Here is a 209,827-nt window from a genome sequence, read left to right as displayed (position 1 = left end):
GAAAGAAAATGACGCACTGTCTCACATATCTCGGTAGACACCCGAACCACGCCGCTGACATATTATAAATTGTTATAAATTGATAAACAAGGAAAATATGAATTAGAAAATTGCGTTTGATTTCGTTATCCTGTATTTGTACATAGTGTATATTGCCGCCCTACCCATACCCTTTCTTCTGTCGCTTCCCCTTTTCTTTCCCTCTCCCTGTCCTTTTTGTTCCCGCTAGCCGCAGCTCAGGTGCTCCAGGTTTCGATGTGTTGTTGTTGTTGTGACTGAGAGAAGGATGAAAAGGAAATTGCACGGGCCTGCCTACTGGCTCACCCGTGGCAGATACAGCGGCTAGCAACATCTATTTTTTCCATTTTTATTTTTATTTTCATTGCCAATAAATAGCCACTAACAGCAAGAAAATTAGTTTTGACGAAAGAAATGGCACAGGAACTGTAGCATATATCGGTGGACACCCGAACTGCGCTGTAAAGGAAGGAATAAAGAGGCAGTTAAAGAAGAAAGGAAGAAAGATGTGTCCTTTTTTCTTTTTCACGAAGGCGAGACGAGTGCATTGGCATCGCGACTATTCCTCTGACCCCGACCATTCTTTTTAGAAGAAGATCGCGATCGCAGTTTAGAGATTATCCGGAGATTCAGGCACCATAGCTGCGGTTGAAACTGTACTCCTCAGGGGCAAGTTTGTGTAACTTCATTTGCTTTTGTTGATCGTATCGCGCTTTTTTTATTGTATCGCATCGTGGTCACGATAAATGTTTGCTATGAGAAGCTGCAAAAGTTCATGATCGCTTCTTGCAGGCTCCGTGTTTCGAAGATCGATCTGATCGATGCAGAATTCGAAGTGTTAGCGGACTGTGGGGCCGCTATACCTAGTTGCTCAAGAATGCTCAAAACATTCACAAATCCTGTCCAACGTTCTTGGACGATTATTCAGAATATTAGAAAACTGTAAGGTACTGGTGCAGAAACATTAAAGGTAATGGTCCATTCTCGTGATATGTAGCAAAATATTTCTTTTGTAGTCGCTTGCTTCGAGCAGTTAAGACTGCCATAGAAAACCAATGAGGAACGCTTTTCACGACAGCAAAAACGTTAATACCGAAAACAATGCAAGCCTGCCGACGGGACATCTGCGGATGTATTGCGATTGTTAAAGTTAAATCTTGCAATATATGAAAAAAATTGCGTTCATAAACTTTTCCTAGTTGAAAAATGCTGTCGTCCAGAATTGTTGGGTATAAAAGTTATAGCTGACACCAGAGCTGACGGGATGGTGATGGTGGTGAAAAACTTTAATCAAAGAGAGCTTGAGGGTTAAAAAAAAATAAATAACCCTGCTGCATGGTCGGTATCCTTAGTCCGGGACACCGCATGACGAGGCCCCGTCTCGCGCCCGCTTGACCAGAGCCCTTTGGGACTCCAGTGTGGAGCAGTTGAGGAGGGCAGTCTCCCATGCCTCTCGGGTGGGGGTGGGGGAGGGGGGAAGGTGAGGATTCTGGGTGCATGCCCACACCATGTGAAAGATATCGCAGATCTCTCCACAGTGCGGGCAGCGCCCATCTGTGTTCGGATCGAAGTGTTTTGCTATTGCAGGACAGAGAAGGGTTCCTGTCTGCAGGCGCCGCAGAGTTCGCTCCTCCGCCTTACTCAGCCCCTTGGCAGGTGCCGGGTAGAGACGGTGGCTGTCGCAATAATAAATTAGGATTTCGCGGAACCGCAGAAGCGGTTTATGAGCTTCTGAGCCATGAGAGCTAGGATGAGGAGCCCGGTGTGTGAGCGCTCGGGCGGCCGCATCAGCGGCCTCATTGCCTCGTAGACCCTGGTGGCCAGGAGCCCAGATCACTTTTGTGCGAGTTGGATCGGCGAGAGCGCGTCTTAGAATTTGCGAGGCCAGAGGTGATATTTCGCCTGCAAGATAATGTTCACAGGCCCGGCGAGAGTCTGTGATAACCGTTTTCGATTTTGGATCGGCGGCAGCGAGAGCTATTGCGACTTCCTCCGCTCGTGTTGAATTTGGGGCCCGAAAAGATAGCCCATCGACATTCATTCCCCGGTGGACTACGGCAGCCGTGAAGAATCCCGCGGGCGACGGCCCTGTGATGTCCACGTAATAGACGCCCTCTTTATAGCCATATTGCCTCTTAAGCGTGCGAACCCGCGCTTGTCGTCTGCCTTCATGTGAAGCCATGTCCATGTTACGCGGGAGCGGAGCGACCAAGAGCATGTGGGGTTCCTGCAGGCTTAGAATAGACGTTTTAAGTCTAAGCCAAGCTGTTTGTCATGCCCTCACCCAGACGTCCTCTGGTGGAGACATACCGTCGGCAGGGCAGCCTTCCGTGATGGACCCCGTGGCGCGCAGCATCGTGGAAGCGGTGGAGCTCAACGCCAAGCTGCTGGACGACGTGCAGGCGGCCATCTGGAGGACACCGGAATTACGCTTCGAGGAGAGGAAAGCGCACGACCTCCTCACCGAAGAGCTGCAGAAGGCCGGATTCCGGGTAAAGTCAAGGGAACGTGGAAAGAATAGTTAAAAAATGCGCAGGTGATCTGTGATACAAATCTGAATCTGCGCCAGCAGTACAGTTTGTGCATTTCGCTTTTGCACCGATCGCCTTGTCATTGGGACCTTGAATTTGATTTCGCCGTCACTATTTAGTTCCGCTGCTGTCTGGCCTTGTAGAAGGTGGAAGCTTCTGGAGGGTGGAGATGGGTGAGGGTGGAAATGGGAGGCTCGTATGTAGGAGATCTGTTTTTAGCGGATGGCGCCCGGAGGCGCACCCGTCATACACAAGCGCACACATCAAAGGTTTTTCACCGAAAGAAGGCTATATATTGCAACTCAAGTAGAAACACAGTTTTCCTTTGCGGTCGAAAGCTGCGCCTGGTTAAATTGCCCCGCCGTTGCAGAGGTCTTCAGTAGAAATTCTGACAATGCAGAATCCGTTAAATTGTGCGAGCGTTGTCGCACCTCACATGACAGGCAGTATCAGTGACAGGAAAACGAACTTTAGGCTAAGTATACTAGGATGTCATATAGCCATGAGCCACCGCGGCAGGTGGTAGCGATACTTGACTATAGGTGTTTGAGAAAAGGGTGGTGGTGGTGGTGTGACATTTTTATTCGAACATCCTTTCTGTTAGGCGTTCAGTACATCTTGGGCCAAGGCGACGAGGGCACGTTGCAGTCTCAATTCCAGGGAGGCGAGCCAGATGGGCCACGGTGGGGGTGGGGGGAAAGGATAGGCGGGGGACTGGAAGGCTGCGTGACACTGTGTAAGGCAGTGTTCTATGTCTGCATATGTGTGTGGACAGTTTGGGCACTGAGGTGTGGAAGTGTACCGGTATAGGTAAAGTTTGGCTGGTGTATGTAGGAGATTAAACTGTATTCGGCGAAGAATGTGAGCTTCACGGATCGATAAGGATGGGTGCGGTGGTGGTAAATCAGCTAAATCTAATTTTTGCTGCGCGTAGCATTCGTCGACAGTACGTTTGTAAGGGAGAGCACAGTTATTTATTAACCATGTGTGGCCAGCCAGTATAGCAAATAATTTACGAAGTGAATAAAAGTGGGCCGGAAGTTATCAACCACGTTACATAGTGTCTATGAATTCATCATCATTGTAAAAGTTAACGCCGGAGAACTCTTTCTACGTTCCTCAGCGCAAGATTCGTTGAGCATTGAGGATGGACTACCAAAGAAAAAGGAAATGAATGGATAATAGTATAATGACACTGTAGCACTGTGCGGTGGAAGATTGTCCAGGTGGAGAGGCACACACTTTCACCTCACACTGTGGCGCTTACCATTTGTGGTATCGCGTCATTCAACCCCCCCCCCCTCTCCCACGCACACATATTCGCACCTATAAATGCTGCGAATTTCCATGAACTCGACGTCAAGTCGAGCCAGCTTGTCGCAGTCATGTAAGCGCTATGTACTGGGTCGCACTAAGTTGCCGCCAGGTGGGGTCAAGACAGCCCTACAACTGGCGATGGGGTGACGATAATAGGATACACTTCTGGGGAGGGGAGGAACATTGCAGTAATAAGTTTGCTACTCGCACCATCATGCCTTCGAGGGCGCTCCACAACTGGCTTTACTATAGCATGCACCCAATTCATTAAAAACGTAATCTTCGACTCGAGGTGACCTCGTTCAGCCCGACACTTGACTGAGCCCGCTGTTGCGACCCGGGTAGCATGGCCGGACCGGAGATGGGACGAGGAGGATGGGAGACTGGGTTAAGAGGAAGGCAAAGAAAACTTTATACAGTTATTTACAATATTTACAAACAGCGACTGAGAGTGACTCTCAGTGGAAGGGAACTTCTTCGTCAACCGGAGTCGTCGGGAGCTAGCAGGCTTCTCTCGGCCACACTCACAGCCGAGTTAAATAGGGTTCGGATTCCCCAGATCCCTGACTGGGAATAAAGTTCGAAGAACGCTGTCCAATCGGATGGACCGAAGTGGACGCTGGTGTTACCACCCACGGCAGGGGCGATGCGGGCTGATCCGCTCTCTCGCAGCTCGGTCGATGGGAAGGGGTAGATGCTGACTAATCCAACACGGCTGGAAAGGAATCTCCCGCAGTCTACCAGCAGGTGAACGAACGTGCTTCCCCGCCGGATGTCCAGAACACGAGACCTCTGTCGAGGACACAGCCGTCTTCAATTAACAGCCAGCGTGACTGTGCGTAGCACCCCTCCGTCCTTCGGCGACCCGAGGGTATACACTCAGCCTGACTGGCGCCGCCACGTCGCCGCCGCTTCCGCTGCGGTTTGTCACTGTCATTGGCCGCGTAAGTCCCCTTCGCATCTTCGGCCTTCGCCGCTGCTACCGTGGTCACCTCCGCTCAAGGAAGTCCGCTGCCCTAATCCACTTAGGCCAAGAGGGGGCATCACAAGCACCACACTGCACTGCCGCCATCGCGAGGTTGTCGGCCTTGTCGACTGTTCACAGTTGCTGCTTTATCGTGCCCACATGGGCAGACGTACAATCACAACACCGCTCATGACGGTCTCACGCAAACGAGGCTGCTGCCGTGGCGACGAATGCCTTCCTTGCGCGCAGGTCACACCCAGCTGCGTCCTGCCGACGGGTTTCCGGGCAGAGTACGGTAGCAGCGGGCCCTGCGTCTGCTTCGTGGCCGAGTACGACGCGCTGCCCGAGGCGGGACACGCGTGCGGCCACAACCTGATCGCCGAGGCCGCCCTGGGGGCCTCGCTGGCCCTCAAGAAGGCCCTCGACGCAGCGCCAGGGCTGTCGGGCCGCATCGTGTGCCTGGGCACGCCGGCCGAAGAGGGCGGCTCCGGCAAGGTTTGTGGCGTGAGCTTTTAAGGCGAAAGCCTTTTATGGCTCCTGACTCGCCAGCGTGTCCGTCCGTCCGTTCGTCCGCGGCACCTGTCAATCATCATTATGATAGTAATAATGGTTAATGGTTGCTTGAAAAGTCAGTAATGATTGTTAATGGGGTGGTAGTAGATGTATGAACAGTTGTTAATGATAATAAGTTAATTAGTTAATGATCTATCTTCAACAGTTGCCAAGAAGAGGGCAGCGACAGAGGCTTTCAACTCTGCACTTTTTAGATCGTCAAAATGCTCCCCTGAACTTTTTTAGTACGAGAGTACTACTTGAAGGGACTGAAATGATTTCGATGGGCACATTCTAGCGCAACAGATTTGTAGAGGTGGTCTTTGCAGGTACGAGCCAAATTGGAAAGCTCTTCGTGGATCCTATAATTTAGAATTTTTTTTTCTAAATCGCTACTCGCAGTAGCTGAGATGGCACACTGACGTCATCGGGGTGGGGGATGAGGCGATGAGACGTCGCCCTGATCGTTTGCGAGCTATTGAGAGTAGAGATTTTAAAAAATTATTTCTAAATTATAAGGCCCACGCAGAGCTTTCAAATTTTACTCGAATACCCGCAAAGGCCACCTCCACAAGTCTGTTGCACTATAATATGCCCATCAAAATCATTTCAGGGTTCCTTTAAAACAGACCCAACCAAGGATCTTGTGTGAAGCCTCGTTGTAACTAGGGTAAGCTCGAGTTAGTTCAGAGGAGCGTCGCGCAACTTGCAGCCAATGATGGGGGAAATTCAGGTAAGTTAAGAAGAGCGTCGCGCCAGATGTAGCCAATGGGAGGGTGGTCTTGAGGGTGCCTTGCTTTCGTACCTTGCAAGCAAAGGGTGCTTTTTTTGCCCGGCTACTAGGTTTAACCCTACCACTTAGTTTTATGCGTTAGCAGCAGAACCCCCCCTAGCGGCAACAGTTTCCGGCATTGCCGTCCGTTGTGTGAAGCCTCGGAAGAGGGAGGCAGAGTTGAAAGAAAGAAAGGATGGGAGGGAAAGGGATGGAGAGAAGAGTGGTAGGGAGCAAGGGGGAGTGGTGGAAGGGAGAGGGGATAACAGTCCATGGTAAAGCAGCGCGGAAAAAGCACGAGGATAACAATGTTGAAGGTGACCGGTGGCGAGAGGGAAGCTCCTGTCGCCACTCAGGTTGGGCATCAAGTTGGGTTGAGTGCTCCATAGACAAGCTGCATGCACGACTGTGGTTGTCTTATTTCTTATAAAAATGGTCTATGAACAGTCTATAGAATTCTTATAGCTTCTATTCCCTTCCTATGGATATTTCCTTTTGTCTATTCATAGCCTATAGACTGTCTCTAGACAAAAGTCTACTAAAAGTGTATGACCATAAATGTATAGATTGCCTATAGACTGTCTATAGCATTTGTATTGCCTATAGACTGTTCTATAGGATTTGTATATAGAGCGTCTATGGACTTTAAAGACAGAAGTCTATAGACAGTCTATAGACTTTAAAACAATTTTTGTAAGGGATGTTTCTCGCCAGAACTTTTGCTCGCTCCTCGTCCCTGAAGCCCTGTCGGCAGAGGGGCGACGACCTCCTCGTCAATAGTGGTCCCCGCACGCAGGAGCTGATGCTTCGGGGCGGCGCCCTCAAGGACGTGGACGCGGTGGTCATGGTGCACCCGAGCGCGGTGAACGACGTGGCGCCACCCTTCATGGCCGTGGCCAAGGTGCGCGTGCGCTACACGGGCAGGGCCTCGTACGTGGTGGGCGCCCCCGCGTGCGCCGTCAACGCCCTGGACGCCGCCGTGGCAGCATACACGTCGGCGGCCGCCATGCGCCAGCACATGAGGCCCTCCTGGAAGGTGCGCACCCGGCGAGGATTGTCTTATCCTTCATATAGAGGGACTGTAGACCTCGACATGAAGTTCGACTAAAACGGCCAATTCCCTTTTAACGAGCCGCCGCGGTGGCTCAGTGGCTATGGTGCTCGGCTGCTGTCCCGAAAGACGCGGGTTCGATCCCGGCCGCGGCGGCTGAATTTCTTTGGAGGAGAAATTCGAGGCCCGTGTACTGTGCGATGTCAGTGCACGTTAAAGAACCCCAGGTGGTCGAAATTTCCGGAGCCCTCCACTACGGCGTCTCTCATAGCCTTAGTCGCTTTGGGACGTTAAACCCCATAAACCAACCAACCAACCTTTTAACGACAGGTCTTTCTATAAAAGAGCTGTTTAGCCCTTTAATGCCAAGTTACAACCAAAGAAATATCACTACTCTCACGTTATGCCAGCTAATATACACATTCAAACGACAATATTAAAATTTGTTAGCGCCACTAAACTTTGAGAAACCAGCAAGTCTCAAATTCGAAGCTATAGGCATTTCATTAATTTTGTGCAACTGTTCCGAACTGTGTACGTGAAAGGCTTCAAGTCAACTGGAAGGCTCAGGGACAGTACGCAATTTTAACGCTATACCAACAGAAGCCTCACGCGGAAAAAAATAATGCCGTCGTTCATAAAATTCGCTCATTGGCTGGAGAGAAGTGACGCTACCTGACCGGATGTGACGTCGTAGTCGACGCTTAATCCATTGCGACGGGAGCGCTGTCGATACGCGCCTGCTCTGCACCACTGACAAGAGGCAACTGATGCGTACATGTCTGTAGAGCAAACGACATGGACGCAGTGCAAATACATCGAAACATATAGTCGAAACTTGGCCCAGTGGTTTTGTCGTCCGCCTCAGCTGCGAAAGGTGGTCGGTTCGGAACCCACCGTCGGACACCCACCGAGTGGGTAAAGGCACCCACCGACCTGACGACCAGGTTTCTCAGGGTGTGCAGGACTGGAAGAAGCTCCACTGATATCGCTACGCCCTGTAAACTGGTTGGTAAATTGGTTTTTTGAGGAAAGGAAGTGACGCAGTAAATGTGTCACATATATCTCGGTGGACACTTGAACCGCGCCTTAAGGGAAGAGAGGAAGATGGGAGTGAAAGCAGAAAGGAAAAAAGAGGTGCCGCAGTGGAGGTCTCCAGAATAATTTCGACCACCTGGTGATCTTTAACGTGCTCTGACATTGCAAAGCACACGGGCGCCTTTAACATTCCGCCTCCGTCGAAACGCGGACTCCACGGTAGGATTCGAACCCGGGTACTCCGGCTCGGTAGACGAGCGCCTTAACCACTGAGCCACCGCGGCAGGTATACGTTCGAACCCGTTCGATGGAGGCGGAACGCAAAAGGCGCTTTTGTGCTATGCGGTGTCAGCGCACGAGCCGATGACGAGTGGGGCTCTTGCGGTGTTGAACCCTCCCTACGGGAGGGGGCAACATATAAAGTATGCGCGTAGAGATGAAGAAGGTATGTTGCCGAAGATGAAGGAGCGGCGCTAAAGGCGCCCGGTCAGTTGCCGCTTGCCATTGGTGGAAACCAGACGAATCATAGTGAGACCAGAGAACCATGCAGAGTTGCCTACGACATATGTATCTAGGTGTCTTCATTGCGTCCGACTGGCCACCTCTACATATCTTCGGGGAAACAGCTAACCACCGCACAGAGGGCCCTACACCTACACGTCTGTCTGCACAGACAGACGTGTAGGTGTCCCCAAATATGACCATGAATGAATGACACAAAACTCGATGCAAAGATATCAAAAGCTTGTAATGCTCTCCTATTGCCAGCACAGAATGGTCAGGGTTCCGGCTAGTGGGTAGTCAGCATGACGGTCCATAGCGCAAAATATTGAAGGGACACAACTCGAGCCCTAAACTTCCACTGAAGATCACGTAAAGTACAGGTATAGATGACTAACAAGGATTATCTTGACAAGTTCATGATGTGTCAAGGAATGAGAAAAATATTGGACAGACAGGCCGGTGCCTGAATAAGCGACTCAGCGAGGACTACAGAAACGTTGGAGATGAGGGGCCAGGTAATTTGGCTCGTCACTGCCGTGGTCACAAATGCGCGCCTAAGTTCGAGGAGTGTTCAGTGCTAGGAAAAAATAGTGATTAAAAAACGAGGGAGATAATTTAGGCTGCCGTGATGGAATAAGAGGGATTGGAAAATTGTGTCAGTGATCCTTCGGTGTGATTATCAAGAAAAGACTCAGTTTTCTTAGATACAAGGGAGCGAGCGATAGTGTGAAACGTGTTCACTGATTGGTGGCTTGTATTGTGTTTTTTTTTTCATTCCTTGACACATCATGAACTTGACAAGATAATCGTTCTTAGTCGTCTACACCTGTACCTTACGTGGTCATTATAAGGTTGTTAGCGGCAAATAAAAAGATCGTTCAGTGGAAGTTGTGCCTTCTATAGTATTGTGCGCTATGGATCCTCATGCCAACACAGAATGTAATTAAGTGTCCCTGTGAAGTTTTCCTCCTGCAAACTTCTTCCTATTCTTTTCGCAAAAGCTGTTATAAAATGAGGACAAGAAATTGTTGAAGGCTGGCTGGAAGTCGTACATTCGTTCCCCTTTTTTCATCGCACAGCTTCCTCCCAGTGATGCCAAACATTTTGATCGGAAAGTGCTGGCTTCTTTTTTAATTCTTTCTTTTATTTATTCTTCACAACGTGACATTCAGATTGTGAAAGGGGCCAAGAAGAAAAGCCGCCTCGTTACGGCTTGAAAAAAATCTTGGTCCCCTTAGGCATCGATGGCGACGAAGCAACACATTAAGGGAAGCAAAAGCATGACCATTTTTAAATGACACCATCGGAAAAATTCAAAATACAATTCAACAAGAAGTTGCTCACAAATGCGCTTATAATACAGGAGCAGCAAAGCGTCGTGACAAAGTTCTGATTATGAAGATCGAGCATGCTGACTAATTGGAAAGATGCAAGTAAATTAAAGAAACAACTCCTTGAGGTCCCGAAACTTCAGCTCTGAAACGGCTATTTCTGTTTTTGTGTATTGATTTAGTAGCCAAGGCAGGTTATTCTTGAGAATTTGAAAGCCGTGGTTGGTACGGCATTTTGGCACTTCCCAATGTTGAGTTCTGCTGGTATTATAAGCCACGTCACCTAGTGATTCTAAGTGGAAAATTTTAAGTAATCACATGTTGTCTTTCTTAATGCTGATCAAGTAATCGCGCAGGAGTTCATATTTGTACACACTGGTTACACCAACGATCATGAGGTTTTTGAAGATTTATGAAGTGCCATGAAAAGTTGGCACATCACAAACGACTCGTAAAATTTTCTTTTGCATTCTTAAGAGGCTAGTAAGGTTGTTTTTTCTGTCGTTATGCCCCACACTAAATGTGAATAACTTATGTAGGATGAAAATAAGGCGTACAAAATAGCTAGCTTTGCGGACATTCGGAAGACGTAACGATTTCGTTTGAGAATACCGGTTATAAAACAGAATTTTTTCAAAATATGATTTACGAGGTCACCCCACTGCATTGTCTCAGAAAAATGCACACCTAGTAGTTTGATGCTCTCAACCACTACGATCTTTGTGGATCTGAAAAAAAAGGTCATGTCCGGTAGTTAGCTTCCTACCCTTTGGGCGAAAAATAACGGCTTGTTTTTTTTTAGTATTAATATTAAGATGCCTATTGTTAGTAAACGCTTCTAAGTTTTTTCAGGCTCTATTTGCTTTAATGAATGCTTCAGCACCGGAGGAAAGGGACACAAATAAGCTTGTGTCGTCTGCATATATAATGGGCTTTAAGTCGGGTGAAATAGAAACTGTCATTTATGTGTAAATTAAAGTTTAAGGGAGCAAGAATGCTTCCTTGTGGAACGACTGAGACTATTGCTTTCTGATGAGATACTAGTTTTGCCACAATGGAAGCGCAATAAAACGAAGTAATTTGGGACTTGAAGCATTTTTTTAAAAAATGGTGCGTCCATAATAAAGAGCTAAGTGAAAAAGCATCAGAAAGTGAATTTAAAAAGCCGCAGTGGTATCATCCCACGCGACCTGCTCTATCTTTACTCGCGGCTTTGTGACGTCCTGCTCGATGTTTCTGGTGTGAAACATACGAATTCGTTCACCCAACCGCGTGTTTTGCGGACAAAAGGAAGCAACTACGTTCATGACCAAAAATAGGGGAAATGAGTTCAAAGATCCCTATTATTCTACTGTAGGCAAGAAACGGAATGCTTCGGAGTTGTAGTTGAAAGCTGGCAAATATTTTGCCTGGTCCTATCCGGGCAGGCTTCTGCAATATCTACAATCGCCAGTGATCTGGTAATAAGCGAAACGAACTGGCTGATTGAGCCGCGAATTGAACGTTAGACCTCTTGAGTTTAGTACCGGCGTTGTAGCGCTGAAGTTTTGCTGCGAAAGCAGCACTACGCCCACCGTTTCGCGTCTTCAGCGTGGCCGCACTTTCACCGTGGCGACGACTCCACAAATGACCTTGAGCCGTCGCCCAGCAACCGCAGCAGCTGCCGCCGCCGCCGGCAGTCGCTTCGCGGCTCCGCCGCCATCAATGCGGTAGAAACCAAGACACACTACTTTAAAGGGACACTGAGGAGAAATTGAAGTTGGCTTGTATCGACAGAATACCAGCTCCTGATTACAAAAACGCCACTCATACTGACAACAAAGCTCTTGTAACGTAAAAAAGAGCAAGAACCAAAATACAGGTATCGCCGCCACAGGCCAAACTCGCAAGTACAAGCATGATGACGTCATAGGACAAAACAGTGTTGCTAGAACAAATGGTTCTAACAACACTAGGACACGAGAAGCCACGAATCACTGAAGCGCAACCAATGCATGCGCAAATCTCCTTGACGTCGCCAGATGGCGCTACGTACCCGGCAGCTACGCGCGCGCCTGCAGCATCGGGGCCAATCAGCGCCTACTCACCGGCGTAGGCGGGCTCCCGGTATGGTGGTTACTCCCGGCAAGGTTCTCCCTTCCCCCTCCCTACATCCCATATCCCCTCCCCCTGGTCCCCAAGAGTGATGCCACCACCTGGCCAACATACGTCGGGACAAGTACCCCCCCCCAAGAATATCCCATAAGTCAATCATCATCATCATCAGAGCACTGTACTCCCGGTATTCCGCTAACGGTAACAAAGTACACGGTATGCTAAAGGTGTCTATTTGCAAGAACTTCGTTGACGACTTCGAGAGCGGGATCCATCGTAACGATGGCAAAACGCCGGTGCAAACGTAAACGATGCGACGGTAGCGACGGCCGCAATAGCCGATAGATGCCTTCAACGTGCGGCCGGCGGTAGCTTTCTTTTCGGCTGCTGCTAGGCCGCACTGCTGGCAGCCAGAAATCACGGAGTCTGCGTTGCGTCATGTGCACGTCATGTTTCACGTCACTTAGTCCTGTGTCATCATAAGAGAATCCCAAGTTTGAATCAGAGCGGCGGGAAAAACTTTTTCAACTTCGAATCCAAATTTCTTAGAAATAAATGCATCTTTCGCTGCCTGCCAAGTGGCAACAAAGCCATGAAATGCCGAACTATCGGATTTTGCTTTAAAAAAAATATTAATGGAGCTCTCCTCAGTGTCCCTTTAATGACCATCGAAGCGTATTCATTGGTGTAAATAAAGTTGTAACCAATGCTTAACTATGTGTCTTCTTCGTGTATAAACAATAGAGCTTAGCCAAAACGCCTAAACGCCTAACAACAAGCGAATCCTAAGCGAAGCCAGGCAGCCGTTGCTTTAGCAACACAACCAGGTTTAACCAAAGCTAAACCACTGCCATTTTATAAATTGGCCCCTGCCCGACCGGCTGTGCAGATCCACGGCGTCATCACCAACGGCGGCGTGGTGGCCAGCGTGGTTCCGGACGAAGCGGAGCTGCACTACTACTACCGGGCGCCCAACGCCATCGAGCTGGAGCAGCTGCGGCGGCTGCTGGACAACTGCTTCCAGGGGGCCGCCGTCTCCACGGGATGCGCCCTGGACCTGGACTGGCAGGGCGGCTACGAACCGCTGCTCAGCAACGCCCCGCTGGCCGACGCCTTCCGGAGGTATAGATATACGATGATCCCGCACGGGACATGTTGTCGATATGCTGTTCTGAAATGGTTAAATGGCACGCGGGCACAGTGGGAGATCGAGACATGTGCTGGCGTCCTTTTCTGCGCCCTCTTGTCTTCTGCATTTGCGCCTTCTCCGCTGTGACGTCACGGGAGCCATCTTTGGGAGCAGAGGATAGTTTACACAGTGTATGCCGCAGCAGATGGTGATAAGCGTATTACCAAAACAGGGAGGTTTTCTCCTCGTATTCTCGTCCAAAAGATGGCGGTTGCTGTGAAGTCTGTGCAAGCTATGTATAGTAGGTTCCCTCATCGAAAACGCTCGTGTTCTTCTGCTAACCATAGAAATGTTGCTCAACTGTGCCTGATCTATACGTCAGATAAGTGGAATGGCCGTGGGCGGACTCATGGGGGCATGTGTAGTATAAAGTACAGATAAGCCGGCGAGTGTGGTGCGCAACTATGGCTCTCAGTGTTCTTACCGGAGAGAGGGCGACAAGGCCGGCAGGTTTTTATTGTACGTTCACTGCAACAGGCCCAAATCGGAACTATAGTCGTCTTCGCTGGTTTCACTACCTTTGCTAACATCAGATTAAAACCGCTGCAAACACTGTGGCATCCACATCGTTTGCCTTTTGGGAAAGTCACCACGCCACCCTGAAGCGCAGTTTTGTCGAGCCGTCAGCTCAATTCCACGAAAGTATTAAAAAAAATTTTACTTCTTTCTCTACCAATGATTCCTGCATCTACTACAGTCATCATATGAATGTAGTAGTCGCCCAATTTCACGGCGCTGATTTTATGCTACTTCCAACCTCGTCTTTCCTGCCTTACACGCCCCCTGTTTCCTCTTTACGCATCACTTTCTCCTGAACCCCAAATCTACTTTCTGTCACTTGTTTTTGAATGACACAAGAGTAATCTAAACTATATAGAGTCCGCTCGAAAATGCATACGGCTCTTTATCTCTCAATGAACCCATTGTATTTATCTCTGTCATTCGCTGCTCTATCTCTAGTCTCCTGTGAAGATCTCATTTTTTTTACCCTGGACTCAGAGCTGCTGTTCAATGTACGAGTACTGGCACCACACAGACTAAAGAGCTTGGCCCGCAGGTATATGGTTTCGGAGCCGTGGAGCTGGGCACTTACAGTGCTTCCGTAGCTACTGATCTGCGGAGGGTAAGCAGGCTTTTTGTGCTCACGGATGCGGAAGGCACTCTGAGTATCCCACTGCGCGGTTCGCAGCAGAGCCCGTGCCTGTAAGAGTCACAAACTTGACCAGTCCGTTTTCAACAAAAGGCATAGTGCTATAGTCGGATACAGCTAAACAGCGAAGCGGCTTTTCCCCGTCAATAGACCTCCTTCCAGCCAATGGCATCGGCCGATTCTTTTGACGCTGCTAGCGTGACAACACAGGGATGGGCGCGACAATGCAGGTAGGGTACTATCCCCGACCATGGAGGGAGGAGAGTATCCCCTTTCATCTACCACTCCCTGCATTGTCACGCTATAGAAGTTTCATGAGAATCAGCCGATGCCATTGGCTGGAAGGCGTTTCTCTGACACGGAAAAGCCGCTTTGTTCTCGAGTTGCATTCGACTATAGCGCAAGCGGACGAGGACAGTGAACACAAACGCCGAGAGGAAACTCTCTCAACTATAGTGAGCAAGAACGCCGAAATGGAACGGTCATCATCGTCATCGGCCTGACGTTAGTGACACGCTTTTTTTCAGTGACGTGCCGCCCGCCGGCGCGATGTCAACGCAGCGCTCGGTAATTAAGCGTTGCCACTGCATGGCAAAGGCCTCTCCAATTAGCCCTGTCCTTTGCCAGTTGCGGCCACAGTACCCCTCAAACTTCTTAATCTCACGCCCACCTAACTTTTTGCCGTCCCCTGCTATGCTTGCCTTCTCTCCGAATCCACTCCGCTACCCTAAGGACCAGTGCTTATCATCACGCTCAGTTACGGAACGGTAACTGAGTGCTTCTGACAAACGTGCCGCTATCCGCACTTTCCGGGCCTTGCAACAGGTTGCCCAAGGCTGGGCTCTTATGCGCTGTTCCGCAGGCACGCCGCAGCGTTGGGCCTGCGGCTGGACGAGCCCCGCAGCGGACCGTCCAAGGTGGTCTTCATGGCGTCCTCGGACATCGGCCACGTGTCCCACCGCGTGCCCACCATCCAGCCGACGTTCGCCATCTGCTCGGCGCCCAACCACACGCCCGAATTCGCCGCCGCCGCGGCGCACAGGGACGCCCAGGCACCGAAGCTGCTCATGGCCAAGGCCATGGCGCTCACGGGACTGGACCTCTTCCGGGACCCCGGCCTCCTGCCGGAAGTGCGCAAGAACTTTGCCGAGAACCGGGCGCCTTGCTCCACGGCCCAGCGGTCGTGATGTTTGTACGCGATGCAGCATCTTGAAAAACAAGTCTCTTAATACGTTGATGCTTGTCTTGCGGGGATATCTGCTCTTCGCTATGTAGAGTACATAAGGGCTCCATTTGGTTACGACACAAGAGTGGTATCAGGGCTCAGGAATAAAGATATGCCATTGCAAAATATTTAATAATCCAGTGAGAAGAAGGGTCTTACTCGGGCAACAAAATAACTGAGTTGTTTCTGTAGCAGGAAGTCGCGTTGTTTAGGGGTTGCCGAGCGACACCTCATTCCTCGTTATGTGTCTGCCTGGGGCGGTAAGCGGCATAACTTCAGCGCCAAGAACGTGTTTGGTGTTTTATTTGCAAGATATTCAGTTAAAATATTCGGTTTCCAACATCGTCGGTTAAACAAATGCGGAAATAACTCAAACTTCCATAGATTCGGGAGCACGAAATAAAATTTTCAGTTCAAACGATCGTTAAAAGCAATAAAAGCAAGATGTAAATGTGTGTAAGGAATCGACAGTTCGTTGTCAATCGCGTGGCGCTGTTCACCCGGCAATGGTAGCAGTCCGTAATTTTGGCGTCTCGATACGCGCGGGTACAGGCGGGAAAACCACGAGGCGCAATCATCGCCAGGCGGTGAGTTGTAAAAGGCGTGGCGGATTTTACCGTTTTGGCCTACCGACGGGTCTGAGCAACTCGTAGGAGACTGATTACAAGACGCACTTATCCATACCTGCTTCAGACCAACTTAGCAAAGCAGAAAACGCGTACAGTCGACTACAGACCCTTTTCCTTCCCTTCACAACCATCTGGTACCCCTTACATTACTCCTCGGACTGCTCTCACTGTGGCGAGCGGGCCGCACCCTAGCTACCGCATGACATGGGCATACCAGCGCACTCCCACAATTAAACCGACTCTTAACCCCCAATCCAAGCACTGGGAGGCCACCCCGCACAACTCAGACCCGGACTGCCAACTACGGCTATGTGACAGTGCGCTGCGCGTCCCCGGAGGTACCAGAGGGTCGCTGTCTCTGGCGACATCTTCCCTTTGTGGGACCCCGGACGCACCTGAGCAAGAGACTGTATTACGCCAGGAATCGTCGGGTGTCGGGGCCAAGGCTCATTATGGGTCTGAAGGGTGACAGCCTGGCCGCCATCTTTATTCCCGCGACGACAAATTCAACTGGTCAAGCACATCCCCGCAAGAGTGACAGCGGCGCCGGCCGCAGGACTGGGCTCGAGCCGCTTGGTAAATGCGGGGGAAGACGGGGAATGCCGCAGGCGCCGGCGCTAAGAGGAGGGCGAGCGAGACGCTCCAGCCTGGAAAGAAGGATCGCCCGAATGGACGATAAAAGAAGGAGAAAAGGCCACCCAGTGGGGTGACGAGAAAGGCCCGAGACGAAACCTCTGGCGGTCGGTCCTCGGGCGCCCCCAAGCGCCCACGTCATCGGAGAAGTTGCGCCACAGCAACAAAGAAGGTCAACTCGGCACTCCCTCCGTTCCTTGTGACGGAGACTCCTGCGCCAACGCAGTGGTATATAAGCATGAGCACCCCAGCCTCTGCATCATGTACTCGTTAACATGCAATTATTGAATACATTTGCTTTGTTTCAATTGTGTCTAGCGGTGACTCTTTGCCTCTCCGTCCCGTGTGGACCCGAGAAGTATGTGGGGCCGTCACAGCTAGCTTCAGGGCCGCTGTAGTAGGTTTAGCCAATGGAATTCCGAACTAGAGACCTCACCTTTAGCTTACTGGTAGATAAAGGAAGCTTTCATCGCCATATCTGCCATCACCTTGAGACCACTGGCTGGGACATCCCTGCAGTGAAACACTCCCGTATGGCATGGTGCCGGACAGCTCGACTCGGACAGCTGGAGTGATAGGCGGCCCATTCATGCGGACTGAAGGCACGCGTACGCGGTGTGACACGAGCGGTGCTCACCTGCCGGAGACAGCTCTCAGCGTTCTTTGAAGAACTATATTGCGGTCACCTTTCTTTGGCACTGCCGCAGAAGGCAGGAAAGGGAATGGCCCGTGCCGTGGGGAGTATAGTTCAATGCGAAGGGGTGCAGAGACGGTGCTATGGCGGCTAATGACGCGGAGTAGCTAGGGCTGAGGTAGCCCATTCTCCATGGCCGTGAGCTGCACGAATATTAGTGACTTTGAGAAAAGGGAGTGGCGTGGTAACTGTCTCACTTACCGGTGGACACCTCAACGGCGCTGTGAAGGAAGGACAATCAGAGTTCAGGGTACACACAAACATGATCCACATAATATGGATAGGATAGGATAAACTTTATTTGCTCTATTTTACAAGTATACGGTTGACAGAGGTCGGCGCCGCTATTCCAGGGCACCGCTGAGCTTGGCTGCTCGCTGGGCATGGATGACCAGTTCTCCCTGGAGAACCGGGTTGCCGCTGGAGAGCAAACTCTCCCACTGTTCCGCACTCGGATTTTGATATTCTATGGAAAGCCTCGTTTCTTTTGCATTCCCACATGATATGATATAGGGTGGGTTTGGGCCCGCACCATGGGCATATGTTCCTGTACTGATCCGGGTACACTTTGCTTAGTTTATGTAAGTTCGCAAATGTTCCCGTTTGCAGTTTGCAATAACCGCCAGTATACTGCTTCTTGTTGATTTAAAAGGTTTTTTGGGGGAGGATACTTTGCCCTCATTCCTCTGTAATCAATCTCCGAATACTCTGGACTACCCGGGAGAACTCCTCATGGGCCGCGTGTTGAAGCGCTCGGTTCGTGTGCTCGCGAGCTACTTCGTCAGCCCTCTGGTTGCTCTCGATTCCAATGCGTCCCGGTATCTAGAAATTAGTGTGTCTGGCTGGTTTTTTGGGAAGGGACATGTGCGCACTTAAAACAATCCAGAGACCATTAGAAATTAAGGAAGATGGGAGAGGCTGTGATGCTCAGCTTGGACCCAGGTAAGCAAACAGAAGTCATCAATAAAGCCCAGGCAGTCACCAGGCCCCAAGGGATCCTGAACGACTCCTTGCCTTGGGGGTTAAAACCTCCTCGAATTTGATTGAATAGTTTTCTTTCGCTCTTCATGGCGACCTTTCTGGCGCTCTCCCCAGAGCCCAATTGGTCTTACCCATTGCATCCAATTGGTCCGCCCAACTGCACCCAATTTATCCAATGAATGTTTGCATGTTTGACGAGAAAGGTAGAACTAATATGGTACTTACAATAAGAGCTATCAGCAGCTTAGCCTAATAAATTGTACTCATCACCTACACCACCAATGGAGCTGAAATTAAATTATCTGCGCTCAGTGGGCAAGCGCCACTGGCCCCAGCATGAGAGCCTAATAAATTGGGTATATAAGTTGGAGCAGAAGTGTGTTCTCTGGATGTACATATTGAGCTAATGTATGCTACTAGTGCCTGAATGTGAACTGTTGCTTTTGTGTGATGCATGTGTGCCTGTTGGCTTTGATTTCCATAAAAGCATGTTAATTTCAATTCCATAGAAAAATGTTGATTGGCACTAGGCAGAGTGTCTCCCCGCAGTCCTCATAAATCAGTTTTCCTTTTGCACATCACAATGTGTTAAGTTGTAGAAATGTTAATCCAAGATCCTAGAGCATATTATTCAAACATTTAGCTTTCTCAATGAACGTAACATGTTTTGTGAATATTTTCTGGGTGAAATAACTGCCTGGCTAATGGGTCCAATTGGCTAGTTCAGTTGGATCCAACTGGTCGTGGTCTAAAAACAGCTGGAACCAATTGGTTCCAATTGGGAAATCCAATTGGAAGCAATGGGAATGTCCTTTAGTCCCAACTGGAATGTCCAATTGGTTCCAATGGTTTTTTTTTACTGGGCAGCCTCGGTCACAGTGGTGTGGGTGGGTCACGCACGGATTACCGAAAATTGTGGTTCATCAGCTTGCCCACGAGTTCTGTAGCCGGACCCACAGGTTATCTCGGGGCCTTTCTCGTACATGGCGGCCGTGGTGCATTAGTTCCTCAAACAACAAATGCTACCAGCAACTCTCGCACTCACACTTGCCCTAGTCTACCGTTGCCACAGCTCAAGTGCACACCCTTCACTCCGCTCCATACGCAATTGTGGAGCACGTGCAGTCGGGGACAAGTCTCTAGATTGCGTGCTTCGTAAACGAAGCTCATAGCTCTGTTGTTAGCCCCCGGCTGTAGACCACACTTATGGAGGTGAAAGAACACTATTTAGGCATTCATCTCTAGTCTCCTGGCGGCTAATGATAGACAACTTCATTCCACCGTGTGTAACCCGTGTTACCATTACCGGAAGCCCGTGCGCCGCCAGTGCGCATGCTCAAGTTTCTTTTACGGGGCCAGATATCCGGCAGCTGCTCGCGCTCGCTTGCCTTATAGGGACCAATCAGCGCGTGCAGACCGGCGGTGGGCGGACTCTCTGTGTAACACCGTAAACGGTATGCTAAAGGTGTCTAATAGAGCTACCGGCTTCGTTTATGGCACACACGGTCTAGAGATTTTTGTCCCCGGCTGTACATCCACCTTTCCTTCTGTACCGCAGCTTTACAATCCTCTCATCACCTTACCCCCCTTTTGTCCACCGGCGGGTGTGCTTGGAAGCGGCCCTCCTCGACCAGCTGGCAGTGGTCCTTCAGGCAGAGGACCACCTTTACGGTGACCTACTCTCTATACACCTCCTCCATGTTTGCAAACAAGCGAGGTGGCGCTGCAGTCGCTGCAGGCTCGCGGTAGGCAAGAGGCCAGGGAGTGGCGTCGAGTTGAGGTGGCGCAGCGCCTGTTTTCAAGGCTTGTAGGCGCATTTTGAGTTTCTGAGAATCATAGCAACGGTTGATGCTTTCAACTTAGTATTCCTCGAAGTACACAGACTCGCATTGGCCATGTACGGCGTATTTCGCCACAGTGTATTGTACCTAGTCATTGAATAAAAAGATAAGTTTTTGACACTATGCACCAGCCAGAATGATTTTACCTCAGGACAGTAGTGAGGTAAGCACTGGCGTTTTTTTTGGCAGAGCCGACGTGCGCTCACCATCTGTTGACACACGTGTCGCGCAGTGCGAAAAGTGGGGACAGCGTCGATCGTGTCCCGATCTCATATGTCCCGCGTAACCGCTGTTTTTAGCCGTCAGATCAGGCACCAGCCAGGCCGACTTCTCCCCTTCTTAAACTGGTCGATTTAGTGAAAAGTTTGAATTCCTGAAATTATATTCTTTCCTAGCCCTGGGTCTGTTTTGTGACGAAAAAATATAGCAAAATATTCAGTAGAAATTCATAAAATTACGGTTTTTTTGATCTGTGGTCGTAAAAATTTGTGAGGTAAGGGGGTTTCTGATGGTCCTCGCACGTCGCGAATTCTGCGGGTTTCCGACGACGGAGTACCACAATGGTAGCATCACTACGAAGAGAGATCGGAGGTTTCGTTGATTTCAGTGCCGCATTTCTTTGACCAAAGGGAAAGCGTAGAGGCCATAACAAGTGAGTGAACTTAAAGGTTTGTTTTTTGATCTACCACATTTTCAGTGATTGGCATCCCTACCCCCTTCGTAAATTTGTAAATAATGGAACTAGAATGATCCTATTTGTCGCGAACGGTTCCGGATACGTAGAGAAGTGCAATAAATGTCCCGATTTTTTTCCTACTGGAGCAGTAGTATGTTAGTTATTTTTATAACAAAAGTTTTCGTGACTATTCAAGCATAAGTACTGATACTCTAATAAAAAAAGAAGTAATACCGCCATCATAGAGAACAGAGCTTTGGGGACATGCTGGCATAAAAACTTTCCGCACTTTATACTTAATTATTCAAGACCCGGGGTGACTTGACGATGGTGTTAATTGTAATTACCGAAGAACTGTACCAGGTATAGCTGAAAATAAAACGCATTACTAAAATTACCAGAGCGATTTCATATTTGCACCAAATTTGGTTACATATATCATGCATCAATAAAGAAAAAACTTTTCATTGCCTCATCCCCTGTAAATCTCGCTACGTGCTCTTTTGGTAGCCTGCCTGCGGTTGCTTCTTTCCAAACAGGCTTCGCGATCATGTACTACTTCATGAATCAACTTATGATACATGCATGATGCATTGAAAAGGATGTGGTTTTTAGCACACTTAAAGTACGCGGTTCGAAGCATGCCAACGTGACCGCGAAAGATTGTCACAACTTACCTGACTGCTTTCTACTAGAATCAAATGATCATGTCGGTCATGTTAAGAAATAGTTTTAAGAATATATTAAATGCCCTAAAACGCGCCATTATATTTTCGTATAACTTCTACACACGTTAAAACATGATGTGCTATCAACAAAATAATGCACTCATTATTATTATTATTATCACCCGTGCACACCAGCGCTGGGTGATAAGTACGTGCGCAGCTACATGCTTTTTTTTTCCTTGCGCAGTTTTAAGCGTACCATGCTGTTGTTCATTTGACTGAGCGCAAAAATTTCCCTGCTATGAAGTACGTTGACTGGCAGCACCTGTCGACACCCAGACTTCGCGCTTTTACTACCACGGCCCATTTCCTCATGCGGTATTTATATGCGATAAACCTATTAAGGCTAATCTAATTTTCCGTTTTATGATACTACGTGGATAAACAACGACACAGCTGGTCAGTACATGCTACTTCTGCAGTGCGTAGCCACGATGCAGCCGCCGGTAGCTGCGGTAGGCACGGGCAGGCGGAACCTGTTTTGCCTACCACGCGAAAGTCGCTACTGACATCAGCGCCACCGCATCTCCGTGACGTCGCGGGGTGAAGGAGGTCTATAAGGAATCAGTAGGTGACTGGCGCAGCACGGTGACGTTACCTTTTATTAATGCGAAACGTTATATGTCCTATTACCACAAAAGCCGGCGTCCGCTGTCTATGGCATGAAATTTGGATTAAGAACGCCGGTGAGCGTCATAATGAATGCAAGTGAACGTATAGTTATGAATAATGAATCGTAACGCACTATGACCTATTGAAGTCATGATCGATTCATCCTGCAACGTAGCTTGTCTCAGCACTTCACAAGTAACGCAAGTTATAGTGTATAGTTTGTATTAGTCATGACCAACCATTCTACAACCTAGCATGACTCAGCACTTTACAAGTAAGGTGAGGTGTATTGTCTGCATTGTCTACATGCATTGTCTTAAGCCCCTTCATCTACCTTTACTAACCGCGATAGGAGTCGCACGTCGGATTGTAGTTCTAATGAACCAATTGCACTCATTAGCATTCGAGCGCAGACACAGTTAGAACGCTCGGATGCAAATGAGTATTGACTCCCTTGATTTAAATATATACTTCCTTTGGGCGATTACCAAACACATTTCAGTGTTGTGTGGTACAATCACACCGTTTCGGTGCGCGCCATTCCCTAGAGTATATTCTAGGCACTAGCCCAAGTAGACCAAAGGACACAGTAAAAGCACTAGCTCAATCTTTTCTGCACCGCTGCAAAGGCTGTGCGATCTGGGCCAATCACAACGGTAAGTGCTGCAGAACATGTTCCTCCGCGCCCGTCACCCAGCAACTGGTGGCTCCATCACTGGGAAAGAAAGGGCACCAGTGCCCAGCTTCTTCGCACAGGAGACTCGGCCGCATTGAGGAAGGAAAGAACTCACGCAAGGCGGTTATGTCATATTTCTTGAAGCAGCCTCCCCACTGCTCCTCCTCTACTTGCCCACCGCCTCAACGCGCATGCGCAGCAGATGACGCCACTGCACCCAGCTTTACTATTGTCTGGGCCTGGAGTCGGGATGCCATGTCTACAAATGGCAGTGCACCACTTCACAGCAGGCCTGTGCAGTGCTGTGTTCGTGCGGACTTTCTCTGTTAACCTGTGAATGAAACGCTCACTGTACTGTACTTTCAGAACCTCATCCTGAACTACCTTTTCAATTGCTGCAGTAATTGTTTTGGAAATAGTGACAACACTGCTCAACTATTTCAGGGACTGTGTTATCTTCCTTGGCCCTCACTGGAGAGAACTCTTCCTTTCGCAGTGCTGCAAACGACTTGAGAGATTTACTCCCTAGATCGAAGACACTCTTCATGGGTTTCCCCAGTCATTGGAGTATTCTGCTGCAGAAATGCATATGTTTTATATATGTAGTATATATACAGGTATAGTTCTAAGGAAGACCACACCAAGTTCTAAATGTCGACAATAAATGTGTCTTTGAGAACAATGGAACTTACTTTCCTTTTCATACAAGCAAACCCAAGCAAAAAAAAATGAACTTTTGAAAACACCTTCCCTGGTGGATATAAGAATACTTACTCCCGTCACTGCAGTATATTCCTCTTTGGGAATTTCGCTAAACCGACAAATCAAAATGTTTACTCGCCACACGCCACATCATACCGCAAAGTTTAGGCAAGTCAATGCGCCCAGTAAAAAACAGCGACCAAGACAAGTATAATATATTTTTTATTTACTTCCAACAGTTTTCTTTCGTCTCTTTCAGTTTCTTATTCTTTCTCTTCCATTTGCTGCACATATCTGACCAATTATTATATAACAACAAACATGTGTCACCGTGACCTGGCGGAACACGCAGGAAACTGCGCGGTTCCCAACAGAAGGGGAAAAAATAAAGAAAAAAAACTAACTTCGCTGGGCACATACCGTCATGCGCACTTATGTACACGGCAGGCACTGAAGGAAACAGAACGCACACACACTTTTTTTTCCACCCTCGTTGACAAGACAGCAGCACCCCCCAGGATGCGGCCTACAGGGTGTGGCGACCACACTGATAAATGTGCATTCCTCCTATGCCGCAACATGTGTCCGCGCTAGGCCAAGTAAGTGACACCCCCGCAATGTGAAATATGTGCGTACTAAATCACAAAAGGAAACATTTGGACAAAACGAAGCGTAGAGAGAAAAACAATAAAATAAATGGTTCTCAGTAATGGCGACCATAAGGGGCTCTTGCACAAAAAAGAAAAAAATTCTAAACGTCACTGGAACCAACAGACCGTACATGCATAGTGCAATGACGGTCCAACTAGGCTTCGTGTGTACTGAAGTACAGGAAAATTCGGAAAAGAAATCCTCTTCAGTGCAAGGGAACGACGATCAGACGGAGAGACAGAGCAATCCACGCACAACACGGCCGGCAGACGAGGATGCAATTGCCTCCCAGGTTTTCCAGAGACAAAGAGAAATGAAAATGAGAAAAAGAACAAGACTAACTGTGCGGACAGGTACTCAGCTCATTTTCCAAAGGGACACCACTACAATCTCAGCCACCGGGAACTCTGACCTAACCCGCATGCGGCCGACGAAATCTCCGTTTCCTTGTCTTTTTAATAGAGTCCACTAGATCCTCCAGCACCATGCACCCTAGCCGCAGGCGATGCAAGAGCACAGCATTTCGCTGTCGGCAACACCTGAATTCAGTGCGTGTTGCGCAAAACTGACATCGAAGCAAAGAGAGAACTTTTCCACGTGAGAGCACAAGACACAGTGCACGTTTCTTCCCAAGGTGTCCTGCTCACTAACTAATCTTGACTGCATGTACCGCTAACACCGAACGCTAGTCGTTTCCTTCTGTGAGGTAGTGCCACATAAAATAGTGTTCCGTATTCATCCGTCCGGGTTCTAAAAAACTCCTGCGCAAACTACTGGCTAAACCACCGAACAAAAGGTAGTTTGTTATCACCTGCGTAGCTCGATAAATAATTCAACATTAGAACTTGCTTGGATTGTCAGGGAATCGGCGAAAAACTGCAGTCGTCTGTGCATAGAAGTTTCGTCAAGGTACGCGGAATGGCCAATTTGACAGCCTGCGCCATCTGGGGAACTGCGAGACCTACCCCAGCTCCTCGCAGGGACATTGATTCGGTCACTGTTTCCCTGATGGCGCCGCTGTCAAATCGGTTATTCCGCTCACCACGACGAAAATTTGCACGCAGACTGCAGTTTTTTGCAGATTCCAGACAATCTAGTCAGGTCGCAATTTTGAATTACTTATTGAAAAACATAGACGTCATAACCCACCTTGTGGTCAGTGGTTGAGCCGAAATAGGCCAGTAGTTCTCGCAGGGGAGTTTTTTTAGAACTCGGACAGATAAATACAAAACACACGGCATTTAGTGCCACTGCCGAAGCGGCGAAAGTGCCGCAGCAGGCGACCACCAACAACGACAGCATCAGCAGCTGTAACTTCAGTTTTTTGGCGCAAGCTATTTCACAGGGGGCGCTGACGGCCGTCAGGCTCCTTGAGATCAATTCACTCAGCAGTCCAGAGCGCAAGCGGCGAGCATATTGCCACAACGCGACGAAGAAAAGTTAGGCCCCGCTTTTGGTAGATGGCGCCACGTTTGCTCGCTAAGCCTTGCCGACTGAACTACACATGCGACGCGGGAAACTCGTACGGCCTCTCTCTCTCTCTTTCTCACCATGAATGATGCAAACAAATAAAAATTCACACTTCTCTAGCTCATAGGCAAACAAAAAAAAGTAACACAGGGCATGGGTTTAACTCTTTCACGGCAGGGGATTTACACGGAGTGTGTGCAGAACATGCCACGGCTGTGGTAGCTGCGATACGGCGCACATATGATAAGCGATCAGAAGGCCGCAGCAGCATGCTCCTTGGGCAGCAGCGATCGCGGTAACACACTCGTTTCTAAAGCTCGCATACCACCTATTCAAATGAGTGCAATAAGAATGGCGTGCATGGTTCTCCTTCGACCCGGACGTAACGGATTGAAGAGCATTCAAAATTTCCTAGCAAGCATGCCCTGTTTCTAAATGGCAGTGTAATGAATAAAAATGACGAAGGAAATACATGCGCAGCTTTAGAGGCCAGTCGAACTTCAAATGAACCACAGTCTACGTGCCAATGAATGACTAAGACTGGCCGCTGCACGCATGATGAAGACTAGTGTAACAAAAAGAGCTTGTCGCATGCAAACACGGCCATGCAGGCTAAATCACAATGTGTGGGAAGAAAGCTGCATACATTGAGCTTGGGAAGCAGCTTGGAAAGCTGCTTTCTGAACCTAAGCAATGTCCAGCCATATGGTGCCAAAGTAATGACGAAAAAGGAAGATGTCTTCACCCGATAAATCCATTTAGCAGGACGCGGTGGCAATGTCATGATTCTGAGGGACAGGTGACAGGTGATTTTCCCAAAATCTGCTGCTATGTACAATGCATGCTGTCTTGAGAAACAAAATACCTTCATGATAAAAATAAACAGCATGTCCCAGTGTGCGAAACTCTCACGGGCTGACTGACAGAGGAGGCACGTCAACATCGACAGCGAAAAATGGGACAAGTGAGAGTAGAATGCAGTATTGCTATGGAAAATTTTCACAGGACCATGAATGAAAGAAACACAAATGCTTATGGCCCATACTGAGGCAACAAAACTAAAAGGATCATAGCAAGCAAACAACCTTCAACGACTTTAGAAAAAGAAAAAAACCTCCTAGTGCATCAGTGTTTCAAACATCATTTACAAATTAGGACACCTAACACGCTCAACATTACCGAACCTCATTCACCTCGACACAGGCCGCAGACAAATCTATTGCTAATGCTTGCCATGCAAGCTTTGGAGGGTGTCGCACAATTCCAACAGGTGGCCCGTGAGACTTGGTGCGAATATGACCGCTTCGTGCCCAGCACACTTTAAGAAACTCACGGTCTCGCAACATGCATCCAAGTGACGTTATGACATGTTTCGTTGCTGAGGGTAGTGTGCACCGGTATAGACCGGGATTCTGTGGTAGTAATTTGCCTCCTCTGGAAATCACACACGCTTGACTCTCACAATGGCTGCATACCTTAAGAGCCAAAGGCATAACCCATCACAGCTGCCTATCACCACTAAAACGCAAACTGTAAAAAAACTTGCATAGCCAATCACACTGGCCAAGTTTCACACAGGTTTCAAAAATGGAAGTACTACACTCTGTAGACAAGAAGTTCTCCCGTATGGTAGCAAGCATCAAATAAGAGCCACAAACCCATGACCAAAAATTGCAAAAAGTACAAGTTTGCTTCTGCCTATCAACACCAATTCCATGCAAATGCGATCACAAATCATTCTCCAAGTGAACACCTGCAGTGAACTAATTGTCATCCATAACCGTTGAAATTTTACGCTCCACGATCAGCTTTAGCCAACTGACACACTGTGCAAAGATTGTGAGTCACTTGCTACAAAAACACTACAAGCACAAACCGAACCACGACAGTGAGGTGCAATTCAGAACCACTAAAGTGAGACACATCACCATCCGTTAGGCTGTAGTCTCCCAGTGCAGTACACCAGCGAATGGCAGTGGACCCCACAATGCTTGCTGTCGGAATCCTTCGGCCGAGCTCAGTGCAACGCCCCATTGCATTTTCTGTCATTCCTTCTCTTATCTGTGTCATCAGCGCAGTAGGCATTCAAGTACAGCAACACATTGACTACAGCGAACAATGTACAATGGCTTCAACTGAACAGGTCGGTCAAGCTCGAAGATGTACATCAACTGTTGCACCACTAATGGAGACAGGTCTGTGGGCCTCTTTTGCCACAACACCTTGTTACTTTAGGAAAAAACACCTCACAAGGGTTGCATTTTGCTGCATGCCTCGACTACTCCCTAGGCAAATTAAAACAATCATAATTCGCCCCAATCTTTGCATGAAATGAATGCTACATAGTATTTTCTTTGAGGAAAGAAACATGGCACTGCCCTTCACAAAGACAGTGAACAATTCGCCAAAAATGCGAACAAAAAAGGTGTTCAGCATTCTCAGCAGTCAACTTTTCTTGGCAGCATACGATTTCATTGTAGAACATCAAAATTCTATGGCTTTTGTTTGGCATAAGTACTGAAACTGAGTTAAAATTTTTAGCACAGAAGACACAGCAGTTTGCAAGAGAGGAGGATTTATCTTTTCCCCATTAGCAGTGCAGCAGCAGGTATATTGAGACATCAGTTATCAGCCCAATGGCCACTAAGACTTCCTCGGACATCTTGTAGACGTCTTGAATGTCCACAGGACGTCTATGGGAGTTTTAATGTCCACTGGGAGGAGCCAACACAAGATACCACTAGTGCAACGGCTCTCTGGAAGCCGCTTGGACACATCCGATCCAGAAAAGCGGGGTGTAGTAAACCTCTACTGATCAAGACAAGAATCACGCAGATGGCCTCCACAATCAAAGATAAACCCAGCAAGACTTTTAAGAATCCCAGTTCAGTACTTTACGCGGTATGCGTTCGAGACCACACAAGCCCACCATATCAGAGACAAGTGATCGATGAGAAAACTTCTGAAACACATGCACAGCAATGAACATCTCGCACATGAACACTGAAAGCATCATGAACATTTAAATATATTCTGAAATCCCTGTTGTCATGCCTGGAAAGGCAGTTTGAAACACCAGCTTGTAGAATCAGTCGTTCACGCTACATGCATTAAACCGTTCAAGGATTATTTGTACTCCATGGTTGATAATATTGCTCTGCCCTGTTGCCAGGGTCGGAAAATACTGCCCCGAAAAAAAAAAGTCCATTCAAGTTCCCTGGCAGTGCTAAAAATTAGGCTTAAAGCACGAAACTCAAGCCTTCTTACCAGCACAAACAATATGAAGAGCCTTTTCGTGTAATAATACACTGCCCAAAACGCCATCCGCCATGACCGCCAAAACCTACAATGCACAACTGCATGTCCAACTATGCTCAAGGATTTTAATGGTAACCTGTATAAATAAAAATTATAACTTCCGTAAACAGGGGAAGGTGACTGCTGCACTTGCATTACTTGCTATTCCATTTATTTCTGCAACCAGTTTCACTATATCTTGGAGACATCTCAGAGGTGACTGCTGTGAACACTGCAGCACGAATATTTGCACACAACACAACTACCATATTTACTCTCTTAAAGAACCCACTTTTGTTTTCACATAATACGACGTCAATTTTGGGTGAGGGTTCATCACGCGGAGAAAAAAATTTTGGCAGTTTTTTGTAAGAATTGAAATTTCATATACATCTGTCCATCCATCCGCCAGCCTGTCCGTCTATCAATAGAAGTGCAAGGTTGACAAGTTGGGTCAATCACTCGCATTTTTTGTGTAACCGGTGTTTTCCACTGTTAGCTTCAAAAGGTGTTTGCTGTTTTGCTGTACCATGGCGCGATCCCACAATTTTGCGAGTCGACCGCAGCTGCAAATCGTGGTGCGATAAAGCGAGCTTGCTGAACACTGGCCCTAATGGTCAGATGCGCATTTTTTAAGCGAGGCCGAAAACAGTAAATCCTCAATGACAAAATTTGGGGGGGTGGGTTTATTTATGTGAGTAAATATGGTAATACCTTCCTCTAGTTAAACTGACAGCAGAAATCGGAGTGAGGGTTAACACTAGCATAACATAACTGCCAAGCAGTACAATGACACAAAACCCTCTTCTTGCAACCGCTACATTAAATGTTACACTGATCACCTGCAATGTCAATGTGAGGGTACTTGCGCATTGCATGCGATACAGGGTGCCAGAAGCTTAAATTTCCCCCTAAGGTTTTCTAGTTTTTTTGCACTAAAGTTCACAAACACATGCACTGAGGCATGTCATTCTTTTTTTCCGTTTAACCATGACACAGCCAACAGTGATACCTTCCGCCGGCATTTGATTCTGTGTTGGCACCCCTAAGCCTAGAGGCAGAAGCTATTGGCTTTCTTTAAAAAGCGTTTTGCTTGACATGGGGCTGTGATTTAAGTAGACACAAGATGCAGCAACTCTCTTTAGTGTACTAACATTTCTCCTCGTGGAACCCCAGCACAAATAAAAGGCCGTGCCAGTTTTTAAGGTTCGCCTTACCCGTCTCAAAAGTTAAGCAACTGTTTCCTGAGAAGGCTGCCGAGTGTCAGCCTGTAGAAGCTACCAGTAAAGAATACAAAGAATAAGAGGCTTGAAATTACCCTGGAGCCACAGCTTCCTCTCAATGCGCTGGCTGAGAACCGTCAAAGGTGTGGCTTTGAGTCTAGCTGCTTTTTAACGAGCGATGAAGTTTATGCGAAAAGGCGATTCTGTGTAAGAGCACAAACGTCAGATGGCCACCTGTAGTATGCTGTCCTGTGGTGTGAAATCGTGATCGCATGCGGCACATGATAGAGTTCTTTCTGATGCAGTCGCACATGTGGCACATGGACATGCGCCCTCGCGCAGCTGCGCTTGTGGTGCATGCACACATGCATATGTGTGTGCACTTGTGCATGTACAGTTGCACACGTTGCACCTGCACACAAACACATACATATCCATGTGTATATGCGTGCATGCATATATGTAGTTTTTGCATGCATACATGCATGTGTGTGCATGCACACTGCACATGTGACACAGCTGCACATGCAATGCAGCTGTACATTCGGAATTGACCAAACTGCCTCTAGCCTCTGGTGGAAGTGACTGAAGAGCATGTGCACAGCCCAACGAAGACGAATTTCAAAGGGAGAATGTGATGCACACAAGGCACTGACTTCTGATATCCCATTTTTGTAAGTGAGCAAATGGAACGAAAGTGCCAATGAAGCTAGTTTAGTTAGTTTAAACTAACTAAACTAAACTAAGCCAATGAAGCAAGGACAGAGAAGAGATGGACAAAATATTCAACGAGGAAACACATGTCCTCGTTTCCTGACGCTAACGGATCTGTGCCATTTCTACCATAGAGAATCTGTAACAAGTCCTTAACATTTAACTCTCATTTAGGAGTTGGCAAAATTGTGTTCCTTCTGTTTTCTTTAGACACCATGTAAGCAGAATGCATCCATTGCTGGAGCCAGCTACTCTTCTAGTCAGATGTGATAAGTGCGCAGCAAAAAGTGATACAAGAAAAAGATAACTGTGTTGCTTTAACTCTTTTTTTTTTCTTCCATGCACTATGTCAATGTTTAGAAAAATATCAGTTGGAAGTGAGTGCTGTCTCCTTTTTCAAGCCTATCTTAGATGTGCTGAACAGCTCCTTCAATACAGACCGCCAATGTGCCCAAACCCACACCTTGTCAACATTAAAGGGGCAAGAGAGTTTCCTTTTACCTCTTTCAGGTTCCATTCGTTATTTTAATTCAAAACATACTACTATTTTGCAAGCACTGCTTGAAATGAACAGTCCAGTCAGTACTTGCCTATACCTGTCCGTATAACCAACACGGAATGTTTATTAATTCTAGAAGTGAAGAAGTTACCTTAACATCTCTTATGTTTCGTGAACTTATATAGCTGACAGTACATAAACCAAATCAGACCTGCCCAGCTATCGTGGTGTTTGTTTAGGAACAATTATCGCTCGAGGATTGCACCTTCAAGGTGGCAGCAAGCTCGCAGAGGCTGTGTGTAGGGATGCCACACTACAGAGACAAACCCAGGGCTCGCAAATTACTAAGAAGGCCAAATGTAGTCTTATTCATACTTAACTGCACACAAGCCCAGGCCAGTGTTATAAGCCAAAGCGCATCACTGCCAAACGTGACTATCCGTAGCGCCATCTCTTGCAAGCTTTGACAAGCGATGATAATCGGGCTGCCATGCAACAAGATGCAAGCTTGGAAGCCATTCCAAGATCTCCAAACTGTGCGCTTCAAAGTATAGTCAGACCACAATAAATCGAGCACAAAGAGGACCGAAGATTTCACTTTGCAAAAACATGTCAGTTCAAAAAAAACAGATGTTCAAATTAAGCAACTTCAAATTAATGAGATTTCACTGCACTTATTACTGGTGGATTGCGCCACACTGTGGGAGGCATGAAAGCTCAGAAACACTGCTTTGTGACGGATGCATTAGATGGCGCCGCATGACGTATTCTACCTGATAGAAGTCGCAACATAAAAGCACAACAGTCATGGCAGTCAAGCAAGAAGCAAGTTGTGCAAGTACCCCCCCCCCCCCTCCCAAACACTAGCAGCAGCCAATGAAAACTCCATCGAGTTGTCCACCGTGAACAATAAGTAACCAATTGTTAATTCTCATCTGAATGAAAACCCCTCCCCCAAGCACTGTCGCACATACAGCCACAACAAAAAGCAGCATGACAACTGACTAACCTAGGATGAATCGCGTCATAAAATGCAAACCTACGCACGTTTTCACAGTCCAAAAGTGCCTTCTTCCGGTAACCAAACCTCCACCTTCACCAAATCCAAAGACTTCCACGATTTGACGCAGGAACAACAAACAATGGGAGGGGGAAACAAAAACAAAGAAACGAGCAAACAATGACAAAAATGCCGTTCCCCCTTCGCCACTTTTCCATGTGCGAAGCGAGAAGAATAGTCAATGCCAAAAGTTTCAACAAGGTCATCAGCCCATTCGCACTCGAAAGGATAGGATGCATGGCTCCCATATTTGTGCTCCATTTTGCAGGGTGACGACATCCGAAGAAGACGGAAAAAAGAACGCTCACTACAGCATAATATCGATTCGCAAAAGAGTTGTGAAGGGGCAACAAAGGTCAGTAGAAATGCAGAAGAAAATATCAAACAAGGATGTGACAGTCTACAGTGGGGGAAAAAAACAACAACAATGAAAAAAAAAAACTCTGCACTGAAGAAAATGCAAGATGGCTACAACAATAAACATCATGGCTAGGAAAAAAAAAGAGGTAAACAGTCACTCACAAGATGAAAAAGGGCAAGGAACTGAAATGCACAGTAAGATGCCGCGGGTTCACTTCATGGCACACCACAACAGCCAGGCACAAGACGCGGTGGTCTTGGTTCAAGTCACGCGTGCCTCACTGTGATGCTGCACACCGTTCTTCACCCGTTGACGACCCCGTCCGCAGCCACATCAACATCCGCAGTTATCCGCTTCAATGTGCAACGTCAGCCAGCTTGGGAACCTCTCCGCAGGCCATCTCGAAAGGAGTCAGTTGCTCACACCCGACGCTCCTGGCTTCATTAACACGTCTTGAACCAGACACGCCGAAGCCAGAATCGCAGCTGCAGTTTGTGGCAGTCATCTCGGCATACAGGTGCACAGTATTCGACGGTGTTGTTGAAGAATGTAATGGGTGTGTCACACCGGCTATGCTCATTGACAAGCCGACATTCGTACCACCCCTCCTACGATGACACAATGGTACGCCAACACTTTCGTGACACACAAACGACATCACTTCCCAGCTCTAATGACCCCGCGCTGTCTTGATGCAAGCGAGCAGCACGGCCTTGTGGGTGACCCAACCTTGCCTCTCTCAACCCTCTCCACATGATCACGCACACAGTTTCAAAAAACGCGACACACACAGGCACACACTTTAACTACAACACGTAACAACAATCTGCCTCGGTAACGCTAACAGTCAACAAAACAAGGCTTCCGAACCTAAAAACAGTAAGTCGCCCCGGCAACCCCTCCCCCAAAACACAACATGGCAAACCCGGCCCTATTCTCCACGAGGGCAAGGCCAAGAGCGCGAAAAACAACGCCCACACTGCGAGTCGACTGGCAGTTACTTGACGAACCGAGCAACGCTGCCTCGACGACGATTTATGCGCGCTGCTGAACGTCCGCACGTTTCACTGCCTAGCTCTGCAGCGGCACAGGTCTTGCAACTAAACAAGTGGTGGCCCCCCCACATTTCTATCCTAGGGCACGTTTCCGTATCCTCGCTAGGTGCTCTCTCTAAAGTGCGGATGCTACGTCGCTGTGTCAAGTGCCCGCCCACAAAGACGTTCTAACAAGCTGTGCTAGAAACAACTGTCGACCTAAAGGCTACCCAAGGACATTCGCTACGATCCTCGTCTAGTTTTCAATGGGTAACTGCTGTGAGCTGCTGCTGACAGGTTCACCAGGAGGGCTCTGGTAGCTCCAGATTCAAATGCATTTCGAGGAGCCCGCTCAAGAAATCGAAGCTGAACACAGACCTTTGGACCACCACATTTCTCCAGCAAGCCAGTCCATATACCTATAAGTCTAGAAGACTTGCGTCACCATGTCGAAAGTCGGGGAATCCTTGCAGCGAGATGCATGCCTACTTGGCAGGTCATGCCCATCTAAAAAACGGATGGCAAACTGCCACCACACGAACTACCGCCAGTTGCACTAGCCAGCCAATGTGTCAGCATGCATTGCCAAAAAGAGTGAAGTTCTCCAGCTTACTGCAGAAAGCTCAAGTTTTCTTGCGCCTAGCATGCCCTAAAAAATCATTTCAATCGTTGATGACCTGTGGTGTACTGCCAATCTCAACTGCCCTGATGTCCTTGAAGAAAGGCACGAGACCCACCTAGTTCATGTTCAAACTTCCCACAGAGATGGTGCTTCTGAGTGGATTTCAGTTAACACATTAACTTACACGTTTTTCCCCCCAAGTACACTGAAGCAGAACATCAACTGCTGCGATGCCGAGCAAGGAAAGCTCGATTTCATGGAGCAAAGAGTTGCCTTTCCTAAGAGGAGTGAGGGACTGACTACTGAAGTTTCAGCACCTTTCTATTGCCTCCTAGCAGGCATTTAGATTTCATAGCGAGAGATGATGCTAGCTCTCTGCGCATTTTTTTCTGCCTGCTAACAAGAACAGCATGCTTATAATAACTTTAGGTAAAGAAAAAAAATAAATTTCCCAACAAACTGCAGCATTAAGCAAAACCTACCTCAAATTGCTGCCGTTATGCGAAGTTTTAGCACAAAATACCTAGCTGTATTATTCACAAAATCAATGCCACGCTCTGTACAAGCCCTGCGCATCGCTTCTTCTGCCACTAAAATGCCGGAAGCAAGACAGTCCGGTCGACATGCAACTAATTTTTCTGTGGGCAGGCTATGCCGTACTACTTATATTACTTCTCCAAGAGTTTGCAGCTGCTAACACCAGATCTGCCAACTAAGCATAAGTCATCCACTACAAGAGGCACAACCTCCTTTCAGGCGCTCGTCAAGGGGTACCCAGCCAGTACTTACAGCATTTCCTGATGTGACCTCTTCCCGGAGCTTGACGCAAACCTACCAACCGATCTCCACAGTGGCGTGGCAAGTTTCTGACGTGGAGCTGGCAGCAACCATGAGCAATCTCTAACCAGAATGCTCCGTGTTACGATACATCCAGACTGAAACTGTGCATCTCTTGTACCACCGTTCCGGCCTCTTCCTTTGTACAGATCTTGAGCAAGCCGTCGCCGACATTTCGACAGCCAAGGAACCGGCCGATTCCAAGAGCCGCCGACTCAGCAGCTCAAAGCAGTTGCCCAGAAGCCACCTGACACTGCCTACGAAGCAACACCTCCCGGTCAGCCTCCTCTACCCGGCCCCTCCAAACTAGCACAACTTTCTACAAGCTACCACACAACCTCCCCTCCTCTCTAGGACTGCTGTCTACTCCAACTCTAACTCCGCAGAGTACTGCGGAAGGTTAACGCTAGCAGAAGCAGCCGACCCGGGGCTCCTTCGAGGCAGCCCTGCAGCGAGACAGCATTTCTAACAAGTGGCTCTTCACTTCGGACCCGCGGAATCCGAAACACTATCACTGTCAAGCCTCGACGAGGCCGCAAGAACTCACGGATTCCGAGGCATCGTAGCCGGGGGGCGCACGGTCTCCAAGCTCGCCTCGCATCCCGGCCGTGCCGGAGCAATCTGCGGTTACTGCACGGAAGCTAAGGAAGGAACGGGGCCACATGCAACCTCATCAACCTAGCAACACACCAAGCTCCTGCTTTGCCACTAAGAGGGGGGGAGGCAGGGCCCCTCCTCACCGCACCAGCGAGTGCGACTCGAGCATCTCCACAAAGAGCTTGTTCATGGGCACTGTGCCGTCCCGTCGGACACCGTTCCAGAAGCGCCGCACCACTGTGTCCAGCTGCCGGAGCAAGGGTAGGCACAGCAGCAGCTGCCCCGAGTGGGTGGCCACCGCCGACGCGGAGGCTGCTTGCTGCGCGGCTGCACCGTTGGCGCTGTTGGCGGAGCTCGTCGTTGTCGACACGGGCGTTGAGTTGGGCGAGGAGGCCGAGCCCCCTGACGAGGACGACGAGGCTGTGGAAGAGCTGCGCTGCGCGGCCACGCAGTCGTGCAGGCCCTGGAGAACGGCGTCGCGCAGCTTGTGCACCGATGAGGCGTCCTCCAAGTGGATGTCTGCGAGCGAAATGCAAAACAAGAAAAAAGAAAAAAAAATGTTTCAACACCTTAAAGATCCCCTAAGCTTGGACTTCAGTAACATCTACAAGTCGTCATCATCATCATCACCATCATCATCATCATCACCATCATCACCATCCTGACTATGCCCACTGCAGGGTAAAAGCCTCTCCACTCAAGCGTCAATACTTCCGTTTTTTTTTGCGTCAAGGCAGGAAACTGGGCTAGCTGGTCGTTCATCATTAATTAAAAAGACTATAGTAGGATACAAATTAAAAAACCAGCTGTTGCTAACACTAGGCCGCGGTCCCCGGCGTCCTGTATTACTCCGCTATCCAATCGCAACAGTAAATGAAATCGGCTTTTTTAATGTATGACTATATTAAACAAGCGACGTATCAAAACTCTAGAGCTTATAATTTTTTGTAATGTGCTAAGCTTCTTGTTTAGGTAACAAGAAAAGTTTCAACAAAGGACTACTTTTTTCGTTGTGGAGGAATCCTGTGTGGCGATCGTAAATGTAGGTGGAGCTTCACTGCAGACTTAAGTTCTTTTTTTTTTAACATTCCCTTCGGTAAAACGGAGTGCAGCCGATACACCGGTGCGGCCCTTACACGCGTTTATAAGGTAGTTCATTAGTGGCAGAAGCTCGTTAGCTCCGGCTCATGCACCGGTTAATTGGGACAACCCCGGAGAGGGCTATCGCAACTCCCGGCTTTCAGCTGCGCGATACTCGGCAGATCGGAGGCACACCCCCACATGCCGTAACCGACGGTAAGGCCGGAGGGTCGGAGAAACCGAAACCGAACATGAGGCCGTATCAGGGGCGTGAGAGCGGTAATCTTATCTCAACTTATCTGCGGTAATCTCGAATCACGGTTCACTGTTGTTGCAAGGCTCGCCACCATTCTGGGTTGCGGTGCAACGAAGCGACGCGGTGATCCGGCTAAACTTTATTGTTCTCGTAAATAATAAGCCCTGGGATACAGGAACATCAAAAATGAATCCTCCTTGAGGATCCCTGGCCTGTACCGAGTTACTGGTAGGAGTAATAACTGCGATACAAGCTAGTTTTACGTTCGCAGCCGCGTAGCAGCTGCCGCCTTTGCAGTGCGAGTGACCCGATCTGCTTGCACGCCAGCTCCGCTGCTAAGGCATCGCTGAAATCGATCGTATATATTTCTTTTAATACGAAACAATTAGGTTGTCAGTAAAGCAGCATTATAAGTAGTACATTCATTATAGCGTTGGTCAGTTCAAAAGCGCCGTCGACTGTGGCTTTGATATGAAACAAGTTAGGCCTAGCGACGACTAGGGAGTACAGAGCGCCGTCGCCCGCCGCGCTCGCGGGCGGCATCATTGCGGTAAGCTTGCGGAATCTGATGCTGCGAGCGTTCGGAATTTGTTGCCTACTTTAACGATGCGGCAGGGACCGGACATTTTTTGACATAACGGCGGTAAAATGCGTAGCTTGAGCACTGCGGGACGTTGCTGTTGTACGCTGTTGCTGCGCCATCGAACGAGATCGAAGGCTGCCTATTTCGATGCGCTGCTCTTGGAACGTGATTTATTTCGAAGAAACTACGTTGTTGAATTGTTGAAGCGGGCCAGCTCATGCGCTTGTCGCACTCTATCTTATCGGTTAACGAAGTAAGCCGAGATCACCGAGCTCGGTTCGCGATAACCGCGTTTAGCGGCGTAACCGCAAGTAGCGCGCCCAAGTGACAAGGGTAGTCTGACCTGGAACTTGATTGCGTTTTCAGGGCTCAAAATTTTTTTGTTAAAAATTTACCCTGCATAATGATCTCACCCCTAAATTTGCGTCAATTTTTTTTTTAAAGTGCGATCATTATGCGAGTAACTACGGTAGTGACCGAAGCTGGACTGCTCAGTCGTAACTCTCCCCTCCGCTGAAAGCACTGACCAGCATTGGTAAGCAGCAGGGCCTTGAGGGCGAGGAACTCCTCGCGTGACACCGAGAGGGCCTCGAGCCGCTTCACCAGGTGGGCTGTGTGCAGGAAGAGCTCCTCCGCTCGGCACTCGGACGCCTGCCGCTCGTCAACCAGCAGGTCCGAGGCAAACATGAGCCGCGTCGGGGGGCTCAGGTGGCACGACCTGCGTCACGAACCATGCACAGCAGTCAGGGGGCTCTGGTTTTGCTTTGCGGGGGTTTAACATCCCAAAGCGACTCGGGCTGTGAAGGACACCGTAGTGAGGGGCTCCGGAAATTGCGACCGCCTGGGGCGACGACCCCTCTTATTCTGATCAAGGGACACTTTTTTCCTCTCGGCATTCCTTCAAACACAAAACAGTATGCTGCAGGTTGGGCTGGTTCACACACAGCACGTTGTCAATGAATGGAAGACTTCACTCACATATGAAGCATGCCCAATTAAGCATCGCTAGCGAAAGGTTTTTCCCTCGGCGCATTTCTTAAAGTTTGGTTTATGGTTTGGTTTATTGGGGTTTAACGTCCCAAAGCAACTCAGGCTATGAGGGACGCCGTAGTGGAGGGCTGGGGTTCTGGGGTTCTTTAACGTGCACTGACATCGCACAGTACACAGGCCTCTAGAATTTCGCCTCCATCGAAATTCAGCCACCGCGGCCGGGATCGAACCCGCGCCTTTCGGGACAGCAGCCGAGCGTTGAACCACTGAGCCACCGCGGCGGGGCCATACCTTAAAGGGACCATGAAAAGAATTAAAAGCCGCTTGTAAATGTTAGAAGTGATGCTCAGAAGCATTGACACCAAGTATGAGTCTTCAGAACTGAGCCGGCAATTTATTATGAATTTTTAAAAATCGTGTTTTTTTTTAAATTCGCGCGCCGCTTGGTGTCTTCGTAGGGAGCAATTCTGAAACCAAAATCGGGAAAACAGACGTCACTAGTCCCATGACGTCGGAAGGCCACCACACGCTGTCATTCGCTAGAGCCGCGGCAGCTTCGACGTCACGGGCACACTTCCGGTAGCGGTGAAAATCGTCTGCTCGAGCTGCCGCGCGACCCCCTCGGGCAAGCGCGAGCGAGGGCATTGCCTTCGCGCATATGGTTTTAATTTACCTCTGCCGCCTCTTTCTGTCGCGAGTTCGGGAGCCACTCGCAGTGCCTTTTTCGACCGCCCAAGATGAATACGCCTTGCTGTGTCGTCGGCTGCAAACCCAGTTACTGGCGAGCGTCTCTAGGCATGTTATTCCTAGAGACGTGCGTGAGCGAGCAGCCTGGATGGAGCGCATCGGACTGCCAGCGTCGCACGCCCGCCGAAGACTCCGCGTTTGCGGTCGACACTTCGCACCTGACGCTTACTACTATAACCCAGCGCTCGTTCGACAGTCAGGCATGAATGTCAAGCACCTGAAGCTTCGACCGAAGTCGCTGCCGACACTGTTTCTTCCCGCCGGGAAGCTGAGTTTCCAGCTTACAGCGATCGGTATGAACGTTTACACGATATGATCTGCGATGGAAGACAATTTTATCTACGATAACTTAAAAAAAGGTGCCGCATTTACTTAGGGCACAGGACGAATTCGAAGCGTTAGCTGTCGCGGAGGGCCTTGGCCTGACGGCTACGTACTGCTGCGGTTCACATTCGGCTGCTGCTTCGACATGCAGACTCGGTCCCGACCTTCTTTCACTCTCCCGTCCGTTTTACGACCGTAATACCGTATGTTCCTTGTGTTCTAAGTCGGGCGGCGCGATTTTGCGATCCCGCAGCCGGGTGTCCAACATCATTCGACAGCTAGGCTCAGTATATGCACGGTGTTTCACGCCAAGACTTGGCAGCGTCGGTGTGACGGCCGAACCAGCGCACAAAAAAAAATAAAACATTGTGTGAGCCGGGAACAGGTCCGGGTCCATTCTGCCAACTAGCAAAGAAACCCGACGCGCGCCGCAATCCAAGAAAGCGCCGAGACCGGAGAGACGCTGCCGACGCACGCTGCTCCTCGGGAGTGCGACAACCGGAAGTTGTAAACCGAACGTCAGCGAATGACGTTTTCATGGGCGGAGCCCAGTCCCGGAGCTGTTTTCTTTATTTTTTTATGGTGCCCCGCGCGTACGAGTTGAGGGGGGAGAGGAGGAGGGTGATTTTTATTCGCCTATAACTTCGTTGTTATTGATGCTAGCTCAAAAATTCTTGCGCTGGAGTGCCGAGTGATGGATTGCCTATATTTACATAATCTCAATAAATTTGTTTCATAGTCCCTTTAAAGTATGCTTTTATGCGAGTTTCTTCGAAACGCTCAATTAAAGGCCTCTTTACGACTATTACGTAAACTTGACCGTATTTACTTAAATGTTGCAAGATGATAGATGCAGTGAGAGGGTAACTCCTGCCACATGGAAGAGTAACACAGTAGAACCTCGTTAATCCGAAGTCCTCTGGACCACAAGAACATCTTTGAATTAACCAGGCTTTCACATTATAAAAACAGACGAAAAACTTGGCAGTGGCTTAGTTCAGCTATGCCAGGATATACGTGGCGTGAGTTGTGATGTCATGTGGCTCTGCGCCGGCAGCAGCGGCGAGTGCGCACGGTGAGGAGACGGCAAACGCGCAGGGCGGCGAGGCGTACCAGCTGTACGCAGTGACATCACTTGCTCCTCGCGCATGTGCACTATGGTCGACGGAGGGAGCACGCGAAACAGCGAGACTGTGGCCAATGTAGCTCACACTACAAAACGAGAAATAAACGTGCTAAACATGGCTGTGTCAATACTGCACCTTTATTTCACCTGAAAAACGTTCACTCGAAGTAGTCATCGATGCGTCTTGGCTCAGTACCTAGTGGCACCATAAGTCACGTCTTCCAGCTGTCTAACAGTACGCAGCATTTCGCCGTTACCAACACTGCACTCCATAAAACTGCACAGCATTCAGCCACTCGACGAATGCAGCTAAAGCTGGTGCTTGCGTGGGCTCAACATCACCTTCAACTTTCTTGGAAGGCAAGACGTTTGCACATCAAATTCGGTGCTCAAATAGTTCACGCAGTTCAATCCATTGCTCCCACCGCCATTTCTTTCGCCGAAGTCGGTCATGCGTGCACACAATACCTCTCCTTCACCATCCAGTGCACAAATGGCATCAGATACATCATCGGAACCATCACCTTGTTGCTTGGAAAACCCAGCGTGCTTGAAGCAACGCCTAATCATCTCTCCCTCCGCCTGCTTCCAGGCATGCCTGATTAGGCAAGTGGCACCCAGAAAGTCCACAGAATATTGTTTGCCATTACCATAGCACAACAAGATTTGATTTGATTTATTGGGGTTTAACGTCCCAAAGGGACTCAGGCTATGAGGGACGCCGTAGTGAAGGGCTCTGGAAATTTCGACCACCGGGGGTTGTTTAACGTGCACTGACATCGCACAGCACGCGGGCCTCTAGAATTTCACCTCCATCGAAATTCGACCGCCGCGGCCGGGGTCGAACCCGCGTCTTTCGGGCCACCAGCCAAGCGCCGTAACCACTGAGCCACCGCGGCAGGTCCATAGCACAACAAGAGTCCTTTCAGCAAATGGCAGCGATAAATCTTCCTCGCTTGCAGAATGTCGCCTTGGTCCATAGGCTGCACTACAGCTGTAGCATTCGGTGGCAAGAAGACAAGACTAACTGCTTTCATGTTCAGGATGTCAGCGAGGGCTGGGCAGTTGTCCACAACGAAAAAGGCCAGCGGCAGCAAACTTACGGTCAAGGTTCCTCACCTACTCCTCGAACAGAACTGCCGTCATCCAAGCCTTCTTGCTAATTCTGTACAGCACGTCATCCTAATGAGGTAGCTGCGAATTCTTGAAGCACTGAGCTTTCTCCACGTTTCCAACGATCAGCAGAGGGAGTTTCCGACTACTGGACATATTCCCGCCAAACAACGGTTATCCTGTCCTTGGGATGTTTATTTCCTGTGACAACAGCATCCTTTGAGGGCAAACCATAGAGTTTCTTACTATTACCTAGAGGGAAAGCTGGCGGCGCTGCACTTCAGCCACCATGGACGCCCAAAGCATCATGGGGCGGTGAGCTACTTGTTGCGGCACAGTCGTAATTTCTCGGGAACACGGAGTGGCACTACTGAGATGCTTCATTCCAAAAACGCTGTTCGTGTGTGCGCAGACGACTTTCGCGCGAACGCAGTGTGCAAAAAACATAGTAGTAAAAACGCATAGACACACGACGCCAATAAAAGGTTTCACTTTTCTAAAATGCCATTAAAAACCTCTTATAATGTTTAAGCAACAACATTTTTTTGGAAAATATATTTACTTTTAAAAGTGCGCTTGTTAATTACGAAATATTAGTTTTTGTAGTGTTCATCACTGGGCCAATAGGAGAGCTAGCCATGCCTTATTTTGGGCGAACTTTGCACTTAAATGCTTTTCTGCTCGTTTGTTGCAATTTACAGACAGATTATTGAATGTTAGGACATTCTTGATTATCGAATAGCGCTTATTCTTGCATTATTTTTTGGCCAAAAGTTGCAGTTCCGCAACAAGTAGCTCACCGCCCCATGATGCTTTGAGCGCCCATGGTGGCTGGAGTGGTCTCGAGGGGTCGCCATGCAAACTCCCATAGACGGGCTGCCAGCTTTCCCTCTAGGTAATAGTAAGAAACTCTATGGGGCAAACGTCTTCGTTAGTAGCGTTTTATAGAATAATACGGCCTTACCCAAGTTGTAAACATCGTCCTCTGCGTACTTCTGAAGCAGCAGAGCCAACTTACACTTTCTGCAATGCCGATGTTGTCGAGCACAACGATCTTTGTCTTGTTTCTCAATATCGTCGAAAGGGTTGATAAACGTGCCTTGTGCTTTTCCGCTGCGTTCTGTAGCTCCTCCATTTCTCAGCCTCCTCAATTTGGCTCACTTTCTGCCAGAGATCCAGAGTTTTGTACTCGGACATTTTCTTAACACCAAAACCATGCAAGTGCTCAAGAACAAAGTAGCCTGCAGAGCACAGAGCATGTTTGGTCATGGCATAAAACAATCAAACGCCACGGCAGCAAAGCTGGACAAGGAAACAGCGGAAACGGAAGCAGAAAAATTGTGACCTACTGACACCTGGTGGTCGCTCTGCCAACTAAAGCTAGCCTCAAAAGACTGGCATGACGCGGATCACAGATGAGCACAAAACCTCGGAGGCCATGGTCAAAATCAATTAATTATACGGGTAGGGGAGTGCTGGCTGTTCAAATCATCTGGCAAAATTTGCATGGCAAATGTTGAAACGACCAAAAACCTTTGAATTAAGCTGGATTTGTAATAAACCTAGTTTAAATTAAAGAGGTTTTACCATACAGATTAACTTACACTGTGAGGAGTGTAAAGTACTCCCTGGATATGTAACCTAAAAGCCCATACTTAAAGGCTCCAATAAAACTTAATACATTACATTAGTTCAGTCAATTGGCATCAAACTTTCAACAACCAACAACAGTTCCCCATGCTATACCAACTACTAGTGCGCAAGCTCTGAAGCCATCCATCATGTGAGACTGCGCCAAGTGACATCCAACAACACAAAAAGACGCCCAAACAAAAGGTGTTCCTGCACACCCCAGACAACCCAATGAAAGGGTGTTTCTTAAAGGGACAGTGAGGAGAGCTCTATTAATATTTTTTTATAGCAAAATCCGATAGTTCGGCATTTCATGGCTTTGTTGCCACTTGGCCGGCAGCGAAAGATGCATTTATTTCTAAGAAATTTGAATTCGAAGTTGAAAAGTTCTTCCCGCCACTCTGATTCAAACTTGGGACTCTCTTATGACGACACAGGACTAAGTGATGTGAAACATGGCGTGCACATGACGTATCGCAGACTCCGTGATTTCTGGCAGCCAGCAGTGTGGCCTAGCAGCAGCCGAAAAGAAAGCTACCGCCGGCCACACGTTGAAGGCATCTATCGACTATTGCGGCCGTCGCTACCGTCGCTTTGTTTTCGTTTGCACCGGCGTTTTCCCAGCGTTACGATGGATCCCATTCTCGAAGCCGTCAACGAAGTTCTCACAAATAGACACCTTTAGCATACCGTGTACCTTGTTACTGTTAGCGGAATACCGGGAGCCCGCCTACCGCCGGTGAGCAGGCGGCGATTGGTCCCGATGCTTCAGGAGCGCGCGTAGCTGCTGGGCACGTGGCGCCATCTGGCGGGGTCAAGGACATTTGCGCATTCATTGGCTGCGCCTCAGGGATTTGTGACTTCTCGGGTCCTAGAGTTGCTAGAACCATTGGTTCTAGCAACACTGCTTTGTCCTATGACGTCATCACGCTTGTACTTGCGAGTTTGGCCTGTGGCGGCGATACCTGTATTTTGGTTCTTGCTCTTTTCTACGTTATAAGAGCTCTGTTGTCAGTATGAGTGGCGTTTTTGTAATCAGGAGCTGGCATTCTGTCGATACAAGCCAACTTCAATTTCTCCTCAGTGTCCCTTTAAACCCAAAACACACTCCCAAGTAAAGGCGTGCTCCAAACGTGTTCCTGAGACATGTTCTTCAAACACACTAAGACAAGGTGTGCCTCACCTGTAGGCCAATGCCAGGGAGAGGATCTCGGCCCAGGTGGTCTGCAGAAGGCGCATCTGGTCGTTGAGCGTCAGGTCAGTAAAGCCTGGATTCCAGCAAGGGCAGAGAAATTAAACGGAACCCTTCTTAGCATCATCATAATCATCAGGCTGACTACACCCACTGCAGGGCAAAGGCCTCTCCCATGTCTCTCCAATTAACCCTGTCCTTTGCTAGCTGCGGCCACTCTATCCCCACAAAAATTCTTAATCTCATCCACCCACCTAACTTTCTGCGGTCCCCTGCTACGTTTGCCTTCTCTTGGAATCCACTCCGTTACCCTCAAGGGCCAGCGGTTATCTTGGCTTCGCATTACATGCCCTGCCCAAGCCCATTTCTTCCTCTTGATTTCAACTAGGATGTCATTAACCCGCGTTTGTTCCCTCACCCACTCCGCCCTCTTCCGATCTCTTAGCGTTACACCTATCATTTTTCTTTCCATAGCTCAATGCGTTGTCCTTAACTTAAGCTGAGTCCTCTTTGTTAGCCTCCACGTTTCTGCCCCATAGGTGAGTACTGGTAGGATACAGCTGTTGTATACTTTTCTTAGCATCATAACCCCTTTAAGAAAGGCAAAGAAAGTGGAGCACGCTTTAAACGAAGGAACTGGAGATTGCTACCCCGGTGCTCTCTGAACTTGCGAACATTTCAGACAAACCAGCGTGGCAGCCGTCGAGAGTGACACAACCTTTGTTTAAAATGGCTATCCAAAGACAATGCGAAACAACGGGCAGCAAAAGTGGTTTTACAAGCTTTTCGGTAATGTGGAAAAAGCGCATACTATTAGCCGCATGTTTGCTTTCAGGACATGTCTTGCTCTTAACCAGAAACAAACAAGAAAAACACGAAGCAGGAATGATGCGTCACATTTACGTTACTTTTTGGCAAAAGTCACCTGAAAATGCCTAATGGGTCATTATTAATGCGAAAGCATTAGAAGGCTATGTCGTGTCATCAAAACTTGTCTGCATTATTGTGTCGTCCAATAAAGACAAATGCGCAAAAGTTTGCTTGCGTTAGATAATGAGTGTTGAGATTTTGCTCATCACATAACACCTATGGGGCAGAAACAAGGAGGCTAACAAAGAGGGTTTAAGTTAAGGACACCGCAGCGAGCTATGGAAAGGAAAATTATAGGTGCAACGTTAAGAGATCTGAAGTGGGCGGAGTGGGTGAGGGAACAAACGAGGGCTAATGACATCCTAGTTGAAATCAAGAGGAAGAAGTGAGCTTGGGCACGGCACGTAATGCGAAGGCAGGACAACCGGTGGTCCTTAGGGGTAACGGAGTGGATTCCAAGAGAAGGCAAGCGTAGCAGGGGGCGGCAAAAAGTTAGGTGGGTGGATAAGATTAAGAAATTTGTGGGAATACGGTGGCCGCAACTGGTGAAGGACAGGGTTCATTGGAGAGACATGGGAGAAGCCTTTGCCCTGCAGTGGGCGTAGTCAGGCTGATGATGATGATGAGATCTTGCTGTAGGAAAAAATTTGGTTCATGAGTTTTGTAATTACTTAATTACACAGGAAAATTACACTTGGACGTCAATAGCCATGGACGTTGATATAGTATGCGGACGTCAGAATCGGACATTGTTATAGTATGAGGACGTTTTGCTTTCGCATTGCTCCAATGTGGGTCGCCGCAGTGATCTTAAAGTCTTCTTTTTCCACCTCGTCATTTGTCACCCACCGGGTATCTGCTTGGCCCAGGAGATGGTGGCCACCAGTTCCCGGTCGACCAGCTCGCTCAGGACGCTGACCGTCTTGTAGTGGGTGTCCAGGGGCGGCGACGACGACCCGTTGGTGATCGCCAGCAGCGGCTCCGGCTCACAGTGCACCAGCGCCGAGATTATCACACTGTCTGCAGTGATCGTCGGAGAGACAACAACGCCATCAGCCTTGAAATCGCGAGAGATAACGGAGGAAACGGCAAAGGCCCAACACATGTCCTAGTGACTCGAACAGGCCACAACATCTTGTGACCCCCCCCCCCCCCGACACTTTACAGCTGTTTCCGCCGCCAGCACATCTATATTCTGACGTGTTAAGGAAGTTTCGCAGGAGTCACTGCAACTGTCACTGCATTGCAAAAACGCTTCAGAAAGGTTAGCTCACGGGGGTCACCATTACAATAAACTGCCTGCCCATTTCATCCCCTCCACCTCCACTTTGCAGCTGTGCACATGCATGCATTGGCAACGTACAGATGCTGCTACCAGCACCTTGCCCCTAAGCCTAATAATTACTATCTTGAGGAAAGAAAAAAAGAATCTGGTGAGGCTTAACTCTTCTCAACCTAGTTATATAGAACGAAAGCTGTGTTGTGCTTGGTGAGCCAATTCTAATTTAATTCTGATTAGCAGCGGCAGCCTTCGCCTCGCTAACAAATTTGGCCTTTCCCTCCCAGTGATGCTTTCGTTGCTTCGCAAGTCTAGTTTCCCGCTGCTCCTTGTTTTCAGCGGCTCGTTTAGCATGCGTCCTCTGCAGTAGACCTTCTCGGCGAGCTATATCGACTGGGTGATCGGACGTGGCTCGACGGCGACGCCAAGGAGTTGACACACTCGGGCCGCCGCGCACCTTATCCATGGCGAAACTGAAGAAGAAACTGCCGATGTAGCAACTGTTGCACCCTATCCTAATCACGTGTTATCACAATGGTGAAGCCGGCTAAAATGTGCAGCTGCACCTCTCCCAACCTGCCCTCTCCTAATCACATAGTATCACAGCTGCACAGCCGACGAGTGCACGCAAGTGCGTCTCTGCTTGGCGAGTCACATGGTTTACCTGCGCTCCGGGGCTTCAAGGTCAAACCCGCATCAAGATTAACCTTGGGAGATGTCGTAATAGAGCTTTCACTCTACAACAATTACCAGACGGCTTAGCATGGCTAAGCACGGAATAATGTGCAGTAGCCCTAGTTACAGTGGGAGCTTAAGGTCCTTACATGCCAAAGGCATTTGACCTGAAGGCCTTCACCATAAAAGTCTTCTATCAAAAGGTCTTTACAGTAAATGCCTTCAGGTTCTACCTATTTACCTGGAAAGCATTTACCATGAAGGCCTTCACCCTAAAGGTCTTTACCCTAAGAGCATTTACCTTGAAGGCCTTCACCCAGGTGTACCCTTCACACGTGGCAGCCTGCCCACAGTCCGGTCGGCAGGAGAGCTGCCTGCCACAAAGCACACTGCAGGGACGTATGTACATATGCCTGCCCGTAATCGGAAAGTGCGCCTAGTAGAGCTACCACACTAAAAACTTGCAGGATTAGTTAAGTGTGTAAAATGAGATTCAGCAACAGCTATTTGCTGTACTGAATATAATCTGCTCATTCTTCTTTGGCAGAGTACGCGTGATGTCAATATTCTGTCGCTCAGTATAGTGCACTATCCCGGCATGCTGCAGCAATGTCATGCATGACACCGTTGCATGCTGGCCCATCATTGAGGCACTGTGTTACGCCGACGTCAACACCGACTCTGCAGAACTGTGCAATGTGCCTTTAACAGCTGTCGCTGTATAAAAGGCTCAATGCTGTGAGCCTTCAGCTTCACAATCAGTGAAGTTAAGCCTTTACGAGGATGGAGCAGCCACAAGGCCTACACTGTACCACAACAGCCCCGTTTTTCAGCAAGGAAGAAGCAGCATGGCGTTAATGGATCGACTGACCTTCGAGGGAGACCTTCTTTGGGGTGAGCGCCTGGACGTGGTAGGGGCCATCGGTGCTGCGCCGGTACTTCTGGCGGCCACCACGAACCCTGTCTAACCGGACCCCTGCAACAGGTTGGACAGAGAGATTTTCAGCCCCATTCAGTCCCTGGAGCTACTCCTGTGTCATTTACTACAATGCTTGATAGCACAACGCATCACTACTTCATACAACCGAACTTACGGTTTGCAACGACACAAACCAGAGGGAGGTTGAGGTTGAGGAAGGATAAGAATGCAATAATTATAGGCAAACGCAACAAGCAGTGCCCCATAAAAACGTGGGTGCAAGGCACAAGAAATGCAACAACTGAGGGTTCCTATAAATTTTTGCACAGTGCACTGAAATCCATCAGCATTTGTTTACATCAATGCTGTGTCTGTGTGCCCGTCTTGTCCTTGTGTTTTGCGCTGCATCGATAATGGTTTACTTCGCACGCTGAAATATGGCCACGAGTGTCTGAAACTGAACGCAAATTTGATGCCCATGTGTACTCCGCATGCCTGAAACAGTGCACGCTCATGGCAGTTGCAAGTCAAGAAAACATGAAACAAATTAAAGGGCGACACTGGTCTTGAAAAAAAAATTTTATTAACGAAGTCACAGTTACGAAATCTTCAGGGAATATGTATTTTTGTGTGCTGATTCTAAATATGTCATTTAATTTCATGTAAAATAATTTCTTGAGCACTTATTCACCTTTTATGCTAGTATTTTGCGGAGAGTTTTGAAGAAAATTTGCTGCGGGAAACTCACTGAAATGTATGCCATTGGGTTCTCTTCACACCAAGGAATACAATAAGGGTGAAATTGTCTTCCTGCCAATCATAGAACTTAAGTTATAGAGTTTTCAAGTTGTCGCTTCAGAAATGAGAAGAAAAGTGTGTATTCCTGTTTCTGAAGTGGCAGCTTCAGTACCCTATTACTCAAGTTCTATGAGAGCCAGGATGATAATTTTACCCTTATTGTATTCCTTGGTCTCGAGAGAACCCAATGGCATGCATTTCAGCGAGTTTCCTGCAGCAAATTTTCTTCAAAACTCTCTACAAAATACTTGGATAAAAGGTGAATAAGTGCTCAAGGAATTGTTTTACTTGAAATTAAATGACATAACTAGAATCAGCGCACAAAAATACATGTGGCCTGAAAATGTCATAACTATGACTAAATTAATAAAATTTTCTTTTCAAGACCAGTGTCCCCCCTTAAGAAAATTATGAGATGGTTCAGTTGGCAACGCATCGTGTTGTCAAATAGCAAAAATAAAGATGTAACCAAGAGAAGGAAGAAAATAGGGTAAAATAACCCGAGCCAAGTTTGATTTTGTCCGTTGTTTCTTTCTGCACCACATGAAGATTAATGCAACGAGGTAGACCCCTGAGCGCTTTTTGTTGACACTGTTGCAAATGAATCATCATTCAAGCTGCTAAACACTGGAGCTGGCTAGTGCTTTGAACTGACACACCTGTATTGACTCCACCTTGCCTTTGCTAGGTTCAGTGTAAGCAAGGTCAAACGTGTGCTCTTAATGCACTGCTTATTCACCTTTCTAAACTCGTACCCATCTCAAAGGGAACATCGAGCACAACTCCATGTAATTTATGTTTACAGTAAAAATTTAGCATATGTCTCTTTTGGCTAAGTTCGTGTTTGTCTGGCATCAAGACACACTTATTTCTGAGAAAATTGGATTAAAAATGGGACATTCCTCTTCCCGCCATTCAATTTAAATTCATGACATCAAGGCCAAAAAAGGATCCCGTGATCACTGCTTGGAAGTGGACAACGCAGCAGCCCAGCCTACTGACGTCACCGCAGCTTGCTTTCAAACATGGCGCATAACGGCAATGCCTCTGCTTCATTTCGTGGACCCTTGACTAGCTTATGAAAGCTCCGTTTTTAGTGAAAGCAGCGCGTCTATCACCAGAACACTATAAACTATCGGTACAGGCCAACCGCAACTCGCCGTCAGTGTCCCTTTAAGGAGATAAGAAAAGCAAAAATACTTCCAGACATTTTGCACTTTCCTCATGGCGAACAAGGAAGACTGACAGCTTTACAATCCCAAGCAGTGTTGGTAATTGGCCCAATATTGGAAATGATTGGTGTCACCCTGGTCGTTTGTAGGACTGGTTTTTGCCAATACATTTCCATTATTGGGCAAATTACCAATGCTGCTTGGGATGCCCACTCACCCATCCACCATCTGAGAGCGCAACTTTGCAAAGCATCTTGTTGAGGTCGCCCTTGTGCAACCTGGAGAACATTTCCGTCAACTAGCAGGTTAACATTAGAGTTTCTGGTCATGACTTACGACAATGTCATCCCCGCTCACCTCCCGAGATAGTCCCACGTCCAGCTACAACTATAAGAGAAAGCAATAAATTGTCACCAAATTCAGAGTGACAGCGTTCCTGCCGCTGGCTCCGTGCTCATTTGTATGCTGCGCCATTTCCCATTTCACTCCAGTCCATACATTTATCAGTTTCCAAACTTTTGCCGTCGTTCCAGTCCCAGCTTGCAAAGAGAGAAGACGAATGGAATCATTCCAAATCCGGCAGCGGCACCAGCCCACACAGGAGCAAGGCGGCCAACTCTGGTGGCTGGCTGCGACAACAGCAGCAACTAAAACGGGCCCCATCGGTGCTGTTCCAGGAGACAAGGCCAGAAGCATGACAAGTGGCCGCAAACCCCTCAACAGCGATGTAGGAAGGGTTAGGAAGAACAAATAAACAAACAGATCGAAAGAGGAAAAACCAAAGGCGAGCCTCACGGGACAACCAAGATGCATTGAAGCAGCTGAATCCCCCCCCTCCCCAAACTGTCGCTGAGGGCCAGCGGTCTAAAGCAGGGACCAAAAGCGACAAAGGAACGAGCGAGGGGGTGCAAGGAGAGAGGAAGAGAGAGGTAGTATATAAGAGGCGGCATCGTTCTGTTTGCGGAACCAACAACCAGCTGCTGCCGAAAAACAAGCTGCTGGCGCTGCGCCAGCTCGAAACCCTTCCAGACCCCAGCTCATTTCCCTTCTCCCTCCCTGGCACTCCAGGGAGAGGGGGAAAAGGGGAGAGAATGCGGCAGACACCAACAAACCCTTCCCTCACGGCGCCACAGTGTGTGCAGAGAAGTGGCCCTCGGAAGATGCATCAGTCCCATTCCAAAATCGCAGCTGTTGTCGCTGAGGCTGCAGCAGGTATAAATATTCGGACGGGTTCTCCAAGGCCCACCCCGCCACCTCATCACTTTCCAAGGCAAGTCTCCTCCTCCCCTTCTTCGCGCCGCAATGCGTGCAGTTCTCAAGATGGCAGCGAGCTCTTCTTTGGCAAGTCGCGAGCCGAAGAGACCTTCCCGTCGGTTGCGAAAGATGTCTGCCGTGCACAAACTTTTCATCGGCTCTGCCCCGATAGCTTTCCGAGGATATGCACGGAGGTGTTTCCTGAAAGGGGTTCTAAACAGATGCAACACCTAAGAGAGCTCCAAATCCTGCCATCAAGAGCTGAGTTTGTTGCCCGTTTTCCGCATGACAGATCGCAAGCAAGATGACAAATGGCCGAGAAGACTGTGTTACTCGGCCGTTAGCTTACGTAGACTGCTTCCATTACTGAGACCTGCAGTAATGGACTGTGTATTAGGCTGGAGTGCAACTAGTGCAGGCAGACCTCGCGCTCAACTGGATCAGCAACGATGCAAGCATGATAGCAACAGCATGCCCAAATTTCCTAACACGACCGTTCACGAAGAGCCAATGGGATCATCCTCGAAACACACGATCATTAGGCAAGACGGGAGCGGCACAAAATGCACCCAGGAATAAGGGAACAGCAAGGTTTAAAAAAGAAAAAGGATAACAGAATGAAAAGGATGAAGAGTGCAGAGCTTGAAAGTGACAAAACTCTATGAATGCTCCTTGCAAATACAATGTCCCGCCTTCTTTCATTGGGCCTTCCTCCCTTGTTTGCATTCGTAATTACATTTCACAAAGCTCTTCTTTCCATCTGACAAACTTGGTGTACTACAGAATGAAGACAGATTACTGGCCAGTGGCCAGGCTGTTCTCCCTGACCCATTTTTTGCATTTTGTTCAGTAAGTCATCTCCAGCTAGCTACTGCATTCCGACATCCTAAAGGCATCTTCTTTCCCCTTTGTCCTAGACCACACCACACAAGCTTACTCCTAAATGACACGCCCGTGCTTATGTAGGGCACGCCCTCTCTGGACCAGTACATGAACTTGCTTTTAAAGACAGGAATTGATTTAAGAGTCGCAGGATTTGTAGTTAGTTCCTGTGATGGTTTACAGCAGAGCCAAGACTACCCTGCATTCACCTGCTTTGCACAACACACATTTGGTCAAGCGGATGCACCCAAGCTCAAATGACGGTACATAGTAACCGGTCGGGGTGCACGAAAAGGTAGAGCTGGCCCATGTTGCCTTAAAAGGCTCATTTACACTAACCCAAAAAGAGTGGTTCAAATGATCGCTGGGCTAAGCAAGGTTGCCCAGACACAACTAGGGCACATTTTGCATTAACTTCACATTAACGAGTAAGGCCAGAAACACTGTACTCCCAAAGATGCAACCGGCTCCTGTTTCTGCTATCACCTGGCAATAAATCGATTCCCAGGCGTGAAGATGATTTATACCCCTGTCACACTAGCAAATTTAATGTCATTCGAATCGAATGACATTAGCACCTAATGTCATTAAACGACTGCTACACGGGAACATGTAATGTCATTAGGTTCGAATGACATTCGCCATCGAATGAGTTAGGGGAGTTAGGGGAACTCATTCGCATTTGATCTCGAACCGAATGCGTACTCTGGACACCAGATACGCAGCAGGAACAAGCGACGGGAAAAGTATAGTGTGCACACTGCCAAACTTAGAAAGTGCATTTATTTAGTTCTGCTAAAAAAAGTTAATGTTTGCGTGAATCTGCTCACACTAGAGGCTGTCGTGGATAGCTGTTACTCTCGGTCTCAGCAGCCTACCGCAGCGGCCGAGAAGGGAAGGCTACATCATCATCATCATCATCATCATCGGTGCTGAAACAAACACTTGCATGTACCGACGACTGAGTGTTCGCTAATCTCGAAAGGGGGGGGAGGTGGGCCTAATATAGACGACAACAGATAGAAATGACGAGTTTAATCACGGTTAACTTAGTCGAACCAAACTCAAGAAGCATCGCTGTGTCGTCGAGCGCAGGTCTACGCCCTAATAGGGGCGGCCTCCCCGGCCGCTACCGCCGCCGGCGTCCGGTCCACGCACAGCGGGCCGCACAGACCGCCCCCTTAAGATGTGGAGGCCGCAGTCGTTACCCAAACCGCCATCCGAAGGTTTCGTGGTTGTCATTAAGCCGAGAACCGAGTGTCCCTGCACGAGGTGTTTCAGGAGAGCAGATACGGACGGGCGTTCATAGCCTACCACGGACCGGACTCCTCCCAACTGATCACAGTTTTCCCGGTGAGAGATCAGAACTTGATTCTCTTCTCCACGCCGAAACCCGAAATTGCAGACAAGATTATTGGGGACTGCTAGCCCAGCATGAAGAATGAGAGAGTCCCACTTCGGACCACCTGATCAAGACGGCGGCAACGTCTGTTACGGCGCCGTCACTACGCACCAAAAAACAGCAGAATCCCTCCGCACAAGTTTCAGGCAGCGCCACGGCGAACGTCTGCAGATACGCAAGTTCGGGACGTCAAATAAGGCGTTAATCACCTTTCCCGCGAAACAGACGCAGCGCTACGTACATTACCAGTCAATGCTCGTTCAAGTCCATCAATATCAGCGCACCAACCCGGCCTCCGGCCACTGTGGTGTTGTCGGTCACCGCATTGACGGCGGCCCCAACCCCCGACCGGAATATTGTCAGTGTGCGGCCAGCAAGTTCAGCTCGCTGAGGAAGTACGGGTCCCTCACGAATGTGTCCCAAACTGCTCTCTGTGTGACGGAGCACGTACCACGGGGGCCGGAGCGTGCGTCAGGCAGCGAACCCCTCCGCTCATGCGCCCGGAGCTGGGACCGACGCCCGAGAAGGGCCACTGTAAACGTAGGAAACGGCGGCCACGCCAAACCAAGGACAAGGGAGGCAACCAGGCCACTAGCAAGCCAGGCGGTTCATCAACCGGCAAGCCGAAGATGCCTTAGACAGCACCACCGCAACCCCGAGCCTACATGGAAAAACGAATGGGTGCTCCCCCACCAATTTCTCGCGGACGTGCGTGAAAAACCATTATCCAGAGATTCCAGTTGAGCAGCAAGGGCAGGGCAACCGCTCCTAACCTCTGTCCACCCCCCCCCCCCCCCCCCTTCCGAAGCAGCGACAAAAACGGCCGAGCAATCCGAAATTTCCGCCCTCAAAGAGGAAATCGCAAATCTACGGAAGCATCTTGCCCCGACTCAGGCGCACAATAATTTTCCTGCCTAGAGCCCCCCACCCCGCCGTGAAAACGGACAGCAACACTGCGGCGAACGCGCAGGCTGCAACCAACCGCGCAGTCTGCACTTGAGGCGAGGGTTACCTCACTGGAGGCCCAGATGAACTCCGCATTCTCCGCCTTAGAAATTCAAATCACAGCCACCATCAAGGCGGTTCTAGAAAAAAATCTGAGCTTTATAGCCGCACACACGACCAAACCAACTATAGCTACCAGGCGCTCCAGCACACTCAAGCGTCTAAGAAGCCACAATATTAAGACTTGTAGACCAAAAGCCGCGCATGAGGGAGAGAAGCCCGCCCTCAACCTGCCCAGCGTGACGGAATCTGCTGTCATTGGGGCACCCGGCTCAGAGGCGAGTCCAAGCCTAGTAAGCAAAAATTCTAGTGATGATAATCGCGAGCACTCATAAACCGCGAAGGTACTCATGCAGCAATTCGGGCACCGTCCGAATTTTACACTCGAACTGCTTAGTTTCAGGGCCCGCACTAATTGAGACGACCTCCGGCTTTTCCTAACAACGTTCCCAAGTTTACCTCCTGCAGTGGCCCTCCAAGAGGTGGAAGACGCAACCATTCTCACAAATTACACAGTATATCACCAGGATGCACACAGCTGCCTCTTAGTGCATAAATATTATACGACCTCCCCGGTGGACCTAGATTACAAAAAGAGTTTCTTGTATGTGATGGTGACGATCCTTCTGCTACCCAAACAAGACCTCCCATTACACATACGCAACATTTACAGCCGTCCCAAACTTCCGAACGTCATATTTGCAGACTTATTCGTTCGCGCGTTCACGGTGGCGCTCAGGGAGCCTCTCATAATCGATGGTGGCTTTAAGGCACCCAGCCCTTAGGGGGTACATACGTGAAGAGAAACGAGGACGCAAGCTGGCGGAACTTGTGTTAACGTTGGGCCTTAATCTTCACACGGACCCTGCACAACCCACTCGCATTGGGAACTCCATGGCACGCGACACGTGCCCTGTCTAAACCTTTACCAAAAATATTAGATATGCGGGTAGGCAAAACGCCGAGGAAAACCTGGGTAGCGACCACAGCATCCTCCTTGCGACCAGGATCCGCACCAAACCCCTTACAAGACCCCACACTAAAGCAACCTTTCCTGACTAGACGAAATTCAGATCCGAATACATTATCCCTATCCCTATAGTCGATCTAGGTTGCACCTCCTATTCACAACACCTCATCTCCCAACTCAAAAATACCGAACAGCACGTTCAACTCTCAGAGGCGAACCCGGTGGTGGACGCCACCTGCTTGACCTCTGGGAGGCCCGGCACAGCCCCGTTCACCGATGGCGCCGGCTGAAGCAGAATTGCCAACTCAAAATCCGCATCGCGGAACTCACCCAACAGGCGGCAGAGTATGCGGCCCAACTCGCCGAATCGAACTGGGTAAACCAATGCAACAGCGCTGCTCGACAAATGTCGAACCGGAGCAGCTGGCGTCTTTTCCGCGCCCTCAATGACCCGACCCAAACACGCACCGAAACCCAAAAACATCTTCGACGAGCACTTGACAGCTTCAACGGAGACACAGCCAGACTGGCTGACGGGCTCTAGGATGAATATCTGTACACAGACCTGGATTTCCGTGCTACGGCGTACTCGTACCCAGGTTCTGAGAACGCAGAGCTGGATCGAACGTTCCAGCATCAAAACCTCAAAGCGGTCCTGGACAAAATGAAACGAGGGACAGGACCGGGCGGCGACAAAGTGACGACAAAACTTCTCGCTAACTTCCCAGAACCGGCCTATGAGCGGATGCTCGAATGCTTCAATACCATCTTGGCAGGAGATTCGTCTCACTTGGTGGATTGCAAGACGGCCGTCGTCACATTCATACCCAAACCAGGCAAAGCTCTTAACACCGGCAACCTCCGGCCCATCTCTCTCACTTCTTTTGTGGGGAAATTGATGGAGACCATGGTCAGTGATAGATTGTCCTGTTACCTAGAAACGCTCGCCTCTGGAGACCCCATGTGCGGGTTCCGCGTAAGATGTCCTGCTGCAATTTCGTAATTAGATCTTTGATCCTGTCGAACACTCTGGAGACGACAAGGTGGTCATCGTACTGGACTTGTGGGGTGCTTTCGACATTGTGACACATGATTTTACCCTCTCCCACCTGTCACAAATGGACTGTGAGTACAGCACATTCCAATACATCAAGCAATTCCTCACAGATCGACAATCATACATCCGACCCCAAGACACTGAACATGGCCCGTACCAACTTGGCACGCGAGGGACTCCATAGGGTGCAGTCCTCTCGCCTCTCCTCCTCAATCGGCCGTGATGAAGCTCCCTACATTGCTGGGTGAGGTCCCGGGTGTGCATCATGCCCTATACGCGGCCATCACCCTCTGGGCAACACACGGATCGGTTGGAAGAATCGAGGCCAACCTGCAGCAAGCGGCGGCTATTGTGGACAATTATGCAAGCCGCTGCGGCCTTGAGTGCTCCCCAAGCAAATAGGAATTCGTGACATACGTCCCAATCCAAAGTGCGCAACCAAAATATAACAATTCGTGCTTAATGGTCCGATACATGAACACCAGGAAATCAGAGTATTGGGACTGTACCTACACATGCAGGAACCGCAAGATTGACACCACGCTGAAAAAGCTCCGCATGGCGGGGGACCAGGCGTGACGTATGGTCCACCGGGTATCAAACAAACGAGGGGGTTGCGATGCTAATACTCCAATCGGCTCGTCAATGCATTCCCAACCAGTCGAATCCTGTATTTGGCACCATACCTGCATCTGCGCAAATGCGATGAGAACGCTTTGGAAATGGTTGGTTGGTTGGTTCATGGGGTTTAACGTCCCAAAGCGACTAAGGCTATGAGAGACGCCGTAGTGGAGGGCTCCGGAAATTTCGACCACCTGGGGTTCTTTAACGTGCACTGACATCGCACAGTCCACGGGCCTCGAATTTCTCCTCCAAAGAAACTCAACCGCCGCGGCCGGGATCGAACCCGCGTTTTTCGGGCCAGCAGCCGAGCACCATAGCCACTGAGCCACCGCGGCGGCACTCTTTGGAAATGATTCTCCGCTAAATCTCTGAGAGCTCTCGACTTCCCGACTGCAACGTCCAACCGACGTATCCTCGGTCTGGGGATGAAAAGCACCTTTGGGGAGCTGCGCTAGGCTCATTTAATCAACCAATACGTGAGGTTCACAATATACGTGCGGGTAGCCGCCTTCTGACCCGCCTGCACATCACTTACACAACCCAACAGGAGAAGCGGGCATCCCTGCCCGAGGCGTGGCTCTACTCGCTACAGGTTCGCCCCCTCCCAAATAACATGACAAAGGATGCCCATGGTGTCCACCGCCTCTCGCGAGCGGAGGCCATTTCCGAGCAGTATGGAGCTCGATGAGGGGTATGCTACACGGCCGCGGCCGGCCCACACCATGGGGGTCCCCAGTTCGGGACCACACCTTCCTTGCCCACAACGTTATATTCGCGGAGGAAGTTGCTATCACACGTGCAGCCGCGGATCCAGCGTCCCGAGTCAGTATGACCCACTCAAGGGGAGCTTGCCGCAATTTTGTACAGGGGCAAATTTCAGATCGTGCCGCACAAATTTTACATAGATGTGAGTACTGCGTTTCCCAACCCGGCGCACCATCATCTGGGCCCCAGCACATGCGGGGATATAAGGAAATAAAGTAGCGGACGCTACCGTCCGTGAGCTTAACCACTGGGCATCGCCTCTGCCGCTGCCTGATCCGGCTACTGATTTCAATCCAGCTATTACTTTTCGGGAGATCTCTCTCCTGTGTAAAGCCTCTCACGGCCGATACCCACCCCCCCCCACCCCGTAAAGGCGTCAAAAAGGCGGAGCAGCCCTGGCTTCTTCGCGTCTACACCAACACGGTACTGTGCCCGGCAGTGCTTAAACATTTCAATTCGGCTTTTTCGGCGAGTGTTCACAATGTGGGGAAGTGTTTGTGGACACGTATCACATGGTGTGGGCATGATCTGCGAATATCTGCTCGCCCCCAATGAGAGGACTGGAAGGCTGCCCTGCTCCGCTGCTCAAATCTCCAAGACCAACGAGCCCTGATGACAAGAGTTGAGGGCGCCATGGAAGCCAAAGGGTCCTGGACAAGCGATCCCTCGTTGTGATTGCGAGTGCTCTTGAGGGACAGTCCAAGCAATACCTCTTTTGTAAATAGTACAAATAACGTTAGAGATCACTGGGCCATCCGCACTCGAGAAATGCGTAAGCATGACGTCACAATTTATGACGTCTCACCAAGACGTCTGCATAACACTTCCACACTTTTCAGGTCAACTGGAACTCGCGACCTGTTGTCGAGACCCTCAAACCCCAAGTCGATGACTTATCGATATCTTATCGATACCACCATTGACTTCATCAAGTTCCATCAATTGCCCATCTGAGTTCTCAAACTTCGAGTCATGCTTCGTTTCAAATTTGGCGCCATGTGTTGGCTCCGCCCACAATTGCGATCACGTGATGACACACTTACGGCGTTTTCAAATTTGGCGAAACCTTCACAACGGCCCACGCCCACTTTTTGGACATTTTGGAGTCCACCCAAACATCCTAATCTACCGTACGAGATTTCATGATGCTCTATCCGATGGCGCCATTCTTTTAGCATAAGCCCATTCGTTCGGACGTAATCGTGCGGACAACGTCGTGATGACACGAAACTCCTCACTTTTTGGAAATTTCTTGCTGTAATTAACTAAATAACCCACCTCAACCCGCGATTCCCACATATGAGATTTTGCATGATCTATCCGACGGTACTATTCTTTTTCGCATAAACCCATTCTTTGGGACGAAACCGTGCGGATAAGTTCGTTACCACGCGAATTTAGTCATGACCGCCAAAGCCCCGTTTCATTCCCCTCCTTTCTTGCACTGTGGTTCATCTGTCCAACCAAAAAAAAAAAAAAAATGAGCCCGTTATGGCCTTTCCTTTACTCAATGCAAGGCTGACATCTCAACTGTGAACTAGCACAGGGGAGTGGATAGCCTGATCTTCGTGCAAGCGGACTCTCTCAAGTCCGTACGACGCGCCCGAACCGGCCTGCCGCCTACAGAGACAAATCCGGGCCCACAACTTTATATATCACCGCTACGAACACTGAACAGATTTCGCTCGCAGGTTAGCTAAATCAATTAGGCTGAGGTGTACTAACTTTGGATTAGGTTACCGGGGGACAGTGCGAAACCATCCCCCACTACCAAAAATTATGTGCCCAAATACCTACTTAAAGGTAATGGCAGAGTTCAGCGCGGTCACCGACACCGCACCTCATTCCGGAGGCGCCGCTTTCATGATCGGGGACGCCTCGCACATATTTTGAGAAGAACGGCCAGACGAATGCCGCCAATGTGGAGCTACTCATCGAAGCCCTCTGCCTTGCTTTAGTGAGGTTACTCCAAGGGTACAAAGCGGTGCGCAACGTCAACGCGTTTTCAAAGCGTGCTTCGTTGATTAAAAAAAAACAGAATGATCTCCCTTCAAGCTTTTTATTGAAATCCTTTCTTATGGCAAAGCCGGCCTCTGAACAAGCGTTCAACGAGGCGGTTTTTGTTTACACTTCGTTCCGACAGGAGAGGCCCTCGCTACCCAAGCTGCATTACAAGAAAAAGAAAAAGAAAAAAAGGTTGTGCAGTCACGTGTTTTTTTTTCATGTCTACTGGGAGCATTCGGCCGATGGCGCTGCCTCGTCTGCTTCGCTGCTTGTTGCGCATGCGCAAATGCACCGAAACGGCGGCAAACTAGTGGGGAAAGTTGTCGTGCCCGGCTTCTAATACAATTTGACGCAACGGACTCTCCTAAACTCTTTCTTTCGTCCATAGTTCAGCACATATTAGCGCATTCGGTTTCTCGCATCCTCGAGATCACTGCTTGGGTAATTAGCAGACGACGGAGAGGTGGTATGGTAGCGGGAAGCGCGCGCGGCCATTTTGATATGGACTAGAAGGACTGCGGTTCTTCATGCGATGTTTTGCGCGATGAAGGCGCTAGACCGTGGTGCATACCATGGAGTAAGAGTTTTTCCTTCCCCCATGGTGCACACAGTTTGTGTCGTCGGCTATGGCGCCTTTTACGTTAGTTCGCGCAGTTTATTTATTAGTTTTGCATACGTGTGCGTGATCGCAGAGTTTTAAATTCACAAAATGTTTCGATTGTTAATTTCGTGCGCCCGGATAATGTGGCGATGGTGTTCGAGGCCTTTCACGAGAGTGGCTGCCAATTCGAGCTCCGAGTACGCGCTCAGACGCGCGCATACATGCATGTGTTAAACGCGATCCGAGAGCGTAGGGTCTTCATTGCGTTCTGCGCAGTGGAAAGGCCGATGTGCTTTGAGAAATGCTTGAATGACTCAAGCATGACCTTTATTAAAAAAAGAGCCCATTGCTAGTGGTATCTCTGTAGGCATATAAGTGGCCACACAGTGGTCACGGCCGCCGATCGAGGTAAGGGCTGTTTTTGTCCTCGCCGATTGTCGTACAGCTTGATGCTCGGACCTTCTGCTAGAGATGCTTAAATATCTTAGAAGTACCGTACGCATGCGTCTCCTCGTGTTTGGCTCATTAAAAGAGCAAAAAGAAGAATTGCCGACACGCAGGACTTGATTTAGCGCCTTTCATTCCAGTGCCAGTTTTCTGCGGTAAACCAGTATTATTACAGATACGATACGCAGCTAAATTTGTACAGTACACCCGCTTGTTCTAGATGAACATTCAACAAGCTGATATGTGCTTTTCTCGAGATTATGTGTGCATCCCTTGCCGGCAGGAAAAGGCGGCGGGCGACAGACCACAGTTCAACGGAACGTATCCCGATTCGTTTCTGATTGCAGCCCACAGGAAACAGTACACGAAAGTATAAATCGCAACGACCACAGCAGAGTCAATCATTCAGGGTCGATCGTCCGCGGTCATAACAGCCAAACTTACTGCGTAGTAAAGAAGCATACCGGCAGTTATTCCTTTCCATGTGGTGTCGACTGAAAGACAGATTGCGATTGTTCATGGCATGCTTTTGAGTATTTCTCGAAGCTTACACATGGTTCACCGAAGCACACGGCACACACCGAAGGCACACGCTCGCCCTGTCGTCGCTGATGTGTACGGTTGCACGAGAGCGATCAGCTGTTTGTTCTCCTGTCTGCGGCAGCCCTCAATATCTACTGGTCGTTGTTTTCGATCTCGTGCGCAGCAACGACACGCAGCAGAACGCGAAGCTACGGAAAGTATCAGGCCATGATCCGTCACTGGCTTGCTTTCGTAATTTCCATCTGGCTGGTTAGCGCTGGTTAGCCCAATTAGCGCTGTTCCTCCGACTTTCGCCGATCATGCACGAAGCCGACTTACCGAACCTACTCCAATTCTTTTAAGGCGAAAGCTTTTAGTGCCTCATCGTTGTCGACAGGAGGTCGTCACAAGAGCTGACACGGTTTTCGGTTGGTCGAAATGGTTAAGACCTTAGAGCGCGCGGATTCGAAGTAATAAGGTCACCCACGGATGCCAAGCCATCCTTCTTGGAGCAGAAGACAACTAGCGAAAAATAGTTGTCGTCTGGAAGCCTAGCGCCCCTTCCTAGAGCAGAAGATAACTAATAGACAATAGTTGTCGTCCGATCCGACAGGTGGCGCAACGGGTAGGCCAAACAGTGCGCCAGGAAAAGCTTTCGCCTTGCAGCACTTAAGAGAGCCAAAGTGCCCCCTAAATGTTTATTGCGAAAGCGTTACTTCACTAGCTACCCTAAAAAGCTGATGGAGTCTCTGCAGCCGCGACCTTTGACCCTCGATATCTTCCAGGTACCTAAATAAATATTGCTGCGGCTGGGCTTCGAACCAGCGGCGGCGCGAACACATCGCATTCGCTGGCCACTGCATGAAAGCACTGCGCTAACGCAGCAACCGATCACACCTCGACTTTATCGCCACACACTCTAGCGCTGTGCACTGCACGTCGTCGTCTTCGCCACCTTCCATCCGTGGGCAAGGAGCATTGTCAGCCTCCTACCCCGCAGAGACCGCAGGTGGACGTGAAGGCTCTGAGATCGTCACGAAAGTGAAGAATGAATGATTCCAATGTTTATTTAGAAGGGGAAGCTCGAGGCCGTTAAAACGGATAACTGGCTTCCTCGGTCAGTGGACCAAATCGCGCTCTGAGTTGCGTGGCAGCAATGCGAGGTATGCGCTGCATGCGCTGGCGTTGAAAATGTCGTGGCGGAAAGGTGGAACTGAAGCCACGGGCCGTAGTCGTTCATTGTGTTCATTGCAGAGGGCGTTGACAACGTTGTAGAAAATTTAAAAATAAAAATAGTTTGGTTTGGGGGAAAACAAATGGGGGCCTTGTGAAACGCTGTTTGCTCCTCCCGAAGAATGCGAGAAGGAATGGCTCCCACAAGCCTAATTTTAATGCGAAAGTATTTCTTGGCTCATCAGTGGCGTTCGTCCGACCCGAAAGATCCATACCCAATGCAACGCTAGCCACATAACAATCCATACGTGGGGTCAACTGGCTGAACAGTCTTTCCTTGCGGAAAAAATCAAACAAGAAGCAAAAAACAATAATGAAACATAAAAAATTAGCAAAACAAAAAGTTGGTTTGGTTGGTTTGGTTTTATGGGGTTTAACGTCCCAAAGCGATCAACAAAAAGTTGATCAACCAACAGAAATAAATAGCTGATCAAGACAGCACTCGTATACAACGGCGACGACAACGCGAGCGTGTGCCTTCGTGCTGTGTAAGCTTCGAGAAATCCTCGAAAGCATGCGATGAGCAATCGCAATCTAACGTGTTTCAGTCGACACCACATAGGACGGAAAAATTGCCCGTGCGTTGTTCATCAAACGACTCGCCGGACTCACGCATTATTGCGTGCTTGTTTACTACGCAGTAAGTATGTAAGACTGGACCGCCGACGATCGACCCTGCATGGTGATGGACTCTGGTGTGGTCGTTCGATTTCTACGCTCGTGGACTGCTTCTTGTAAGCTGTAAGACGGAGGAGCGAACTTTAAGGCGCCTGCACACAGGTACTCTACTCTATCCTGCAATCTTAAAGCATTACGATCCTAACACGGATGGGCGATGCCCGCACTGTGGGGAGACCTGTGATATCTTCCTCATGGTGTGGGCATGTACTAAAAATCCCCACCACCCCCTTCCCCTACCCCTTCCAGAGAGGCATCGGAGACTGCCCTCCTCAACTGCTCCTCGCTTGAGTCCCAAAGGGCTCTGGTGAAACGGGCGAAAGACGGGGCATTGTCATGCGGTGTCCCGGACTAGGGACGCCGACCATGTAGCGGGGCCACTCTGTGGCTCCCAAACTCTATTTCAGCAATTAAATGTTTTCACCAGCACCACCGGCTTTTGCTGCGGGCAAGGAATGCATGCATCTCGGCAAATCCGCATATCAGCTTCTTGAACGTTCACCTAGGACAAGCGCGTGTACTGTACAAACTTAGCTGCGTATCGTATTTGTAATATTGCAGCTTTACCGCAGAGAACTGCCTCTGGAATGAAAGCCCTGCATGTCGGCGCCTCACGTTCCGCGTGTACTTGCATGATGATCAGCGATAAGAGCTTCTTTTTATCTCTTCGTTTTGTAATGAGCCAAACACGAGGAGATGCATGCCTACGGTACTTTTCAGATATTTTGAGCTTAAGTGGCAGAAGGCCCGAGCATCAAGCTGTACAGCGATTGGCAACGAGAGAATCAGCACTCGGTCGGCTGCCGTAATTCTGTGGCCACATACATGCCCGCAGAGATGCCTCGAGCAACGTGCTTGTGAGGGCTCTTAATAAAGGAAATGCTTCAGTCAAGCGTTTTTCAAAGCATATCCGCCCTTGCACTGCGCCGAACGCAATGAAGACCGTATACGCTCTCGTACCGCGCTCGACCAACACCTGGCAAAACACGTTCAGCACATGAGCGCGGACTCGGAGCTGGAATCTGCGGCTGCTCTCGTGAAAGGCCTCGAGCACCATTGCGATATCAGCCGAGCGCACGAAACTAATAGCCGAAATATTTTGTGATTCAGAAATATGCGATCGTAATATGAAGTGAGCATGTGTGCTTCCGATTTGGTGAGACGATCGAAATACGATCGCGCATACGCATGCAAAAAGTATCAACAAACAGCGAGAACTACCGCAAAATGTACTATTGGAGGCGACACAGACGATATCCACCATGGCCTAGTCAAAACAAGCACCTGCATTGCGCAAAACATCGCATAAGGTTTTTTTCCCCCTAATTTCTAGCACTGCCATTCGTCCACCAAAAAAAAAAAAAAAATCAGCCAGTTATGCGCCTTTCCTTTACTGAATTCTAGGCTGGCATCTGAACTGCGAACGTTGCACCACGGAGTGTATAGCCTGACTTTCGTGCAAGCGGCCTCTCTCAAGTCCGTACGACGCCCCTGAACTGGCCAGTCGTCTACAGAGAGGCTAAACCGGAGCCCCAAATTACTGCACTAGACGGCTAACGCTGAACCGATTTCGCCCACAGGTTAGCTACCCAATTACGCTCAGGTGTGCTGACTTTCGATTAGATTGCCGGGGGACAGCAGGAAGCCGTCCCCCACTACCAAAAATTTACGTGCCCATACAAACATATGGCAGAGCTCGGCGAATTCTACCCTCGCCTCACTCTGGAGGAACCGCCTACATGATCACGGCACCTCGCACGCGTATTTTTTAGACACCAGAAGACCGCCCATCACTGCGAGTGCGCAGCAGAGTTACTCATCGAAGCCCTGCGCCTTGTTTTAGTTAGGATGTCCCTAGGGTACTAAAAATCGTGCGCTATCCACGCGTATTCTAAGCACGCGTCCTTGATTAATAAAGACAGGGTAATCTTCCTTGAAGCTTTTAATTGAAATCCTTTCTTGATGCAAGGGTGGATTCTGGCCGAGTGTTCAACGAAGTGTTTTTCATTTACACTTTGTTCCGACAGCACGGGCCCCTCGCTATCCAAGCTGCATTACAAAAAAGAGAAAAAAAAGATCCCCAAGTCACGTGTTTTCTCACGGACTCCTGGAAGCATTGGGCCGATGGCGCTGCCTCGTCTCTTTCGCTGCTTGTTGCGCATGCGCAAACGCACCGAAACAGCGGCCAACTAGTGGCGGAAGTTCTCATGCCTGGCTTCGAATAAAATTGACGCAACGGACTCTCCTAAACTCTTTCCTTCCTCCGTGGTTCAGCACATATTAGCGCACCCGGTTTCTCGCATCCTTGAGATCACTGCTAGGTTAATTAGCAGACAACGGAGAGGCGGTATGGTAGCGGGAAGCGTGCACGGCCATTTTGATATGGACTAGAAGGACCGCGGTTCTTCATGCGATGTTTTGCGCGATGCAGGCGCTACGTCCTCGGTCATATAAGCCATTTGGGGGGTACATCGGCAGCCGTAACGAGTTACGTTACGTGTGCTGCTTTTGCATTTTCTCACTGCGCGGTTCACTGGATTTTCTCACCGAGTGTCCACCTACACGGGCCTCTATAGTCGGATACAACTTATGTCTGCAGTGAAGCTCCGCCCACATTCAGTCTCCGCGCGCAGAATTCCTCCACGACGAAAACGTAGTCTGTGGCTGAAACCTTGTTTGTTACGTAAACAAGAAGCCTAGCACAAGAAAAAAGTTACGAGCTCTTCAGTTTTGATACGTGGATTGTTTCATATAGTCAAGCATTAAAAAATTGATTTCGTTTACAGTTGCGATTCGCCAGCGGAGTAATACAAGACGCCGCGGACCGCGGCCCAGTATTAGCAACTGCTGTTTTTGTAAGTTGTATCCTACTATAGAATTTCAACTTCATAGAAATTAGACGCAGGAGAAATTCTAGAGGCCCGTGTACTGTGCGATGTCAGTGCACGTTAAAGAACCCCAGGTGGTCGAAACTTCCGGAGCCCTTCACTACGGCGTCCCTTATTCCCTGAGTCGCTCGGGGACGTTAAAGTACCATATACCAAATCAAACCTAAAGGTCCGTCAGGAATGCGCCTTTCCTTTCCTCAAAACCAACCTGAAAAACACTTATTAGAAATCACAAGTATTCATGGGAATGCAGGGTTGGGTCCTCAGTCCAGCACTCTACTGTCCCTTGCAACCTTCTCGGCCGCTTCGATCAGCTTAAGCTGTTCGTTGAGGTCAGAACTGGCCAGCAGGGACTCCCACTGCACTCGAGAAGTGAATATGCGTTTTCTTACATCCGACTTGCCACCACAATAATCCCACGTAATCTGGATACATGCGGTTATTTAAGAGCAGGTTCGCGTAAACCCCCATTTGAATTTTTACCCCGTCCTGGGATTGCTTTTGAGAGCGATGCTATTAAATCCGGGGGTTCGTCGGCATGTTCGTCGGACGCCTGACGCCTACTTTCGGAGAAAATGACAACTGCTGGATTAGTTGTCGTCCGCTTTGAAAGGTGGCGCTAGGGGTCCGAAGGTGGTGCTGAAATAATCACTTGTATGTACCGACGACTGAGTGTTCGTTGATCTCGAAAGGGAGCGTGGGGGTAATACAGACGACGACAGACATAAAACTTAGTCGAACTAAACTCAAGCAGCATCGCTGTGTCGTTGAGCGCAGGGTCATGCCCTAACAGCGGCGTCAGTCGACGCGGCCTTCCCGGCCGCTACCGCCGCCGGCGTCCGCTCCACGTACAGCGGGCCGCACAGACCGGCCTCTTACGACGTGGAGGCCGCAGCCGTTACCCAAACCGGCACCCGAAGGTTTGTGGTTGCCATTAAGCCGAGAACCGAGCATACCTGCACGAGGTATTTCAGGAGAGCGGATACGGACGGGCGTTCATAGCCGACCTCGGACCGGACTCCCCGCAACTGATCGCAGTTCTCCCGGTGAGAGATAGGAACTTGATTCTCTTCTCCAGACGGAAACCCGAAATTGCAGACAAGATTATTGGGGACTTCTAGATCAGTATGGAGAACAAGAGAGTCCCACTTGCGGGCCACCTGATCAAGACGGCGGCAACGTCTGTTTCGGCGCCGTCACTACAAACAAAGACACAGCAGAATCCGTCTGCACAAGTTTCCGGTAGTGCCACGGCGAAATTCTGCAGATACGCAAGTTCGGGACGTCAAGTAAAGCGCGAATCCCCTTTCCCGGGAAAGAAGCCGCGCTACGTACATTACGAGTGGATGCTCGTTCAAGCGTTCAAGTCCATCAATATCAGCGCACCATCCCGGCCTGCGGCCACTGCGGTGTTGTCGGTCGCCGCATGAACGCCTGCCCGGCCCCAGACCGGACTATTGTCAGTGTGCGGCCAGCAAGTAGAGCTCCCTGAGGGAGTACGGGTCCCTCACGAATGTGTACCAAAATGCTCTCTGTGTGACGGAGCACATACCACAGGGGCCGGCGCGTGCGTCGTAAAGTACCACACCCCCTCAGCCCCTGCGCCCGGAGCAGGGACCGACGACCAAGAGGGGCCACCGTAAGCGTAGGAAACGGCGGTCCCACCAAACCAAGGACAAGGGAGCCAGCCAGGCCCCGAGCAAGCCAGTAGTCCATCTACTGGGAAGCCGAAGATGCCTTATAGAGTACCACCGCAACCCCAAGCCGATGTGGAGAAACGTATGGTTTCTCCCGCACCAAGTTCTTCATGTACTTGCGTGAAAAGCCGTCATCCAGGGATTCCAGGTGAGCAGCAAGGGCAGGGCAGCCCCTCCTCACCTCCCTCCCCCCGCCCCCCTTCCGAAGCAGCGACAAAAACGGCCGAGCAATCCGAAATTTCCGCCCTCAAAGAGGAAATCGCATATCTACGGAAGCATCTTGCCCCGACTTAGGCGCACAATAATGTTCCTGCCTAGAGCCCCCCCGCGGTGAAGACGGACAGCAACACTGCGGCGAACGCGCAGGCTGCAACCAACCGCGCGGTCCGCACTTGACGCGAGGGTTAGCGCACTGGAGGCCCAGATGAACTCCGCATTCTCCGCCTTAGAAATTCAAATCACAGCCACCATCAAGGCGGCTCTAGACAAAAATCCGAGCTTTGTAGCCGCACACACGACCGCACCAACTATAACTAACAGGTGCTCCGGCACAGTCAAGCGTGTAAGGAGCCACAGTAATGATACTGGTAGACCAAAAGCCGCGACTGAGGAAGAGGAGCCCGCCCTCAATCTGCCCAGCGTGACGGAATGTGCTGTCATTGGGGTACCCGTCTCAGTGGCTGGCCCCTGCCTAGTAAGCAGAAATTCGTGATAATCATGGCGAGCACTCCTAAACCGCTAATTTAGTTATGCAGCAATCTGGACGCCGTTCAGATTTTATAGTCGAACTGCCGAGGATTCAGGGCCCGCACTAAGCGACACGACCTCCGGCTTGTCTTCCTGCTGTAGTGGCCCTCTAAGAGCCGGGGGACGCACCGACTCTCACAAATTACACAGTATATCAGCAGGATGCACAGAGTTGCCTTTGCGGGCATAAGAATTATACCACGCGACACGTGCCCAGATCTCACCTTTACCAAAAGTATCAGATATGCAGGTCGGCACAACACCGAGGAAACTCTGGGTACCGACCGCTGCATCCTTGGGAACAGAATCCGCAAACCCCATACAAGACCTCACACCAAAGCAACCTTTCCTGACTGGACCAATTTTAGATCCAACTACACTAACCCTACTCCTATAGCAGATCAAGGTTCCACTACCTGGTCACAACCCCTCATCTCCCAACTGTAAGGTATGGAACAGCACGTTCAAATCTCACTGGCGAACCCGGCGGTGGACAACCACCTCTTTGACCTCTGGGAGGACAGGCAAAGCCTCGTCGGCAGCTAAAAATGCGTATCGCGGACCTCACTCAAGAAGCGGCAGAGTATACGGACCAACTCAGCGACTGGAACTAGGTAAATCGACGCAACACCGCTGCTAGACAAATGTCAAACCGGAGCAAATGGCGCTTTGTCCGCGCCCTCATAGATCCAACCCAATCCCGCACCGAAACCCAAAAACATCTTCAACGAGAAATTCACAACTTCAACGGAGACAAAGCTAAACTGGCTGACGGACTCCGAGATAAAAATCTGTACACACATCAGGATTCATGTGGTCCGGCGTATACGTATGCAGGTTCTGAGAACGCAGAGCTGGATCGAACGTTCCAGCTTCACGACCTCAAAGCGGTCCTGGCCAAAATGAAACGAGGGACAGCCCCAGGCAGGGGCTAGGTGACAGTGAAACTTCTCCCTAACCTCCCCGAATCGGCCTACGAGCGGCTGGCTGAATATTTGAGTACCATATGGGCGGGAGGTACGCCTCTCCCGCTGGATTGGAAGACGGCCCTCGTCAAGTTCATACCCAAACCAGGCAAACCTCTCAAACACTGCCAACCTCCAGCCCATCTCTCGCACTTCTTGTGTGGGGAAGTGCATGGAAGCCGTGGTACGCGATAGACTGTTTGCTACCTAGAAACGCACGCCTATGTAGACCCCATGTACGAGTTTGGCATAAGATGTACTGCTGCAATTTCATAATGAAATCGTTGATCCTGTCGAGCACCCTAGCGACGACAAGGTGGTCCTCGCACTGGACTCGCGGAGTGCTTTCGACAATCTGACGCATGATATCCTTTCGCACACGTCTCAAGTGGGCGGTGGGTACAACACATTCCAATACATTGAACCATTCCTCATAGATCGCCAATCATATATCCGACTCCAAGACACTGAACACGGCCCGTACCAATATGGCACGCGAGGGAATCGACAGCGTGCAGTCTTCTCGCCTCTTCTCTTCAATCGACCGTGATGAAGCTCCCTACCCTGCTGGGTGAGGTCCATGGTGTGCAGCATTCCCTGTACGCGGACATCACCCTCTGGGCAACACACGGATTGGTTGAAGAAACTGACGCCAACCCGGAGCAAGCAGCGGCTATTGTGGACGATTATGAACGCCGCTGCGGCCTTGAGTGCTCCCCGAGCAAATAGGAATTCGTGCACATGCGTCACAATCCAAGGATGGGAACCAAAATTGCCCTCTCCCTGCTTAGTGGCCCGATATCTGAACACGAGGAAATCAGAATATTGGGACTCTACATACACAAGAACTGCAAGAATGATACCATGCTGAAAAAGCCTCCTCAAAGTGGGAGACCAGGTGGGCTGTATGGCCCGCCGGGTATAAAAAAAACGGAGCGGTTGCGATGCAAAGACGCCCTGCAGCTGGCCAATGCATTCGTGACCAGCCGAATCCTGTATTCGGCACCGTACCTCCACCTGCGCAAATGCGATGAGAACGCTATGGAAATTATTCGCTGCAAAATCTTTAAGAGAGCTCTCGTCCTCCCCATTGCAATATCCAGGCAACGTATCCTCTGTCTTGGGATGACGATCACCTTTGGGAAGCTGCGCAACGCTCATCGCAACAGCCAATATTTGCGGTTAAGCAAAATACGTGCGGGTAACCGCCTCCTGACCCGCCTGCACATTACTTACACAACCCAACAGGAGAGGGGGTATCCCTGCCCGAGACGTGGCGTTTCGCGCTGCAAGTTCGCCCGCTCCCAAATAACATGAGAAAGGTTTGCCATGCTGTCCACCGCCTATCGCGAGCGGAGGCCATTTCCGAGCAGTATGGTGCTCAACCAGGGGTATTTTGCACGCACGCGGTCGGCCCACACCACGGGGGTTGGTACACGGCGGCCGTCGTCCACCAAGACACCCCAGTTCAGGGCCTCACCTTCCGTGCCCCTACATTACATTCGCGGAGCAAGTTCCTATCACACTTCGAGCCGCGGAACCAGCAACCGGGGTCATTATCACCGACACAAGGAGAGCTTGCCGCAATTTTAAACAGGGACAATTTCAAGATCGTGCCATACAAATTTTACATAGATGTGAGTACCGCGGTTTCCCAACCGGGCGCAACGAGGCCCACAACTAAATTAATGCCTCAGAGACAAAGCTCGCAGCTTAGCTAATTAGACTAAGGTGTTCTAACTTTCGATTAGGTTACCGGGGGACAGCGCAAAGCCGTCCCCCACTACCAAAAATTATGCGCCCATAAGCAACATGGCAGAGCTCAGCGCGAACTCAATACCCACGCACCGGACTCTGGAGGTACCGCCTTTATGATCACGGACCTCGCGCACGCACTCAACAAAGTGAACATAGCCTTCGTGAATGTCCAGCGTATAGCTACTCACCGAAGCCCTGCGTATTGCTTCAGTGAGGATGTCCCTAGGGTACAAAAAACCGCGCGATATCAACGAGTATTCCAAACATGCGTACCAGGCTAAGAAAACGAGCGTGGTCTCCCTTAAAGCTTTTATTGAAATCCTTTCTTAATGCAAGCGTAAACTCTGACCGAGCGTTCAACAAAGTGGTTTTCATTTACACTTTGTTCCAACAGGACGAGCCCCTCGCTATCCAAGCTGCATTACAAAAAAGAGAAAAAAGGAAAAAAGAAGTTCCCCAAGTCACGTGTTTTCTCAAGGACAACTGGGAGCATTGGCCCGATGGCGCTGCCTCGTCTGTTTCGCTGCTTGCTGCGCAAGCGCAAACGCACCGAAACGGCGGCCTACTAGTGGGGAAAGTTCTCATGCCCGGCTTTTAATAAATTTGACGCAACGGACTTCTCTAAATTCTTTCCTTCCTCTATGGTTCACCACATATTAGCGCAGCCGGTTTCTCGCATCCTCGACATCACTCCTTGGGTTATGAGCAGACGACGGATGGGTGGGATGGTAGCGGGAAGCACGCGCGGCCATTTTGATATAGACTAGAAGGACCGCGTTTCTTCATGCGATGTTTTGCGCGATGCAGGCGCTAGGTCCACGATCATATAAGCCATTTAGGAGGTACATCGGCAGCCGTAACGAGTTACGTTACGTGTGCTGCTTTTGCATTTTCTCATTGCGCGGTTCACTGGATTTTCTCACCGAGTGCCCACCTACACGGGCCTCTAGAATTTCAACTCCATAGAAATTCGACGCAGGTGAAATTCTAGAGGCCCATGTTCTGTGCGATGTCAGTGCACGTTAAAAAACCCCAGGTGGTCGAATCTTCCGAAGCCCTTCACTGCGGCGTCCCTCATTGCCTGAGTCGCTCAGGGATGTTAAACTCCCATATACCAAACCAAACCTACAGGTCCGTCAGGAATGCGCCTTTCCTTTGCTTAAATCCAAAACACGAATAAGATTCCCAGTATAGGCGTATTCGCAATCTACTCACTCCACTAGATTTGAGGAACTGAACTGAACAACACTTATTGGAAATCACAAGTATTCATGGGAGTGCCGGGTTGGGTCCTCAGTCTATAGGCCTCCACTGCCTCTAGCAGTCTTCTCAACCGCTTCGATCTGCTTAAGCTGTTCATTGAGGTCAGAACTGGCCAGCTAGGACTCCCACTGCTCTCGAGAAGTGAATATGCGTTTTCTTACATCAAACTTGCCGTCACAGCACTCCCACGTAATCTGGATACATGCGGTTATTTAAGAGCAGGTTCGCGTAAACCCCCATTTCAATTTTTATCAGCCGAAAGATTCCGATTCTTTTCTGATTGCAACCCACAGGAAGCAGTTCCCGAAAGTAGAAATTCCAACGACCACAGCAGAGTCAATCATTCAGGGTCAATCATCCGCGGTCATAGCAGCCAAAACTTACTGCGCATTAAACAAGCCTACCGGCAGTTATTCCTTTCCATGTGGCGTCGACTGAAAGACAGATTGCGATTGCCCATGGCATGCTTTTGAGTATTTCTCGAAGCTTACACATGGTTCACCGAAGGCACACGCTCGCCCTGTCGTCGCTGATGTGTACGGTTGCGAGAGCGATCAGCTGTTTGTTCTCCAAGCTGCGGCAGCCCTCAGTATCTACTGGTCGTTGTTTTCGATCTCGTGCGAAGCAGCTACGGAAAGTATCTGGCCGTGAACCGTGACTGGCTTGCTTTCGTGATTCCCATGTGGCTTGCTAGCGCTGGTTAGCCCAATTAGCGCTGTGCCCCCGACCTTCGCCGATCATGCACGAAGCCGACTTAACGAACCTTCTTCTATCTTCTTCTATTTTTTTAAGGCGAAAGCCTTTAGTGCCTCATCGTTGTCGACAGAAGGTTGTCAGCAGAGGTGTCACGCTTTTCGGTTGGTCGAAATGGTTAAGACATTAAGACGTCATAGCGCGCGGATTCGAAGTAATAAGTTCACCCACGGACGCCTAGCGCCCGTTTTTGGAGCAGAAGAGAACTAATAAAAAATAGCTGTCGTTCGTTCCGACAGGTGGCGCAACGCGTAGATCAAACACTACACCAGGAAAAGCTTTCGCTTTGCAGCACTTAAGAGGGCCAAAGTTACCCCTGAATTTTTAATGTGAAAGCGCTACTTCACCAGCTACCTCAAAAAGCTGATGGGTCTCTGTAGCCTCGACCTTTGACCCTTGATATCTTCCAGGTACCTAAATAAATATTGCTGCGGCTGGATTTCGAACCAGCGGCGGCGCGAACACATCAGCTTCGCTCAGTGCTGCCAACCTCAAGAGCCGTTTCTCCCCAAATTTGAAACCAAAAATTCCCTATATTTCCGTAGATATGAAAAATACTGTTCAGTCGTATATTGAAAATTTTATATTTATGCGTAGTTCAGTAGCAAGTTTTATCATGCAGCTACCTTACTACCAGACGTTGGTAAGCAAATTAGCTGTAAGTTTGAAATGAAGGATATAAAATTAACTTCTGAGTGAAGCTACAAGACAAACCTTAGCGCTCTTTGTAAATTACAGATTAAACGCTCTATATCGTGTATTCTTTTTTCGCTGTACGCAAGATATTAGAAACATGCATCGGCATCTGGAATTAACTGAACTTTTTCGCTCATCTTGTGTCGATTTAGACTTCAGCAGAAGGATACCACGTACAAAATGTCTGGAGTTTGCTTGAGGAGTGTACGGAAACTGCGATATAAAAACTGCTCGTTCATTTGCTACGATTGCTCTGGAGGGTGGCCGATGTACCAGTTTCAGTCATTTAAAACAATGAAGCAGTGACTGTTACAGCTTTTATATGCCTCATGTGACCTCAACTCACTTCTTTGCCACTATGATGTTATTTATGTTGTTTTAAATGCGAAAAAACTGTTTTATGTTATACGTGACGAGAAACGAGGACCCAACCTGGCTGAACTTGCGTCACCCTTGGGCCTTACTCTTCAAACGGGCCCTGCACAACCCACTCGCATTGGGAACTCCGTGGCACGCGACACGTGCCCGGATCTCACCTTTACCAAAAGTATCAGATATGCAAGTTGGCACAACACCGAGAAAGCTCTGGGTAGGGACCACTGCATCCTTGGGACCAGAATTCGCACCAAACCCCTTACAAGACCGCACACAAAAGCAACCTTTCCGTACCGGACCAATTTTAGATCCTACTGCACTAACCCTACCCCGATAGCACAGCAAGGTTCCACTACCTGGTCACAACACCTCATCTCCAAACTCTAAGGTACGAAACAGCAAGTTCAACTCTCAGAGGGTATCCCGGCGGTGAACAACCACCTCTTTCACCTCTGGGAGGCCCGTTACAGCCTCGTCCGCCAAAGGCGCCGGCTGAAGCATAATCGGCAATTCAAAATCCGTATCGCGGAACGCACCCAACAAGCGGCAGAGTATGCAGCCCAACTCGCCGACTCGAACTGGGTAGACCGATGCACGAGAAATGTCGAATCAGAGGACATGTCGTCTTTTCCCCGCCCTCATTAATCCGACCCAAACCCGCAACGAAACCCAAAAACATTTCCAACGAGCAATTCGCAGCTCCAACGGAGACACATCCTATTTCGCTGACGCGCTCCGAGATAAATATTTGCACACAGACCAGGATTATGTCGTCCGGCGTACTCGTATGCAGGTTCTGAGAACGCAGAGCTGGATCGAACGTTCCAGCTTCACGACCTCAAAGCGACCCTGGCCAAGATGACACGAGGGACAGCCCCAGGCAGCGATAAGGTGACGGTGAAAGTTCTCGCTAACCTCCCCGAATCGGCCTGCGAGCGGCTGCCCGAATATTTCAAGACCATCTGGGCAGGAGGTACGCTTCTCCCGGTGGATTGGCAGACGGCCCTCATCACATCCATACCCAAACCAGCAAAAGCGTTTAACATGGACAACCTCCGGCCCATCTCTCTAGGTCTTGTGTGGGCAAGTTGATGGAGACCATGGTCCGTGATACTACCCTGCCGCCTAGAAACGCACAACGCCTTTGTAGACCCCATGTGCGGGCTCCGAATAAGCGTGGTTTCATAACGAGATCACTGATCCTGTCGAGCATCCTAGCGACGACAAGGTGATCCTCGCACTGGACTTGCTTGGTGCTTTTGACAATGTGACGCATGATATCCTCTCGCACATGTCTCAAGTGGGCTGTGGGTACAAAACATTCCAATACATTAAGCAATTCCTCACAGAGTGGCAATCATATATCCGACCCCAAGACACTGAACATGGCCCGTAGTAACTTGACACGCGAGGGACTCCACAGTTTGCCGTCCTCTCGTCTCTTCTCTTCAATTGGCCATGATGAAGCTCCCTACTATGCTGGGTGAGGTCCCTGGTGTGGAGCATGCCCTGTACGCGGATGACATCACCCTCTGGGCAACACACGGATCGGTTGGAGAAGCCGAGGCCAACCTGCAGCAAGCGGCGGCTATTGCGGGACGATTATGCACGTCGCTCCGGCCTTGAGTGCTCACCGAGCAAATCGGAATTCGTGCACATGCGTTACAATCCAAAGATCAGAACCAAAATTAGCCCTCTCCGTGCTTAGTGGCCCGATATCTGAACACGTGCATGTCAGAGTATTGGGACTCTACATACACAGGAACTGCAAGATTGACACCATGCTGAAAACGCTCCGCAAAGTTGGGGACCAGGTAGGCCGTATGGTCCCTCGGGTATCGAACAAACGGGAGGATTGCGATGCTAATACTCCCTGCAGCTATCCAATGCATTCGTAACCAGTCCAAACCTGTATTCGGTACCGTACCTCCCCCTGCGCACATGCGATGAGAACGCTCTCGAAGCGATTCTCCGCAAAATCTCTAAGAGAGCTCTCGACCTCCCCATTGCCACATCCAACCAACGTGTCGGTCTGGGGATGATGAACACCTTTAGGGAGCTGCGCTAGGCTCATCTCAACAACCAATACTTGCGGTTAAGCAAGATACGTGCGGGCAGCCGCTTTCTGACGTGTCTTCGCATCAGAGCCCATCAGGAGAAGCGGGTATTCCTTTCCGAGGGCTCACGCTTCGCCCTGCAGGTTCGCCCCCTCCGGAATAGCATGACAAAGGATCCCCGTGGTGGCCGCCGTCTCGCGCGAGCGGAGGTCGTCTCCAAGAAGCGTGGTGCTCGACCACAGATATTTTGCACGGAGGAGGCCGGCCCACACCATGTGGGTTGCTACGCGGCGGCGCCGTCGTCCACCAAGACACCCCAGTTTAGGGCCTCACCTTCCGTGCCGCCAACATTACATTCGCGGAGGAAGTTGCTATCGCTCTTGAAGCCGCGGATTAGCCCGAGCTATTATTAGCGACTCAAGGGGAGCTTGCTGCAATTCTGAACACGCAGAAGTTCCAGATCGTACCTTCCAAATTTTATATACATGTGAGTACCGCAGTTTCCTAACCCGGCGAACCACCATCTGGGCCCAAGGACATGCGGGGAAATAGGGAAATAAGGTAGCGGTCGCTGCCGTCCGTGAGCTGGACCACCGGGAATTGCCTCTTCCGCTGCCTGATCCAGCTCGTGATTTAAATCCGGCGATTACTTTTCGGGAGATCTCTCTTCTGTATCAAACCGCACACGGCCGATACCCACCCCCCTGTAAAGGCCTCAAGAAGGCAGACAAGCGCTGGCTTCTTCGCCTCTACACTGACAAGGTAATATGCCCGCCAGTGCTTAAAATTTTCGATTCCGCCTTTTGGGGCGAGTGTCCACATTGTGGAGAAGTGCTTGGGGACACGTATCACATGGTGTGGGCATGCCCTGCCAATCCTGCTTTCCCACCCCCACCGCACCCGAGAGGACTGGGAGACTGCCCTGCTCAACTTTTAAGGTACAACGAACCCTAGTGACAAGAGCCTGGCCACAGGGGTCGTGGTCTAGGGATCCCTCCCTCCTAGTGATTGTGAGGGCCTTTCAGGCCCGGTCAAAGCAGTACCTCGTTTGTAAATAACACAAATAAATGTTTTGCACCACCACCACCTGCGCTCCACCCGATACCAATGCCATTTCAGTCGTGACCGCGAAAGCCACGTTTCAACTTCCCCTCCTTTCTAGAACTGCGGTTCAGGTGTCCACCAAAAAAAGAATGACAGTGGCTTAGCTCTGGTTAAGCCTGGATATACAAGCGAGAAGCTGCAGTTATGCTTTGTTTGACGTCATGGCTGTCGCAGTTCGCGCACAAAGCACTGGGAGCACTACACTAACGGTGTAGGAAAGCGCGTTATTAGCCTTCCTTCCGCGTGCGTAGCAACTGCGAGCGCGCAGTAGCCAACTTCCTCGCTACCACTTCTGTGTCTTCTTTTCTTCCTTCCATGGCGAATGTCTGCGCCTCTTCTACGGCCGCCGCTCACGCGTTCTCGCAACGCCTTGCGAAAGAACCTTCTCCTCTTGGGACGGCGGCGGCGACCGCGCGGCAGCGGCGAGGGGTAAACCTGTGGCGAGGAGGAGAAGTGGAGACTCAGCGCGCGCCGCGGCGGCACCAAGGGGTGGCTCACGCGAAGCGTGCTCTTGACAAGCCTAGTGAAGCTTTTCGCCTAAAAAAAATGAGCCAGTTATGCGCCTTTCCTTTACCCAACTCTAGGCCAGCGTCCCAACTGCGAACCCGGTACTGGGGATTTTATAGCCTGATTTTTGTGTAAGCCGGCCCTCAAGTCCGCAAAGTGTGCACGAGGGTATCTCATGCACCTAGCGTACGACGACCCTGAATCGGCCAGTCACCTACAAACCTGCCCCGCAGCTCCATGTGCAGCACTGCAATTGCTTAACAGAACTCGTTCACAAGTTAGCTAAAGCACTAGGCTCAGCTCTACTGAGTTTTGATTAGTTTACGGGGGATAGCAGGAAACCATCCCCCACTACGAAAAATTACGTGCCCATACACCCTAAGAAAGGTAATGGCAGAGGTCTGCGCGGTCGCAACACCGCGCCTCATTCCGGAGGCGCCGCTTTCCTGATCGCGGATGCCCCGCACAAAGACTGGAGTGAATGTATAGAGTGACTTAGCGCATAAATATTATACGACCTCCCCGGTGGACCTAGATTACAAAAAGAGTTTCTTGTATGTGATGGTGACGATCCTTCTGCTACCCAAACAAGACCTCCCATTACACATACTCAACATTTACAGCCGTCCCGAACTTCCGAACGTCATATTTGCAGACTTATTCGTTCGCGTGTTCACGGTGGCGCTCAGGGACCCTCTCATTATCGATGGTGGCTTTAAGGCACCCAGCCCTTAAGGGGGTACATACGTGAAGAGAAACGAGGACGCAAGCTGGCGGAACTTGTGTCAACGTTGGGCCTTAATCTTCACACGGACCCTGCACAACCCACTCGCATTGGGAACTCCATGGCACGCGACACGTGCCCTGTCTAAACCTTTACCAAAATATTAGATATGCAGGTAGGCAAAACGCCGAGGAAAACCTGGGTAGCGACCACAGCATCCTCCTTGCGACCAGGATCCGCACCAAACCCCTTACAAGACCCCACACTAAAGCAACCTTTCCTTACTAGACGAAATTCAGATCCAACTACATTAACCCTATCCCTATAGTCGATCTAGGTTGCACCTCCTGTTCACAACACCTCATCTCCCAACTCAAAAATACCGAACAGCACGTTCAACTCTCAGAGGCGAACCCGGTGGTGGACGCCACCTGCTTGACCTCTGGGAGGCCCGGCACAGCCCCGTTCACCGATGGCGCCGGCTGAAGCAGAATTGCCAACTCAAAATCCACATCGCGGAACGCACCGAACATGCGGCAGAGTGTGCGGCCCAACTCGCCGAATCGAACTGGGTAAACCAATGCAACACCGCTGCTCGACAAATGTCGAACCGGAGCAGCTGGCGTCTTTTCCGCGCCCTCAATGACCCGACCCAAACACGCACCGAAACCCAAAAACATCTTCGACGAGCACTTGACAGCTTCAACGGAGACACAGCCAGACTGGCTGACGGGCTCTGGGATGAATATCTGTACACAGACCTGGATTTCCATGCTACGGCATACTCGTACCCAGGTTCTGAGAACGCAGAGCTGGATCGAACGTTCCAGCATCACGACCTCAAAGCGGTCCTGGACAAAATGAAACGAGGGACAGGCCCGGGCGGCGACAAAGTGACGACAAAACTTCTCGCTAACTTCCCAGAATCGGCCTATGAGCGGATGCTCGAATGCTTCAATACCATCTTGGCAGGAGATTCGCCTCACTTGGTGGATTGCAAGACGGCCGTCGTCACATTCTTAACACCGGCAACCTCCGGCCCATCTCTCTCACTTCTTTTGTGGGGAAATTGATCGAGACCATGGTCAGTGATAGATTGTCCTGTTACCTAGAAACGCACGCCTCTGGAGACCCCATGTGCGGGTTCCGCGTAAGATGTCCTGCTGCAATTTCGTAATTAGATCTTTGATCCTGTCGAGCACACTGGAGACGACAAGGTGGTCATCGGACTGGACTTGTGGGGTGCTTTCGACATATTGACACATGATTTTACCCTCTCCCACCTGTCACAAATGGACTGTGAGCACAGCACATTCCAGTACATCAAGCAATTCCTCACAGATCGACAATCATACATCCGACCCCAAGACACTGAACATGGCCCGTACCAACTTGGCACGCGAGGGACTCCATAGGGTGCAGTCCTCTCGCCTCTCCTCCTCAATCGGCCGTGATGAAGCTCCCTACATTGCTGGGTGAGGTCCCGGGTGTGCAGCATGCCCTGTACGCGGCCATCACCCTCTGGGCAACACAAGGATCGGTTGGAAGAATCGAGGCCAACCTGCAGCAAGCGGCGGCTATTGCGGACAATTATGCAAGCCGCTGCGGCCTTGAGTGCTCCCCAAACAAATAGGATTTCGTGACACACGTCCCAATCCAAAGTGCGCAACCAAAATATAACAATTTGTGCTTAATGGTCCGATACATGAACACCAGGAAATCAGAGTATTGGGACTGTACGTACACATGCAGGAACCGCAAGATTGACACCACGCTGAAAAAGCTCCGCATGGCGGGGGACCAGGCGTGACGTATGGTCCACCGGGTATCAAACAAACGAGGGGGTTGCGATGCTAATACTCCAAGCGGCTCGTCAATGCATTCCCAACCAGTCGAATCCTGTATTTGGCACCATACATGCACCTGCGCAAATGCGATGAGAACGCTTTGGAACTGATTCTCCGCAAAATCTCTGAGAGCTCTCGACTTCCCGACTGCAACGTCCAACCAACGTATCCTCGGTCTGGGGATGACAAGCACCTTTGGGGAGCTGTGCTAGGCTCATTTAAACAACCAATACGTGAGGTTAACAATATACGTGCGGGTGGCCGCCTTCTGACCCGCCTGCACATCACTTACACAACCCAACAGGAGAAGCGAGCATCCCTGCCCGAGGCGTGGCTCTACGCGCTACAGGTTCGCCCCCTCCCAAATAACATGACAAAGGATGCCCATGGTGTCCGCCGCCTCTCGCGAGCGGTGGCCATTTCCGAGAAGCATGGAGCTCGATGAGGGGTATGCTACACGGCCGCGGCCGGCCCACACCATGGGGGTCCCCAGTTCGGGACCACAGCTTCCTTGCCCCCAACGTTATATTCGCGGAGGAAGTTGCTATCACACTTGCAGCCGCGGATCCAGCGTCCCGAGTCAGTGTCACCTACTCAAGGGGAGCTTGCCGCAATTTTCTACAGGGGCAAATTTCAGATCGTGCCGCACAAATTTTACATAGATGTGAGTACTGCGTTTCCCAACCCGGCGCACCATCATCTGGGCCCCAGCACATGCGGGGATATAGGGAAATAAAGTAGCGGACGCTACCGTCCGTGAGCTTAACCACTGGGCATCGCCTCTGCCGCTGCCTGATCCGGCTACTGATTTCAATCCAGCTATTACTTTTCGGGAGATCTCTCTCCTGTGTAAAGCCTCTCACGGCCGATACCCCCCCCCCCCCCCCCCCCCCCCACCCCGTAAAGGCGTCAAAAAGGCGGAGCAGCCCTGGCTTCTTCGCGTCTACACCAACACGGTACTGTGCCCGGCAGTGCTTAAACATTTCAATTCGGCTTTTTCGGCGAGTGTTCACAATGTGGGGAAGTGCTTGTGGACACGTATCACATGGTGTGGGCATGATCTGCGAATCCTGCTCGCCCCCAATGAGAGGACTGGAAGGCTGCCCTGCTCCGCTGCTCAAATCTCCAAGACCAACGAGCCCTGATGACAAGAGTTGAGGGCGCCATGGAAGCCAAAGGGTCCTGGACAAGCGATCTCTCGTTGTGATTGCGAGTGCTCTTCAGGGACGGTCCAAGCAATACCTCTTTTGTAAATAGTACAAATAACGTTAGAGATCACTGCGCCATCCGCACTCGAGAAATGCGTAAGCATGACGTCACAATTTATGACGTCTCACCAAGACGTCTGCATAACACTTCCACACTTTTCAGGTCAACTGGAACTCGCGACCTGTTGTCGAGACCCTCAAACCCCAAGTCGATGACTTATCGATATCTTATCGATACCACCATTGACTTCATCAAGTTCCATCAATTGCCCATCTGAGTTCTCAAACTTCGAGCCATGCTTCGTTTCAAATTTGGCGCCATGTGTTGGCTCCGCCCACAATTGCGATGACGTGATGACACACTTACGGCGTTTTCAAATTTGGCGCAACCTTCACAACGGCCCCGCCCACTTTTTGGACATTTTGGAGTCCACCCAAACATCCTAATCTACCGTACGAGATTTCATGATGCTCTATCCGATGGCGCCATTCTTTTAGCATAAGCCCATTCGTTCGGACGTAATCGTGCGGACAACGTCGTGATGACACGAAACCGCTCACTTTTTGGAAATTTCTTGCTGTAATTAACTAAATAACCCACCTCAACCCGCGATTCCCACATATGAGATTTTGGATGATCTATCCGACGGTACTATTCTTTTTCGCATAACCCCATTCTTTGGGACGAAACCGTGCGGATAAGTTCGTTTCCACGCGAATTTAGTCATGACCGCCAAAGCCCCGTTTCATTCCCCTCCTTTCTAGCACTGTGGTTCATCTGTCCAACCAAAAAAAAAAATGAGCCCGTTATGGCCTTTCCTTTACTCAATGCAAGGCTGACATCTCAACTGTGAACTAGCACAGGGGAGTGGATAGCCTGATCTTCGTGCAAGCGGACTCTCTCAAGTCCGTACGACGCGCCCGAACCGGCCTGCCGCCTACAGAGACAAATCCGGGCCCACAACTTAATGTATCACCGCTACGACCACTGAACAGATTTCACTCGCAGGTTAGCTAAATCAATTTGGCTGAGGTGTACTAACTTTGGATTAGGTTACCGGGGGACAGTGCGAAACCATCCCCCACTACCAAAACTTATGTGCCCAAATACCTACTTAAAGGTAATGGCAGAGTTCAGCGCGGTCACCGACACCGCACCTCATTCCGGAGGCGCCGCTTTCATGATCGCGGACGCCTCGCACATATTTTGAGAAGAACGGCCAGACGAATGCCGCCAATGTGGAGCTACTCATCGAAGCCCTGCGCCTTGCTTTAGTGAGGTTACTCCAAGGGTACAAAGCGGTGCGCAACGTCAACGCGTTTTCAAAACGTGCTTCGTTGATTAAAAAAACAGAATGATCTCCCTTCAAGCTTTTAATTGAAATCCTTTCTTATGGCAAAGCCGGCCTCTGAACAAGCGTTCAACGAGGCGGTTTTTGTTTACACTTCGTTCCGACAGGAGGGGCCCTCGCTACCCAAGCTGCATTACAAGAAAAAGAAAAAGAAAAAAAGGTTGTGCAGTCACGTGTTTTTTTTTTTCATGTCTACTGGGAGCATTCGGCCGATGGCGCTGCCTCGTCTGCTTCGCTGCTTGTTGCGCATGCGCAAATGCACCGAAACGGCGGCAAACTAGTGGGGAAAGTTCTCATGCCCGGCTTTTAATAAAATTTGACGCAACGGACTCTCCTAAACTCTTTCCTTCGTCCATAGTTCAGCACATATTAGCGCATTCGGTTTCTCGCATCCTCGAGATCACTGCTTGGGTAATTAGCAGACGACGGAGAGGTGGGATGGTAGCGGGAAGCGCGCGCGGCCATTTTGATATGGACTAGAAGGACTGCGGTTCTTGTTGCGATGTTTTGCGCGATGAAGGCGCTAGACCGTGGTGCATACCATGGAGTAAGAGTTTTTCCTTCCCCCATGGTGCACACAGTTTGTGTCGTCGGCTATGGCGCCTTTTACGTTAGTTCGCGCAGTTTATTTATTAGTTTTGCATACGTGTGCGTGATCGCAGAGTTTTAAATTCACAAAATGTTTCGATTGTTAATTTCGTGCGCCCGGCTAATGTGGCGATGGTGTTCGAGGCCTTTCACGAGACTGGCTGCCGATTCGAGCTCCGAGTACGCGCTCAGACGCGCGCATACATGCATGTGTTAAACGCGATCCGAGAGCGTAGGGTCTTCATTGCGTTCTGCGCAGTGGAAAGGCCGATGTGCTTTGAGAAATGCTTGATTGACTCAAGCATGACCTTTATTAAAAAAGAGCCCATTGCTAGTGGTATCTCTGTAGGCATATAAGTGGCCACACAGTGGTCACGGCCGCCGATCGAGGTAAGGGCTGTTTTTGTCCTCGCCGATTGCCGTACAGCTTGATGCTCGGACCTTCTGCTAGAGATGCTTAAATATCTTAGATGTACCGTACGCATGCATCTCCTCGTGTTTGGCTCATTAAAAGAGCAAAAAGAAGAATTGCCGACACGCAGGACTTGATTTAGCGCCTTTCATTCCAGTGCCAGTTTTCTGCAGTAAACCAGTATTATTACAGATACGATACGCAGCTAAATTTGTACAGTACACCCGCTTGTTCTAGATGAACATTCAAAAAGCTGATATGTGCTTTTCTCGAGATTATGTGTGCATCCCTTGCCGGCAGAAAAAGACGGCGGGCGACAGACCACAGTTCAACGGAACGTATCCCGATTCGTTTCTGATTGCAGCCCACAGGAAACAGTCCACGAAAGTATACATCGCAACGACCACAGCAGAGTCAATCATTCAGGGTCGATCGTCCGCGGTCATAACAGCCAAACTTACTGCGTAGTAAACAAGCATACCGGCAGTTATTCCTTTCCATGTGGTGTCGACTGAAAGACAGATTGCGATTGTTCATGGCATGCTTTTGAGTATTTCTCGAAGCTTACACATGGTTCACCGAAGCACACGGCACACACCGAAGGCACACGCTCGCCCTGTCGTCGCTGATGTGTACGGTTGCGCGAGAGCGATCAGCTGTTTGTTCTCGTGTCTGCGGCAGCCCTCAATATCTACTGGTCGTTGTTTTCGATCTCGTGCGCAGCAACGACACGCAGCAGAACGCGAAGCTACGGAAAGTATCAGGCCATGATCCGTCACTGGTTTGCTTTCGTAGTTTCCATCTGGCTGGTTAGCGCTGGTTAGCCCAATTAGCGCTGTGCCTCCGACCTTCGCCGATCATGCACTAAGCCGAATTACCGAACCTACTCCAATTCTTTTAAGGCGAAAGCTTTTAGTGCCTCCTCGTTGTCGACAGGAGGTCCTCACAAGAGCTGTCACGGTTTTCGGTTGGTCGAAATGGTTAAGACGTTAGAGCGCGCGGATTTGAAGTAATAAGGTCCCCCACGGATGCCAAGCCATCCTTCTTGGAGCAGAAGACAACTAGCGAAAAATAGTTGTCGTCCGGATGCCTAGCGCCCCTTCCTGGAGCTGAAGATAACTAATAAACAATAGTTGTCGTCCGATCCAACAGGTGGCGCAACGCGTAGGCCAAACAGTGCGTCAGGAAAAGCTTTCGCCTTGCAGCACTTAAGAGAGCCAAAGTGCCCCCTAAATTTTTATTGCGAAAGCGCTACTTCACTAGCTACCCTAAAAAGCTGATGGAGTCTCTGCAGCCGCGACCTTTGACCCTCGATATCTTCCAGGTACCTAAATAAATATCTGCGGCTGGGCTTCGAACCAGCGGCGGCGCGAACACATCAGCTTCGCTGGTCACTGCATGAAAGCACTGTGCTACCGCAGCAACCGACCACACCCCGACTTTAACCGGCACACTCTAGCGCTCTGCACTGCACGTCGTCGTCTTCGTCACTTTCCCTCCGTGGGCAAGGAGCATTGTCAGCCTCCTACCCCGCAAAAACCGCAGGTGATGGTGAAGACTCTGAGATCGTCACGAAATTGAAGAATGAATCAATCAAATCTTTATTTAGAAGGGGAAGCTCGAGGCCGTTAACACGGATAACTGGCTCCCTGGGTCAGTGGACCAAATCGCACTCTGAGTTGCGTGGCAGCAGTGAGAGGTATGCGCTGCATGCGCTAGCGTTGAAAACGTCGTGGCGGAAAGGTGGAACTGAAGCCACAGGGCGTAGGCGTTCATTGTGTTCATTGCAGTGGGCGTTGACAACGTTGTAGAAAATTTAAAAATAAAAATAGTTTGGTTTGGGGGAAAACAAATGGGGGCCTTGTGAAACGCTGTTTGCTCCTCCCGAAGAATGCGAGAAGGAATTGCTCCCGCAAGCCTAATTTTAATGCGTAAGCATTTCTCGGCTTATCAGTGGCGTTCGTTCGACAAGAAAGATCCATACCCAATGCAACGCTAGCCACATAGCAATCCATACGTGGGGTCAACTGGCTGAACAGTCTTTTCTTGCGGAAAAAATCAAACAAGAAGCAAAAAACAATAATGAAACATAAAAAATTAGCAAAACAAAAAGTTGATCAACCAACAAAAACAAATAGCTCATCAAGACAGCACTCGTATAAAACGGCGACGACAACGCGAGCGTGTGCCTTCGTGCTGTGTAAGCTTCGAGAAATCCTCGAAAGCATGCGATGAGCAATCGCAGTCTAACGTGTTTCAGTCGACACCACATAGGACGGAAAAACTGCCCGTGCGTTGTTCATCAAACGACTCGCCGTACTCACGCATAATTGCGTGCTTGTTTACTACGCAGTAAGTATGTAAGACTGGACCGCCGACGATCGACCCTGCATGGTGATCGACTCTGGTGCGGTCGTTCGATTTCTACGCTCATGGACTGCTTCTTGTCAGCTGTAAGACGGAGGAGCGAACTTTAAGGCGCCTGCAGACAGGTACTCTACTCTGTCCTGCAATCTTAAAGCATTACGATCCTAACACGGATGGGCGATGCCCGCACTGTGGGGAGACCTGTGATATCTTCCACATGGTGTGGGCATGTACTCAAAATCCCCACCACCCACCTTCCCCTACCCCTTCCAGAGAGGCATGGGAGACTGCCCTCCTCAACTGCTCCTCGCTTGAGTCCCAACGGGCTCTGGTGAAACGGGCGAGAGACGGGGCATTGTCATGCGGTGTCCCGGACTAGGGACGCCGACCATGTAGCGGGGCCACTCTGTGGCTCCCAAACTCTATTTCAGCAATTAAAAGTTTTCACCACCACCACCGGCTTTTGCTGCGGGCAAGGAAAGCGCGCATCTCGACAAATCCGCATGTCAGCTTCTTGAACGTTCACCTAGAACAAGCGGGTGTAGTGTATAAATTTAGCTGCGTATCGTATTTGTAATATTGCAGCTTTACCCCAGAGAACTGCCTCTGGAATGAAAGCCTTGCGTGTCAGCGCCTCACGTTCCGCGTGTACTTGCATGATGATCAGCGATAAGAGCTTCTTTTTATCTCTTTTTTTTTTGTAATGACCCAAACGCGAGGAGATGCATGCCTACGGTACTTTTCAGATATTTTGAGCTTAAGTGGCTGAAGGCCCGAGCATCAATCTGTACAGCCATTGGCAACGATAGAATCAGCACTCGGTCGGCTGCCGTAATTCTGTGGCCACATATAGGCCCGCAGAGATGCCTCGAGCAACGTGCTAGTGAGGGCTTTTAATTAAGTAAATGCTTCAGTCAAGCGTTTTTCAAAGCATATCCGTCTTTGCACTGCGCCGAACGCAATGAAGACCGTATACGCTCTCGTATCGTGCTCAACCAACACCTCGCAAAACACATTCAGCACATCAGTGCGTACTCGGAACTGGAATCTGCGGCTGCTGTCGTCAAAGGCCTCGAACACCATTCCAATATCCGCCGGGCGCACGAAATTAACAGCCGAAATATTTTGTGAATCAGAAGTATGCGATCGTAATATGAAGTGAGCATTTGTGCATCCGATTTGGTGAGACGATCGAAATATGGTCGCGCATACGCATGCAAAAAGTACCAATAAACAGCGAGAACTACCGCAAAATGCGCTATTGGAGGCCACACAGACGATATCCACCGTGGCCTAGTCAAAACAAGCGCCTGCATTGCGCAAAACATCGCATAAGGTTTATTGCCCGTAATTTCTAGCACTGCCATTCGTCCACCAAAAAAAAAAAAAAATGACCCAGTTATGCGCCTTTCCTTTACTCATATCTAGGCTGGCATCTGAACTGCGAAAGTTGCACGAGGGAGCATAGCCTGATTTTCGTGCAAGCGGCCTCTCTCAAGTCCGTACGACGCCCCTGAACTGGCCAGTCGTCTAGAGAGAGGCAAAACCGGAGCCCCAAATTACTGCATTAGACGGCTAACGCTGAACCGATTTCGCCCACAGGTTAGCTACACAATTACGCTCAGGTGTGCTGACTTTCGATTAGATTGCCGGGGGACAGCAGGAAGCCGTCCCCCACTACCAAAAATTTACGTGTCCATAGAAACCTATGGCAGAGCTCGGCGCATTCTCCCCACGCCTCACTCTGGAGGAACCGCCATGATCACGGTACCTCGCACTTTTCATTGTTATCTTCCTAAAGCATTCATCGCGATTGTGCAGCATAGCTACTCATCGAAGCCCTGCGCTTTGCTTTAGTGAGGATGTCCCTAGGGTACTACAAACCGCGATATATTAACGCGTATTCCAAGCATGCGTCACTGACTTATAAAGCTGGGTTGTCTTCCATGATGCTTTTCATTGACATCCTTTCTTAATGCAAGGGTGGACTCTGACCGCGCGTTCAAGAAGGCGTTTTTCACTTATAGTTCGTTCTGACAGGACGGGCCCCTCGCTTTCCGAGCTGCATTACAAAAAAGAGAAAAAAAAGTTCCCCAAGTCACGTGTTTTCTCGAGGGCAACTGGGAGCATTGGGCCGATGGCGCTGCCTCGTCTGCTTCGCTGCTTGTTGCGCACGCGCAAACGCAGCGAAACGGCGGCCAAATTAGTGGGAGAGGTTCTCTTGCCAGGCTTCTAGAAGAATTTGACGCAACGGACTCTCCTAAACTCTTTCCTTCCTCCATGGTTCAGCACATATTAGCGCATCCGGTTTTTCGCATCCTTGAGATCACTGCTAGGGTAATTAGCAGACGACGCAGAGGTGCTATGGTAGCGGGAAGCGTGCACGGCCATTTTGATATTGACTAGAAGGACTGCGGTTCTTCATGCGATGTTTTGCGCGATGCAGGCGCTAGGTACCCGGTGATATAAGCGATTTAGGGGGTACATCGGCAGCCGTAACGAGTTACGTTACGTGTGCTGCTTTTGCATTTTCTCACTGCGCGGTTCACTGGAATTTCTCACCGAGTATCTACCTATACACAGGTCTTTAGAATTTCAACTCCATAGAAATTCGAAGCAGGTGAAATTCTAGAGGCCCGTGTTCTGTGCGATGTCAGTGCACGTTAAAGAACCCTTGGTGGTCGAAACTTCCGGAGCCATTCACTACGGTGCCCCTCGTTGCCTGATTCGCTCGAGGACGTTAAAGTCACATATACCAAACTAAACGCACAGGTCCGTCAGGAATGCGCCTTTCCTTTCCTCGAAACCAAAGCACGAGTAAGATTGCCAGTATAGGCTTATTCGCAGTCTGCTCACTCCACTGCATTGGAGGAACTGAACTGAAAAACACTTATCAGAAATCACAATTACTCATGGCAGAGCAGGGTTGGGTCCTCAGACCAGGACCCTACTGTCTCTTGCAGCCTTCTCGGCCGCTTCGATCAGCTTAAGCAGTTCGTTGAGGTCATAACTGGCCAGCAGGGACTCCTACTGCTTTCGAGAAGTGAATATGCGTTTTCTTATATCCGACTTGCCGTTACAACACTCCCACGTAATGTTGGTACATGCATTTAAGAGCATGCATTATTTCAGAGCTGGTTCGCGTAAACCCCCATTTGAATTTTTCCCCCGTCTTGGGATTGCTTTTAACAGCGATGCTGTTTAAGCCGGAGGTTGTACCGCTAGTCGTGCGTAGCGGCATGTTCGTCGTGCGCACCGCTGGCTGTGTTCCTACAGTATTGAGGTCACCCACGGACACCTGGCGCCCACTGTCGGAGCAAATGACAACTGCTCTATTAGTTGTCGTCTGCTTTGACAGGTGGCGATAGGCGTCCGTGGGTCGTGCTGAAATAAACACTTTTATGTGCCGACGACTGAGAGTTCGTTGATCTCTAAATGGGGGGTGGGGGTAATATAAATGACAACTGATAGAAACGTCGAGTATAATCACGGTTATCTTTGTCGAACCAAACTCAAGCAGCATGACTGTGTCGTTGAGCGCAGGGACATGCCCTAATAGCTTCGTCCGTCGACGCGGCCTCCCCGGCCGCTATCGCCGCCGGCGTCCGCTCCACGCACAGCGGGCCGCACATACCGGGCTCTTAAGACGTGGAGGCCGCCGCCGTTACCCAAATCGGCACCCGAACGTTTCGTAGTTGTCATTAAGCCAAGAACCGAGTATCCCTGCACGAGGTATTTCAGGAGAGCAGACACGGACGGGCGTTCATAGCCTACCTCCAACCGGACTCCTCGCAACTGATCTCAGTTCTCCCGGTGAGAGATCAGAACTTGATTCTCTTCTCGACACCGGAACCCGAAATTGCAGACAAGATTATCGGGGCCTTCGCGGCTCAGTATGGAGAATAACAGAGTCCCACTTGCGGGCCACCTGATCAAGACGACGGCAATGTCTGTTACGGCGCCGTCACTACGCAACAAAGACACAGCAGAATCCCTCCGCACAAATTTCCTGTGCCGCCACGGCGAAATTCTGCAGATACGCAAGTTCGGGACGTCAAATAAAGCGCGAATCACCTTTCCCGGGAAACAGAGGCCGCGCTACGTACATTACGAGTCGATGCTCGTTCAAGTCCATCAATATCAGCGCACCAACCCGGCCTGCGGCCACTGCCGTGTTGTCGGTCACCGCATGAACGCCTGCCCCGGCTCCAGACCGGACTATTAAGGCGGAAGCCTTTAATGCCTCATCCTGTCGTGACCAACGAATGTTAGCAAATATATCAGCGTTTCGGCGTCACTACTTCAAAAAAATTGTGTCGAAGCTGGGAATCAAACTAGGGCCTTTGGCATTTGAGGTGGAGACGCTACCACTTCGCCACGAAGGCTCAGGGTTTGAGCATGAATACAGGCGCCTCAATTGAATGCATGGGTTTCATAAATGAAATAAGAGAAATAAAAAATCAAAATAAGGGAACAAACAAAATTAAAAAATAAATAACAGCTGAAATCTGAAAAACAAAAAATATATAGAATCTGCACCAGGAAACGCTTTCGCCTTGCAGAACTTTAGAGATACAAAGTGCCCCTGAGTTTTTGTCAGTGTGCGGCCAGTAAGTTCAGCTCGCTGAGGCAGTACGGGTCCCTCACGAATGTCTCCCAAAATTCTCTCTGTGCGACGGAGCACATACCATGGGAGCCGGCGCGTGCTTCGCAAAGTACCGAAGCCCTCAGCCCCAGCGCCCGGAGCAGGGACCGACGCCCAAGAAGGGCCGCCGTAAACGTAGGAATCGGCGGCCCTGCCAAACCAAGGGCAAGGGAGCCAGCCAGGCCCCAAGCAAGCGAGGTGGTCCATCTACCGGCAAGCCGGAGATGCTACCACCGCCACCCCGAGCCGACGTGGAGACACGAATGGGTGCACCCGCACCAAGTTCTTCGCGTGCATGCGTGAAGAGCCGTCATCCAGGGATTCGAGGTGAGCAGCAATGGGAGGGCATCCCCACCTCACCTCCCTCCCCCCCTTCCGAACCAGCGACAAAAACGGCCGAGCAGTCCGATATTTGCGCCCTCAAAGAGGAAATCACAAATCTACGCAAGCATCTTGCCTCTACTGAGGCGCGCCATAATTTTCCTGCCTAGAGGCCCACTCCCCCCCCCGCGGTGAAGACGGATAGCAACACAGCGGCTAACGCGCAGGCTGGAACCAACCGCGCAGTCTGCACTTGAGGCGAGGGTTAGCGCACTGGAGGCCCAGATAAACTCCGCATTCTCTGCCTTAGAAATTCAAATCACAGCCACCATCAAGGTGGCCCTAGACAAAAATCCGAGCTTTATGGCCGCACACACGACCAAACAACTATAACTAGCAGGAGCTCCGGCACACTCAAGCGTGTAAGGAGCCACAATATTAAGACTGGTAGACCAAAAGCCGCGCATGAGGGAGAGAAGCCCGCCCTCAACTTGCCCAGCGTGATGGAATCTGCTGTCATTGGGGCACCCGGCCCAGAGGCTGGCCCCTGCCTTGTAAGCAAAAATTTTAGTGATAATCACGGCGAGCACTCCTAAACCACGAAGGTACTCACGCAGCAATTCGGGCGCCATCCAAATTTTACACTCGAACTGCCTAGTATTCAAGGCCCGCACTAAGCGAGACGACCTTCGGCTTTTCCTAACAACGTTCCCAAGTCCTCCTGCTGTAGTGGCCCTCCAAGAGCTGGAAGACGCAGCCACTCTCTCAAATTACACAGTATATCAGGAGGATGCACCGAGCTGCCTCTGCGTGTTTAAAAATTACACGGCCTCCCCGGTGGACCTGCATTACAAAATATTTTCTCGGATGTGGTGGTGACGATGCTTCCGCTAGGCAAACAGGAACCCCCATTACACGCACTAAACGTTTACAGCCCTCCGAAACTTCCGAACGTGCCATTTGCAGACTTATTCATTCGCGCGTTAAAGGTGGCGAACTGGGACCCTCCCATAATCGTTGGGGTCTTTAATGCCTCCCGCCCCTTATGGGGGAACATGCGCGAAGAGAAACGAGCACGTAAGCTGGCGGAACTTGCGTCAACGTTGGGCCTCACCCTTCACACGGGCCCTGCACAACCCACTCGCATTGGGAACTCCGTGGCACGCGACACGTGCCCAGATCTCAACCTTTACCAAAAATATTAGATATGCAGGTAGGCACTACACAAGGAAAACCTGGGTAGCGACCATTGGGTTCTTGCGACCACAATCCGTACAAAACCCTTACAAGTCGCCGCACTAAGCCACCTTTCGTGGCTGAACCAAATTCAGATCCAAATACACTAGCCCTACCCCTATAGCAGATCAAGGTTACACTACCTGCTCACAACACCTCATCTCCCAACTCAAAGATACCGAACAGCACGTTCAACTCTCAGAGGCGAACCCAGCGGTGGACAACCACCTCCTTCACCTCTGGGATGCCCGGCACAGCCTCGTCCGCCAACGGCGCCGCCAGAATCATAAAAGGCAACTCAAAATCCGCCTCGCGGAACTCACCCAACAGGCGGCAGAGTATGCGGCCCAACTCGCCGATTCGAACTGGGTAGACCGATGCAACACCGCTGCTCGACAAATGTCGAACCGGAGCACATTGCGCCTTTTCAACGCCCCCATTGATCCAACCCAAACCCCCACCGAAACCCGAAAACATTTTCAACGAGCTATTCTCAGCTTAAACGGAGACGCAGCCAAACTGGCTGACGCGCTTAGAGATAAATATCTGTACACAGACCAGGATTATTGCGGTCCGGTGTACTCGTATGCAGGTTTTGAGAACGCACAGCTTGATCAAGCTTTCCAGCATCACGACCTCAAAGCGGTCCTCGACAATATGAAACGAGGAACAGCCGCGGGCGGCGCCAAAGTGACGGTGAAACTTCTCGCTAACCTCACCGAACCGGCGTACACGAGGGGCTGCTCGAATATATCTATACCATCCGGGCGGGAGGTACGCTTCTCGCGGTGGATTGGAAGACGGCCCTCGTCACATTCATACCCAAACCAGGAAAAGCTCTTAACGCCGACAAAACCGTCGGCCCATCTCCCTCACATCTTGTGTGGGGAAGTTTATGGAGACCATGGTCAGTGATAGACTGTACTGCTACCTAGAAACGCACAACGCCTTCTTAGACCCTATTTTCGGTTTCTGCATAATACGTGCTGCTGCAATTCCATAACAAGGTCCTTGATCACGTCGAGCATCCCAGCGAAGACAAGGTGGTCCTCACACTTGACTTGCAGGGTGCTTTCGACGATGTGAAGCATGATATCCTCTCCCACATGTCTCAAGTGGGCTGTGGGTACAACACATTCCAATAATTTACGCTATTCCTCACAGATCGGCAATCATATATCCGACTGCAAGACACTGAACGTGGCCCGTACCAACATGATACGCGAGGGACTCCACAGGGAGCAGTCCTCTCGCCTCTTCTCTTCAGTCAGTCATGATGGTGATGGTGCGCAGCATGCCTGTACGTGGATGACATCACCCTCTGGGCAACACACGGATCGGTTGGAGAAAGCCAGGCCAACCTGCTGCAAGCGGCGGCTATTGGGGACGATTATGCAGGCCGCTCCGGCCTTGAGTGCTCCCCGAGCAAATCGGAATTCGTGCACATGCGTCACAATCCAAACATAAGAACCAAAATTGCCCTCACCCGCTTAGTGGACCGATATGTCAACACGAGCAAATCAAAGTATTTGGACTCTACATACACAGGAACTGCAAGATTGATACCATGCTGAAAAAGCTCCGCAAAGTGGCGGAAGAGGTGGGCCGTATGGTCCGCCGGGTATCAAACAAACGAGGTGGGGGTGCGATGCAAAGACGCCCTGCGGCTGGCCAATGCATTCGTAACTAGTCGAATACTGTATTCGGCACCGTACCTCCACGTGCGCAAATCCGATGAGAACGCTGTGGAAGTGATTCTCCGCAAAATCTGTAAGAGAGCTCTCGACCTCCCCATTGCAACGTCCAACCAACGTATCCTCAGCCTGGGGATGACAAGCACCTTTGGGGAGCTGCACTAGGCTCATCTCAACAACCAATACTTGCGGTTAACTAAAATACGTGCGGGCAGCCGCCTTCTTACCCGCCTCCACATGTCTTACACAACCCAACAGGAGAAGCGTTTATCCCTGCCTGAGGCGTGACGCTTCACACTGCAGGTTCGCCTCCTCCCAAATAACATGACAAAGGATGGCCATGGTGTCCACCGCCTCTCGCGATCGGAGGCTATTTCCGAACAGTATGGTGGTCGATGAGGGCTATTCTGCACGGATGCGGCCGGCCTACACCAAGGGGGTTCCCAGTTCAGGACCTCACGTTCCTTGCTCCCAACATTATATTCGCGGAGGAAGTTGCTATCACACTTGCAGCCGCGGATCTAGCGTCCCGAGTCATTATCACCGGCTCAAGGGGAGCTTGCCCCAATTTTGAACAGAGGCAAATTCCAGATCTTGCCGTACAAATTTTACATAGCCCTCAGTACCGGGTTTCCCAAACCGGCGAACCATAATCTGGGCCCCAGGACATGCGGGGATATAGGGAAATAAAGTAGCGGACGCTACCGTCCGTGAGCTTAACCACCGGGCTTAGCCTCTCCCGCTGCCTGACCCGGCTACTGATTTCAATCTGGCTATTGCTTTTCGGCAGATCTCTGTCCTGTAGCAGACCTCTCACGGCTGATACCCACCCCCCTGTAAAAGCCTCAAGAAGGCCGAGCAGCGCTGACTTCTTCGCCTCTACACCAACACGGTAATGCACCCGGCAGTGCTTAAACATTTCAATTCGGCCATTTCGGGCGAGTGTTCACAATGTGGGGAAGTGTTTGCTGATACGGATCACACGGTGTGGGCATGATCTGCGAATCCTGCTTCCCCCCCTTAGAGGACTCGGAGGCTGCCCTGCTCCGCTGCTCAAATCTCCAAGACCAACGAGCCCTGGCTGGTGACAAGAGCTCAGGGCGCCACGGATGCCAAAGGGTGCTAGACTAGCGATCCCTCCTTGTGATTGTGAGGGCCCTTCAGAAACGGCTCAAGCAATACCCCTTTTGTAAATAGTACAAATAACGTTAGAAATCACTGCGCCATTCGCACAGGAGAAATGCGCAAGCATCACGTCACACTTTATGACGTCACACCAAGACGTCTACATAACACTTCCACACTTTTGAGGTCAACTGGAACTCTCGACATGAAGTCGAGACCCTCAAACCCCAAGTCGATGTCTTATCGATATCTTATCGATAGGTACCACAGTTGTCTTAATCAAGGTACCGCAATTGTCTTAATAAAGTTCCATCAATTGCCCATCTGAGTTTTCAAACTTCGCGCCACGCTTAGTTTCAAATCTGGCGCCATGCGTTGGCTCTGGCCACAATTCCATTCACATGGTACAACACTTACGGCGTTTTCAAATTTTGTGCCACTTTTGCTACGACCCCACCCACTTTTTGGACATTTTGGAACCCACCCAAATCTCGCAATTTCCCCCGTACGAGATTTTTTGATGCTCTATCCGATGGTGCCATTCTTTTTAGCGTCAGCCCATTCGTTCGGCTGTAATTAACTAAATAATGCACCTCAACCCCCGGTTCCCACCTATGAGATTTTTTGATGATCTATCCGATGGTACTATTCTTTTCTCCATTAACGCATTCTTTGGGACGAAACCGTGCGGATAAGCTCGTTACCACGCGATTTCAGTCGTGACTGCGAAAGCCGCGTTTCAACTTCCCCTCCTTTCTAGCACTGTGGTTCAGGTGTCCAAGCAAAAAAAAATCAGCCCGTTATGCGCCTTTCCTTTCATCAATTCTACGCTGGCATCTCAACTGTATACGTAGTACCGGGGAGTGGATAGCCTGATTTTCGTGCAAGCGGACTCTCTCAAGTCCGTACGACGCGCCTGAAACGGCCTGCCGCCTACAGAGACAAATCCGGGCCCACAACCTAATGTATCACCGCTGCGAACGCTGAACAGATTTCGCCCGCAGGTTAGCTAGTCTCAGGTGTACTAACTTTTGATTAGGTTACCGGGGGACAGTGCGAAACCGTCCCCCACTACCAAAAATTATGTGTCCATAATATCTATGGCAGAGCTGAGCGCGGTGGCAGGCCCCGTGCCTCGCTCTGGGGGTACCGCATTACTGATCACGGCACCCCACACACACGTGCGGTTCATAAAATGTGCCCGAATAACAGTATGTTCCGCATAGTTACCTATCCAAGCCCTGCGCCTTGCTTTAGTGCGGATAACCCTACGGTACAAGAAACCGCGCGTTTACAACGCGTATTCAAAACATGCGTCAATGATTAATAAAGCCAGATGGTCTTCCTTCAAGCTTTTAGTTCCAATCTTGTGTTAATACAAGAGTGGATTCTGACCGAGCGTTGAACGAGGCGTTTTTCGTTTACACTTCGTTCCGTCAGGAGGGGTCCTCGCTATCCAAGCTGCACTACAAAAGAGAAAAAAAAAAGTTTCCGTAGTCACGCGTTTTTTCAAGGACTCCTGGGGGCCGATGGCGCTGCCTCGTCTGCTTCGCTGTTTGTTGCGTATGCGCAAGCGCTCCGAAACAGCGGCCAACTAGTGGCGGAAGTTCTCTTTACGCCTTCTAAAAAAATTTCACGCAGCGCGGACTCTCCTAAGTTATTCCTCCCTTCCTCCATGGTTCAGCACATATTAGCGCAGCCGGTTTCTCGTACCCTAGAGATCACTGGTTTGGTTTGGTTTGGTTTATGGGGTTTAACGTCCCAAAGCGACTAAGGCTATGAGAGACGCCGTTGTGGAGGGCTCCGGAAATTTCGACCACCTGGGGTTCTTTAACGTGCACTGACATCGCACAGTACACGGGCCTCAAGAATTTCTCCTCCCCTAGAGATCACTGCTAGGGTAATTAGCAGACGACGGAGAGGTGCTATGGTAGCGGAAAGCGCACGCGGCCATTTTGATATGGACTAGAAGAACCGCGGTTCTTCATGCGATGTTTTGCGCGATGCAGACTCTAGACCACGGTGCATACCGCCTGTGTCGCCTGCAATGGCGCCTTTTGCGTTAGTTCTCGCCGTTTATTTCTTTTGCTTACGTGTGCGTGATCGCACAGTTTCGATTCACGAAATATTTTGGTTGCTAACTTCGGGCGCCCGGCTAATATTGCGTGTGTGTTCGAGGCCTTTCACTAGAGCGGGTTCAGAGTCCAGCTCCGAGTAGGCGCTCAGACGCGCTCATACATGCATGTGGTTAACGTGTTTGGGGAGGTGTTAGTTGAACGCGATACGAGAGCTTATGGTCTTGACTACGTTCTGCGCAGTGGAAAGGCCGATGTGCTTTGAGAAATACTTGATTGACTGAAACATGGCCCTTATTAGAAGAGCATATTGCTCGTGGTATCTGTGCGGGCATTCATGTGGCCACACAGTTGACACGGCAGCCGATCGAGGCGAGTGCTGATTTCGTCGTCGCCGATTGTCGCACAGATTGATGGTCGAACCGTCTGCTACAAATGCTTACAATATCTTAGAAGTACCGTACGCAAGTATCTCCTCGTGTTTGGCTCATTAATGAAGCAAAAAGAAGAATTCCTCAGCGCGTTTCAGCTGCTTTTCAACTTGGCAATGAAGAACGCGTGCAGCACGCGCTGTACGCGGACGACATCTCCATATGGGCCACGCAGGCCTCTCTCGGAGGATTCCACTGTCTCTTGCAGCCTTCCCCGACCGCATCGATCAGCTTATTCATTGAGGTCAGAACTGGCCAGCGCAGACTCCCACTGTTCTCGAGAAGTAAATATGCGTTTTCTTACATTCGGCTCGCCGTCACAACACTCCAGCGTAATCTGAAAAGATGCAGTTATTTAAGAGCAGGTTTGCGTAACAGCCAATTTGGATTTTCCGCACTACTGGGATTGCTTTTAACAACAATGCTGTTTTAATAGGAGGTTGTTCCGTTAGTCGTGCGAAGCTGTGGCTGTGTTCGCAGTATTGAGGTCAGCCTCAGACGCCTGACGACCCCTGTGAGAGTGGGCGACAACTATTGTTAAGTTGTCGTCACCTCCGAGAGATGGCGCGAGACATCCATTTGTGGTAGTTGGTTGTACTGAAATAACAACTTGTACATACTGATGACTGAGTGTTCGTTGGCCTTGAGAGTGTGGGGAGGGGAGTACTAAAGAGGACAACAGATAGAAATGACTTCGTAGTTGTGATTAAGCCGAGAACCGAGTATCCCTGCACGAGGTATTTCAGGAGAGCAGATACGGACGGGCGTTCATAGCCTACCTCGAACCGGACTCCTCGCAACTGATCACAGTTCTCTCGGTGAGAGATCAGAACATGATTCTCTTCTCGACACCTGAACCCGAAATTGCAGACAAGATTATCGGGGCCTTCTAGCTCAGTATGGAGAATAAGTGAGTCCCACTTGCGGGCCATCTGATCAAGACGGCGGCAATGTCTGTTACGGCGTGGTCACTTCACGCAACACCGACACAGTAGAATCCCTCCGCTCGAGTCTCCGGTGGCGCCACGGCGAAATTCTGGAGATACTCAAGTTCAGGACGTCGGATAACGCGCGAATCGCATTTTCATAGGGGCAGAAACCGCGCTACGTCCATTACGAGTCGATGCTCGTTCAAGTTCATCAATATCAGCGCACCAACCCGGCCTACGGCCACTGCGGTGTTGTCGGTCACCGCATGGACGTCTGCCCCGGCACCCGACCGGACAGATGTGGATTGTGCGGCCTGCAAGTGCAGGAAGGGGTATGGGTCCCTCACGAGTGTGTCCAAAATTGCTCTGTGCGCGGCTGAGCGCATACCACGGGGGCCCGCGCGTTCGTCGAGAAGTACCGAACCCATTAGCCCCTGCGCTCTGAGCAGGGACCGATGCCCCAAGAAGGGCTGCCCAGTTCCTACGTTTACGGCAGCCCCGTAAAGCCAAGGACAAAGGAGCCACAGCCCCGAGCGAGCCAGGCGGTCCATCTGCCGGCAAGCCGGAGATGCCTTAGACAGTACCACCACCGCCCCGAGCCGACATGGAGAAACGAACGGGTGCTCCCCCACCAAGTTCTTCGCGGACGTGCGTGAAAAGCTCTCATCCAGGGATCCCAGATGAGCAGCAAGGGCAGGCCAGCCTCTCCACATTCCCCCCCCCCCCGCCCCCCCCCCCCCCCCACTCACCGACAGAAACGGCCGAGCAATCCGAAATTTCTGCCCTCAAAGAGGAAATCGCGAACCTACAGAAACGTCTTGCCCCGACTGAGGCACGTCAAAATATTCCTGCCCAGAGGCCCACTCCCCCCGCGGTGAAGGATATGGACAGCGGCACAGGGGCGAACGGGGAGGCTGCAACAAAAAGCACAGTCCGCACTTCACACGAGGGTTAGAGCACAGGAGGTCATGAACTCCGCATTCACCGCCATAGAAATTCAAGTCACGGCCACCATCAACGCGGCTCTAGATAAAAATCAGAGTTTTATAGCTGCACACACGACCAAACCAACAATAACTACCAGGCGCTCTGGCACACTCAAGCATGCAAAAAGCCACAATATTAAGGTAAACCAAAAGCCGCGCATGAGGAAGAGGAACCACCCTCAACCTGCCCAGCGTGACGGAATCTGCTGGCATTGAGGGACTCGGCTGAGAGGCGGATCCCTGCCTAGTAAGCAAACATTTTTAGTGATAATCATGGCGAGCATTTCTAGACCGCGAAGGTACTCATGCAGCAAGTCGGGCACCGCCCAAATTTTACAATCGAACTGCCGAGGATTCAAGGTCCGCACTAAGCGAGACGACCTCCGGCTTCTCCTAACAACGTTCCCAAGTCTTCGTGCTGTAGTGACCCTCTAAGAGCCGGGGGACGCAGCCACTCGCACAAATTACACAGTACACCAGCAGGATGCACAGAGCTGCCTCTTCGTGCATAAAAATTATACGACCTCCCCGGTAAACCTGGATTAGAGATTTTCTCGTATGTGATGGTGACGACCCTTCTGCTACGCAAACAGGACCCCCCATGACACGTACTCAACGTTTACATGTCTTCCAAACTTCCGAACGTCGCATTTGCAGATTTATTCATACGCGCGTTACAGGTAATGAACAGGGACTCCCTCATAATGTTTGGCAACTTTAATGCCCCCAAACCCTTATGGGTATACATACGTGACGAGAAACGAGGACGCAAGCTGGCGGAACTTGCATCGACGTTGGGCCTTACTCTTCACATGGGCCCTGCACAACCCACTCGCATTGGGAACTCCGTGAAAAGCGACACGTGCCCAGATCTCACCTTTACCAAAAGTATCAGATATGCAGGTTGGCACAACACCGAGGAAACTCTGGGTAGCGACCTCTGCATCCTTGGGACAAGAATCCGCACCAGACCCCTTACAAGACTGCACACTAAAGCAACCTTTCCTGATTGGACCAAATTTAGATCGAACCACACTAACCCTACCATTATAGCAGATCAAAGTTCCACTACCGGGTCACAAAACCTCATCTCCCAAGTCTAAGGTACGGAACAGCACGTTCAACCCTCACTGGGGAACCTAGCGGTGGACAACCAGCTCCCCGACCTCCGGGAGGCCCGGCAGAGCTTTTTCCGCTAACGGCGCCGGAATAAGCGTAATCGGCAACTCAAAATCCGCATCGCGGAACGCACCCGGCAGGCGGCAGAGTATGCGGTCCAACTGGCCGACTCGCATTGGGTGGACGGTTGCAACACAGCTGCTCGACAAATGTCGAACCGGAGCACCTGGGGCCTTTTCCCCGCCCTCATTGATTCGACCAAACCCGCCAGAAAACCCAAATATATTTCCAACGAGCTGTTAACAGTTTCAGCGGAGACACATCCAAACTGGCTGACGCGTTCCGAGATGAATAATTCCACACACACCAGGATTATGTGGTCCGGCGTTCTCGTATGCAGGTCCTAAGAACGCAGGGCTGGAACGAACGTTCCAGCTTCACGACCTCAAAGCTGTCCTGGATAAATGAAACGAGGGACAGCCCCAGACAGGGACAGGGACAAATCGAACTACGAGCGTGTAGTTAAACATTTCAGTACCATCTGGGCGGGAGGTACGCTTCTCCCGGTGGATTGGAAGACAGTCCTTGTCACATTCATACCCAAACCAGGCAAAGCTCTTGACCCTGACTACCTCCGGCCCATCTCTCTCACTTCTTGAGAGGGGAAGCTGATGGAGACCATGGTCCGTGATACTGTCCTGCTACCTAGAAACGCACAACGCCTTTGTAGACCCCATGTGTGGGTTCCGCATAAGACGTGCTGCTGCTACTTCATGACGAGATCTTTGATCCTGTAGAGCACGCTAACGACGACAACGTGGTCCTCGCACTGGATTTCCGGGGTGCTATCGACAATGCGACCGATCCTATCCTCTCCCACATGTCTCAAGTGGGCTGTGGGTACAACACATTCCAATACGTTGAGCAATTCCTCGCAGATCGACAATCATATATTCCGACACCAAGACACTGAGCATGGCCCATACCAACTTGGCGTGCGAAGGGCTCCACAGGATGCAGTCCTCGCGCCTCTTCTTTTCAGACGGCCATAATGAGGCTCCCTACCCTTCTGGGAGGGTTGCCCAGTGCGCAGCATGCGCTGTACGCGGACGACATAACCCTCTGGGCAACACACCGATCGGTTGGAGAAAGCGAGGCAAACCTGCAGCAAGCGAATTCTGAACAAATCGGAATTCGTGCACATGCGTCACAATCCAAAGTTCAGAACAAAATTTGCCCTCTCTGCTTCGTGGCCCCATACCTGAACACGAGGAAATCAGAGTATAGGGACTCTACATACACAGGAACTGCAAGATTGACACCACGCTGATGAAGCTCCGAAAAGTGGGGGGCCACGTGTCCCGTATGGTCCGCCGGGTATCAGAAAAAAAAGGGGAGGGGGGGTTGCGATGCAAAGACACCCTGCGGCTGGCCAATGCATTCGTAACCAGCCGAATCCTCCATTCGGCACCGTACCTCCACCTGCGCAAATCCGATGAGAACGCTGTGGAAGCGATTCTTTGCCAAATCTATAAGAGAGCTCTAGACCTCCCCACAATTGGAACGTCCAACAAACGTATCCTCAGTCTGGGGATGACAAGCACCTTTGGGGAGCTGCGCTAGGCTCATCGCAACAACCAATACACGCGTTTAAACAAATACGTGCGGGGAGCCGTCTTGTGACCCGCCTGCACATCACTTATACAACCCAACAGAAGAAGCGGGTATCCGAGCCCGAGGCGTGGCGCTTCGCCCTGTAGGTTCGCCTCCTCCCCAATAACTTAACAAAGGATGTCCATGGTGTCCACCGCGTCTCGCGAGCGGAGGCCATTTCCGAGCAGTATGGTGCTCGACCAGGGGTATTCTGCACGGACGCGGCCGGCCCACACCACGGGGGTTCCTAGTTCAGGAGCTCACCTTCCTTGCTCCCAACATTATATTCGCGCAGGAAGTTGCTTTACACTTGCAGCCGAGGATCCAGCGTCCCGAGTCATTATCACCGACTCAAGGGGAGCTTGCCGCAATTTGGAACAGGTACAAATTCAAGATCGTGCCGTACAAATTTTAAATATATATGAGTACTGGGATTTGTCACCCGGCGCATCATCATCTGGGCCCCAGCACGTGCGGGGATATAGGGAAATAGGGTAGTGGACGCTACCGTCCGTGAGCTTAACCACCGGGCATCGCCTCTCCCGCTGCCTGATCCGGCTCCTGATTGGAATCCGGCTATTACTTTTCGGGAGATCTCTCTCCTGTATAAGACCTCTCACGGCTGATACCCACCCCCCTGTAAATGCGTCAAACCGGCAGAGCAGCGCTGGCTTCTTCGCCTCTACACAAACATGATACTGCGCCCGGCAGTGCTTAAACATTTCAATTCGCCCTTTTCGGGTGAGTGCTCACAATGTGGGGAAGTGTTTGCGGAGACGTATCACACGGTGTGGACATGATCTGCCAATCCTGCTTGCCCCCCTGAGAAGACTGGTAGGCTGCCCTGCTCCGCTGCTCAAATCTCCAAGACTAGCGCGCCCTGGTGACAAGAGCTCAGGGCGCCACGGAAGCCAAGGACTCCTGGACTAGCGATCCCTGCTTGTGATTGTGAGGGCCCTTCAGGAACGGCCCAGGCAATTCCTCTTTTGTAAATAGTTTAAATAACGTTAGAGATCACTGCGCTATCCGCACTGGAGAAATGCGTAAGCATGACGTCACACCAAGACTTCTACAAACCACTTACACGCTTTTCAGGTCAACTGGAACTCGTGACCTCAAGTCGAGACCCTCAAACCACAAGTCGATGTCTTATCGATATCTTATCGATTGGTACCACCGCTGTCTTAATCAAGTTCCATCAATTGCCCATCCGAGTTTTCAAACTTCGCGCCACCCTTCGTTTCAAATGTGGCGCCATGCGTTGGCTCCGTCCACAATTCCGGTCACGTGGTGCCACACTTACGGCGCTTTCAAATTTGGCGCCACTTTCACTACGGCGCCGCTCACTTTTTGGACATTGCAGAACACACCCAAACCTTCCAATTTACAGTACGAGATTTCATGATGCTCTATCCGATGGCGCCATTCTTTTTGCATAAGCCCATTCGTTAGGACGTAATCGTGCGGACAACCTCGTGATGACACGAAACCGCTCACTTTTTGGACGTTTCTTGCTGCAATTAACTAAAGAACCCACGTCAACCCCCGGTTCCAACGTATGAGATTTTTTGATGATCTATCCGATGGTACTATTCTTTTTCGCATTAAACCATTCTTTGGGACAGAACCGTGGGGATAAGCTCGTTACCACGCGATTTCAGTCGTGACCGAGAAAGGCACGTTTCAACGTCCCCTCCTTTCTAGCACTGCGGTTCAAGTGTCCAGTAAAAAATAGAGCCAGTAACAGGCTTTTATTTTATACTCATTTGTAGGCTGGCATCTCGATTGCGAACCTAGTACTGGGGAGTAGATAGCCTCATTTTCGTGAAACAAAAAGGCAAAACCGGACCGACGACTTAATGTATCACCACCGCTAACGCTGAACACATTTCGCTCACAGGTTACCTAAAAGAATTAGGACCAGGTGTGCTAACTTTCGATTAGGTTGCCGGGGGACAGCATGAAGCCGTCCCCCACTACCAAAAATTAAGTGCCCAAGTACCCTAAAAAGGGCATTGGCAGAGGTCAGCGCGGTTGAATACACCGCGCCTCGCTCCGGAGGTACCGCATTCGTGAGCACGGTAACCCGCACTCTGGTACTTTTGAATGCGACGCGCATGGCCGAATGTCCAGCATAGCCACTCATCGAAGCCCTGCGCATTGCTTTAGCGCGGATACCACTACGGTACAAAAAACTGCGCGACATCAACGCGTATTCCAAGCATGCGTCCCTGATTTATAAAGCCAGTGCACTCTCCCTTAAAGCTTTTAATTGAAGTCGTTTCTTAATGCAAAGGGTGACTCTGACTGAGCGTTCAACGAGCTGTTTTTCATTTACACTTCGCTCCGACTGGAGTCCCGAAGTCACGTGTTTTCTCAACGACTCCTGGGAGCATTGGGCCGATGGCGCTGCCTCGTCTGCTTCGCTGCTTGTTGCGCATGCGCAAACGCACCGAAACGGCGGCCAACCAGTGGGGGAAGTTCTCTTGTCCGGCTTCCGAAAAAAATTGCCGCAGCGCACTCTCCTAAATTCTTTCCTTCCTACATGGCTCAGCACATGCTAGCGCAGCCGGTTGCTCGCGTCGTATAGACCACTGCTTGGGTAATTAGCAGACGACGGAGAGGTGGAATGGTAGCGGGAGGCGTGCGCGGCCATTTTGATATGGACTAGACGGACCGCGTTTGTTCATACGATCTTTTGCTCGATGCAGGCTCTAGACCCCGCTGCATACCGTCCCTGTTGCCTGCGATGGTACCTTTTGAGTTAGTTCGCGCCGTTTATTTATTTCTTCTGCCAACGTGTGCGTGCTCGACCGTCTCACCACTTCGCAAGCACATATGCTCGCTTCGTATTGTGATCGCACAGTTTCGATACACAAAATGTTTTAGCTGTTAACTTCGTGCGCCCGCCTAATATTGCGATGGTGTTCGAGGCCTTTCACGAGAGCGCCTGCGCATTCAAGCTCCGAGTACGCGCTCAGACGCGTGCATACATGCATTTGGTGAATGTGTTTGGCGAGGTGTTAGTTGAACGCGATAGGAGGGCGTATCGTCTTCATTGCTTTCTGCGCAGTGGAAAGGTCGATGTACTTTGAGAAACGCTTGATTGACTGAAACATGACTTTTAAAAGAGCGCACTACTCGTGTCATCTGTGCCGGCATTCATGTGGCCACACAGTTCTCACGGCAGCCGATCGAGGCGAGTGCTGATCCTATAGTCGCCGATTGTCGTACAGCTCGATGCTCGGACCTTCTCCTATAAACGCTCATAGTATATGAGAAGTACCGCACGCATGCATCTCCTCGTGTTTGGCTCATTAAAAAAGCAAAAAGAGGAATTCCCCGGCGCGAATTCGTTCGAGCACAAGCCCCAGCGCGCGGCAGTTCTTGATCTCATCACTGCGCCAAATGGGCTGTCGTGGACGTCGTAGCTAAGGATTCACGGCAGCTTTCCCGCGCACCTCGGCGTGCCTGCACCATTCCTTTTGGAACTGATACAGCGCAGTTTCACGGCCTTACTGATGCCGCTGCTCGAGACGGCGTTCGCGGCAGCGTAGTTCGTGAGAACAGGCGACTCCTCGCACGCATCCTGCATTCCTCAGCGCCTCCGACGACTGCAGCGCGTTGGTGGTGGCAGCATGGCCGTCTGCTGCGGCCATTGGCGGGAAGGACCTTCGGAGACCCACCACTTCTCTTGCTTCGAGTGCCCATCGATTAGCCTGCTCTACCTACTCCGCCACCGCCCGGCCATCCTGTCGCAGCCGTATAGTTTGTGCAGTGTTCGCGTGGCTATATTGACTCTCCCCAACCGGATTAATCGTGCCTTGATCTCGCCTCCCACGCCGGACTGTGCCGCATGCGCGGTCTGCTGTACCATCGGTGTGGCGCGGTGTCAAGACGTCCCCCGTCACGCCTGGCTCAAAGCAGTCTTATCCCCACACTTAGTCACAAGAAAAAAAAAAAAAACTCCTAGGACCGTTACGAAGGTGTAACGCGTTTGTTTGAGTGTTCGTTGTTCCGTGAGGAGGCGCAGGACAGAAGGCTGCGTTTAATTCATAGTTTCAGCTGTTGCAGCCTTCTATTTCATTCCTGAGTTTCCGTAGACAACATCGTGAAGGTATGTTGGTTAACGCACTTTTTTTCTCATTTTCGCCTAGTACCACCACTTTTTTCTGTTTTGATAACACGTCGCTGAAGCTGGCTCCGAGGCTCGTGAGAGTCTCTAAGCGAGAGGGGGGCTTCAGCTTGAAGAAAATCGATGACCTCAAACTGCGTGTCTGCAGCGTACGCCCATCTCGTCTTTTCTTTCGTCACCAAAGCTGCTCTTCACATACGTTTGCTTTGGTGTGTGCATAAATCCTTTTCTAGCCCCTAGAATGACTTTTTAAGGCACATCAACTTTCAGCCTTTATTTTGTTTTTGTTTCTTCATTTTGCAAATTTCTCAGGACTACAGAAAGAAGGGGTCATCATTATATGCATGATGCCGTAGTGCTATATGTACACTGTGTATTATATGGGGCATACATTCTAGTCTGCTGTTTGTATTCATTCAAATTTGCGCCATTGAACGTAAGTTTTGTTCGGCACGGACTTCCAATTTGGTCTGTCTTGTTTTTCTTTGATTGAAACATGACTGCATTTTGACTGTGGTGTAGGGTGCTGCCGCTGGTATGGATAACAGGCTACAAGTCGTGGAAAGAGGACGGCTAGTAAACTGAAATGCCTCCTGTATGGCGCTGCTATTTGCTCTGATATGGCCAGGATCGGGTGACTTTTTGAATTCATATTTCCCTTGCGTGTAGAATGCTAGGACATTCCACAGAAACGGATAAGTGCAGGACGGCCGACCCAGCACGCATTCACACGAGTGGGAAGGTGTATTACACCACCTGTAACGTATGTGCACGAAATTTGACACATATGTGCGCTTGGATGCCTGCAGGCTGCGTGAAAAAGGAGGAATAATTTTATTGAACCAGAGCTGAGAAATCGATCACTAACCTTGCGGTGCTTTCCAAGGGACGCACAACTTTCTGGACATTGCTAGTTGTGGGGACGTTTTTTGGATGTTTTCGGGAAAAATGAGCGCTGCCCGGGGAGATTCAAAATGTGCCGATGGGTTATTTTTGGCAGATTTTGAGGAGGTTTGGGGTTTGTTGGGATCATAGCTAGCACACGCCGTACGTGAGACCCCGACATGCAGGGCTGGATTTAGCGCCTTTCATTCCAGTGCCAGTTCTTTGCGGTAAAGATGTATTATTACAGATACGATATGCAGCTAAATTTGTACAGTACACCCGCTTCTTGTAGATGAACATTCAACAAGCTGATATGCGCTTTTCTCGAGATTATGTGTGCATTCCTTGCCGGCAACAAAAGCCGGCGGCCGACAGACTACAGTTCAACGCAACGTATCCCGATTCTTTTCTGACTGCAGCCCACAGGAAGCAGTTCACGAAAGTAGAAATCGCACACAGCAGAGTCAGTCATTCAGGGTCGATCGTCCGCGGTCATAGCAGCCATACTTACTGCGTAGTAAACAAACACACGGCCAGTTCTTCCCTCTGATGTGGTATCGACTGAAAGACGCTAGATTGCGGTTGCTAATCGTATGCTTTTGAGCATTTCTCGAAGCTTACACGCGGTTGTTGTGATTGTACTTCTGGCCACGTGGGCCCGATCAAGCAGCAACCGTTAACAGTCGACAAGGTCGACAACCTCGCGACGGCGGCGGTGCAGTGTAGTGCTTGTGATGCCCCCTCCTAGCCTAAGCGGATTAGGGCAGCGGACTTCCTTGAACGGAGGTGACCCCGGCAGCAGCGGAGAAAGGCCGAAGCTGCGAAGGGTGCTTACGAGGGCATGCATTGACAGCGACAAACAGCAGCGGAAGCAGCGGCGACGTGGCGGCGCCAGTCAGGCCGAGTTTACCCTCGGGTCGCTGGACGACGGACTCGTGCTACGCACAGTCAAGCTGTTGCTGTTAATTGAAGGTGGCTGTGGCCTCTACAGAGGTCTCGTGTTCTGGACATCCGACGGGGAAGCACGTTCGTTCACCTGCTGGTAGACTGCGGGAGATTCCTTTCTAGCCGTGTTGGATTAGTCAGCATCTACCGCTTCCCATCGACCGAGCTGCGAGAGAGCGGGACAGCCCAGCACCACCCGCCCCTGCCGTGGGTGGTAACACCAGGGGTGGTATTCTCCCGGTGTCGCCTTTTGCGACATGTCGCAGTCGCACTTCGCTGATTGGCTCGAGCCGCGGTGACGGCGACGTGACAACACGGATCCGCCTTCCTGCTACGTCGTCGTGACGTCGCCCCAATTTACTACGCTTAGTCGAACAACGGAATGCGCTGAAGCGATTCGCGCGGGCGACGGGCTACCGTTAGCGTACGAACGCAATCGGCAGTTGCGGCTTTTGCGCCCTTGGCGTGAAAACATGGCGACGTCCTTTCAAGCGAGAGCCGCCCGCTTCAGCCAATTCAGCAGTCCTTGCGATTCCGGTCGGCATGTTTACCGGCAACTACTGGTGTTGTTACTTTTCGCTATGACTTACCTTGCTTCGACGATAAAGTTTAAGCTGCAATTCAGCCTAGTTTTTTAGATACGCTCTCGATTCTGGAGCGCGCAAGCCTAATGGGACCTCCAGCTACACTGCTACCGTCTGCAACTGCCCGAAACGCAGCCGAAACCTAGCACAACCGTCCGGAACGAAATAAAAATAGATTTGGAGCTTTTTCGCGGTGTTTTATAGACTTAAATGCAGTAAAGCGAGTTTATATTAAATTTGCAAATGTTTTTTTGAACATTAGACGTCATGTGATGGGAAATATTCTTGCTATAAAAGATACGAAACTGCTGCTGCTAGTGAATCAGCAGTGGTAAATTGTCGCTTCTCGGAGTGAATGAATGCACCGCAGACGAAAGTGCCGGCGGCTTTTTCCGTTTCTTCGAGCATCTGTAAGCACTTTTTTAGGCCCCGCCCATATGCGACATGTCGCAAAACGCGACACCGGCAGAATACCACCCCAGAGTACACTTCGGTCCATCCGATTGAACAGTGCTCTTCGAATTTTATTCCCCAGTCAGGGATCTGGGGAATCCGAACTTATTTTAACTCGGCTGTGAGTGCGGCCGGGAGACGCATGTTAACTCCCGTCGACTCCGGTTGATGAAGAAGTTCCCTTCAACTGAGAGTCACTCTCAGTGCAAGTTCCCCTCCACTGAGAGTCACTCTCAGTCGCTCTTCGTAAATAAAGTAAATAATTGTATAAAGTTTTCTATGCCTTCCTCCTAACCCAGAGTCCCATCCTCCTCGTCCCTTCACCGGTCCGGCCATGCTACCCGGGTCGCAACACGGTGCACCGAAGCGCACAGTCACAGAAGGCACACGCTCGCGTTCTCGTCGCTGATGCATACGGTTGCGATAGCGATCAGCTGTTTGTTCTGCAGTTTGCTGCAGCCCTCAGTAACACCAGGCCGTTGTTTTCGTTCTTGTGCGTAGCAACGACACGCAGCAGAACGCGTAGCTACGGAAAGCATCTGGCCTCCGTGATCCGTCACTGCCTTGCCTACGTGATTTTCTGGATGGCTGGTTCCGGTGGCCGCCAGCCCACGTGATCACGGTGCGCTTTCCTGTCAGGGATGAACTACAGAGGCTAGAAGGTTTCTCTCTAGCTGGATAGAGTGTCGCTATTTTCTCTTCGGAATGTCCCTTTCAATGTGCGTTGTTTTATTGGTAACTTTTCAGGGTGTCGGAAAGTTGCGCGGCTTGGAAAGTGAGCCGACTGGCGACGGGGAAGAGCAGGAACGAGCGTCTTTTTTTGTGTTTCTTTCTTATGACGCGACGCTGGCGCCACCGGCGAAAGCCCGGTTTGGGCTGTGCCTCTGACCCTCGCCGATTCTGCACGAAGCCGACTTACCGGAACTACTTCAATTCTTTTATGGCGAAAGCCTTTACTGCCTGGTCGTTGTCGACAGACGATTGTCAGCAGAGGTGCGACACTTTTCGGTTGGTCGAAACGGTTATGACGTGAGAGTGCGCGAATTCGAAGTAATAAAGTCACCCACAGTTGCCTGACGCCGCTTTTTGGAGCCGTGCACAACTAATAAAAAATAGTTGTCGCGACCTCCGACAGGTGACGCAACGCGTCCGCCAAACATTGTTCTAGGGAAGGCTTTCCCCTTGAAGCACTTCAGGAGCCGAAGTGTACCCTGAACTTTAATGCGAAAGCGCTACTTCACTAAAACCGGAAAAAAACCGGATGGGGTCGCTGCAGCCTCGACCTTTGACCCTTGATATCTTTCAGGTACCTAAATGAGTATTGCTGCAATTGGGTTTCGAACCAGCGGCGGCGCGAACACATCAGCATCGCTGGCCACTGCACGAAAGCACTGTGCTACCGCAGAAACGGTGGTAGCATCACTCTCGCGCTGTGCATTGCACGTCGTCGTCTTCATCACCTTCCATCCGCGGGCAAGGAGCATTATAAGCCTCCTAACCCGCAGAGACCGCAAGTGGAAGTGAAGGCTCTGAGATCGTCACGAAATTGAAAATAAATGAATGAAATGTTTATTTAGAATGGGAGGCTCGAGTCAGTTAACGCGGATAACTGGCTGCCTGGGCCAGTGGACTAAATCACGCTCAGAGCTGCGTGGCAGCAGTGAGAGATATGCGCTGCATGCGCAGGCGTTGACAATGTCGGGGCAGAAAGCCGGCACTGAAGCGAGGGACCGTAGGCATTCATTGTGTTCATTGCAGTGGCCGTTGAGAACGTTGTAGAAAATTGAAAAATGAAAATAAAATTTGGTTTTTGGGGAGATGAAATGGCGTAGTAGTTGGCTCACGTCTCAGTGGATAACCGAACCGGGGGGCCTTGCGAAACTCTGTTTGCTCCTCCCGAAAAATGCGAGAAGGAATAGCTCTCGCAAGCCTAATTTTAATCAGAAACCAATTCTCGGCTCATCAGTGGCGCTCGTCCGACAAGAAAGATCCATACCCAATGCAACAACACTAGCCACATAAATATCTATACAGGGGCCCAAATCCGGCTAAACAGTCGTTTCTTGGTGAAAAAAAGCAAACAAAATGAAACATAAACATTAGCAAAACAAAAGTACAAAACAAAAATAATAAAAACTAGAACCAAAAAGAAATAAAGTTAAAACGAACGAAAAATAAATTATAAATGAAAAAAAATAAAGACCCGCAGAAAAAATGAAGTGAGAAAGAGAGGACAGGGGAAGGCTTTCGGACTACCGCTCTTAAGCAGACAGGTGCAATCCTGCAATTTTCTTTGACGCACAATTAAGACGAATATTGACATAAAGACTGGGACCAAAGAGAGGTGGAACTAATATGGGTGCCGGCACACTCGGGGAAGAGGGGAAACGAGTTGGCTCACAGTATAGCTCGAGGTTATGTCAGCCGAGCAGTGAGCCGGGTCGAGTCCCCAAATTTCACGAGAGATGCATTCATATCATTTCACGAATACACCAATCAGTTTAAACTGGAAAGGAGGATCTATCCGCCACCAGACAAAAAGCTCGACAAAAGCCAGGAGGTAACGTGGCGTCGGCTCCAGACGCGAGCCTTCTTTAGCCCGTCGAGACTAGCACACATGTATCCAACACAATACAACGCTACTTGCAAATAATGCGGCGAGATAGCCGGATATGACCACATTTTATGGAGCTGCAAAAAGGCGCCGCCACCGGCGGACCTACTACCAGTCCGTTCTCTAGAGCGGTGGGAGGCTATACTGGCCAGCTCAGACCCGTTGACGCAAGTCCGGGCCACTGAGTGGGCTCACAAGGTCGCCAAGAGCCATGGGCTCGAAGCCACCTAGTATAATGCCCACTAGGGCTCAGTGCTGACAATAAACGTTTTTCAATCCAATCCAATCGGGAGACTATTTGTCAGGCGTAGGTCTGCTGTTGTCCGAGTAATTTTCATAGTCATGACCGGAGGTAGTCCAGGTGGAGATACCTTCGTAGATCGAAGGGCGGATTCTTTCCATCGCTTGCATTTCCTGGGCCATCTCTACCGTGGTGATGTTGAAGAGCAAGGGTGAAATTACGAAGCCTTGAGGGGAACCCTTGTTCAAGGACTTGAACGAGTCCGTTCTAAGCCCGAGTTCCCATATTCGGTCGGTCAGGAAAGACTTGACATATCTGTGACTATTCTCACCGCAGCTAAATCTTGACACTCCGTCCAATACTGCCCTGTGGCACATGTTGTCACAGGCCGATTTTACGTCTAGTCCCACGATTACATGTTCCCGGCATTTCGACACTTTATCCACCCCTTCCATATTTCGTTGTAAGAGGATCTCCTGTGTGGAGACCTTTCGGCTGAACGCCAACATGGTATATGGCATCAAGTCTTAATCATCCAAATCGATGTACAGCCTTGCCAGGACCAACCTTTCAGAGATATTATTGCGAAAGCAATACTACTCCCAACAACGGCCTTTCGCGTAGCGGCGCCCACTTGGCACGTTCGACCTTTACAATGATCCCTGACGTCATACCATACCTAGTGAAGTCACAGCGTGATGTCATTCCAGGAGCGAGAGTCGAGCTACCAACTCGGCTCGTCGGGTAACGGCGGCCGCTTGGCACGGCGCGCCGCGCTCTTGCCACTAGAGGCGCTGCTTGGTTTGGTTTGGTTTTTATGGGGTTTAACGTCCCAAAGCGATTAAGGCTATGAGAGGCGCCGTAGTGGAGGGCTCCGGAAATTTTGACCACCTGGGGTTCTTTAACGCGGACTGACACCGCACAGTACACGGGCCTGCATATGCAGTATAAAACGCCTGTGTGGAGGCGTCGGTATAAAAAAAATTACCGAAGACATTTTCAGTCGTCGCGCAGCGGCAGCCGGTAGCCACGCGTGACCTGTAGACGCGGCGCACTACGTTCCTTCAGTTGAGGAGCTGCGCTTTTGCTTTCGCAACCTACCAGGCTTAACCAAAGCTAAGCCCCCGCCAATTTTTTTAGGACTGGGCCTCCGACTCTGGTCACCACGGTTGGGACTGGAACATCTCAGCCTGCTGCCTCTGTTGCGCAGAGCTGAGCCAAGAAACGGTCGAGGCGACAGTGAGTCAAAGGCCGTTTGTGTACAATATGTACAAGGGGTTTTACATGATACACGGGCCAAGAGCACCACGGGCTAGCACGAAGAAGGGCGACCCGGGCAAGCGTAGCTCCGGCGTGATGCCTCTTCTGCTGCCCGTCTGCTGCTCGGGCTCAGCGCGGCTCCGTTTTTATAGCCACCGGTGTCCATTGCTGCAGCCAGCCGTTCAAACCCTCCAATCAGGTAACGGCACTGGCCACCGTTCAAATTAGATGAATGGTCGAGAGGGGCTCAGCCGTTGAAGGCTTGCAGACTTGAAAGGGTGGCCGGCGAAGCGTCGCAGGTGTTCGAACCGACGGTGAGGAGGGAAGGAGGAAGGGTCCGCGCCAGACGCCGGCGAGACGGGATGATTCACGCTGCAAGCCGCGACATGTCCGACGAGAGTCTGGGCTTGCTTTGCACGACGGCGGGCGCACAGCGCTGGTTTCCAGAGGCCAGCGGAATGTTGGCGCCAGCACTACAATATATGCCCTAAGAGATGCCTCCAGCAACGTGCACGTGAGGGCTTTTAATAAAGAACATGTTTCTATCAAGCGTTTTTCAAAGCATATCCGCCCTTGCACTGCGCCGAACGCAATGAAGACCGTATACGCTCTCGTATCGCACTCAACCAACACCTGGCAAAACACGTTCAGCACATGAGCGCGGACTCGAAGCTGGAATCTGCGGCTGCTCTCGTGAAAGGCCTCGAGCACCATAGCACTATCAGCCGGGCGCTCAAAATTGACAGCCGAAATATTCTGTGAATCAGAAGTATGCGATCCTAATATGAAGTGAGCATTTGTGCTTGCGAGGAGGTGCGACGATCGAAATACGATCGAAATACGATCGCGCATACGGATGCAAAACAGATCAATAAACAGCTAGAACTACCGCAAAAGGTGCGACGCAGACTATATGCACCGTGGCCTAGTGGAAACAAGCACCAGCATCGCGCAAACATCGCATGTTCTCCCCTCCTTTCTAGCACTGCGGTTCAGGTGTCCAACCAAAAAACAAAAAAAAAAGAAATGAGCCAGCAACGCACCTTCTCTTTACTCAATTCTAGGCTAGCATCTCAACTTCGAACTTGGTACCGGCAGTGGATGACTGATTTTCGTGCAAGCGGACTCTCTCAAGTCCGTACGACGACCCTCAACCGGCAAGTGGGCTACGAAAACACAAAATGAAGCCCACAACTAAACTAATGCTTAAGAGACCTCGCTCGCAGCTTAGCTAAGCAATTAGACTCAGGTGTACTAACTTTCGATTAGGTTACCGGGGGACAGCACGAAGCCGTCCCCCACTACCAAAAATTTAGCGTCCATATGCAATATGGCAGAGCACAGCGCGAACTCAGTCCCACGCGCCGGCTCTGGAGGTGCCGAGTTTATGATCACGGACCTCGCGCACGCATTCTACACTCGACGACAGTCCGCACATTAGCTACTCACCGAAGCCCTGCGTATTGCTTTAGTGAGGATTTCCCTAGGGTACAAAAAACCGCGCGATATCAACGAGTATTCCAAACATGCCTCCCTGATTAAGAAAGCCAGGGTGTCTACTTTCAGGCTTTTAGTTCAAATGCTTTCTTAATGCAAGCGTGGACTCAGACCGAGCGTTCAACGAGCTGTTTTTTACTTACACTTCGTTCTGACAGGAGGGGCCCTCGCTATCCAAGCTGCATTACAAAAAAGAGAAAAAAAAAAGTTCCCCTAGTCACGTGTTTTCTCAAGGACAACCGGGAACATTGCGCCGATGGCGCTGCCTCGTCTGCTTTGCGGCTTGTTTTGCGCGGAAACCCACCGAAACGGCGGCAACTAGTGGGGGAGGTTCTCTTGCCGGGCTTCTAAACAAATTTTACGCAACGGACTCTTCTAAATTCTTTCCTTCCTGCATGGTTCAGCACATATCAGCGCAGCCGGTTCTCGCATCCTTGAGATCACTGCTTGGGTAATTAGCAGACGACGGAGAGATGGGATGGTAGCGGGAAGCGTGCACTGCCATTTTGACATGGACTAGAAGGACCGCATTACTTCATAAGATGTCTTGCGGGATGCAGGTTTGATGTCCCCGATCATATAAGCCATTTAGGGGGCACATCGGCAGCCGTAACGAGTTACGTTACGTGTGCTGCTGTTGCATTTTCTCTCTGCGCGGTTCACTGGATTTTCTCACCGAGTGCCCACCAACACGGGCCTCTAGAATTTCAACTCCATAGAGATTCCACGGAGATGAAATTCTAGAGGCCCGTGTACTGTGTGATGTCAGTGCACGTTAAAGAACCCCAGGTGGTCGAAACTTCCGGAGCCCTTCACTACGGCGTCCCTCATTGCCTGAGTCTCTTTGGGACGAATACCAAACACCCATATACTGAACCAAACCTACGAAGTCCGTCAGGAATGCGCCAAACCAAACCACGAATAAGATTCCCAGTACAGGCTTATTCGCAGTCTAGTTGCTCCGCTGGATTTGAGGAACCGAACTGAAAAACACTTCTTGCAAATCACCACAAGTAGTCATGGGAGAGCAGGGTTGGCTCCTTATTCCAGGACTCCACTGCCTCTTGCAGCCTTCTCAACCGCTTCGATCTGCTTAAGCTGTTCATTGAGGTCAGAACTGGCCAGCCGGGACTCGCACTGCACTCCAGAAGTGAATACGCGCTTTCTTACATCTGACTTGCCGTCACAACACTCCCACGTAATCTGGATACATGCGGTTATTTAAGAGCAGGTTCGCGTAAACCCCCATTTTAATTTTTTCCCCGTCCTGGAATTGCTTTTAACAGCGACGCTGCTTAAGCCGGAGGTTTTTCCGCTAGTCGTGCGCACCGCTGGCTGTGTTCCTACAGTATTGAGGTCACCCACGGACGCCTGGCGCCAACTGTCGCAGCAAATGACAACTGCTGTATTAGTTGTCGTTCGCTTTGACAGGGGGCGCTAGGCGTCCGTGGGTGGTGCTAAAATAAACACTTATGTACCGACGGCTGGCCTGGGTGATCGCTGATCTCGTAAGGGGGGGTGGGGGTACTACAGACGACAACAGATAGAAATGACGAGTATAATCACGGTTAACTTAGTCGAACCAAACTCAAGCAGCATCGCTGTGTCGTTGAGCGCAGGGCCATGCCCTAATAGCGGCGTCCGTCGACGCGGCCTCCCCGGCCGCTACCGCCGCCGGCGTCCGCTCCACGCACAGCGGGCCGCACAGACCGGCCTCCAGGGTTGAAAGGTTTGGCTACCTTGCGCCAAATTGGCTACATTTAGGTCAGCTTGGCGACAAAAAATTTGAACTTGGCTAGTTGGCTTCTTTTCGGCTACTTTTGAAATCGAAGTTAGGACTGTAATGGAGCTGTTTTTCTGCCAATGGTCCATGCATCTTTGCTTGAGTGCGTCAGAAGGCCATACGTGAACACCATTATTCTGCGGTGCCATGGCAGTCTTTTTGTTGAAATTTTTCCTGTAATCATGTCCCAGACTTAAAATACTTCTTGTTCCTGTGTTCTCCCAGGCGAGATTTCCCCTCCGGAATGCAATGCTCATATGTAGGCTTCCTTAGAACCAGCAATAAGAAATGTCCCATCTCCATTCACTCAATGAGCTTCAGCTAAATAAGGATGTGAATTGCTACTTAGCTGATATACCTTGTTCCTCAGTTGGATACTGGTTTAAAGCGCGTTGATCGGCCACACATGCTAGCTCGATATCCGATTGGATGGTGCTGAGAATTACAGTCTTGGTTAAATTTTTTCAGGGCAAATACGGCTTCCTTTTAGCCGATTACTGGGGAACCCCTGCTGAAAAAAAGTTCTATGATGCAATAACCTCATAGATCATTCATCATAGAATATCATAAAATCTGTATGACAAATCATACAAACTGTATGATCAATCTGATTGATCTGTATGATATGAACTTTTTTTCAGCAGGGACGGGAAGAGCAAAAGGCTTTGAAACGCGATGACGAAGGCTGTTTGTATCGTACAGCGATATCCCGAGAGCCTTAAGTTCCCCAGTATACGGCTGAAAAGGAAGCCATGTGACCTGAAAAAATTTGACCACGGCTATGCTTTCTATGCCTTTAGAACATATGAACTGCATTTGGCGATCAGTCTATTCTTGCAATGTAAAGCTGAAAAAAGATCACAGGACAGAAATAGAAAAAGAAATAGGCTCATCAAATCAAACCCTTGTTTATGGAGCAGTTAAGAAATTTTGTGGGAAACTATGCCAGGCATGCCATAAGTATATATATATATATACCACCCTCATTGATCCAACCCAAACCATCACCGAAACGCAAACGCATCTTCAATGAGCAATGGACAGCTTCTACAGAAACACAGCCAAACTGGCTGACGCGCTCCGAGATAAATATTTGCACGCAGACCAGGATTATGTGGTCCGGCGTACTCGTATGCAGGTCCTGAGAACGCAGAGCTGGATCGAACGTTCTAGCTTCACGACCTCAAAGCGGCCCTTGCCAAAATGAAACGAGGGACAGCCCCAGACAGGAATAAGGTGACGGTGAAACTTCTCGCTAACCTCACCGAACAGACCTACGAGCGGCTGCTCCAGTGCTTAAATACCATCTGGGCAGGAGGTACGCCTCTCCCAGTGGATTGGAAAACGGCCCTCGTCACATTCATACCCAAACCAGGCAAAGCTCTTAAAACCGATAAACTCCGGCCCAGGGAGGAAGACGAAGTGTCCCTGCTACGGTGGCTGCACATCGCTCCAGTGAAAAATCTCGCCATCCGCGTAAATACGTTCCTTATACCAAGAGAACTGACTTCATACCATCTGAAGAAGCTCCCGAAGCTCATGCGCCGTCTGGCTGTGTGGCATTGACAGAATGTCCCACAGTCATCCCTGCAACTGGACTGTGCTCCGAGACTAGGCCTAGGGCCTCCGGTGACGCGCTGGCGGGGGTAACTCCGCCGGTGTCGCTCGTCGCGACGGCTTCAGCGGCACCTCTTCGGACAACTGAGCCTGGGTCCCAGCTCCTGGTTCCTGCTCCCGGTCCATCAGCGGCAGCGCACATCCCGCCTTCTCCAAATGTTTCTCAGCCCGTGAGCGATCTGCCCTCTGGGCGGAACACGGCAATTGCTACCCAGCCTCCACTTTTGGACGGGGCCTCAACCGCGCTGCGTGAGGAGGAGAGCTCTCCAATGGACATGACTTCAGCACCTGCACCCGTGACTCCGGCTTCTCGCGGTTCTCAAAAGCGTCCATCAGGGGACACTGCACAGGATTCATCTTCGGCCAACAACAGCTCACAAGGCAAGCGTTCCTGCCTAGCAAATGCCAGCCACGTTGTATCGACGCCTGGATCGGCATCGTATAAAGTGGCCATTAAAGCTCTGGCAAACACAAGCCTCACAGACATCCCGAACAGGATCCTTCAGGCAAACCTGGACGCTTGTCTTGGAACCAAAGGTTTTCGTGGCTTCACGGCTAGAACGAAATCCAATACCATCGCTGTGTGGCTCCCGACTCTGGCTGCTGTCGAGCGTCTGCAAACGCTCAAGTGTATATCGATTACAAGCGAGATTTCGGTGCCTGTCCAGGTGTACCTTGTAGAAGGTTCGGACCTACAACGGTGTGTTGTGTACAACGTCGACGTCGCCGAAGACCAGGCAACCCTACAGCGTGAGCTATACTGCCCTTCGCACCGTGTTATCCAAGCGCGGTATATGGGCAAAGGGCGCTCCTGTATCGTCACACTGCAAGGCCCACCAACTCCTCCAGAACGCCTTTACTATTATGGCTGTATTCTGCGACCTCGGCCATACAAACCGAGCGCTGTCTACTGCTACAGTTGCTTCAGATCTGGCCACATGCGCCGATCATGCCCTTTTACAACTCAAGATCAGGCTACGCCACAAGGCACACCGTCTTACCGTTGCGGACTTTGCAAGACCGACGACCATGAGATCACCTCTCCAACCTGCCCAACAAAACAAAAGGCAACTGAAAAGGCTCGGCGTAGGATACATAAACTCGAGCCTCCACCTGAAAATGCAGCCCCGATACAGACATCCAACAGGTTTGCGGCCCTCCAGTGGGATGACGACGACTGGCCAGAGCTTTCTGAGTCCAATCCGCCTGCAGCCTCTGTTCAACTGTCTTACAGAGATAAAGTGCGCAAGGATCGCCGTCGCCTTCAGGCTACAAACAATACCAGCATGCTGGAGCCACTGCCTGAGGACATGGCAGCAGTTGACGACCAAATCGCACGCCTTTTAGCCGAGGTTTCTAAGCTACGACAGCGCCGTGAGCTGCTTGCTCGTCGAAGACCAACATCGGAATCCAACCCCGCGCCACTGAGTGCTGCCGCACCGTCGACTACGTCCAGCCCTCACGCATTGTTTCCTGACTCTACCAGGTCTTCTGCTGCACTGCGGGATAATTCTACAACATCCCTCCTCCGATTTATGGTAACCCAGTTATCTAACCTGACATCCGTTCTTTTACAACGCTTGGACGCTTAATCGAAAATGGCGAGTACACGTTGTTGCGGCGTGCTCCAGTGGAACTGCAGAGGCCTCTCCACAAAGGTGGGAGAGCTCAAATATCGACTTCGCATGAACAAGCTCCAGGTGTGGGCCCTGCTACTGCAGGAGACCAATGCCTTGCCATCCATTCCGGGCTTTAATGGATACATGTCTCCATCAATGACCGACCGTCGTGTGCACACTGCAGCCCCTCCAGGAAAGGCGGCGGTATATGTCGATACGCGCTTTCCTCAAGTTCGCCTCTCCCTAGAAAAATGGTGCACCTCATATCAGGAGGTAGTTGCAGTGGCCGTAAAGTTTCCCAAGACAACTGTTGTGGTCGTGTCATGCTATGTAAGGCCCGCCGGTGGAGCTTCCTCCCGCATTAATCTGGGGTGGTTATTAACTCTGCGACGACAACACCCAGGGTGCCCTATTTTAGTCGGTGGTGACTTTAACGCCCCTCACCCAGACTGGGGATACCCCACTTCTAGCCCCCGTGGTAGGCGTGTGCGGGACGCCTTCGCGGATGCGTTGCTTGTATTACTCAACCATCCCGATTCAGCAACGCGGGCTGTGCACCATGCTCGCAGTCCAACGTATGCTCCGGACCTTACGTGGTGGTCCGGTCCCGGCACTCCCTCGTGGCACCTGGAGCCTGACTGCTGGGGTAGTGACCACCACCCTATCATCATCGGTCTTCATCCGTTACGAGCCCGCCGATTACGCCGTAGGTGTTCTGTGGTCAATTGGGACACCTTTCGCACCACGCTCGAAGATCTCTCTGTGCAGTCATCTACACTACGTATGGACTGCATACAAACTGCGCTCAACAAGGCTACAACGGTCACCTGGACAGACGTCAATCGTCCGGCGCCGGATGTGGGTCTGCTTAACTTGTGGGCTGCTCGCCGACAAGCGGAGATGGCAGCTTCCCGAGACTCGACTTCTGCACAAGCACGCACAAGGCTGAATTACCTTACTGCCAAGGCTCGCAGATATGAACGTGATCTATCGCGAAGGCAGTGGCATGCGTGGTGTGACCAGTTTTCAACACAGTCATCGAATGCTTCTTTATGGCGAACATTTCGCGCTATGGAACGTGGTTCTCGTCGTCCTGACGCAGCGGCCACAGCATGCTTCGCTGCTAACTTAGCTCCGGATGATTTCGCAAGAGAAGCAGCGCGGAAGTTTTTTCCGAAGTATGACGTGTTGCCTCCAAGGACCGCAGGAGCCTCCTTGGCTGGCATTCCAGCATATGTCGACAGGCTTCCATCTACAGCCGACGCCGAGGGTATCGCAAGCCCATTTTCCATGCCCGAGTTGCTTGCAGCAATAGATGAGGCCCGTCGGAAGACTGCACCCGGCCCGGACTCCATTCTGTACGAGGTGTACAAGAACATGAGTTCCGCTCTACTGCCTCAACTCCTCGCCACCATCAACAAGGTATGGATAGAAGGCGTCGTACCAGAAACTTGGAAATCGGCTATTGTGATCCCCATCCCAAAGCCAGGGAAGCCGCCGACAGACCTTGGTAATTTCCGGCCTATATCACTTACGCCCACTTTGTGCAAGCTTACTGAAAAGATGCTTGCCACACGCCTGTCGTGGTGGCTTGAGCACCACGGTTTCTATCATCCCGCCCAAATCGGCTTTCGAACGTCCATAGGTACAGAAGATGGATTGGCTGTCTTGGCGTCATCAGTTCTAGCATCAACACGCAGCCACAATGTGCGTACCGTACTGGCCATGGACGTTGAAAAGGCGTACGACAATATCAGTCATGCTGCTATCCTGGAATCACTTGACATGCTGCATTTCCCCGTTAGAGTGCGCAATTTTGTAAAATCCTTTCTGGAAGGCCGACACTTTGCCATACGCCTCAGTGGTGAGGCCGTCGGATCCTTTGTGCCTCTTCGCGGCGTGCCCCAGGGATCGGTACTATCGCCAACATTATTTAATATTACTTTTATCCCCCTTGCTTGGCGCTTACATGAAGTGACTGATACTAAGTTTTTATTGTACGCTGATGACATCACTGTGTGGAGCACCCACCACGACCTGTTGACTCAAGCCTTCGCCCTACAGTCAGCCCTAGATATAACGTCGACTTATGCCTCTTCAATTGGTCTTCAGCTTTCAGTGAGCAAAACTACTATGTGTCTGTTGCCAACCGCTGGGGACGCCGTAAACTCGCTGCGACACCAATTCGTCTCCATCTATCCGGAACTCCACTTCAAGAAAGTTCGATAGTCAAAATATTGGGCTTGACGATTCACGAGTCAGGAACAGGGACTGCTTGGCTTTCTCGAGCTAAAAAGCAAGCGATTCAGGCGTTAGGTCTGATTAGACGAATTGCTCCTAAAACAGGCGGCGCCCGCTCTCATGTTGCAAGGCAGTTGGTGCGGGCGGTTGTGCAACCGCGCCTCGTGTACCAAGCCCAATTCCAGCATTTGACGAGGGCTCAGTGGGATCGCCTTGAAGCCGTAAATCGAGAGGCAATGAGGGTCATCACTTGCCTTCCCCGCATAACCCCGATCGTGGCGCTCCAAGAACATGCGCAGCTGAATACTCTAGATGAGCTGGTGCAGCAAAGACGTGATGCTCGCCGGCTTAAGTATAACCTTACACACGCAACGTGTGCACTCAGGGCGTATGCTTCCTCGCACTCCATTCGACAGCCGCCTCCGCCAGTTCTCCCTCCCTGGCATTTTGTGCAGCTAAGCGATAATAAACCAACAGATCTACGCCGGCCATCATCTACCCTCGCGGCGGCGTCGTTTCGCGAACGAATTACACAAGAAGACGCCCATCTGCCGCATGGCTCCATCGTTTTATACGTTGACGCAGGCATCCAGGCTTGCGAAACCACTACTGCAATTTACTGCCCTTGCAAGCCTGCCCTCAACAAAACGTCTAGGTTTCGCTTCCCAGAACCTCCTTCCTCCTTCTGTGTGGAGATGCTTGCCGTTCAAGAGGCACTATGCTCAGTGGCCGCCGTTCCCCTACTACCTACGGCTCGCATTGTCATCCGCACCGACGCTCTTCAAGTCATACGCCTACTACGACGTGTCAGTCGCACCCCAGGCATTTGCCAGGACATCCATCGTCTCGCGGCACGCATCCCGCAGCCAGTCCGAATACAGTGGGTCCCACGAGACCTTCTGAGTTCGCAAAGCCGTGCAGATTCTGCGACCCACCTTGTGACCCCAACTTCGTCTTCGCCTCGAGTCCTAACACTGGATGACACCACCCTCCTTTTAACAAAAAAGGAACACCTCCGGCGCCGCACACGTGCTCTAATCCCTCCGTGTGCGGTAACCCTCCCCCGTGGTCTTACCCGTGCAGAGGAGGTTGCGCTTCGGAGGATCCGGGTCGGGGTTGCCCTAACTCCAGCCGTTACACGAAAGTGGCCGCAATTTGAAGGTGTATTTCCCCGCCCCGGGTGTCCAGTCTGCAAGAACAGAAATCTTGAGGCCGACATTCACCACCTGCTGTGGGTTTGCCCGGCGCTGAAGCCTACAAGAATTCGGCACCTGGCGGCAGCGGGTCTTTCGCCCGAGAACAGTGCGTCATACACCGCTTGGACACAAGGACCTCATCATCGTTCACTGCTCGATTTCATTAGATCAGCGAACCTTTACTCATTCATTTAGGCATCCTCATTTATCATTACATGCCGTTTTATGCCCTGAGGCAATAAACATCGCATTAAAAAAAAAAACTCCGGCCCATCTCTCTCACTTCTTGTGTAGGGAAGTTGATGGAGACCATGGTCCATGATAGGCTTTCCTGCTACCCAGAAACGCACGCCTTTATAGACCCCATATGCGGGTTCCGTATAAGATGTGCTGCTGCAATTTCATAACGAGATCTTTTATCCTGTCGAGCACCCTAGCGACGAAAACGCGGTCCTCGCACTGCACTTGCGGGGTGCTTTCGACAATGCGACGCATGATATCCTCTCCCACATATCTAAAGTGGGTTGGGTACAACACATTCCAATGCATTGGGTAATTCCTCACAGACCGGCAATCGTATATCCGACTCGAAGACAAAGAACATGGCCCGTGCCAATATGGCACGCGAGGTATTCGACAGCGTGCAGTCTTCTCGCCTCTTCTCTTTAATCGGCCATGATGAAAGTCCCTACACCTCTGGGTGGGGTCCCCGATGTGCAGCATGCCCTGTACGCGGACGACATCACCCTCTGGGCAACACACAGATCGGTTGAAGAAATCGAGGCCAACCTGCTGCAAGCGGAGGCTATTGGGGACGATTACGCAGGCCGCTGCGGCCTTGAGTGCTCCCAGAGCAAATCGAAATTCGTGCACATGCGTCACAATCCAAAGATGAGAACTAAAATTGCCCTCTCCATGCTTAGCGGCGCGATATCTAAACCCGAGCAAATCAGAGTATTGAAACTCTACATACACAGGAACCGCAATATTAACACCACGAGGGTTGCGATGCAAACAAGCCCAGCGGCTGGCCAATGCATTCGTAACCAGCCGAATCCTGTATTCCGCACAGTACCTCCACCTGCGCAAATGCGGTGAGAACGCTGTGGAAGTGATTCTCCCCATGATCTGTAAGAGAGCTCTCGACCTGCAACTGCAACGTCCAACCAACGTCTCCTCGGTCTGGGGATGACAAGCACCTTTGGGGAGCTGTGCTAGGCTCATCTCGACAACCAATACTTGCGGTTAACAAAATACGTGCGGGGAGACGCCTTCTGATCCGCCTGAACATCACTTACACAACCCAACAGGAGAAGCGGATATCCCTGCCCGAGGCGTGGCGCTTCGCCCTGCAGCTTCATCCCCTCTTCGATAACTTGACAAAGGATGCCCATGGTGTCCGCCGCCTCTCGCGAGCGGAGCCCATTTCCGAGCAGTATGGTGCTCGACCAGAGGTATCTTACATGGACGCGGCTGGTCCACACCATGGGGGTTGGTACACGGGGGCAGTCGTCCACCAAAACATCCCAGTTAAGAAATTCACCTTCCTTGCCCCCAACATTATATTCGCGGAGGAAGTTGCTATCGCTCTTGCAGCTGCGGATCCAGCGTCCCGAGTCATTATCACCGACTCAAGGGAGCTTGCCGCAATTTTGAACAGGGGCAAATTTCAGATCGTGCCACACAAATTTTACATAGATGTGAGTACTGGGGTTTCCCAACCCGGAGCACCATCATCTGGGCCCCACCACATGAGGGGATATAGGGAAATAAAGTAGCGGACGCTACCGTCCGTGAGCTTAACCGCCGGGCATCGCCTCTGCCGCTGCCTGATCCGGCTACTGATTTCAATCCGGCTATTACTTTTCGGGAGGTCCCTCTCCTGATTCAGACCGCTCACGGCCGATACCCACCCCCCTGGAAAGTCCTCAAAAAGGCGGAGCAGCGCTGGCTTCTTCGCCTCTGCACCAACACGGTACGGCACCCGGAAGTGCTTAAAGATTTCAATTCGGCCTTTTCGGGCGAGTGATCACAATGTGGGGAAGTGTTTGCGGACACGTTTGAGGAATGATCTGCGAATCCTGCTTCACCCGTCCCCCCACCACCTCCCCCCCCCCCCTCCGAGAGGAACGGGAGGCTGCCCTGCTCCGTTGCTCAAATCTCCAAGAACAACGAGCCCTGGTGACAAGAGCTCAGGGCGCCACGGAAGCCAAAGGGTCCAGGACTAGCGATCCCTCCTTGTGATTGTGAGGGCCCTTCAGGAACGGCCCAAGAAATACCTCTTTTGTAAATAGTACAAACAACGTTAGAGATCACTGCGCCATCTGCACTAGAGAAATGCGTAAGCATGACGTCACAACTTATGACGTCACACCAAGACGTAGACATACCACTTCCACACTTGTCAGGTCAACTGGGACTCGTGAACTGAAGTCGAGACCGTCAAACCCCAAATCGATGACTTATCGATATCTTATCGATACCACAATTGTGTTAATCAAGCTCCATCAATTGCCCATCCGAGTTTTTAAACTACGCGCCACGATTCGTTTCTAATTTGGAGCCATGCGTTGTCTCCGCCCATAATTCCGGTCCCGTGGTACCACACTTACGGCGTTTTCAAATTTGGCGCCACTTTTGCTACTGCCCCGCCCTCTTTTAGGACATTTTAGAACCCACCCAAACCTCCCAATTTCCCGTACGAGATTTTTTGATGCTCTATCCGATGGCGCCATTCTTTTTAGCATAAGCCCATTCGTTCGGACGTAATAGTGCGGACAACCTCGTGATGACACGAAACCGCTCACTTTTTGGATATTTCTTGCTGCAATTAACTAAATAACCCACCTCAACCTCCGGTTCCCACATATGAGATTTTTTGATGATCAATCCGATGGTACTGTTCTTTTTCGCATAAACCCATTCTTTGGGACGGAAATGTGCGGATAAGCTCGCTACCACACGATTTCAGTCGAGACCGCAAAAGCCACGTTTCAACTTCCCCTCCTTTCCAGTACTGTGGTTCAGGTGTTCAACCAAAAAAAAATTACCGACGATTACGTTACTTCCTAATGCGAAATTTGAGCGCAGCAAATAAGCTGTTTCACCTTTTCGATAGATTGAGGCAAAGAAATCGAGCAACACATGTATGCGCTATCACAGAGTTTTTTTTTATTTTTCACACGTATTCCTTTAACAAAGATTCCACTAACAGTTCTTGACAGTCATGAAGGAAGCTTTGTGGTCGGAGAAATAGACTGATATATGTTCGACTTGGTACACCAATGCTTGATTCTCAAAGACGAGATCTATACAAGTGCCTCGCGAGGTTGTCACAGCCGTGGGACGCGTTACGAGCGAGAGGAACGGGATGTTCTCCCGCATAAGTGTTAGGAAATTGCTGTTTGTCTTTATGTCAACATTAAAGTCCCCCACTACTAACATCGGTGTGGATCGATGGACGGTTAATGCGAGTTGCAGGAAGTGCACGACGTCTTTCGTGAGTGCGGTAGGGGCGAAGTAGGCAGCTACTACCAGCAAGCCGTTGGGCAACTTTGCGGCGCACAGTTCGCCAACTTCATGTGACGTGCCAAACATTTCGACTGGTATTGCAGAGAGACCTGTGCGCAAGTAGATAGCGACTCCCGCCGCTCTGTTGTGGTCTCTGCGAGCACCACAGCAGTATAGGAAATCTATGATTTCGAGAGGCTCTTCGGGATCCATCCAGGTTTCAGCAAAGCAAAGTACAGAGGAATGGCGCAGAATGTGATCGTGGTGTACGTCCTTGGCATGTGCGGCAAGGGAGCGTACGTTAAGAATGTGGTTGTGAATTATGAATCAAGTGCTGCCAGCGAATGACGCGTCCATTGGCTGTCTGCGTGTGTTACTGATGTGTGGTTAACATGTTAAGCTTCGCCTGTAAGAGTGGAACGCGACAGCGTCTTGCAACGCTGCCAGGGAGTCCACAGAACGCCATCGCCAATTCGGCTGTACGCCTTGCTGGACGGTAAATTTATTTTTTGAGGAAAGGAAATGTATCTCTCTCGCATATCTGGGTGAACACCTGCACCTCGCCGTAAGGGAAAGGGGGAAGATGGGAGTGAACGAAGACGCCGTATTAGCTAGACGCGCCTTTGTTCATTCCAAACCATTCAGCTGGCATTACGGAGTGGCTAGCGTGCTCGTATCGCACTCCGGAGACCCTGGTTCGATTACCCAACTCGACCAATTTCGTTCTCGGTTTTATTGATTTATGCGGTCTAACTAGAAAGGTTAATTAGGATATTTCATATTTATATTATTGTATTTCTATCCATCGTGTTCTGTCATTAACCTGTCAATTGTTGGAACTGTCTAGGATGTTCGACACAACGTATATGAAACGAGCAACGTCTTACTGAGTGGGGAAGTGCGTGGTGGTGGAGGGAACGCGGCTTCGTACTTATCTGTTTTTTTCAGCAGCGTCTCCTTCCGCGGACGCTGTTGTCGCTGCGGCGCGCGTCTTTCTTTTCTTTTCTTCTGACCTCTTCATTCTCCTCTATATTAATTAGGCTAATTGATTAATTAAGCAATTAACTAAACTCAGTCCAACTTAGTTGCAGCATCACTATACGATCCCTTTGATTGGTTGCATGGTTACTAGCCAAAGTACAATTGGCCCCATTTGAAATTCGCGCACTGTGACGTCACGAGCATTTCGACCAATTGAAAAGCGTGACATTGGGGGCGGAGCTGGTTACGAGGCCGACGCCGACGCCGACGACGACGCGAAACCCAGGAACGGACGCCAAAGAGCTGCGCTCTAAAAAAATGACTCCGTTATGCGCCTTTCCTTTACTCAATTCTAGGCTGGCATCTCAACTGTGAACTAGCACCGGGGAGTTGATAGCCTGATTTTCGTGCAAGCGGCCTCTCTCAAGTCCGTACGACGCCCCTGAACCGGCCAGTCGTCTACAAACAGGCAAAACCAGACCCACAACTTAATCTATCACCACAGCTAACGCTGAACAGACTTCGCTCGCAGGTTAGCTAAAACAATTAGACTCACGTGTACTAACTTTTGGTTAGGTTACCGGGGCACAGCACGAAGCCGTCCCCCACTACCAAAAATTACGTGCCCATATACCCTAAGAAAGGTAATGGCAGAGGTCAGCGCGGACGCAGCCTAAGCGCCTCCCTCTGGAGGTACCGCATAGTGATCACGGATACCCCGCACAATGACGTGATCATGAACGTCCGTCATGTCCGAATGTGCCGCATAGCTACTCATCGAAGCCCTGCACCTTGCTTTAGTGCGGATACCCCTATGGTACAAAGAACTGCGCGTCATCAACGCGTATTCCAAGCATTCGTCAGTGATTAATTAAGTCAGGGTGGGCTCCAAAAAAGCTTTTAGTTGAAATTCTTTCTTAATGCAAGCGTGGAATCTGACCGAGCGTTCAATGAGGCGTTTTTCATTTACACTTCGCTCCGACAGGAGGGGCCCTCGCTAACCAAGCTGCAACAAGAAAAGGTAAAAAAATTCAGGGGGCACTTTGACTGTCTAAAGTGGGTAGAGGCGGAAGCGTTTTCCGCACCACCTTCGCTGTTTTTGTGGCACCGGTGGCGTCACATATAATTGAGTACTAATTACTAAATGATGACAAATCACTAATTAATGGTTAATTACTGATTAATGCATGAATACTAATTAACTGCTAAATTAATTACGCTTAAGCTTCGCCTTTAGGAGTGGAACGCGACAGCGCGTTGTAGCGCTGCCAGGGAGTCCACGGAACACCACCCGTTCAGCGCGAGCTTTGAACGCAACGCTTTTTGAGGAAAGGAAATGGCGCAGTAATTCTCTGTCATCTCGGTGGACACCTGAACCGCACCGTAGAGGAAGGGAGGAAGTGGGAGTGAAAGAAGATAGATAAAGAGGAGCCGTAATGAAGAAAATGAAAATTGTATTTGAGGAAAGGAAATTACGCAGTAACTGTCTCACAAAATTCAGGGGGGCACTTTTTTGACCTAAAGTATGGTCACTGATACCCCTAAGAGTGGAACGCGACAGCGTCTTGCAACGCTGCCAAGGAGTCCATAGAAAGCCATCGCCCATTCGGTTCTACGCCTCGCTCGTCAGTAAATTGGTTTTTGAGGAAAGGAAATGTATCTGTGTCTCATTTGTCGGTGGACACCTAAACCTCGCGGGAAGAGAATGGAGGAGGATGAGAGTGAGTGAAGACACCGTATTCACTAGACGCGCCTTTGTTCATTCCAAACCGTCGAGCTAGCATGGCCGAGTGGATAGCATGCTCGTCTCTCACGCCGAGGACCGGGGTTCGATTCCTGAGCTCGACCAATTTCTTAATCGGTTTTATTTATTTATATGGCCTGACTAGTACAGCTAATTAGGCTAATTGGGTAATTAAGCAATTAACTAAACTCAGTCCCACTTAATTCGAGCATCACTATACGATCCCTTCAATTGGTTGCATGGTTACTAGGCAAAGTACAATTGGCCCCGTTTGAAATTCGCGCACTGTGACGTCACGACCGTTTCCACCAATTGAAAAGCGTGACATTTTCTGTCGACAACTGCTGCTTACAACGATCAGACATTAAAGGCTTCCGCCTTAAAAAAGTTCCCGAAGTCACGTTTTTTGCCAAGGACAACTGGGAGCACTGGGCCGATGGCGCTGCCTCGTCTGCTTCGCTGCTTGTTGAGCATGCGCAAATGCACCGAAACGGCGGCCAACTAGTGGGAGAAGTTCTCATGCCCGGCTTCAAAAAAAGTTGAAGCAGCGGACTCTCCTAAATTCATTCCTTCCTCCATGGTTCAGCACATATTAGCGCATCCGGTTGCTCGCATCGTCGAGATCACTGCTTTCATTCCTGGGTTTCCGTAGGACAAATCGTGAAGGTATGTTGGTTGACGCACTTTTTTTATTTTCGCCTAGTAACACTACTTTTTTTCTGTTTTGATAACACGTCGCTGAAGCTTGCTCCGAGACTCGTGCGAGTCTCTAAGCGAGAGAGGGGTTTCATCTTGAAGAAAATCGGTTGACCTGAAACTGCGTATCTGCAGCGTACGCCCATCTCGTATTCTAAGGCGGAAGCCTTTGATGTCGCATCGTTGTAAGCAGCAGTTGTCGACAGAAATGCCACGCTTTTCAATTGGTCGTAACGGTCGTGACGTCACAGTGGGCGAATTTCAAACGGGGCCAATTGTACTTTGGCTAGTAACCATGCAACCAATTGAAGGGATCGTATAGTGATGCTCCAAGTAAGTGGGACCGAGCTTAGTTAATTGCTTAATTACCCAATTAGCATAATAATAAGTAAAACCGAGTAGGAAATCGGTCCAGCTTGGGAATCGAACACCGCTCTTCGGCGTGCGAGAGAAGCATGCTATCCAGTCCGCCATGCCAGCTCGATGGTTTGGATGAGCAAAAGCGGGTCTAGTGAATACGGTGTCTTCGCTCACTCCCATCCTCCTCCCTTCCCTTCCGGCGAAGTTTAGGTGTCCACCGAAATATGAGAGACAGATACGTTTCCTTTCCTCAAAAATCAATTTACCGACGAGCGAGGCGCAGAACCGAATGGGCAATGGCGTTCTATGGACTCCCTGGCAGCGTTGCAAGACGCTGTCGCGTTCCACTCTACAGGCGAAGCTTAACATCTTAACCACACATCAGTGACCACACTTTAGGCCAAAAAAGTGCCCCCTGAATTTTGACGGGTGTCCACCGAGATATGCGAGACAGTTACCGCGTAATTTCCTTCTCTCAAATACAATTTTCAGTTTTTTCATTACGGGCCATCTTTGTCTTTCTTCTTTCACTCCCACTTCCTCCCTTCCTCTACGGTGCGGTTCAGGTGTCTACCGAGATGACAGGGAATTACTGCGCCATTTCCTGTGCTCAAAAAGCGTTGCGTTCAAACGGCAAGGCATCGCGCCGAACGGGTGGTGGCGTTCCGTGGCAGCGCTACAACACGCTGTCGCGTTCCACTCCTAAAGGCGAAGCTTAAGCGTCAATAATTGGCAGTTAATTAGTATTCAGACATTAATCAGTAATTAACCAATAATTATTGATTTGTCATCACTTAGTAATTAGTACTCAATTACATGTGACGCCACCAGTGCCACAGAAGCAGCCAAAGTGGTGCGGAAAACGCTTTCGCCTCTACGCAATTTAGACAGTCAAAGTGCCCCTGAATTTTTGTTTTTGATGGTGTTGCGACTCAGAGAAAGAATGCTATATATGTAGACATGTGCGTAATAAATCGTCAGTTGAAAGTAGAGCATGCATTTGTAGATATGTCGATCTAATATTTTCAGTGATGATGCAGTGTTTTTGTTCTGTTTAGTGTTTGAAAGAAAACAATCTACAGCTGGTATGACGTCACAGCGGCAGTAGCGCCACAGGTGCGCGGCGCGGCGTAACTGCAGCCGGGCCGTCTGAAGGAGCGAGTTGGTCGCCCATATTCACTCCGCTAAAGGTCAAACGTAACTGCGGCCGGGTCACGCGAAGGCTTGAAAGTGCCACTAGTATTGCTTTCGTAATAAAAATGAGCCAGTTATGCGCCTTTCCTTTACTCACTTCTAGACTAGCATCTCAACTGCGAACCTGGTACCGGGGAGTGCATAGCCTGATTTTCGTGCAAGCGGACTGGAGATCTCAAGTCCGTACGACGCTCCTCAACCGGCCAGTCGTCTACTAAAAGACAAAACAGAGCCCACAACTTACTGTATCCCCACCGCTAACGCTCACAGATTAGCGGCAAAATTGGGCTCAGTTGTACTACCTTTTGATTTAACTACCGGGGGTCAGCACGAAGCCGTCCCCCACTACCAAAAATTATGTGCCCATAGAAACTATGGCAGAGCTCAGCGCATTGTCCCCACGCCTCGCTCTGGGGGTGCCGTCTTCCTGATCACGAACACCCCGCACGCATATCAATGGCTGAGGAGAGTTCATACGCTCGAAACGAATGGCCGGCATAGCTACTCATCGAAGCCCTGCGCATTGCTTCAGTGAGGATGTCCCTAGGGTACTAAAAGCCGCGCGATATCAACGCGTGTTCTAAGCATGCGTCCCAAATTTATAAAGGCAGAGTGGCCTATCTTAAATCTTTTAATTGAAATCCTTTAGTAAATTTTCACAGGTTCTTTCGTCTTCCTTATTGCACCAGCGGTGCCCCGCCAGAGACGGTTTGTTCCAACTGGAAGACTGAAGCTCTTCGCACCAGGGGTGCCCGTCAGAGACGGTCTTGTGTTCAGTTGAGACGCAGGGGATAAAAAGGCAATAACTGAAGATTTATATACAAATATACACAGAATATACAAGTTCAGGCACAACGGCAAAAAGGACAAACAACAAAAAGGTGGATCTGGCTAATACTAGGGGAGGCCCCTACTCGGCGTTGCCGAAGATGCGTCGCATCTCACCTTAGCTCAGAACCCTCGCTTCCAGCTCCGGGGCCCGGTTTTAAAGCCCTAAAAGCCCGGCCCACATTTCGTGTCTTCCAATCATGTTGCGATGTTCACATGACTGGCTTATCAAGAGCCTGGCCAGCCCTCTAGCTTCCGTAGGGCAAAACGCCCTTTCCACAAATACAAACGCCCGGTCGTGCCAGTACGTGCAGAGAACATTCCCTCCACCCTAAAATTAAAATAGAACAAACACAAATACACATCCGTGCCAGCATGTGTGCGAATCGGTACCGCGGGTGGGTGGACACCCGTACTTCCCGGCGCGTTCGCGAGCGGCCGCGTTCCAAGAAAGGAGACGCTTCGCTTTGAGCACCCCCAGCCGCGTTCCGATGACCCCCGCGAACGCTACCGAACCCTTACACGCCCTTCCCAAGATTCTACAAAGGGCTCAAATGCCACTTTTAGAATTCTAACAAAGGGATCGGTACGGGTGACAAAACCACCCTGTGGGTGACATACCGCAGCTACACAAACACTGGCACGAACAAAACCAAAAACAACAAAATGCACACGGGCACCAACACAACATCACGCAAAATGCACACTTAAATACACACAGTGGCATGCCTGCCGTGCGCCGCAACACAGCATCCAAGTTGGTGCGTTGCGCCCAGTTCGCCTGCATGCACGCCGTCGTCCTGCTCGCAAATGGGCACACAGACACAGACACTCGCGACTGGAGCGTTCACAGCACTCGCACAATGCCCACGTGAGCCTCCTTAGTCGCACCGAGCGTCCCTGTGTACATTCGAGCCACCACGTGTTGTCAGTAACACAATTAACGCCTAAACGGTAACTCACTCATTAGGCTGGCGCCACAACGGGGCGCGAACTGAAAAGATGGTGCCCTCCAGGATCAAAAACGTCCCGGGTTTTGATGGGTCTAAACCCCTCACTACATGACGCACCTGAGGACCCGCTCTCTCTGGCGCGCCGGTACGAACCGCGTGCTGCGTAAGGAACATAGTCCCTGTCCAGCCTAATCATATCAGTGCGGCCACTTTTGCCACACGTGATTTGGCGTTCTGCAGCACGGGACGTATTGTTCCCCGCGCCGACTTCCACCGTGAAAGCCACGCACCTGCCTCCTGTTACTCTGCCTCGCTTGGAGCCATTTGTACCTTTACTGCACGAGCAAACTTTGAAACCGCCGCTCCGTGCTTGATCAGCGCCCGCTGGCCCCGTGGCATAGTCTGACTCCGAGGCTCCATGAGCTCCCTGACAGTCACTTGACCCGGGCTTGCCTTGCGGCAAGTCGCCACTATCAACGCTATGGGGCACTTCATACCCTATGCCCGACACAGTGTGCAGTTGCGGTGACGCCAGACTTCCTCCTTTCACTCGCTCGCCGATCTGAAGTCTGTCCTCACCGACCGTTTCCTGCTGCACGAAATGCTCTTTTTCACAGCTTGCTTGGGACTGCGTTTTCGGAATTGTCAGAGTGACTTCCAACAATCCTGAACTCGCGTCCGCGTCCCTGGTCTCATTAGGGGTTGAGCTAACTTGTGCAGCTGGATCGTCGGAGTGCGCGTTCACCGCCTCGACTACCGCGACGCTGCGTTCCGTCACGACACTTTCTTCACGAGAGATTGCACTTTCGTGGAAAGCTGGCTCCCTCCTTTCTTCTGCCTGGCTGTTTTCTTGACCTGTGCTTGACAGGTATATTCCTTTGTCTTCCAGCACAGGCGGCCTCGCCTCTCGGGACTCGGAGTAGTTGTCCCTCGCTAGTTCACTAGCTCTCTTAGACTCCTTGAGCTCAGCGAGCTCCAGCGCTAGCTGCTGGCGCTTTGCTTCTAATTCCTCCAAGACGCACTTAACATCCTGAGGTTTCTCCTCGCACAGTGGCGCCTTTCCTCCATTTACTTTCGCAAGTTCAGCCTGAAAGTACGCTAAACGCGCCTTCGCTAATTCAACTCGGTACTTCACATCAAGTGAGGGCAGGCTTGGATAGCTCTCCATACCGCCTTCCGTACCCCTCAGATGTCCTATCGGCTCGAACACAGGGGCGTGAACAATGCGACCAAGGAAACTCACGGTTTCGATGCGTCGATCCGCATTGCCAGCTCCTTGGCGTCGGGGTCCACCGCCACTTTCCCCGGACGCTGCGATGAGCTGTCGCACGCCGCTGGTCCGCCGCCGGTGATCGTCGAGTTCCCGACGCGCTGCTTCCTTGACCGGACGCAGTTCCGCGTCGCTGGACTACTGCCGTGGTCCTTGCGTCCTTGCCGCCGTGTCTCCGCAGGTCCGTTCACGAACGCTGACCTGTCGCCTTGTCGTCACCTTTCTCCCTGCCTTCAAGTCTTCTTCCTGCGCCGTCTTCCGATGGCCGCAGGATCCTGTCGACTGCGCCAGTAAATTTTCACAGGTTCTTTCGTCTTCCTTATTGCACCAGCGGTGCCCCGCCAGAGACGGTTTGTTCCAACTGGAAGACTGAAGCTCTTCGCACCAGGGGTGCCCGTCAGAGACGGTCTTGTGTTCAGTTGAGACGCAGGGGATAAAAAGGCAATAACTGAAGATTTATATACAAATATACACAGAATATACAAGTTCAGGCACAACGGCAAAAAGGACAAACAACAAAAAGGTGGATCTGGCTAATACTAGGGGAGGCCCCTACTCGGCGTTGCCGAAGATGCGTCGCATCTCACCTTAGCTCAGAACCCTCGCTTCCAGCTCCGGGGCCCGGTTTTAAAGCCCTAAAAGCCCGGCCCACATTTCGTGTCTTCCAATCATGTTGCGATGTTCACATGACTGGCTTATCAAGAGCCTGGCCAGCCCTCTAGCTTCCGTAGGGCAAAACGCCCTTTCCACAAATACAAACGCCCGGTCGTGCCAGTACGTGCAGAGAACATTCCCTCCACCCTAAAATTAAAATAGAACAAACACAAATACACATCCGTGCCAGCATGTGTGCGAATCGGTACCGCGGGTGGGTGGACACCCGTACTTCCCGGCGCGTTCGCGAGCGGCCGCGTTCCAAGAAAGGAGACGCTTCGCTTTGAGCACCCCCAGCCGCGTTCCGATGACCCCCGCGAACGCTACCGAACCCTTACACCTTTCTTGGTGCAAGGCTGGACTTGACCGAGCGTTCAACGAGGCGTTTTTCATTTACACTTTGTTCCGACAGGAGGGGCCCCCGCTATCTACTGTATTACAAAAAAGAAAAAAAAAGTGGCAGAGGCTTAGCTTGGTTAAGCCCGGTAAGTTGCGAAAGCAATAGCCCTGGCTGCGCCTGGTTTGCCTGGTGGTGGGTCTTTGTAGTTCTCTTAGGAAAGCTTATGAAAGTTTTGCCCATTTGTTTTACATGGCATTATACTCACCACACGAGGGCCCCCACGTGCTGGGAGATTTATGCGTGCAAAAAAAGCGGCTGACGCTAACGGATGATTCTCTAGAAGCTTCCCTCTTCTTTCACTCCCACTTCCTCCCTTCCTGTACGGTGCGGTTCGAGGGTCCACCGAAATTACAGAGAATTTTCTTTCCTCAAAAAGCGTTGCGTTCAAAGCGCAAGGCATCGCGCGGAACGGATGGTGGCGTTCCTCCCTTCCTGTGGTTCGGGTGTCCACCAAGATGACAGAGAATTACTGCGCCATGCCTCGCCCTTTGAACGCACCGCTTTTTGAGGAAAGAAAATGGCGCAGTAATTCTCTGTCATCTCGGTGGACACCCGAACCGACCGCTAAGCGCGCCGCGCGCTGTAGGAGCGGGAGTTAGGCCGCACTTGGTAGCTGCGGCCTCGCTACGCGACGGCGCGAGTTGGAGCCCCTCTCTTGCAGCTGTAACGTCAGACCGCTAAGCGCGCCGCGCGTGGCAGGAGCAGGAGTTACGCCGCGCTTGGTAGCTGCGGCCTCGCTACGCGACGGGCTGAAAGTGCAAGCAGTATTGCTTTCGCAATAAAAGTTCCCCAAGACGCGTGTTTCCTCAAGGTCTACTGGGAGCATTAGGCCGATGGCGCTGCCTCGTCTGCTTCGCTGCTTGTTGCGCATGCGCAAACGCACCGAAACAGCGGCCAACCAGTGGGGGAAGCTCTCTTGTCCGGCTTCTAAAAAATTTGACGAAGCGGAGGCTCATAAATTCTTTCCTTCCTCCATGGTTCAGCCCATATTAGCGCAGCCGGTTTCTCGCATCCTTGAGATCACTGCTAGGGTAATTAGCAGACAACGGAGAGGTGGTATGGTAGCGGGAAGCGTCCACGGCCATTTTGATATGGACTAGAAAGACCGCGGTTCTCCATGCGATGTTTTGCGCGATGGAGGCGGTTGGTTGGTTGCGACTGAGAGAAGGACGAAAAGGAAAGTGCACGGGCCTGCCAACTGGCTCAAGCCGAGCCACCACCACTGCCACGTGCAGATAGAAGAGAGCTGAAAGATAAGAGGACAGAGTAAAAGACAGAGTAAAGACGCGCGTCGCAACAACCGCGTCCGCCGGAACGGACGCTGGCTGAAAAATACAGATACACGGCCGCAGCCCGAAGGCTGCAAACCGAATGCCAAACAGGCGCTAGACGACAGTGCATACCACGGAGGAACACTTTTCCTTCCTCCGTGGTGCATACCGTCTGTGTCGCCTGCAATGGCGCCTTTTGCCTTAGTTCGCGTTGTTTATTTGTATTGCTTACGTGTGCGTGATCGCACTGTTTCGATTCACAGAATGGTTTGGCTGTGTACTTCGGGCGCCCAGCTAATATTGCGATGGTGCTCAAGGTATTTCACGCGAGCGGCTGCAGATTCCAGCTCCGAGTAGGTGGTGGTGTTGGTGGTAACCTTTATTGCCAATGATGTAAATCGTGGGGGCGAAGCCCCCTACATGGCACTTGGATGCCTCCTCAATGTGAGGAGGAGGCACCCTTACAACGCGAAGGATAGCCCCTGGAGCGCAATCCTTCGGTGAGCGCTGGAGATGATCCGGCGCTGGTCTTGAGCGGACGAGGTGGTCAGAAGAGCATGTGAGGAGGGTGTGTAAGAAGTCTCCTGGTTTGCCGCAAAGTTTGCATGATGACGGGAATTGGTCGGGGTATCGGGCATGCAGCAGTATTGGGTATGGAGCAGTTCGGGATTTGCAGTTGTCGCCAATGTGCAGCCTGCGCTATGGTGAAGGATGGAGCTGAGGGTGCGTATGCCCTTCGTTTGTCTCGGTAGTACGAGAGAATATCACGGAAGGAGAGCAGGCGCTCCGAGTCGCGTAGAGGGGGCTCGACTCCTGCCCGGAATGTGAGACCTCGGGCTAGGGAATGAGCCTCCTGGTTGCCAGGGAGGCCAGCATGTGCTGGCGTCCAGACGAGGGTGATGAGGCACCGGGAATGCCAGAAACATAGTAAACGAGCAGCGGTGCTGGATATGTAGCCCTTGGCATAATTTAAAATTGGAGATTTGGAATCGGAGATAATTTTTGTGGCAGATGTAGAAATGAGAGCAAGCGCGATGGCTGCCTTTTCTGGCTCTGTGGTCGAATTGGTAATGATTGAGCTGGAGGTTAGAAGCTTTGTATTATTGTCGGCTACCGCCAGGGCCATACGGGAGCCTGTCGTATATTCCGCTGCGTCCACGTAGACCACCTCATGGTCCTCGCTATACTGTTTGTGGAGGGCCCGAGCCCTTTTTACTCTGCGTTCCCTGTCTCGCTCAGGGTGCCTGTTCTTGGGGATGGGGGTTACGTTGAGGTTAGAGCGGAGGGTAGCAGAAAGGGGGACCCCCTCGGTAGGCTCTGTAATTGGGGTCAGGCTCAACTGGGACAATAAAGTACGACCAGCTTCTGAGCTGGATAGACAGGATAGTTGTGCCATAAAGGTAACTTCTTTTAGTATGCGCTCAGACGTGCGCATGGATGCATGCGGTGAACCTGATTGGCGAGGTGTTAGTTGAACGCGATACGAGAGCGTATGGTCTTCATTGCGTTCTGCGCAGTGGAAAGGCTGATGTGCTTTGAGAAATGCTTGATTGACTGAAACATGACCTTTATTAAAAGAGCCCATTGCTCGTGGTGTCTGTGCGGGCCACACAGTGGTCACGGCAGCCGATCGAGGCGAGTGCTGTATCTGTCGTCGCCGATTGTCGTACAGCTCGATGCTCGGACCTTCTGAGATATTTTTAAGGCATGTGCAGCAGAAGTACCGTACGCATGCATCTCCTCGTGTTTGGCTCATTAAAGAAGCAAAAAGAGTTCCCCAGCGCGGATCATCAAATCTAGCACACGCGGTACGTGGGGCACCGACACGCTGCGCTTGATTTTGCGCCTTTCATTCCAGTGCCAGTTCTCTGCGGTGAAGCTGTATTATTAGAGATAGGATATGCAGCTAAATCTGTAGAGTACACCCGCTTGTTCTAGATGAACATTCAACAAGCTGATATGTGCTTCTGTCGAGATTATGTGTGCATTCCTTGCCGGAAGAAAAAGCCGGCGGGCGACGGACTACACCTTAACGGAACGTATCCCGATTCTTTTCTGATTGCTGTCCACAGGAAGCAGTTCACGAAAGTAGAAATCCCAATGACCACAGCACAGTCAATCGTTCAGGGTCGATCGTCCGCGGTCATAGTAGCCATACATAGCGCGTAGTAAACAAACACACGGCGGTTTTTCCCTGCTATGTGGTGTCGACTGAAAGACGTTAGATGGCAACTGCGCATCGCATGCTTTTGAGTAATTCTCGAAGCTCACACAGGGTACACCGAAGCACACGGTACACCGAAGGCACACGCTGGCGTTGTCGTCGCCGATGTATACGGTTGCGCAAGAGCGTTCAGCTGTTTGTTCTGCAGCCTGTGGCAGCCCTGAATAACTCCAGGTCGTTGTTTTCGATCTCGTGCATAGCAACGAGCCCCAGCTGAACGCGAAGCTACGGGAAGCATCTGGCCGCCGTGATCCGCGATTGACCTGCCGCCGTGATTGCCAGCCAGCTGGTTCCGGTGGCCGCCAGCCCATGTAACCCAGGTCCCACAGATGGAAGCACCTGCTATAGCTGGGCAGTGGCGCCCCGCATGACCGCTGCACCACTGCACCAGGAATGGTAGGGAGACTCCCGGGGATCTATGAATGTAATGTACAGAATGACCAATTCCGCATATACGGATAGGCATCAACCCATTATCGCTGTCCAGCCGCCGCGGTGGCTCAGTGGCTATGGTGCTCGGCTGCTGGCCCGAAAGACGCGGGTTCGATCCCGGCCGCGGCGGCCGAATTTCTTTGGAGGAGAAATTCTTGAGGCCCATGTAGTGTGCGATGTCAGTGCACGTTAAAGAACCCCAGGTGGTCGAAATTTCCGGAGCCCTCCACTACGGCGTCTCTCATAGCCTTAGTCGCTTTGGGACGTTAAACCCCATAATCCAACCAACCATTATCGCTGTCCGAACAACTGCCATTCGTGAGCACTGGATTTGAACACCGGAACCGTAGTGAAAACTGCACCGTTAGCGCACCTAACTCAATTGGCCTAACTACGCAAACTGACCATCTATTTTTTGTTACTGTTGTAGAACGGACTGAAGAAGCTTCCGTTTAAAGATCTCCGTCGTCAGGTCGGCAGCAGTTATAGAATTGGCCCCGTCCAGGGCATTGTCATGGCGGGGAGAGAGGATTCGGTGGAGATATTCGACAGCGCAAAAAGCGTCGAGGTGGTGAAGTCGACAAGGGATTGGATGGGACACCAAGGTTTGTGGGCTCTCGTAAGTCCGTAAAAATTCACTTCTGAGCCATTAGTGGAGATTAGGCGTAAATAGAGGCTTTTTGATTCCGGGTACCGTTTCCGCAGCAAGTATGTTCGTTTTAGTACGAAGTTGAAAAGCTCGATCCTGTTGCAGTTTTTCGCAAGCTGGGTCGTCACGGGTTGTTTTCCATCATTCGTTTGTAATCCTCCCGGTCGAGAAGAGCCGTCGAGTTTCCTTTGTGTGCTGGAAGCAGGACGATTTCTTTGTCCTCCCAGAGTTGCCAGAGCGCTGACTGCGCCAATCATGAAATCTTCGAGAATCGCCTCGCTTTGGAGCAACAAACGTTTTTTAGACAATCTTTGGAAAGGTTATGAGGTTCGCGGTTCGGTAGCTTGAAAACAACCTATGACCTTGGGCCTAACTTCGCGGGCGATGGGTTCGATATCTTTGGTCTCCTCTTCCACGACTGCCACTATTTGAGCGACGGGTTGTCTCGTCGACATGATGCCAATCCCGATGCCTTCGGCCAAGGCTGACGTTTGGTCTGGAGACAGCGATTGTGAGGAGAGGTTTGTGACTGAGTCGGAGACGTCACCTTGCGTCCTACCTATATTATCTCTTCCTTTCAGCATATTTCGAAGTACTATTTGGGTGAATGCGAATACTATGTTCTCTTTAATATCGGTGTTGCCTGTATATGCTGAAGTAAACTCTGTTAGCAGCAGGAAAGGGTGAATGTTCGCTTATGAACAATACAGCCACCGCACCACATAAAATGGTCTGTAGACAGTCAATAGACTTCCTACAGACTCTATTGCCTTCCTATAGATATTTATTTTTGTCTATTCATAGTCTATGGACTATCTATGGACAAAAGTCTACTAAAAGTGTATGGTCATAAACCTATAGATTGTGCACTTGTATTGCCTATAGGCTGTCCTCTAGGATCTGTCTATAGAGAGTCTATAGACAGAAGTCTAAGACAGTCTATAGACCGTCTAAAGAATTTGTAGGGTGGAGGAAAACGGTTCTGGCATGTCTTCGCGAGAGGTTGAGGAAGTTCGCTGTTTCACGATGGACAGGGTCGTCTTTTATGAGTGGGCGGCATCGTGCAGAATTCTTTTTGGACGTCCCGTTTTTTTATTGAAGCGCATAGGTTGGCCCTATGGGCAGGACAGAAGGCGCGGCTGTGTGTATGGCACGCCGAGAAGTATTTCAGAATGATGTACTTGAAATTTAAGGAGTAAAACTTAAAATTTAGGTAGTAATACATGGTCACTTTAGTAAGCAATAAAAAATGTCAGTACCTTAATTGCGCAATCGTGCCGGTGTCACTACTTCCAAAACTTTTTTTTTGTATTCTAGTTGTATTTCAGGGAGAAGTGACGAATTATAATTCACACCATGTCATGAACGACCAAAGGCTTGCCTTAAAATTCGAAGAATGCGGCCTGACTGTGGCTGTCAGAGCAATGTGAAATAAAATGCGAACAGAGCATACTCAAAAGTTAAAACTTACAACTCACCCTAGAGCATATCTCTCTGGTATATTTGGCACTGGCTTAAACAGTATTCGAAGCTTACGTGACACGCAAAGAGTCATGCAAGGCACGAAGTGATGTCTCGCTCACTACCTCTGTCCAAACATATGCAACATTCGAAGATAAATTGTGAAAGGTAATGGCCCATTCTTCCGATGTGTTCCACAATCTTGTTTTTTCATCGCTCACATGGAGCAGTTAATACTGCCACAGAAAACCAATGGGGAAGCTTTTCACGATACCAGAGATGTTAATTGCAAAACAAAATGCAAGCAGCATACCGATGGAAGATATCCAGATATAGTGATTGGTAGAATGAAACCTTACAATATACTAAAACATTGCGTTCAAAAATTTGTTCCCGTTCAAGACTGCTTTTATCCAAAATTGTTGGGTATGCAATAGCCAATTTATGTTCTCAATGGGTGGCGTGCCTTCGCCGCGCATTAGTGATCGCACCCAGCGGAAAAGAAATTTTTCACAGCACCGCCAGTCTCTTCGCGTGCCACTAACCTTGTAAGATTCATAGAGCCGCTTCCGCCCAATGTTAACAGTACAAGAAGGACCTTCGATGTATTCGAACATATTTTCAAGTGACTCCATTTCGACTCCCTTCGTCGCGCTGTATAAGGCTATACATATCCGGCTTTGGCAACACAAGACTTGGGTATTGAGCGAGTCTCTTTTTTGAAAGACACAAAACTGGAATCTATAAACTGATTTTAATGACCACCTGTCCACGTTTTCCGCTCCAGAGCTGCCCTGGATTTAGGCTACAGTTATCAGGCTTGTTATAAGTCAGGTAGCGTGACCAGTTGTTACGGCTCGCCCGGGATTAGGAAACGGTCTGAAGCTTCGAAGTTTCGGGATACGGAAACAAGCAGGTTTAATGGCACTTATTAAGACACTTATTTACATAATGAAGAAAAGAGCAAAGAAACAAAAATTAAGAGTTCATGACGCCGAGCGACTGGATGAGCCTTTTACCCAGTGCCCAGAGACTTCGTTCGCACATAGAGTGTCGGTTTAATACCGTCAGGCTCCACCCCTTCTTCAGGCGGTCGCCAATTCGCCACGACGCACAGATCGGCACAGCACAGCACACGGAGGCACCTGTTGCGGAGTCCACGCGTGGCAATTGGCGAGGAGGAAACATAAGTCTGCAGCTCTTTCGCACTGCGGTGCAACACTACTGCTAGCAGCACGTGTCTATCGAACCCAGGAGTGGCGTAGACGTGCTCGCGCCGCGGCCGCATCTGCGCCGGCTTCCTCCGATTCGTTCCGGGTCCTCTAAGACGACGTGAATCCTTTCTTCCTTTGTCGTCGGTTCATCGTCGGTCGCTTCTAGAAGGAAAAGTCGTTCGCACAGAGCCGAGCGTGGGAAGAGCTCCATCGACTACTTTCCAGCTAGTCATCCCTTTTGGTGGGGTCATCTTGGGGTCAAACGACCTTTCGAAATTTCCGCTGTTGAATCCGCCACCGTTATCATCGCGGGACTCAAGTTGGGTCGTAACAGGCTGCACACAGTAGCGCTAAATGTACTGGCAGCCACAGGAGGCAGTATCCATGAAGCTAGCCCGCAAAGCGCCTTGTGGGAAAAGATTGGTACTCTGGAATTTTTTCACTGCGTTAGCATTAGAGCTTCCACTCAGCCGCTTAGTCGTCGTATGTACGGTCCCTCTGTGCGCCCACCGGGTTGTGGGCAGCCTGGCCTAAGTGGCCCACCTGCCTCCTAGGTGGCCCCTATGCGGTAAGTGGCCCACCTAGGTCACGTGACCCTGTGGCGTGATCACAACCTGCCTTTGTGATGACGTCACGCCGTCGCAGGTGGCAATTCAATTAATGATCGGTCACGAGAGGTAGCTCGGGAAGCGCAAGCTGAACATCCCGAGCCCCACCGATCGCATCACTTGCCACCGCAGGGCACTGGCGCATCGCTTAACCGCTGCACCACTGCGCCAGGACTCCCAATGATCTAGGAATGCAATATGGAGAATGATCAAGGTCGCATATACGGGCATTAACCCATCTACTCTATCGCGTCATGTCCTTAAGGCGGAGCTAAAGTGCCCCCTCTAGTTTTAGCACGGTAGCATTAAAGCCTGCACTTACCGATTCCGCCGATCGCTGTATTAAGCCTGCTCGACTTCGAACCTTGAAACGAAGCCGAAGTGAAAATCGAAGTGCTATGACGCACATAATTCGCATTTTGCGTAACCACGCTAAACCGGCCGTCATTTTTTTGTTCCGTTACTGTAGGGATCATGTGCGGCACAGCGTTCGACAGGTATGCACGTCCGCAGATTGAAAGCCCGCGTACTGTACGGGGGCGCAGTACCTCACCTCGAGCTCGTCCACGTGCGGCAGCGCCTGGTCGGCCAAGCCCAGGTCGCACAACTCGCAGTCCGTCAGCTGCAGCCGCCGCAGCTGGGCGCAGCTCTCCGCCAGCCCCGTCAGGCTGACACCCGAGAAACCGCGCAGGACGAGTCGCTCGAGGGGCAGCGCGGACAGGGCGGAGGCCACGGCGCTGTACGGGCAAGGCCTGGGACTCTCGGCCGTGGAGAACAGCACCGACAAGGAGCGCAGTTCCTACAGGTACCGGTGAGAGGGAGAAGAGCGACAGCTGTCGAGAGTACGTTTTCCAACTCTATGACGTCATTAACGTAGCACGGAGAGGACTAGACGCTAAGGAGAGTGACGCCCTCTGTGCACAGAGGCGCGAACAAATGTTTCCCCTCCCCTCCTGCACCACTGCGGCAGGTGTGGAGGAAGGAGAATTCAGGAGAAACCCTCGCTATCTGAGCTGCACGCCAAAAACTGTGCCGGAAGTGACGCACTTTCGCAAGGACTGCTGGGAGCCTTTGGCCGACGGCGCAGCCAATAGTAACGCTGGGCGGAGCGGCGTCGTCTGCTGCATTGTATCCAAAAAATGTGACGTAACCATCTCTCCTGAGTTCTTTCCTTCCTCCATGACGCCTGGTTGGTTGGTTTGGTTTATGGGGTTTACCGTCCAAAAGCGACTAAGGCTATGAGAGACGCCCTAGTGAAGGGCTCCGGAAATTTCGACCACCTGGGGTTCTTTAACGTGCACTGACATCGCACAGTACACGGGCCTAATTTCTCCTCCAAAGAAATTCAGCCGCCGCGGCCGGGATCGAACCCGCGTCTTTCGGGCCAGCAGCCGAGCACCATAACCACTCAGCCACCGCGGCGGGGATCATGACGCCTGGAATGGTATACTCCCCAGGGTTCTATGAATATAAAGCACAGAATAACCTTCTGCACATCTGGCAAGGAACCCATTACGCAGTCGCGTCATGCCGTTAATGCGGAGCTTAAGTGTCTCCTCCAGTATTTTCCAAACCTTTGTGCCTCGCACTAACACCTTCTGACACATTTGGGTTAAACAACGCTTCCGAAGATTCCGTCCCTGACGCTACGGGTCTCACCTGTGCACCAGTTTGACGGCAGTGCAGCCACAGCGGTAAACGGCGTGAGCGAAACTAAAGGCTGTTTTGATAACAAAGATGAACGCAAGAGAAGCGAGAACAGCGCAGAGTTGCAGCCCTGCACGCGGGCCATCAGTTGCCAAACGCACCTTGAACTCTCTGACGCTGGACACGGCATCCTTGGTGGCCACGCGAACCTGCAGGTGACGCAGGCCTGGATAGCGTTTGGCCGCCAGCTTGACCATGTCCGACGACGCGTAAGTCTGCGCACACAGGAGGGGCAGATAAAGACCTCGTCTTGAACACCATTATTACTTATCAGCAATCCACCTTTTACACAAGATCTGGCTACCTCTGAGGAGTGGCGAAAATTGGTCTGCTACTGATTTGAAACGAACACCCTTGGAAGACGCACCGCCTGCGACGTGGCAAGTGTTGTGCTTGACAGCTGCCATCATGCGCCTGTCACTATCACGAACTGCGCATGCCCAGTAGGAGCAGGCGGTTTCATTTCCAACCGGCGGAGCTGGAGCAGAAGAGGCGCGCATGCGCAGAATGGCCTTGTGAAAAAGGTGGGTTGCACGCAACGTAAGTCTCGTCTTTTCCTCCTCGTCAAACCTAGATGCCCCCAAGTGCTCTTACTGCCTGCCTATCGAGGCCATTATATATCCGCCGCAGGAGCATCCTAACTACGTCCTAACTACGTCCACTGCGAGCAAAGGGCGCTCCCATAACTCTCTAACCCTGCCCGGTGCCAGCCGTGTGCTCCGCAAAATTCCTAATCTTATCTGGCCACCTTACTCTCATCCGTCCCTTGACCTTTCCTTCATTTTGGAATCCACTTCGTTACCTTTAGCGACCACCGGTTATCTTGCCTTCGAATTACATGCCCTGCGCAAGTCCTTATTAGCTGTCTTGATTACAAACTCGACATTAGCTCGCGTTTCTTGACTGCATCCACCGGTACTCGGGGTGAACTTCTGCAGCTGCTTTGCAGAAGGTAGTACAAGGACGAAGCCATGGCTCCCACAAAAGTACCGACCTCACGGGCTCGCGAGACGACCACAGAAGCTGGTCGCGTACGCAGATTCCACTGCATAGAGCTACAAAAAAAAAAAAAACCTTTTACGCGACAGCGTATGCAGCTCGTTCGGTCGAAAAGCCGTCGGCGTCCTAGTAGTTGTCAACCGTTTGCCGCAGAATGTTCCAAATGGCGTCATACGATTCAGCGTTGCGTGCAGCATAAACTTGCTTGTTTAGTTAGAGCCTAGCTTGCGGCAGGAATTCGAACCGGTGACCTAAAATCGCGGGCTGCGGGTGTCCACCGAGATATGTGACAGTTACTGCGTCATTTCCTTCCCTCAAATCAAATTTTCATTTCCTCCACTACGGCACCTTTTTCTCTCTCCTTCCACTCCCACCTTCCTACCTTCCCTTACGGCGGGGTTCGAGTGTCCACGCAGATATGAGAGAATTACTGCGCCATTTCCTTTCCACAGAAATGCGTTGCGTTCAAAGTTGCTTCCAACGGGCAAGGCGTCACGCCGAACGGGCGATGGCGTTCCATGGACACCCTGGCACTGCTGCAACACGCTGTCGCGTTCCACTCTTAGAGGCGAAGCTTAAGTGTCCTACTAATTCTTAAGGCGATAGCTCTCAATGCCTCATCGTTGTCGACAGAAGGTTATCTGGGTCCCAGGCCACGCAGGCGTAGCGGGGAACGAAAGAGCAGACAGCCTAGCTCGAGGGCTTACATACCGAGCAGGCATGTCAGATGTTCTGGAGCTTCAGCTACTAGCATGCGAGGGGGGATACACAGAGACATTACAACTATACAGGGGGACTAGATTCAAGTACCCACCACCACACAAAGCCCTCACGAGGGAGGAAGCAGTCGGCTGGCGTAGGCTACAAACAAACTCCTTCCCCAACTTGTAAACAAGATGTCACCAACACAATACAGAGCAAACTGCCCCTGGTTGAGCGACACACCCACACTATACCACATCACATGGGAGTGCGAACGAAATAAAGCATTCCACCAACACGAATTCCCGAGTGCGGAGCAATGGGAGAGCCGGCTCACCAGCAGCGAGCTCGCGGCCCAAAGGGCCTTAGTGCGGCACGCTACTGATGCAGCGCGACTCAGTGGAGCCCTGGACTAGGGGCCCAACCTTGCTGAAGAGAAGCCTCAAGTCGCCGGCGCCACGAAAGACGACGGAGGCTTCTAATCCGCGAATCTCTTAAAATATCTCAAGTTTTCTACTACTACTACTACTCAGCAGAGGTGTCACGCTTTGACGGGTGTCCACCGAGATATGTGAGATAGTTACTGCGTAATTTCCTTTCCTCAAATACAATTTTCATTTTCTTCATTACGGCCTCTTTTTCTTCTTTCACTCATACTTCCTCCCTTCCTCTACAAACGGATGACGGGTGTCGACCGAGATATGTGATACAGTCCCTTCGTAATTTCCTTTCCTAAAATATAATTTCCATTTTTTTCATTGCGGCCCCTCTTTGTCTTTCTTCCACTCGCGTTTCCTCCCTTCCTATACGGTGCGGCTCAGGTGTCCACCGAGATGACAGAGAATTACTGCGCCATTCCCTTTCCTCAAAAAGCGCTGCGTTAAAAGTAGTAGTAGTAATAGTAGCAGTAGTAGTAAGTGCTTTTAATATGCATGATAAATGGAAGGAAAAGATTGTGGCTAGCCCCGGCATCTGCCATCGCTGCTGGAAGCACCTGAGCTTGGGCAGCAGAAATAAAGGATAGCAGGCAGTGTGTAGAAGTGAAATGAATGAGGAGAGGGGATAGTAGAAAGGACAGGGGGAGACGTACACTGGGAATAAACCATTTACATATTAACATAGCGTTCAAAGGTCAAGGCATCACGCAGAACGGGTGGTGGCGTTCTGTTCCGTTGGATTGGAACAAACTTTATTTGTGCCTGCAGTTGGGCGCTCGCGCGCCCCGACGAGGGCCTACGTCGTCTACGAGGCTGCCGTTACTCGGCGCGGGTCTCCGCTCGCCGTTGCCGGCTCTCTGGGTCCCTGCCTTTCGAGCGCCCCGAGGACCTGCTGGACGGCCCATAGCTGTTGGTCATGGTCGTTGTTCCGTTCCGTGGACTCCCTGGCAGCGCTACAATACGGTGTCGCGTTCCCTTCGTAAAGGCGAAGCTTGTCATTAATTAGCAGTTGACTAGTATTTAGCACTCAATCATCAATTAGCAATTTATTAGTAATCTGTCAATAATTAGTAATTAGAACTTAATTACGCGTGACGTCATCCAGTGGTCAATACCTTCATTGTAAGCCACAGAAAGATTCCCATTTCCAGTTTCATCGTCATAAGCGGGACTACGCCCACTGCAAGACAAAGGCTTCGTCCATATATCTCCAATTCACCTTGGTCTGTTCCAGCTGCGGCCATCTTACTCCCGAAAACTTCTTAATCCTATCCGCCCATCGAAGTTTCTTCCGCACCCTGCTATGCTTGCCTTCGCTTGGTATGCAGTTCGTCACCCTGAACGGCCATCATTCTCAAACACAGCCTGTATATTTCACTCTATGTTCCTACTGACAATACTTAACGCTACGCACAGGGTCTAAGGAATCGAGGACGTAGGCCTTGGCGCCACTTCTACGAGTACTCGCCTGTCTTGAATGCAGACCGGAGCCTAGGACCAGGCTGCTCCACTGGCGCTGCGAGCCACCGTCTCCAAGGCCCTGCTTCGAGCCAGAGGCTTCCGGGGAGGGTGACATGTCTACCATCTTCTCCAAGTTCGTCTCCAGTTCGGTCAGCTGCGCAGCGCACCCACAAAGAAAGCAACAAATTGGTTTAATACGCGTGCAAAGTAGGATTAATTCCGCCTCGTGTCTTGCGAGAAACTTATCTTGAGCCTTAGTTGCGCAAGTATATTCGCAATGTACCATTCCTTGTCTAACACTGCCTGCCATGGTGCACCTGACCGTACCGATCCCCATAGCCCACGCTGGACCTACTCCACTGCTCTCTGCACTGCTAAGTGCTAGAAAGCGAGAGCGGCCTTTGTGGTCTGAACGCCACGTTTCCGAGCTCACACCCTGTGCACAGTGGCGGGCGTAGTCATTGACAAGGATTGTATCGCAGGACCTACGCAGCGGTGAGGCTTTCTCGGTGCTGTACGAACTTTCGAAGTTGTTGTATAAAAGGGGGCAAATATATATATATACTATCGGATCAAAACCCTCTCCTTCAAGACTACTGGAAATAGTGGTCGAAGACTGCTTTCTCGCTGACAGTGGAGCACGTCCCCTGATATTGTACCTTAAGCCTTTTATCGCTCGTTAATGCTTCTACAGCTGCGTTCCTTTCACTTCTCTTGGAAAGAGACAAACATTCTTACTGAAAAACCAAGACTTGGAGCTTAGGTGCGAGCGGTCGCCGGGTAAAAAATCAGCAATTAAGTCTTTCATGCACTGACTAAATTAGCTGCCGGTGGAATATTAAGCGAAGCAGCGTAGTAACCCTGCTGATCTGCGAATGGAGACCTGCTTCAATGTCATATATGGATGGTCTGCCAACACACTGTATAGATCTTGCGGAGGGATGCCGTACTGGACACTAGGCTTAACCACGAGAACACTGACGTATACGCAGTGTGTTCCACGTTTCCGATAACATTGCCGAAGAGACACCCGTAAAGGTCAGCGTACATGCTGTAATTTGTAGGAATGAGCACGCTAAGATCTGATATGTGTAGTGAATAGAGAAGACATAGTACGGAACAGGCACATACCATATGGTCGAGTAGTGGCGACTGCAGTCATGCGAACAGGAAAGCAGCGAGAATTGCTGCCAAACGAAACTCTTTATTTGGGCTAACTTGCGCCCGAAAGGAACTGAATCACTCGGCGGCGGCGTAGCAACAAGCATGATCGGGGTTCGTCGAACACAATGCCTGCCGCTCTCGGCCGTGCTCTTTTTAAAGCTGATAGCGAACTTTCGAGATAAAGGTTGTAAAGTTACTAGAACACTCTGGAACAGCGTAGAGTCGGCTCCACCGGGATACGATCAATCGAGATAAATCTAGACGCGTCTTGCATCACAAAAAAGCGATAAAGTGGCGTGCCGGCAGCTTTGAAGAATGAACAAACAAACAGTAAAAACATTCATGGCATAATACCGAATGAAAAATTCAAGAAGGACAGCTGCAATACCACTGTCATATGATGAGGGGCGGTGAATATATTGCAAGGAAGGTGATGAAATTTGAAGTGGATTGGAAGAGACCAGAAGGACTGTCCATGAATAAGTGCCAAGAGGATACGGAGGAAGATATAGCGGTGAAGAAGCTCGAGATGGAATGGCTTAATGAGAGAGTCAGCTGGACAGGGATCATCAACAACAGTGACGCAATATAGAAGAGAGATAATTGTTTTAGTTCATTTCTTTCCTTACAGCAAATAAGACGCCGTGATACGTTTGAGGAGGAAGCCAGTGTAACAGCAACCTGAAAGAATTCACGAATACTTCGCTGGACTCCCACAAACCGAACTATAGCTGCGTGAAAAATTTCCACGGGCACTTAATTCCATTATGCGTTGGCAACACGATAGCATCAGTAGCTACCGATGCCTTTGCCAGAACTAACGTCACTTTGGATCTGATGACGTCACTTCCCCCACCAATGGGTGAATCTTATGACCTACGACGCATTTTGGCACCATGGGGCTTCTTATGCCATCGGATTAATATCTACCTGCAAATCCCCTTCTTCGCATCTCTTCTGCGTTCAAAGACGGACGTAAACAAGAGACAGGAGCACACAGAAGATTATGCTTCATCCATGTCCTGCTAGAAAGGAGAGGCCTCTGCACTCCTCCTGTGACGTCTCGCACCTTGCCCTGTTAGCAACATCATAGCATGGATTAAGAACACAAGGATAAAGATCTTGGAGGCCGTTGCTTCTTATCTGAGCAGGAGTCGCTTATTGTGTTCTAAATTCATACCATGATATGGTGAACTGGGCAAGGTGCGTGACGTCACAGGGGGAATGCAGAGGCCTTTTCTTTCTAGGAGGCACTGGTCCTGCCCTTCCTTGGGTCCTAGCCTTCCCCAGAAACACAGCTGATCGGCCCAGTATTGAAAATATACTGGCGCAGGCCGGTCCTGTATAGGACCAGAGTAAAACCATCCATTACCAATACTGGGCTAATTATCTGTGCTGCTTAGGTTCGAACACAGGCCTGAGACTTGCTACACACCCGCGGGTTTACGTACCTGGGCGCAGTCTGCAACCAGGCTAGCGGCCGCCTCGGTGTCCACGAACAGGTGGTTCAGGCCCAGGGCGCAGCAGTCACCGTACAAGGAACGCAGAGCCGGGTGAGCGCGCTCCGGCGAAGGAGCCTGCCACGGCGCAAGCAGCGCGGACAGGGAAGGAGAACGGGATATATCTGGACGGCTTAACCTGTAAATGCGTTTGCGTCACGAAGCGATAGCGACGACTGGAGCAGAGCATAAGGGAGAGGGGCAGGGAACCCTGAAAAGCAGGGACATTCGCTAACAGTCAGCATTACTGCCTCGTCATTCTGTCTATCCGCACTTAATCTTATCGTCCAGCTCACTTCTAGGAAGGCGATGGCTTCCTGAAAAGTGCCGTTTGCTGCCGGTGGCGTGCGGGCCTCAGACGAGTAGAAGCTGTCCCCTTGTAATTCCTAGTGCGAACTCTAATAGCAAGCCCTTGTGGGATGGAATACAGTCATCGGCACACTTCGGCATCGGGGGTCCGTTCACCTGGCATCAAGACCAAGGAAGGAATTAAATGTCAAAAAGGGGAACCATAGTGTATGAACACGAAGGTGAAGATATTGGTTTTTTTTACATTCCAGGAGACCCGCTGGTGACACATTCGAATTCTAAAACCCCAAAGGTTGTCATGGGCTGACTGTCGCTGCCTTTATACTGATTGGCATCAATAATAGTCGTCCTACATGTCGGCTGGTATGAATACAAAACATAGGCGTAGCGTGCCCCAATCGAAGATCCCCACGTTCAACTTTCTGGCCAATGACAATTCAAATAGGTGTGCGGAATGGGTGTACTCCAAATCCTGCCCTACTTATGCGACTCACACGGGCCTGTCTAACAAAACCGATATTAAGGCGGCCTCTCCAAGTCGCTGTTCCCCGAGACATGACGTCACTACTGCGAAACAGGCGAGGCACCGTGCAGCACCAGTGTCAAGGTGGTGGTGGCCTGACCCTAGGCGGCTTTCTGGAATGGCGCTCTCATTCCTAGAGGTGGAGAGTCGAGAGGAGAAAGCGATATCGCCCTCACCTCTTGCTTGGACGAGCAGGAAAGGTCCGGATCTTTATAGCAAGAGTAATACCCCTCGGAGTGCAACTTCCGATTTCCATGTTGATGAGACAATGATCTTCTATGTCTCACTAGATTAAACCGAACTTTACTGTCTGCTGGTATGGTCCGAGCAATGGTAGCATCACCACGTGATCATATGACTGTGTCCATTGGGTACCTGACCTTAACCTTCGTCCTTAACCCTTCACCTTGACATTTAATCTGGGACAGTGGACACTACACCGGCACTGACCTTCAATATCTCACAAGGTCAAACCGAACTTGACTGTGTGGTGGTACGGGCCAAGCTATGGCAGTGAGACCACGTGATCATAAGAATATATAACCATTAAGTACCTGACCGTGACCTTTGACCTTGACAGTAGAGACCATGCTTAACAGACCTTTCGCACGTATAAACAGGTTCAATCCACGTTGAACTCCAGCCATTTTTTTTCTGTTAAAGGTAACAGGGACCATCGAATCACGCACGAAGATTAGAGGTACAACTCCAAGGACGGTGCATCCCGGCACGCACCATTTCTTCCTTTGTGTCGCCGTCAGCATGGTCTTCGCGCCCATTGGGTGCCTGGTCGTCCTCGTTCCGTGCGCCATGCGCCACGAGGTCGTGCACCAGGTGGAGCGTGCCCACTCTGGGGAAGAGGGCGAGAAGATCCGCCATCGCGTTCAGGTTGTGCACCACCACGACGGTGTCGGCCCGGGCGCAGAGCGCTCCGGCGGCCTCGCGGAAACGCTGCGAGCAGCCGAACCGAGGACAGCCCGCGAATACCACCACCTGCAGGAACCGCCAGCGACACCACCAGCCGCTTAGCGTTGGCGGGGAAGAGGGCGGGTGTAAAGTCGGGAGCAGAATGACGCAAACTCCGAACGACTGCTACCCCGGGACTACCCAGGACTACCCAGGACTGCGCGGTCTTGCTTGTTTACTAAGTATAGTGCAATGAAATTGAATCCAAGGCTCATGCGTGACAACTGAAACCATGTGTAAATCCTTCACCCAGAACGCGCCTTTGGTCGGATGCAACAAAAGAAAGAAATGGCAAGTGCCCCTCAAGGAACTTCTCCAACCAGTGGCGCCGACCTATTGTCATGACATCGCGGTGAACCGCATTGAACCTGCCAGTGCGCGCCTGTTAGCAGCCAAGACAGATTAATCGTTCAGAAGAACGTCCATTGGGGCTAGATGGTGCATTATTTGAGACAGAAATGGTAGTAGCGCTACAGCAAGACGTACACAAGAAAGGCTGACACTGGACATGCCAGTCTTTGTTGTGTACCTCTTGCTGTAGCGCTATTACCATTTCTGTCTCAAAGCAGATGAATGGGTTTGCTGCGATGTCATAACAGGCCGACGACGCCATTAGCCACGTTTACATGAATGCGACAGAAGTCGACTCCAGTCCGCTTTTCGAGGGAAAGTGCAAAAACGTCGATGAAGAGAGTAGTAGAGGGCGAGTCGCGCCTTTCCTTCTCAAAACCTGCCCTTTCCCTCAAAAAGTCGTCTGGAGTCGACTTTTGTCGCATTCATGTAAACCCGGCTTAAGGGTCGGTGGACACGTCAATCGCACTGTGAGTAGGAGGTGGCGTCCGTCGATGAACTGAAGTTGTTATGCGCGTGTCCTTTTTTTTCAATACCAGCGGAAGGTTTAGACTCCGCTGATCTTGAGGAAGGGAAAGGCGCAGGACTAGCTCCATGGGTCACTGGACTCCTCAGTCACGCTTTGAGGTACAGGTTTGGTCAAAAGTTTCCAGGCCGCAGGATCTGCTCTTCTGTATATCCTGACACTTGGAATGCCAATAAAGTTATCAAGGTTGTCAGAGGTTAGAACGATGCTTCTTTAACAGTCTACAGATATTGTTGCGCTTTGCAAGTAACCTAACTGCGTATTTATACACTTCTCAAAAGCGGACTCTGCTGTGGCCTGGGAACTTTTGACCGACTCTGGACGTGGCGATGGCGTCCATCTAAAAAAACCATGTTTTCACACAGTACTTCGTACCTGGCACTGCTAAGGCTTTAGCCTTTTCTTCTTTTTTGTCGTGGGGCGGGGGAGACAAAATGCCAGTGAAAACTGCCTGATCTTTGCTAGATTGCGAGGTTTCCCATGCACGTTTCGCTGAAACCGTACGCATTGACCTGAGAGAAAGGAGAGCGGCTAGAATGGCGCCCACCCACCTCCACGTTGATGACGCGAATGTGTCCCGCCTGATGTGCGGCAACCAGCGTATCGCGGCTAAGCCGCAGGAAGGGCCTGCTGGGGTGCTGCTTGCGGCCGTCCGGCAGCGGCGCGATAAGCGTCCACGACTGGCGCGTCTTGATGAGCACCAGGTCCTCCTGGGTGAGCACGTCGTGCGGCTCAAGGCCCGTGAGCTCGCGGAAGCTTTGCATGGCGCCGCGCGGCCTCGTCCCGTCTCGACGTGCCTGCCCGGAGCAGCCGATGGACCTCGCTATGCAGTGCTGCCTACGCTGCCTGCGGCGGCGGATAGAAATAAGGCGCTGGACTGTTAACGTTGAGCTTGAAACAGGATGGAGATAAGTTACGAGACCATACGAGTTCTGCATACCCAATAACCAACAAGCCACCGCGGTGGTTCAGTGGTTATGGTGCTTGGGTGTAAACCCGAAAGACGCGGGCTGGATCCCGCTTCGGCCGCGGCGGTCGAATTTTGATGGAGGCTAAATTCTGGAGCCCCGAGTACTCTGCGATATTAGTACAGGTTAAACAACCCCAGGTGGTCGAAATTTCCGGAGCCCTTCACTACGGGGTCCCTCATATCCTCAGTCGTTTTCAGACGTTAAACCACCATAAACCAAACGTAAACTAACTCTTGGGGTTATGGTTAGTGGCTACGGGGTTTAACGTCCCAAAGCGACTGAGGATATGAGGGGCGCCGTAGTGAAGGGCTTTGGAAATTTCGACCACCTGGGGTTCTTTAATTAACGTGTACTGACATCGCACAGTACCTGGGGCTCTAGAAATTTGCCTCCGTCGAAATGCCACCGCCGCGGCCGGGATCGAACCCGCATCTTCTGAGTCAGCAGCCAAGCGCCATAACCACTGAGCCACCGCAGCGGTCTGCATACCCAACAGGTCGGACTATGACTGCCGCTATGGACGAGGGTAGCGCTTATCCCAAGCGTAACTCAAGTTTGTTTAGAGCGATCAAGCAAGAGTTCTCGGGGAGGCTTACGGTCTTTGTACGTTCAGATCATATGGTCGAAGTTATCTTTCCCTCCGTAAAAGCCGAGGAGGGATTGATATCGCTGTTTATGAATTAGATGTGTAGTTTTGGTTGGGGAGGGTCCCCGTCTGTAGTTGTCTCCACTTGTTGTCTGGTCAGTCTTTTGCCCCTGGTAGTGTTCTTCCTAACGCTTTGTTATGTGCAGTGAGTTCGTGGTATGATATGAGTAGCTCACCGAAAGGTTCCGGTTCCTCGAGCGTGTTGGTGGGCAGCCTCATTTCCGGGATTCCCCGCGTGAGCTGGGGTCTATATATGAGTTCAATATCTCTCAAGAGACTAGATTCTCTTATTTCTGTATTTGCGCGGCGGGACCGGAGACCCTATCCTAGCGAAGTTGCTGATCGCCAACTTCGAGTCGCTTACTGTAGTAACAGCGTCAGTAAAGCAGACAATCGCGGCAATGGGTGCTTCTTCCGCGACTAGCGGTCTAGAGGTGGAAACCGTATCCGCCATAGCCAGTCTGGCATAGTACAAATATTCTGAAAGCTCTTTCACGGAATCTTATTGCTTGGCATCCGCAGCGCAGTTTAGTCTTCCTTTATTGACAAAATCAACCGTGGTGGCGCAGTCATCATTCAGAACGAAACGAAAGGAGAATTTTTCTATAACTTGCGCGCCTACTCGAGCGCCTTGCGACAGTACCGTGGCATTGCAAGAAAGCAGGATTTATTACATATTACCGAAAGCCACGGAGATAGAAGCGCATCCCTGAAGTTCACTGGCAGAGGACTTGCGCAACGTTTTTTAACGGCGAGGAGCATCCACGCTGTAGCTCGATACCTACACTAGGCTGTTCTGATCATCAGTGATGCCAGTGCCCTTTGCAATCTTCCTCCGTGAAAATTAGTCCAGGAGCAGTTGCTCCGAAAAGGGGCAGTATGGTCGGGAAGGACTGGATAATGCGCAAGAAAGGTAGCCGCTATGGTGTCTAAAGTGACACGGTGGATGTCATGTGACATGGAACGTTGTCGATAGTGGCAGAGGTTTTAGTGTTTAGAATCTATAGTCGGATACAATTCAAACAATAAGCCGCAAGTGCACATTAAAAGTGACCTTCCAATAAAAGACCTCTGACGTCATAGTTGACTGCCCTCCAGTTGCTAGCATGGCATCGCAGTTGGCTGGCAGATGCAAGGTGATGGACCACAACACCACCACAAAAAGTCGACGCCACTGATTGGAAAGGCCCATTCCGATGCGCACTTGTCGCTTAGTTCTTGAATCGTTTCCTACTATAGCATCTTTGCTGGGATCGGTGGCCGCAAACTGCACAACGCCGCGATAATTTCAGATCACTGAGGCAGGCCTACGATCACGACCATGACTTGATCTTTACTCACCTGGCGACGTGGGCTTCTTGTCAAAGTTGTGGCTCTTGCTCGTCCTTATCGAGCTTTCCTGCCCAGAAGGAGGATTCTTTGGAAGGAGGTGGTGACACTGGTTGTGTCATGCACGGGGCGTCGGCCGGTGTTCCGTTCTGACGTCGGCTCGGAAAATAACTGGAGCGGCAGGGACTAGTTGTGCGTGTCCCGGCTTCGAGGAACTCGCCTGAGTCGCGACGCTCACCACCTGAGCTGACCGAGACAGAGCCGTGGTTGCCCGTGTGTGGCGCAACGACCACCCGCCGCCTCCGCCTCGGCCTGACCGGAGGAGCAATTGGCCGATTCGATAGACCGCCGATTTCCTGAGGGAAAAAGAACAGCACAGAAGATTGGTTTTGAGGAAATGAAAGGCGCAGTAATTGTCTCACATCTCGGTGTACACCTCAACCGCGCCGCAGGGGAAGGGAGGAAGGTAGGAAGGTGGTAGTGAAGAGAAACGCAAGAAAGAAGAGCCGTAGTGGTGGACTCAGAAAGAAATTGCGACCACCTTGAGATCTTCAACAGGCACTGGCATCGCACAACACAAGGGCGCTTCTCCGTTTCGCCTCCATCGAAACGCTGTCGCCGTGGTCTGCTTTGGACCTGGTTAGTTCCGGACACCATAACGGAGCAAAACAGGCCAGACAGCCGACGCTTAGAATATAGAACTCATCGCACTGGAGCTTCGTGACCCATCAAACAGCTGGCGTAGCGACTTCAGCATTCGCCACTTTAGAACACTTCCGTGTCACACCGGAAACACGTTCAAAACATTCGCACTGCCATATTGACTGCGTTTCTCCCAAGTGCGCATAGCAATCCAGAGAGAAATATGGCGACAGGAGACAAACAGCTCTTGTAGTGCCTATCGAGCCAAGCCATTCGCGATCGCCCCGATAACCGTGTTTCACAGGAGGCGAAACTCGAAAACGCCCAAGTACCGTGCGATGTCACTGCACTCAGAAGAATCACAGGTGGTCGACATTAATCCGAAGCCGGCGTCTCTCATAACGAGCTTGCAAGTTCGGCCGTTAAACCACACAATTCACAATTAATTCACTGGACCTGAAGCTCACTGAGTCTGACCAGCTGTCCTTTACGCGAGCCCATACCAGTCTGGTCACGGTCTTTATCCCTGCACGTGTAAAGGTCTCTCAAAGGCGAAGGAGCGGCTTCTGCTCCGAATTTATTTTTTATTTCTCTGCGAACGCATTCGGATTCCTCGAGTTTCTGTTTGCACGAAGCAAGCTGAGTTGAGTTCCCACTGTGGGTTGCACCACTTCCCAGGCGTTCCTTGCACACGTTCGATGGTACTCTCGAGGCACAGGCTACCTTCCCATGCGGTGCACCCCTGGAAAGGCGAGCGCTATGGCCGGGGGTCCGCCTGTCCCCATTTATTTGACCGGCTGGGTAGACCGGTGGCCGCAGGGATCGAACCCCCGACCTCCCGAAGCCGAGGCGAGCGCTCAAACACAAGGCCATGGCTACTAATACTTTGCTGTGCCCAGCAGCTCTCAAACACTTCGACCCTTCTTTCTCTGGCAGCTGTCCGCACTGTGCGGAGAAGTCTTCGGACATCTACCACATGGTGTGGGCCTGCCCCTCCAACCCTGCTATCCCCCCTCACCCCAACACAACCCGGGAGGACTGGGAGGCGACCCTGCTCGGCTGCTCTGACCTGCAGGCCCAACGGGCCTTGGTCGCGCGAACCGGGGCGGCGGCCGACGCAATTCGGGTCGCGTACTAGGGACTCCACCTAATGTTTGTGAGAGCCGGCCCCTTAAGAGAAGGTCTAATCATGCCTCCCTATACCAAAAGAAGTTTTTCATCATCTCCAACAACGCGAGCCCGACCGGAAATTTTCAACCTGCCCAGCCCACCCGACGCGCTATTTTCGGGTTCGTCTAAAACCCTTTCCATTTCGCCGCTCCTGACGCTTCTACTCAGAAATTCTGGTTTGTTCTATGGGGTTTAACATCCCAAAGCGACTCAGGCTATGAGAGACGCCGTAGTGAAGGGCTCCGAAAATTTCGACCACCTGGGGTCAGTTAGTCAGTCAATCAACTTTATTTAGCGAAAGGGTGGTAGCTTGCTTCCCCATGGGCCTCAGCCTTAGCCGAGGGCCCGGGTGTTGGGCTACCGGGCCGGGGACAGTGCCGTTGGTCGGTCACAGCCTCGGCGGTCAGGCTGTTTGTTTTTTTTCTTTTATGCGTAGCAGGATCCTCGCTTTCGTTAACGTGCAGTGACGTCGCACAGTACACGGTCCTCTAGAAATTCGACCGCAGCGGCCGGGAACATCCAGAAATTCTGTACAAGCGTATTTCGGTATGGAAAAATTACAAACTAAACTTCTCGCTTATCGTAAGATCTTGAAAATACAATGAATATAGTATCGTAAGATTGAGCAAATACAATCAATATGCCCGCAGGTCCCAACTCCGAAAAATTGAAAATTGGTTTTGAGGACAGGAAATGACGCAGTAACTGTCTCACATATCTCGGTGGACGCCCCAACCGCGCCGTGAGGGAAGGGTTAAAGGAGGGAGTGAAAGAAGAAAAGAAGAAAAAATTGGCTGTGGTTTAGATCTGGTTAAACCTGGAGTGACGCGATAGCAACATCTTTCTGCGTAGCCTTATATTGTAGCGTGAGCTACATTGCCCAGTTCTCGCCGTTTCGCGTGCTCTTGCACGACCATACGGCGCATGCGCGAGGACCAAGTGAATTCACTACGCAGAGCTGATGTGCCTCGCCGCGCGCGCTCGCCTTCCTTTTTTTAAAATGATCAGAGTGTAAAACGTTGACAACGCCAACACCAATGCACACAATGAACGCCGATGGCTTATGGCTTCAGCGCCCCGTTTCTGCTGCAACCTTATGAATGCCTACAGCACACATTCTCCCTCATCACCCCACGTACCTGTAAATGCATGATTCAGGCGTCCACTGATCCAGTGAGCCATTATGCGCACTTCCTTTCCTTAAAATGTTCGGAGTGTAAAACGTGGTCAGCGCCAACGACAATGAACACAAGGAACACCGCAGCCTAAGGCTTCAGCGCCGCGTTTATGGCACAATTTTTTTGGTTGGTAAACATTTATTAAAACAGTCAAGGGGCCGAAGGCCCATATCTAGGGGTCGGCCAAGACTCCTTGGAATCTGACAGCCTCTAGAGCGAGACCGATGAGCGTTCGTTGGTCGTCTAGGGTAGAGCTGCGTAGACGAGCCTCCCAGGTATGTTGTGTGGGTGTTGGCATGTGTTGTCGTGGACAAATCCAGACCATATGAAGGAGGTCTGCTGGGATATGGCAGTGTTTGCACATCGGCATATACCGTTCAGGAAATATATTATGGAATCTTTTGGGATTGGGGAAAGTGTCCGTCTGGAGTTGGCGCCATGTGACGGCCTCTGTTTTTGTAAGTTCTTGGTGCGGACCTGGATAGAGTTGGCGAGAAAGACGATAGTGCTGGAGCAGATCGCGTGAAGTGATTATGGTGTCCTTCCTGACCAAGGCGGGCATGTTGGGGGCGGAGTGATAAGCTGCTCGGAAAGTGAGCCCTCGAGCTAGCTCATGTGCTCCCTCATTACCCTTCAGACCCATGTGGGCTGGAGCCCATATCAGTAGGGTCAGGTGTTTAGGAGGATTTGATACGAGTACGCGAAACGCTTCGACTGAAATACGGCCATGAGTAAAATTAAGAATGGCGTGCTGTGAGTCACTTATGACTACTCTAGCTTTAGAAGTGGAGAGCGCGAGAGCAATAGCTACTTCCTCCGCTGTAGTGATATGTGAAGTGCGTACGGAGCAGGAGGCATGAAGTCATGTTCTCATCTGTGGCAACCGCTGTTGCAGCAGTGCGAGTAGGATGGTCTGCCGCGACGGTGTGAAGCACGTCAAGTCGGCCAGCATATCGCTGCTGCTGGAGTGATGCGGCCCGAGCTTCTCTGCGATCTTGATGATGAGTTGGATGCATGTTGCGGGGGAGAGGGAGAGTCTTGATGTTGGCCCTGATGGCAGGTGGGAGATTGACCACCGAGGATGGCGGACGGAAGGGAGCGATGCGAAGTCGTTCGAGGATAGAGCGACCTGCGGAAGTTAGGGAGAGGCGTTGGCGCTGGGCCAGGAGGGCCGCCTCAATGAGCTCGTCAACCGTGTTGGAGACACCAAGGGCGAGGAGCTTGTCGTTGGGAGTAGAGAGAGGAAGACCAAGGGCTGTTTTGACGCCGCTGCGGATAAGGCAATCCTGGCGGTGCTTCTCCGTGAGCGTGAGACGTAAATATGGAGCAGTGTAAGCAATACGACTTACTACAAATGCTTGAAAGAGACAAAGGAGATTCGCCTCCTTCATGCCTGCCCGCTTGTTGGAAACGCGCCGTATGACAACGTTGTCAATGCCAACGCATGCGGCGCACACCTGTCACTACCGCCACTTAGCTTAAAGCGTGGTTGAGGTATCCACTGTTCCAAGAAGGCAATTTTGCGCCTTCCCCCTGGCTCAGGTGTCCACCGAGATGTGGACACCTCCCCATCACTTCAGGCTACCTATATCCTGGCAGAGCAGAGCTAAGCCACTGCCAACTTTATATACACCACAAACCACGCAGATGGCGATGCGCAATCTCTACTGCGCATCAGAGAGAGAGGGAGGAAGAGGGAGACTGTCGGCGAGGCGATGGAGAGCGCGCGGCCGCGGGGGCGGCTCCGGCGGCAAACTTTTCGTGCCAGCTGTTCGCCGTGTGACGTCACCTGCTCGTCGCGCATACGCAGCTTGGCCTTTCCAGAGCTCCGCGAAATGGCTCGGCGTCTAGCGTAGTGTTGCTTTCGCAACAAAAGGTGCCGTGGAGGTCTCCGGAATAATTCCGGCTACCAGGGGATCTTTAACAGGCACCGACTACTCATGCACTGACATCGCAAAGCACACGGGCGTCTTACGCGTTTCGCCTCCATCGAAATGCGGCCGCCCTGGTAGGGGTGAAGCCCGGGACACATGTAGTTCCCTGTTATCGTCAAAAACCCACCTCGTTGATTCTCTATAGCCTTTACTCTCCAGTAGGCACGGGAACTCTCTTAGCCATACTGTGGACGTTTTTGGGTGTCTATGGGACGTACAAGGGAGTTTTAATGGCCACTGAGATGGTCCGGGCGCCGTAAAGGAAGATTTTGCTTCGCTTCAGAAGGCTAGACCACACCCATCAATATATTCATAACACCATCTTACACTATTCCACAGCTCCCTCATAATTGGAAGGGATGCCAAAGAAAGCTGACTTGTGGGCACCTCACATGGCGTCTGCATGTCCGTTTCAATAGTAAGACGCTCACCTGAACGACAGTGTCTTCTTCCCGACTGTAATACGTGGCTGGACCCAGGCGCTGCAGTTGAACACGGCGTTTCCGAAGTTGCGGCCGCTTCCGGTAACCTTGGCCGGCGCACAAACGGAGTTAGGCCTCGCAGGGCCGATGGCAGGGACTCCAGCTGTGAACGCTGCTTTTAAACGCCGAAAGACACGCACGTAGTAGTCAGAAATCCAGCACGTCTCATGCACTGCACCACTTGCTCCCACAAACAGCGGCCGCAGTCGTGTTCGGTGTCTGGTCGGTGCTCTGACGAGATGTGAGACAAGGGAAGCCCGGTTTGAACTGTCCCCTAGTCGTCGAGGTAGACCGCTGATTTTCTTTCTCAAAGCAACGGCGACTTGAGGGCACAAGATCTTAAACAGAACAGCCACGGCAAGAATTCCTACGAAAGACCGACCGGTACGCGCAGTATGTCCTCTCGCGCGTTGTGTCGACGAAGACTGGCACGTGCCTCTCTTGCAATGTCGTCTTCTTCAGTTCCCTTTCCCTCACAGACAGGTCATGCTTGCATGCAGCCCGGGCCGCGGTAGGTAGCTCAGTTGGCTCAGTGGTTAAGGCGCTTGCCTGCCGAGCTGGAGTACACGGGTTCGAGCTCGACCGCGGCAGTGATATTTCTAACAGCGCAATCAAGAATTACAACTGCGATTGCGTCTCTGCGGAGGCAGCAAAAATATTGGAGAAAAACTGACTGTGGCTTAGCTCTGGTCAAACCTGGAGGATTGCGAAGGCAACATCTGCGTGTAGCCATATATTGTTGTGTGAGCTACACTGCCCACAGTCTCGCCGTTTCGCGTGCTCTTGCACGACCATACTGCGCATGCGCGAGGAGCAAGTGACGTCACTGCGTACAGCTGGCGGGCCTCGCAGAGCGCGCTCGCTTTCCTTTCCTTAAAAAGATCGGAGTGTAAAACGTTGACAACGCCAACGCCAATGAACACAACGAACGACGATGGCCTAAGGCTTAAAATTGGTAAATTGGTTTTTGAGGAAAGGAATTGGCGCAGTATCTGTCTCGCATATCTCGGCGGACACCTGAGCCGTGCCGTAAGGGAAGAGAGGGAGGTAGGAGTGAAAGAATAAAGAGAGAAAGGTGTGCCATAGTGGAGGTCTCCTGAATAATTTCGGCCACCTGGGGATCTTTAACGTGCACAGACATCGCACAGCACACGGGCGCCTCGCGTTTCGCCTCCATCGGAACGCGGCTGCCGCGGTCGGGTTCGAACCCGGGTACTCCGACCCGCCGCGGTGGCTCAGTAGTAAGGCGCTCGTCTACCGAGCCGGAGTACCCGGGTACTGGTCTGACTAGAAAGGTTAGTTAGGCTAATTGCTTAAGTATTCAATTATTCATTCGAATGTCATCGATTAAGTATCGATGAAGTAATGATTGGCATATGCCCATATAAGGCACGTAACCGAAACGGTGACACATCTGCCGACACGGCTGCTAACGACAGTATTAGGCATTAAAGGCTTTCGCCTCAAAAATGGGTGTTTATTGGGGTTTAACGTCCCAAAGCGACTCAGGCTATGAGGGATGCCGTAGTGAATGGCTCCGGAAATTCCGACCACCTGGAGTTCCTTGACGTGCACTGACATCGCACAGTACACGGGCCTCTAGAATTTCCCCTCCATCGAAATTCGACCACCGCGGCCGGTATCGAACCCGCGTCTTTCAGTTGAGTAGCCGAGCGCTTTAACCACTGAACCACCGCGGCGGGTGACTTACAGGAGTGAAGTCTAAAAAGAGGAGGAAACGAAAGTGCACGGGCTCTCCGGAAGCATCCAATGAGAGGGTGCGATGGGGTGCGCGTTGGAGAACCAGAGCAAAGAGGAGATACCAGAAAAGAAGGCACGCGCAGGCTTGGAGCGTCAGGCGGGGTGTGAACGACATCCGAAATGATTACAATGAACGGTTATCGCAAACTGAACAGCGCGATAGCATTCTCAGTTCTGAAAGCCGGCACAACTAGTGCAGACGAAATGGGCTATGCCTATAGCCGGCTCATCTTTTACCAAAAACAAATTTTTTCTGCAATTTTTCAAGCCCAAGACTGATGCACTTGCTCGCGTCCGGGCATGTGGTGGTCATCGCCATTGTTGCGCAATAATGGATTATTACCATTATTTTTGCACCATTTTTTGCTGGCACTAATGAACTTACGTGGGACACTTATGTTCGTTTTTATTTTTTGTGGTGGGTTTCAATAGTCGCCGTCCTGTTTCATTGTGCGTCGGGCGACAGTAGTCGCTGTTCTGTATCATGGTGCATCGGGCGACATCAGTCTCCCACTGTAACTTTGTACAAACGAGGGACGGTTGTCGCTTTTCAGACAGCAGTCCAATAAAATTCTCTTCAAAAGCTAGGTGTATTGTTGCAGCATGGAGCATATGAGATTTGTAATGCACTGATTGATGAAAATTAGATGTCAGGTTATCGCCTTCGCGCATTAATCTGCTAAAGCTAGCATAAGGGAGGGGGGGGTGAAACTTTCGAACCGAAAGCTTCGCAATGCTAGGTAAGGCCAAGGTCACCATGCTTGCTGATTTCACCTTCATTTCACACTCGGATAGAGGAAAGGAAAGGCGCATAAGTTGGCCCCCTGGGACAGTGGACACCTCACACGCGCTTTAAGCTAGGAAACAGACGAAGAGCGGGTTCTACGAAAGAAAAGGCGCATAACTTCCCTCTTGGACAAAGGTTTACACGGCTGACGACGAATGTCAGGAGGCTCTCGTGGGCTTCCCACATGTGGGCCAGCCTCGAGCGTGGCCTCGAGTCTGTGATGTCATGTTCGGTGGTTGGGGTCTGTCTAGTGTGACTGTTTACGTCTCTTTTGAGTGTCTCAACCCATTGATTTAGATCCGATATCTCCCTCGGAGATATAGAACAGGGCTTATGGAAAATGGACCAGCCGTGACAGGCTGGAGAAACGCTGGAGTACAATTCACATCAAATGTTGTCAGTAAGGTATAAATTGGGGGCTCTGCGTTCGGAAGTGAGTAATGAGCTGTGAGTCACTGTGTAGTCACTGCAGACCATCCTCAGCCGTGTACTGTACACTACCCCATACTTACAACTATCCAAACATGACATAAACGCTTTGGATGCTTTGATTCGCAAGGAATTCAAGGTAGCACTTCATCTTCCCCTCAACACACCCACAGACAGATTACTAGGCCTGGGCCTCCACAACACGATCGGGGAACTGGTGGAGGCCCACCGACAGGCCCAATACATCAGGCTCACACAAACTTCCACAGGTCGGTATATCCTGGACTCCCTGGGAATCAAAATACCGGCCAACGACCCAACCCTTCTCGCCATCCCACGATCCCTTCACCGAGAGCTTCTCATCAGGCCGCTCCCGAGGAATATGCACCCGTCGCACCATGAGGAGCGCCGCAGAGCCCGTGCGAAGGCACTCCATCGAGCGTACGGCCCCCAGCCGGACGCCGTATGGGTGGACGCTGCCTGCACGGGTGATGAAGCGACAGCAGCTGCGGTGGACTCCTCTTCATCCACCCTCCTCACACTACCTCTCCCTCCAGATACGTCCCCAGAGGCTGCAGAGGAAGCCGCCATTGCACTTGCTATAACCCGCACGGAAGCCCGGTATATTTTAACTGACTCTAAAACTGCGATTCTAAATTTTGCTTGAGGCCGAGTTCATGTCCCTGCTTTTGGCATACTGGACTCGCCCGATGCACCCCCGCCCCGCCAAGTGGAGCTGATATGGGTGCCTGCGCACTCCGGGAATCCCGGAAACGAGGCCGCCAACCTTTTAGCCCGAGGTTCTTTAAACCGGGCTCAGGTGGCCTCGGATCGGGGATTCACGAATGATCGCATGCACTCATTCAGTGAGCTGACCCAGGCATACAGAGCCTCTCGCCAGCTCTACCCCCCGCCCCACCCCTCCCTAGATAACAGACACGCAACACTCTGGCGCAGATTACAAACACATACTCTCCCCTCGCCCCTTACCCTAACCCACTATCATCCCTCCTTCCCCACTCCTGCTTGCGCCCTATGCCCAGAACCCTTCGCTTCTTCCCTCCACATCCTTTCCCTCTGCCCGGCGGACCCTCCCCCGCGGGACCTAGAGAACCTCAAGACCTGGGAGGACTGGGAGACCCTGCTGCACTCGGAGGACCCGGCCGTGCAGACCATCGCCACCGGCCGTGCTGCCAGTGTTATGGACCTCAGGAACATAAACACTTGAGTGCAGTGGGGTCGTGCGGGGACCCTGGGGCGTGCCCCGAATTCCTTTGTAAATAAAGTTATCTCTCTCTCTCTCTCTCTGTCTGACTTATCTCGGTGGACAGCAGTAATCCGCACCGCACTGTGAGGGAGGAAGTGGGAGTGAAATAAGAAAAAGAAAGAAGGGTCTAAATGAAGAAAATGAAAATTGTACTTGAGGAAAGGAAATTACGAACTGTCTGACATACCTCAGTGGACACCCGTAATCCGTTTGATTACGTCAGCTATGCTCGTCGATAAGTCACAGAGAGAGAGAGAGAGAAAACTTTATTACAGTAGGAATTCGGGGCACGCCCCAGGGTCCCCGCACGACCCCATTCCACTCAAGTGTTTATGTTCATAAGGTCCATAACACTGGCAGCCCGGCCGGGTCCTCCGAGCGCAGCAGGGTCTCCCAGTCCTCCCAGGTCTTGAGGTTCTCTAGGTGACGCGGGCGAGGGTCCGCCGGGCAGAGGGAAAGGATGTGGAGGGAAGAAGCGAAGGGTTCTGGGCATAGGGCGCATGCCGGAGTAGGGAAGGAGGGATGATAGTGGGCTAGGGTAAGGGGCGCGGGGAGAGTGTGTGTCTGTAATCTGCGCCAGAGTGTTGCGTGTCTGTTACAGGGTTGCCAGATTGGGCTATTAGTAGCTAAATTGGGCTACTTTTTGTCCGAGTTGGCGTCAGAAATTTCGGTTTGGCTATGTGGCTACTTTTGGGCTACATCTTTTTCATGCGTGAAAAAAAAAGTTAAAGTTGTTATAATGTGCTCTGTTACAATAACGTAGGGAGAGAAATAAAAGGCATGTTGGAATAAAAATGCAGGCTATAGCAGGCTAAAGAAATTGATGCGTCTGCTACAAAATGACAATTTGTAAACGCTGTGTTCGAGAAAACTTGTGTGTGTCAGGCGGCCAAGGATCATGGCCTTTCGATTTCTTTTATAAAGAGTGGACACTGCGTGAAAGCTGCCCCCTGCAAAACACTTCACGGCCTATAGATTCCACTTAATTCGCGAACTAACGCCACCCGCGCGCCACCGAACATAGACTGTTGCCGTCTGCACACGTGAGCGTTCTCCCATTGACGGTGCACCACGGGTGACCATGGTACCAGAATAGAGGTAAAACACAAAGAGAACTTAAGTCTCCCTACGTGGTGCGAATGCGTAAGCATTAAAGGGCAACTCCGGCGATTTTTCGATGTGCATCGTTTGAAATGAAATTTTAAGTCTGTATTCTTTATGATAGTCTGATGCCTCATGTAAAATTTCGCACCTGAAACCGGCGTAGTTTTTCCGCAAGCGAATTTTAAAGACAAGCGCTCCTCGACGCGAGCTGACGCGAGCGGCACCCACTGATCGAGCAACTTCTACAGGCCACCCTGTTCTGTGACGTCACTGGCAGGGCGGCGTGTCAAGCTGGTTGGGCGCGCGCTGGCGCTGGCAGTGCAGGGGAAAACTGAAAATTGGTTTTGAGGAAAGTAAATGACGCAGTAATGGAAACCCGAACCGCGACGTAAGGGTGGAGTGAAAGAAGAAAGAGGTCCGTAGTGGAGCTCTCGGGAATTATTTCGACCGCATGTGCAATTTCGCGCCATCTCAACGTGCCTCATGTGATGTGTACGCCAGAGTGATAGGTCACGGCAACTTCTGTTGTGCTGTGGGGTGCACAAATTCTTGATCTGTGACAACGGGCGTGATCTAGTGTAGGTTTCCTAGCGATAAGAACCTTCGCGACAAGTTGGTGGGAGCAGTCCGCCGTGTAAACTGGTCTCCGAGGAAGCATTCCCGCTTGTGCTCGGAACATTTCGCGCCAGATTGCTATGAAGACAGCGTGTACTTCAAAGAGAGCTTTGGACTCGCTAAGGCTTTGTTCAACTGGCGCTTGAAGGCATATTCTGTGCCAACGTTATTCGAGTACAACCGTCTATCGCAGCGGCCAGCTGAACGAAGCGCGGCCGTCAAGAAGAAGCGGTATGTTGGATTGTAGAAATGTAGCTGGCGTGAACTCACTTCCAAAAGCTCGCCGTCGAGATAAAGCTTCGCAGAGAGGACTGTTGGTGGTGCATGCCCCTGTAAGGACGTTGTGCACCGCCACAACGTTCCGGCAGCAGATTCTTTCATCAGGCTGGGTCGGCCGGCACTGGCCACACGAACAGCTATCGGCGGGAGCATATCATTAACTTTTGTTCTGACGACTCTGTCACAAATGCATGCACGAGAAATGACTCAAGTAATCACTTCTCCGAGTTCAGACCGTCTCCGTGCTGCAGGTGACGCGGCCTGTTGTGCGACTCGGCTGGCTCGCGCGACTGTGGATCATACCTGAAAGGCGACTCGTCCAGTCCAAAATCGTCGAATGAGTCGTCTTCTAAAGACTCGCTGGTCTCGGAAAAGCTGTCCTCCGCGCTTTCAGTCATGTTGGCAGCGCGGCTCAGGGTAGTTGTGATATCTTCGGGGACTTCAAAGCGCGGCGAACCCGCTCGTGACGTCACAGTCAATACCGCACGAAGGCACCACCCCGGTTTCGGTTTTGCGGTTTCGGTTTCGAGTTTTGCGTTTTTTGCTGTTTAAAAATTATTTTACGGTTGCTTTTGAAAACCTTGTATCGTACACATTACAGGAGGTTCTTAGGAACACAAAACAGCCATTAACTTAAAATGGCTGAAAAATCGCCGGAGTTGCCCTTTAAATGCTACTGTTTCGCTTCTGTTGGTCGGTTTCGTGATCCTCACATATTAATCGTTAACCGTAGACGTGGCCTAGTGGTTTGGGCGTCCGCTTCGGCTGCGGTAGTGGCTGGTTGGAAACCCACCGCCAGGCATGTTCTTTTCTTGTATTGTTTATTCTGGTTGTGCGGACACATTCTGCTCAAGATACGCATGAGGCAAGTAATTTGCTTACGCATTAATAAGGTATTCTTCCGTTTCTTCTTAATCTCGTGGTGGACAGAGCAAGCGCGCCACTCGCAAGAGCCTACGCTTTTTCTGCAGCCTCAAGCGGCGCACGTGCAGCCCTCGAGATTCATTGCGAGCTACGCGAGAGCGCCGTGTCCGTTGCGTAATCAGCGTGCACTCATGCGGTGCCATGGCGTCATCCCTTGGCGCGGCGCGGAACCCACTGTAACTACTAACGAGGACGGCGGAAGTTAGTGGTATGACATAGCATTAGATCCGTCGCTACGAGAACTTTAATCAGAATAGGCAAATGGCTATGTACATCCGGAACTACAAAAAGAAATGGAAAAAGCCGGAATTCCAGGGTAACATGTTTTTCTCATTATTGTGAACGTACTGTTAGACTGAAGATGAAATCGATATAAATTATCATCTAATGGAACATATCCTTAATTTATTCTGAGCTCATGCATATCGTCGAATGTAGCTTCAAGAAGGCGCATGCAAGGTGCTTTGAGGTGACGCTCTCAGCGAGACCCTTTCTCTTAATGCATAAAAATGAAATGTGAGGCTGCGTAAGTATACAGCAAGGTATTTTCACTGTCGATGTGTGTAATTTGCGCGCGAACATTTAAAAGGTGAAATATTTATAAACTAGAGCTGCGATCGCGTTATATAGCGCCGCCGTTCTTTGCCGCGTGCAGACTGGCTGTCGTAACCTGCCTCAGGTGATATGGCCTACTGCCGCGCATGAAAAGTGGAACTGCGGCCCCATCTTCTGGACCTGGTTATCGCACCTAGTTAGCGCGCATGAGGGATGCGAAACGTAACAACGGAAAGAACACGCCGTGGGCACCACCTCAGACATCATGTGCGGGAAAGAAATCTAATATGTAAATATCCTTGCCGAAAATTAATTTAATATGCTTAAGAAATGTCGTCCCCAAAACAAATATTCTTGGCTACTTTTGGGCTACGCAAAATTTTCGCTTTTGGCTACGTTTGGGCTACTACATAGACCAATTTGGCTACCAGAGGCCGGAGCCATCTGGCAACCCTGGTCTGTTATCTAGGGAGGGGTGGGGCGGGGGGTAGAGCTGGAGTGAGGCTCTGTAGGCCTGCGTCAGCTCCCCTGCTGATTGTGGGCGACTTTAACGCTCCCAGTCAGCAGTGGGGGTATCGCAAGGAGGAGTCGCGCGGGCGTAAGCTGGCGGAGCTTGCGTCCACGTTGGGCCTCACCCTCCACACGGACCCTGTCCACCCAACCCGGCTAGGAAATTCCGTGACACGGGATACGTGTCCGGACTTAACCTTCACTCGCAACATACGACACGCAGACTGGCTCAACACCGAGGAGACCCTCGGTAGCGACCACTGCATCATTAACACTACACTACACACACGCCCCCTCAAGCGTTCCAGAACACAAGCCGATATCCCAGATTGGACGAAATTCAGGCAAAATTTTAACTCACTTGATAATACACCCATTTCCGCGCAAGGCTACACAGCATGGTCCCAACAGCTGCTGGCACACCTTTCCTCGCATGAAACACACATCCAGCTCTCAGAGGCGGTCACGGACGTGGATAACCACCTTCTACACCTCTGGGAAGCCCGTCGCAGCCTCGTCCGCCGTTGGCGACGCCAGAAACACAATAGAAAGCTTAAAGCTCGAATTGCCGAGCTTACCCAGAAAGCGGCAGAGTACGCGGCCCAACTCGCCGACTCCAACTGGGTAGATTGATGCAACACGGCCGCGCGACAAATGTCCAGCCGAAACACGTGGCGTCTCTTTCGAGCCCTAATCGACCCAACACAAACACGAACCGAAACACAAAAACATTTGCACCGAGCCCTGCACGCTTTTTCTGGCAACACGACTCAACTGGCACAGAAACTTCGGGACCAGTATCTGTGTACAGCCCAAGACCCCCGTGGATCTGCGTACTCTTATGCAGGCAGAGAGAACACGGAGCTGGATCAACCTTTCTAGCTCCATGATCTGCGGGCGGCTCTCGCCAAAATGAAACGGGGCACTGCGCCAGGACGGGATAAGGTCACCGTCAAGCTTTTGACGAACCTGCCCGACTTGGCATACCAGTCCCTCCTGGAATACGTCAATGCGATTTGGCGCGGGGACACCCCCCTGCCAATCGAATGGAAAACGGCTTTGGTCACTTTTATTCCTAAAGCTGGCAAACCAATTGACACAGATAACCTCCGCCCCATCTCTCTCACCTCATGTGTGGGCAAACTAATGGAGACGATGGTGCGGGATCGGTTATCTACATATCTTGAAAACAAACAAGTCTTTGCGAGCACCATGTTCGGATTCCGCCCACACAGATCCGCACAGGATGTCCTCCTGCAACTCAATCGGGAAGTCCTTGACCCCCTCGAATGCCCCCATAATGACCGGGTAGTACTCGCCTTGGATCTTAAAGGGGCATTTGACAATGTAACACATGAGATCATACTCACTAACCTAAGTCACACCGACTGTGGCCTCAATACATTCCAATACATAAGCCAATTTTTAATAGATCGTCAATCCTACATTCGAATTCAAGATAGAGACCATGGTCCTTACCTACTCGGCACGCGGGGAACCCCCCAAGGCGCGGTAATTTCCCCGCTGCTCTTCAATCTGGCCATGATGCACCTGCCGGCCCAGCTGAGTGGTGTCGCCGGCGTGCAGCACGCCCTGTACGCCGATGACATCACTCTGTGGGCCACGCAGGGCAGCACAGGAGATATTGAAACCAGCCTGCAAACAGCGGCGACGATAGTAGACCGCTACGCCCGCCGCTGCGGTCTTCAATGTTCCCCTCAAAAATCGGAATTTGTGCACCTCCGCCCCTCACAGAAGTGCACAACTAAAATATCTCTCTCTCTTGAGAGTGGTCCCATACGCGAAAGTGATGAGATACGGGTACTCGGACTCTACATCCACAAACACAGGCGGCCAGACACTACATTGGCCAAACTCCGTAAGGTGGGGGACCAGGTGGGCCGCATGGTCCGCCGGGTTTCCAACAAACGCGGAGGGTTACGAAGTAAGGATGCCTTGCGGCTGGCAAACGCCTTTGTAACCAGTCGAATTCTCTATTCGACTCCTTATCTCCACCTACGGAAACAAGAGGAGGACGCCCTTGAGGTCATCCTTCGCAAAATTGTTAAACGTGCCCTTGACGTCCCCATCACTACTTCAAACAGCCGGCTTATGGCTCTTGGGGTGGTGAATACTTTCCGGGAACTCCGAAAGGCGCACCTTACAAACCAGTACACGCGCTTGTCGCTAACGGAGTCGGGTCGCCGCCTTCTTGCTCGACTCCATATCCAACACACTCCTCCAATGGAAGACAGGTTTCGCATCCCGGAACTGTGGAGACGTGCCCTCCACGTGCGGCCTCCTCCAGCAAACATGACACATGAAGACCATAATGGTCGGCGCCTGGCACGAGCGGAAACGCTAGCCCGATATTATGGCAACAAAACAGGTGTATACTACGTGGACGCCTCCGGCCCTCACCACGGGGGATGGTACACGGCCGCGGTAGTTCACAACAGCAACACAGTTAACGGCCTAACTTTCAGAGCCCGCAGTGCAACACAAGCAGAAGAGGTCGCGATTGCTCTCGCGGCCTCACATTCCAATTCAAAATACATAATCACCGACTCGCGAGGGGCCTGTCGGAACGTCGAACAAGGCTGCACTCCCTTCCTAGCCTATCGAATATACCAAAATTGCATACGGGATACGGACCCCGCACACCGTTACCTCATATGGGCCCCTGCTCATCAGGGGTTGCCAGGAAACGAGGCAGCAGACGCAGCCGCCCGCGCGCTCTCTCACCGGGCTGTTTTCTCCTCCCCGTCCGATCAGGAACCCGATTTTAATCCGGTCTATACATTCAAAGACATTACAACATATTATCAAAATTGTCATCGCCTTTACCCTAGCCCATGTAAAGGCCTTAAGAAGGCGGATGAGCGGCTCCTTCTCCGCCTTCTCACCAATACATTGCTGTGCCCGGCAGCGCTAAAACATTTTGACCCCTCCTTTAGCGGCAGCTGCCCACACTGTAGTGCAGTGTCTTCTGACACTTATCACATGGTGTGGGCCTGCCCCTCCAACCCCACTATTCCCCCCATCCCCAACCCAACCCGGGAGGACTGGGAGGCGACCCTGCTCGGCTGCCACGACTTACAGGCCCAACAAGCCTTAGTCGGGCGCGCCCGGGCGGCGGCAACCGCCACTGGGGTCCCATACTAGGGACCTCCACCTAGTGTTTGTAAGGATCGGTCCCTTACGGGCTGATCCAAACATACCTCCTGCTCATTCGTAATAAATGTTTTCACCACCACCACCCAGCTCGCTGAATGAGTGGATGCGCTCCTTCGTGAATCCCTGATCCGAGGCCACCTGAGCCCGGTTTAAAGAACCTCGGGCTAAAAGGTTGGCGGCCTCGTTTCGGGGATTCGCGGAGTGCGCAGGCACCCATATCAGCTCCACTTGGCGGGGCGGGGGTGCATCGGGCGAGTCCAGTATGCCAAAAGCAGGGACATGGATTCGGCCTCGAGCAAAATTTAGAATGGCAGTTTTTGAATCACTGAAAATGTACCGGGCTTCCGTGCGGGTGATAGGGAGTGCAATGGCGGCTTCCTCTGCAGCTTCTGGGGAGGTGTCGGGAGGGAGAGGTAGTGTGATGAGGGCAGATAAAGAGGAGTCCACGACAGCTGCTGCCGCTTCATACTCCGGGTCCGACCCCTTCCCCGCAACATGTCCAGAGAAGACCATAGCGGTCGTCGCCAGGCGCGCGCGGAAGCGTTGGCGCGATACTATGGTAACCAAGAACACGTGTATTACGTGGACGTTGCCGGCCCACACCACGGGGGGTGGAACACGGCCGCAGTCGTACACAACACAAACACAGTTAACGGGCTCACTTTCAAAGCCTACAACGCAACACACGCGGAGGAGATTGCCACTGCTCTGGCTCTCAGGAATTCCAAATCAAAACGCATCATCACCGACTCGCGAGGGGCCTGTCGGAACTACGAGTTGGGCTGGGCTCCCCCGCTTGCCTGGCGCATACTGGAATATAGCTGTCGATGCGAAGATCCAACTCCACGCAACCTGATTTGGGCCCCCGGTCACCAGGGACTCCAGGGAAACGAACAGGCCGATCAGGCCGCCCGCGCACTCTCTCCCCGGGCTATCTCCCTGTCCTTGGAAGGGTACTCCCAATCAGACAATCTGGCCCTTACATTCAAACAAATCACCGATTACTACAAGGAGGAGCACCGGCACTACCCGGCCCCTTGTAAGGGTCTGGATCGCGCTGACGAGCGCCTCCTCATCAAAATTCTTACTAACACTGCACTGTGCCCGGCGGTGCTTAAACATTTCAATACATCCTTTGATGGCGCGTGCCAGTTCTGTGGGGAGGTGGCTGACACCTTCCACATGGTTTGGGCGTGTCAATCAAAGCCATCTATGCCCCCCCAACCCCAACCCCACCAGAGAGGACTGGGAGGTGGCCCTGCTCGGTTGTCAAGACCTAAAGAGCCAAAAGGCTTTGGTTCAACGGACGTGGGCGGCGTTGCTTGCGAATGGGGCACCGGAATAGGGGCTCCACCCAGTATTGTAAGGGGAAAGGGCCAATAGGGTCCTACCCCAATCACCTTTCTGTAAAAAAACTTAATTTCCCATAAATGTTTTTCACCACCACCACCACCACCACCACCACCACCACCACCCGTGCAGGCAGCGTCCACCCATACGGCGTCCGGCTCGGAGCCGTACGCTCGATGGAGTGCCTTCGCACGGGCTCTGCGGCGCTGCTCATGGTGGGACGGTGCATATTCCTCGGGAGCAGCCTGATGAGTAGCTCCCGGTGAAGGGATCGTGGGATGGCGAGGAGGGTTAGCTCGTTGGCAGGTATTCTGATTCCGAGGGAGTCCAGGATATTCCGACCTGTGGAGGTTTTTGTGAGCCTGTTGTATTGGGCCTGTCGGTGGGCCTCCACCAGTTCCCCGATCGTGTTGTGGAGGCCCAGGTCTAGTAATCTTTCTGTGGGTGTGTTGAGGGGAAGATGAAGTGCTACTTTGAATGCCTTGCGAATCAAAGCATCCAAAGCGTTTATGTCATGTTTGGATAGTTGTAAGTATGGGGTAGTGTACAGCACACGGCTGAGGACAAAGGCATGAATGAGGCGACATAGGTCACGCTCCTTCATGCCTCTATGATGTCCCGAAACCCTGCGGATGAGGTGCGATATCGCGCCTACAACCTGCTTGAGTTTCTTCAGAGTGGTGGTGTTTTTGCCATCGTTCTGGATGTGCAGGCCCAATACACGGAGGGTACCAACCTCAGGTACCGGGTAACCATTCAGTTCAATGGCAATGTGGGAGCGGGGACCGCGGTGGTTCTTAGGACGGATGAGGAGCAGTTCGGACTTCTCTGGGGAGCAAGACAGTCCGATGGTCCGTGCGTAATTTTGGGTGAGGGTGGCTGCTTCCTGTAAGGTGTTCTCTATGTCGCCGTCATTGCCGTGGGTGGTCCACAGGGTGATATCGTCGGCATAAAGAGTGTGCTTCAGGTGGGGAATAGTTTCCAATTTTTGAGCGAGGGGGATGAGGGTAATGTTAAAGAGAAAGGGGGAAAGGACGGACCCTTGAGGGGTGCCGATACTCTGAAGTGTGTAGGAGGGGGAAGACAAAGGGCCGAAGTGTATCTCAGCCGTGCGGTCAGTGAGAAATGCTTGAATGTAGGCATACGTGCGCACACCCACATTCAATGGGGATAGGGCAGTCATGATCGCTTGATCTTCAATGCGATCAAAAGCTTTGGAAAGATCCAAAGCTAAGACTGCCTTGGTGTGACCTCCAGGCGCTGGTTGTAACGCCGGACAGACGGTAGAATGAGCCATTAAAGGCTGTCGCCTTAATCGGGCCAACTAGGGGAGGTGGGCGGATGTATCGTTGTCCGCCTGCTCCGCGCGGCCGCGCGCGATCTGAAGTTACCATAACAGAGCAGCTAAAAACAAATATAATCGCAGGCTTGACAACATGACAGCCGAACGATTAGAAACTAACGTAATCCAGCCCATGGAGGCTATGCTTGCACACGTAGTCAGCGAATTCAGCAAACGCCTCGACATCGCAGAAGAAAGACAAGGCGGTGCTATCAAACTCTTGAGGGCAGCGCGGCCTTCGACAATCACCCCTACAGACGTCGAAATACGAAGACATCCATCCCACCGCCCCTGTACAGAAACAGCCCCTTCCCATCGAGGATCTACAGCCTTTGTCAAAAGTTTGGAGCCCAGGGGGCTTGCGTCTGAAGCACACTGTCTGGTTAGTAATGCATCTCCAGCGCTCCAAATTTGGTGAAGGAAAGACGATTTCTGGTCCTCCCGCCTCCAATGGGTAGGACTACCACAAATGTTACAGTAGTCCCACTCCGAGGCTTAGAAGCAAGCCCCCGGGGCTCTAAACTTTTGACAAAGGCTGTACATCCCGCTCTCCCTGCACAATAACACTTCCGTCCCAACGCAGGATCCCTTACGGCCCTAACCCACGATGGCGAAACCTAGTTCTATGATAACGCTGTGGCAGTGGTACTGCCGGTGTTAGGGCCAAAAACGCAAAGTCCTTCAGCAACTTCTCCACTGCGCTGCGGGCACTGATGTCCTGCCTCTGCAGGAACATACCAATCCTATAACACTCCCAGGTTATGTCTTTTTCTTCCTCAATCCGCCGCGCCACCCAAAATGGCCTTTTCGAATTAAGCGATCACTTCCGACCATTATTCATACATTAGCTATGCCAGATATCGACCGTCTGCTTCCGGAATTAGTCCCCAACACAAACGGGCCAAGAACCTTTTTTCACCCTCAAGGTTATAGCCACCCAAAACGGCTACAACAGAGCTTTGATACTGTTTTAACGCTGGCTCAGGGGGTCGCGAATAAGTGTCTTCTTTTAATTCTAGGTGACTTCAACGCACCCCATACAGCATGGGGATACCCGCATGACTCCCCAAAAGGCCGCAGTGTATGGCTGGCTGCGCAGCAGGGAGGGCTGTCTCTTATCACTGACTCCACTTACCCCACACCTATCAGCACAAGCGTGTGCAAAGACATCACACCCGATCTCAGCTTCACTCACCGTCTTCCAGCTGCCACATAGTTCAACATCAAGGAGCGCTTAGGTAGCACCACTACATCATCTAAACCCAAAGTAGCGCTCATGCACCTCCCTCACCGCCCACCTAAGGAATCTACTCACACCAAATGAGACTCCCTTGGGAAATATAGACCTAACAGGACATCTGGCCCCCTCACTGACGTTGCTGCGTGGACTACACAATTACAGAAGGACGTCTACACGACAACTTCCTCTTGATTGCCCCAACGAAACCGTTGACACTCGCCTTCTGAATTTCCGGGATGCTCAAGCCAGCGTTGAAAGGCGCTGTCAATCCCAGAGATGGAACAGAACCCTCCGCCGCAGACTGGCTTGACTGATCAAAGACATTGAAACACACGCAGCTGTGCTCTCGGGGCAGAACTATGCAACCGTCTTGATGATAACATGAGCCTACCTCAAACATGGAACCGCTTCCAACATCTAGACCCATCTCAATCTACGACATTGCAAAGAAACAACCTCACAAGACTAATTCACAACTCCCCCTCTTCGCCAGTAAAGCGACTTGGAGAACTTAAGGAGACATACTTTCAACCTTTCCAATCCACACTGCACCCGGACTATCAAGGACTCGCTAATGACCTTCTAAGTCAGCCTACCACTGAAGCAGAAGTAATAGCACAGCTCCACAACATAAATACCTCCTCGGCTCCAGGACCCGATGGAATCGCCAACAAAGCTTTACGCAACTTAGACATGCTATCCATAACGTCCTTAACAGACCACTTTAATGAATGCTGGCAAGAAGACAGCATGCCGCCTCATTGGAAAGAGGCAAACATGTCTTCATCCCATGACCAGGCAAATCGCTTCTCCCCACCAACCTCCGACCGATTTCTCTCACCTCCTCTTTGGGAAAATTACTGGAACATGTAATTCACGCACGACTCTGCACTTTCCTCGAGGTACTGAAGCTTCTGCCCACCTTCATGCTTGGTTTCGGTCCGGGTCTCACCACTCAGGACTATTCCTCCAACTTAAACACCACATCCTTGATTCAAAAACTCACGACTCACACGCCATTCTTGAAGTAGATCTCTCCAAAACATTTGGTAATGTAATGCACTATGCCATTCTTGAAAATCTACAAACACTACAAGTATGCAGCCATATGTATAACTGCATAAGGGCCTTCCTCAGCAATCAAACAGCAACGCTCACACTAGGCCCCCACACACTCCCAAACATCCAGCTCGGTGCTCGGGGAACCCCTCAAGGAGCGGACCTTACCACGATCCTTTTTAACGTTGCTCTTATTTATCTCCCCCGACAACTCTCTCAAATTCCAGGCAAACACATCAGTCTCTATGCGGATGACATCACTGTCTGGGCATGCCGAGGCAGTGACGCCGCCATAGAGACCCATCTCGAGACAGCCCTTAACACTATTGATATACGTGGGAAGATGAGGCTTAGCCTGCTCTTTCTCTACTCTTTCTATGGACCAAAATCCACTCTTTCTCTACAGGCCCAAATGCACTCACCGTGAGAGCTCCCCTATCACTCTAACACTCGGCACAGCCCATTCCATTAGTAACACAAACCAGAGTGCTCGGAATGACACTCTATCCCACGGAGCTCATGGAGATGTAATCAAAGCCCACCAGACTGACGCTGAACAAACTACTGGACTCATCCGTCGAGTAGCACATCGAAGAACAGGTCTTCACGAAGAAACACCTATCGCCTTACCCGAGCACACGTTACTAGCAGAGCCACATACGCTCTGCCCTACATACCCCTCACTAGTAAATAACGCAGTCTAGTGAACGCTTTACTCCGGAGATGCACGACAACAGCTCAGCGCCTTCCTTTCAGTACTTCTACACTGCGCCTACTCAAGATTGGAGCCCATAACACCTATGAATATGAAGAACTCGATAACACCTATTGTTAAGATCGTAGTACACGGGCCTGGAAACAATTACTTCCAGACGTGTGTCGTCGTGAAGCAAGATGCGGTGTTAAGGTCGGAGAACACGCGTCTGGTATAAATTACTACCAGACGTGGGTCGTCGTTAAGCAAGGTACGGCGAAGGCTAAGCAGCGGCGGAAGCAGCCAGCACACGTCTCCTGGGTGGCTGAGAGTACCTGCTTTCTACTCGGCGACCGTTGCCCCAGCCTGCCGCCATAGACCACACAGGGGACCCAGGTGACAGCTGATTCCAATTACCGAGCCCTTCCCGGTCGGAGTGCAGAACCAAAAAGAAGGGGCTGAAGTTTTAGCAAAACCAGACCGCCTTTCCGAAGTCTCTTCAAGTGTCGCCGCCGCCGCCGCGGGGAGACGGACGTTATCTTCCCCGATTGCCGTGACCGTGCCGGGGAACAAAGAGCTTCGTTTCCTGTGGCTCTTTGGCGTGCCAAGCACCGCGACAAGCTGGCGGGCATCATTCGAACATCTCCAAGGACGAGGGACCACTTTCCGGCCTCGAGCGGCGGGTGTCATTTGATGAACAACAGATGTCGGTGACTCGCGGAACCTTCGGCTGGCCGGAAACCATCACCTACCGCAGTCGACGCTTCCTCGACGGCAACCTTCTTTCCCTCAGACTCAACATGTGACGGGGGCGTGACCCTAAGTGCGGTGTTGTGTTTGTGCGCACAAGTGAAAGTTCTAGGCCGGCGTGGGCATCCTCAACCTAGGGAATTTGGGAACAAGAAGGGTATAAAAGTCGACAACGAATGCGGCAGAATCGTCTCTCACTTCTGATCTTTTACAGTTGTAAATATGTAGAATAAACCTTCTGTACACTTTCCTCCTTAATGGAGTTCGCCATCTTCCTTCGGAGCCGGGACCTTCGGCCCTGAACGACCCACGCAACTCCAGGGCCCCTCCGTCCGCAACACTATGAAGAACTTCATGAGGAGTTGTAGGGTAGCAAACCGATTATTCTTCCACTTAACCTCCCTGCCTTTCCTCTCATTCCTCCGCCATGAGGAGTTCAGACGGAGTTCTCACAGCCTAGACGAACCGCTTCTCCGCACACCGGCTGGTCGCGCATTAGGACCCCCATTAGGACCCCCCCCCCCCCGCTCCTCCTGTAATTCGATCCAAAATTGTAGTACCCCCTCTCACTAAAACATGCACCCAAGAAGGGACATGAACCGCAGAACTGCAGCCAGGGCGCAAGCCTTACAGAGACAATTTGGAGAAGATCCCAGTATAGCCTATGTCGACGCGGCCACCTATTCAATCGGTCATCGTTAAGTGCTAGCCCGTCACAAACAATCCCTCAAAACTTCTCACTGCTGGCTCAATTCTCACCGATTCTGCAACCGAACCAGAGGAGGCAGCCATTGCGCTAGCCACGACTTCCACGCCCGCCACCTAAATCATCTCGCACTTTGAAACGGCTGTCTTTAATTTTGCCATTGGCATAATCTCCCCAACCAGCCGCCTCCTTTTGCGTTCTTGGCAACCGCGGCAATCCGTCACGCTTATTTGGACACCCGCACAAGCGGGCCTTCCAGGTAACGAGGAGGCTCGCTCCTTGCCCGATGTCTCACTTTCCGGGCTGGTAGGGGGGGAGGCCGTTCTCGGATGCTGGGGCGTGCCTGCTGTCCTTTCGAGACACCCTTACATACTACCGCGAAAATGGGAGAAAGTAGCTCCTCCTGCCCTGACTCTCACAATTACACAAGCCGCACATTGGCGCAGGCTACATATGCTCACAACTTCATATCCCATCCTCCTCCACACCCGCTTTCCTGATCAGTTTTCCTCCACCTGCAAGCTCTGGGGCAAAGCTGGAGACGTTTTACACATACTGCTCACCAAGAGCCAGGTAGGGGCTCTGCCCCCAAAATTTGTTATTTTGGCAATAAATGTTTCCACCAGGGACGCCATGCTTTACTTGGGTTTTCGCACACACCTTTTCTTTGCTGTTGTGGCATGTTAAAATTCATTGCGATGCTGGCCAACAATGGTAACCGCAGCGCTGGGTCAATGTATGGAGGACAGAGAACGCATCCCTCCGCTACCCTTTCCCACATCCTCTTCCTCTGCCCGGCGGACCCTCCCCCGCTGGGCCTGGATCACCTCACCACTTGGGAGACCCTGCTTGCGCTCCGCGGACCCGGCCAAACAAGCCATCGCAACCAGGCGGGCTGCCGACGTCATGGTCCGCAGGACATGAACGTTTGAGTGTAGTGGGGTCGTGCGGGGGCCCAGGGATCTGTGAGCTCCAAACTCGTCTGCTTAAAATAAAGTTATATTTTTCAGTTTCTATTGACACATATATACTTCCCGTTACTTTCAGTCTGCAAGAGATATTTCTCAAAACCCCCTCTTTGATGTGCAAAATATTTAATGTTCACTGCCATCGCACACCACGCGGGCGCCTTAGCGTTTCGCCTCCATCGAAACGCAGCCGCCGCGGTTGGGTTAGAACCCGGGTACTCCGAATCAGAAGCCGAGTGCTCTAACCGCTGAACCAGTGAGCAATTACTGAAAATGAATAAGAAAATTCATTTTTGAGGAAAAGAAATGACGCACTAACTGTCTCACATATCTCGGTGGACACCCGAACCACGCCGCTGACTTATTATAAATTGATAAACAAGGAAAACTGGAATTAGAAAATTGCTTTTTATTTCATTATCCTGTATTTGTACATAGTGTATATTGCCGCCTTACCCCTACCCTTTCTTCTATCGCTTCCCCTTTTCTTTCCCTCTCCCTGTCCTTTTTGTTCCCGCTAGCCGCTGCTCAGGTGCTCGGTTTCGATGGCAGATACCGCGGCTAGCAACATCTGTTCTTTACATTTTTATTTTTACTTTCATTACCAATAAATAGCCACTAACAACAACAAAATTGGCTTTGACGAAAGAAATGGCGCAGGAACTGTAGCATAAATTCATGGACACCCGAACTGCGCTTTAAAGGAAGGTTGGTTGGTTTGGTTGGTTAATGGGGTTTAACGTCCCAAAGCGACTAAGGCTATGAGAGACGCCGTAGTGGAGGGCTCCGGAAATTTCGACCACCTGGGGTTCTTTAACGTGCACTGACATCTTTAAAGGAAGGAATAAAGAGACAGTTAAAGAAGAAAGGAAGAAAGATGTGTTCTTTTTTTTCTTTTTCACGAAGGTTAGACGAGTGCATTAGCATCGCAACTATTCCTCTGACGACGACCGCTCTTTTTAGAAGAAGATCGCGATCGCAGTTTAGATATTATCCGAAGATTCAGGCACCGTAGCTGCGGTTGAAACTGTTCTCCTCAGAGGCAAGTTTGTGTAACTTCATTTGCTTTTGTTGATTGTATCGCGCTTTTTTTTATTGTATCGCATCGTGGTGACGATAAATATTTGCTACGAGAAACTGCAAAAGTTCATGATCGCTTCTTGCAGGCTCCATGTTTCGAAGGTCGATCTGATCGATCCAGAATTCGGAGTGTTAGCGGACTGTGGGGCCGCTATACCGAGTTGCTCAAGAATGATCAAAACATTCACAAAGCCTGTCCAACGTCCTTGGACGGTAATTCGAAATAGTGGAAAACTGTAGGCTACTCGTGGAAATATTGAACGGTCCGTTCTCCTGATATGTGGCAAAATATTTCTCTTGTAGTCGCTTGCTTCGAGCAGTTAAGACTGCCATAGAAAACCAATGAGGAACGCTTTGGCGATAGCAAAAACGTTAATACCAAAAAAATGCAAGCCTGCCAACGGGAGATCTGCGGATAAATTGATTTTTATAGTTAAATCTTGCAATATATGAAAAAATTGCGTCCATAAACTTTTCCCGTTCAAAAATGCTGTCGTCCAGAATTGTTGGGTATGAAAGTTACGGCTGACACCAGAGCTCACGGGAGGTTCCTGCAGGCTTCGAATAGACGTTTTAAGTCTAAGCCTAGCTGTTTGTCATGCCCTCACCCAGACGTCCTCTGGTGGCGACATAAGGTTGGCAGGGCAGCCTCCCGTGATGGACCCACGACCTCCTCTATACACTTCCGACCTGTTCATGCTGACGCTCCCCCTGTCGCCAGATTTGCTTTTGCTTGTCTAGTTTTTTTTAGTTCGCCAAACTGCCGCCGCAAGCAGTGGCGCTGCAACTTACCCCCTTGCTAGAGTTCCTGTATATGCTCCCGCAGGGAGCATATACAGGAACTCTACCCCTTGCCGGCTTTGCTCTCCGCTCTCCGCACGGCTGTCTCCGCGTGCTCCGCTTGTTGTTGCGTGCCGAAGGTGTTTGCTTTTGTGACATTCGGAGATGATCGTGTGTATTTCTGGGAAGCCGGAGCTGGTCAGGCTGCTTTTCAGCTTTTTCTCCGTGCCTCCCTCACCTTCGTGATGAAAATTAAAGGAGCTATTATTATTCTGTGTGGTCTCATTTGCGAATTTGTCAAGTCCTAGGTCAGTATGTTGTAGCCGCTAGAGCAGGGTCGATTTTATTCTGCCAGAGGAAGTGGGGAACTGATGCCTGTATACTTGCTTCAGATGTGATGTTGGTGGGCTGTCGGTAAATTGCTGGGCGCTAGGTAGTTGGAGCGTGGATATATTCGATTAGGTCCTTAGTCATACAGCCTAATTTTAACTGGTAGTATACTGGTTGTACTTCGCAGTGTTAATGATGGTGGGTTGCACATTAATAAAATATGTTCTGCTGGTCTGAACATTTCAGTTTCGGATTACTGATTTTCCTGCATTTGTGATGCTTCAAAAGCAATGTCTGCAAATGTGAACAGAAATGGTCACTACAAGTACTGGTGCTAGAATGTACCATATGTACAGGGAATAAAACTTTGCTTGAACTGTGAGCTTGCTTTTTACGTCTATTTCGTGCAGTGCAAAACTGCTACATACAGCCGCGTGCAAAAGGTTTGCATCATGGAACTTGCATGTAATTCCAAATTTTCGTCTATTAGTACTGAGCATGAAAATCGTGAAAATTTGTAGCAGTCATAATGAGATTTAACCGCCAAGCATTTCACTTTGAGAACGAATGCATTCGCTGCAGCAGAATATCGTTCCTGAATTTCATTCTGCAGAGGCTTTTAAAGTGGATCTAATGTTAATAGGTGTTTATCAAAATTAGCCACCCAGGTTCATCTAGTATTGAAAACAACAGGATGTCTAAAAGTGCTCAACCAGAACACATGTCCTTTTTCAAGATGAAAATCCAACAGAAATAAAGTTTTTCAGCACAAGATTTTCATAGAGTATTAAAATTGGTTAAACTACATAAAGCTTGGAACATTCCTATGGATCAGAAGCGCTCACAAGAGTTGCTGAATGAAGTCCAGTTTGCCTCCTAACGCTTTATGTAGCCGCAGTAATGAAAGCTCGAGGCACCTCCGATGCGAGATACGTGGCAGTTAATGCCAGCGAAGCTCCACCGACGCTCGAACAGTGGCCATAACGGCGAGAATTAACGGTGTTAGGGGTCATTTTCAAGATACTGTAGGCGCGAAGTCGCTGTAGCACGTAGCGGCACGCCGACTTGTGTTGCTTTCGTTCTTAAGGTCGCTATTACTAGACCCCAACGCGTAAATACGCGGGCGCCCCTTCCGTTCTCTCTTATCCTCCCTTCTGGACAGGATGATAAAGGTAAAGTTTACGGAACCTGGAATGAGCAGGTCGTAAAGGTAACCGACTTATACGGGTGACAGTGTACGCTAATTGTATTTTTTCGCGCTGCAGGAACTTGCATGGTTTTCAAGATCAATGTATTGACTACCCATGCACGCATTACTTTTGCACCAGACAGCGAAGCGTTGCTGCACAAAATAAAGCAAGGAAAGGAATACAAGACTTGCATTTTCCAGGCCATGCGCTGTATAATACTGTTGTTTGTTTTTCATACCTATGCGTTCCCACGGCAAAATCGCTCGTGCACTGGATCAGGTAGTCAATCGTATTTCGGAACCCTCCGCTACGGTGCTTCTCATGGCCCGAGTGCTGCTTTGAGACGTTGAACCCCATGAATCAGTCAATCTACGCGCTATGAACACGAAAAACAAACAGAAGAACGCGCACTGCAGTGCGTCAGGACCAGCCAGGACCGTCGCGCACGACACCGCATCGTCTGCTGTGGGGGTTAGTCCAGGCGACACCTGGCGGTAACTTCGGTCCCTACACAACAGTTTTTACGCCCGCGCGCCGCCGTAGGGGTGGCGTCAGTGAGCAGGTCGGAAGTTTATAGAGGGGGTCGTGGATGGACCCCGTGGCGCGCAGCATCGTGGAAGCGGTGGAGCTCAACGCCAAGCTGCTGGACGACGTGCAGGCCGCCATCTGGAGGACACCCGAAACACGCTTCGAGGAGAGGAAAGCGCACGACCTCCTCACCGAAGAGCTGCAGAAGGCCGGATTCCGGGTAAAGGCACGGGAACGTGGAAGGTGGTGGTGGTGGTGTGACACTTTTTATTAGCAGCCTTTATGTTAGGCGTTCAGTAGGTCCTGGGCCAAGGTCACGAGGACGCGTTGCAGGTTCAGGTCTCAGGAGGCAAGCCAGATGGGCTACGGGGGGGGGGGGGGTGGCGGGAAAGGATAGGCGGGGGACTGGAAGGCATCGTGGCACCGAATAAGGCAGTGTTCTATGTCTGCATATGTGTGTGGACAGTTTGGGCACTGAGGTGTGGAAGTGTGCCGGTACAGATAAAGTTTGGCTGGTGTATGTAGGAGATTAAACTGTATTCGGCGAAGAATGCGAGCTTCACGGATCGATAAGGATGGGTGTGGTGGCGGTAAATCAGCTAAGTCTAATTTTTGCTGCGTGTAGTATTCGTCGACAGTGTGTCTGTAAGCCCTGACCGACTGCTCCGTCGTGGGCTCGTCCATGGGATCCCCGGCGCCCGGTGTTACAGTTGCGCAGGCAAGGTGGTGAGCCAGCTCATTGCCGGGGATGCCCATGTGACCAGGGATCCACCGAAGGGTCACCGGTCGTGGGCTTAATGCTAAGAGGGCGGCATCCGAGGCCGATCGGGTAGGGAAATGGAGGGCTCTTTCATGGAAGGCATGCAGAGCTGCCTGCGAGTCTGTATAGACAACGACTTGGGGGGCGGGGGGTAGGGTGGCAAAGTGTGTGATGGCATCGGCGATCCCGTGTACTTCTAGGGCGAGCGTGGAGGGCCTGGGGAGGTGTATGGACCGGTTGTGCGAGTGCTGGTTGTAGAGAGGCAAGGGTGGAGGAAGAAGGCTGCTGTGGAGCCCGCGGTTTCCGTGAGACAGGCGTCTGTGTAGGCCACCGCCGCAGCGTCCAAGGGTGGCTTGTGGTGGTATGCGTATGCCTGGCGGCGGCCTGCGTGTGTGTGGGCGGACATGTTGCGTGGAATGGGTGCGAGGCGGAGGTTTTGCACCGATCGCCTTGTCATTGGGACCTTGAATTTGATTTCGCTGTCACTCTTTAGTTCCGCTGCTGTGTGGCCTTGTAGAAGGTGGAAGCTTCTCGAGTGTGGAGATGGGTGAGGATAGAAATGAGAAGCTCGTATGTAGGAGAAGTATATTTAGCGGAGGATGCCCGAAAGTGCACCGATCACACACACAGGCACACATCCCGGGTTTTTCACGCACTCCCTTTTATAAACGCGAGCCCGCTAGATGAGAGCTTACTCGCTTTTTATTCCTTTCTGTTGACAGTGTAGTGGTGAAAAACATTTATGTACACATACACTTCAGGAGGTTATGCATGAGCTGAGCCAGAGGGGGCCAGCCCTTACAGGTACTAGGTGGAGGTCCCTAGTTCGGGACCCCAGTGGCGTCGGCCGCCGCCCGGGATCGCGCGACCAAGGCCCGTTGGATAGGAAATCCACCTTTTAGCGGTGGATGCCCGGAGGTGCACCCGTCATACACTAGCACACACATCAAAGGTTTTTCACCGAAAGAACACTATATACTGCAAACGCAGTATAAACTGATAGGTTTTTGCGGTCCAAAGCTGCACCAGGTTAATATGCCTCACCGTTGCAGAGGTCTTCAGTAGAAATTCTGACACCGGAGTATCCGTAAATTTCTGTGAGCGCTGTCTCACATCAGATGACAGGCGGCATCAGTGAAAGGGAAACGAATCTCAGGCTAAGTATACAAGGATGCCAAATAGCCATGAGCCACCGCGGAAGGTGGCAACGATACTTGACGATAGCTATTTGAGAGAAGGGAGAGCACGGTTATTCCTAGTCCATGTGTGGCCGGCCAGCATAGCAAAGAATTTACGAAGTGAATAAAAGTGGGCTGGAAGTTATAAACCACGTTACATAGTGTCTATAAAGTCATCCTCATTGCAAAAGTTAACGGCGGAGAACTCTTTCTACGTTCCTCGGCGTAAGATCCGTTCAGCATTGAGGATGGACTACCAAAGAAAAAGGGAATGAATGGATAACAGTGTAATGGCACAGTCGCACTATGCGGTGGAGGATTGTCCAGGTGGAGAGGCACCCACCTTCATCTCACACTGTGGCGTTTACCATTTGTGGTATCGCGTCACTCACCCCCCCCCCCCCCCCCCGCACACACACATACTCGCACATATAAATGCCGCGAATTCCCATGAACTCGACGTCAAGTCGAGTCAGCTTGTCGAATCCATGCAAACGCTATAATATAGTGGGCCGCACTGAGCTACTATCAGGTCAGGCCAAGTCAGCCCTACAGCTTGAGATTGGTTGACGGGAATAGCACACACTTCCGTGGAGGGGAGGAACAGTAGTCAGTTTACTACCCGCACCATCATGCCTTCGAGGGCGCTCCTCACTGGCTAGACTAGCATGCACCGAATTCATTAAAAACGTAATCTTCGAGTCGAGGTGACCTCGTTCAGCCCAATGCCTGACTCGGCCCGCTCATGACGGGCTCACGCAAACGAGGCTGCTGCCGTGGCGACGAATGCCTTCCTTGCGCGCAGGTCACACCCAGCTGCGTCCTGCCCACGGGTTTCCGGGCCGAGTACGGCAGCGGCGGGCCCTGCGTCTGCTTCGTGGCCGAGTACGACGCGCTGCCCGAGGCGGGACACGCGTGCGGCCACAACCTGATCGCCGAGGCCGCCCTGGGTGCCTCGCTGGCCCTCAAGAAGGCCCTGGACGCAGCGCCTGCGGGGCTTCAGGGACGCGTCGTGTGCCTGGGCACGCCGGCCGAAGAGGGAGGCTCCGGAAAGGTCTGTGCAGTGGCTGATAGCGTTTTTAGTGCGGAAGTACTATTTAAAGGGACCTTGAAATGATTTAGAGGGGCATATTCTTATGCAACAGATTTGCAGACGTGGTCTTTGTGGGTATACGAGTCAAATTTGAAAGTTCTGTGTGCACCCTGTAATTTAGAAATAATTTTTTTTTTCTAGAATGCTACTGTCAATGGCTCAGATGACCCACTGACGTCATGTAAGTCGGGAACACGGCGGCGAGATGTTGCCCTGATCGGTTGCGAACTAGTGACAGCAGCGATTTTTAAACTTTTTAAATCTATAGGTCCCACGCAGAGCTTTCAAATTTTACTCGAATACCCGCAAAGAACACCTCTACAAATCTGCTGAACTAGAATATGCCCATAGAAAACGTGTCAGGATCCGTTTAGGTCGGTCCCAACCAAGAATCTTGTATGAAGCCTCGGTGTAACTAAGGTAAGCTCAGGTTAGTTTGGAGGAGCGTCGCGCAAGCCAATGGTGGGGGAAACTAAGGTAAGTTAAGTAGAGCGTCGGGCCAGATGTAGCCAATGGGAGGGTGGTCTTGAGGGTGCCTTGCTTTGGCACCTTGCAAGCAAAGGGTGCTTTTTTTGCCCGTCTACTAGGTTTTACCCAACCACTTATTTTTATGCGTTAGCAGTAGAGCCCCCACTAGCGGCAACAGTCTCCGGCATTGCCGTCCGCCGTGTGAAGCCTCGGAAGCGGAAGGCAGAGATGAGAGAAAGAAAGGATGGGAGGGAAAGGGATGGAGAGAAGAGTGGTAGGGAGCAAGGGGAAGTGGTGGAAGGGAGAAAGGGTGACAACGCGGAAGGCGACCGGTGGCGAGAGGGAAACTGCTTTCGCCACTCAGATTGGGCATCAAGTTGGGTTGAGTGTTGTCAGAGACAAGCTGCATGCACGACTGTGGTTTTATTTCTTATAAAAATGGTCTATAAACAGTCTATAGAATTCTTATAGCTTCTATTCCCTTCCCATGGATATTTCCTTTTGTCTATTCATAGCCTCTAGACTGTCTCTAGACAAAAGTCTACTAAAAGTGTATGACCATAAATGTATAGATTGCCCATAGGCTGTCTATAGCATTTGTATTGCCTATAGACTGTTCTATAGGATTTGTCTATAGAGAGTCTATGGACTTTAAAGACAGAAGTCTATAGACAGTCTATAGACTTTAAAACAATTTTTGTAAGGGATGTTTCTCGCCAGAACTTTTGCTCGCTGCTCGTCTCAGAAGCCCTGTCGGCTGGGGGGCAGCGACCTCCTCGTCTGTGGTCCGCGCACGCAGGAGCTGATGCTTCGGGGCGGCGCCCTCAAGGACGTGGACGCGGTGGTCATGGTGCACCCGAGCGCGGTGAACGACGTGGCGCCGCCCTTCATGGCCGTGGCCAAGGTGCGCGTGCGCTACACGGGCAGGGCCTCGTACGTGGTGGGCGCTCCCGCGTGCGCCGTCAACGCCCTGGACGCCGCCGTGGCAGCCTACACGTCCGCGGCTGCCATGCGCCAGCACATGAGGCCCTCCTGGAAGGTGCGCACCCGACGACAATTGTCTTACCCTTCATAGAGAGGGACTGTAGACATCGACATGAAGTTCGACTGAATCGGCCAATTCTCTTTTAGCGACAGATCTTTCTGCAAAAGAACTCTTCAGCTCTTTAATCCCAAATTATAACCAAAGAAAGATCACTACTCTGTACTCTCATGCTACGCCAGCTAATATATACACATTCAAACGACAATATCAAAATTTGTTAGCGCCACTTAACTTTGAGAAGCCAGCAAGTCTAAAACTCGAAGCTGTAGGCATTTCATTCACTTTGCGCAGCTACTCCGAACTGTGTACGCGAAAGGCTTCAAGTGAACTGGAAGGCTCAGGGACAGCAGACAATTTTAATGCTATAGCATTAGAAGTTTCGCCTGGAAAAAATAATGTCGTCGGTCATAAAATTCGCTTATTGGCTGGAGAGAAGTGACGCTACCTGACCGGATGTGACGTCGCAGTCGACGCTTAATCCGTTGCGACGAGAGCGCTGTCGATACGCGCCTGCTCTTCACCACTGACAAGAGGCAACTGATGCATGCATGTGTCTAGAGCAGACGACATGGACGCAATGTGGATGCATCGAAACGTATAGTCGAAACGTGGCTTAGTGGTTTCGTCATCCGCCTCAGCTGGGAGAGGTGGTCGGTTCGAAACCCACTGTCGGGCACCCACCGAGGGCAACGCAGGTCACCAACATACAGAAACAACACACACAAACACTTCACACCACCGACGAGATTCCCGCAGTGGACAATCACCTCCTGCACCTGTGGGAGGCGCGCCGGAGCTTAACAAAACGATGGAAGAAGCACAAGACGAATCGCAAGCTTAGAGCTCACATTGCACAGCTTACGCAGCAGGCTGCGGCATATGCCACCCAGTTAACAGACACCAATTGGATAGAACGCTGCGACTCGGCAGCGCATCAGATGAGCTCGAAGGGGACTTGGCGTCTCTTACGCAGCCTCATCGACCCTTCTCAAACGAAAGTTGAGACGCAAAAGCAGCTCCGGCGGGCTCTGCACGGGTACCAAGGTATGGCGGCGCAACTTGCGGACACTTTGTGCTACAGGTATCTCCGCCGCGCAAATGACCCGGTTGGGCCCGAGTACACGTACTCCGGCAAGCCAAATCAGGATTTAGACGCCCCTTTTGAGTTGCATGACCTTAAGGCGACCCTAGCTAAAATGCGCGGAGGTGGGGCACCGGGTCGAGATCGCATAACAGTCAAACTGTTGGCGAACCTCTCCGACTCTGCATACCTCCTTTTGCTACAATACATAAATCAGATCTGGGATGGGTGTCCACTCCCACTCGAATGGAAAACATCGCTTGTAACGTTCATCGCCAAAGCAGGTAAAGCCGTGACTGCGGACAACTTGAGACCCATCTCATTGACCTCGTGTGTGGGAAAGCTCATGGAGACGATGGTTCGGGATCGCCTCTCTCCATACATGGAGGGTAAGGGCCTCTTTGGACACACTATGTTCGGGTTCCGCCCGCATATGTCTGCACAGGATGTCCTACTCCAACAACACAGGGACATAATACGACCCACAGCCGTGCAACAAAATGACAAGACCATTCTCGCCCTCGATCTTAAGGGGGCGTTTGACAATGTTAAACATGGTACCATACTCTCTAACTTGAACACCACTAACTGCGGGGCGAATGTCTTCGCCTATGTGAGAGACTTCCTCTCTGCGCGTCAGGCACTCCTCCGGATCGAGGACGAGGAATACGGCCCGTACTCTATGGGTACACGAGGTACACCATAGCACCGCCCTTTTCAACATCGCCATGATGCACCTGCCCGGCCGACTGGCTCAGGTGGAGGGAATAAAAAACGCACTCTACGCAGACGATATTACAATCTGTACCGCCGAGGGGAGCCTTGGGGAGATGGAGGCTCAGCAGGTCGCCTCCATAGTCGATGCATATGCTGCCGTCTGTGGTCTCCAATGTGCTCCCGCCACAACACGTCCCTACACATATCTCTGTCGGGCGGTCCCATCAGAGAAGTGGCAGAGCTCCTGATCCTGGGTCTGTTCATCAATAACAAACTTAGGCCGGACTCTACTATAGCGAACCTCAAGCGCATAGGTCAACAGGTAGGGCGCATGATCCACCGTGTTTCCAACAAGCGGGGTGGTCTGCGGGGCAGGGACGCGCTACGGCTCGCCCATGCCTTCGTGACCAGCCGGATCCTCTACGCCGTGCCGTACCTACGCACCACCAAACAACAAGACGAGCGCATTGACGTCATCATCTGGAAGGCAGCAAAGCGAGCACTGAACCTCCCGGTGGCTACCTCCAACGCCAAACTGAAGGCGTTTATTTTATCGGACTAATCTGTATGTCATCGTCGTCACAGCTGTGCGAATTCTTCAAACCTGAAAACACGGAACAAATTCTTCAGTATCTTTTGGTTAAAAAAATAATTTATCGTCCTTAGCTGAGCCTACAGTTGGGTTACACGAGGAGCCTGAGATTACGTTTCTGTCAACAAAAATTACCCGCCACGCTTGCTCAGTGGTTACGGCGCTCAGCTGCTGACCCGAAAGACGCGGGTTCGATCCCGGCCGCGGCGGTCGAATTTCGATGGAGGCGAAATTATAAAACCCGCCACAGTGGCTCAGTGGTAGGGCACTCGTCTACCGAGCCCGAGTACCCGGGTTCAAACCCGACCGCGGCAGCCGCGTTTCGATGGAGGCGGAACGCAAAAGGCGCCCGTGTGCTGTGCGATGTCGAAATTATTCCGGAGACCTCCACTACGGCACCTCTTTCTCTCTTCCTTCTTTAACTCCCACCTTCCTCCCTTCCCTTACGGCGCGGTTCAGGCGTCCGCCGACATATGTGAGACAGATACTGCGCTATTTCCCTTCGTCAAAAAACAATTTACCAATTTACCAAATTCTAGAGGCCCATGTACTGTGCGATGTCAGTGCACGTTAAGGAACCCCAGGTGGGCGAAATTTCCGGAGCCCTCCACTACGGCGTCCCTCATAGCGCAAAGGACGCCGCGTGCGCCATTGAATATGTATTTTACGCTGAACATAGAGCACGGCAACGCAGCCTTATTTGACCAGCGCGGAAAGATCATTATCGGATGCAATGACTACTGCCGTGTCCCCGTGCGTCATGCGCTCCAGGACTTCCGCATTTGAATGCCAAGCAAACTCACAGTCGTTAGCCTTCTCCCATGCCTTGGCGTTTTTGAACGTCTTGCATTGTCTTCCAAGATGAAAGCACTTGCTTTGCGTTCCCTCAGGACATTTCTTTTTTCCAACCATGCGTCTCGAAGGTCCCAGTTTGCAAACCTGACGATTATCCCTCGTATGTTTCCAGGCTTTGCGGGTAACCTGTGAACAGCCTGAACGTCCTCATTTGCAAGTTCCGGCATGTCAACCTCCTTGGCAAGTTACGCGACTTTAGCAAGAAGGTCTTCGTCTTGTGGCTCTGCTACACCATGTATTTCAATATTCAGACGCCTACTCCGCCACTCTAGGTCGTCGACGTCTAATTGCAACTGTGCAAAACCTATGCCTTCCTCCTCCTCTCTCTCAATCTTGTCTATCCGACTTTTGATCTTCTTGATTTTCTCTTCTTGTACATCTAATTTTTCTTTCACTACACCAAGCTGGTTCGACAGCATCTGAATCGAGAGTTCAATGCCGTCCACTTCCTCGGTCAAAGAAAGAAGGGTTGATAGCTTCTGATTAACCTCCAAAACAAGTAACATCAGTTCGGCGTCCCCCTTTCTAGATGTCATGGCACTGCTACCCTTAAGGCCGATTCACACGACGGACCGTTCGCCCGCGGCCCGCGCACTACGTGTGCATACGTCAGCACTTTGAGGGGCGCGCTGTCGGCCGCCATCCATCCATGCATCCAGCGCGCCTCTCAAAGTGCTGACGTATGCACACGTACTGCGCGGGCCGCGGACGAACGGTCCGTCGTGTGAATCGGCCTTTAGTACCATTTGGATTGCAAATTTCACATTTCAAGAACTTTTTTGCTTGACGACTTTTAGAATAGAACACTTCTTCCGTCATGCCTGAATATTCAACAGCGTGAAAGCCAAACCCGCACTGAGAGCAAACGATTGTAGGCTTATCATCACGAAGCGTCCCGCGACAAGTACAACCACGAGGCATTTTTGCAGTTCAAACATTTCAACACTGTATCAAGTTGGCAGCCACGGCAGCGAAAGCACGCGATAATCAGCAAGAACAAGCGACGAACACTAACCTGCAATGTGCGGAAGAACGGCGTCATCGACGTGTTGCTCGAGCCGCCGTCGCTGCCAAAATGCGCCACGAAATATGCCCCCCGTTGAAGTCTGGGAACGCAGATGTCGCTGCCCATGGCCGAGTGTTGCCAGAAGCGGGCACCGGTTTCTTGCCAAATGATCCCAAACTTTGAAAAGGAAAACCGATCAACGGCGCCACTATCCAGTGCTCGGCGTTAAAGGCTTGCCGACACAGGTAGTAGCAGCCGTGGGTGTTTATGAGCAAGCACGCAATGTGCAGAAGAACGGCGTTATCAACGCGTTGCTCGAGCCGCCGTCGATACTGAGCACACGCTGACGTCAAACTTTTTGCGCAAGCTCCGAGTTAGACCATGGCGTGGAAACCAGGTGCGAACGATATGTCGCGGATGCGCGACGTTGGGAGTTAAAGAGTTCAAAACAGAAACTACCGGAGGCCTCAGGCATCCGTGACGGTCATCATTTTTCGCACTACAGTCAATGATGACGAGTTAGCTGAGTAGCTTTGCCTTGAAAGATGTTTGGGAAAAATGACTCCACAATAGAAGCGCAATGAAACGAAATAATTTGGGACTCGAGGCATTTTCTTTAGAATGGTGTGTCCATAATAAAGTGCTAAGTGAAAAAGCATCAGAAATTAAATTTAAAAGGCCGCAGTGGTATCATCCCACGCGACCTGCTAAATCTTTACTCGCGGCTTTGTGACGGCCTGCTCAATGTTTCTGGTGTGAAACATACGAATACTTTCACCCACCCGCGAGTTTTTTGGACTAAACAAAACAACTACATTCGAGGCGAAAAAAAAACGGGAATAAGGCCAAAGATCCCCGTTATTCTGCTGTAGGCAAGACATGAAATGCTTTGGAGCTGAGGTTGAAAGCTGACAAAAATTTTGCCTGATCCTAACAAGGCAGGCTTCTGCACTATCAACAATCGCCAGTAATCTGGTAATAAGCGAAACGAACTGGCTGATTGAGCCTGGAATCGAACGTTGGACCTCTTGAGTCTAGTACCGGCGCTGTAGCGCTGACGTTTTGTTGCGAAAGCAACACTACCCCCACCGTTTCGCCTCTTCAGCATGGCCGCACTTTCACCATGGCGACGACTCCACGAATGACCTTGAGCCGTCGCCTAGCAACCGCAGCAGCTGCCGCCGCCGCGCTTCGCCAGATGGCGCCGCCTCCGCCGGAGCTCGCTTCGCGGCTCCGCCGCCATCAATGCAGTAGAAACCAAGACACACTACTTTACTGACCATCGAAGCGTATTCATTGGTGTAAATAAAGTTGTAACCAATGCTTAGCTATGTGTCTTCTTCGTGTATAAACAACAGAACTTAGCCAAAACGCCTAAACGCCTAACAACAAGTGAATCCTAAGCGAAGCCGGGCAGCGGTTGCTTTAGCAGCACAACCAGGTTTAACCAAAGCTAAACCACTGCCATTTTATAAATTGGCCCCTGCCCGACCGAACTCTGCAGATCTACGGCGTCATCACCAACGGCGGCGTGGTGGCCAGCGTGGTTCCGGACGAAGCGGAGCTGCACTACTACTACCGGGCGCCCAACGCCATCGAGCTGGAGCAGCTGCGGCGGCTGCTGGACAACTGCTTCCAGGGGGCCGCCGTCTCCACGGGATGCGCCCTGGACCTGGACTGGCAGGGGGGCTACGAACCGCTGCTCAGCAACGCCCCGCTGGCCGACGCCTTCCGGAGGTATAGATATACGATGATCACTCACGGGTATGCTGTTCTCAAATGGTTAAATGGCACGCGGACACTGCGGGGGATCGAGACATGCTGGCGTCCTTTTCTGCGCCCTCTTGTTTGTCTTGTGCATATGCGCCTTCTCCGCTGTTTCAAATGATAACGACGCAGAGACAAAGGTTGAGCTGGGGACGAAAAGCGGGAGCGCTGTTAATACAGAGATAGATATACGAGGGGCCTTCTTGTAATGAATGACATCGTGTAGATTCCGGAACGTGATAGATACGTGACGTCACGAGCGCCATCTTTGGGAAAAGAGGATAGTTTCCACAGTGTGCTCCGAAGCAGCTGGTGATAAGCGTATTACCAAAACAGCTATATTTTTCTTCTCGCTTTCCTGTCCCAAAGATGGCAGCTGCTATGAAGTCTGTGCAAGCTATGTATAGTAGGTCCCCTCATCGAAAACACTGGTGTTCTTCTGCTAACCGTAGAATCGTTGCCCAACTGTGCCTGATCTATACATCAGATAGGGTAAGTGGAATGGCGGTGGGCAAACTCATGGGCGCATGTGCAGTATGTAAGTATACTAGATGGGCCTGGGAGTGTGGTGCGCAACTATGACTGGCAGTGTAGCCCGCAGAGAGGGCGACAAGCTCGGCAGTTTTTCTTACCATGAGCTCGCCGCAACAGGCCCAAATCGGAACTATTGTCATCCTCGCTGGTTTCATTACCTTTGTTGGCATCGGATTAAAACCGCTGCAAACACTGCGGCATCCACATAGTTTGCCTTTTGGGAGTGTCAAAACGCCGCCCTGAAGCGCAGTTTTGTCGAGACGTCAGCTCAATTCCACTACTTGAACCTAAGTTGTGGAATAAAATTTTACTTCTGTCTTTCTCTCTTAGTGATTCCTGCACAGACCGCAGTCATCATATGGACGTAAATGTCGCCCAACTTCACGGCGCTGATTTGATACTACTTCTAAACTTGTCTTTCTTGCCTTACACGCCGCCTGTTTCCTCTTTACGCATTACATTCACCTGAACCCCAAACCTACTTTCTATCACTTGCTTTTGAATGACACGACAGTAATCTAAACTGTATAGAGTCTGCTCGAAAATGCATACGGCTCTTTATCTGTTAATGAACCCATTGTATTTATCTCCTTCATTCGCTGCTCTATCTCTCGTCTCCTGTAAAGATCTGCATTTTTTGTACCCTGGACCCAAAGCTGCTGTCCAATATACGAGTACTGGCACCACACAGACTAAAGAGCTTGGCCCGCAGGTATATGGTTTCAGAGCCGTGGAGCTGGGCACTTACAGTGCTTCCGTAGCTACTGATCTGCGGAGGGTAAGCAGACTTTTGGGCTCACGGATGCGGAAGGCACTCTTGATAGATGTCATCAGTATCCCGCGGTTCGCAGCAGAGCCCGTACCTGTAAGAGTCACAAACTTGGCGAGTCCGTTTTCAACAAAAGGCATAGTGCTATAGTCGGATACAGCTAAACAGCGAAGCGGCTTTTCCCCGTCAATAGACCGCCTTTCAGCAATGACGTCGCCGACTCTCATGACCCTGCTAGCGTGACAACACAGGAATGGACGCGACAATGCAGGTAGGGTACTATCCCCTACCATGGAAGGAGGGGAATATCCCCTTTCATCTGCCACTCCCTGCATTGTCACGCTATAGAAGTTTCATAAGAATCAGCCGATGCCATTGGCTGGAAGGCGTTCCTCTGACACGGAAAAGCCGCTTTGTTCTCGAGTTGCATTCGACTATAGCGCAAGCGGACGAGGACAGTGAACACAAACGCCGAGACGAAACTATTTCAACTATAGTGAGCAAGAACGCCGAAATGGAACGGTCATCATCGTCATCAGCCTGACTAGCCCACTGCATGGCAAAGGCCTCTCCAATTAACCCTGTCCTTTGCCAGTTGCGGCCATATCCCCGCCAGCTTCTTAATCACATCCGCCCACCTAACTTTCTGCCGTCCCCTGCTACGCTTGCCTCCTCTTGGAATCCACTCCGTCACCCTTAAGGACCAGCGGTTATCTCGAGCTCAGTTACGGAACGGTAACTGAGCGCTTTTGACAAAGGCTTTCCGTGCCGCTATCCGCATTCTCCGAGCCCTACAATAGGCTGCCTAAGGCTCGGCTCTTATGCGCTGTTCCGCAGGCACGCCGCAGCGTTGGGCCTGCGCCTGGACGAGCCCCGCAGCGGAGTGTCCAAGGTGGTCTTCATGGCGTCCTCGGACATCGGCCACGTGTCCCACCGCGTGCCCACCATCCAGCCGACGTTCGCCATCTGCTCGGCGCCCAACCACACGCCCGAATTCGCCGCCGCTGCGGCGCACAAGGACGCCCAGGCACCGACGCTGCTCATGGCCAAGGCCATGGCGCTCACGGGACTGGACCTCTTCCGGGACCCCGGCCTCCTGCCGGAAGTGCGCAAGAACTTTGCCGAGAACCGGGCGCCTTCCTCCACGGCCTAGCGGTCGTGATGTTTGTACGCGATGCAGCATCTTGAAAAACAAGTCTCTTAATAAGTTGATGCTTGTCTTGCGGGGATATCTGCTCTTCGCTATGTCGAGGACATAAGTGCTCCATTTGGTTACGACACGATAACAGTGATATCAGGGCTCGGGAATAAAGATATGCTATTAGAAAATATTTGATAATCTAGTGAGAAGAACGATCTTACTCAGGCAACAAAATGACCGAGTTTCTGTAGCAGGAAGTGGCGTTGTTTAGGGGTTAAACGAGCGACACCGCATTCCTCCTTATGTGTCTGTCTGGGGAAATAAGCGGCATAACTTCAGCGCCAAGAACGAGTTTGGTGTCTTATTTGGGAGATCTTCAGTTAAAAATGTCCGGTTTGCAAGATCTTCGGTTAAACGCATTCGGAAATAACTCAAACTTTCAATGATTCGGAAGTATGAAATAAAATTTTCAGTTGAAAAGATCGTTAAAATTAAAGCAAGACGTAAATGTGTGTAAGGAATCGACAGTTCGGCGTCAATCGCGTGGCGCTGTTCACCCGACAATGATAGTCCGTACTTTTATCGTCTCGATACGCGCGTGTACAGGCGGGAAAAGCACGCGGCGAAATCATCCCCGGGCGGTGAGTTGTAAGGTGGTGGCGGACTTTACCGTTTTGTCCTACCGACGGGTCTGAGCAACACATAAGAGACAGATTGCAAGACGCAATTATCCATACCTTGTAAAGTAAAGGCGCCAAAAACCACACACACACGCACGCGCACGCAGGCACGCGAACGCGCGCGCGCGCGCGCGCGCGCGCGCGCGCACACACACACACACACACACACACACACACACACACACACACACACACACACACACACACACACACACACACACACACACACACACACACACACACACACACACACACACACACACACACACACACACACACACACACACACACACACACACACACACACACACACACACACACACACACACACACACACACACACACACACACACACACACACACACACACACACACACACACACACACACACACACACACACACACACACACACACACACACACACACACACACACACACACACACACACACACACACACACACACACACACACACACACACACACACACACACACACACACACACACACACACACACACACACACACACACACACACACACACACACACACACACACACACACACACACACACACACACACACACACACACACACACACACACACACACACACACACACACACACACACACACACACACACACACACACACACACACACACACACACACACACACACACACACACACACACACACACACACACACACACACACACACACACACACACACACACACACACACACACACACACACACACACACACACACACACACACACACACGCGCGCGCGCGCACGCACGCACGCACGCACGCACAGACAAGAGAACGGGACAGAACAAAATAAAGAGGACCCAAATTTGCCGAAACATAGATCCTGCCCTTCACGCTCTTGTGAGCCATATGCTTTTCATCCGTGCGGATCCATGCCAGAAGCAGCAATCAGTTCTGTGGCTTTGATATATATCAAAGCCACAGAACTGATTGAAGCGTTTTATATCAGTAAAAAAGGCAGTGCGTGTGTTAGCGAAACCTCTGTATCACTCTATCAGGCGGAAAAGAAGGTTTTTGAGCATTCGTTATCACATTGATGCGTAATTTTGTTCCTTCGCAGGCGCTGGCCTTGTGTGTATACGTATCTGTGGTCTGCAAAATAAATTAGTTGTGAGTGGCGCTCCGTCCCGTTCTCTTGTATTGTGTGTGTGTGTGGTTTTACTTTACAATGAATTAGCAACTAGCCCAGCAAGAAGTTCTCTGATCCATACCTGCTTCAGACCAACTTAGCAAAGCAGAAAAAGCATACAGTCGACTACAGACCCTTTTCCTTCCCTTCACAACCACCTGGTACCCCTTACATATTACTCCTCGGACTGTTCTCACTGTGGCGAGCTGGCCGCACCTCAGCTACCGCCAAGGGCGTCCGCAGAATTTTTTGCAGGGGGGGGCCCCATTGGTTCTGGCGCCGGAGGGGGGGGGGTATGTTCGTAGCAAAAAGGCACTATTTGCGGAGAAAATTGATTTATTTATATATAAATAAAATAAATAAGTAAAATACACACATGAAAGAAAAAATACAAACAGCAAATTAAAGCGAGGCTAGGAGCGATACATTGGAGTTTATCAACGAAGAAACAATTAAAATTAATAAAAATGCAAACAGATACTATCACTTCGTGGAGAAGAGTGCTCAGTCTTGCTGCATACGGGTTCTCATCACATCCATAAAGTTCTGTGAGGCCGTCATTGCCTCCTGGTGCCATTGGGATTTTACATGATCCCTGCACGCCTCGTGCATTTTTCTGTAGTTACTGAAAGCGCGCACGATAAAACTACCTTGAGTACCCCGGTGAACACGCGGAGGAAAAATGACGCAAAAACGACAAAAGGCGCCTTTCGCTGTCGCTGAGTACGCAAGCCAGGGGGCGTAATCTCCCAGCCATTGATGTCGAAAAGGCCTCTTTCCAGGTGTTACATCCGTCTTAAAATCATATGTAACAGTAAGAAGACGTAACTTCAAAAAAAGTCCGGTATGCCAGTGAGTTTAGCTTTGCCTAGAAACTCTCCTAAGTCATATTCTTGAGGCAAGTTATTTGTTTTCTTGATGTTGTCTCCGGACTTCAATCCCAAGCAAGGAGAAAGGGAATCATCTCGGCTTACTGCGTGACCGGAGCTCGCTGGTGGAGTTACTTCCATGGAGACGACGACGTCGGCTACTGTCCGGTGATGAAAAGTTGCATCGCTCTGGTCAAATCCGGACTTAAATCCCAAGAAAGGAGAAATGGAATCATCTCGGCCTGCTGCATCACCTGAACTCACTGTTGACAGAGTCCCTTCCATGGAGTCGACGACATCAGCTACTGTCCGGTGATAAAAGCTTGCATCACTCTGTTCAAATGCTACACCGTTGTCACATGTCACACCAGAATCTGGAGGGGCGCATTTGGATAATGCTTCGTCAGACAACCGCTGACGCTTGAAGAAGCGTCGAATGTCCATCATTCGGGACCGCGCGAGACAAAGCTGGCTATGGAGTTCCTCGGGGTTGGTAGTATTAAAAATATATACACATTGATTGGAAAAACGGTTGAATGCGTACGTTGAAAACAAAAAATGACTATATATACAACGAAAACTTATTTACAAGATAAATGCACGCTCGCAGCTTCATACACCTCGCTCCATCTTGCTCGCGCAACCGCACAGTCGAGTATTTGCACACACACTACTCGCCGCTCGTCGTTTTCTCGTCCGCTGTCTTGGTTGTTCTCAGCTTCGTTGACAACCGGCCACTAAAAACACCGAAGCACAAACACAGAGGCGCGCACACGCAAGGAACGCCGCGCGACTTCCGAGGGGAAGGGACACTCGCCACTCCGGTCGGAAAATTTGTTTTGTGTGTTTTTATGGGGTTCAGAGCCCCAAAACGACTCAGGCTATGAGGGACGGATTAGTATAGAGTTCCGGATAATGTCGACCACCTGGGTCTCTTTACCATGCACTGACATCGCACAGTACATGGGCGCTGTTGGGATTTGAGGCCCAGCCAGAGGTGACAGGCGAGCCAGGCAGGCGCCATCGGGCTGCCTTGACCAAAGGCGCTGGTTTCCGGAGAAGACGCAAGGAACGCTGGTGTGGGGGCGCCTCTGGAGACTGCGTCGCCGTGAACAAAAGCAGCTAATCCCCTTTGCCGAAGATTCTGAAAGCGGCGCTTGTACCGAACTGCGCTCTCCCGTGGATCGGAGGAGACAGCGAGCGGCGGCGGCGCCAACTCATCGCCCGCTTGCCCTTGAGCAGCCCGACAAAGCGGGGATGGACACGGCTGATTTGTCCCTCCCTCCTGAAGAATTCATCGGTGGCCGGGGTGTGCACTGTCTGCCTCCGTGTCGCTATCTCTCTAGAGATCAAAGAAACAGGCACACATCTCAAGACGGCTCGAAACACATGCTCGCCGGTGCCGCTGTATGTCTGCAACGACGCGTCCCCGGACGCGGCACTTCGCAGATGTGACCCAAAGCGTGGAAGCGGAGCCGCTTTTACTCTTTTGGCTGAGCGCACCGCCGCCCCTGACGTGCGGCCATCACTCACGGTTCGAGTGAGTGATTTTCCAGGGGGGTGCAGCCGCCCCCCCTTGCCCCCCCCTCCGGACGCCCATGGCTACCGCATGACATAGGCATGCCAGCACACTCCCACATTTAAACTGATTCTCAACCCCCAATCCAAGCACTGAGAGGCCACCCTGCTCAACTCCGACCCGGACTGCCAACTACGGCTTTGTGACAGTGCGTTGCGCGTCTCCGGAGGTACCAGAGGCTCGCTATCTCTGACATCTTCCCTTTGTGGGATCCCGGACGTGCCTGAGCAAGAGACTGTATGGCGCCAGGAATCGTCGGGTGTCGGGGGCCAAGGCTCATTATGGATCTGAAGAGTGACAGCCTGGCCGTCACCTTTATTCCCGCGCCGACAAATACAACTGGTCAAGCACATCCCCGCAACAGTGACAGCGGCGCCGGCCGGAGGAGTGGGCTCGAGCCGGTGGGAAAATGCGGGGGAAGACGGGGAATGCCGCAGGCGCCGACGCTAACAGGAGTGCGAGGGAGACGCTGCAGCCTGGAATGAAGGATCGCCCGAATGGACGAGAAAAGGAGGAGAAAAGGCCAGTGAGTGGGGTGACGAGAAAGGCCCTAGACGAAACCGCTGGCGGTCGGTCCTCGGGCACCCCAAGCGCCCACGTCATCGGAGGAGAGGCTGCAGCATCAGCGAACAAAGCTCAACTCGGCAGATGCATCCATTCCTTCTGACGGAGCCTCCGGCGCCAACACAGCAGCATGTAAGTATGGGCACCCCAGCTTCTGCATCGTGTACTCGTTAACATACAACTCTTGAATATATTTGCTTTGTTCCAACTGAGCCTAGGGGTGACTCTCTGCCTCTCCGTCCCGCGCGTGGACCCACGCAGTATGTGGGGCCGTCCTAGCTAGTTTCAGGGCCGGTTTAGCCAATGGAATTCCGAACTAGGGACTCCACCTTTTGCTTACTGGTAGATATGTCTGCCATCACCTTGAGACTGTCTGGGACATCCCTGCAATGAAACACTCCCGTATGGCATGGTGCCGGACAGCTCGACTCGGACAGCTGGAGTGATAGGCGGCCCATTCATGCGGACTGAAGGCACGCGTACGCGGTGTGACACGAGCGGTGCTCACCTGCCGGAGACAGCTCTCAGCGTTCTTTGAAGAACTACATTGCGGTCATCTTTCTTTGGCACTGCCGCAGACGGCAGGAAAGGGAATGGCCCGTGCCGTGGGGAGTATAGTTCAATGCGAAGGGGTGCAGAGACGGTGCATGCTATGGCGGCTAATGATGCGGAGTAGCTAGGGCTGAGGTAGCCCATTCTCCATGGCCGTGAGCTGCACGAATATTAGTGACTTTGAGAAAAGGGAGTGGCGTAGTAACTGTCTCTTATCGGTGGACACCTCAACGGCGCTGTGAAGGAAGGACAATCAGAGTGCAGGGTACACACAAACATGATCCACATAATATGGATAGGACAGGATAAACTTTATTTGCTCTATTTTACAAGTTATTACGGTCGACAGAGGTCGGCGCACCTATTCCAGGGCACCGCTGAGCTTGGCTGCTCGCTGGGCATGGATGACCAGTTCTCTCTGGAGAACCGGGTTGCCGCTGGAGAGAAAACTCTCCCACTGTTCCACACTCGGATTTTGATATTCTATGAAAAGCCTCGTTTCTTTTGCATTCCCACATGATATGATATAGGGTGGTTTTGGGCCCGCACCATGGGCATATGTTCCTGTACTGATCCGGGTACACTTTGCTTAGTTTATGTAAGTTGGCAAATGTTCCCGTTTGCAGTGGCCGCCAGTATACTGCTTCTTGTTGATTTAAAAGGTTTTTTGGGGGAGGATACTTTGCCCTCATTCTCTGTAATCAATGTCCGAATACTCTGGACTACCCGGGAGAACTCCTCATGGGCCGCGTGTTGAAGCGCTCGGTTCGTGTGCTCGCGAGCTACTTCGTCAGCCCTCTGGTTGCTCTCGATTCCAATGCGTCCCGGTATCTAGAAAATAGTGTGTCTGACTGGTTCTTTGGGAAGGGACATGCGCGCACTTAGAACAATCCAGAGACCATTAGAAATTAAGGAAGATGGGAGGCTGTGATAATCAGCTTGGACCCAGATAAGCAAACAGAAGTCATCAATAAAGCCCAGGCAGTCGCCAGGCCACAAGGGATCCTGAACGACTCCTTGCCTTGGGGGTTAAAACTCCTCGAATTTGACTGAATAGTTTTCTCTCGCTCTTCATGACGACCTTTCTGGCGCTCTCTCCAGAGCCCAATTGATCTTACCCATTGCATCCAATTGGTCCGCCCAACTGCACCCAATTTATCCAATGAATGTTTGCATGTTTGACGAAAAAGGTGGAACTAATAAGGTGCTTACAATAAGAGCTATCAGCAGCTTAGCCTAATAAATTGTACTCATCACCTACACCACCACTGGAGCTGAAATTAAATTAAATATCTGCATTCAGTGGGCAAGCGCCACCGGCCCCAGCCTGAGAGCCTAATAAATTGGGTATATAAGTTGGAGCAGAAGTGTGTTCTCTGGATGTACATATTGAGCTAATGTATGCTACTAGTGCCTGAATGTGAAGTGTTGCTTGTGTGTGATGCATGTGTGCCTGTTGGCTTTGATTTCCATAAAAGCATGTTAATTTCAATTCCGCATAAAAATGTTGATTGGCACTAGGCAGAGTGTCTCCCCGCAGTCCTCATAAATCAGTTTTCCTTTTGCACATTACAATGTGTTAAGTTGTAGAAATATTAATCGAAGATCCTAGAGCATATTATTCAAACATTTAGCTACCTTTCTCAATGAACGTAACATATGTTGTGAATATTTTCTGGGTGAAATAACTGCCAGGCATAATGGGTCCAATGGCTAGTCCAGTTGGATCCAATTGGTCGGGGGCTAAAAACACAACTGGAACCAATTGGGAAATCCAATTGGAATGGGAATGTCCATTTAGTTCCAACTGGAATGTCCAAGTGGTTCCAGTGGTTTTTTTTTTTTGGCTGGGCAGCCTCGGTCACAGTGGTGTGGATGGGCCACGCACGGATTACCAAAAATTGTGGTTCATCAGCTTGCCCACGAGTTCTGTAGCCGGACCCACCGGTTATCTCGAGGCCTTTCTCGTACATGGCGGCCGTGGTGCATTAGTTCCTCAAACAACAAATGCTACCAGCAACTCTCGCAATCACACTTGCCCTAGTCTACCGTTGCCACAGCTCAAGTGCACACCCTTCACTCCGCTCCATAAGCAATTGCGGAACACGTACAGTCGGGGACAAGTCTCTAGATTGCGTGCTTCGTAAACGAAGCTCATAGCTCTGTTGTTAGCCCCCGGCTGTAGACCACACTTATGGAGGTGAAAGAACACTATTTAGGCATTCACGTCTAGTCTCCTGGCGGCTAATGATAGACAACTTCATTCCACCGTGTGTAACCCGTGTTACCATTACCGGAAGCCCGTGCGCCGCCAGTGCGCATGCTCAAGTTTCTTTTACGGGGCCGGATATCCGGCAGCTGCTCGCGCTCGCTTACCTTATAGGGACCAATCAGCGCGTGCAGACCGGCGGTGAGCGGACTCTGTGCTGCAGTAACGGTAACACCGTAAACGGTATGCTAAAGGTGTCTAATAGAGCTACCGGCTTCGTTTATGGCACACACGGTCTAGAGATCTTTGTCCCCGGCTGTACATCCACCTTTCCTTCTGTACCGCAGCTTTACAATCCTCTCATCACCTTACCCCCATTTTGTCCACCGGCGGGTGTGCTTGGCGGCGGCCCTCCTCGACCAGCTGGCAGTGGTCCTTCAGGCAGAGAACCACCTTTACGCCTACCTACTCTATAAGGAATCAGTAGGTGACTGGCACAGCACGGTGACGTTACCTTTTATTAATGCGAAACGTTATATGTCCCATTACCACAAAAGCCGGCGTCCGATGTCTATGGCACGAAATTTGGATTAAGAACGCCGGTGAGCGTCATAATGCATGTAAGTGAACATGTATAGTTATGAATAATGAATCGTAACGTACTATGACCTATTGAAGTCATGATCGATTCATCCTGCAACGTAGCTTGTCTCAGCACTTCACAAGTAACGCAAGTTATAGTGTATAGTTTGTACAAAGTATACTTAGTCATGACTAATCATTCTACAACCTAGCATGACTCAGCACTTTACAATGAAGGTGAGGTGTATAGAGTTTGTTCAAAGTATGCGCAGTCATGCCCTGTAGTCATATTCATGGCTCATTCTGCAACATAGTGTGAATCAGCACTTCAGTGCTTTCGCATTCTCACACACTGCCTTAAGCCCCTTCATCTACCTTCGCTAACCGTGATAGCAATCGCACGCCGGACTGTAGTTCTAATGAAGCAACTGTGCTCATTAGCATTCGAGCACAGCAACACTTAGATACGATGCTCAGACGCAAATGAGTGTTGACTCCCTTCATTTAAATAGGCTCTACCTTTGCGTGATTACCAAACACATTTCAGTGTTCTGTGCCACACTCACACCTTTTCGGTGCGCGCCATTTCCTAGGGTATATCCAGGCACTAGCCCAAGTATACCAAAGGACACAGTGAAAGCACTAGCTCAAGCTTTTTGCAGCGCTGT

General features: G+C 50.8%; 4 protein-coding genes and 1 pseudogene across 4 annotated transcripts; 2 read left to right on the top strand and 3 right to left on the bottom strand.

Moving 5' to 3' along the window:
- The first annotated feature begins 2,337 nt into the window (after positions 1-2,337).
- LOC149329015 (xaa-Arg dipeptidase-like) lies at positions 2,338-15,701 on the top strand. The gene is made up of 5 exons (XM_089559163.1): positions 2,338-2,510; positions 5,083-5,328; positions 6,954-7,193; positions 13,065-13,297; positions 15,377-15,701. The coding sequence occupies exons 1-5, from the start codon at positions 2,352-2,354 to the stop codon at positions 15,699-15,701; spliced, it is 1,203 nt and encodes a 400-aa protein (XP_089415289.1). The 5' UTR covers positions 2,338-2,351.
- An 8,416-nt stretch (positions 15,702-24,117) lies between these two features.
- Positions 24,118-147,496, bottom strand: LOC149329013 (steroid hormone receptor ERR1-like). The gene is made up of 7 exons (XM_089560066.1): positions 147,326-147,496; positions 146,071-146,316; positions 49,015-49,119; positions 47,039-47,209; positions 45,311-45,395; positions 38,723-38,913; positions 24,118-36,795 (listed from the first exon to the last, which is right to left on the bottom strand). Exons 1-7 carry the CDS (start codon positions 147,483-147,485, stop codon positions 36,416-36,418), a joined length of 1,338 nt encoding a protein of 445 aa, XP_089416192.1. The 5' UTR covers positions 147,486-147,496; the 3' UTR covers positions 24,118-36,415.
- On the bottom strand, positions 105,948-106,102 carry LOC149329014 (U1 spliceosomal RNA; annotated as a pseudogene).
- A 723-nt stretch (positions 147,497-148,219) lies between the features above and the next one.
- LOC149329012 (uncharacterized) lies at positions 148,220-165,029 on the bottom strand. The gene is made up of 7 exons (XM_089559162.1): positions 164,463-165,029; positions 159,120-159,463; positions 156,713-157,007; positions 155,054-155,311; positions 153,439-153,564; positions 150,831-150,977; positions 148,220-148,279 (listed from the first exon to the last, which is right to left on the bottom strand). Exons 3-7 carry the CDS (start codon positions 156,923-156,925, stop codon positions 148,220-148,222), a joined length of 804 nt encoding a protein of 267 aa, XP_089415288.1. The 5' UTR covers positions 156,926-157,007; positions 159,120-159,463; positions 164,463-165,029.
- Positions 165,030-187,999: 22,970 nt separating this feature from the next.
- On the top strand, positions 188,000-201,078 carry LOC149329011 (xaa-Arg dipeptidase-like). Its single transcript, XM_089562037.1, has 5 exons — positions 188,000-188,158; positions 190,682-190,930; positions 192,237-192,476; positions 198,238-198,470; positions 200,641-201,078. Exons 1-5 carry the CDS (start codon positions 188,000-188,002, stop codon positions 200,954-200,956), a joined length of 1,197 nt encoding a protein of 398 aa, XP_089418163.1. The 3' UTR covers positions 200,957-201,078.
- The last annotated feature ends 8,749 nt before the right edge of the window (positions 201,079-209,827 follow it).

Source organism: Amblyomma mixtum, chromosome 9 (genome assembly GCF_055824585.1).
Source record: "Amblyomma mixtum isolate Tamu chromosome 9, ASM5582458v1, whole genome shotgun sequence".
Classification (NCBI taxonomy): domain Eukaryota; kingdom Metazoa; phylum Arthropoda; class Arachnida; order Ixodida; family Ixodidae; genus Amblyomma; species Amblyomma mixtum.
The sequence above is the reverse complement of the archived record's forward strand: the minus strand, read 5'-3'. Positions and strand labels throughout refer to the sequence as shown.

Excerpts from the sequence above, each read along its gene's own strand:
- LOC149329015 (XM_089559163.1), top strand. The coding sequence starts at position 2,352 with ATGGACCCCGTGGCGCGCAGCATCGTGGAAGCGGTGGAGCTCAACGCC. Across the intron at positions 5,329-6,953 it reads AAGAGGGCGGCTCCGGCAAG|GAGCTGATGCTTCGGGGCGG; the intron begins GTTTGTGGCGTG and ends CCCCGCACGCAG. Across the intron at positions 7,194-13,064 it reads ACATGAGGCCCTCCTGGAAG|ATCCACGGCGTCATCACCAA; the intron begins GTGCGCACCCGG and ends CCGGCTGTGCAG.
- LOC149329011 (XM_089562037.1), top strand. The coding sequence starts at position 188,000 with ATGGACCCCGTGGCGCGCAGCATCGTGGAAGCGGTGGAGCTCAACGCC. Across the intron at positions 188,159-190,681 it reads TGCAGAAGGCCGGATTCCGG|GTCACACCCAGCTGCGTCCT; the intron begins GTAAAGGCACGG and ends CCTTGCGCGCAG. Across the intron at positions 198,471-200,640 it reads CTGGCCGACGCCTTCCGGAG|GCACGCCGCAGCGTTGGGCC; the intron begins GTATAGATATAC and ends GCTGTTCCGCAG.
- LOC149329013 (XM_089560066.1), bottom strand. The coding sequence starts at position 147,485 with ATGGTGTTCAAGACGAGGTCTTTATCTGCCCCTCCTGTGTGCGCAGAC. Across the intron at positions 38,914-45,310 it reads TCCCTGGCATTGGCCTACAG|GTCGTGCCACCTGAGCCCCC; the intron begins GTGAGGCACACC and ends TTCGTGACGCAG. Across the intron at positions 36,796-38,722 it reads CCTGCTGCTTACCAATGCTG|ACATCCACTTGGAGGACGCC; the intron begins GTCAGTGCTTTC and ends TTTCGCTCGCAG.
- LOC149329012 (XM_089559162.1), bottom strand. The coding sequence starts at position 156,925 with ATGCAAAGCTTCCGCGAGCTCACGGGCCTTGAGCCGCACGACGTGCTC. Across the intron at positions 153,565-155,053 it reads GCGACACAAAGGAAGAAATG|GCTCCTTCGCCGGAGCGCGC; the intron begins GTGCGTGCCGGG and ends GCGCCGTGGCAG. Across the intron at positions 150,978-153,438 it reads TGGTTGCAGACTGCGCCCAG|CTGACCGAACTGGAGACGAA; the intron begins GTACGTAAACCC and ends TGCGCTGCGCAG.